The 252,275-nt window shown below is 42.0% G+C and overlaps 2 protein-coding genes across 10 annotated transcripts; one reads left to right on the top strand and one right to left on the bottom strand.

Annotated features, from left to right (window-relative positions):
• Positions 1-23,067: 23,067 nt before the first annotated feature.
• Positions 23,068-45,658, top strand: SSR1 (signal sequence receptor subunit 1). 3 transcript variants are annotated; one of them, XR_013345202.1, is made up of 9 exons: positions 23,068-23,236; positions 28,608-28,726; positions 31,297-31,384; positions 31,606-31,868; positions 32,739-32,815; positions 34,809-34,887; positions 36,024-36,117; positions 40,737-41,039; positions 42,536-45,658. XR_013345202.1 is itself a non-coding variant. In XM_077810669.1 (9 exons), exons 1-9 carry the CDS (start codon positions 23,152-23,154, stop codon positions 42,540-42,542), a joined length of 876 nt encoding a protein of 291 aa, XP_077666795.1. In that variant the 5' UTR covers positions 23,068-23,151; the 3' UTR covers positions 42,543-45,658. The 3 variants fall into 3 exon arrangements, 2 of the variants coding, with proteins under 2 accessions (XP_077666795.1, XP_077666796.1); XM_077810669.1 differs by having other exon boundaries at positions 40,737-40,800; XM_077810670.1 differs by having other exon boundaries at positions 40,737-45,658.
• Positions 45,659-74,562: 28,904 nt separating this feature from the next.
• Positions 74,563-217,187, bottom strand: RREB1 (ras responsive element binding protein 1). Of its 7 annotated transcripts, none has more exons than XM_077810672.1 (13): positions 217,050-217,187; positions 216,723-216,906; positions 152,501-152,614; positions 150,845-151,044; positions 146,295-146,384; positions 144,793-144,956; positions 121,654-121,798; positions 120,315-120,454; positions 101,883-102,072; positions 96,070-98,821; positions 89,289-89,453; positions 81,904-82,641; positions 74,563-78,122 (listed from the first exon to the last, which is right to left on the bottom strand). In XM_077810672.1, the coding sequence occupies exons 2-13, from the start codon at positions 216,760-216,762 to the stop codon at positions 77,602-77,604; spliced, it is 5,259 nt and encodes a 1,752-aa protein (XP_077666798.1). In that variant the 5' UTR covers positions 216,763-216,906; positions 217,050-217,187; the 3' UTR covers positions 74,563-77,601. The 7 variants fall into 7 exon arrangements, with proteins under 7 accessions (XP_077666798.1, XP_077666801.1, XP_077666802.1 ...); XM_077810675.1 differs by lacking the exon at positions 217,050-217,187 and adding an exon at positions 157,117-157,241 and having other exon boundaries at positions 216,723-216,940; XM_077810676.1 differs by lacking the exon at positions 217,050-217,187 and adding an exon at positions 157,117-157,241 and having other exon boundaries at positions 150,845-151,168; positions 216,723-216,940.
• Between the last annotated feature and the right edge of the window lie 35,088 nt (positions 217,188-252,275).

Here is a 252,275-nt window from a genome sequence, read left to right on the forward strand (position 1 = left end):
ATGCAACTTTTACAGTCTGAATGTTGTGGTTGTAAGCACTGATTATGTATTTAAAATCCCTCAATAAATATGGCGTTCAAAATGTGTGTGTTTGGGGAGGGGGGAGAGTTTTGGTCCCCTAAAAGTGGTATTTTTCTATCTTTTTTTCCCCCTTTTCTCAGTGAGAGGCGAGAGTATGGGTCTGAGTAAATGAGCCTTTGTATTGAGCAGAGATATAAGCAGCATATGTTGATTTCTTCTTTAATTTTGCTGTCTTCATGCTAGGAGCAGATGCAGTATCAAATGATTCAGAGGCTCGGACATAAAATTGGCATACAGAAGGAAGAACTAAGGAAGAAAGAAGAAGAAATAGAGTGGAAGATGCACATTCTGAGGAGGTTTCTTCTGGTATGTTAGGACATGTGCTGTCCTTTCTTAGAAGAATGCTTTATTATAGAAATAGCAGTTACACTTTCATGTCTACAGATGACATGATCCTTTTCTTCCTTACTTATGCAAAACTCTCATTGACTCCAGTGGAAATTCTGACTGAGTAAGAAGTGCAGGAACAGGATTAAGTACTAAGACTTCTATCCAAAAAAAGTACTTAAGCATGTGCTTATCTTTAAGTACATGGGACTACTCCTGCAATTAAAAGATACGCATATGTTTAAGTGCTTTGCTGGATTGGGCTCTAAGATGGGAAATATCTTATACATGGCTCACACAAACGTTGGATTACATAGAATGGAGATAAGTTTTACAGTTTGTAATTTGAAATGTACAGTAAATTTAAGTGGAAAAATAGTTGTGTCCACATCCATCCCCCCCGCAATGGAGCGGATTAAAGAATGGAATGTGCACACCAAATTTGTCCCAAATTATGTCAGAGGGAGGGGGATTCAGCTAATGTGGCATCATACCTTTTTCTTCCAGCACTGCAGAAACCTTTCTACATGATTTTGGCATGACTGGGTCATCCTCCTCCTCCCCGCTCCCACCACCTCTCGGGATTTCCATGTACTATCTTATGTAGACTCCAGCTCTGTGTTGTCAAACTCACAGAATGGGGATAGGTCCAGTGGGGAGCTAGTGGGAGCAGTTACTAAGAGAGTCAGGGAGAACCAGGAATAGTGAGGAACTACTGGACTTTTGCATGAATGTATCACACTTCTGTTGATGTGTGAGACCAGCAGGGTGGCCCCACAGATCTCAGGATGTATCTTGGGTAGGAGAGACACACTGCTTGTTCTGTGGGAACTGAAAGCTCCACTTCCTTAAGGTTCCCCAACACTCATGGTGTGCTAGGTCCCTTCCAAATATAAAAGAAGACATGGTCCCTTTCTTGGGGAGAAATTCTGGTAAATAGGAATTGGCCCTCAATGGCCATGTAGGAGATCCTTGTCAGAACATGAAGTATACAAGCATCATTGTAAAAACTAAGAGCACAGTGTCATGTACTCATGTTCAGTCCCCAGATTTCATGCTGAAGCTTTCCTTATGAATGGTAACTATAGCTGGTGAGAATCCTGTGTTGCATGTAGCTTTTCTTTGGTAAGACTAGTTATGCACACTACTTGCATTTTCATTTGGGAGGCATCCTTTTTGTCCTGTAATCTGACAGACCCCAATGTGTCCATACAGGATATGAAGTCGATGCATTCTGATTTAATCCAGAAAAACCTCCACAGCGAAGAAGACCATTTCAGTTCTCCATATGTGCAGCGAGCATCCCAGCTTCTATCTAAAATTCGCAGCCTTCTGTCCCTCACAGAGGGACTACTTACCTGCCAGGTAATGCAAAACAACCCTGTCAATGCCTATCTACACAGGTCCTAGGCACTGATTTCAGATCCATTTGGAGCTAGTCACCTGGTATTCGCTCTTGCTGTATTTAAAATAAAGAAATTTCAGACATGTCTTGAAAACAAACAAACAAAAACGTATTATTTTAACTCCTCCCTGCAACTTTAACCAGCCACAATCACGCAGCTGAGCTCCCATTCCCCTGCTAAGCTGGTAACTCTAGCTTGGAAGTGATTTTAGGTTGCTGGCTCCAAGGCAACATTTTCTGTCCATGTATGGAAAGGCAAGAAGAAGAAAAAAAAGATGGAGCTGTACTTGAAACTTCTTCTAGCATTGCCAAAACCCCACTCAGACTACTCCCTTCCACTGACAAACAGGTGGAAGAAATGTTTTAATGCTGCTTTCAAATCCAGCCAACATAGGTAGTGAGCAAAGTCTGCAGCCATCTGATGACTATTTGGTGGCCTATATGAAATGATTTGGTGGTCTCAGTCCAGTTCCAGTGGACAGGTATCTACATCACAAAAACTACCTCAGCTCATTGGAACCCTTAGTAGTAGTCTTGCTGGACTTTGGCTCAATGCCTGAATGAGCATGGAGTCAGAATTACTGTCTCATTCCTAGAGGTGGTTTCTCCAGAGCATGTTTGAGGGATGCTGCCGGGACGCATGCACTGCTGCTGCCTGTACTTTGCTTTATTTATACTGTAGATACAGAGAGGTCGATGTTGTTCAGGACTGTCACTCCCGCACCCTTCATGAGCATTAAATTCACACACACACGAGAGATGTATTAAAAGAAAAGTAATTGTGACTGAGGTTAATGAAAAATATCAAATTACTTCTCTCCTCTTATCGGTAAGCCTCTATGGTCTTTACTACAATAGGGACATTTTTGCTAACACCAGTTCAGCTCCACCAGCGTAATGATGCTGAGAGCCAGGGTGTAGACTAGGTTCCATGTCGCTGCCAGCCTTTTAAGCACTGTGCATTAGACCAAATGTGTGTCTATGATCTGCTGCTAAAGAAAGGCTTCTGGTGAGTGAGTGCTGGTGAGTTGCTAACACTAGTGGAGCTGAAGTAGGGTTAGCAACAAGGTTGCATTTTGAGCAATGCTTCTGGTGTAGGCCATACCTACCTGCATAGTATCCTTGGCTTAGCCATAGGTCTCAAACCAGGGAAGAAACATTTTCAGTGGTTGCTTCTGGCTCCTTTGACTTAATTCCCAGGGGAACTGATTTGGTAGCTATGAAGTGTCCTCTGTCTCTGGAACCGATGGCTGCCATTAATATTTCCATGCGACTCCTGAGCAATTGTGTAAAGAATGTGAAAATTCTTGTGCATTACCATCACATTATTTCTTGATAGACAATGTCTACTGGAAACAGAAGAATGTGTTGGAGATAAACAATGTTGGAGATGTAGGGCCAAATTATTTAGCCTCTTCAGCCCACTTGTGCCATGCTGGCAGCACTAAGGGGCCAAAATGGGATCTCAGTTGAAAATTCCTCCAGCCTGGGGTGTCCTCTCCTGGAGTAGAGCTGGCATGACTGGCTGCTACCCTGCTCCATGGCTTGGCAGAGGAGATGTGTTGGAGGTGTGGCCAGAGTGCTACTGTGCTCTGGTTTGTCTTAGCTGGTCACAAAGGGTACATTTACACAGCAATAAAAAACAACCTGCAGCACCAAGTCTCAGAGCCTCGGTCAACTGACTCAGGCTTGCAGGGCTTGGACCTTGGGGCTAAAAATTGCAGTGTGTGTAGACATTTGGGCTTGGGCTGGAGCCCAGGCTCTGAGACCCACACAGGGTTTCAGAGCTGCGCTTCAGCCTGAGCCTGAACATCTACACTGCAATTTTTAGTCAGCTGACCTGGGCCAACAGCAGCCATACCGTGTGTCTTTTATTGCAGTGTAGACATGCCCTTAGGCATAGTTTAGAGAAGTATTTTTCAACCTTCTTTTGCTGGTGACCACCTTTGTACTTAACATTTTTTTTTTACCCCCTACCTTAAGCTTGGGCTCAGGCTTCAGCCCCAAGCAGCGGGGCTCAGGCTCCGGCTTCAGCCAGGAGTTGGGGCTTGGGCTTGAGCCCTGGGCAGCAGGGCTCGGGCTGAAGCATGTAACTCGGCTTCACAGGGCTCCTTGTGGCATGGAGCACCGGGCAGTTGCCCTGCTTGCCACTCCCTAACACCAGCCCTGCACTGGCAACCCTCTTAAACCCTTCCCGCGACACGCAGATTTCGAGCACTTACCAAGATGCTGTAAATTACAGCAGGGCTAGGACTGGGACAGAACCAGTCTGAAAGTCAGGGAGCTGCAGAATGGCTCATTTGTGTCCTCCCTGCTGTACTTTACATTGACCAGATGCAGCAAAGAATCTGGTCTGTAGTACAGAAGATGCTGACTTCACACAGATACTATGGAATTGTATAAAACTACAAACATATTGGGAGAATTTACAGTAAATAACAAATGAACTGTTGGAACAGGATGAAAATTCTCCACTGGATCCAAGGATGGTTCTCTCTTGTATCCCTCATGAAGGTGACTATTTCATCTTGCAAATAGAAATTTCTGAATATTCTTGATTTCTTTTGCAATGTTAATGTTTCATAGCCATGGAAATGAGAAAAGGTCTTGCCAGTACGCAAGTGGATATGTGAAGTTTCACAGTGTTGCAAGAACTGGGGTGAAATCCTGGCCCCTTTGAAATCAATAACATAACTCTCATAGATTTCAATGGGGCCAGGATTTCACCCCTGCTACACAGACTGTGAAATAATAACACCTTTCAAAAATTTGGACTCCTTCCCTAGATGCAATGGTATAAAATAGCTTATTCCTTCCATTGTCCTCCCTAAGTCTCCAATCCTGCATTGAGCAACATGTGGGCAGAGCCCACAGGGATCCAGGTGGATGCAGTGATTCACCCATGCAGTTCACATTGCAGGAGCAGGGCCTTTGTTTGTAAAAGTGGGGCTTGCCTACATGTTGAGTTAGCTTGCAGCAAGCCAGGGTGTGAATTTACAGCCCACTGGCCTGCAGTCCATTAACTTGCTGAGTGGACCCTGCTACCACAAACTAAAAGTTCCATAGTGTGTGTCGACATACTCCGTTTGAATCTTGCTAGAGGTACCAGGAGTCTGTATGACATTCCTTGTGATAATCTTTTTAAAAATATATCAGTAATTTTCCTCTTTCAGTACTATAGGGAGAGCTTGGAAGCCTGAGTCTCCCCTCGCATCTAGGACCTGACTCAGTGCCCACTGAAGTCAATGGGAAACAGGCTAATAATGATTGGTAATACAGTATGTGGCATGTACAGGAAACGGAGCACTGGCCTATTCTATTCAAACCATACTGAAGACCTTTAAAGTTGTATGGACTCCTTGCATGGCAGAACATCTACAAGCCTCACGGAAGAAGAGAAGAGAGAAATGGACAGATGGACAATTTAGAACTGATATTAGACTAATTTTAGTTCATTGTTTGAAAAGAGTAAAGAATTTGCAAAACCCAAGCATCAATGAAGTGGTGAATTCTTCCTCAGTTGTATGGCTGTTTCATGATGTACAACAGCATTACTGGCTATTCCTATAATGGATATGTTTGTTATTTAATCATTTAATTTCTTAATATGTCTATATTTTATTCAATATTTTGAGTGTTTATTTAAGCCCTCTTTGACAAATTCAGAGCAGAACAAAGGACAAAACTGAAACCAGGGGTCAAATTCTGCACAACTGGACTGGGATTCAGGAAATCTGGGTTCAATTTCTGTCACAGACATCCTGTATAACATTGATCAAGTCACTGAGTCCTGGTCCTTCAGCTAACTGCATGTAGTGGCAGTGAGCCTCTGTGGAGCCCCAGTGAAGAGAACTGATCTATTCATGGGTGTACTGCTGCAACCGCACATCATCAGTTGCGGAGCCAGGGCTTTACTCTCTCTATGCCTCTGTTCCATCTATCAAATGGGAATAATATTCCATTTTTCCCATCCCTTAGTTTGTCTAGTCTAATTGGATGGTAAGCTTTTTGAGACAGAGGTTGTGTCTTGCTAAGTGTATGCACAATGGCTAGCATAGTGGGCCTGTAGTTGCTATTGTAATAAAAATAAATAATGCACACATAAAATTCCAAAGAACAGCTCCCATTTTGACTTCAAGCCTACCCTTCAATTTTAATCACAGGCAAATCCTTGGGGAGTCTTTGGGAGGGAGAGGGAATTATTTTTATTCCCCTCAATTCTTCCTTTCTGTCATTCATTTTTTACTTATTTCAAGTGTCCACCTATTGCTCTATGAATTTTTATAATAGATAAGGTAACACTGAAATCATTATGTGTAATAAACTAAATCTCCCACCACTGGCATAGTTATATTTTCCCACGACAGTAATCCTAGCTAACCTCCCCTTCCCTACATTATTCAATCCATGTCCTTCAAGCCATGCTTCCCAAACAGGAAGAGAAGAAAGATGGTCCTTTACAGCATGTCTGGAAGGTTCACAAATCTGTGCTCTGGTAAACCAAGGGGGAAGTAAGTTCCAGAGTCACAGAACTCTCATGGAAAATGTCCTATCAGCAGGCCCTTCCTGTTTAAGCCAGGGCTCTCCAGCTACAAAAACCTCCACTGATCACAGATGAGGTTGTGCCTCAAGGGGAGGGAGCCAGTCTCTCATGTAGGCAGGTGGTTCCAAACCATTTTGGACAATGTAAGTTAAAACAGACACCTTAAACTTCACCTGGAAACTAAAAAGCAGCCGATGCAGATCACAGGGTACAGCTGTTACATGGTTAAAAGCCTGGTGGTTGGACTTCCAGCAAAGGACCTCTAGTTGTGGTTGCTTCCAAAATCAATCTGAACTATCTCTGGGCAGGCCATCGGGATGTCACTGAACAATAATATTAGGTGTTCTTTCCCCCTAAAGTCACTACTGTTCCCAGCACTATCTGGTCTAGGGAACAAGTTCAGAACCTGATGGCTCTGAACAGACCTCAGTTAGGCCTGGTTAATCTCATTAGTTTGACTGTTTAAACGTTGTTAATGTTGTCTCACTGTTATGCTTACTAGGACATGGATTCTACCATCGAATATTCCAAGAAGAGTGAAATTACTGAATTGGGAGAAAAAATGAAGAACGTCACCCTTAAAAAGAAAACCTTGGAGAAAGAGGTAAATATTCCCTCATTCTTGGTGAAGGTAGAAGTGAGGCTCCTGCCAGCCCAGACTGTCCCGAGAAGAAAGACAGATTCAGCAAAACAACAACATAATGCTAGGTGATGTCTTCTATGGGAATGACTATGAAAATCATTTCTGAGACTCAAACTGTCCTCATCAGGGTCTGAATCTCTGTTTGGTTCCTGATGAAGAAGGTGCAATCCTCAAAAGCTTACCCATTTAATTCTGAATTTTCCAGTAAAAGGCATCACCTATAATTCCATGATGCTGTTTTTTATAATTCTAATTCCTGCTGAGATATGTTCCCAAATTTCTGGGGCAAACTCAGCAAAATAGTGCCCTCGATCTGTGGGTCTGGGTATTATATCCCTCTGTTAATCACCTTTTAAATTGGCCAAGAGGTTTCCACTGGAGTGTAAGTCAAAACTCCAGTCAAAATATTTTATACAGTAAAATCCATTTACTCAGCAACCTGACAAATAGCATGGCTGCTTAATTCGGAAGACTACCGAGAACAAATTCAGGCAATGACTTTTCCATGACTCTAAAGAATGGGGATAAATGGCAGGTACGTTGCCGTATGCTAGGATGTGTGCCAATACTGCGTGCAGTGTCCATACCTTCTGTACTGGTCCACTAGGAGGAGCTAGAACCAAGCCCATTGTGGTGAAGCATTCAAGCTCCATTGCTAGTACTATGGATGGGGAATACTCTGCATCTGCAAATCTTGCCACCCTACCTTGTGCTGTACAGTGGTGGAACATAAGCACGGCCATCCTGGGTCAGCCCAAAGGTCCATCAAGCCTAGTATCCTGTCCTCTGACAGTGGCCAATGGCAGGTGCCCCAAAGGGAACGAACAGACAGGTTATCATCAAGTGATCCATGCCCTGTCATCCAATCCCAGCTTCTGGCAAACAGAGGCTAGGGACACCATTCCTGCTCATCCTAGCTAACAGCCATTGATGGACCTATCTTCTATGAATCTATCTAGCTCCCTTTTGAGCCCCGATATAGTATTGGCCTTCACAACACCCTCTGGCAAGGAGTTCCAGAGGTTGACAGTGCGTTGCGTGAAAAAATACTTTCTTGTGTTTGTTTTAAACCTTCTACCTATTAATTTCATTTGGTGGCCCCTTGTTCCTGTATTATGAGAAGGAATAAATAACACTTGAACTTACTCAGTATATGTTTCTAAATGGAATCAAATTGTTCTCCCGCTTAACCTTGAATGGCTGGTTAAACTGACTTATCTTGGGAACCTGGCTTCTGATCCTCACATTTCGTTCTGGATACCGCCTTATAAATAGGCTTTTATAAACATACTATTTTACAGAGTGACTATGCCCCTGTATTGATACCAAAATATTGTTACAAGAGATGACAGTGCAGTTGGAACTCTGAATTCCTTTAAAGGGAATGTCAGTTGCTGCACTCTATTACTGCTACAAAATGTCCCTTAATGTACCCAGGTTTGCTGTTCTGTCTGAAGAAAAGAGAAAATTGATATGAAAATCAAAATAAATAAAAAATAAATTAAGGAACAGATCTGTAGCCAGCTCCAGGGGAGGGATGGGTTTCAGCAGGGGCTAGGGTCTAACAGGCACTCTTGATCCCTAAGGCCCAGATCTTGCAATTATCTCCATGCAGCTGTACCCCTGCATAGGTGCCTGGACTGGGATGAGAAGTGATAAAAATTGTTGGATGAACACAGCAATGGGCATGATACAAAAATCTGAACAGAATAAATTGGATACATTTGGTAGCTGTGCTTCCTTCTGTGGATACTGAAGTGATATAAATAACGTACTACACCCAGGCTCTGTGTATCATTTATAAGGCAGTATTTTTTGGTTGGGAGTCTCTCCACCCAAGATTTGCTTGTGTGATTGATAGTTTTTCTGCTATGTGTTAAAAATAAATTATACTTGAGCGGCATATATTCTCTCTTTCACGTACTTTAATCACTGTAAATATTTAGTTACAGAAACACAGGGAAAGCATAGCAGCCATGAGAGAGTTAATTATTCATGAGAAAGCTTCCCAAGATCAAGTGACTGAGGTGAGTTCAACATTATCAACAGTTATAGAAATTAGAGGTAATAGGTTGGTGTTTGGTCAGTATTAATATACGGTGATATTAGATTAAAATATGACTTAGTTCCCCAGGGGCAGGATTGTCTCATTCTGTGGGTGAGTCTAGATTGCAGTTTAAGCAGATGAACCCAGAGTGGCTTTAATGTAGCTGGCTTGGGTCCTGGAGTGAAGCTGCCGCAGCACAGGCCAACCCAGCGCCCTCGATAACTACCTTAAGGGCTAGCCTATGCTAAGCGTGTGCTGCTGCTGCTTCACTACTCCAGGATCTGAGCTAGCTAAATTAAAGTTAGCTCAGGAAAGTCTATTTGAGCTGCACACCCTGTGATTTTGCCTAGACATACCCTTTGTGTTTGTATAGAGCCTAACACAATAGGGTCTCAGTCCTGATTAGGGCCCTGGGTGCTAAGACGAATACACTACTACTAACAGTACAATAAGAACTAGATGTGTGTATCCGAGTTCTGCCAGCTTAGCACCTGCTGCTGTGCCCCTGTTGTGGACAGATATGCAGGGAACTTTGGGGAAGGCGTTTCAGTGCATAGGTACAATAACAGTTGGGTGTGTTTGGAATTACCCCACTAATACATATAAACCAAACAGTCTAATGAAGTCACACTGCTCTGTTGCAGGGCAAGACGGTGCCAGCGGTGCTACCCCATTCATTAACATAGTGACTTACCTAGTATAGACAGGCCTCGTTTTTCACTCTTCCTCTCCCTTTCCAAATTTCATGCCCTATCTGTAAAAGAGCTGTTATATTTTTATTGACTATCAAGAAGACAAGGTGTAGGTAGGTCAGGATTCAGAATTGGATGTGTTTGTTTCCCAGCACCCATACTCCATTGCCACATGCCTCACCTCTCCCAGCTGGCTATGGTCCAGTTGGGGAATGCCTGAGGGAGTCAAACTTTGGTCATTCGCTCTACACTCCCAGTCCTGATATACCCCTGGCACCAGGGCCTGCAAGGAAGGCAGCCTAGAGCCCTGTCTGACATCTGTGTGCCATCTGGGGACATCCAGTGCTGGGGGAATTCTTTGCATGGGAATTATAATTAAGGCTATGTTTATGTCACGGAAGTCATGGAAGTCACGGAATCCGACTTCTAGAGACCTCCGTGACATTCTCCGCTTCAGCCCCAGGGGCTGTGGGACTCTGGAGGTGGCAGCTAGCTGGGCCCTGGCAGGGTTTCAGCGACAGGGGCCCCCCTGCAAGGTTCTAGCAACAGGTGACAGACTCCTGAGGGGGCCCTCCTCAGGGTTCCAGTGACAGGCGACAGCCTTGTGCAGGGGAGGGGGACATCTCAGGCAAGCAGCTGGGGGTGTCCGAATTTTTTCTTTAGGAAATATGGTCACTCTGCTGCTCCCAGTCACCAGGGGCGGAGGGGTCCCCCCCGCAGCTTCTACCTGCCATGGGTGGAGGGGAAACCCCACAGCTCCCAGCCGCCACAGTGGTGGGGGAACCCATGGAGCCACAGCAGCAAAAGTCACAGAGGGGTCATGGCTTCCATGAATTTTTGTTTATTGCCCATGATCTGTCTGTGACTTTTACTAAAAATAACCATGACAAAATCTTAGCCTTAGTTATAGTGAGTCTCAGCTTCCTTTACATTGCTTGAGAGTCACAAAGGGAGTGGAGTTGGGGTGAGATTCTGTGCCATAATCTTTTTACATTTTACACTTTAAAAAGCTGTATCAGAATGAATAGAACTCTGTGGATCAGTCACGTTTACCAAACATTTTAAATTCTGGCATGTAGTCTTTAGGAAAATGTAAACATACTAAATAGAGGATTTGAGTCATTACTGCATTACTCCGGTTTTAGGTAAGTGTAACACTTCTAAAATCAGCAGAATTACACCAGTTTAAACCTGGATTAACAAGTGGAGAATCAGGCCCAGAGAGTATATTGTCCTGATTTTGACAAGCAATTTTTTTAAAAAATGAGTGTGTTGGAAACCTTGAAGACCAAACTAGTCTTTGGTAGATTGAGTGGTTTGGATAATAGTTGTAAAAATAGACTAATTACATTATGGAACATGAAATCCATTATTATAGAAAAGGAAGCAAGTATAATGACTAATATTGGATTTGACCCAATTTTCCTTAATGACACATTTATCCATAGGATGCAGGTGCTGGTCAAGAGGAAACTGGGAGTGGCACAGAACTGCTTGATTTGCTGAGAACAAAACTGGGTGAATACCATAAGCAAAGTGATGACCTCCATTGCCAGGTGAGGAAACCAGCATATGACAGAATAAGGCCTTGGAAGTTATTTTTGTTGGAAAACAGTGTACAATAATGCTTTGTCACACTGCATTCTAGTTCACTTCCTAAGTCTGGTGAACCTTACGTACTCCTATGGATATATTTACATACACATACAAACACAGACACATTCTGGTGGTGATAAGTAATGGCATTTTCTATTTATAGTGCTTGCCATCTGGGAGCCTCAAAATACTTTACAAATATTAATGATTTATGCCTCACAATACCCCTAGTAAGTACAAGCAGCATATCCTCACTTTACAGTTTGGGAACTGAGACAAGTGACAAATAAAGGCTTGCAAAGACCACTATCCCTTTTCAGGAAGTCATGGCTACCATCTATCTTCCACTCTTCCATTCTGAGTGATAGCTCTTTATTTCTGATGTTTTACAGGACACATTTAAGACAGTAATTGTCAATGAAATATTTTTGTTGTTTTTCTGAGATTACAAAACTGGAAAACCATCTGGCGCTAAAGGAAGAAGAATGTAAGAGACTCACAGGAGAAAATGAGAAGCTTCAAGGAGATTTGGGTAGCTTGACATGCAAGGTACAAGTGTGATTGTATAGCAGAAACTTTACATGTTAACCTGACACAATGGAAAGTTGACATTTTCAGGACATTTGTTTATATTGTATGTTTCTCCCCCTCTTCCGACCTATCTTAATTGTCTTCTTAGACTTGTGAACTCTTTGTCAGATCTCACAAAGTAAGCAGAGTCGGGCCAGATCAGTACTTGGATGGGAAACCTCTAAAGAACACAGAGCTGGGTTTGATATACTTTGATAGAAAAGGAAGCTAAACTCAGTATGTGTAGAAACTTAGCATATGAGCCAAGTCCTGCTTACTTTATTTACATGGTTAGTCCCTCTAAAATCAGTAGAATTATCTGCATGAGCAGGACAAGTAGGATATAGCTGTGGAATGCTCATTAGGGACAGTGGGAGCAACACATACAAATGCAAGACCTATGGAGATGAGAATGTATTGCTTTGTGGAAACTGTCTTTTGCTGTTTTAGATATTATACAGCAGCTAATCGCTTGATGATTTTATTTTGAAAGGTAACATCGTATGAGGAAATTATTGAATGTGCTGACCAAAGGCTTGAGATAGCAAGTTCCCAGATATCATAGTAGGTTGACTGAACTAATTACTTGATTTTCTTCATTTTGCAGAGAAGTGTGTGTGTGTGTGTGTGAGAGAGAGATTTTCCCTTGCTTCCCTTATTCAGGGAGACAAAGAATAAATTATGTTCCTTGATATGACAGTATTTTTATATTTTATAATTACTGAAATGTGCTAGATACTGTACAACATAAAACATGAGAACAAAGATCAGTTGTTTTGTACAATACATATCACCGAAACTAAAAGGATAGGCCTCCATCCTCAGCTGCAGCAATGGAGTAAACAGTGAATCTTTGGAAGGGGATTGCAAAGGTGGTCTTATCTTGGTAAAGATGTGTCATGGAGCATTCACACAATGTATGTTAGAGCAGCCTAAGGGTGAGTCCCGCTTACACTAGCTGCAATGGACCAATTTACACAGCTGCAATGGACCAATTTACAACTCATTGGCTTACATCTGTCCCGAAGAGTTGATATGACATCTGTGGATTGTCAGAGTGCAGGGGAGCCTCTGGAGCTTTGGCCATGCTCCCTACAGTGGCAATGGGAGAGGGACATAGAAGTTGTTATGGCTGCCTTACATTACCTGAGCATCCCATTAAAATGAGGGCCTTTCCCAGGCCTGGCTATGCCTAATTTAGGGCCAACTTGCACCATTCCAGTTGAGAACTGGGATAAGAGCTTTGCAATATATACAGCTTGAGGCTTGTATATTATTTATAACATTTTTTGGTATCAATCTTCTTCCCAAAACCAACAAACAGAAACAAACCCACCAACACCAAATGGAAGTTGGAAATGTTTTTAAGTGTGGCTATTTGGAGTGCTTCATCCATTGTGCTACACTTCCTAATGTACTTGAAAGAGTCATGATCAGTTCCACCTTTCTCCTTAATGATGACAAAAAAATTATCTAGATCACTTGATCTTTCAACAGCTATCTTCTGTTTCTATTTCTTCTGTGTCTGACAAGTACATCAAAAGTGGTCAAGCTGACAGGACATATTATTTCTCAACTTCTTTTTATTTGTTTGATCTTCAAACAGTTATCACTGTTCTTTAGACAGAACAAAAAATCTGCATGTTTTTGAGAAAATGTTGTTGCAGTATAACAGCAACAATTCCTTTCTGGAAATTAAAACTCTTAAGGCTGTGATTCTCAAAGGAACACAAAGCAGTTAGTTGTCTGAAATCCTAATGAATTTTATGAGAGCTTGAAGTTTAAACCTCTTAAGTGCTTTTGAAAATCCCAGCCTCAATGCCTAATCATAACCCCTTTGAAGTCAATGGGAGATTTGCCATTATTTCACTAGGAGCAGGCATGGACCCCTAGGACCCATTTCTCTGAGGTGCTGAGTGCTCTCAAGTCCCATTGATTTTCAGATCTCAAATGGGGTACCCAATAATAAAGTAAATGGGAGCAGAGAGCACTTGGCACCTTGCAGAATCAGACTCCACATGAATATGACATCATACCCACTAACAAATTTATTTTACTGTTACAGGACAGGAAATGACATGGTAAGAATGACAAGGCCCAATCCTGCACTATGCACACTGCTTATTACCATGAGTAGTACAAAGTACATCAGCAGGTCTGCTAAGGGTAGTAAACACCAAGCTCTGTAAATAAGGTTCTGCAGGACTGGTCACTGAAGCTCTGATTCAGGGCAGCACTTCAGCACATGCTTTTAAAGTTAAACATGTGCTGAACTGCTGCCCTGAATCAGGGTCTGAGTTTGTAAAAGCATGCAGTTGATTAAATATGTAAGAGATAATAAGGTTATGTAATCCAAACCTCTTTCCCAAGGCTGATATATATCCCATATAGATTGCATGGGACTAGTGGTGTCAGTTATACCACAGAAATATGTATTATGGACTATCTTTATCAATACAGTAAGTGTCAGAGGATTTCATGGGGGAGGGGTGGGGGATTAAAAACACAAGTTAAAACTTATTTTTCTACTGAGGTCTTCCATTGTCTGGCTAGTAGGGACATTCAGTATCTATTTTTAGGCCTACTACAATTTTAAAACATGCTTTATTTTCCTGTTATTCTTTTCTAATTTGAGAAATCCAGCACAAGATGGGGAAGACTAAAAAGCCTGTCAAACTCTGACTGAGAGGCTCAGTGACCAAAACCAACATTTTCAAAAGTGGCCTCAGATTTTGAATGCCCAACCTGAGATGCCTTGGGCCTGATTTTCAGAGATGCTAAAGATCTGCAAATCCCATTGACTTCAATTAGAATTGTGGGATCTCATGACTTTTGGAATCCAAAAATGACTTTAGGCCCAGGGTATCTCAATTTTGGAATCCCAAAATGTAGGCACAAAAAACAAAAGGCCAATTTTGAAAACTTTGACTTAATAGTCTAGTAATACATATAGTGAAGTAATAAATTGTAAAATGTGTGCTCTGTAAAGTATATGCTTTATTGGGAAAATCCCATTGTAAGATATTCCAATAAGACCTATTATTAGTTATAATTATTATATACAATAGTCATTTACCTTTTAGAAAAGTCCTACAGAAATATAATAGGGCTGAAACCGACAGGATTATATGGCTCTATAGAATGACTCTAGAAAACTACAGAATTTAATAGAGAATTATATCCTTACGATTGAATTGTATAGGTTGATCAGATATGTATTTATTATTATTATTTAGAGACCCCAACTGAGATTTGGGCCCCATTGTGATAGGCACTGTGCAGTCACATAATAAGACACAGTCTTAACCCCAAAGACCTTACTCCTAGATCTGCAGTGGTACTGAGTCACCTGTGTCTCACTGAAATCAGTGAGAGTTAGATGCCTAAATACCTTTGAGGACCTGGGCCTTACATTCTAAATAAATAAGACAGACAAAGGGTGGGAGGAGAAATTGAGGCACAGAGAGGTAAAGTGACTTGCCCAAGTTCATACAACAGGTCAGTAGAACCCAGGTGTCCTGACTCCTGGTCCAGTACCCTGTCTTCTAGATTTCCTAGCCTGATTAAAAATTCTATAGACATGTTCTAATTCTCTCTTAAATTGTGTAGGCCTTCTCTATAAAAGCTATATTTAATTAATAAAATGCATCTAATTACAAAATCAAGGTGCATGTATAAAAATGTGTAAGAAAATACAGTTTATACAATTTTTAAAGGAAGAGATTTTCCCCCAAAACAATTTAAATATCAACTCACCAACTCTTCAAACATGCAATTCCACCACCACTCAGGCAGGCAATGTGTCTTAAGGGTCAACATACTAGGGTTCTCTTGGTTCACCAGAGGCAAGCATCTTCCTGAGTTGAGTGATATTCAGTGAGAACAACCTGCTAACAGTTCCAGATATTTCATTCTAAGAATGATATCTGGAGTGCCTCATCTGATTTACTGAATTCTAGCGCAAGTCCGCCCTTATCAGAAGACTCTTCCCACAGCCTAAGAGGAGGAGCAATTAAACCCAGGGTTCAAGTGATCGCGCGGGACAACAAATGATTAAGCAGGGACAAGAGTGAGGGTCTTAGGTTCAAAATCAGGGATTCAGCGGGGGACATCGAGAAGAGAACCCCGGACAGTGCCCATTGCTTCTCAAAGATGGCTAGGGAGCCAGCGGATGCTGCCCAGAGGAACTCTGCCTGGATGTGTGAAACAAGGGAGGAATAGAAGTAGGCCCCACAGTCACAGAGTGAGTACTTTCCCGTCCAACATCCTCCTCCTGGTATCGTAGATGGCCATTTTGGCCAGCGCCAGGAGGAGGTTGATGAGGAGGTCTTGTGACTTCATGGGGCCATGAAAAGGGTGTGCAAAAATGAAAAGGTGTGGGGAAAAGTGCAGCCAGAACCTCAAAAGGAGGCTCTGAAGGAACTGGAAAAGGGCCTGCAACATGGCACACTGCAGATAAATGTGTGCCAGGGTCTCCCTCATGCTGCAAAATGGACAGGCATCAGGGATGGGAGTGATCTGCTCCAGGTACATGCCCATGCTGATGGTTCCACGAAGGAGCTGCCAGAGCTGATATCCTTGGCGGCCACGTGGGACTCATCTGATTTCAGCTGCTGCTACCAAACATGGGAGGAGAGGAAGGCTCTAGGTAACTCAGGCCCAAACCTCCCAAGACTTTAGGCCTTGATTCAGCAAAGCACTTGAGCATGTTCTCATCTTTAACCATATGAGAAGTCCCACTGAAATCAAGGCATCTATTCGAGTGTTTAAAATTAAGCACATGTTTAAGTGTTTTGCTGCATCAGAACCTTATACACCAAAGTTACCACTTTGAACTGAATCCAGAAGTGAATAGGAAACCAGTGTTGTTCCTGGAATATTGGTGACTAACCTGGCTCAATAGCCAAGTAATCCAGCCTTGAAGTCTCAATGGTATGAATAGCCATAGCAAGGTCCAGATCTAAGAATAATAACTGCAGGTACAAAGCACTTTTAGCCACTAAAGGCACCTGAGATTATAGGAGCAGTTGGGGACCCAAAAGCACCCCCAGTTGTGAACCTCTTGGACAAAAGGTGGGACACCTCTTCAACAGGGATCGTAAGAATAACCCCTGCTGTACCCCCAAGAATTCTCTCTGTCCCACAAGCATTACCTCCATCATGTTTGGATTTAGCTTCAGCCAGCTTGTTCTCATTCAAGTGCCGATCTCAGCCAGGCACTGGGAACACAAACACACTGCACCATTCTGAGTTGAAAGAAAAATTAGGCAGACATAGAATGTGGTGTTACACTGATGACACTGCTGCCCAAATTGCTTTCTATACACCCTTCAAGCCCCCCGCCCCTTGCATCCAACCCACCCAGTGTCTTCACATACAGTACATGCAGAAGAGACAGTTTGATAGTCTTAATTTCTGTACTGTACCTAATAAAAATATTTGTACTGAAAAATAAGGATAGATACATCTATATCTATACAGTGTACAAACAGTTACATTGTCTCTTGCTGACAGTTTAGAGAAAAGAAACAAGCATCTGGAAGACTTAATAAAGAAGTTCAAAATGAAAGCCAGAAAGCTGAGGTAAACATCATACAGTTCAAATGCCAGAATAAAAGGTTTTTTTTAAAAATCAACCCTTTTAATAACAGATACTATCAACTGAGGGCCCTTTTTGCAGGGAAAAAAAATCGATATAACTGAACACTGTCATGATCAGCCCCTTCTAGCTGAAAATAACTCTTTTTAATACAAAGTAGCATTGCCAATTTTGGTTGTATGTATTCCTGGAGGTTTTATCATGTGACATAATAACCTTTAATTAAAGATTAATCTTTAATTCCTGGAGACTCCAGGACAAACCTGTGGGGTTGGTAATCCTAATACAAAGATGTTTGTCCATATCAATCAGATCTTCTGTAGATGTCTTGACAGGGAATTCCTAATGCTCCTTCTTTGATTCACAGAAATAGTATCAGAGAGGAGGTGTATCATATAATCAAGTTGTGATAATAGCAACTATTGCTACTGATTGGCTTATTACACCTGTGAACTGAGCTCACAGCTAGTCTATGCTAAAACATTCTACTGTTAGTGTTTCCTGTCCATGTCCCCCTACCTGCTTGCTTGTTTCACACACTTGTTATGTTTTCTTTTAGACTGTAAGGTCTTTGTTACAGGGTCTGTCATTTACTATATTAGTATATTATATATACAAGCACAGTAAGGCCCCAGCCTAATTGAGGCCTTCAGGTGTTACAACACTATAAATAACAATAATTTCAACCTTTCCCTTGGGCTATAGGGGTTATCCAGCTCTTTTGAAATATGCCTTCCACCACCCGCGAGTTAGAATACACCTCTAGCAGTTTCAGTAACAGCACCATTTAGTGTCCATTTATAAATGGATGTGGGGCAGCGGTCAGTTAATTCAGTTAGAAAATAATTTTCATCTTTGTTGCCCAGAAGATGTTAGGATATCATTCCAGGTTCTAGCACACCAAACAGAAAACCTCCTATGTCACAGAAACAACCTATCTTTGTAATTTCCACAGGCAAAGATGTTGGTCTGCTTTTCCAAAAGCCACGACTGAGATAAGTCAAAGAACGTTGCCAATGATTGTTCATAATCAAAAGTGACTTATTTTCAGAAAAGTTGGCATAATATATCTGTTTGGATATTATCTGCTGAGAGATACTTGCCCCAATAACCAGGATTTAGAGAGTCTTATCCAGTTTCAGATTAAACATTATTGTAAATCGATGCATAAGAGCATTTCAATACATTAAGAATCAGAAGTTTAAAAAAAAAACAACCTAGAGAAATCTTCAGATTGTGATTTATGTTTTTTCCTATAATTTACAGGGTCAAGATGTTCAAAAATCAAATGGAAACAATGTAGATACTAAAGAACAGAAGATGAAATATTCTCTCTATCACTGTCAGAGCAGTAAATTGCATGTGTTCAAGTGATGTATTAAAGTTAATGCAAACCATGGACAAAACACTATTCATTTTTCACCTTTCCTTTGTATATAAATTACGGAAGTAACAATGGGGAGGGCTTTTCCCAGTTTCAAACTCAATATATATCTTGCATTTTGATTAATAGTAAAAAATTCCTACCAGTTTGACGTTGGAGAGCCTGGTAGTTGACAAGCCTGGGATTATTTATGTGGAGAAGCGAATGCAGGTATCTCATTCTATGCATAGCCTATCTGTGATGGAGAATTTAAAAATAAACTCCAACTTTAAACTGGGAGCATATGAAACACTGCAGGTTAGACAAAGGAGTCTGCATGGGATAATGTAATAAGCAGCTGCAGGTTTAAGGCTCAATTATGCAGTGCCTCCTGGAGGAAATTAATAATTCTATCTTCAGAGCAGGGTTTGGATACTGTGCAATAAGACCTGGGGCCACACACTGAACTATTATGAGAAAACAAAATATTGAATAGCTGCTTGTTAAGTGAACACCATCCATCCTGAGCACTGAATGACGCAAAAAATAGTATGTGGTCATGCAGGTAAATACTGTATCATAATGAATGTGTGACAGGAGAACAAATTAAGCTTGATTTTTTAATTTTTGAGTAGTTGACTTTGCAACCTTAATAGTGTTCTTTTAACATAGTTTAATTAAACAATTAACTCACTAGTATAATATTAAGATATTAATATTAATATCAACAATCTTCAAAGAAACTAGGAATTGTTTTAAAATACAGTACTAAATAGAAAAATTGGCATCTCTGGTTCTTACTGGTTTGCAGAAAATCAGGTCCCATAGTTTTGCTAGATGGTTGGCTATTTTAAATTATGGCACTTTTATATGCAAGAGTACTCTAACACATATGGGCCCTGACCCAATGCTCACAAAAGTCAACAACCATCTTTCCATTGACTTCAAAGGATATTGGATCAGGCTTATAGGCCCCAGTTCAAAAGTACATAGGCACCTGCTTAACTGATAAGATGTAAAAACATCTTTATGCATTTGTTCCTGGAAAGCACACAACACGTGCACACACCACTCATATTGATCCCATGGTTTAAGAAAAAAGACACCAAATACCACAAGTTTCACAACACAATCATGAGAGTTAGTAACACTGAACAAAACCCTAAGGCTAAACCCAGGGTTGTAAGTTCAATCCTTGAGGGGGCCAATTGGGGATCTGGGGCAAAAATTGGGATTGGTCCTGCTTTGAGCAGGGGGTTGGACTAGATGACCTCCTGAGATCCCTTCCAACCCTGATAGTCTATGATTGTATGAAAGACCCAGTGCCTGACATGTCCACTTCATCTGTCAGTATGCTACCCCAAAGAGATACCTGGTGCCGCCATGGGACATGGACCATCTTGGATGGAGAAGCCAGTGTCTGGGAGTGGATGGTGAGGGGTTTGCACTGTCCTGCCTTGATTTAACCCCAATGAGGGGTGAGTCACCAGCCAGCAGCATGAGGGCCTTAGTGAGATAGGACATGGATATTGGGGTGGGGTTAGTTCTCTCCCCTCCTACACGATTAAAAAAAAAAAGTAGGGCTGGCATTAATAAATGCAGGGAGGTGCTGGGTTTGGAACAGTAGCCTGGTTATCTCATGCTATTCAAATGGATAAAACGTAGTCATGGCACAAAGCTACTGTGCACAGGGACAGCCAACAGCTAGCATGGCCCCCGCTCCCCGCAGTAGCACAGCCTGTCTGCACCTCACAGCTGCCCGCTTTGGGCCAACCAACCAAGCCCCCCGCACGTGCTGGCGCAGAGCCTCCCCGCTCCTTCGCATAAACACGGGGGGAAGGGGCCGCTCGCCATAGACTTGAGCTAAGAACAACATCGCACATACGCAACGTGAACCTTACGGACTAACATGAAGGGGAAAGGAGTCCAGGAGAGCTAGCTGTATTTCAAGGAATCCCTGTTGAGGTTACAGGGACAAACCATCCCGATGAGTCGAAAGAATAGTAAATATGGCAGGCGACCAGCTTGGCTTAATGGTGAAATCGTAGCGGATCTTAAACATAAAAAAGAAGCTTACAAGAAGTGGAAGGTTGGACATATGACCAGGGAAGAGTATAAAAATATTGCTCGGGCATGTAGGAATGATATCAGGAGGGCCAAATCGCACCTGGAGCTGCAGCTAGCAAGAGATGTCAAGAGTAACAAGAAGGGTTTCTTCAGGTATGTTGGCAACAAGAAGAAAGCCAAGGAAAGCGTGGGCCCCTTACTGAATGAGGGAGGCAACCCAGTGACAGAGGATGTGGAAAAAGCTAATGTACTCAATGCTTTTTTTGCCTCTGTCTTCACTAACAAGGTCAGCTCCCAAACTGCTGCGCTGGGCATCACAACATGGGGAATAGATGGCCAGCCCTCTGTGGAGAAAGAGGTGGTTAGGGACTATTTAGAAAAGCTGGATGTGCACAAGTCCATGGGGCTGGACGAGTTGCATCCGAGAATGCTGAAGGAATTGGCGGCTGTGATTGCAGAGCCATTGGCCATTATCTTTGAAAACTCGTGGCGAACGGGGGAAGTCCCGGATGACTGGAAAAAGGCTAATGTAGTGCCAATCTTTAAAAAAGGGAAGAAGGAGGATCCTGGGAACTACAGGCCAGTCAGCCTCACCTCAGTCCCTGGAAAAATCATGGAGCAGGTCCTCAAAGAATCAATCCTGAAGCACTTGCATGAGAGGAAAGTGATCAGGAACAGCCAGCATGGATTCACCAAGGGAAGGTTATGCCTGACTAATCTAATCGCCTTCTATGATGAGATTACTGGTTCTGTGGATGAAGGGAAAGCAGTGGATGTATTGTTTCTTGACTTTAGCAAAGCTTTTGACACGGTCTCCCACAGTGTTCTTGTCAGCAAGTTAAGGAAGTATGGGCTGGATGAATGCACTATAAGGTGGGTAGAAAGCTGGCTAGATTGTCGGGCTCAACGGGTAGTGATCAATGGCTCCATGTCTAGTTGGCAGCCGGTGTCAAGTGGAGTGCCCCAGGGGTCGGTCCTGGGGCCGGTTTTGTTCAATATCTTCATAAATGATCTGGAGGATGGTGTAGATTGCACTCTCAGCAAATTTGTGGATGATACTAAACTGGGAGGAGTGGTAGATACGCTGGAGGGGAGGGATAGGATACAGAAGGACCTAGACAAATTGGAGGATTGGGCCAAAAGAAATCTGATGAGGTTCAATAAGGATAAGTGCAGGGTCTTGCACTTAGGACGGAAGAACCCAATGCACCGCTACAGACTAGGGGCCGAATGGCTAGGCAGCAGTTCTGCGGAAAAGGACCTAGGGGTGACAGTGGATGAGAAGCTGGATATGAGTCAGCAGTGTGCCCTTGTTGCTAAGAAGGCCAATGGCATTTTGGGATGTATAAGTAGGGGCATAGCGAGCAGATCGAGGGACGTGATCGTTCCCCTCTATTCGACATTGGTGAGGCCTCATCTGGAGTACTGTGTCCAGTTTTGGGCCCCACACTACAAGAAGGATGTGGAGAAATTGGAGAGAGTCCAGCGAAGGGCAACAAAAATGATTAGGGGTCTGGAACACATGACTTATGAGGAGAGGCTGAGGGAACTGGGATTGTTTAGCCTGCAGAAGAGAAGAATGAGGGGGGATTTGATAGCTGCTTTCAACTACCTGAAAGGGGGTTCCAAAGAGGGTGGCTCTAGACTGTTCTCAATGGTAGCAGATGACAGAATGAGGAGTAATGGTCTCAAGTTGCAGTGGGGGAGGTTTAGGTTGGATATTAGGAAAAACTTTTTCACTAAGAAGGTGGTGAAACACTGGACTGCGTTACCTAGGGAGGTGGTGGAATCTCCTTCCTTAGAGGTTTTTAAGGTCAGGCTTGACAAAGCCCTGGCTGGGATGATTTAACTGGGAATTGGTCCTGCTTTGAGCAGGGGGTTGGACTAGATGACCTTCTGGGGTCCCTTCCAACCCTGATATTCTATGATTCTATGACCTTGCCTGTGCGCACTAGAGGACTGGGAAAGGAGACCGTTCCCGCAGCACATATGCGTTTGAGTTTCTGGGCATGCGCCCTAAGGGCCAGAAGAAAGCGTACGTGTTGCTTAAGTCACGTGATCCCCTCCCGCTTCCTCAACGGAGCCACGTCCTCTGCGGTTCGGGGGCGGGGTTGGAGAACGTGCGTGGCGTGAGCGCGCCAGGTTCCCGGATGGAGGCGATGGTGATCGCCATTTGGGCAAGAGCAGCAGTGGCGGAGGGTGCTAGGTAGCTGCTACGATGAGATCCCCGACCCAGCTGCTGTTGCTCGTGCTGCTGGGCTTTCCCGCCGCCCTGCTGCTCGGCGGAGGTCGCGGCGGCCTGGGTGAGAACGCGCGCGCTCGTGTTCGGCGAGACGTTGATATTTGAAATTCGAACGGGAAACGTTAACCCCTTCCTGGAGCGGGCGAGCGCGTGAGGGGCTGGGCCTGGGCTTCCCCGGGTGGGTGGAGAGGCTAGGTATCCGGTCATAGAGCGTCGGGGCGAGGGGTGGGCCCGGGATCCCCCTGTCCAGTTTGGAGGCGGCCAGGTCCTGCCTTCCTGGTGCCGGGCTCTGTTGCTGGGCATGCTGGACATGCCGGCGGCAAGGGCGGCGCCTTCCCCCGCGCTCAGCGGGGGCCGGCCGGGGGGCGCGGGGAGCTCCCCTTCCAGAAGCGGGCGGGGAGGTTGAGCGGCTCGTTGTCCGCGAGGCTGACGTGTCACTGGTCTCCCCACTCCGGCGACCGGCCCCTGCATGCGAAACGGTCCCGGCTCGGGGGCGTCCTCCCGGACACGGGCCGCGCTCCCCGGTGCCTCCGGGGCACCCGCGGCGACGCGCGACGCGCTGCAGGGCTGGGCAGCCGGACGAGCCGGGGCTCGGGGGTCGGTGGTTTTCCGTTGGCAGGTGTCACAAACCAGAGCGAGCCCAGACCGCCAGCCTCGGGGCCAGGGACCTGACACGTCGGGGCCACCGTTTGTACTGCTGCAGTGAGCAGTAACTTGCTGGCAGGCACCTTCGCTTCTGGGGGGTGGGTGGCGGGGGGGGGGGGGGGAGAGCATCATGTCAAGGCAGCCAGTAGCGAAACTCGACCGTGTGACTAAGCAGAGAGGCTGCTAAATTACAGCAGGGAGTGCATGAAATGGCTGTAAGGATCTTTTTCTGGACTCGCTATACAAATTGATGAGTGCATACTTTAAAACGGCAGGTTAATGCGTTGGCCCCCAGGCTTCTTTTTTTCCCTTCCCCAAAGTGTCCTTCAAATAATAAAACACTCATGTCTGTTTACACTGTAATTTTATCTGATTTAGCCTTGAAAATTGCTGATAATATTAAGTTGTAAGAGGGTTGAAGGGCAACGCTGTACTTGCACTCTTTTCTTCCTGGGCACTGCATCATATATCATGTGTTCCTCTTCCCACAAAAAAGCAACTCTTTTTCTACTATTGCCACATCATCATTCCTTCTGAAATCCATTGAAGGGATCACAGATTAGTGTGTTGTTTAGAAAACACGTTTATGTAGTGAGTTATAAAATAACAGAGCAGGCACTGGTTATAATTAAGGTCATGTCAGGACTTTAATTATAAATCCAGTATTCACAAACTCTTAACTTTCTGAAATCTTCTAGGGGCTGAAATTATTTCAATTAGTCGTGGCTAAGCAGTAAACTTGAAAAGTTTCAGAAAGTCTTTCTACAAATTGCTTAACATAAAATTTGAATTTTACAGATCCACAAGAGGATTTAGTAATTGTGAGGCTGAACTTTGTGACACCTAATTTTTAGGCACTTAGAAAATCACAGGAATTACACTTCAATCTGAGAAGCCTGAATTTGATGCCTAGGCTCCTGTATAATGGATGAGGAGAAATAGACACCATAGACTGCAATCTGCTAAGCCAGTAGGCTCGGCTGCCTAAACTAGCCAATGAGAGATGCCGACCGCAGGGGTATAATAAGCAATCTGATTGACAGGTTTCAGAGTAGCAGCCGAGTTAGTCCGTATTCGCAAAAAGAAAAGGAGTACTTGTGGCACCTTAGAGACTAACCAATTTATTTGAGCATAAGCTTTTGTGAGCTGTAGCTCACGAAAACTTATGCTCAAATCAATCTGATTGAGACTGCTGTAGGGCCACACTAAATTCAGATTTTTCTCCGGTCCAGAAGAGGAGAATTGCTCCTGGTTTATTTGGGAGTAGGTGCCCTCCGTGCTGTGCAAAGCTGCTCTTTTGCTTACAAGTTCCTTAAACTTGATAACTTTGGATTTTTCCTCTATTTTTGGGGGTAGAATGAGGAAGAGAAAGCAGGGGAATTAATTTTGTTTCTGTAACAGTGAAAGGTCACTATGAATTTGAAATCTGTTAATCTAAAATGAGTTGAATAGCTCCAGGTACTGTATCTACCCTTGACCTCCCTGACAATTTTTTTGGATTTACATTCCCATTCTACTATATTTTAAAACAATATCTTTCCTATTTATTTGTAGGTAGGTTGATGCCTCCAGGCCTCACTCAGGTTTTGGGCCCACAGGGGACATAGTAAAGCTGCACATGAATTGCTGTCAAATGCATGAAGTAAATAGGGATATCCTTTCTCTTCAGTTAAAGTAATTTTAGGTGTAACAATAACAGGTAAATTAATTCAGACAAATGGGGTTAAGTTGGCTGTCTTTAAGATCACAGGGCTTAGAACAGTGGGTCTTCATGCACATAGGTTGAGTTATTCATATGCATGTTTGTAGAGTTGGACCTCTGAATGCTTGTCAGGAAATTAAAGTACACTTTATTGTAAAAGGTATGGCTATGTTGTGCATAGGTATTCATGTTCTTAAACATGAGAACTCTTAATGTTTGAAACCATGCCACTCAATAGGAAATGTAATATGGTCAAGTTGTAATATGTAATATTACATATGTAATATGGTCAAGTAATGTGGTCTTAATTTTCTTGTTCTTGAGCATTTAAATGGTTGGTTGTGCACACATGCAGTTCTGTTTCTGGTGGGGAGCTTTGCATGAGCCATATGATTGGGGATTAAATGTGTAGTCTTCAAACTTCGTCAATATGGGCCTACATATTTTAAATGTGTGTCAGGACTCACTTTTACAAATGAGGATTTGAGCTAATTTTATAGGTGCTCATATATCATGAATGTGATAAAACACTGATGAAGTGAGCTGTAGCTCACGAAAGCTTATGCTCAAATTTTTTAGTCTCTAAGGTGCCACAAGTACTCCTTTTCTTTTTGCGGATACAGACTAACACAGCTGCTACTCTGAAATGAAACGCCTAATGACTTTGAATTAAAGGAAAATTGATCCAGACCAATTATTGATGTGAGTGTTGATATTTGTGGTGGGGAAGAATTTCAGAGCAGGTGTGGAAAAATAGCACAAGATGCCTTTAGTTATAAATCCACTATAGCATTCTGATCATTTTGACCTGCTAAAGTGAACTTTCTTGGGTCCTTAAATTGTATCCGTTGCTATAATTTGATATATACTATATGATATATTACAAGGCCCTTGCCTTAGTATTTATTGCGTGTGTCCCCCCCCCCGTCCCCCCCCAAGATTTTGAAGAAGCTAGTATCTGGATTTTACTCCTCTTCTCTCCCCCCCCCCAATTTTTTTTGATTATTTGGGGGGGGGGAAGGGGGTCTCAGGACTCTCACTGAGGAAGCAGATGGGGTCAGGGGGGCAGCTCTAGGCTCCCTGCTCATCTCATTTCCCCCAACGTGCAGGCGCAGCAGCCTCCAACTGACAATTACCCTCCTCTGCCCAGGCATGCTGAAGAGGCTGGCAGGGATTCTGTGAGGAAATGGATAGGGCTGTGATGAAGGGCCAGGTCAGGAGGGTTCTCCGCCCAGTAGGCGAAGTGGACGGGACTCTGTATCCTGGAGAATGAGATGGGCAGGAGCCAGGTCCCAGTAGCCGAGAGCGCCTGCATAGAACTCCCCTTACCCCCCGCTGGAGAGTGTTAGTACTCATGGGGTGCAGCCTTCCACTCCCCTCCTGACCTCAGCCCTTCAGTGCATTCCCATTCTCTTCCTCTGTATGGGGGGGGGGGGGGGGAGCAGGAGTGGCAGGGAGCCAGGCTGCAGCACCAAAGACCACCCAACCAGTATGTCATGAGTACCCTGGGTCCCATGAGCACTGAACACCCCTTCTCCCATCTCTTGCCTGCTGCTTTTTGTTTTCATATTTTACCAATTTTCACCATTTTAATTTTTGAATAAACAATAAATAAAGTTCCAGGGAAATTTAAGAAAAAATTAAAACTGAAAATGAGAAGGGCTTAGATGCTTGATTCCATTTAGTTCTAATTTCAGACATTTTCCCATCTTGAGCCAAAATACTGCAATATAACACATAGCAAGGGATAGGAAATGAGCACTGGAGCATCCAGTTAGTTTAGCTCAGTGGTTCTCAAACTTTTTTTTTCGTGGACCACTTGAAAAGTACATAGGGTCTTGGCGGACCACTTAATGATGTTTCCAAATGTTGTTTGTATCATTAGCTAACTATTTGCTTTGGATAAAAGTACTGTATTTAAAAAAAACCCTTTATTTTTTTTGTTCTACAAATAAAAGCGCACAACTCATTTTAATATCAGTAGTCTTACCTTTCTAATGCGATGGATATGCCCTCTCTCCCCTGTCGCAGCAGCCCTTGAGCTGGGGCTGGGAAGGAGGGCCATCTCTCTGCAGCTCTGGAGCTGGGGAAAGTTGCCTCTTTTTCTGGCCGCCGCAGCCTTGCACATCCCAAATTCCCCCCCACTCCCCCCCAACTCCCTCTTCTCACCCCACTGTCCCCTCCCACCTGCACCCTATTCCCCCCCAAGGCCACCACCTCACTTTACATGTGTGTCTTCTCCAGGGTCCAGACACCTAATTAGTGGAGCCATGCCTGTGCAGCTCTACTAATTAGGTGGGTGGCCCTTTATTTTGTTGTGTGTGGCCACCCAGACATGCACCTTAGAGGGAACTATCCACGGACCATGTGAATGGAGCTTGCGGACCACAGTTTGAGAACCTCTGGTTCAGCTGAATGTACATGTAAAATGGTGCATTTATTTCTGCCTTTTAAAGATCTCTCAGGTCCAGATTCTGACCTGAATTGTTGAACTACATGAATGAAAGCAATCCAAACAGTCAGATTCCTCAATGTACATAAAATAGCATGGTTTTATTATTTCTAACTATTACTAAATAAATTAGCATCTGATTTTTCAACTTCCTGTTGTATAAATGTAGGTTTAAGATTTAGTGGATTACTTAGGAATAAAGAACGCTTTCATATCAGCTACACCAAATGTTATAAACTTACAATAATGAGACATTCATGGTAAAATCAGGAGTCTAAGAAGCAGCTTGGTTACTTCCTAGTACCATATGGCAAACACCTTGACAAACCTTATTTTCACTTTTTTTCTCTGCAGTTGTGTGCACCAAAGCTTTAATTTGTTTTGAAATTGCTGGTACATAAATGACTAAATTTTAAAACCGTATTCAATAGAAAGTGAAGTTTCCAAACTGATAGCAGTTTCTGCTTATACAGACCAAAACTTCTGCATAATATTTTGCAACTAAAGCCTCAAGCTATATCTCCTACCAGTAAATGTAAGTCTTGGAAAACTGAAGTATGATCCCAACGTCCCGTTAGTCAACCACACTTACAGAAAATGACTTATGGTATTTCCATCTTGTTTTGTTACTAGGTTCAAGTTCACTAGTTGCAGCCCAAGATGCTACGGAGGATGAAGAAGCAGTCGAAGATACGGTAGTTGAAGATGAAGACGATGAAGCTGAAGTTGAAGAAGATGAACCCACAGACTTGGTAGATGTGCATAGATTTTTGTTTCAAAGCATTAGATTAAACGGCTTCTTTAAGTTAGAGGTTAGATGGATTAGGTATATCACTTTTAGTAGTCCATATTTAATTTCTTTAAAGTGGCTAAAGAAAAGTATAATTAAGGACCTTAGAAATATTTTCAATTTGGGCAACTAGGAAGGATATAAGAGGAACAACTAAATAGTAATTGGAACACTGTGCCTAACAGCATCTTAAAAAGAGAACACCAAGTGAAATTGCACAATTCATGCTTTTTCCCACTTCAGCATTCACTTTAAAAAGATAATGGTATTTCTTCAGTGTAAATTTGGTTTGTCATATTGTCTCTTTGAAGTCTCACTTAAGCCCTGCAATAATGTTTGAAGTCTAGTTTTGAGGCATATTTTTGCTTCTATTAATTACATCTACAGTCTGAAATAAAATCACCAAGGTACATTTGTCGTGCCACCAGAAATATCACTTTCCTTTTTGAAGCAAGTATTTCAAAATCTTGATGTGATATGATTTATGTAGTGTTACTAGTCACCTCTGGCATATTTAACATTCAGCTGTTAAATACCTGGTGGAGGCTAATCTCTTGACATCAACTCATGCACATTAATGCTAAGAAACTAAAATGAAAACTTGGGGTGTGGGAATGGGAAAATAAAGGAAAAAGGAGAGAATATGAAAAAAGAGAAGGATGTGTGAGAATTTTTATATAAAATAAAGGAAAAGAATTACTAGATTACTGCTTAATAAATACATTTGATGCATTTTACTGGTTTTCATCAAATTTATTTGATGCCCTTCCATACTACATGACCAGCTTAAGAGCAGTTGGATACTATTCAGCAGGAATTAAATATTGGTGGAATTAATGGAATACATTCAGTGTACATTGTCTATTTAGCCATCTCTAGTAGTAAGTTGAAAATTGTTAAATACGGTTTTCAAACAGTATAGGACTGGTCTTGAAATAACACAAGATGTGGCTTTGCATTGAAGCATGAGATGTCTTTCTCTCTGGTTAGGAGGCTTAGTTTTTGGGTTAGTAAGGGAATAGAGGTAAATTTTTGAACTCCTAGGGATGAATAAAGTAGTGAAAACTCTAAAAATTTCCTATGTGCTTGATTTTCTTCAAAAAAATATTTGGTCCAAGAATAAACGTTAGAATGTAAGCTTAATTGAAGCCTAACCTTGACCAACGAATTGACAGAACTCGGTTAAAAGTAACCTTCACGTACTAACTTTTATGTGATTAACAGTATTTCACAAAATATCTACAGAGTTTTACAAGTAGAAAACAATATTATAATGTGAGATGCACCTCATTTCAAGGATTGTAGCATTGGTAATACCATTACCAGGCTAGAAACACCTTTATTATAAATAGCTGCTGCCCTTAAGAATTCCTAGATGAATAGCAAATCACGACCAAAATTTTTACAAGACATAGGATGCCTTGTTTCAAAAGTCTGTCCTCTTATTTAGAGATGGACGGACAGTCATACTATTATAATATAGGGATGAGAAAATGAAGCCTGACCAGAATGTGGACTCAAAGAACAATTAAAGGGACTCCAGAACCTGAGTTCAAACACAATACAACTTTTGTACCATTAACATCTTAAAATGAAGCTGAAATAGTCTTTAAACAAAGATTTTATCTTCAGCAAAAATTACTTTCTATTGTCTAAGCTATATTCTGTAAGATCTTTGTTTTAATAAGCAACTGACACCATCTTGGAGTGGGTATGGAAACTTGCTTGAATTTTTGAAGTTATTTTTAGACTGTTCATTTAAACAGTGACACTCTCCTGTAGCTTTGTGATCAGAAGCCTTATCCTCTAGGTAGAATTGAAAGGTGTTTGTCAAGACGTCAGTTGAGATTATCTTCCCTGTAACGGTTGACTACTAAAGTGTCAAATTACTGAACTGCTTTATGTTTAGTCATGTCATCAAATAATGCAGAGACTATACAAACTTATACACCTATCTTGGTTAGTAAACAGGGAACTATATTTTGGCTATTTAAGTAGTTACTTGAAAATCTTCTTAATACGTTTACATTTAACACAATTTTATATTGCATAAACATTTACAAGGAGGATGCCTTGTTCTTGGTTTTCACTTCATTATAAAGTAACTAGATGAGAAGGACAAAACAGCCCTTGGCTTAGACCATGCTCTTTTTTAAAAAATAGAGAACAACCACATAACTGGGGGAAACTAGACTCCACGATTTTAGATTACCAACTCTAAGCACCTCTTGTACTCTAGAGCCTATGAATATGGTAATCATGCTGCATTTAACTCTCAGCAGCCGTTTACAGGGCTGGAGAACTAGCAGCTCAGGGTCAAAGAGAAGCAAACAGCAGAGAGTTGGCAGTCTGTCACATCAGAATAGTTCTGCATCAGCAGCAGCTGTAAATGTTATGAGGCATCCTGTAACAAAATTAGTGGGACAAAACAAAATACTTCCATTACACTTAATGTATAGGGTTCTCATAAAATGTGCACATTCTTTGCTTCACTGTTTATTATAGGTTTTTCAAAAAATTCTCTTGTCTTAGATAGAAGAAAAAGAGGAAGAAGATTTATCGGGAGAACCTAAAGCCTCACCTAGCGCTGATACAACTATCTTGTTTGTGAAAGGCGAAGGTAAGGTGTGCACGAGTCCTGTAGCAATCTATCAAATGTTTGGCTGTTGCTGACTGGTCGCTAGTTTTAAATGTCATTACACATGCATAAAACAATGCTGAAGCCCTAATAAAGCACTATACAGTTTTTTGGGGGGGCTGAGTTTAAACTGGCATTTTTGTGCACTTTAACACTGGCATGGCGTATACAAACTTTTCTAACCTTAAGATATTATGTTCTAGACTTTCCAGCAAACAACATTGTAAAGTTCCTGGTAGGCTTCACCAACAAGGGTACAGAGGATTTTATTATTGAGTCTCTTGATGCCTCTTTCCGGTACCCTCAAGACTATCAGTTTTTCATCCAGAATTTCACAGCTCTTCCTCTGAACACAGTGGTTCCACCACAAAGACAGGCCACATTTGAGTACTCATTCATCCCTGCGGAGCCTATGGGTGGTCGTCCCTTTGGACTGGTTATAAATCTGAACTACAAAGACTTAAATGTAAGATGGTTTTGAAATTACTTTTACTCCTTCAAATTAAAGTGGAATTGGGGGCAGGAAGGGAAAGGCTAATCCAGTTGATAGTGTTTTAAAAAACACCTAGTATCTGTGTAGATACCATTAAATGCTTAGACCAACTTATTTTTTCTGTTATGGATATGTATTTGATTGTAGATCTGTACATGTTTTGTGTGCTATAAAATTACACTTGAACTTACAGTAGCTAGGGATATTATAGCACTTAAGGATAGTGAATGGTGCTCTGTCTTTACAGAAAAACTTGACTTTCTCCTGAGATATCTTGTAAACTCACTGGGTGAGATTTGTGTAGTCCCATGAATTTGAATTAATGTGACCAATGCTGGCAAGTGTTGTCATTAGCTTTTTAGAAGATTTATCAAAGGCACTAATGGGAGTTAGGTGCTTGGCTCCCGTTTACTTTCAGAGGAGTTAAACATATAACAGCTTCTTGCACCTTTGAAAGTTCCCTCCAGTGAACAATGTAATAAGATCCTCAGTGCTCAATAGAACATCTCTATCACACTACAGAAAGACATGAAATTGGTAATAGCATTTGTGCTAAAGCCATGGACACTGTATCACATGTTCTTATGTAAGATTTTTTTTGTGTTCTACATACTTACCAAAGGTATTGCTCTTCAAGTCTTCGGCTAGCTCATTTCAGAACCCCTTGCAGTGTTTTCTTCCATAGCTATATGACTTACCTTTTTGTTGTGAGCTAATTGGTTCCTCTGCTCTCCACATAGTAGTTTGTCCTCAGAGGTTTTTAGAATCTCATCACATTTCCTTGGAAGGCATTACAATTACGAGAAGTTAAACGGTTTTAAAAATTAATCATAATTATTGCAGGGCAATGTGTTCCAAGATGCTGTCTTCAATCAAACTGTTACAATTATTGAAAAAGAAGATGGATTGGATGGAGAAACGTAAGAGAAATTTGAACTTGCTTTTGTTGGTAGTACATCAGCAGTAATGTACTTCTATATGTGGCCAGTTAAAAATGCTTTTGTCCTCATTTCATGGGATGCTGGAAATCCTGTATGGCCTGGTGATGGTAGAGCATTCGGAAGAGGGGAGAGGAAATAGAGGCTGTGCATTCTTGTTTAATGTGAAATAAAACTGATTGGATGTGCAGTTTCTCAGAGTTCAGAAAAATTCTGTACCTAATTTGTATTTCAAAATATAGCCATAATATTACTATTTCAGATAGGATAGCTTTCATTACTTTTCCAAGTCCTGAGTGTAAGTGTGGCCTATTGGTATTTGCAGGAATAGCCTCAATCTGAGGCTGTATTCCTAAATAAAATTATTCGTAGGGAGTAAGGGTGACACAGATGGCTCAGGGTATTGAGATGCGGTCCACATTTTGAAGGCTGAAGTACCTGTGGTATACCATTTCACTGTACTGAGGCACTGTTTTAAATTAGTTCAAGTTGCAATCTGAGGGGTTCTTTTCAGGTGGCAACATGTGAATTGTGAGTCTAATTCCTAGTTAACATATGCCTTCATCACAATTTTGGGGAAATGCAAAGAGGCTAAAAGTCAATTGCTATGAAAACAGAATTACTTGTCCCTGGAAGTAGCTTGCAGTTTCTTCTGGGGAAACTTCTAGCTGCTTTACTTCATCTGTGGATTAGAGGCATTCATTATGAGCATTTAACTAAATTGTCGAAAGAAAGGAAAGGAGATGATGCTCTCACTACTTGTTAAACGTACCTTAAAATATTTTGTGTGGAATTTTCTAAAGCACCTACATCACCCTTTTGAAGAAGATAACAAGCATTTACAGATGACTGTACCAGAATTTGCCTGCTTCACAAATCAATTTCCAAAAGCTTATTGAAAATGTCTCTCTTGATGATTCTGATTGTTAAGCTCTTTCTGCAGTGACTTTTATGAAAACAACAAGGATTCTGGTGGCACCTTAAAGACTAACAGATTTATTTGGGTATAAGCTTTCATGGGTAAAAAACCCACTTCTTCAGGTGCAAATAAACTTGTTAGTGTTTAGGGTGCCACTGGACTCCTTGTTGTTTTTGTGGATACAGGCTAACACGGCCACCCCTCTGATACTTGGCACAATTATTTTTATGGTTCATAGATTTAGAACTTCTTGTCAGCTTCAGCTTGTAAAATTGGTTAGTTTAAGACCTTGGAGGATGATCTACTATTCATAATAAGGGAACCTAACCTCTTAAATACTGAATGAGATGTAAACTATAATTGGAATCTATGGAAAAAGAATTCAACTATCCACTTAGTCTAGGAAATGTACAGGCTGTAGAACACTCCCTCCATAAGTTCTAATTTAGGTATCCACTTTTTAGGATGCTCCATCACCAGTAAAGATTTCAGGGTATTCTTGCAACATGTGCGTTGAGGTGGTGTATACTACAGAGGTGATTATGTAATGTGGTCTCATAGCTTTTGTAACTGATTAGTAAATTAGCAGTCACATTTATTCATTCTCTTACACACACCCCATTTTAGAATTTGGTATGTCATGTTAACTTTAGCAAATGTGAACGTGGAGAAATGTCAGCTAAATATATATTTGTTGAAGACTGCCAAATGGCACTTTTGTATGAAAATTTGCCCTGTTTTTTTCAAGTAAAAGTTAAGATTACTGTAACTTATCAGAGCCAAACAACTCTATTTGGTTTACTCTGTATTTCACAGTACTTTGTATTAAGCTTCTTTCTTTCTCCTGAAAGAGATGGGGGAGAGACCTCATAAACTTATTTAAAAAAAAAAAAAAAGTGCTTGTCAAACCACACACTGTGCAGAGGTACTCCAGGGGCCCGATAAAATTTCTGCAATTCTCATTCTTTGTTTTAAACAACGGATTAGACTTCAAACTGAAGATGACCCTACTTTTTTTTCTCTTTTCCCCTTCCTCTCTCCCTTTTACCAAATAAGAATCTTCATGTACGTGTTCCTGGCAGGACTTGGCCTACTTGTCATTGTTGGTCTACATCAATTACTAGAATCTAGGAAAGTAAGTAAGCAATTATGTACATGCACTTATCATATATATATATATATATAGTATTCTGTTGATGCTGAAAGCGTTAGCTTCCAGTCAGAGTAATACACCTTTTGTGGCCTATTATGGCACAAAAGAACTCATGAAAATTTAACTTTGATCAGTGAAATTGAAGAGAAACAGGTTGATACTAGAATTCCTCCTAGCCTTTGAACAGAAATGTCTGAGCTGTTTTGTAACTTTAAAAAGTTATGCTGATGAGTTGCTTGTCTACCACTGTGCCTTTGCTTACCTTCTTCCACCATAGCAATGGTCAGCCTTGTGGAGTAAAAGGCTCTGGTGTTATCCAAATGGCAGGAGTGTGCAGCTACAAAACTACATTTTCACATACTGTTTACAACCTCATTGAAGTCCTTCCTCATTTCCTCCTGTTATGTCAACTTTTAATGCCCTGTCTTAACTTTATATTGTAACCTTTGGGGCTGGGATCATGTATTCCTACATGTTTGTATTTCCTTAGCATGATAGCCCTGAGTATTGAACACTATCATAATATTACAACTAATGGTTTGTCGTCATATTGATTTGGCCAAGTAGTACATCTAGTGAAAGTGTAATTCAACGATCCAGGTACCACAAGGGTGTTGATTTCAAAGAGTAATAATAGAATGCTATTAGGGAAAAATCCTAAATTTTTTTTCAAAATGATAGATCACAAGTACACTGGAGATAAGAGTAGTGTTTTGTAGATTTCTGCTTTTTTGTTGGTAATTATTTAATACTGTACTGCATCATTGATATGTATGGAGCTGTATGGGAATCTAGATATAATTCCTGCCACATGGAATGAGAATAATAAGAATTTAAAAAGCTTAAGATCTGACACCTTATTAGAGTTCTGACAAATTACTTAAGGTGTCCAGTTTGCTAAAGTTAGGCTACAAGGAGAGCTTGACACTGTAACTGTTCACAAGCTTAAAGTTTATTTTGTGTGTGCTTAATGACAGTTGGCTTTTACTAAATACAAGAATTTCTTATTTAGGTTTAATACCCTGACATTTGTACTACATAAAGCTTCCTTATGGAAGGCAAATCTGTTCACATCTCTTGGTGTGAGATAAACATATTCTTGCCTCAAACTCTTCCAGAGAAAGAGACCAGCACAGAAAGTAGAGATGGGCACATCAAATCAAAATGACGTTGACATGAGCTGGATTCCTCAAGAAACTTTAAATCAGATCAGTAAGTAGTAAGCCTTTCACAACTGGGGCATGATTCACTTGTTTTATCAAACTGTTAAATATTTTTTACCAGATTCTTAAGCCATCTGCTTCATGAAACAGGTTCAGTCTAGAAGTATCTTAAGCATATGCACCTTTTTGAAATAACTTTTGCGTATTACACCGTAATTAGTTATTTTAAATAGTAAGATGTTTTTAAAGGTAGACTCTAAACAGACTTTTGTAGAGCTAACAGTAGTAGCCACCACAAACTTTTCTTCCTGTCTGCTAGTCATTTTCATTAGATTCCATCTCACTGGTTCGCTAGAAGCGAAGTCCAAAATAGGTGTTACATGGCAGAAGTGATCTATAAAAAAAAATTTTTTTCTTACCCATTCTTTCATAGACTGGCCTTCAGCACTGCTGACCCTCCAACCAAAGTTTGATCACAGAAGTCTGAAGTGGTCCTACTGAGAAGTCCTAGTGGAATAAGACATTCACCCCTCCTCCTTCCCCCCCCCCCCCCCCATGAGTTTTCAGTCTATAGAATGAACCCATTTAAGACTATCAAATGATCATCAAAGTGTATGATCTTGTACTTATCAAACACAAAACATTAAGACTAAGGTTGTGTAGCTGTATTGGAGTCCTAAATATCACTAACTTCTGTTAAGAATGCTAAACCCAAATTCAGTATCTGATTTTTCTTAGGCTGTTAGAATGCTTGTGGATATTTCTAACTTCTCTTTTGCTGTTTTTTCTGTTTTGCTTTCCTGTGGCTTCAGTGCAGAGTAGAAGAGGTGAGGCATTTAAACTTTGACAGTGCTTTATAGTAACTGGGGGGCTTTTACTATGCATCTACACTAACTGGATTTTGATAAAATTCTAATTCATCACTGCATGTGGGAGTCATTGTAATAGCATGAGAGCACTGGTAAGATTTAGGGGCGTCAAGCGATTAAAAAAATTAATCGTGCGAACAATAATAGAATACCATTTAAATATTTTTGGATGTTTTCTACATTTTCAAATATATTGATTTCAATTACAACACAGAATACAATGTGTGCAGTGCTCACTTTATATTTTTTATTACAAATATTTGCACTGTAAAAAACAAAATGGTATTTTTCAATTCACCTCATAAAAGTACTGTAGTGCAATTTCTTTTTCATGAAAGTTGAACTGACAAATGTAGAATTGTTTTATTTTTGAATGCAGTTATTTTTTTGTACACAATGTAAAACTTTGGAGCCTGCAAGTCCACTCAGTCATACTTCTAGTTCAGCCAGTCACTCAGACAAGTTTGTTTATATTTTCAAAAGATAATGCTGCTCGCTTCTTGTTTAGAGTGTCACCTGAAAGTAAGAAAAGGCATTAACATGGCAGTGTTGTAGCCGGTGTTGCAAGATATTTAGGTGCCAGATGCGCTAAAGATTCATGCGTCCCTTGGTGCTGCAACCACCATTCTAGGGGATGTGCATCCATGCTGATGACAGGTTCTGTTGGATAACAATCCAAATCAGTGCAGACCAACACATGTTCATTTTCATTATCTGAGTCGGATACCACCAGCAGAAAGTTGATTTTCAGTTTCAGTGGTTCAGGTTCTGTAGTTTCCACATCGGAATATTGATCTTTTAAGACTTCTGAAAAAATGCTCTACATCTTGTCCCTCTCAGACTTTGGAAGGCACTTCACATTCTTAAAGCTTGAGTTGAGTGCTGTAACTATCTTTAGAAATCTCACATTGGTACCACCTTTGCGTTTTGTCAAATCTGCAGTGAAAGTGTTCTTAAAATGAACTACATGTGCTAGGTCATCATCTGAGACTGCTATAACATGAAATATAGGGCAGAATGCGGGTAATACAGAGCAGGGGACGTACAATTGTCCCCCCAAGTAGTTCAGTCAGAATTTAATTAACACATTTTTTTTAACAAGCATCATCAGCATGGAAACATGTCTTCTGGAATGGTGGCCAAAGCATGAAGGGGCATATTAATGTTTAGCATATCTGGCACATAAATACCGTGCAGTGCTGTCTACAAAAGTGCAATGTGAACACCTGTCCTCACTTCCAGGTGATATTGTAAATAGGAAGTTGGCTGTATTGTCTCCCGTAAATGTAAACAAACTTGATTGTGTTACCGATTGGCTGAACAAGTAGGATGGAGTGGACTTGTAGGCTCTGAAGTTTTACATTGTTTTGTTTTTGAGTGTAGTTATGTAACAAAAAAATTTCACAATAAAGAGATTGCATGACAGTATGTGTATGAGGTGAATTGAAAAATACTATTTTTACAGTGAAATATTTGTAATAAAAATAATGTAAAGTGAGCACTGTACATGTTGTATTCTATGTTGTAATTCAAAATATTTGAAAATGTAGAAAAAATCCAAAAATATTTAATAAATTTCAGTTGGTATTCTATTAACAGTGTGATTAAAACGACGATTAATCACGATTAATTTTTTGAGATAATCGTGTGAGTTAAGTGTGATTAATCAACAGCCCTAGTAAGATTACAGACCTTGGATGTTGCAGGTAAACAACGTATTGCAACATCTAATAGATACAAGAATACTAAAACTAAAGGAGGATCTATGACTCTGTTTTGGTAATCTAGTTTAAAAGTGCAAGGTGTTTTATTCCCCTCATATTACTGCATAGATGAAGGCTGCAATTGTGAGAAGTTTTGTGTGGGGTTTTTTGTGGGGTTTTTTTAGTGAAAAGAACAAAAATCATGTATATGTAACAAGGAGAAAAGGTCAGATCTCATTTTAAATACAGTTAGTTCACTTTTAGTACAAATAACTGCATATGCCATAATATCTCTTGCATGTAGAATTTTGCACACTGTTAGTCAAATCTGTGAAACTTTACAAATCTATCTTATGGTGTGGGACTACTCATGATGAGGACTGGGAGAAAACTTGGATAGGGAGAAAGGTAGGTGAGTACTGGAGCAGCATCCAAGAGTACCACAGTCTGCACCTACTGTATGAAATTAGTTGTGCAAGCTGATGGAAGTGATAGTGGCTATGGATCTGTGGCCTTAGATAATGTGGCGTGAAGTGTAAGAGTAACCATTAGAAAATTGACGGTTATATGACTCAGGAGGGATGCTGGTCTGCTGGATTAGGCATGGATGCTATTGAGACCTAGTTTATAATCCTTAGGCTGACACTGAGTTGCTGTGATTGTGGGCAGATTACTTATACTTCCTGTGCCTGTTTCCCTATCAATAAAAATGGGAATAGTATTTTCTTACCTGGTAAAGGTCTGAGGACTGGTTTTGCATCATAATTGTAAAATGCTACAAAACTATTGGGTCCCTTCCTGTATCCTACCTGTTTCTTTCCATAGGTCTTTTTGGTGGGGAGGTAGTGAGTGGTATAGAAGACACTAGAGGGAATAAGGTTTGTAGAGGGAATGTGTATCAGAAATATGAAAAGGTGCATAAATTAGCAACAGAAGATTTTAGAGTAAAATGGAGAGATTGATAGGGGTCTAAACAGCAAGGCATAAAATACTCTCTGGAGCCAGGGGTTCAAATTTAGGCATGATTTTATATTTTGGTTGTGTTAATTAGTGACTTGATACTGAAATAACCTTGAACTTCCTGGCTTTCAGATGTTTATATAAAAGATTTAAGACTTTTTTAAAAACTGTATATTTACAGCTTTCAAAAGGTAGAATAAAGTTTTTTTTTTTGTCTGGGAATCTCTGTACACTTTCAGTAGTAAGACTGTTGAAGACACTGACCCATATTTGAAGTGTCTTAACCTAACCAGCATTTGTAAAAACAGTTAGATCTATAAAGGCACCGGTGATCTAGATATTGCCCCCCTCCATGAATAGCTGCACTTGTCTTGTACAAGGACTGAAAATTCTTCTACTCTGTTCTTGTTGCACAAAAAGCATCCCTAGAGCAAAGGACAGTTGTAGGCCTGCCATAATCAGTTTTGTAAACTACCAGGATTAAACATCAAATGATTATTTTATAGTATTGTAAGGCTCAATGATTCCTAGAGTCATGGGATTTAAAATCATCATGGCTAATATCTCTTTTGCCCCGCTGAATTCTGATGTGGTTACCTCAAACCATTAAAGGAATATTTGATTCCAGCTGTTAGATGGTAAAGCATTACTCTCTAGCAGTTGATAGGATGATAGAAAATAATATGCAAATTGCTGGAGGCGTTTAATTAACGGAAGGTAAGTGTAGGGGTTTTGGCATGGCTTCTAAAGGAACCAATAGAGCATGTAATCCTTTTAGCTGGGTACAGATTAATGTTTTGAATGCAAAGCACCTTTCATTAAATGTATTTTAGCATTTTATTTTGTTTTTTACAAACAAATAATAATCAGTCCTGTGAGGTACATGTCAAAGAACATGAAGACTTGTATGCCCTGAAGTTAAATAATAGGTTTTAAATACTATGCTAATAGCATGTTCAAAAACAATCAAGTAAGTTTCTCTTTCGTCTCAAATCTGCCTCCTGCATAGCAGTGTACTGGAAAGCCAAATAGCAATTTCCATTCTATTCAGGAAAAACATAAGAATACATGTGCCCTTTTAATCGGATGTACTATTTGCCGCAGTTTAAGTAATTTTGTCTCCTTTTCTCCTTCAGATAAAGCTTCACCAAGGCGGTTGCCCCGCAAAAGGGTACAGAAGAGATCAGTGGGATCTGATGAGTAAATGTTAATTAATACAACAGTTCAGCCTTTACTAATCCTGCCCCTCCTCCCCTGTTTTTTTCCTGGATTGCAGTAGTGCACAGAATCCATATCAACATGAGGAAAATACTACTTACTATTTTTGGACTGACCAATTTATCTGACCAGTGATAACATTGCTGAAAACATACTTCTCATCCCTTTTTTAAGATAACAAAATTGCTTTTGGGGCAGGGGAATGAGAGTTAACCATTAAGGTGCGTGTGTGTGCGTGCGTGTATAAACAGTTGATCTTAACAGAATCATTGTGCTACCTGAAATGTGCCTTTAGAGTCCTATGTAATGCTGGCTTGTCTGCAAACCTTTCTGAAGTTTCTGGATTTTTTTCAGAAATCCAAATGTGTAGTTGCCTAATCTATTCTGATTGTATCCTGTTTATATATGAGTCTTCATGCATTTTTTATTATGTAGTATCCTAAAGCTCTGAACTTCATTCTTTGCTGCACACATAGCTACTTTTATTAGGATTTTTATATGTTCCTACTTCAGTGATGATGCACTGATTATCTGGACATTTTTTTAAATGTAGCTAGTATTCTAAAGGCACAAGCAGGTGTAACTGCTTTTAGCAGTACAGAATTTTTTTGCTGCTGTTTGATATAATGCGCACACTGTGAGACCTAAGAATCCAAATGTATTTGTATAAATGTTAGGGATTTTTACAGCAGCAAAACTTGCGAAGCATGAAATGGTATGTAATCTATATAAAAGATTCTTTTTACAAAATCACCCAGTTATATCTGTTTAAATTGTTAATTTATTTAACTTTGTGCCAACAGTTCTGGTATTTTGGACCATAGAGAGAGCTGTGGAATGCTTGCTCAAGTAATTAATAGGCCCCAATTAGTGTTCAGTGACTTCCCTACCCTTACAAAAACTAGAAGAATCGCAAGTAGCAAAATGCATTGAGTTTCATAAATTACATTGGATGCAAAAGATAATGGTCTTATGAAGTTATGTTACACAGACTAGTTAATGTACAGTAAAGACTTTTTGTAAACAAATTTTAATTTCAAATATACCCTGCAGGTGTACAAAGCTATGAGTTCTTAAATGACAGTAAAAAAGAAATTAACTTTGACCCTTTCTTTTGTGTAGTTATGTGAAGTTTTGATCTTAGAAAGCTATAAGTATATTACAACAAAATTTAAGTAACTGAGTCACAGTGAAATGACAGCTATTGGAAATACCTAAATCTTACTCAGACTTTAAATTGGATTGTACTTCATGCAAGTTTTGTTTAACTTCTTCAGGTTATTTTCCATTATTAAATACATGCCAGTTCAACCTACATTTAAAAGATACAAAGCTATGCACCCTCAAATAGGATTTGTTTTGTAGAAGATTCTAGTTTCATGATTACTATAAACTTAAGTACAGATCTGTCACTAAAAATGTATAGGAGAATAAGTTTTGGTATAGGCAACTGGATTTCAGTCTTGAATTCTTTGACAATAAAAGGAAGGAACATAAGGCCATATTTTTTTTTAATATAGATACCTAAATACCTAAAGTTAGGTGCTTCTGAAAATCCAACCTGTCTGAATCATTAGGTGCCTAAATACCTTTTTAAAAAGTCCCTTAGTCATCATTTTGAAGTTTGCTCAGTTTGGGAAAGGCAGTGATTTGGGACTTGTATTTTAGTTTTATAGTTTTCTTAGTGCTTATTTCTTGATCTGCCTTTGTTCTGCAGGGACTGAGCATCTGAGCCAATGACAGATGAACAATACCTGCAAATCATTTCCACACTGGGTGTGAAACAGGGTCTAAGGTCTGAAACTCCCTGTACTGGCGCTACTGTACTATAAACTTCCCTGTAAATGAAGTGTGAATTATTTTGACTCTTGTCTTGGTGTGGAAAGTAACTTCCTGTTTTTAACAGTGCTTGACTTACAAACTTGACAACATATAACTAGCCAGTAAAGAATGTTTAATTAACACATTGCAGGATCTAATAGATTATTAAAAATGTTGTACAGGCTGATCATAGTAAATCAAATACACTTAAACCATCCTCCATTTAGCTGAAGTGGCTGGTTGCTTGCATTAGCTGATGTACAAAGTTGTTGTTTTGAAGGTAGCAGTCAAATGATTATCAGATTATATTCATACTCTCCTGCTTCAGCAAAACAATTAAGTAAGCGGGGGAGAAACTGACTGAACCCCTTGCATTTTAATCTCAAGATTATGCCTGAGTACTTGAATTCACTGAGAATCTTTTCAGCATGTGGTGATGGGCAACCACAAATTTAACATCTCTCCTAGAGTCAATTTGAAATCCGGAAATGAAGTGCTATCTCCATCTACATTCCCAAGGAAAATAAAGGTAACAAGGACAATTCTGGATTGTGAGTCTTCACACAGGAGGCAAACCCTATGCACTGTACAAAAGCAAAGGACCAGAACACATTTATTGTGATGGGGGTTCCATACGGTAGCAATTTGGAGTATCCAACTTCATTCTTTCACCTTAGTATAAATGAGAAAGTGGCCCTCATTCTTAATACTTCTGAAACACTCAGATACATGGTACAACTTGAGATTTAATAAGTACAGCTCTTCAACTACACAGAACTCAGGTGAGTGTAGGTTTTTTATTAAATAAAAGCAAACTTTTTAAAGTAGTGTTTAGAAATAACTGTCAAATATGATACTTCCATTTAACTCTTGGTCTTCCCCAGCCATGAAGCAATTTAATGTAAAATAGAACTAAAAATAATTACTACTAGAACAACTTAAAAAAAAAAAAACTTGTTATAAATTAGTCAAAGTAATCTATACAAGTTTTTTTTTTAAGGAGAGCCAATTGTTTAATACTTCCATTACATTAGGTAATCAAGGTCACACTTAATGGGCACCCAGCCAATTGGAATGGGAGGAAGAAGGTAGTGCTATGTGGCACAGAAGGAAATAGAGCCAGTCTTCAAATTTCTACACTTGCATGGGTGTTGTGGTAGAGGTTAGGTATGATGTAAGAGGGAAAACTTCTTGGTGGGGGTTACATTATGCTAATTTTATTTAGTGACTTGAGCTGTAGTGATCACAATTAATTTTTAAGGCACTACTTCCACCACTAGCATGAAATACTTATAGTGCAACTTGCCATTGACTTAGATAGGAGTAAATTTTAGTAAGCAACCCCTAACAACTTCTTGGGGAGAATCTTCCTACTTTTAGCTCTCCATTAAGTACTTTACATGCATTAAATAGCATGGTTCCAATTTCTTGTTCCCCTTTAATATACTATAGTTAAAATTTAGCAATACTGCAGTTCTGTGTGAAATGGCCAAGCCTATAGCAATAATAGATTTTAGCATCTCCTCTCAGCACGTGGATCAATCCAGTACACTGAAGTCTCTAAGTAGTGACATACAACTTGGTTGTTCGCCATAATGGGCTACCTTACCATCTGCAATTGTATATTTGAATTAAGTAGTAAAACGTTTTAGGATTACCCCTATAAACTTAAAGGGGTGTAGGTAGCCTACTTTGTGCACATATTGGGCATCTCAGGTCACTAACTTTTAGCCTAAAAAGGGAAAGCTATTAATGCAAGTTCTCCTTTGGGAAAGTGATTAAAATCAGTTTTACAACATCAGTGCTCATAATAGCATGCTGACTATTAATTTGAATGTGTGTGTCAAACAGTTCAGACCAATGCTCCTTTTTCCTTCATCCTACTATCAAATGCTCTATCACTGAAATTTCAGTCTGGCAGAAACAAATAAGCACAAAAGTGAATCTGAGTGAACTGCTTTCCAGGCAAATCTGATACAGGAGGAAGTGACTGAAGCCAGACTTACAAATAGAATTTTGTATGCAATACCATGAGGAACCATGGCCAAGTAACTAAAGCACAGACCAAGACAGTAGATTGAAAAGGTTCTAGTGCTAGGCCTGTTGCAAATTTAGTATGACTGGGAGACATTTAAGATGGCTGTACTTGGTTTTACAGATCTGTGAAAAGGGAATAATACTTCAGTCTTTATGCACTGTTTATAAAGGACTCCTGAAATCCTTGCTGGTGCTCAACACCCATTACTTTCACTGAAGAGCACTGAATTTATGGCAGCTAGGGGAAAAGGTAACAGTAACTCCCCTGCAGAGATAAGGAATTGTATTTTAAGTTCTTTTGAAGATGAAAAATGCTAACTTCATAGAAGTAACTCATGAAATACTTGTCAAGATTTTCAGTATTGTGCGCAAGACTTGGCGCTACCCTCATTTTGAAGAGGTGCTGATTGCTGTATAGAAGACTTTTATGCCCTTCCAATTGATCAGTGCTCAGACTGAATAGAGTGCAGCAGCCTTACAGGGTCATAAGAATCTGGATTTGTTTTTCACATACCATACTCTTGTTTAGCTAAATATATGAACAGCAAACCACAAGGAACTTTCACTATAATAAAGCGTAGGTTCAGAAGCTGACTGCACTCTCTCCATTCTGGTTGCAGTATACTACCCATCTTAATCACCTTTCCCTGTAAGCAATTTAGTTACCACAGTAATGTTATGATTCTGTATGGGAGGGAATATGCTCTTAACAGATATGGTTTATAGACCCAATTTGAGAATCCCTTTGAAAGTGAAGGGACAGACTGTTCTGGACAATTTGAGGTTCAGCTCATTGAAGTTATACCACAACTGAAATACAAATTGCATTTTTACTTTACCTGCAAATTCTTAAACAGTTTAAGGGAAAGCAAAATCACTCTTGAAACTACATCTCCAGGGTTGTTTTTTGTAAAACAAACTTGAAATTTAGTTTTTTTGTAGTTTGTTTTGTTAAATAAAGTACTGGTATAGCACTAAAAAGCCTGATTGGTACTATGTGATTATTTTTGCTGATAAGTGACCAAGTAATCTAACTGTGCATACGTATTTAAGCAGATGTAAAACACCTTGTACTTTTAAAAGCTACTTCTGTATTGAATTGTAGTACACAAACTAGCAGCCTGAGCTCACCTGTAAAAAGAATAAAGTACTTGATTGGGAGGGAGGGGGAAAGCAGTAGCACCTGTTCTGAGCATAACTTATTTATCATCTTCTATTCTCCTCCTGAAACACTTCCAGGGGTCTGTTAAATTTACAATTAGGAAAGTTTTCAGTTACCTCCAACTTGAAAGGGTTTACAGGTTCCTGGATGATTGGATTTATGAATTTCTGCACCTAGGAGACTCAAACAAAATGCTTAAGTAGTTAATTCATAGTTGATGATTGCCTGCACTTTAATTCACAAAACCAAACTTTCATGTTAAGCTCAAGTGGCTACGGAACAGTGGAGATACAAGCAACAGGAGAAGTAGAAGCAGTTTCCAAAAACTCTTCCTCTCTCATCTTTGGTTTCTGGTGCTGCTACCTTCTAAAAGCAAACTGGAACTTTGGCATATACCTACAATTTAGTTATGACATTTCTTAGATGGCAAACTAGCCTTAGGTATGGATTCCTGGCACAAGTCTTCACAGAAGCTAGTGCTGGAATACAAGTTTGTACATTAAAAGCTATAGGGTAGGGCCAAACTGCTGCTTCCAAGTCACATGCGGCTCTTTTACAGTTAAAATGCAGCTCATGAAGCTCCCCATGTCCCCTACCCTATTCTCCGCCTACCAGACTCAGGGGAGCACCAGGCTTCTGCCTTGTGGTGGTGTAGGGCAGCAGCTCCAAGCCCTGGCAGGTGCACCCAGCTCTCAAACTTCTGAAGATCATAATCGGCCCATGGGATTAGCAGTAAATTATCTGCAATACACTAGTGGTATAGTTTGAAGGCTGAAACTGAAGGAATTAAAAAGGTACGGTTATTAAAGGTGTAAGCTGTAGTTGCCCTAAAAAATAGTTCAGGTGCTCATTTTGTTTTTCTTATCCCATGCTCTTTTTTTTTAATGTCCTGAAATGGGACCTCATGTCAAATTCTTTCATACACATTTCACCCGCAGCTGCAGCCTCTAGTTTAACTGAGGCCAGGCTCCCTTATGTTACCAATTTTGCTCATTCTAAGACTTAAGGGGGAAGGCACGGCCGGCTTCTTCACTTTGTAACAGTACCCTTATCGCTTAGCTGGTGCTTTGGTCGTGTGGATACCCTACCATGCTACTCTTTGCACAGTACTAATTTCCAAGCATGATATACCTCTTCCCTCTGCTAGTTCCTGATAGTTGGGGAGCCATTGTAGCCAAGACTTCCAACCTGCTTCAACAACCAGATCCTTTCTCTTGGCATAGCACTCACTAGTGGCAATCCAGAAAAACACTTTGTCCATTGCCCAAAATATTAGGCAGCTTGGGTTTGGCCAGTCCCCTAAGGTTTGACACTACAGAATGCACACATGTAATTTGGTTTCTAGAACTACTTGACTCTTTCAGTTAGTTAATTCTGATGGTCAGTAAATGTTTGTCAGCATAACACTAACACATTATTTAATCCTTTTTACACTTGAATATAAAATGCAAATATGGCATTAGTATTTGGTATTGGATCCCTGGGGCAATAGCCAAGTTTGTGTTTACAGATAGTAAAGACTGATTTAACAGCAGCCACTAAGTGAAGACTCCATTCAGCCTCATAGCTTACAAAAAGGTACTGTGTAAAGTACAGAGGAGTACAGCAGGACTGAGACACTGGCTTGATCAGACAGGGACTATATAGCTAGGCAAGAGCTAAGCAAATCTCCACCATAATTTATTTTCAACAGGTGCAGAAAACAGATCACATCTGTTGTTTTACCTTTTGTACTGTACATACTTTCATGAAGCATCAAGGTTTAAGTTTGACAACAGGATCCCCTACTGCAGCAGCAGTAGTAGTAAATAGAGAATGGAGTCAGGTAAGGTCAAGTATGTTAAAAATTAGCCTTGCTTAAAGTACATACTTGAAAATAAACAAAGTTAGTATAAAAAAGCCCCCAAGTGACAACCCTAATATCACATGATCTGCAAGTGAGAAGCTGTCTAGCCTTTAACCCAATTTAGCCAGCCAGACAACAGCTAAGCAGCAAACACTTGGAAAGGAATGAAGTACCCGGAAACGACCTCGAAATGTGCTGCAAGTCAATAACCCAAATCCTGTGCAGATCCAAGAGGTGAGACTTCAGACCACTTCTGCCATATCTGAAGCAACATATTGGAACACTACTTATTTACCAGGTCTTCTGCACCTCTCCCAACTTGTTCTGGGCAGCTCTGTCCACAATGCTAAACTCAGGGTATAGACAGCTAGTAGGAAGTGGCTTCCACAATCAAAGTGAGAGTGCTGATCACCTCATCATGAAAGCTAGGTGTGGTCAGGGTCCTCCTGGCATGTCCCTCAGATGAGCAGGAGATGGGTACCTTTGGAACAACCACCAGGAAAAACTTCCAGTTAAATATTTCTGCTTTCACAAGTTGCTTGTCTCCATAGGTAGTGTGAGCATTTTGTGTTGTCCTACTAAATTATATTGTGGACAGACCCTTGCTCCTCATTTCCCTGCTAGCTATCTTAGCAAATGAAATACTGTACCTGCCATATTCACACCTTATATGTTCACAGTACTTCACTGAGACTATAAAATGTCATGTCAGAGCTTTAAACTGAGTCTCTTAGAAAGTGACAGTCTGCAGGATAAGACCATCTCCCTTTGTATAGTCATTCAAAACTGGATACATTGGTCACCAAAAAAACAAAAACAAACAATCAGCTTTTTTACCTCATTGTATACCTGAAGAACTTGTTGGATCATATTAAAGAAGTTCTGTATTAAAATCACAAATTAGTTTGATTCCCCATAGTTTAAATTCCAAGGTATTACTAATTAAGAGGTCTCTTGGTTTTTGGTACTGTTTCTCTCCCTCTATGTGTGAAACTTGCAAGCTGCTAATTGCGTTAGTACATTCTAAGACAGAGTCTATTCTCAAAGCAATTCACAGAGAGAGAGACTCAAAGCAATACTCTAACAACAGAAACAGCACCCAGAGACTCCCCACCCTTTTGTTGTATTAACAATTGTGATTAAAATAGAGATAGAGGATGTATGTGGATGGATGCTTGGTGTGGATAATAACTGAATGATCAGGGAGGTGCCAGCCTAAGAATCCAGTGTCCATCGGCTGAAGAAGGCGTCAAGTGGAAATAACCAGAGGACCCCCCGGAGGGCAGACTGGAATCCACCCAACAGCCTCAAGAATGGGAGAACCAAAGAACAAGATAACATCTAGCAGCGTGGAGCTACCAGGAATGTGCCATCTGCTGATTGATTCAGCAACAGCATGATGAAGCAATTCCCATAGACTGGCTTAGGAAGAAATTCCTATAAAAATAGACTCTAAAAAGTGAGAACTTTGGGGGTCTGATTCTGCAAACCAACTTCCAGGAGCATCAGATGAGCATCTGACAAGGCCCTGCTCCCTCCTCATGTCCAGGCCACCTTGCCAGTGGCTTGGCATGAGCAACTCTAAGGCTGGTAACTATGATAACAACCTTGCAGAACCTGTGTGTGTGTGTGTGTGTGTGTGTTTGTATGAATGAATGTGTGAATAAATATGAGATTGAATGGAATGTTATAACTATAACTAACTGCTTACTAGGATTCTTTCTGTATTCACAATAAATGTGGTATTTTGCCTTTTTCCCTTTAATAAGATCCTGCTGGTTTTTATTTTATTGGTACAACAAGCTAACACAGCTAAGAGGCAGTGAGCTGGATCCTATTGTGTATCATCACAGAATGCTTGACAGTTACCTCTGTACAAACATATAGACAACACTGTTACTGAGGGCATTACTGGTTATAATTTGTGAGAAGAAATGCACCCAGTCTGACTCTTAGAGCTCAGATTGAGTTTGCAGGATTAGCCTTCAGAGATACAGCATTGTGCTTGTAAATAGAGCACATGTAATAGATTTTCATGGCCAGATGAGACCACTGATGCTCTAGTCTGACCACCTGCATAACAGGCCATAGAAATTCTCCCTGTAGTTCCTCCATCTTGCCCTCTGTAATTTGTGAGTGAACTACTTTCTAGAGAAGTGAGACACAAAAGTGGACCTCTAGATTGTCATTTTTTAAACATCTGAAATCACAGAGCCACATAAAGTTTCCTTTTTTACAGCATACATTGTGTGCTGTCACATAAACATGACCGAATTTTGTAAAGGGGTTCATATAGATCAGTTCGCTAACTGGAATAACCTGTGTTAGGGGGAAAGGGGTGGGGAACTTAGAAAGAAACAGAAACAAAGCCAGACTAGACATGTAGGAAAATGGCTCAACATAAAAATAAGGTGGTTGTGGCATGTCCCATTGTCATGTTTGGGGGGAAAATAATCTTAACTCATGGGGTCATGAGATTAAACTATCTGCAGCAATAGAAAAACACCCAAGTCAGGAAGAGCCCTATTTGCATATTAATATCTCACGCAACACGATGTCCTCAAAAAGTGAGCCTGGAGTAATTGACCTCACCTCACATCCAAGTCTATGTGCCACAAATGAGAGGGAGGCTGTCTAGCTTGCAATCCAGGTCCTTCCCTTGGCACCTACCTGCAATTTGAAAGCTTTGTACTATTTTTGGACAGTCAGATGCTAACAAATATTTGACCATACTACATAGACTATGGAGTCAACAGGTTATACTCCCTCTTTTGGTCACCTGCATGGAACAAATCTGTGGTTCAGTGCAAGTCACATGCACAACAGCCCACCGCAGCAGAACAACCACTTAACAGTTTTGTTTGCAATCTCAAAGGGCCCTGAATGGTCATAGAAACAAGTGCCCCTAGACATGGGTCTGAGTCCTGGACCATGCTTGTCGGGCTGTTGCCCATGAAACGTCTGTTGTGAGGATAGAACATTTCCCTGTTCAGCATTGTCAATCTGACACCAGTCCCTACTATTCATTCACTTAAACAAAGCTCTCTACTTAAAACCAAACTTAAAAAGTGACTTAGGGTCTGAGCCTCCATTTCCCTGCACCTTGTGCAATCATTTCCACCAGTGCAAAGTGAATACAAAATGCTACCGTGATGCTGTGGTAGTGTTTTACACTGGTGCAAGTAACTCCACAATTTCTGTGCTTCCTGTTGACTTGATTTTCTATTGCCCTGCACTTGTGTTATCATTTACATATCTGCAAAGTGAATGTAAAACGTTACCAGATCAGAATTGTAGCTTTGCACAAGTATAAGTGACTGGACAAGCTGTAGGGGCATTGGAGAATCAGACCCTGTGGCTCCAATTCTGGAAAGTTCATAAACACATGCTTATGTCCATCCCTATTAAAGACAGTCCTTAAGCATATCCTTAACTAGCTAACACCTATGGGATTTATGCACTCTTTCTCTATAGGGATGCTTCCAAGTCCTGCAGGAATCTGTATGTTTGCTGTGTACAGATTTTAATAACTTAAACTAAAGGTGTCCTGACTGCTGCCTCAACCTGCTCGGTACACATCCATTTGCCTTCAAAGGTTGTAAGAAAACTAGTGTCATCTGTCACAAGTCTGCCAGCATTTCAAGTCTTGCCTGTCCCAAAGATTTAAAAACAAGAAAATAATCCAGCAAAAGTGCCAGGACCACGAGATACACATATGTTCCTGCAAACTTCATTTACAGAAAAATGTGTATGGAAGTCAAAGAGCAGACATACTTCTCATTCAAGAGCCAAGAGTTCCAAGTGCACAAAAGAGCAAAATCAATTCTCATTTTCCTGAGCTGGAATTTGCACCAGTTCCTTCCCCAGAGACCAAGATTTTGAACTTTTTGAGAGCAGACAGTATAACCACCAGTTAATCTGCACCACTTGGGTGAAATAGTAGTTAAGCATTAATTAGACAGGATCATGGTGAAAATCTTATCACACACTAGCCTGGAGAAGATTATGCAGGCAGCAGTACCAAAAGCTGCCAGCTGGGGGGTCTCCAAAAGCAAGTTACAGTTAATGTTCATAAAAGGTAAATCTAAAGTTTCTTCTCTCAACCGCTCACTCTGTAAAAAGCAGAATTCATCTGAATGGAAAGATCACAGATTAAATTGACCAGTTTGTTTAGGTTTTTAGCCATCCCCAACGTCCATGGTCACATTTCTTTTCTCATCTCCAATTGCATATTTGTTAGATAGTATGAAGTGATCATGTTTTGATTACAGGCATCTACTGCATGTAACTTTACATTTGAACTTTGTTCTTATACTAATGTTGCAGTGGTACCATGGAATATTAAAGTACTGCTATAATATTAAAGAGTTTGGGCAAAATACATATATGCAGATACTTGGTAACACAACTAAAATTTAAAAAACCTCACCAACCTCAATCTGGATTACTGCATTTGTTCTTTTTCTTGTGAGAAGGATTTGATGATCAAGAAGTTCAAGTCCACATTTTGCTTGTGGACAGTTTGCACCTGAAATCATGGTTACACAAATTTGGCCCCAGAGGGCCACTGGAAGCAGGTGCAGGATGACAAACTGTGTGCATGTTTCACCCCCGCTGCTCCACCAGTGCACCTTCAGCTGCAGACCTTATTGCCTGTGCTCCGCGAGTCATGCCAAACTGCGTTTTGTTATTGGAGGAGGAGACCAACAACTTCGTTCACTTGTGACCTAAATCAGGCTTTCAAACCCAGCCTCCAACTTTCCATGCCACCCAGCCACGCGGTTAGCTTCTTAAGGATTCTTTAGAGGAGATGGGCCAAGTTCTGCCCTCACTTCTGTGGTCCAAGTCAGAGAAGAGTTTGGCCTAATTAATCTAAAAATTACTGTGTAATGTGGTCATTCAAAGTGCAGCTGACAAATAACCAACATGCTGAGCAAAACACTTCACACTGTCACCTCTATATAGTGAATAGTGGAGGGTTATCAGAATCCTCAGCAAGGACCTGTAAGACCTTTGAAGCCTGCTTGACAGTTTTTTTTACTGGCATACCTATTTTGGTTAATGGTAATTTTTACACCAAAATACTTATGACTGCATCCACACTAGGGGTTGTACAGGTATATTGCTATAAAAGGTGCCGTATAGTTTATTCCCCTTTCAGCGTGGGAATAGCTATACCAATATAAACACCTTTATACTGGTATAACTACATCACACTCAGGGGGTTGTACCACTCTAACTACACTGGTCTAGTTAAAGCACTACAACTTTCTAGTGTAGACAAGCCCATAGGTCTTTGTCTTGCAGGCAGCGAGAACAGCTCTTGCAGAAACCCAGAGGCAAAGCTTACAGGGATCAAAATCTCAGTGGGTACCTGAGTAAGCACTCGATTTCACAATCAGCTGATAATTTCTATTGCTGTTAGTTCTTAGAGGAATGGGGGATGGCAAGCAGCCTTCTAGGTTCACACCCATTCCCCCTCTCCCAAAGGTTGCTTGACATCCTTTTGGCTGTGTAGGGTGCGAATCCTTTCAGAAATGAATCAGTCAATAAGGCTGTGTATTCCTTTCCCCAACATGGGCTGCAGGGTGTGGGAGTGCCACTTTTCACAGAACAAAAATGTACTGTGACAGATTCCAACAATCAAAAGAATAAAGGCATGCAAACACGATACACTTCAGTAAAATCAACCCAGGTGTTCCAGAGCATCTACTGTATCCAAGTCTTTGTTCAGTTGAGTTCATTCCCCTGCAGCATCCTGTTCAGATGCAAGTTCTATGGCTTTAAAGGCTTGTGTTTACCATGTAGCAGTGGGGCATGACCTGAAAAGGATCTTTCGGCACTTTGTCTGTGGACTGGCACGCAGACAACTAACCGCAACATTTGCCAGTTCTAGAAAACCTTCTGTGCTGGCCTGCCAGTTCTGAAAGATGGTAATAAAACCAGTGCATGCCTAACCCTTAGATACTTCTCATCTGCAGATCTAAATGGCTTTACAAGGGTGGCCAGTATCACTATGCCCATTTTTACTGATGGAAAGACTGAGGCACAGGAAGGTGAAGCAACTTACCCAAGGTCACCCAGTGTCAGATCTAGGAGGAACAGAACTCAGCTCTCCAAGTCCCAGCCAGGACCTTGTCCAATGGATTATCATCCTATTCAGTTCAACTGACTGATTCCTTGAACTTTCTGCAGGTGAATTCCATATTGCACTTTTGCTGGGATGCTGGAATAGATCTGATCCCCTGTATACAGACAGGAAACCTTGGAAGAATCAAAACTGGCCCTTGCTTCAAATTGGGCAGAAGCAGAAGGAAGAAAGGGAAGGAAATAAAACTTAGGAGAGAGAAAGGGGACCCTGCCCAGATTCCTTTGGGAGCATTGTGTCCCCTTCTCCTGTAAGTCCTCAGTTTATTTCCCCCTGCTCCCTCCAGTGCTCTCAGAGATCTGGTCTACAGGCTCAGCCTGAGCATGCCCAAGAACAGATCAGCTGGCTCCAGGTGCCCCCTCTGCCTCCTACACTCCCATCTCTCCCTCAGTGAGGGTGATAGGTCTATCCCATCCCACCTCTCCAGCTTTTCTCTGCACATGTGCAATAGGTGAAACACTAACAGAGTTTGAATCTCATGCTTCACAGAGGTTGTGTGTCTTTCATGACAGGCAATCAGGCCTAAACTTTTGCTGACCTCCTGTAAAGGGAACACTGACCACCAGTGCCACCTAGTGGTCAGGCCAGGGTAAGGTTGCCAATTGTGGTTGGACGTATTCCTGGAGGGTTCATCACATTCCATAATCTTTAATTAAAGATTAATCTTTAATTCCTGGAGACTCCAGGGTGATCCTGGACGGTTGGCAACCCTAGGCAGGGGTGCAGCAGGTGGTTGCCCCTTTTCAGTTATAGTCCTGTCCTTCAGCTCCGCAAAGGGCTTCAGGTCTTTTCCCTTAGCTTTGTGGAATTAACACAGCCTTCTGCCTGTCAACACAGCTACTTAGCGTATGTCCACACTACAGCTTATGTTGGCGTAAGTGACTAAGGCTATGTCTACACCACACTTTTGTCAGTGAAACTTTTGTCCGTCAGGGGTGTGAAACCCCCACCCCAGCCCCGACCGACAAAAGTTTTACTGACAAAAAGCGCTGGCGTGGCCAGTACTTTGTCGGTGGGAGTCTAAGGCTGTGGAGCAGGGCATCAGTAAGCTCAGAGGAGAGCCCTGCTCCCTCAAATGCGGGATCCTGCAAAGTGGTCTGCATCTCCCGGGACAGTCTGAGGATCGTAGCCAGGAGCTGCGCTTCATGACCACCGCGAAGGCGACCACCCTGGCTGCCGAGTCTGTAGCATTCCAGGCCATCTGGAGGGCGCCTGTCACTACCACTCTGCTTTCCTCCACCAAGGCGGCGAACTCCTGGACTCAGTCCTGTGGAAGGCCTCCTTGAACTTGCTAATGGAGTCCCACAGGTTGAAGTTGTACCTGCCTAGCAGGGCCTGATGGTTAGACACCTGAAATTGCAGGTGGGTCATCGAATAAATGTTTCTGCCAAACAAGTCCAGCCTCTTGGAATCTTTATTTTTCGGTGTCCCACTCGCCTGGCCCTCTCATTGGCAGACACGTCCAGGGACCCTGCTGGAGGGTGAGCATACAGGTACTCAAACCCTTTTGCTGGGACATAGTACTTCTTTTCCACCTTCTTGGAGGTAGGCAGAATGGAAGAACGGGTCTGCCACACAGACCTGGCAATTTTAAGGACCCCTGGGTGGACGGGCCGTGCAACCCGGGCCAGGGCAGAGGAGACTCTGACATTAAAGAGGTTGTTGGACTCCTCTGCTAGCTCCTTGACCTCCAAGTTCAGATTGGCAGACACCCTTTTGAGGAGGGCCTAGTGCTCCTTGAAGTAGTCGTGGGGGCTGCTTGTCTGGGAGGGGCCCACCACCGCTTCATCCAGAGATGACAACAATCCCTGCAGTGCAGGGAGAGGGGCGGCTTCCCCTTGCTTATCGGGGGACAGCTCCTTGGGTGTCAGAGCCTGCCATCGGATTCGGCACTGGGCTCGAATTCCAGTGGCAACGGTGCTGGAGGCGGCTTGTCCCATGCAGCCAGGGAGGAATGGTGGGAGTATGGGACTGGCCTAACAGGTACACCCCAGGTGTTCCGGTACTGCCACTGAGCAGGATCCGCGCCGGTCTCACAGATCAGTGGTGATTCACCTTTCTTTGGTGAGGAGCTGAACTCTCCTTCTGACTCAGTGATCAGGGAGGAGCCGTAGAGGCCTGAGTCTGCCGACTGACCCTCGTCAGCAACCGGTAAGGAGAGGGCGAGGACTGGTGCCTCCCCGAATAGAGGTACCGGGGACTTGGAGATCAGTGCTGCAACTGGGAATGATCCTGCACGGGGGGGGGGGGATTGACACCTGGGAGATCGCCTAGGCAATGGGTGACCTGTGCTGTGGCGGTCTCTGGCGGGAGGTCCACCGGTACTGTGGGTATGGGGATCGGCGTCACAACTCAGGTGTCCCGTGCCTCGTAGGTGGAGATCGTGGTGTGAGGGGCCTGGGTCTTCTAGCCAGGGACTGAGGCTGTGGTGCTGGGGTCTGAGGTAGCGGCAATGGGGACCAACACCTGCAGTCTGGGAACCAGGGACATTCCACTGTTTTAGAGGGGCTGTCCCATAACTGGCTTGCCTTAGATGCCGGGGCCTTAGCCGGGTCCATTGCTTGGCTTGGCATCTGCAGTGCCATCCAGCCTACTTGTTCTTTGGCCATCAGGGCTGCTTCGGGCATTGAAGGTCCTACGAGGAGGTCCTGCCTCTCCCAGGGTCGGATCCCTAGATGGACTAGGAGGTCTAACCACAGCAGTACTCTCATGTAGCTCCGGGGCAGGCATGTGGCCTGACACAGGTCCTTTGCCTGAAATCCCCTTCCCCTCTGGTGCCAGAGAGCCTGTCGACTACTTCTTAGGCACCAGGCAGGGGGAAATGGTGCCAGGTGGTTTCTGGTGCTGTGATGTGCTGCGCGTGGACTCAGAGGTGCCAGGTGTGCAGTCTGATCGAGAGGGCTCCAAGGCAGGATGAAGTGCAGCCTTCATGAGGAGGGTCCTCAAGCGGATGTCCTGCTCCTTCGGAGTCCGAGGGTGAAAGTTTTTGCAGATCCTTTCTTTGGGACTCCCCCAAACACTGTAAACAGCTCTCGTGGGGGTCACTAATGGGCATCAGCCGCTTGCACGATGACCATGGCTTAAAGCCTGGGGACGGGTCATGCCCCACTCCGAGCGGAAGTCCCAGCTGGGACTCTAACTACCAAACTAGATTAACACTTAATGGTCTAACTAAGTACCTAAAAATACAAAGGAGACAGAAAAATGGGTTGTAAGACCCGCGAACGTTCTTGCGATGCAAGACAAGGCACTCTGACCAACCGTCGCCAGCGGTAAGAAGGAACTGAGAGGGTGTCGGACCAGCAGTGTCTAATATACCGACATATGAGCGCAGCACTCCAGGGGGTGCGACAGCTGCTGTACGGATACAGCAAAGGCAAAAATCTCTGATGACTGGGCACATGGGCGCCCACACACCTAGACTGGAATTGACATGAGCAAGTACTCGAAGAAGAAGAAGCAGCAGCAGCAGCTAAAGTATAAGAGTACTCATCATGCTGTCTAGATGTTATGGAGAGGAGTGTCACAGAAATAATATAGATGAGATATAAATGTGTTTGTAAATGTCCTAAGAACTCAAACAACAACAGAAGTGTCCTTTGTTCTCCCTAGACTCCTTTATATATATATATTTCAGAATTAATAAAAGTTTCCCTGGCTCTTAACAATACTCAATTGCTACAATATACATAGAAGAAGAAAGGGGCTAAGTGAATGCCCTGGGCTCAATAACCAGTGTTTATCTCCATCACCTTAGATAACTTGGAAATACCTGTCAATGTTTCACTTGTGCAGGGTGCAGGTATCTCTTTCTGTGGAGCTGACATTTTGCTGACACTTCATCAGACAGGATCCACCTGCTGAAAAGCAATGTGAGGAACAGGAAATGCATCTACCAGTTAGACAGGATAGAAAAGGCACAGTCTTTCTAGCAGGTGCTTTCGAGTAAATCCCTTTCCATTTCCATTTCTGGTTTTATGTTTACCCCAGCTGGGAAGTTTCTTTTCTAATGCATTTCTTGTTTCCTAACTTACCTCCTCAGGCTTGTCCCAGTGGCAGCTGGCCCATTTTATTACCATTGCATTGGGTTTAAGGCATGTGTGTTTGGCAATAAATACATACATACAATTAAGGGCCAAACATTCTGCCATCAGGTACACTGGTGTAAATGCAGACAGCCCCATTGACTTCAGTGGAGTTATTCTGGTTTTACACCAGCATTAGCAGGGTAGAATCTGACCCGAAAGGCTCAATCCTGCAAGAGACTAAGCTCCCTCCACCCTCCCTGAGGGAACTTCACAGGATTAGCCCTGTAGTAGACGACTCTTTTCTGTAATTCGATTTAGTGTTTAAAAATCTCTTTTCTACTGCCAGGCAGTTTTCCTTTAAAGTGACAATATGGAAGTGCCGCCCCTCCTCATTACTCTTCTGTCAGTTCTGCTGAATCCTATTTATACTCTGGTGTCTGGGAGATGCATTGTGCTAGCAATAAAACAGGCTGCTAACAAGGAAGTGTTAGCAAATCACATAACATCCCACTGCTGCAATAGTTCACTGAAGCACTGCCACAAGGAGCCTTTCTAAGCAAAACAGAAGTGGCAGCAAGGGAATAGCTGCCATCTCTTTTAATTAAAAGTATGTTAATTAAAGTGAGTACCTTCATCATCAGGCAATGGCTTTTGCCAGGCAGGGCTGACATGCCTGCTGGAAAAAAGAAAAAAAAAGCACTATAATGATACCAAGAGAGTCTGGAGGACATTGAAAGACAAGCACTATGCTGGGTACCATCACCAGATCCACAAGTGAGGACATAATCCAATAGCCAAAACAGGGTAGGCATTCAGTGCCAAAACCTACCACCCCTGTCCTCTAGTCACCACACTGATCAGTTTCAAAAGGCATTCCTTCCTCTCTCCTGTGACCCAGGAAGGGCACTCCGGGATTTGAACACTGGGGGACCGCCACACTAGCAGGCCTCATGGGATAGGTCTACACTGCGATAAAAGAACTACAGCAGCGAGCCTCTGAGCCTGGGCCAAGTGACTTGCACTCACGGGGCTAAAAATGGCAGTGTAGGTATTCAGGCTGGGGCTGGAGCCCAGCCTGAGACCCTCCCCCCTCACTGAGTTTCAGAGCCTGGCTCAAGCCCAAATCTCTACACTGCTATTTTTAGCCTCGTAGCACAAACCCCACTGGCCTGAGTCACTTGCTGTGGGTTCTGAGACTTGCTGCTGTGGGGTTTTATTGCAGGGTAGACATACCCAGTGGCAGTTTCAGTCATGACTTGTGCTCATTCTACAAGATTTGAGGGATAACAATCTAGAGCCAGGAGTCTGAATTCTTGGGATATAGAGCTGGCTCTGCCACAGACTTGCTGTATGACCTTGGGCAACTCACCATGCCTTCGTTTCCCCTTCTGTGAAATGAGGATAATACTATCTATGTACCTTGCAGGGGTGTTGGAAGGCTTTGTTCCATAAAGCCCTGTGAAATCATCAGAGGCAATGATGCTGCAGATGTGCAAAGTATTATTATTTCTATTGTTCCTGTTACCATAGAGCCTCAGAGGCCCAGTCATGGACCAGCACCCCACTGCATTCTCTAACAACTTCCTTCCACTGAATATTACGTGAGTAAGGGGAAAGAGAAGGAGAATGTAGCTCTGAAACCCAGGCAGGATGGAGCACACTTGGGGTTTGTCCACATTTTTGCAGTGGTGTTGCTATAACAATGTACTACTGCAATCTCCCCAGTGTAGAGGCGTGGTACTGCTCTAAGGTGGGGCACTCGCGTAACAACAAGTAAGTGTAGCTACGCCAGGGCAAAGTTCTCTCAAGTTCATGGCACATGGCAATATTTTAGAACAGCACATGAAGAATGCACTTTCCAATTCAAATGGCAAGTGGGGCAGACAGAGAGAAAGTTATTGCTTAGTATGATTTGTTATTTCTACAGCTGTAACCCCTAGGAGCTTCAGTGCGGTAGGTGCTGTACAAACAGAACAAACGGACAGTTCCTGCCCCAAAGAGCTGACATTCTAAGCAAATTAAAGAAATTGCAATTCTGAAGGACAAGGAAGGGATTCAAAATCCAGAAGACATTCAACCCAAACTCCACGACTTACATAGTGAGACCCTGTATAGTTCTTAGTGGAGCTGGAGACACTTAAAGGGACACTGTTAGTTAAAAAATCATTTACAGAAAAAAATTCTTTATACACTTGCATTGCCTTAGGTATGAAGAACTTTAGAAACACTGTGCTTTCCACCATCTATGCTTGTTGCTTTCCTCTCAGGGTGGATAAGGAAAATAGAGTAATTCATTTCACATGTCTTTGTTTACAGTCAGCACAATGTTTGGGTTGCAAATGCTGCATGAAAATGTTTGCTGGTGAATAAAAATAACCCAAACTCACTATTAGGACAAAAAAATAAATAAAAATAAAAATAAAAACCACCCCAAAACTTTTCTTTAGGTTGTGGGGTTTTAAAGAGCTTGGGTGTTTTTATTTGTTATAACACTGAAATTTGAGGCCACCTGTGAGCTGATGACAGCCCTTTCTGCATACACAGATCCTCTACACTTGAGCTAATGAGAGGAAAGGTGAGCAAACAGCTATGGATATATGTCCAGATTAGGATAGAAGATAGTTTTTTTTAGAGTGTGTTAACAAGCCCAGTCTAATTTACGGTAAGTTGACACTAACATGTGCTACAATACAACTTACCTTGTCTACACTATAGTTATATGACATTTATATTAGAACGTGGTAATTAACACATTCTAACCTCCTCCCCCCCTCTACTTTTTATCCTACTCTACACAGACCAGTCCTATAAAGGCAAGTTCACCAGAAGGAATAGCAGTGAGTATGTTTAAATTGGAAGCTATTTGGGACAGGGACTATCTTTTTGTTCTCAATTTGTACAGCGCTTAGCACAAGGGGTTCCTGGGTCTATGGCTGGCGCTCCTAGGTTCTACCGCAATACAACCAACATCCAATAATTATAAAGGTGTATTAATCAACAAAGAGCATTTTGCATAGTTCGGACCTGATTCTCTGAGGTGCTGAGCACCTCCTGCAATGTACTTAATGCTTTCACTTTAATTGACTTCAGAGAGGCTTGAGAGCACTCATGCTGCTCCCATGATTGGGCCCTTAGCAAGGGCTTCATGAGTATGCCTGGTGAATTCTGTTTACCTGAACGTTCTTGAGCCTGTTCTTCTGCCCACCCCTAGACTCAGAAGAGAGGCTATCAATGCTTAACATACTTGAACAGTTCTCTGTGTACATGCTGCTGACAGAAGTGTTTTGCCGCTTGCTTACCTCTACTGCTCAGATTGTGTATCATAATAAGACTGTCTCTCAAGGTTCAGGCTGGCATGTTATACTAACCAGGACACATCTTTATCAGTGACTTGGCCATGTTCCATATTCTGTCATGGGTTGTATGCATAAGAGAATTACTGCCTGAAAACTAGCCCCTGGCAAATTATTTTGCACTTACCACATTAATCTTCAGTCATAAAATTATGGAAATGATCAGGCCTTTCATATTGAAAGGGAAAATTCTCCTTTTCAATCTGTATTGCTTACCTCTTATCTACTGGGTTGCCCAATTAATATTTGTAAATTGGTTTATCATTCTCTGATGATAGGCACTAGAGAAGTTCAAATGTGGTTATTATTCACAGTGTAGATCTCTCCATGGCATATTCTCCACTCCTGCGTATAGAACATCCCTTTGGGTCAATGGCAGTGCTCTGAGCAGAACAAGTGAAAAACGTGGAGTGAGGCGAAGCAGACTGCCTTAGGGATTGGAGGGGGAGAGTTTTCTCTTCAGTTTTTACTGTTGGGAAGATCACTGCAAGAATTTCCACTGCTCCACTTTTTGAACGAGTTGTGGAGATGTAGCACATGTTGCCTTGGTCCACGCCACTAACTTACTTCGATATAAGTACGAATTATTCACACCCTTGAGCGACGTAGCTGTACTGGCCTAAGCACTGGTATAGACAGCGCTATGTCGGCGGGAGAAGCTCTCCCGCCGACATAGCTACTGCCTCTCAGGGAGGTGGATTAGTTAAGCCAATGGGAGACATTCTCTCCCGTTGGCACAGAGTGTCTTCATTAAAGTGCTACAGCTGCATCGATGCAGTGTTTTAAGTGTAGAGCTGCCCATTGTTACAGCTACATTATCAGTGGCTAGAAAGTGCCTGTTTTGTCAGCAGGATTCCCTTTCTCCAGGGGATACTGGACGTGTTAGGATTTATGTGGGTTTTAAGGGTGCTCTGCACTCCTGAAAATCCTCCTGCTGCAGGGATTTGTGATTTGACTGCCATAGAAAAATTCCTTCTTCTCTGGAGGGGCTCCCCCTCCCCCTGCTTGTAGGGTCTCTGGAAGGAGCTATGGTACATTGGCTGTATTTCTAATGTCCCCCACATACACCTTGGATCACCCAGGGTCTTTTACAAAATCATAAATACTTTCTAACACACAATACAAGTAGTAACATTTCACAAACTCTTGAAATTTGAAACAGAACGAATTGAGGGGATTGATACAGCAGAAAATGGAAAAGGGAACTAAATGTGAAGCCTCCACGATGCTACTCAACTAAACCTTAGGGGCAAAAAAAGTTTTTTTTTGTTTGCTTTTTCATAAGGCAAGGTGATCTGAATAGATTCCAAAGGGGGCAAGCTCTGCCACTAGGGCCTACCACAGGAGAAGCACAACTGATAATCAATTGACTGGTTTGTCTGCACTGAAAATTTAAGCTGGCTTCAACAGAGTTTTCCCCTTAACACACACTGTGTTCATACATCAACACGCCTCTAGTCATGCTGCACAGTGAGGCGGCCACCATGTCCAGATAGACCCTAGTTAGAAAGAAGCAGGATAAGCTACGCCAAGGTTAACTTCAGTGAAAACTGGGTGGCCACTACCAGTCACAACAATCAATAGCTGTTGGTCCTTCAGTCCCTTCCCACAAGCTCCTGAGCACCCAGTCCTGTGTACTAACTTGCCATCTAATTACACTCTGATCCCTCACTGCAAGTGGCTTATCATCATATGCCTCTGCTCAGTGTTCTCTGACCCATGTGGCTTCCAGTTTCTATACCTTCTGTCATTGTGGGTATTCGATACAGCAACAAGATGAATGCCCAGTAAGAAGCTCATGTATCAGCAAGCAGTCCCTTGGCCAGAGGCTAACACCGAAGTCTTGGTGCACCTTTGGGCTGAAGCAAGCAAAACCTATGACCGTGGCCTCTCAAAGAGGAGCCTCCATCAGTACAATATATCTCAGCAGCTGCTGGCTGATCACAGGATCAACCAGAGTGGACAGCACTGCAAGGAAAATATAAAAGGGCTCAAGGTGAGCTACCAGAAGACCATTTCCAGGTCTGATAGTGCTCTGATGGAGCTCCATTTCATCATCTGTAGAAGTGGGAAGGGTGTGTGTTGGAATTTTGATGTCTGCAAGGATATGGAACTCTCTCCGGAGCAGGAGGGAGAGGACCTCAGCCCCAAATCACAGTATCTTAGTTGATCTAGACCAGGAAGAGTACAGCAGGGTGGTGAGTCCCCATAAAGAAGAACCAAGGAAGAACATAGCCATAGTGATCCACAAGGCCCTGCATAAAGACGGAGCAGTATCCTTTCCGGTTAGTGTACTTGCTTGCTTTCTATGGTGGCCTTAGGGTGGGTACACGTTTCCTGTCAATTGCACTGGTACAGGATCAAATCCCACAAATATTGCTGGGATATTTTCAACTATTACAATCCAGAAGGCCAGCACAGCATTAACAGCCTTGCAAACCTTCATGCCTACTGTGCCAACTGTGGCTTTACCAACCATCAACTGATTGGCATCCACAGACTGTTACAAATCTGTTGGTGGCCTCCACAGGGTGAAAGCCACACACTTCTTCTCCTCTCATCCCATCATCTGCAAGCATGCATCATCTTCATCTGTCTGAAGTGGCACTAAAGTCCACCTGCTTACCATCTTCTTGGATGCAATCCATCCATCGCTTCCTCAGCTTTCCTGGGGGTCTCTTTCCTACCACTTTCTCCTGCCAGGCTATCTTCACCATGTCTTCTTCATTCATCCTCTCTTTGTGTCTGAACCAGCGAAGTCATGCTTCCTAGATTTTGTCAGCCACATTGTAGACTCCAACTTCCACCCGAATGCTTTCATTTTGAAATCTGTCTCTTCATGTAACTCCTCTTATGGCACAAAGAAACCTCATCTCAAACCCCTATAGAGCTTGAACCTGCCATCTCTTTACCACCCATGCTTCTGCACCATACCCCAACAGTGGGGTGCGCTATTGTTTTATACAATTGGGTTTTTAGTCTCAGTTGCATACAATTGTCATATACAACACTTGAGATATTATTCCACACTCTTCCAGCACTCCCCGTTTGGACTGTATCTCACGTTCAAGATTGCCATCTTCTGTGACCCACCCACCAATGTACTTAAATTGGTCAGTCTAGTTTAGTTGCACAGTTAATCTCTATGCCCAGTTTCCCTGTGGCACTTCTATTAGCCAATATGACCTCAGTCTTAATCATATTCCTTTTCATCCTGTGACAGTTTAGCTGGTCATACCACTGATTTACTATTTCCTCTAGGTCTTTTTTTTTTTTTTAAGGCTGTTTTTTAAAGCAATTTCAATGTCATCTGCATATAGCAGCTTCTCACCTTTTCCCATTGGCATCCTCCCGTTGACATAGTCCATCAATGTGATAAAAAGCAGCAGACTGAGTGCCAACCTCTAGTGCAGTCCAACTTTCACTTCAAAGGGACTTGTCATTCCAAAAATATGTTTGGATCACTGTTTTGGATCACTCACCATAGCTATTAAATCATTAGACAATCCATATTTCCTCAGTACTGGTGTGAGAATCCTTCTGGCCATTTTATCATATGCCTTTTCTAGGTCTATAAAAGCACAGAAGCCATCCTATGGGTACTCTAACTGTTTCTCGATCACTGACCAAATGACAAAACGTGGCATCTGTGGTTCCTCATATTTTCCCAAAGCCAACTGGCTCTTCTTTGAGGAGTAGCTCCATCATTCTCCTAATCCTAGCATTCAAGATACTTTCCAGTAACTTCATCCCTCAGTGGTCTCTGTAGTTGGGGATGCTTCCCTTCTTATGTACTGGGACCAAGACAGACCTGCACCAATCTTCAGGATTTCTCTCATCTCACCGTACAGCTTTAACCACTCTGCTCATCCATTTTATGCATCTCTTGACCAAGACTTTGTCATCACTTCATCAGGTCCTACTTCCTTAACATTCTTCATTCCCTGGACTGCATTTCTCAACTCCTCCTCTGTGTCACGTCAGACTCAGACACCGTATTAGGATCACAGATTTGCAACTCCACCAAAAAAAGGTGTTTGCCCCATGTAAGAGACTCTCCAACTATTGTTTTCTCCTCTCCTTCACTTGTTCAGATGTTACTAGATGTTTCTTTTGGTCACCATTTACAAAAATTGTGTTGGCAACACCATCCTCCTTCCCTTTGCGTCTTGTTTTTTCAATGCTATAGATCAGAGGTGGGCAAACTATGGCCTGCGGGCCACATCTGGCCCGTGGGACCGTCCTGCCTGGCCCTTGAGCTCCCGGCAGGGGAGGCTAGCCTCCAGCCCCTCCCCTGCCACCTCAGCTCGCTGCGCCGCCAGCATCCTGGCCCACTACTCCTGCTGGGGAGTGCGGCGGTGTGGCTGTGAGCTCCTGCCGCTCTGAATGGCATGGTAAGAGGGCAGAAGCGAGGGGTGGGTGGGGGTTGGATAAGGGGCAGAGGGTCCCGGAGGGGCAGTCAGGGGACAGGGGACGGTTGGATGAGGTAGAGGTTCTGGGGGAGGGAGGGCTGGATATGGGGTGGGGTTCTGGGGGCAGTTAGGGGCAGGGGTGTGGATAGGGGTCGGGGGGGGGCAGTCAGGGGACAGAAGGGATTGGATAGGGGGTGGGATCCTGGGGCAGCGGTTAGGGGCAGGGGGTCCCAGGAGGGGGTGGTCAGGGGACAAGGAGAAGGTGGGGTTGGATGGGTCGGGAGTTCTGAGGGGGGCAGTCAGGGGGTGGGAAGGGGCGGATAGGGGGCGGAAGCCAAGCTGTTTGGGGAGGCACAGCCTTCCCTACCCGGCCCTCCATACAGTTTTGCAACCCCGATGTGGCCCTTGGGCCAAAAAGTTTGCCCACCCCTGCCATAAATGGCTAGTGATGCACTTCTGAAAAGTTATTCACCTCATCTGGGCATTCTGCTACTCAAAGGCCAGAGCAAGCTCCTCACAAACCTCCACGAATGGGGCTTTCCTCAGGCAAAAGTTCTGGACCCACTGTTTCCATCATGAAGTAGTCCCACTGCTCTGTGCTTATGGTCCTGGTCAAAAGCAAAGCGCAGCAAGCTGTGGTGCTATGAACCACAGAATATGCACTGAAACAGCTGTACCGGCTCTCATGGCCAGATACAGCACCAGTGAGGACACAGGGCATGACAGCAGCCTGCGGATGCAGACACTTTTGTGAGTGAGTTAGGCTACCACGTTAAATTACCCATGATTATTTATCCCATGGTTAACATGCATTGGGGACATAGCTTAATACACATTGGTGGGAGCCCCTTCAAGGGAGGTTGAGAGAGAACAGCTGCCAACACAAAAGACATGACCGTAGGGAGAAAGAAAAAGGGAGTGGTCTCTTGGACCATAACCTAAGTCAATTTTGAAATTAACATCAGTGTGCATCCTTTAAAAAAACCCCAAAACAATCAAAAAATGGCATGAATTACTGTAAGAAATGGGAGGGAAAAACCAAAGTATTGGAACTGAAATAGGAGAGAAAACAGGAACATTCAAAAGAGTAAATAATTACCAAAAAACCTTGCACACAAGGAATACGAGTGATATTTGCATTGTCAGATGAATGAACATGACAAAGCATATTTACTTTCCACCGCTAAATTCTAGGAAACATTTTGGATGACCAGGAAAATCCTGTGAGCAAAGCAGTGAAGGTCATACAAGGCATGTCAATAGTTTCAGAATGTAGAAGATTAAAGAAAACAAAGAAGATAAGAGCAAGAAAAATTGCAAGTGCAAAGAGGATTTACATGATATAAAGACAAATATGAGATTTCACATGTGTGTGAAACCAGAAACATTAATGAGACATTTCCTTGCCTCAGTGTACTGGAGACAGCATGGGAAACATGCCAGAAGCAAAGATGAGTTTTCTGAGGGGAAGAGGGGAAATGGGCGTTATTTACCTGTAACTGGAGGGTAAAGATATATGGTCCCTATTTGTATTCCACACATGGGTACTCATGCACTCACTCCATGTACCTGAGACAGGAGATTTCTATTAAGTAGTGTCCGTTTGTCTTTGCCTGTGGAGATGCTCTTCTTGTGCTCGAAAGTGAGGATGTAATGGGCAGTGTGGGCTGACCCCCTCCAGTTCCTCTTCTTACTGCAAAATCAGGAAAGATCCAAAGCAGATGGGAAAGAGGGTGGGTAGTGAAATATAGAAAGGGATCACATATCTCAAAGAACCTCCAGTTACAGATAAATAATCTCCATTTCTTGAAGTGTGGGCCTTTATGGGTATTCTCACATGGATGATGGAAAGCAGTATTTAAACAGGACAAGGGTGCCATGATGCAGTTGGAATAGATGCCTGCAGTCCCCACAGCTGTGTCTGCTGAAGAGGTCTGGACTAAAGGATAACGTTCTGTGAAGATACAGATGGAGCTCCAGGTAGCTGCTCTACAAAATGTCCAGTACAGGCACTTTTACTTGAGGTTGCTTGTGCTCTAGTGGAATGGGCTCTCACCCTGCTCAGGGGAGGAATATGTGCCAGCCAATAAAGAACAATGCAGCCAGAGATCACCTTAGAGAGTCTGAGTAGATAGTGCTTGTCCTCACAATTGCTCTGCTATAGTGGCAAATAACTTTGGTGACTCCTAATCAGTTTGTCCTTTGTAGACAAAAAAGGCCAAAGCTCATCTGGCGTCAGGAAGTCTCCTCCCCTCATTGAAAGTATGAGGTTTTTTGGACAGAAATTACCTTGTGGATGAATTTTGGGTGGAGCTGAAGGGAAGCCTTCTTATGAAATATGACGTATGGGCTCAGTTCGCTCATCCTTCTGGTTCAAGGAATGGTGACTAGGAATGCGACCTTCATTGAGATGTAGGACATGGAACATGCAGACAGCAATTTGAAGGGTGATCTGATAAATGCTGAAAGTAGAAGGTTGAGGTCCCATTGTGGTGCTGGTTTCACCACTGGTGGGAAGGTCCTAACCAGACCCTTCTGAAATCTAATTATTGTTGAGTGAGTAAAGATAGAGTGGCTTTTTACTGGAGGATGGAGGTATTGATTGCTGCTAGGTGCTCCTGCAGCAAACTAATGGAAAGACCTAAAGTCTTCAGGTATAAGAGATAGTTTAAAATATCAGGGATATCTGCTGCTTCTGGGGATAACTGTTTCTGTCGCATCCAAACTAGAGAAATGCGTCCATTTAACCAGATAACATTTTCTGGTGGAATCTTTTCTACTTTGAATGAGAATAGATTTAAAAGCCTTCTAACATGAGCGTTCTGGGTCTGATGCTCATCCAAATACCAGGCTGTGAGATACAGGGAGTTCGGGTTGGGATATTTGATCTTTCCATTCTCCTGGGTTAACAGATCTAGGAAGGGATGGATGTTGATAGGAGGAAGGGCTGGCATTTGTAAGCAGTCCAGAAACCAGAATTATCTGAATCAGTTTTGTGTGAGAATGACTCAAGCTTTATTGTGATAAATCTTTCATAAAACCAGGGGTAACATAGGGATGGGAGGAAAGGTGTACCTCAGTGGTTCTTTCAGGATAACAGAAGGACCTCACCCCTGAGGCCTGGCTCAGTGCTGTGCTGGAGCAGCATATGTTGGACTTCTTTTCTAAGAGGCAAACAGGTCCCAGGTGTTGCTCACTGCACTGGTGGTCTCGGGAGAAGTGACCTCTAGAGTTCTGTGCACCTGGTAGATATGTAACCTGAGTATAATGTTCCTGATGCACCAGTTCCATAAATTGACTGTCTCTATGTTGAAAGAGAAAGACATTTGGATTGTTTTCTGTTTTTGTAGTTCAAACACTTAATGCTGCTGAACCACACCAGAATTTTAAGAGTAACAAAGAGGAAAGATTTGACTCTGGCAACTGAAAAGATACTTAGGGAATTGAGCAAATGTGGCCCACACCCTCTGTAGGGGGGTGGCGGTCACCCCCCCCACCGGGTCTGAGAGGGGCCACACTGCCTCACTACATCACCAGGGTTGCTGTCTAGTATCTGGGGAATTAACAAATCAGGTGCTAGCACCCTGACCATCCTGGTGGGCTGGAGCACCAGACAGTCTGTAGGCTCAGGTCCTCAGGCAGGGCAGAGAAAATAGGCAGTTTGTATGTTCTGGCCCTCAGGTAGGGCCGAGCTATCAAGCAGTCTATAGGTCCACACCGTCAGGTGGGGCAGAGCACCAAACAGCCTGTCTTCCTAGCTCTGGCAGATGGCAGACAAATGCAAGCCTTCTGGCCTGTGGTGGGAAGGCAGCCGCCCTGGAGTTGGGGTTGGCAACAGGGAGTAAGGGGACTCTAGCCCACCCTACTCCACAAGGTCCCAGCCCAGAGCCCTAACAGTGGTGGACTGCTCTGCCACTGGCTCAGCAGGGACTCGCGTGCAACATGCAGACGTGGATTCTGGCCACAGCCAACTAGACTATAGTCTAGTGTCCCTGAGACACTTCCTACTACCCTTTTGTTAGGTACCTTGGCTCCATGGGTGTCCTCCATCTCCCTGGGGCAGACAGCCAGTGGCAGTCCCAGCAGTTCCTCTGCGGATTTGGTCTCCTTCAGGGGCAGGTCACTGTTTGGTTCAGAAACAGAGTCAAAGGCCTGCAGCAAGTCAGGCACATCAGTCTTCTTCCCTGGCTTGGCTCCAACTGAGCTGGAGGAGCCGCCTTTTATATTTTCTGTTCCACCTCTCAACTTCCCGTGGGAGGGGCTAGCCCAGCCTGACTCTGTTCACCTGAGTGCAGAGAGTGGTCCCTCCCCTCTGGCTCACAGGGAGGCCACACTGCCTCACTACATCCACCCATCCCTCATATTAAAAAAAGGATGTAAGTCCTGGTCCTGGAAATGTTTGTTACTGATGTAGAGCACACTACTAGGCCTAGTTCCATTGGAGTTAATGGAACAACAGTGCTTGCAGAATCAAGACCCAAGATTGCAGGTAGAGGTACATAAAAACACCTCTCCCTTGATGGAAGTGATGAGCAGAGTTCTGCAGGAATTAGCATCTGGTTTTGCTCACATGGCATATCAGTGGCTTGGACATAGGAATGCACAGCAGCCTTTACAAGTCTACAGCTGACCCAAAACTAGAGGGTTTCTAAATACCAAGGAGGGAGAGACATCAGATCTAAAAGAAACTTAACTAAAAAGAGGGCAAGGCTATAGTGGGGTGGCTGCCCCACACCTGGATAACAGGGGTTAAAAGCAGACGAGCTAGGCTGAGAGGGGAAGCAATCACAGCTGTGGCCAGCTCAATTAGGGCCCAGCTAGCCCTGATAAGAGGGCTGTGGGCCAGAAGCTGGAGGGGTCTCACTCTAGTCCTGGAGTGGGAAGGGCTAGCTGCCTGGGAGCAAGGTACCGAAGCAGAGCAGTGCTGGGGAATAGGGCAAGGGAGCTGGGGAGCTCCAGCCTGGTAAACCCCCTGGCTGCAGGCCTTGTTTAAGGCCAAAAGGTACTGGGGTTGCAGAGGGGCAGCCCAGGGATAGGCAAAGGCAGCAGGTCCTAACCCCTTGCCAATGATGAGTGGCCATTACAGAGTGCAGTCTGCCCCAGTGAGCGGGGGCTAGATGACGACTGGCGGTAGCCACTGAGGCAAGGTGGGTTTAGAGGTCTGGGGGTTCCCCCGGAAGGGGCGACCCAGAGTGTGGGGGTACTGCTGGGGCAGCACCCCAAGGTAAAGGGCACCGCGGTCCAGGAGGGATACGGGGCCAGCGGCAGGCGAGACTCCAGCCTGCAGGGGGCGCCCCGTATGCTGGAAAAGAGTGAATTCCCAGACCATGAGCAGGAGGCGCCGCACCAGTGAGTCATCGCTTCACTACAAAGGCCTTCAAAGCCGCTCATCCAATTTAATGGGGAGAGTGGTGAGGTGGGGTAGGCAGAGGTGGACAGGAAATGTAAAAATAGATTGGGCAAAACGTAGGAAGGCTTATCCCTAATAAACACACACACTACTGGACACTGACATGGAAGAGGATGTGGGGATGAGATGGGGACAGACCCTTCACAAGCAACTCAGTGTTTGGCATCAGTTACAATGAGGAGAGGAATAGCACCCACGACAGAAGGCAATGTGTTGTGATGCTGATCACAAACACTTCTGCATATTGTTCACAGTTGTGGCCACCACATCACAGGACAGCAAAAGCAGTCAAGAATTAGCAAGAGGGGAAGAGGAGGGCAAAGGTGGTGGTATGTGTCTCCAGGGTTAGCATTACATGGAGAAGGAAGGAACACTAATTCATATTGATTTAAAAGGGGAATGAGGAGACCTTCTGATGATCTCCTAGGCCCTGATGGGGGTTCACTATTGTAGCCCTGTGGGGAGTGTTTACCTTTTTTTAGGATCACTGAGATCCTGAGATTTATAGGGCAGCAACAGTAACGTCCCACACAGAATGGAGGTGGTGTCACCAAGGCTTCTGCTCCTAGGTACCTGCTTTTCCCAGCACAGTGCTCTTTGAACCATTCTTACTATGTAGCTTCCTCACCACTAGGGGAGCCTCTCAACTTTAGGTGGCCATGCATAGGGGACCACTTTCCTAGAGGAGACTGGCCAATTTCTCACCTTCTCCCCACATGCCCTCTCTCTTGGCTATAGAATGCCTTTGTACTCCATGCAGAATTCTGTCACCGCTCTAGGAGCGGTTTCTCCAGCCTTTTATGGTGATTTCTTACTCTCTGCCCAAGTCACTTCATGTACAAACTTCCCTCTCCTGACTCCAAAAGCCCAGCTTTGGACCCTCCCTTTTCCTTTCTAATTGAAAGGAGACAACATTGTCTCATGGTTGATGAAGGGACGCCTGGGTGCAATTCCTGGCTCTGCCCACAGACTTGCCGTGTGGCTTTGGGCAAGTCACTACACCTCTCCATGACTCCGTTTATCCCCATTTTATCAATGGGGATAATGATACTAACTTTGCAAATCAGTCAGAGTTACAGATGTTAAGTGCAAATTAGTCTATTACTATTATGATTATTGCCAGGGTGGAGCATGTTATCCAGCCTCAGTCCCAGCAGGCAAGTGGGCCAAGATTTCTTGGGTCACACTAGGATACTCAAGGCTATAATACTAATAAGGATTAACACCTTTGACACTGGGCTTCTAGAGGCAATCGAGCTACGGTGAATTCTAATTGAGCTCCTTTCACCTTACACCAGACAGTGAGACATGCTCCCTTTGTTGTCGCTTGCTCCTCTTTGTGCCTTGTCTCTCTCCGTGGATATTAGCACGGATAGTCAGTCTAAGGTGCTGCCTTCAGGTGGTATAACAGTTATATCCGCTGGGTGGCTGCAGGGCCAGTTCCAAGAAAGCATCCAGCAGGGCCCCGGGTTTTCACCTGAATCCAGATAGTTGTAGCTGCAACAATCAGGATCCCTTGAAGCTTCCACAAGTGGCTTGTTTTTCTTAGCAAGTTGGCTGCAATTTTGAGTCCCAAGCATAGATCTCCACAAAAGCAAGCAAATTAATCTGAGCTGGAGGTTTTAGGGAAGTCAGAAGGATGTTTCTTCTGGTCTTTTGCCTCCTTACTTTCAGTCTTGCCAGCCTGAGTCTGAACAGGGTGTATGTAAGGATTTCAATTCAGTGTGAGGATGAGAAGTACAACCTTAAGAAACAGAATGGACCACATGCATCTGTCCCAGTCACTATTCATTTCCTATTCTTTCCCCATTCCCTGCAAGTACTGTGTGTGCACATCCCAACTACCTCTATTATGTGACTAAGGAGATAATGGCAAATAGGAATAAAAATATTTTGTTTCTCTTTACCAGAGATTTCCAGGCTAAGTTTCCATCATCTTTTACCAATAGCAACCCAAGTCAACATTTCATATTGCACTCTGGAGGCAAATACTGGGTTTTCACCCAACTCCTACATTTTGAGAATCTCCTCCCATTCCCACACCCCCGGCTATAGATGCCAACTTTGTGCTTTACACCACCACACAGGAAGGTAGTCCTGTCTGGTTCCTTTCCCAGCAGAGGCACCCTTAACTCTCAGCAATGATTCCATGCAGTGCTCTGTGAATGGGAAACTATCAGTCTTTTCCCCAAGCCCAATGCTTGGAAAAACAATAAATGTAGTTGGCACTCAAAAATGAAGCCGAAACCCCATGGTTTTTCCCAAAACAGGATGGCTCTGTTGCCCACGCTGTGGGAGTTTTGCTTAAAACATATGTCAACAGAATCAAAATAATCTGTGTAAAACTTAATGTTTAATGCACATCTGAGGGAACACAGAGGTAGCATTTTTGGCACATAAAGGTAACACCAATTGCTCCAAATTTCTTGGCACTTCCCCCACACATCTGCCAACCAGCTGACAGCCCTATAAATGGTCTTCAGAAACCAAGTCTCACTGTGGCAATGGGGGGACTAGCAAGAGCAAAGTAATGTGGTTTTGGTAGGTAGCTGTATTGCCCAGTAGTATTATTGGGTTTCTCTCCTAAACTGTTGCAGAACCAGGACAGAAAAAAAATCATGGCAGTCGCAGGAGCAAATTAAAATGGAATGGAAGGGAGTGTAAGTTACACGTCAGCAAAGGGGTTTCTGGGGAGCTTAATTTGGTATGTTTTAAATATGAGGCTACAAAAAGGTGTAAATCACAGCAGCACAGACTCCCTTACACATGACTTTAAAGGTTTAGAAGGCAGGAACCATCATCCACAGGGAGGGGATTTAAAAAGAAGCAGATTTGAAAACTCCTTACATTTCCTTGAACTCTAGAATCTTGAGCTCAACCCGGATGGTCGTCACAACCCTGTGAAAGGCATTCTATACGGAGGCAGACAAAGTGCAAGTTGGAAGGCCATATTTAACTGACAAGCTAAAATAAAGCATCATTCTCAGGTACTTGCACATAGCTGTCTGTTACATCCTGAAGATTTCACAGCTCAACAAAATTCCCTGTGGAAAATTCAACTGTGATGGTAGTTGCCACTGAACACCTATTTAATTTATAAAGAATACTATTATTATTTTTTAAGAACAGCACCAACCCCTGACAAAGCCATTTACTTATGTGATCATGAAGCTGCAGTCTAAAGGTGGAAAGAGAAGTTCAAACTAAAGCCGGCTCAAGCAAACTAGCATAAAATCCCCCCCCCCAACTTTTAATTAATATTTTAGCCAAAATCTCCCCCCCCCCTCAAAAAAACCCCCCACCATTTTCAAAAGCTGTGATTTCCCCAAACTGGTTGGAATACAGAACAAAATGTTCAAAATCTTTTGACCATCTCTAGTTCAAACACAGCCCAACAATAAAGGAGAACCATAAAACCATCCCTACACGTAAACTCAGACTCTGGTTTGTGTATAATCCTTCACAGATAGGCTTAAAAGCAAGTTACAACAAACCCACAAGAAGAGCCGTGTCCATTTTGCAACCTATAATTTTTAAATATAACATTTTATTGCTTAGATGGTTTGATACAGAACAGGTTTACTTTCAATTTGAATTTGGAAGTACTGTACAACTGAATAAAGAGAGGAATAGAAGTACCAAAACAATGTGTGATTCTCTGTTCATGTGGCATAAACCAGTCTTGTACACAACTTGTAGCAGCAGTTTAAGTTCCCTTTAGAAAAAATATGAATTCTACACATTTATTATTGTTTCCTGCATGGGCTGAAATCACTAAGATTAAATTTCCTTCTTGAATAGAGAGAGGGAGAGAGAGAGACACACACACACAGAGAAGGGGAGAGAAGATTATGAATCATTCTGAAAATGGAATCAGACTGTCACATAGCTCCGAAAAGCCACTTGAGAATAGTCACAAACATAAGTTCTCTTTTTCTTTTTGCGCTTTCACAGTCAAGTGCTTAATGTAGTGATTGAATTATTTCATTGTTAAGTCCATTGCAACTCTGACAAAAGAATTTCAGAAGATCCATTTTTTTTTTGTAAAAGCCCTGAGAAAGGAAAAATAAAAGGATTCAAACAAACAAAAAAAAAAAAGAGACAAATTAGCTGAACATGCAAACTAAGCCTAAGATTCACCCATAGTTTAAACATGTTATAAATTTCACAGTTTAATATTGGGGGAAAAAACAACAACAAAAGTTTTCTCAGTCAAACTCAACTAATAAAAATGTCAATAAAATGTGGCAAGACCTTATAATCTACTAGGATATAGATAAAGGCTAAATAAAGCTTTAAATCAATAGTGATTATTGCTAGCAGATGTCCCGGCAGGCTGCTGGGAATTGATTACTTGCTACATTGTTCTGCAGCATATAGTTTAGTAATGGCTTCTCCCCCACAATATTGCGCAGTTTAGTGTGGAGAGCTGCAAAAAAACCCCCAAAATTAAAAATAAACAACAAACAAAAAAAACCAAAAATACCCAAAATAATATAATAATAATTATAATTATAATAGTAATAAAAAAATTAAGGGATGTGTGAACTGGTTTAAACTAAGTAGAACACACCTGGTAAAGTTTTAAAGGAATCATTGGTTCTGATTTTTTATTAGTTTGGAGTAACTTATTTCAAAACTGGTTCATACATCCCTAATTAGAAAAAAAAAAAATCACATATACCTCAACCATTTTTTTTTCTTATTTTATATGCGAGATCATCACTTGAGAACATTTTTCTTCCTTTGAATTCTGGGGAGTTGGATTTCAGTCTCCAGAAATTTGTTGAAATATATATATATAGAGAGAGAGAGAGAGAGAGAGAGGGAGAGGGATTTAAGGCCCCCTTCTTCCAAGTCTAATGAACGTAGGACATGTGATTTTGCATGGGAAGGGAAGGGAGGATCACAGTATGGGTGAGGGAGCTGAAGTGGTGGAAGTGCACAGTGAGACTCCGGCAATACTATGGCTCTGTCTGTCCCAGAGATCATGACTGAAGGACAACAAGAACAACAGAATGCTGAGCATACCTAAAAATGCACAGCTACAGTAGGATACATTTTGCTTAACCCAATAAATGCTGGTGGTTGGGAACATCTCCTGTTGTAGGCAACAGGAGGCCTGTGGAGAAATCCCAACCCCCAGCATTAAAGCGGTTAAACTATCATTATGAAATTTAGAAACACACACTAGTCTTCAAGCATCAACCCCAAAATCTCAGGAAGAAAGATTTTTTTTTAAATTTATTTTATTTATTTTTAACATGTTTTATATTTGTAGTTTTATTACCAGTAGTATTTTCTTGCTTTAGAAAAAGACGGTAGCAAGATCACGGTAAGGCTCGCATTTCTTTCATGCTTTCTTTCAACTGGAAGACTAAATAACTTTGCTCATTAGTAACAAATGTCATGTGATCGGAACGAAGCAATTTGCAGTGCCTTCCTCATGCACTCAAGGTGGGAAGGGGAGTCTTTTCATGGCCCTCCCCACACACACCCATGCAGGCACGCTATCACTAGTGAGATGTTCCCCTGTACATTTGTGGTGATTACTTGCTGGCCTCCATTTGATTCTCCAGTCAGAGGAAGGGTTCCATTTAAGTACAGTAGAAGAGCTGCAACATGAGAGGGGAGTTGGTGAAAGCTTAAACAGGGGATCCAAGCTGCACTGTAGATCTCCTTGGGCAAATATTGCCCATTCGTTTCTGCTGACTGCAGAGACTAGCAAACTGATGAATTTATAAAATAATAATAAAATAATAATAATAATAATAATAATATATTGAAGCAAATCAAACATATATAACAGCGGGTGCATAATTTCCATAGGTTAAGTTGCTATGTAACTCTTCTCTGTGTACTCAGTCCACAGTGGCCAGAAAGAATGTCTTTAAATGGTAACTAGATTACCATTTCTAATGCTGAAAAGTGGAAACAAGTTATGAGGTTGAAAGCTCTTTGTCTTTCCTGGTTTTGGCTTTAACCAACTTTGAACACCTTCAACCACCACGTCATTAATACCTGGAACTGGATTAATGCTCCATCGTATGGCAAATGCAAGAACGTCTATACTGAGAAAAATCAGCATCTCGTACATGTGTCCTCTGGCGATCTCATCTGAAATTCATGTAATTTTCTTCCAGTTATTGGCCGTAGTATCCAAGGGCTTCCCCACCCCACTGCCCCCATTTCCAGCTCAGAGAACAAACACAGCGACTATAACAGATATACAAGAACAAGCTCACACACACACCAATACAGAGGGTAACATTAATGCTTAAATGAAAAAGGTCCTCTCCAAATAATTCATTAAAATATTACAAAAAAATCAATTTTTTTTTTTGAAAAAACCTATGATACCAAAAGATCTAATAAAGTAGTAAGGCACTCAAATCAGTATGTACTGTAGTCTCTTGCATTATTATACTGAAAGGCATATGGCACTGAATCCAGTCTGCCATACTATCCCTCAGCTGAAGGTCACTCTTACAAAATATATTCCAAAAACCTTGCTCTGCTGGTTTCAGTTTGTGTGCTGGGATGGGTCCAATTTCATAGTAAGAAATTCACTCAACTCCCAAAAGCTGAGGTGCACTATCTGCAGAGGCAAGAATGTGATTCATGGGAGATTTTTTGTTGTGCATCTCCAGCAAGTCCTGAATGAAACCTGATGGACTCTCGTGATCACAGTTACCCCGAGATTCCTGATCTTTTGTGATCTGTTTCTGTGCATTCTTGTTGGACTCTGCAAGGCAAGTACTGGCTGTTCGTCCAGGGGTTTTCTCCTCTCTGCAAAGGGAATCCTTCGCTCCATTGGCCAGACTTTCTTTTCGGTTTCTAGAGACAGATGAATGGTTACCAAGGCCTGCAACTGAGTCACACTCGTTTTCTGAGATGGGGTTAGTACCACTGTGGATAGACTCATTTTCACTGTCTTCTTCACACCTAGACTGGGTCTCCTCTTTGTCACTCTCCTTCTCATGGTTCCTAGCATTCTTGACCTTCTGGTGTATGCGCTGATGACGAACCAGGCTGTGTTTCAGAGTGAAGGTCCGTTCACAGGTCTGACATTTGTACGGTCTCTCTCCTAGGACAGAATTAAGGCCAAAATGTAACTAAGATTATAAATACAGTTCCCTCTCTCTTTTCAGGACAGTACAACACATAAAACTGCTCTAGACCAACGCTGTGCAGGAGGTTAGACTAGAGAATCATAATGGTCCCTTCTGACCTTAAAGTCTATGATTCTATGAACTGTGGGTTGGGACCCCAAAGTGGGTCACAACTCCCTTTTAATGGGGTCACCAGGGCTAGTCCCAACAATGTTTAGTCCCAACATTTACTGTAGGATTCCCTTTCACGTGACTTGGATGACTACCTGCTACTTGAGTATGAAGGCCAACAGTTAAGTTCCTAAAGAAAAGAGTCCTGATTCAGAAAGGTACTGAGCTTCTGCGTAAACAGCACCTCTGATAATCAGGCTGCTTTTCTTTAGGTGTGTAATGTTAGGCACCAACATTTGCAGGTGTTGGCTTTATTAAAGTCATATACCAAATAAATGCTTGACTTGCTACTTCGGTAACAACTGATATTTAATAACTCTGTACCTAAAATCATGGTTTCAAAATCTGGCTGTAAAACTACAACTATACTGAACCGTATGTCCACCTGTATACCCAATTGCCTATTTAATAGTGAATTTACCTGCAACTACCCTACTGAAACACAAGATAATGGTCTTAGAGAATTCTTCAATCTTGCCCAAGGTCAGCAGGATCTGGTAGCAAGAGAGTACATCCAGCTTATACCGTTATTCATTGTTAAACATTTAGCTATCACATAAACCTCTGGGGACTGTAAAGGCATCTGCTGAAACATGTATTTTTTAAAGGGACTATGTCGTAATTTGGGTAGATGGGTTAGTAATGTGACATGCTGTATTCAGAATCTATAATTCATGTCTGTTAAAATTCCATGCCCTTAAGTGAGCAACTTTTTCTGCCAGAAGTTCAGAAAAGTCTTTTGAAACTCAAAGATGTTTGTGAAACTGAGCCAATGGCATCGAGGCAGCAGTCTCCTTTGCAGGATAAACAGACTGCTCAACTTTCTTTCCCCCTGAAAAGGATGGAACTAGTAAGGACTAGCCTGGGCACACAGGGATGGGGATCATAGAAGGAATGAGGACGATGGGCCCAATTTTTCTGGGCAACCAGTATTTAAAAAACAAGCCAAGCAGCATGTGAGAAAACGTTTCTTCCTCAGTCGCTGATAGAAGGGTGAACATTTTACATACAAATTGTTAAACCAACTAGAATGGAACCTGCTTACAAATGAGTTCGGATATAGCAAAACTCCATCTCTTGTTAAGTAAAATAAGAGTCCCATAGTGATTCACTATGCAAATACAGACCAAGTTGCAACGTGCCTAAGCTTATAAGTGGTTTCTGAGGCAGAGAGTAACTTTACTCTCAAAAAGTTCTGGTTAGGAACCAGGAAAAAAAATTAAGGTTGTTTTTTTCCCCCCCTTTCTTTTTTTCCAAAAATTTTTTCACAAAAACCTGTCAGAGTGCTGTACAGATACTGTAACTCAGAATCAGGTCCTGTTTAATGCTGCACAAGCCCTTTGGTGCACTTCATATCCTGCATCCATGATCAACAGAAAGGAAAATAAACTATGCAAGTTTGGTATGATTCCACTAATATGATAGCTTCTTGATCTTTTAAAAAATATGAGTGCGTAGAGTTAGCTCATAAATTTGAAGAGCCCACAGCAATGGATTGAGCCAGATTTAGTGTAAGTTGTACAATAATATACTAGAAAATAAACTGTAGGGACCACCCTGCATTGGAAGAGAAATGGACTAGAGATGAGGGAATGGCTCTTCCATGTATCTTATTTTTATTCTTCAGGCAGGCATTGTACAAAATTTCCCCACATAGCCCTACCAATGCACCTCAGTCTTAACCCAAAATATTCTTGCTATGCTGATCCTAGCCCTCTTTTTTGTTTATTGAGAGGTCTTCTTTAAAAAGAAAACCTTTCAAGAAAGAGAAAGTATCTCATAGATTTTTGCCACATATAAATTTGAATGAGCAAGAGGAAAAAAAGTCAATGTAAGTGATTGAGAGTCCCCAGTTGGGGGAAAATGTGGATTGGGTCACAAAAACAATTTTTTAGAAACAACTAGCAATGAAGCTAGTTAAATGTATTACGTTTGAAGGAAAAAATCACGTACTGCTCAAGGTAGTTATTCAAGACTACTACAGGGAAAAAGTTAAAAACCTAAAGAAAGCCGGGGGGGGGGGGGGAGGAGGAGGAGAAAGACTCCAGTGACAAGACTTCAGGAACAATTAAAATATTAAAAGCATCTGACACATGGATTGTTGAGGAGCGCACCCTCAGAAAGCACAAAAGCACCATTTGGCTCATCAGAAAATTCTAAGTTAGACTTCAGAATCCCTCCCCAAAGGCTTTCTTGAACATAGATGTATCATATGTTGTAGTGATTTTGCAATGGAGACAAATAAATACAAGAATGAGACCAAACTATGAGACAAAATGTGTTGCCTTTGACACAACCCACATGTCTAGCAGTGAAAACTAAACTCACTGCAACACTTATCCTTCAGACTCGTAGCCCGATTTTCAAAGGTGATGATCTTTCACTGACTTCTAGGATTTGTGGGTGCTCAGCACTTTGGAAAAAGTCACACTAATGGAGATTTGGTGTTATTTTTTTTAAAGACTTCAATCAGAAATCAGTTTTGCATCTGAGAAGTTAATACATTCTTTATTTACTCAGGTAGGTAAAAAATTGGACCCACACGCTTTTTAAAGGTGTCTTCGTGTAGTTACTTAAGTGAAGCTTCACCTTTTATTAAAATTTAAATATGACGTACCCAAGCTTAATCAGAAAATATGTGACAATGAAAAGCTACGCCAAAAAACAGCACACAAAGAAAGTCCCTTTGCCTGATGTCACTTCAGCTTACTGATAAGTGAAATTAAGCACACCTGAATTCTACACATTTGGAGCGGTGTGAATGATTCACAATTCTTTGGGGTCATAGTTATTGCTCAGCCATTCTACATGTGGATGACTATGATTTTACTAATCAAAATGACAGAGTCATCTAATCCTCCCTCGTAATGCAATGTTGAACAATATCCTATTGCATAAGCAGAACCCCATTTATTCCATGACAGCTAACTGCACAATGAAATCACTGGAGGGCATTGTACTAAATGTATTTCATCCGCTCTGTTCAGGTTCAGAGAAAGAGTGGAAGCTGATCATGGTGTTGCCTCTCACTCAGTTAAACACATCGAGGAGTGTGAGCAAACAGATTCACAGAGGCATGGAGATGCTGGGTCTCTAGAATCGTATGATAAACCGACTCCCATCCTCTGATATATTCCCTTTATAGTGTCATTATACTTCAATGTGCAATAAAATATAAGAGAGGTGCAGAGCCACAGAGGAGGGGGCAGGGAGCTATTGCAATAGTTTCCCCGCTCTCTCCTCACCTCCAAATTCTGCACCACGTAAGTCGAAAAATAATTTTGAAAAAACATAAGCCAAATACGCACCTCCCCCAGGTAGATAAATATATAATTAACATGTATTTCCACTGAGCTTTCTGCAGATGTAAAGGGTTTTGCATGTTTACCATTCCCTCCCCATTCCTCTCCAATTCATTTTATGTTGCCACAGAAACTTAAACTCGCTTCATAACACAGTTTCATTGTGCAGCAGAAATTAGAAGTCCCTGCTCTTGCTGAGGTCCAACTGGCTGAAGAGCTCACAGGATGCTGACCATAAGCAGCAATCTCCTCCCTGCAATACTGTCTCATGTTCTCCACTTACCTGTATGGGATCTCATGTGTCGTGTCAAGTCCTGTAGAGACCAAAACCGCTTGTTGCACACAGTACAGACTTTCTTCCTCTTGTCTGCCTTTGTGGTACTCTTTGCCCCATTAGTCTTTGGTTTTTTGTCATCATCACTCTTCTCACAGGACTTTCTCTCTGTGCTCTCTCCCTCAGAGATGCTTTCACACTCTTCATTCTCCTTTCCTGTTGCCTCACAGTCCACAGAAGATTCTAGCACCTGTAAGTCCATTGGGGGCTCTTCCTGATCAAGAGTGGAGTCTTGCTTTGGGGGAGCTCCAGCTTCATCCTGAACACACTTGCTTTCATCCTCACTGCTCTTTTCGTCCTTTCTGTCCTCGCGAGCATGGGCCTTTTTGTGCCGTCCAAGAGTGCCAGCAAATTTGAAGGTTTTCCCACAAACATCACAGGCATGTTTCTTTTCAGTCTGAGAGCAGTTACCTGCACTCTGGTCACTCTCTGCCAGCTTAAAGTCCATCAGCTTGCTGGCAAAATTGAGGTCAAGGCTTTTGTTACTTACAGAGTCTTCCTCTGGTCCGTCTTCATACTCATCTGCTTTATCTTGTACATCCTCTTCTCCTTGGGGCGAGTCAGCCTTTTGCTCCTGTTTGGGACTGCATTTGTTTTCCGGTAGCTCCGTTTCTTCCTCTGGCTGCTCTCTCTCGCAGGAGGTCAGATCCAGCACCCCACCTAGAGTCTCCAGATCTGACTGACTGTCTGTAGGAAAAGAGGGAAATTTCCGTCAGTCAGACATCCTCCATCAACGCAGAATTAACTATGTATCCTGTCAAGGCATCACAGACTTACTAGCATCACTTCTAATTCATTCAATTTATTTACCGCCAAGGCCAGTAAATGTACAGCTGAGAAGAGAACATAACAGACACCCAAAATGAGGCCATTAGGAGTCTGTAACAACATACTTTCTTCTCCAACATACAGGTACTGGGTTCTTGGGTCTCAGTTTCATTAAGCCACAGTATAATCACTCTTACTACAGAGAGCAAATAGCAATGCTCAGATACCAAAGAAGGGGAGGTAAGTGCAATACTATGATAAATGCATACCAAAGATCTGCAATTATTTTTTATTTATAAAACAGGAGAGTTTTTATGCATTCTCAGAGACTACTTAATCTGTCTGTTTAAGGTGTGGTTTCTATAGAGCCCCTTTGCAAAATAAAAACAAATATAATTAATTAGCATAATTAAGTGTTAAAGATTGTTACTTTCCGAATTTGGGTAGACACAGATATAGGTCATATTGATATACATCCGACATACAGAAATCACGGAAGTTTGTGCCAGTATAGGATTCAGTTCTCTATAGTGAACACATTTATTAAAATGGTACTACACCAAATGAAGACAAAAATGCAGCTATGGGTGACATCACCCACTGTTTTGTGACCCCTGCAACAACCAGACATAGGATGAGTTATCAGCCTCAACTACTGTAGGGCTCCCTGCTTTTATCAACTTGTGTCACATTCTTAACATTGCTTAAAACACAGTTTGCGTTATAGTCCCTCATTTCTTTAAAGAAAAATGGAGATAGAGAGCTTCTGAATTCTTTATAAAGGGTGAATATGTAAATAGAAAATAATCCAGACCAGATTTGGATGCCAAAGTTGAGACTGATGCATGGGACGTAATTGCAGCTATTGTGCCTCTTTTTAGTTAAGATTTCAGGACACAAGCTAGGCAAATCACATTACCAAAAGCTGTGACTCTCCTTGCTTTAGTCAATTGTTTGCAACATGAATATAGGCCTAGATGTTAGCATTCATCAAGTGAACAGCATCATCTTTTATATTTATCACAGATCTAATATTTTGAAAAGACCTCTAACATGCTATATGTACTAGCAGCCAAAACACAGCATAACTAACAGTGGATTTAGTGTTTACCTGCAAGTCTAATAGCTTCTTAGTAACTACAGAGATTTAAAAATGCTGATAAAATTTAAAAATTATTTTCTGGCTGACACATACACAGCACATGGAGTTTGTCTCAGAACTGCCTAGATTTTTTTATTATAAGCTTCTTTCATATAAAGAGAGCAACCAGAGATGATAGTAAGATAGTTATAATGCTCCTGATAGTTTGGAATAGGTTTTTGTAATACAACACCTTCACAGTGATAAGAAACAGAAAGTAAAGATACATTGTGGCTAAGCAGAACTTCCAGTAATTGTGTATACCCAATTAATACAGCGTAATCCTGATACATTTTGGTGGGGGGGTAGGAAGGACCACAGAATCACAGAAATGTAGGACTGGAAGGGACCTCAAAAGGTTAGTCCAGTCCCCTTCACTGAGGCAGGACTAAGCATTATCTATACCATCCCTGATCTGTCAGCAAGAGGCAATCTCACTTGTTAAATCAGAATAGATTGGTTTACAAAGGTAGTTAAATATACAAAGGACCAATAAAGTTTTCACTAGAATTCATATTCCAACCTGTGAAAACACAAAACTTAACCATAAATTGGCAGATAAGGGATTTTGGGGAGGGAGATGACTCTAAAAAACAAAGAACACCTGGAAGTTCCTTACAAATTTGCATTCATATTTTGCCCTTTTTGGGTAATATTAGCACACAGTTTATATCTAGTGGATTTTCAAGGGAAGTGACAAGAAAGAGTTGTGAACAAAAGAGTGGGACATCTATAGTCATTTGAGAAATCAAATAGAAATGCTATGGCATAACTCTAAAATTAGTACTGCTCTCCTACTCATACTAACAAAATCTCTCCTATATATTAGAATTGGTATTCACAGAAAATGCTTCTGGATATTGTAATATTTAAAGCTAGCAGCCTCCTGGTTTTGTGGTGGAGTTTTTGGCAGGGGAGCAGAACTGGAATCTCATTATCAGGCTACATCCACATTGGGAAAGTTTACCAAAAAAAAACGTTTCCCACTGGTTCTAACAGCTGTTCAGTTGAACTGGGGTGAGATTAGTGGAAGCCATAATGTAGACAAGGCCCTGGTGGCTGCATCTATTGTTAGCCACACATTTTGTTAAACTAATTGAAATGCCTAGTTTTGAAAATATGGTACTGAAAGGGCAATTGGATTCTCAGTTTCCAAAGTAGCAAGGGTCATGGCACATAACAGACAAATCTTTGGCCTTTTTCTTTTCTTTTCTTTAACACAGCCTGTTTCGCAGTGCCTGGAGGGCCTCCATTGCCTTCTCAATAGAAAAGACCTAACTACACTAATTATGTGACAGGCAAAGGTCGAGGCAAAAGCGAGGAGCAGGACAGGGTCTTGACTACAGGCTCTAGTTAATCACTAAGCAAAACTATGTAGGGAATGAGGGGGTGGGGCGAGGAAACTCTGTATCCACCCCAAAGACCAGTACTAGCCCAGGGAGGTAAAGGCAAGTCACAATGATCTTGAAATATGATGAACCATCGCAAAATGGCTGCCATATTCTATTACTGTCAATGGGACTGAAGCCACAGGTTGACCCTCAGCAACAGGGATGCTATCTCCCACTGTTACCAATGGGTTGAAGCCAGGCTGGTCTCTGTGAAGATGGTGACCCCTTAGTCACTCATGAGGGCCTGGCAGGGAAAAGAAGAATGTGGAAGTGCCAAGAATGGGGCAGTGAGGGCAGCAGGCATGTGTTAGGGAACAGGAATGGAAATTATGAGAACTCAAGAGGAATGTGGGAAGCAGGAGATGGAGTGAGGGGAGGCAGAACAATGGAGAGCATGAGGAGACTGGGGTTAGGAGTGCAGAGGAATGGAGGGGGATGGGGCGGGGAGGATCTATAGCAACCTAGAAATGCTGTGCAAAAAGTAGGAATATCTGTTTTGTTTTTTAAAAAAAAACCAAACTTTACCCTATTTCTCATGGGACAGGGGACCATGCACCCACCTTTGTCATTCTCTTCAATGCAGGAGATCTATTCCAAAGGGTGGGTGGATTACAGATTGAATTTGAGCATGTGACCCTACGTGTGTGGAGTCAAGAAATGGTGTGTAGAGAGGGGCTTAGAGCCAATCAGGAGTTGTGAGGGGCAGGGAAGACCTTGTGAGCTGGAAATAGCTAGTCTAGCTGTGAGAGCTTTCCATTTCAAACGCTAGGCACCATATTAAGGTGTCCTGTTTCAGATTCAGATACAAAATTCAGATACAAGCTAGGAATACATTAAAATCTGTGTGTGTGTGTGTATTGGGAGTGATACTTTTGGCTGCATCTGGATCAGCACATATTTTTAGGAACAGTTTCACAGGTCTGTTATGAAGGGGCTCAGGAAGAAGCGTTATTATTGTATGAAAACTAGGGGTTATAGTGGAAAAAACGTTTTGTAACCTTAATATTAGTAGTTATTATCAGAAAGTGGTCTAATAGTCTCCAAGGAAGCTGTAGGAACCCCATCACATAAAGACATTTAAAAACTGGGGTAGGCAAAGCACTAGAAATAATGCTGTAGGAACAACTGACACTGCCAGAAGGAGAAGATAGAATAAAACAGAATATTAGAGCATCCATCTACATTCACCACCAGCACGGTGCTTAACTTCTAGGATATCCCAAGGAACACCACCTTTCATGTGTGTAAGATGGCACATTTTCTTTCACTATCTGAACAGCTTCCACTAGGTGGAACCATTTAGTAAGTTTTTTTTATGTTTTAAATACACACAAGGTACAGCTTTTCCTAGTTCCACCACCAAAGTAGGGAACACCTGCCCAATCACAAGAGGCTTATGATATCAAAGCTCTAAAGTGTTTTTTTTTCTTCTTCATATTCACTCAAAATATATATTACTGATACCCCTATTAAATCCAGTCACCTTTAATGGGACTAATACACATTAAAAACAGCTAGTTGATGTTTGAGGATTTCAGTCATACTCCTAAAACCCTTCCAACTAAAGGGAAAAGCATAAAAGGACAAGTGCAATTTATTTAAAATAAATAAATTCCATCAACTTGTAATAAATGTGGGAAAAATCACCAATTCCCCCCCCCCCCCCAAAAAAAACAGTTATTAAATACAGTAACTGGTGAAAAACCAGATGCCATGATATTGCTTATCTTCTGATACAGGTTCTGATCCTGTAATAACTTCTTCAAGTGAATAGTCGTTACTCATGTGAACAGTCCTATTGACTGACATGAGTGAAACTGTTTAAGACTGAGTCTGCTAATTTGTCCAAGAAGTAGAAATCAGTATTTGAATACACCAGAAATCCTAAAGAATTTCCCAGCTGTTTTAAGATGAATTCCGCTGTTTAATCAGGAAAGTGTTTTTATACTCCACTGGCTTAATACAAACTATCATTATATAGCTTCTATACAAGATTCTCTACTAAGCAACAGCACTTGCTTTAAAACAACTTCATGGCTCTTGTCTTTGTCATGCACTCTAGTGCTAAGCAGCTCTTCCTTTGTCATGAACTATGATCTGGAACCTGAAGTTGCTATGCATGCGAGTCCTGCTGGCCACAGAGACTGCAATTTCAAGCCCTCTGTCCTGCTAGAAAGTAACAATGATCTATTTGACATGTACTGGGGGCTGCAACAGTTGTTGCAACATCATAATTCTCTAGTGTAGTCAGGGCCTGAGAGACGTAAGGATGGATCACAGAGATGGAGATTTCTAAGCAATGATGGATTCTGCTAAACATACTAAATATACTTATTTGTAAATATTTGCCTAGTTACCTCTAGAAGTAGTTCTCAACTTTCTCATACTGTGGACCACTTTCTGAACATATTTGTCTGTCTTTCTGTATTACAGAATAGAGAGGCCCTCTCTTACCTAACTCCCAGTCCCAATTCCACGCCTTCCCTGCATCAATTAGAGCATAGTGTTTAGTCACAAGAAACAGTAAAATAAAGCTGCTTTCATATGTTAGATATGGATATTTTATTGTGTCCCCCCACATTTTGTTTCTGGTTATTTCCTCTCCCTGGGTCTAGGGCTTCACATTTATTTATACCAAGTCTCCCCTCATCTCCTGAAGTCTGACTTTGTCTCTTCTATTCTGTACTATTACAATCCTCTTCGTTTATACTCTATGGCTTCCCTTCATTTCAGAATGCTGCGTACAAGCTACTCTCTCACCTAAGAAGTGGGAACATACACATCCTCTCTCACTTTCACAGATTCTCTATCCATCTCTGAATCCTATTCATAAATGACACCCTGGTTTTTGAGAACTCCTGTACACTTGTTTCATATTACATGACCTCTCAAATTGCATTTCCTGTCTTTACATCTCACCTTAAAGCTTTCCTCTTTGATTTAGCTTGTGGTTGTGTCTAACTCTCATCCAAACATCCCCTCCTTCCCTTTTCCAGTGACACTAGTGCTGATAATCACTGACTAATGACAGCCATCTTCTTTACAACCTTTAAAATCACAGCCCTTGCAAACTTCTTCCATGTTAGCCGGACTACACTATTTACCCACCTTTTTTAAGAGCCAGAAGAAGAATTAAAACATCCCTGTCTCCCAGGTAATATCACTGAAATGGAAAGTATTTTAAAAATATAATTTGCGTTAATCATTTATGCTCTTTACATACCTTGGACAACGAAAGGAGATTGCAAGTCCAAGGCTGTACAATGATTTGGGAATATGATTAAAAGACAATTTGGTCCTGTCTTCGCTGCAAGACTACGCTGTGTGGGAGGAACTGTATTGTAACTGCATTCCCCAACACCACTCTTGGGGGAATTCTGTGCCACTGTGCATGCACAGAATTAGTGTCCTGCAGATTCCTCCCTCTTCTCTTCATTACAGTACAACGCCATCTATCAAAGAATTCATGGATATTGGAAATCCTCATATAAATGGGAACTCAGAATAATGGAAGGAAGGTATGGTGCACCCTGATGTAACTGACTGTTGGTTAAATCAGGGTTCAGTATAATGGGGTTGATTTGTAACTTTCATTAACAGGCTAATCAAAACCACATCCCTCCTGCTGCTTTTAAATTCATTGCTAGAACACAACTTTTATGAAACCTACTCAAAAGATTCCTGACATAGAAGGTTTCTTCGAAGTGTGTATGTACTTCTCAATGAAGGTTCGCCCGTGCAAACTACAACCAGAGGCATATTAAATAATTTTCAGGCAACAGACTCACACAGCCATCTGCTTGGCTTCCCTCTAAGTTTGGTCTCTCCTATGTAGTCAACACAGAAAAACTACTGAATAATTGCCACTACCCTTGTTCCTATCAGCTTGCTCTTTCTGAACAAACACTGCTCCGCCCTTTGAAAACTAACTAAAGCCTTGTGTCATGCAGCAATGAATTTGCTTCATTTCTCTACAGTCTCCAAACAAATTAACACAACTTGTCTTGTTATTCTGAACAACCTGAAAGAACTACCTGTGCTATCATGAGATCCAGCATCACTTTCTTTAGACTGGGGGATAAGCCCGTTTCTTCTCAGAGAGCAGTTGGCAACTCCATGTTTGCGCAAGAGGTGGCGTTCACAGTTAGATTTGGTAGAAAAGAAGACATCACATTTTTGACAGGGGAAGGGCTTCTGACCTGAATCGGGAAAAAAAAAATATTTATCTATCTTTCTAATGTGTAATAAGAGCCTCTCTGGTTTCTTGTTGGTTTGAGACCACATGTGATTAATGTGACGATTATATTTCCCCTACAACTAAAATTCCATCCTATCCTGCCTGGGTGGATGAAGTTCACTCTCACCTCCTTGGTGTCCCAGGAAAACTACTACAACATACTAGTTGTAAGCTTCTTAATAGAAGGATCTTTTCCCTGTGTGTGTTGCATCAGGCCTGTTGTGTTATGGGCCTGATGCAACTTTCCTCTGAAATCACTGGGGACGTTTTTCCATTGACTTCAACAGAAGCTAGATCAGGTCCTGTGTAAACAGCAATGATCATCTCTCTGCATGTTTGGAATGAGAATAACAAAAGGAGTAAATATAAAAAGCTAGAACAGCAAAATTGAACTGGGTATAGAAAGCTTTAAAAAAGCCAAAGCAAAAACAAATGCCATGCAATGGAATCACAAAAATGGCCCTAAAAGATACCTTGCTGAAGAAGGAAGAGGTGGAGACAAGGGGTGTGTATAAAAGGAAATCAGTTACTGTACGAAACCAAAGGGTAGCTTCATCTCCTTCATACAGTGCAGATAATATGGTCACTTCCCTCATTTTAATCTTGCATGAGTTGGGTTCTGTGCTAATTAGCATCTGAATCTGAATTAGGGAATCATGTGTCACTTAAACAACCCTGTATCTCACAACTGAACGGTGGTAGTCACATGGCTCTCTCTGATGAGTTCTGCTTCTTCCCCTTTCTTGATTTTCTCAGTGTAAATTCAGCATTCTGCAAGTGGCATGGTACCACTGTCTATAGGCTGATAAGTTGCTCGCTTCTTAGCTGGCCCGCTAATTATGTTGGCTGTAAAATTAAGACTTGAAATATTTATACCATCTTTGTCTCCACATGTACTTGGCTTCTTTCCATAATCCAAATATAAAACAGAACTTCAAAGTGGAGGCCCTTTTGCAGTTTGCTGCACGTTAGCTCTGTGCTTTTCAATGTTTCTCTGCATGTATGCAGTAGGAGGGTTAGTTTGAAAATAATTATTTATAACTCAGAACTAGCTTCTCAGATCAGAATCTCCTGGCCATTTCTAACATGAAAAGCTTTCACACAGCCATCTTTGTATAAAACAGTCTAATACATTTAAAGCAGATACAACCTAAACTTTTTGTTCTTCTGACCTTCACACAAACACACACATTAGACTGAGGTCTCAAGTCCTACCTACAAATCCTGCTTGTTGTGCAAAATGTACTTCCCCTACATACACCCATGTATTTTGCCAACATCAAACTTAAACTAATAGATTAAAGAAACACGGTTAGGCCTCAGAAGGGCCACACACTTTGGACTCCTCAAAATAAGAACTTAAAAACTGGACAATTCTCTCTCTCTCTCTCTCTCCCTCTCTTTTTTCTAATTGAAAAAAGTTTTGCATAAGAAAATGCAGGAAATCCTGGGTAATCCCACTAATAATGATGAGGATTTTTTCCCCAATGAACTCAAAAGTACTATTTCAAATAGACTCAGGATGTGGCAAACTTCTCAGAAGTTTCTCCAAACCCCCTCCCCTCCCATTTTATTTTAAGTCAGGTAGCAAATTACATGAAGAGACAATGTTTTGGCCTCAAGGCTTTTTCCCAGGCTTTAAATAACAAATTGTTCTTGTGATAGGATACCTCATGCAAGTAGGTACATTAACTTTTTTTAGTTAAACTGATTAGGACTGAGCTTTGAGTTTTAATTATTTACTTTTTCCATAAAGACATCATTGCTTGGCCTGAAGTTTACACACTGATGTAAGACGACTCATTGTAGAATTCAGAAAGCAATGCAAAAGAACTACTGTCTGGGTCAGGCAATTTTTAGGGAATCTTCAGTAGCATCTATTTAATACACAAAAAAAGGATTTCAAAACAATTACAGCATAACTTAAGAGAATTTCTTAACTTTTCTTAAACAGAATCAACTCATGGTATTTTCAAAATTGATTTATTTTTTCCACTGTCACCATAAGGGGGAAAGACATAATTACTATGAAAAAGTGTTACAGTGAAGATATCAATTCAAAATTAGTTTTTTTTTTCAGATTAGGTTATTAAAACAGAATTTTTAAAACCTAGTTACTTTTCCTTATTTGTGCCTTTACGTATTTCTCAGCATGGACAATAAAAACAGACTTGTCAGTCTCATTTTATTTATAGTTGATTTCATTTCAGAGTCTAGTGGTTATTTTGCAAGGTTTGCAAGTCAAAGTTTATTTGTTTAAAAAAATGCTTCCACCAGTAAGTCTTAGCAACATCTCAGTGTTAAAATGTTAATATCAAAAGCTCATTTTTAAAAACCTACGCCTTAGGCCAAATTTGACCTGACAGCATCCGTTAAAGAATCACTCAGGAAGGTTTTTAATGAGCACACCACTGATTTAAAATATATAAGATTAACCTGCTGTAGACTCAGGGGTCCAAATACACCAGATTTTTTTTTAAACCATCCACTGCCCCACATGCAAGGAACAAAGTGAAATTAATCATCTGTGAAGTACCCTCTTGTTTGTTTCACTTTAGTATTGGAACACAGAGGAGGAAGACAGGGAGAAAAGCAGAGGGATGAGGGTTGGAAAAATAAAGTGAAGGGAGAGGACAACTTGAGAAAAATCAAATACAGTCAAGCAAAGAAGAATGAAGATAGATAGATAGATATTAAAAGGACAAGGGTTCAGGTGTACTCAGACACAGTGATACAAGTGTGCAGGTACCACTTCTGTGCTCTTCCAAATCAGAGTATATCTGATGCACTGATGCCCAACTACATGCTGGGCATCACAATACAAACCAATGGTATTTCATTTACAGGTCAAATACTTCCAGAGAAAAGTTCCTGGAGTCACAGGGAGGTGGAGATGAGGAAGTGGCAGGAAGCTATATGGGACTTGGCAGTGCGAGGGATGGAGCAAAAAATATGGGAGAGGATGACAGATGGGGAACTTAAAGATGGGGCAAGGCACCAGAAATGAAGATGTGATGGTGCTCCGGCAGTATCAAAGAGGAAGGGGCCAGCATGCATGGGATGGGATGGCAAGAAGCACAGACTGTGTTTAGTTATTTTTTTTAAAATAGAGGGGGCAGAAGGGAACCACCTTTTAAAAATGAAAAACATATTCTGATCCTCCTTGGAAGAAATACCCCCACTATTAACAAGCATAAGAGACATATATTTTAACTTTTTCACATTTGTATAACACACTTGCTTAATGTTGGCACGTGAAGCCCAATTTAATGCTTGAAATGGTGGAGCTTTTCCTCATTAGGATACTCATTTGCTAAGCTAACTGGATAATTTAAACAATGGAACAACACAGATTAACAACAGATGGGGAGAGGTTATTCACCACTTCCCCTACTAAATCAATCTCTATTATTTGTTTCACAACAGCTTATTACAGAAATATAGGAAGATTTGAGGACATGGATGTGGTGAGTGGCAAAAGCCAGGACTGTAGGCCTTGCAAGTGAGAATACAGCTCCAAGATTTCCCCCTAACTCCTTCAGATCTGTTGAGGCCAAAACCTTTAAGTGTCTCCTCCACCACTGTCCCAAGTCAGGGAACGCATAGCTAACTGAATAAAATATTCATAGTTTTCATTACAAGAAGGCTAAATAGACTGAATGTTTTTTGACTTGCTCTGAAGTTTAACCTGAGCTACCCAACACATTAAGGAGTTCTGATCTGCGAAAGGGGTTTGGGGAAACTATCTTTTCCCAAACCTTCTACTAACCTGAATCTGTCCCCCTCAAAAATTCCCACTGCACAGCTTTTACCATCATACCTACCTCTCTGGCACCCAGCAGTATTGTATCTACTATACCTGGCTCCCAACAATTTTTTCTATGTGGTCACACCTACGACAGAGGGTCCCATTAATATTTCAAAATATTTATAGCTTGTTTTTGTTATTCACGACTGCTTTCCTGACCAGTACTTCCCGGGCCTTCATATCACACTCCTCTTCAGTCATTTGGTTTAGTCTCCGAGGCCTTGTCTACACTAGAGTTTTCAGCCGTCAATTTTGTTGCACTGGTGCAAAACCCTGAGTATAGGGTTAGCGTGCTACCGTGACCCAGGCTAAACTGCACTAGTCATAGTTTACATAGGCAAACCACATTGACACGAAGGGTGTGTGCCAGCACTACACCAGCGTCACTGTTAAAAAACTCCGTGTAGACAAGGACAGAGCGTACCAGGATGAATCTGAATTGATAGTAACAATCACTGTAAGTGATGCCATCAGCAGAGCGGCCGCTCAGCAAGAAGGAGGATACTGGGCTAGATGGACCATTGGTCTGACCCAGTCTGGCCGTTCTTATGTTCTTTGCCTATGCTGGGGAGCTGCACCACTTTACGCTCTCAGTGGCCAGCCACAAATTAGCTGTACTGGTGCAAGTCCCTAGGGTAGACAAGCAAAGCTGCTATATGAACTGATGGAGCTCATCCCCAGCTTGGAGTTAAGGTAAGTTCCACCAGTGCACATCATGGTTTATTGTGGTTTCCTCTGTCTACACTAGGTGTCTGACCAGGGCAGGTACTTTGGTGGCTAGTCATTGACAGCTGTAAGCAGAGCAAACTCCAAGTGAAGACACACAGTCTTCTGCCTCACACACCGGATGCATTTCCTGCTTTAGAGGGTGGTGATTTAGGACAGTGCTTCTCAAGCTATCTGATGTGGGGAACCGGCATTTTTTTTTTTCCAATGTGCGCGCAGACCAGCAGCCGATGGCTTGCGGACCGGCACCGGTCCGTGGACCACCACTTTGAGTAGCACTGATTTAGAAGATGATTAAGAGAGACCTCAAACGCCCCTTACCACTGAAAACAAGCTGCGTATTTAGCGAGAGAAAGCAATCTGTTCTGTACAAGGCAGAAAATAATAGCTTTACTGTTGAATGGGTGTTCTGCAAGTTACATGCTCATGTCACCCAAAGTGGTCTGTAACAGGGGCTGCTCTATGGGTCAGAGTCCCTTTAAATTGCTTAACTAACTTTTTCCAGCTCTTCCGTTTTCTCTCTTCATTAGAGACACAGTAAGCTATTATATTTTGTATTCTTTTCAAAATGGAGGTTAACTTCCCTACAGTCTTTACAAGCAGTAAACTCCTTTATGAATCAACCCGACCTGGTTAATATAGAGAATTCCCACAGGAGAGAACATTGCTTACAAATGCCTGTTACTCTTATTCTTCTTGATGTCAGGATTTCCTCAACATAAAAGCAAATGCTGAGAGCTTAAACTGCTATTTCTCCTCTTTAAATAAAATGAAAGAGAGACTAGAGGTCCAAGACTACAGCTTTGCTTCTCTCTGTACACAGGATGAGAGTCTACCCATTGCTCTGCTGCAATGCTAGTTGAAAAGGGAAAGTAAAAAGCAATGCAGCATTCACTACAGCATTATTTATTTGTTTTAAAGTGAAAAACAAACAGATCAGTCTCCTCATAATGCCCTTCGAATATAAAAGTTTAATGTTATTTACGCAGCAACACAATATTGAGAAAAAGTTCCAAGGAATATACAGTAAGTCTTGCTTCAGGGCATAAGCCAGCCTCCTACATGTCTGGGGTTAGGAAGAAACATCCCCTGTGGTGCAGGTTATTACACAGCTGATCATTGTGATGTTTCTTGTATCTTCCTCGGAAGCGCGGGGTACTAACCACCATGAGCAACCAATACTAAACTAGAGGGACCATTTCTTTGATCCAGCATGGAGGTTCCTACGATCTTGTTCTGTTATAGAATTTTACATTTATTTGCTCTCGGTTTTAAAATGTCCTTATATATTTACTAAAGCTGACAAGCCGCTAATGAAGAAAGGCAGCCGAACAAATAATCAACAAACACAACTGTTCGATACATAAACTCATCTTCAGAATAAAGTTAGAATAATTGAAAACTAGAGGGCAAATTCTCTTCCTAAGCACAACAGAGGAACTCCACTGATGTCAACTGAGGCTTACAACTACACTGTGAACTAGGGGCGTGATTCCCTGGCTTGTGTACACAGACTCGCACTAACTCTCATCGGGCTAGCAGAGGCACAACTGAGCTGTGCCGAGGACAAAGTGCCTGGGTATGTACGTGGCTCAACTCTTCCTCTGCTGCTACTCCCACGAATATACGGCTATTTATGCTCGAGCTAATGCGAGTGTGTGCACACAGAATCACACCCCGAGCTCACAGCGTAGACATAACCTGATTTGTGCCAGAGTTGCACTTCACAGAGGAGAGCAAAATTTACCCCTCGATGTCCATGCTTACAGAAGTTAGGTGAGCTACAATATTATTGAGAAACACCATAGTAGAATGTTGTGTTTTCATACCCCAAAATAATGGGAATGGTTGAGAAGTCACAAAACAAAGAGCAAAACTATTCAGATTATAAACAGGGGGAGAAGAATGAATGAATGATACCCTTCCCTCCCCTCCCTCCAGCTAACATGGCGTGCTGAGTCTCCCAAGAAGTTAGAGTGTCTCTTTTAGGGTAAAATAAGCTCAGTGACTACAACCTAGCCATTACAGCATGAGGCTCTCTTACCTGTGTGAGTGAGCATGTGGCGCTGCAGGGAACTCGCCCAAGGAAAGACTCGGGGACAATAAGGACAGGTGATTTTTTGCAGGCAGTTTGAGTAAGCATTCCTCTTTCCTCTCAGCAGCTTATCATCGGCAGTTTCTCTCTCATCTTCACTTGTTCCATTTCTGTCAGCTTCCTCTTTGAAATCATCAGTGGACTGCAGAAATGGACTAAATTTATTAGTGTCTGTGGTAGCTAGCATCTTCTCTATGCTAGCAAATTCCCCGCTTGACTCCAGGTCCACACCGCTGCTCGCTTTAGGCTTGTTTTTTGTTCCTTTCTTCCTACCTCTTTTCTTAGCCAATCCAGCATCAGCAACAGGAGACTTCTCTGTAACATTTGGATTGTATGACTTCTGAGTAAGGTCACTGGGAAGGCTGGAATCTTTCTGGATAGCCATCGTGATTGTCGCTTTTGGTTTGGAGTTCCCTGATTTATCAGAACCAGCGGAGCTGCTGGCTGCCTTGGGACTGGAGTCTGTTACCTCTGTTTTCAGCAAAGCAGGAGCAGAAGACACAGATGAAATGATCTGGGCAATGGAAGCCAGAGGTGGCAGCTCTTTAGTTACCGGAGGCTTTGGCAAAAGAGGTGGTGGTTTAGGCCTCAAGGGTCGCAGCAAGCCAGGGTTGCCGAGAAGAGCTGGGGAAATGATTGGGACAGTCAAATGCAAGGGACCCTTCGGTGGTTGGGAATGTTTGAGGGCTCCATTTTTCTCCACGTTCCCATTGGCACTGAAGGCCAGAGGGCACTGCTGACAGTTATAGAGCTTGTCGCTATTCCCAGAAACTTGGTCTTGTTTCTTGGCTTCACTCTGGACTTCATCTTTATCCTTCTTGAGGGCTTTGGGAATCGACAGGTCTATGGGCTCCATGGAACAGTCATAGTGAGACAAGGAAGAGGTGCCAAACAGGTTCTCCTGCTTTACTTGCACTGTGCTTAAGTTTTTGTTCTTTTGCGAGAAGTCTAAAGGCTCGTCAAAGTCCATCGGGAAATTATTTGCAGGTTCAAGTTTGATTGGAACATGAGAAGGTGCCCCCCGCAAAAAGCCATTCTGCGATTCCAGGAAAGACGTGATGGACTTGTGGTCCATGTAAGTGCTGTCCTCCAGTAGTGGAGGGTCTTGCTGGTTCTCCTGAGGACTGCAGTCCACTACCAGGATGTAGTTCTCTATCTCCCTCTCTTGCACGTGTAAGTGTTGCTTGAGGATATGGTGAATGCAGTTTCGCTTGGCTGAGAAGGCAGTTCCGCACTCTTTGCACTCAAACGGCTTCTTCTTCTGGCAGCCGCTGTGAGTCCTCATGTGTATGCGCAGGGCGCGATAATGCTTGAGGTCCTCACCGCAGAATTTGCACACTGTGTCAGGGGAGCAGAAAGCATCCACCATCTCCGCCGCATTGCTGGTGACATACTCAATGTTCTTTTCTATGTCCTTCCTGGTCACTTTGAGGTGCTTTTTGCGCAGGTGCCTCTCACAGTTGGCTTTCACTGTGAAAGGGTAGTGGCAAATTTTACAGATGTACGGCCTCTCTCCACTGTGCGTCCGCAGGTGCCGAATCAGTGCTGCCTTGTCAGCTGCAATGTATTCGCAGATGTTGCACTGGTAAGGGGAGATGCCCAAGTGAGAGCGAATGTGAGCCCTCAAGACACCAGAGAAGGCAAACACCTGGTCGCAGAAGCGACACGGGTACAAGACTTTCCTCATTGCTGGTGCTTTCTTGTTTGCGGCCCCCGCAATGATGGCCTTGAGGTCCCCTTCTGTGACCTCTTGCTTGATCTTGGCTTCCATACTCAAAGGCAACAGGGCTTCTATGATACTATCTTGTTCCAGCTGGGTTTTCATTTCGTGCTGACTCAGTGGCTCTGTCTTGGGCTGAGGGAATAACTGTGAAGAAGGACTGGATTTGTTTCCTGATTTGGACTGCGTAAGGTGAGCCCTGGAAGCGGACTCCACGGAGTTTTTGATCAGCCTCAGTGATGGCGGGGGAAGGCTTGGACTGATGCACCCAGGCGAGGCTTGCTGTGCACTGATCAGTGGAGGTGGCGTAGAGGTCGCTACAACTGTTCGAGGAGCCACCAAGGGCTTTGGCTTCAGTGGAGGCATATGCTTGAAAATAGACTGTACGGGGACAGCAGGTGCCTTAGAAAGTGGCGGAAGACTTATCTGAGGAGGAGCTGAAGAAGCCATCTTCAAGATCTGCTGAATGTCAGCCAGTTCGATAGCAGACTCGTTGGAGATGGGTTTGACCACAATACTGCTGTCGGGCTGAATGATAAAGCCCTTCTGGAAAGGCTGCAGCGATAGGAGCTTCATGTTCTCTTTTGTAGGTGGAAGGACCGAAAAAGAACCTCCCATGGAAGCAGCTTCCAGAGCAGACATGTTCAGCAGGCTAGTGCTGCCAGGTTCCTGAGGTAGGTTACTCTTCAGTGTTCTAAGCTGCATTTCTTGGACCTCATCTTGCATAACCTCCTCCTGTTTGACAGGCTTGATGTCTTTGGTGTGCTGTAGGCCCAAGGACGCCATGTAGACTTTCTGGTCTGGATTCTCACCAGCTGGGGTCTTCATCTGCGGTTTGTGCTTTTCTTTTCCCTGATCAACCATATGGGTTTCTGTGTGCAGTTTGAGTGCCGAATGCATGGGGAATGCCTTGTTACATGTCTCGCAAATAAACCGATGAAATTCACTGATGCATCTTCGTAGATTCGTTTCACACCAGACCTACAAGATAGCCACAAAATAATGTAACTGACCTAGTATTTGAATTAGAAAACCCAAATATCAAACAAGCCTTATGTTTCTGCAGAAAAAGAAAACAAATTTCACTTCTCCCCCTCAAGAGATAGCAAATTTTATGGCAAAACTTTCTTCTTTTCCAGTGTAAACTAACCTTTTTCAGAACATGAAGATTATTATTATTATTTTTTTTTTACACAAAATATCCCTTTATATAAACAATCAAATAATATCCATCAGAAGTTAACAAGTAATTTTATTAACAAAACAGAGAAATTTAAAAAGGGGAAGGGGGACAAACAAGAGGAGAGAGGTTTACAGCAAGTGAAGTTTATGTAAATTTATTGTAAAACACCTCAAAGGGGAACATATTTAAATTCATGTATACTTCTATTAAGGTATGTGTGAATTAATCGTAGCCCTCGAGGTCCTCTCATGTTGCTAGTATTGGCCGTGTGAGGCAAAGTTTGTCCACCATTGTTTTATACATGCCAGGTTTATTCCAGGACATCATTTTTAAACAGAGGGCAAGCACTATGTTTACAAGTATCAAGGGTAGCTGTGTTAGTTTGTATCCACAAACACAACAAGGAGTCCGGTGGCACCTTAAAGACTAACAGATTTATTTGAGCATAAGCTTTCGTGGGTAAAAACCTCACTTCTTCAGATACATGGAGTGAAAGTTACAGATGCAGACATAAATATACTGACACATGAAGAGAAGGGAGTTACCTCACAAGTGGAGAACCAGTGTTGACAAGGCCAATTTGATCAGGGTGGATGTAGTCCACTCCCAACAAGAGATGAGGAGGTGTCAATTCCAGGAGAGGCAAAGCTGGTTCTCCACTTGTGAGGTAACTAACTCCCTTCTCTTCATGTGTCAGTATGTCTGCATCTGTAACTTTCACTCCATGCATCTGAAGAAGTGAGGTTTTTACCCACGAAAACTTATGCTCAAATAAATTGGTTAGTCTTTAAGCTGCCACCGGACACTATGTTTACAGAATCTACATTTTTGTTTATTCTGGTATCCTCCAGGGTTTACAACTCAAGACAGGCAGGGATAGCAAAATGATGTTTCTAAAAAGACAACATGTTAACGCCCTACAATTCATCTCCCTTTAAAGAAAGGTAAATCTTGTGCAGAATCCTGGAGAATAATTATATTACATTTTTACATACACTATCCATACCTAAAACCATGTGCGTATATATATATATATATATATAAAATATCTTATACATGTAGTGGTGATAATTACGTGATAAATTGCATTCATAGGAACCTATGACTACATCATCTGCTTTCTGCCTACTAATCCAGACCTTCCAGGACAAATTCTAACTTTTCAAACTTCTGAGCAATTTAGTAATAAAAATAATAAAAAAATCAACCTGCCAAAAATGTTCCCTTCTTTTCTGAATGTGGAATTCCTTCATAAAAACCATATCACTCTGAGATGCAGACTGGGATAGCTATACACAGTCCTGCGCCAGTGACAGAATTTAGGTCTAGTACAGGGGTGGGCAAACTTTTTGTTCTGAGGGCCACATCAGGGAACAGAAATTGTATGGCGAGCCATGAATGCTCACAAAATTGGGGTTGAGGTGCGGGCCCAGGGGTGGGGATGAGAGGTTTGGGGTGCAAGAGGGTACTCCGAGTTGGGATTGAGGGGTTTGGAGAGCAGGAGGGGAATCAGGGCTGGGGCAGGGAGCTGGAGCATGGGGAAAGGCTCAAGGGGTGCAGACTCTGAGTGGCACTTACCTCAAGAGGCTCCCGGAAGCAGTGGCATATCCCTTCTCCAGCTCCTATGCAGAGGCGTGGCCAGGTGGGTCTGCACGCTGCCCCATCCGCAGGCACTATCCCTGCAGCTCCCATTGGAGCGTGTAGGAGCTGGAGCAGGGCCATGCCGCGGCTTCCAGGAGCTGCATGGTACGGCCCCCGACCCTGCACCCTCGTCGGATCGGGGCTGAGCTGCGTGCTGCGGCCCTGACCCAGCACCCTGGCCGCAGCACAGGAGCGGGGCTGAACCGCATGGTGCAGCCCCAACCCAGCACCCCGGTCAGAGCGCTGGAGCAGGGCCTAGCCGCATGGTGTGGCTCACGGGCCGGCTTAAAATAGCTCGCAGGCCGGATGCGGCCCGTAGTTTGCCCACCCTGGTCTAATATCTTGCAACCTGCCAGAGCTAGAAAACAGAGATTAATCCCACTGAGAAGGAGAGATTACCAGCTTCTTAATGGGGCACTCACTGGACCTGGATGGTCCTGAAGTATTAGACTTTTAAGTCAGGACCCTTCAGTATACAAAAATGTATTTCAGGTCTTTTTTTGAGAGGCACTGTAAATTTGTTAATTTTAATTTTCTTCTCCTTGTGAGCCCTCTACATTTGGACTCATGGTAATTAAGGCAGGTGGGCTCTGCAAGTAGAGGGATATAAACAAGATTTCTAGTGCAAAATTTTACAACTCAAAAATACTTACAAAATGCTTTTTTCTGTAAATTCTGTAGTATGTTCAGAATTTATGCAGGTATGGGGGTAGCGTAAAGATTTTATAGGCAAACATTTGGGGGCCCTATCTAACCTCACCCAAGGCGTCACCATGCACAAGTAATATAAATTTCACAAACTGATAAAACCTCTATACCACACCAAAATGTACATATAAAGAGCTGAGCAAAACCCATCACGTATTCCTGACTCCACCATGTATCTTTTATAGGTATTTTAAATGTGGAACAAAACTAATTTTTTGTTTGGGGGACTGTGAGGAGGAGCGGAGATTAGTTTTTAACAGCCCAAAAAGTTTTCCTTTAAAAAAATATTATAAAAAGCCTTTAACAAACTAACCTAAAAGGCACCACACAAGACGCCACTTGAGAGCTAACACCGAAAAGAAAATTGTGGAATCTAACAAGGTTGAATATGTTCTATAGCTTTCCACAAAATATTCTACAGCTAGTCCCTGCATTACCCAATACAAAATCCTTCAATTAATTCAACAGATAAGCATAGCTGCGATTTTCAGAGCTAGGGATATAGAATACCTGAGAAATGTGGGGGAATTTCCTACAGGAGAAGTCTGTGAATCCCAAATCGTGGAAGCCCGCTGGAATTGAAGGATTGTTCTGAATGAAAGGCTTTCCCAATGGGTCTCTTGGAAGCTGCTTGTGAATAACTGCATTATGACGCAGCAAACCCCGATGAGTGCGAAAGGTAATACAACAAGTGTCACACCTGGAAAGAAAAGGAACAGAGTAAAAAGTCACGGAGTGATTTTAAGTGTAAGGAGAATGGTCATCTTTTCTGTCATACTAACAACTTGGTAACAATAAATAAAGTTGTGTCCCATAAAATGCCTAGTAACACAAATAGGACAGTTTTTAATCCTGATCACTTTCTACCAGCTTCTGGCTAGTACAGTAAGTTCACAGGAAGTTCAAAGAATGCAGCACATGTAACCCGAATGTCACATGTTAACAGACAATGAAGAGAGACTGGGACCGCAGCGTGCTGACACTGTTCCCATTGTCTCAAACAATCTACTTTGATAGCTTTATGTTGTTTAGTTTAAGTACAAATTCTGGGACTCAAGTGCTACAAACATCATAAAATCATAGCGGTGGGGAAGGAAGGGATGAGAAGTCAAACTGAAGTCAGCAAGCACCAGACATCATATACTGATAGGCTTTTTAATTAGCTTATGCTCAAATAAATGTGTTAGTCTCTAAGGTGCCACACTCCTTTTCTTTTTGCAAATACAGACTAACACGGCTGCTACTCTGAAACCTTTTTAATTATTGTTCACTGTATTACAGAATTTCTACTGACCCTATCAACAAACTTCTATGTATGAAATAGCAGAAACTATTTTACACTCCACTTCATTGTCACACTTCCATTGTTTCAGAGTAGCTGTAGTTCACGAAAGCTTATGCTCAAATAAATTGGTTAGTCTCTAAGGTGCCACAAGTCCTCCTTTTCTTTTTGCGAATACTTTCATTGGTTTTCCTAAAGTAACACCACTACCTCACACTTTCTTTTACATTAGAGTATAACCTCTTTGGAAAAAAGCATCTGAAGCAGATTCAAAAGTCTTATATTATATACACACACCTCTCATAGTCAATGTATCCCAAAGACTGATGCAGTAGCGAACACATTTTGATACCATACCCACACCAAACAATATTTGCACAAAGCTGACTTGCACTATAAATGTCACATTTAAAATTCAAGGTTTTCAGAATGCAGCAACATTTAGACAACATGCCAAGATCAAGTGTAAAGAACTTGATTAAATATCTGGTATCCTAGATTTATACCATAAAGAAGAATTCAAATCTCAACACTGTAAATAGTAAGCAAAACATTCACACTGAATTCAGACAAAGACAGATCACTTCCATCAGCAGTACCTTGCCACTATACTGTCAACTTTGCATTAAGATGTCCTTTTCACAGAAGCAAATGCCAATGAACAACAGTAATTTAAACTCTGCCAGTGGAAATTTTATTAGCAATATTTGCACATTAAACCCTATTTCTTGCATTCCTGCCATGCTGTGCTCCAGAGTGAGGTTTTCTGCAATAAGAGACTTACCCACAAAACAGTGTTCAAGTCATTTTTCCCTTAAACTGCTCATAAGAAGAATTTTTTTGACATCCACTATTACTAGTACTGCAGAGTCCCATTAATAAAAAGTGTAAAAAAATAAAAATCATCACTAGCTAATCTTCTAACCTGACTTCTGCTACGCCTTACCTAAATGCATGGCAGTTTTACTGAAAGCACAATAACGGTCTTCAAGGTAAGAAAACATCCTGCAATTGGAAAGAGCTTCTCTGACAAAGTCCTGAAACAGTCCCCTTCTGTCCTGACCCCTAACTCACTGCCATTGCTGCTCTTTTTATCACTTTACAAACTTTCATGGAACCTTGTTTTTTAAATTCTTCTCTGAAAACAAAGAGATAACCAAGTCACCCACAAAGTAGCTGACCTCATATTCCCCAAGTGCTGAAAGAAACGAGTGTGAAGTATATGTAACACTGCTTTTGTTATCATGCTGTGTAGAAGGATAGGACATGAATATTATGCTCTTGAGCTTTAATCTGCTTTATCTCCACTGTCAGTTCACTTGCATATTACTTTAATAATTACTGCCAGCATACTGTCTGCATTCAATTAAATATGGAATCATACACATTTACAAAGCAATTGTTTACTTCAAGGGCTCTGCTAAATGTGATGACAACCTTTGGTCATGCTAGAGAAATACCAATGTGTTAGAGTTCTTAATATCATAATTTGCAGCTGTTCTGTTACTAGGCCTGTGATACCTGTTATTCTATGATGTAAAGCTTTGTCCTTTCTTTTTAAAAACAAAACACCCAACAAACCCCATGCGTGAGACCACATGGGAAGGAGTGCATCAAGGGTTAAATAATTACCAAAAGAACTCATATAAACATAGAGGCATAAACTCTTAGAAAAGATGACATGTCAAACATGAAAGCAAATAGTGTCATCAGTAACTTTCCATGGTGCCGGAACAGAGGAATAAACTTTAAAGTATTGTATGTATTATTACATAAGGTTCCATGGCTTGCAATATAACCTAGCTACTTTGATCAGAAAGTTCATTCTGCTATGTCTTATTATTTATTTGTACTGTGGTAATGCAAATAGACTCCACTCATAGATCAAAGCCACAAACACATAAGTTTGATAGAAGTAAATTTTGTTTTCTATACACTCTAACCTTTCAGATGCAATATATCCTAAAGCACATTTTATAAAGGGATGAGTTAAATACAGGTAAAAGATGTGCCTGGAGACAAACATGGCAGCTATTGTGCACTCTGCAATAGCTCTGACACAGCTCTGGGCATTAAAATCTGTTTTATTGAGAGGCAGGAAACAGAGAGTATAGAGCTCCCTTTTAGTATTTTCAAATGGTGCCATACATTCTTTAACTTCCACCTGAACAAACTAAATAGGAATAAAAGGGTGTTGTCTCCACTTAACATATCTGAAAGACAGCACAGCTAATGGAGCAGCTGTGTCTCCTACAGTACCACAGCATCTGGACAGAACATAAGAGTTCTGTAGGGAGTGCTAACAGCCAGTTCAGGCTGACATCTCAATGATGCACCGCAGTCCTAGCATCTTATGCCCACTCTGTGTGTGATCTATACTGGCTGCCTTTATGCTGTCCTTGTTAGGTTTCAGAGGTCTCGTCAGAAACAATACTCAAGATTCTTTCTTTGAGCAGAGTCCCGATAGCTGTCTGTGCTCTTACGCCACCTACAGTCTTAAGGATTTGCTAGTCTTGCTTCAGGTTGGCAAGAGACCTGGTTGAAAAATGGCAAATGTTCTCCGTTAAACTTTAAAAGGAGAAAAATGTAGGAAAAAAATTTGGATTTTTCATAACTGAATTTTTTTTGTTCCCTTCCTTCTTCCCCGCGCTGGATGGGGAGAGAAAGAGGAAAGAAAAAAGTCAAGTGATTTTTGATTTGGTTGGAAAACCCTTTTTGTTCATTAAATGTTTTGACAAAAATTTCATGACCAGCTCTAGTTGGCAGGTAATACTGCCATTGCTATGCTGGGCCCTAGGATGTATAAATCACTGCCCCTTGACTGAACATCTTAAAGAAGTATTGGAGCTGTGTGAGACAGTCAACACAGTGGAGACAAAGGCATGTCCTGCTCTCCTCTCTCAGAGGCAACACACAAATTAGATTCTCTTGGGGTTCAGACTCCTCCATCTCACAGACAGGTACCAAGGTTCAGGCAGTGAATCAGAGAGGATCGATCTCAGGATTTAAATTGCATAGCGTAGTGAATAAAAATTCTGTCTCACACTCAACACCTGTTGACATGGCTTCAACTTAGAAAGCTGAAATAAAACCGGCATGAAAAGTCATCACCCAGAAACTTTTGGAACAGCCTCTATCAGCCAGAGACACTTAACTCCAACAGGCCACTCCTAATGCCTCCCAGCTAACTCTTGGCACCTTGTTTCTAAAATGCTCTCCAAGGACAATGGAGGTCATTGTAAATCCATTCTTGATGCAGAGCAATGCAGACAGAGCTGTAGGCTCTTAAGGTCTCCCAGGATTTGCAAACCTCACTTGGGCTTGTCAGTCTTCATTACAGAGTCAATGTATAGTCATTTTGCCCAACACTTTTTCATTAAGTGCCAAGGACCTCTGAGCTCTTTGTGTACAATTAATTTACCTTTCAATGCAATGGCACCACAGCTGTACAAACGAATGCCAACTCTATGACAAAGACATACAGATATTGCTACACTTTATATTGTAACTGATAAGGGGAGTTTCATATTATACCAGTGAATGGTCAACAACATACTAAATATCTTCATATTATTCCATTTTAAAATAAGTTGTCATGCTTGACAATACACCACATTGTAAATGTGTTTTTTTTTTTAACTTATTTTATTTTATTTGTTTAATTTAGGAAGCCAGGCCTTTATCTTCTTGCTTTATGGACAGCATTATCTTTCATCTTTTAAATGAAAAACCACATACAAATACAATCTTTCTAGTTGAAAACCATATTCCTAAGAAGCAAAGAAAATAGCTTAGGAGAACACTTAACGTTTTTTTCATCTGTGCTTAACGGCTTTGGAAAGAGTATGAAAAAAGACACGTCAAATAAAGCATTTGAAACATACGGCAATACTTCAGTCACAGTGAATTACAGTGAACCCATTACAATTCATTACACAGTGAACCCATTACAATCTAACAAGTATGCCCCATGTCCATTGCCAAGTCAAATAAGGATGGGATGATTACGTAAAACACAGATAGAAGTCCACAAAGGATTTTAGTAGAGTGACACCTGAACATCTGAAGAAGGTAAAGATATTGTACTTGCAAAACAGGTTTCCAGCTGTACTTGATGTAGGCTGGAATTGTTTTAGAATTTCCTAACATTTGCTGTCATTTTCTATAAATAGGAATGCAAAGTGAACTTTATCTCTGCAATTGAATATTTCTCCAACTAGAGCAGTGGTTCTCAAACTTTTTGTATTCGTGACCCCTTTCACACAGCAAGCCTCTGAGTGCGACCCCCCCCTTATAAATTAAAAATGAGGGGGAGTACATGTAATTTAATGGGGATTAGGGCTGCCAGCCCATGGAGCGGGCAGCTTGCGACCCCCCATGGAACTACCTTGCGACCCCCTGAAGGGTCATGAGAACCCCTGAACTACAGGCAACTAAGCGAACAAAAAAAAAGAATATTTGCAGTGCACCTGTGACTGTTTCATAATGGGCCTCACTTTCAATCTCCTTGCACCCTGTGCTGTCCTTCAGGTCCATGCCAAGCGGGCGAAAACATTCACATTCTGATCTGGTAGCATTTTATACTCACTTTACATTGGTGTAAAAAGTGAGAGGGGAAAAACAGACTCCAGAAGTTACGGGTGCCAACCCCTACTGTAGATGTGAAACACCACTGTAAAGTGGGGTTGACTTGGAGCTTAATCCCCATTTTTGGGCCAATGCATCACCTCTACATTATTATAGTACAGGTTTGCAAGAGTAGTCACACTGGTGCAAATTATCTTAATGTAAACAAGCCCTAAATTTACAAAGGTGAGGAATAAAATGTACCATTTAAAGGAGAGTGCTGATGTGGAAACATTAAAAACACTTTAAGGTCCTTTTGAGAAGTAATCAACTCTGGGTACCTTGTTCATGAGGCAAGCCAAAATGTGCAGCACCTATGACTAAAGTACATATGCAAGAGAGGTTTACATAAACAGGTAACTAGTCATTATCTTATTCTCTGGGCCAATTCTAGTTTGTCAGCAATGTAAATAACTTTTTTTAAAAAATGGAATGACTCCTTTAAAACAAGATGCAGAATCACCTGTATGTGTAGTTCACTGTAATTTTTAAGTAAAAGACTGTACAGGCAAATAGCAGACACCTAATTTGAACTCTCTTACAATTTTAGATTTCAGTAGTCAATGTCTTTCAAATTCTAAATTATTATACCTCTACCATTCTGTGACTGAGAAATTAAAATAAATACTAGCCTCTGCTTTACATAAAAGACCTAGATAAAAAGAATGTTTAAATGTTCCAGAAGCGTAAGCTTTTAGATAACTAAAATGTAAAATTCTCAGAGCTGTGTGGATCAAAACAAGGCTGTTGTGCAAGTATGGAAGCAAACAAAAGCTATATTAGTTTCCAGTCTCCATTTAAAGAAAGACTAGAAATTAGATGAAGCTTTTTAAGCATCAGAGGAGTGAAGTTTTGGAATAGCCTTCCAAGGGAAGCAGTGGGGGCAACCGATCTATCTGGCTTTAAGATTAAACTCGATAAGTTTATGGAGAAGATGGTATGATGGGATAACATGGTTTTGGTAATTAAATATTCATGGTAAATAGGCCCAATGGCCTGTGATGGGCGCTATTAGATGGGGTGAGATCAGAGTTACCCAGGAAAGAATTTTCTGTAGTATCTGGCTGACGAATCTTGCCCATATGCTCAGGGTTTAGCTGATTGCCATATTTGGGGTCGGGAAGGAATTTTCCTCCAGGGCAGATTGGAAGAGGCTCTGGAGGTTTTTCACCTTCCTCTGTAGCATGGGGCACGGGTCACTTGCTGGAGGATTCTCTGCTCCTTGAAGTCTTTAAACTACGATGTGAGGACTTCAATAGCACAGATATAGGTGTGAGGTTTTTTTTGTAGGAGCGGTGGGTGAAATTCTGTGGCCTGCGTTATGCAGGAGGGGACCTAAATATCTATGAATCTATAAAGCAGATTTTGAAAATGCATGAACATTTTTTCCATACCAATTTTGTCCTTTTCTAGCCAATATTTTAAGTGACTGTCACAAACAGAATGAATTAAAACTAGCTATAAAAAACAGTCTATGATAGAATCCTTTAACACAAAGCTACACTAATAAATCATCCAGCTCCTCACACTTGAATTCCCAATGTGTCAGCATTAAGTTTGAATCCATATGGCATTCCTCTGTTTTCTAGTTCACATCGTCCTTAGGATTAATACCATCTTTAAGGACCAATGCAAAATACTGTGCTGGCATTTTACAAGGATAGTGGAACAAGGTAGGGAGGTTATGGGAGGCAAGGGGGGGGGGAGATAGATGAGAAGGCGTAATCTAACTTCTTACTCCAAACGCATAGGTGGGGAAAGGACAGCAAGGGAATCACAGTTCTATCACTGATCGTTTCAACTGTGGAGAATGCTGTAATAATTTCCCCCTTACCCCCCGAAAGAAGTTTTTTAAATTTAAAATTTTCAATTTCGTTTGTAAAGTTCTTATCAAGTGACAGACATTCCTTCTTGAAAGGATTTCATTGTTCACATTTTACTTCTCTTGCCTTCTCTTCCAGGGAGAGATGGGATGGAAGGAGAATGAATTGGTTTATGCTCTTTTTTAGCCCCACCCGGTTCCAGACATTCAACTCCTTTCTGGACAACCCCCTTCCCTCCCCTCCCTCCCTACCCACAGCCCTGAGAAATGATGTCAAACAGCTGCTCTAATCTCTTCCAGTTGCTGGTAGACAGAGTGATGGAATAGTGGCAGCTCTCTGACCACGGCTGCTGTCTCCCAAAGATCCCAGAGAATCTACTCAGCTACAGTCACAGATGTATAATACATGCCTTCTCCCATTCTCTACTCTTCCAACAAGACAACTCCATTTTTTTCAACCCAGATTCAATGTGGTGTGAACACAGAGCAAGAGCCTGACAAGTTTGCTTATGTAAGGGTTAGTACAAAAGCTGCACATTACAATACTACACTGTGCAAAATCTGCACAAAGCACAAGGCTGAAGAGAGACTTCCCTTGTATAGCATGGGAAGTTTCTGACATAGCAGACTAGGCCTCTGATGCAAGCAGCTCTAGTTAAGTCAACAAAGGTGGGGCTTTTATTTTAACTTTTCCCTCATTCTCCATGGCCTGTTCTCTTTGCTTTTATTTCGTCTCCTTACTTTCAATCTCTTTCTCCCTCTCCCCACCCCCACCCCGAGAAAAAAACAAAACAAAACAAAAAAAAACAACCAACCCCCTGACCTTGGATGCAGTAAGGCTGGAACCATTTCATCAGACTTTCTATTTATAGGATGATGCTTAGCAAGGGCACAATGCTATGTACATTCCAAATGCTGCACATTACTCTTGCAGTCTGGACCAATGTGTAGAAGCTTGTGCAGCTCTGATATAAACCAGGGTGAAGTTCCAAAGACAGTATTTTAGAACTTGCTGGTATGCTGCAGAGTCAGTTTCAGCATTAATATATCATAACTCCCATACTCAAAGTAACTCAGGTGAAGCTCACCATTACCAGATAAAATCATAAGATACTTTCTGAACAGATTACTCGGTTAGTTCTTGACATTCTTCCTCACCTTTTTAAAAAATAAGGGGGAAGCACTTCACATTTCTGGCAGCAACTTAGTGAATTCTGTTTACTAGAAAATGACTGATTTTTGTAACGTCAAGACAGATTCGGACATCTCTACTCGGGTAGAGTTGTACCTCAGTCTGCAAGTGGCCTCACTGATTTCAATGGAATTATTTATGGAGTAAGTTACAACTTAGCACAAATAAGAGGACACAGAATATGGCCCACAGTTATTTGTACAACAAAAAATGTAGCTAATTTTCTTATAATTAAGTTTATGTCTTTGGTCCTAAAAGATACGCATCAAGAAGGCTGCTTGACAGAATCACAGAGCTAGAGCTACATCTGACCAGAAACAATGTTGATCTATTTTTTAAAAAATGACTACAAATGTACCTGGAAAAAAAAAATCGTATGGTTCAGTACCAAATGGCCACAAAAATCTTCATTTGCACAACACACAGATGGGTAAATGTACAGACGTGCCTATGGGCACACAAATGCAATTTTACCTCTTGCAGTCTCCTTTGAAAATTCAGTCCTTCATGTTCCTTTCAAATACCCAGTAGTTGCATATTTTAGAAAGCTTTTGCAGAAATTAATAAAAGGATATTTGCTACAGAAAAGGGCCCCAATAAATGTTCTCTCTCACTACATTACTTAGGAAGAAAGCACATCTCTCTCCAAGAGCTTGTCTACACTAGAACAGCTCTCTGTTGATGACAACAGGTGTCAGCAATGGGTATAGCTGAACCTGTACTGAACATGGCTTACCCTTGTCTGTACTTGCAGCTAAACCATGCTCAGTACCTGTTCAGCTGCTCCCCTGCTGATGCGGTCACTAGCACCAAGTAGTCTTTTTAGTGCAACAAATCCTGGGAGATGGGATGGACTAGCACACTAACGACCTGCTATACCAGCCTCAAACCGCCGCCCACGCACAAAGCTCCTTTCTGTAGTACACTCAGCACGTCATCCTGTTTCTATTCTTGTAACCAAGCTAGATATTCAACACCCTGTGACATCCTACACAGCTTCACACAGGGGATGTCCTCTCTGCATCCACTCACTATCTGATATCTTATCCAGCAGCTTCAGATTCCCAGGCTCACAGCACAATGAGATCCCTGATGTGACCATGCAGTCTCTATGTCTGAGCAGGACTCAAGTGCTCTGTAGAATTTCTTCGTTCTCTTTTAAATAAAAATGCTAGAGTTCACTGTAGCTAAAATTCTAGTCTGTTCTGACAAATCACCACAAGGACAGATGCTCTAATAAACCTCACCCTGTTTTATTACTCAGTTTTACTTTATTTAGTCAGTGACAGACTCCAGTTTGGCTACATGGTTTTTGTGTTTCCTTGAGATGATTAGGAATTACCTTCTGCCCCAGAAAGAAAAGGAGTACTTGTGGCACCTTAGAGACTAACCAATTTATTTGAGCATGAGCTTTCGTGAGCTACAGCTCACTTCATCGGATGCATACCGTGGAAACTGCAGCAGATATTATATACACACAGAGATCATGAAACAATACCTCCTCCCACCCCACTGTCCTGCTGGTAATAGCTTATCTAAAGTGATCATCAAGTTGGGCCATTTCCAGCACAAATCCAGGTTTTCTCACCCTCCACCCCCCTACACACAAACTCACTCTCCTAGTGGTAATAGCCCATCCAAAGTGACAACTCTCTTCAAAATGTGCATGATAATCAAGGTGGGCCATTTCCTGCACAAATCCAGGTTCTCTTACCCCCTCACCCCCCTCCAAAAACCACACACACAAACTCACTCTCCTGCTGGTAATAGCTCATCCAAAGTGACCACTCTCCCTACAATGTGCATGATAATCAAGGTGGGCCATTTCCAGCACAAATCCAGGTTTTCTCACCCCCCCCACCCCCATACACACACAAACTCACTCTCCTGCTGGTAATAGCTCATCCAAAGTGACCACTCTCCCTACAATGTGCATGGTAATCAAGGTGGGCCATGTCCAGCACAAATCCAGGCTCTCTCACCCCCCCCCTTTCCTCCCCCCCCCGGGGGACACACACACACACACACACAAACTCACTCTCCTGCTGGCAATAGCTCATCCAAACTGACCACTCTCCAAGTTTAAATCCAAGTTTAACCAGAACTTCTGGGGGGGGGGGTAGGAAAAAACAAGGGGAAATAGGCTACCTTGCATAATGACTTAGCCACTCCCAGTCTCTATTTAAGCCTAAATTAATAGTATCCAATTTGCAAATGAATTCCAATTCAGCAGTTTCTCGCTGGAGTCTGGATTTGAAGTTTTTTTGTTTTAAGATAGCGACCTTCATGTCTGTGATTGCGTGACCAGAGAGATTGAAGTGTTCTCCGACTGGTTTATGAATGTTATAATTCTTGACATCTGATTTGTGTCCATTTATTCTTTTACGTAGAGACTGTCCAGTTTGACCAATGTAAATGGCAGAGGGGCATTGCTGGCACATGATGGCATATATCACATTGCTGGATGTGCAGGTGAACGAGCCTCTGATAGTGTGGCTGATGTTATTAGGCCCTGTGATGGTGTCCCCTGAATAGATATGTGGGCACAGTTGGCAACGGGCTTTGTTGCAAGGATAAGTTCCTGGGTTAGTGGTTCTGTTGTGTGGTATGTGGTTGTTGGTGAGTATTTGCTTCAGGTTGCGGGGCTGTCTGTAGGCAAGGACTGGCCTGTCTCCCAAGATTTGTGAGAGTGTTGGGTCATCCTTCAGGATAGGCTGTAGATCCTTAATAATGCGTTGGAGGGGTTTTAGCTGGGGGCTGAAGGTGACGGCTAGTGGCCTTCTGTTATTTTCTTTGTTAGACCTGTCCTGTAGTAGGGAACTTCTGGGAACTCTTCTGGCTCTATCAATCTGTTTCTTCACTTCCGCAGGTGGGTATTGTAGTTGTAAGAAAGCTTGACAGAGATCTTGTAGGTGTTTGTCTCTGTCTGAGGGGTTGGAGCAAATGCGGTTGTATCGCAGAGCTTGGCTGTAGACGATGGATCGTGTGGTGTGGTCAGGGTGAAAGCTGGAAGCATCTAGGTAGGAATAGCAGTCAGTAGGTTTCCGGTATAGGGTGGTGTTTATGTGACCATTGTTTATTAGCACTGTAGTGTCCAGGAAGTGGATCTCTTGTGTGGACTGGACCAGGCTGAGGTTGATGGTGGGATGGAAGTTGTTGAAATCATGGTGGAATTCCTCAAGGGCTTCTTTTCCATGGGTCCAGATGATGAAGATGTCATCAATATAGCGCAAGTAGAGTAGGGGCTTTAGGGGACGAGAGCTGAGGAAGCGTTGTTCTAAATCAGCCATAAAAATGTTGGCATACTGTGGGGCCATGCGGGTACCCATAGCAGTGCCGCTGATCTGAAGGTATACATTGTCCCCAAATGTAAAATAGTTATGGGTAAGGACAAAGTCACAAAGTTCAGCCACCAGGTTAGCCGTGACATTATCGGGGATAGTGTTCTTGACAGCTTGTAGTCCATCTTTGTGTGGAATGTTGGTGTAGAGGGCTTCTACATCCATAGTGGCCAGGATGGTGTTATCAGGAAGATTACCGATGGATTGAAGTTTCCTCAGGAAGTCAGTGGTGTCTCGAAGGTAGCTGGGAGTGCTGGTAGCGTAGGGCCTGAGGAGGGAGTCTACATAGCCAGACAATCCTGCTGTCAGGGTGCCAATGCCTGAGATGATGGGGCGCCCAGGATTTCCAGGTTTATGGATCTTGGGTAATAGATAGAATATCCCAGGTCGGGGTTCCAGGGGTGTGTCTGTGCGGATTTGATCTTGTGCTTTTTCAGGAAGTTTCTTGAGCAAATGCTGTAATTGCTTTTGGTAACTCTCAGTGGGATCATAGGGTAATGGCTTGTAGAAAGTGGTGTTGGAGAGCTGCCGAGCAGCCTCTTGTTCATATTCCGACCTATTCATGATGACAACAGCACCTCCTTTGTCAGCCTTTTTGATTATGATGTCAGAGTTGTTTCTGAGGCTGTGGATGGCATTGCGTTCCGCATGGCTGAGGTTATGGGGCAAGTGATGCTGCTTTTCCACAATTTCAGCCCGTGCACGTCGGCGGAAGCACTCTATGTAGAAGTCCAGTCTGCTGTTTCGACCTTCAGGAGGAGTCCACCTAGAATCCTTCTTTTTGTAGTGTTGGTAGGGAGGCCTCTGTGGATTAGTATGTTGTTCAGAGGTATTTTGGAAATATTCCTTGAGTCGGAGACGTCGAAAATAGGATTCTAGGTCACCACAGAACTGTATCATGTTCGTGGGGGTGGAGGGGCAGAAGGAGAGGCCCCGAGATAGGACAGCTGCTTCTGCTGGGCTGAGAGTATAGTTGGATAGGTTAACAATATTGCTAGGTGGGTTGAGGGAACCATTGATGTGGCCCCTTGTAGCATGTAGTAGTTTAGAAAGTTTAGTGTCCTTTTTCTTTTGTAGAGAAGCAAAGTGTGCGTTGTAAATGGCTTGTCTAGTTTTAGTAAAATCCAGCCACGAGGAAGTTTGTGTGGAAGGTTGGTTTTTTATGAGAGTATCCATTTTTGAGAGCTCATTCTTAATCTTTCCCTGTTTGCTGTAAAGGATGTTGATCAGGTGATTCCGCAGTTTCTTTGAGAGCTTATAGGACTTACCAGTATGAAGCCACACTCTGATCTCAATCATGTGGGTGACTCAAATCAGCTCATTGGAGTTACTCTGGATTTAAAATGGTGTAAATGACATCCAAATCTGGTTTGTTGTTTCTAACAGCGGGACATTGTTTAAACTCTCAAAGCAAGGAGCTCTTGTGACAGAACAGGATGCCAGTGAATTAAATTGACAAATGTCATGCAACTGACCCCTTTTGTCTAGTAGCAGTTACTAGACTAGGCTGGGTAAACTATCCTCACTAATACAATTTAAAATGATGACTATAATTACACAGGTGAAATGGCAGGGTTCTTAATTTGCCAAAACCAGAAGTAAGGAGTCTGTGGGGGCATCTATGCTGGAATATTTCATACCTGTCCTCCAGCACTTGGCAATAGTGTATGTATGTCCTTGTGTATGTTGGGCTCAAGATTATTCAGCACAGTGTCATGAAAGCGATTTTCAGATTTACAATGTGCTGAAAAGGCTTGGACCTGATTTATGCTTGCACTGGTACTAGAAAACAGGTATGAAATTTTATAGTATTACACAGAGCACGCGTCTCTGGTATTACATGCTACTTCAAGTGGCAGTGTCGTCATGTAAGCAGACGAACACAGAACTTTGGGTCTTGGCAAATAAGTAAATTATTTTCATCAGCATTTTGTTTTCAAATGTATTGATTTTGTCATTTTTAAGTCTACAGATATATCCTAGATAAATATAAATGATTTGTTATCTTAAATGAGTCTTTTTTGTTGTTGTCTAAAATAATTTCAGTGCACTTTAAGAAAATCCTACAATTCAGTCTCCTGGCTAGTTTCTCTCTTGGTTGCTGATTAAAGGAACTATCATAACAAAGGACAGAAATATACTGCTGTAAATGTGAAATATTCTAGATACTTTTAAAAAAGTGTCATTACTTTATTTATCAAGTATAATTTTGAATACAAGCACAAAGGCCCTTTCACCGTGGCATGACTTCAATCGGACTCCTCACATGCTTAAAGTTAAGCACTTCTATAAGCTTTTGCAGGATTGAGGCCTAATGCAGCCTCTATGTGCAGCATCCTGCCACCTACAACAGGTGTTGCCAGGAAGTGTAACAAACTCAGCCTGACCTGAACTGCAAGCAGGAGCCCATCTCTGGGATACAGGAACTGATTTGTTCCTCCTATGTGATGTCATATAACACCAGGATTCCATCATTTGAACACTAAAGTTCAAGTAATTATTCTGCTTAGACAGTATATTTCTGCTTAGACAGTGCTGGGAACACCACCTAAAGTTAGATTTGCCTAAAATGGAAAGTATTAAGACCCAATTTTCAGTTGCTTATAACTTTACGAAACTTTCATTGTTTGGTCTGAAATTTTCCATGCCTGGGGTCTGCCTCCAGCTGAAATTTTTTGTGAAAAGCTTTAGAAAAATGGATCAGCTGATTCTGAAAATGAAGTTTGGGAAGATGTCAGTTTTCCCCCTATGTTAATAAGAGCTCACAACTGTTTTGTTGAGAAGCTCTAGCATTTCCATGGCATTTAAAATTTGGCATGGGATGTATTGCCCAAGGGTGTCTTCACTACCTTTCTGAAAATCTACCCAAATTTGGTTCAGTTATAAGCTTAATAAAAATAATTAAAAAAAAAATCACTGCTCGGACATGCTTAACAGAAGTTTGTAAGATTTCATCTAAGAGCCTTCTACAGTTACCAGTTACTCCATTAGCTCAAGTGGTAAATGTCTTTACAATGGATCTAAAGTTCACAACCCCGCTGATAACCCATGGGCGGGCAATATGTTCCACATAATGGCATTTCTATTTTATCAGTTTGCTGGGCTCCTGTACAGAAGTTAAGAGTTTAGGATCGTGCATTTAAAGGCACCGTCTTGAATGGCCCAAAAGAGTACATTTTTCAATCAAGTCAGCTCAGTTAAACTAGTTTTTAACCCAACAGAAAAGCTCTCTGAAGGCTCGTTAAGATGCAGACCAACACATCTGAAGCCACATGAGCTCTTCTTGCAGTTGCTGTAATTAAATAAAAATATGTATTTATTTTAAAATGTGTCTAGAAGGCTTTTGAAAGGTGTTAAAAGCTGGCCTGCAGAATGATTAGCCCCTCCCTCATCTCTGTTCTGAAGAGCAAAGAGTGTTTAGGGTAGGGAAAAATGTCATTGTGTCCCCCTGAAGCTGTGAGGGAGGAAAAATTAAAAGCCCTTTCAATCACGGGTACAGAGAGAAGTGAAGATAGCTGGGGCGGGGGGAAAAAGGGTAACCTTTGGTTAGAGTAAAACCAAGTGAAGAGATTTTTGGTGTACGTGCTTTAAAAAAAAAAAAAAAACCCTCACAGATTTTACTTTAAGCCTCTTCCATTGTACTTGCCAAAGGAAAGAAGAGAAACCTCACACACTGTCTCTAGAGGTTTCTTCTCAGGAAATCCTCATGTCTCATACTTCTTGAGTTTTGCTGGTGCTGCTGATGCAGTTGTGAGTGGTCCATCAGGTGACATTTACAGGCATTTTTCCATTTTTGACAACAACAGGGAGCCACAAAAGATTCCACAGAAGTAAGCCTCTGTGAGAGATTTCTCCTTTTCCCTGTTGGCTGCATAGCATTTCTCAGCTCAGCTAATTATATCAACGCTAGGATACAAACTCACCAAAATAGCTGGAGCCCTGCAGAGAAATCACTGGCTTCTTTAAATAACCCAAGCAGGGGAGAAAGAGGATAAAAACAGCACTGTTGTGCCACCTCCCACTGATAATGGTCACTGCAAGACAGTGAGACAATGTTGCTCTATCCAACTAATGTTGCTAATTAGGGTGTGGCTTCCAGAGAGTTCAATGGGATGAGAGGCTACCCAGAGAGGTTAATTCCATGAAGGAGCTGCAGTACCTCAAGCCAATTGTTAGCATAACAAAGGGCTCTATTTATTGCCCAAAGGGTAGAGCAGTTCTTACCATAATTATCAGACAAAGATGCAGGACTTAAGATTTTACATAACCAAAAGGTACTCTCCCAAAAGGAGCCTTGCTCACATAATCAATGGATTAAGTATTGTTTATTCTGCTGTAAGTAAACAATGAGGTACTCACAGCTCTGAGGCTTTGCATAAACAAGCAGCACTCAGGAAGACAATGTCCTGTGTCTTTTTCTTTCATTTCAAACAGCTAGCCCTCTGATGTAAAGTTGTTCATTTGACAAGAAGGGAAGGGTAAAGGCCCACCCTGTAAATTACAGAGTCTCATATACTGACCCAGAGGCTACAAACCACTGGGCAGTGCTCCCTTTCCTGATTCTGACAAGCAGAAGTGTGTGAGAGAGGCTGTTTACACAAGAACCTTTCTGAAAAATGACCTGCTGCAGCTACCACCAGTGCAGTGCTAAATCTACACGATATGGTGATTAAAAACCACTAGGAACATTTTTCCTGTACCGTGTTTATGCCTCTGAATCCACTGGGAGAGCTACATTGGTGACCTAGATGGTGGGAAAAGGTTAGTGCACTCGGCCTCACAGCATTTGTATGTGTGTGGAAGACAGAACAGTCTTACAATAATAAACACACACACTGAAAAAAAATCAGACCATGTGGGAAATTTTAAAAACAAACAAAACACTTAGTCAACTATTGGGAAATTTCTCCAATTCCAATAATCGATGGCCAGTCACTGACACAGCTGCTTTGGTACAAACCCCATGAATAGACAAGGAAACCATGGGGCATGGCTACACTGGAAACTTCAAAGTGCTTCCACGGCAGCGCTTTGAAGTGTGAGTGTGGTCACACGCGAGAGCTGGGAGAGAGGTTTCCCTGCGCTCCTGGTAATCCACCTCCAGGAGGGGATTAGCTCCCAGCACTCGAAGTCTGTTTACACTAGCACTTTAACGCGCCCTGACTTGCTGCACTGAGGGGGGTGATTTTGCACACCCCTGAGCCAGCAAGTTAGAGCGCTATAAAATATAAGTGTAGCCAAGCCCATGGTTTATACTGGTAAAGTATCACTGGGTTTCAGGCAGGGTACACCATGCTTGTCCTTGTCTAGACTAGGACAAGTATGCACCGCTGCAGCTACACTGGTGGCAGGACACGGATAGCTGCAACCAGCACAAACTCCCAGTGTAGAGGAGGCCTAATTTAAGGATTTTTGCTTTTAACGCAAGAAGACAAATAAAAGTGAGGATCTTTTGCTTCCCTGCACTGCAGTGACAGCACAACCAGTTGCAGTGGCTATCATATCCATGCCCTTTCCCCCCCCCTTTTTTTTTTTTTATTAAAAATCTCTAATTTGATTAAAACCTAATACTTCATGGGGGACCAGTCTGCTATATTGGGCCAGCCCAGGGCAAATAATGCCCTGGGGCTTGTCTAGACTAGGATGAAAGGTGGGTTTTTAAAACATGTTAGCTTGCTGCATTTCAAGGTTAGCTGGCCAAGGTGAGCTATAAGTGCATTAGAAAGTGTTAAAACATTTTACAAACACACCTTTTATCCTTATGTGGATAAGTCACAAAGAGCAGCCTCATTCCAACAGACTCCCACACTCCAACCCTGCCCTGCACCATCCAGTAGGAAAACAAATCCTCAGAAATAGAAATCTTTTCAGAAGGGTGAAGAGTCAAGTCAACAAAGGTGTCCAACTCTGTACATGAGTGATTTATTGCTGCTCTTCAATGGGAGATATTTAATTTCCAAGTATTTAAACCAGACTTGAAATCTGTGTTATTTAGGTCTTCATGCATTTGGATTTACCTTTTTCTATTATAAAAACAGGAAATGTCACAGCAATCACTCAGACAAAAAATTATACCTTCTGAACCAAATGAAATGACATCTAAAAAACATTGTTTAACTGTAAATTTTTCTTCCTTAAACCACTATCTGATACTTCACATTTCAAAAGGTAAAGCATAAAAGTGTACATTTTTGGTAAGATCGCTTCTTATACATGGGAACTCCCCTGCCCTTATTTAAAGCAAAAATCATTTCTGCATGACTGGTTACTATAACCATCCTCTCCATCCATTCCTTCTTCTTTCCCCCACCCCTAAAAGAGGGGAGTCAGTTAGTAATTAACACTTATAACTGGTTTTCATCTTCAAAACACTCTGTACATAAAGCTGGTCAAAATTTTCCGAACTTCCAGTTAGATTAAGCTTTTCATCAAAAATTTGATTTTTGACAGCTTTCCCGCCCCTCCCCCCAAAATTCATGGGTTTTTCCAATTAAGCATCACAGCACCCCTGTGAGACAAACTGTATTACTCCTCATTTACAGATGGGGAACCGTGGGGCAGAAAGGTTAAGCAACATGTTCAAAGCCACAAATGGAGTCCGTTAACAGTGTAAAAGGTGGAATGGAACCTCCCACACAGTCCTCTGGTGACAGGGAGCATGTCCAGGCCTATTTCTTACCTCAGTGAGGTATCTGGATGGGTCTCCATATGGGTCTCCAGCCCATACTTGCATACAAATTCTTTGAAACACACTGGACAACGATAAACTTCCTCCTCAGCCTTCTTCTCCACTTCACTGGACTGAGCCTCCTCGACAACCTTCGGAGAGATGAAAACGCCCGTCACAAGGACTACACTCAGTGAGCCAAACATGCAATCCGGGCAGAGCCTTTCTGTCACAATGTACCAGACCATGACTTTGCTACAGGCTACTGAAAATGACTCACTCCAGAGAGAGACAGAGCGCTGCCGGATCAACAAGATACATCAGCTAAATGTTAACTAGTCCTTTAGAAGGTACAGCTGCATCACCTCAGATCGTCATTGCTTATGAGAACTAAACAATTCATAAACAACTTTAACAGGGAAGAAAATGTGCACGTGAGATGTTCAACTCTGCTGACCATTTAACTAGCATCATTACCCCTCCCCCATCACAAACCAGGCTGTCAGCCTAAGTTATTTATGCCAATGAATCACTGCCAGCCTCTAACTCAAGTGATCCAGAGAAGAGCAGTAAAATTGTTCATGTTTTCTATAGACATCTTCTAATTACAGGAAAAAAAGAACGCACAGAAACAAGAGATGTCTACATTGAGTTACTGCTAGCCTAAAGAGTATAAAGGGCCACTGTCAAGTTAAATTTGGTATTGAATTTATGTTTTGTATAAACAAGCTGTTATGAAACTCAAGCCCAATAGAAATATTTTATTAAAAAAATGCCAATGGCAACTTATTTTTTTTCAAATTAATAAATATTTCCTTGGAGTGTTTGAAGGATAAATACTGCAGCAGTATGCTAGTATGGGAGAACCTCAATGTGAAATGGACTACAAACCAACTATAAATTTTCCAGAGAAAAAATTTAAACGGTTGTCAAGATTGCAAGTAAATATTAGTGACTTGAGCTTTAAAGGCCTTCCAAGACTGTTAGGTTTATCAAAAAAAATAACACAATCCTCCACACATCAGACTGAGTTCCAACCTAAATGGGTAATTTATTCCCCCCCCCAGTCTAATTTTCATTGTCCAAATTGAAATACAAAAAGGAAAAACAGCTTAAATAGTGAAATGTAAAAAGAGATGGTGAAACTCTTTCAATTTGAATAATCTAAGATGTTAACAACACAGGTAAGAACATCTGTGTTTTAAAAATATATATGATTTTAACTTGACAGTGTTTTCTGGATAGGTTCTTTCATGCACAATTAGGTAAATATCAGATATGAGAGGTTAGGAAATTGAAATGGGGAAAACGGTTGTCAGGAACAGATTCTGCAACATGCATTGTAAAGAACCTTTTTTGCGGGGGTTCGTTCCTCTCTGTCTGTCTCAGGCTCATGACTAAGTTTCCTCTTACAGGATAATCGTCTGCGCTTCAGAGGAGATGGGGGAGTTGTACTTGCAGTGCTGTTTGGATCCTTCTCGTGAATCTTCATGTGTCTAAGTAGGAGAGGGAGGAAGACAGCCTTTCAGCACCCAGATCAGGATTCTGAAATTCAGCATAGTTTTAATCCAAATACCATTCCAAATATTTGACTTCAAGTAATAAACAACTCCCATAAACTGGATCGTGTTTTTCAAGCAACACATAATGTAGGGCCTGATCCTACAAATGCTTACTACCGAGTGCACGAGCAGTCTCATTACAGTAAGTGTTTGCAAGATGGCGCGCTTAAAATTAATTCATGCTAGATGACAAGAACCCTTCTTTCCTATGCCAGGACGTACATCAGCTGAAAATGGAAATCACGTGGCTTAAGGAAGCATCACAAAACTTGAGAACATGTCCTATACATTTATGAAAATATGAAGTCCCCAGGGTTTGATTTTTATAGCTTAAAATTTATAAAACAAGGTCAGTCTTGTTCTGTTATATGTATCTTGCAACCCTGCTAACTGTACCAGGCATGCTTATAAACCACCATATCACCCCCCCAAAAAATTGTATGAAACATGAATATATTACAAAGCAGCAGGAGTGGTCTGTATTTTACTGAAAAGGATTGGTTTATAAAAAGTATGGATGCATTTCAAAGTTGAAAATAATCATGTATTTATAGATACTAATTTATAAAATGTAGAGTTGGGTTCCCCCAATGAAAGTTAAATAGATTTTTCAGGTTAACCAAGGCCTTGTTATATAACATGTGGAAGGAAACGCAGGCCATTAACTCAGGTCACCTTGGCCAAATCACTTGAGCAATCTGTGCCTCAGTTTCCCCATCTGTAATATGGAAATCATGCTCATCCACCTTTATGAGGTGCTGAGACACCCTTGGATGAAAAAGACTAAGCATCGTTAGATCATAAAAGATACTATAAATAAGTAAAAAACCCACTGAACAAACCCAGGTATGTTCAGTTACAGGAAATATTATACCACTTATAAAAGCGTTTCTTTTAAAAACAAATAGTCTTGGCTTACATTGTACTAAACCTTTTATTTATGCATGGGCTTTTGGGAAAAAAATTCAAAAACCACCTAACTGACTTATGTGCCTAGGTCTCATTTAACGTTTATAGCAACTTCAGCTCGTAAGTCACTAGGGCATATTTGGAAATTTTACCCCTACTGGTTTAAGTCACTATTTCCAGATATGATACTAAAAGGCAATTTTTTCTGGTCTACACTGGTAATTAAGACTGGAATTTTCCAATGGGATTTGGGCACCTCGCTCCCTTACTGCGCCATTTAACTTTATTATGCACAATTGTGTTCAATTGTGACAAAGTTTACAATCTTCTAGGCAAACCTTATATGTTCCTGCAACTGGCTGGCTTGAAACACAATCAATGATTTTGAAGACTGGCTACATGTGAATCACCCAACATTTTAAATTAATGTTACTTTTAGATGCCAGGTGCATGACATGTGAAGATAACATAACAAATCAAACTGACCGCTTCTGCAACTCAATTAAAGCCAAATGGGATGAATCTGACCCAACATGTTTTACATGCTTATTTCCTTTTCACAACATCTGAACCTTGAAAACACACACACACACACACGGTCTTGATCTTGCTTAAAGTGGGGTAAAATCAGAAGTAACTCCATGTTTAGTCAATAGAATTACATTGATGTAAAACAGGTGCAAGATCAAAAATGATCTTGCAAGGTGCTGACCGCTTTGAATTCCCAAATGAAATCAGGAAGACTACACTCTTCATAGGATCTGGCCCCCCAGGGCAAGATTATGGCTTCTTCTTTGCACCTACACAGAGGGTGTAAGGTGCTCCTTTGCTTTGCCCCCTTCCACCAGCTACAATACAGGAAAGAGGAAGCTGCTACACTGGAGAGCAGAGAGTGGGCAACGCCGTGACTCTGCACAGCCTCCTTCCCCACAAACTATACTGGCCAGCGCTCGGAACTGTACGAGGGAAGATAAATAAAAGACTCCACTGGAGCATGGGGAAGTAAACCCAAGGACCCAAATTGTACCTCAGACAGATAAGCAACTATGTGCTGTCCCTTCTTTAGGGCATGCAATTGCCCCCAACTGAGTACATAAATGTCCTATTCTTAGCTCATATTTATGGCAAATATTTGAAACAGATTCTCCAGATTTGCAGAGTCTAGTAAATTCAGTCATTCTTTTCATTATTCTGGAACAGCTTGTTTTAAAAAAAAAAACTGAGACAACAATAAAGTCTATAGGCAAGATGCCTAGGTGCACTGAGGCCAGTCAGATCTCCCCCAGCCAGGTTTCTCTTTTTTTTTTTTTTTGGGAAGGCATTGCTCTAGTTCCCTGCTCCAACCAAGCCAACCCCAGATCTTTCTACAGATGATAAATCTATAGGATAAAGAACAGTAAGTTATGTTCATACAGAAGCACAGAAGTAGAACTGAACCATTTGTTCATTATTTTATGCAATAGTTGAAGATAAGCTTGGAAAAAGGAACAGGGGAAAAAAGAAGCGAATATTTTAGTATTCATTTGCAAGGTAAAGGCTGGAAGAGGTATGGGACTTTTTTTTTTTTTTAAGATAGTTTTCCAGTTAATAGGCAAGTCTGAAAGTGAGATACAGATATTTGTGTTACACACACATATATAAGGAGAGCATATTTAACCTTTTGGCAGCATGACTGACGCATAGCTAATATTATTTGGCCAGTGCCACACACACACACACTCACACTCTCTCTCACTCTCTCCCAGGAAAAATTCTACACTATAAAAGAAAATATGAAAAACCCCAGCTTAAAGATTCTGTTCTATCCCTGAGAAGCATGCATAATTCCCATTAGTAGCTACACATGCAGAATATTCCTTAGGGCCAGATTCTCTTCTCATGCTATTTTTACACCTGTTTAGTGTCAATGGAACAATTTTTGGTTTACGTGAGTGCAAGTGAGAGGAAAATCAGTTCCAATAGCATAGAATGTTATAGTCTGTTCATGTTTTAATTTTGCATGTTTGAAGTGAAGCAGTCCTAAACTACCGAGCCATCAACAGGAAGACACCCGGACTGCACCTTTGACTTTTACTGAATAGGTCAAACGTGTCAGACCCTGATAGCTCTCTGTGTGGAATCATTTAAAAAAAAAAAAAAACAAAGAAGCAGGTTCCAAGTTCTCAAATAAATTCACAATCTGCCCCTACAGTACAAGGAGCAGATTTATTCTTTGACAGGTTAAACAGGTTTCACTGCATTGAATTGCGGGTGGAGAGAAAGAGGATTACTAGAACAACCACCCAAGATAAGCAGGAAGAGAAAGCAGACCAGTACAAAGGACAGACACAATCTTCATCATCTCCTTTACCTTGCAGCAGGGACATGACTGAGTTCAGTCTGCCTTCAGAAAACAGTATCATCTGACATATGCTGAACTGTAACAGATGTCAGATTGCATCCACCACCTTTTATTTATTTATTTTTGAAATATAGCCCCTTCACTATGGCACATCTGCACTCTGAGGCTATGCTATGGCAGCATAGCTACCTGCAGGGTACATGCAGACTACAGTGATGGAAGGAGTTTTTCCACTGCTGTAGAAATACCACGTCCCCAAGCAAGGATAGCTAAATCAATGGAAGGTTTCTTCTGTTGCTCTGGCTGCACCTACACCAGGAGTTAGATCAGCATAGCTACCACACTGGAGTGTGGATTTTTCACAGCCCTGAGTGCCTAAGCTATGTTGACTTAAATTTTAGTGTAGACCAGATCTAAGCTTCATTCATTTAAAGTTTCTTAACTCTGAAAACAGACTAATATTTGTGTTGCTGTATCCTCCTTTAGAAATGTACCAAGCAGCTCTAAATTGGCCTCTTTTAGGGGTAGATAGTGCTGCAAAAATTGAGGGCCAGACATAGATGCTGGAACTAGGGCTGCTGGGAGTACTGCTGCACGCACTGGGTTAAAGTGGGTTCTGTCATATCCAGGGTTTACAGTTTGGTTCAATGGTTCTCAGCCTCCCCACTATACAGATTGTTCCAGCACTCCTGGGGCCAGATTCTCAGCTGCGGGTATTGCTTTAATGATGTCAATGTAGCTAAGTGAATTTACACCAACCGTGGATCTGGCCCAGACATCCCCAAGAGAAATATGGTACTTCACACAGGCACTCTCAAAACTATGCTTTAGGTACGTAGCCTGAGTACTTGGGAATTGCACAGGGTGGAACACGAGGGTGTAACTAGGGCTAATGGGATGACATTAAGGAAGTGAAAATTTAAATGGACTAGCAGGAAAAACTTCCAAGTACTGAGAATTATCAGTCTATGAAATAATCTACTATGGGAAGTGATGGAAACCTCATTACTTGGAATTTTTAAAACGAGACCAGACAAAACACCAGAAGAGGTGTAGGAAATAATCTGGCACGGAAAGGGGAATGGACTTGATCTTAAAAGGTCTGTTCCATCTCTAACTTGAAAGCTTTAAGAAATGCTATGTAAAAAATGCAGATATCTTGCTCAACCAAGTTTTTGCATCGTTTGTGTGCAAGAACTCCCCTCCCTTTTTCCTCCCAAAATTCCACAGGTGAGTCAAGAATATCTGATAATGCCACAATCTTATTAGTCAACCCTCTAGCCACATAGGTGTTTTTCAACAGTTTTAGTGCATTTTAACTCCCTACCCTCTATCGGTGTCATCTTCTTCTCCCCCAGGCTCAGTCTCTTACCTGCCATCCCCCATCTTCAGGCAACTGAACTCTGATGATCACATGGATAAACATTCAGCTCAAGACGATGTGGCACATAAAGGCTGCTTTTCTTTCTCCATCTTCAGCTCTACTCTGGTCCACAATATATGGTTTCAGGAGAGTAACGTGTGAGTAATCCAGCACTGCTAGTACTGAAGAAAGAGTGAAAAAAGCGAATCTCTCTGGTTTTGCTATTTTTGAAGTGTTTTGGGTTTTTTTGTTCTACCTCTGAGTATGTCACAGAGGTAACTCCTGAGAAAAACTTGCATCAGTGGTTCTTACTGGTCATGATCTGACCTTTAGAAAGGGTGCTGTCTGAAGTGCCAGGGAGAAGTGAAGACAATGCAGAGGTTGTGTGTGTTCAAAAGACAAGCTCTCTGAAGATTTTAATACCCCCCACAAGAGCCAGGAACATCCTTTAAAGAGGATTGGGGGAACAATGGAATAAAAAGGTGATGACTGTGGCCTCTGACCAGTGCCTGGGGTTAAAGTCCCTCTTCTTTTACTTCTGTGGCATGAGCAGGACCGCTTGTCAGTTGGGATAGGCTGGTCCAAGGCTGACCACAGGAAAGGGAGTTTACTTACCTTGTACAGTAACTGAAGTTCTTCAAGATGGGTGCCCCTCTGAGTGCTCTACGTCAAGACGTGTGTGTGCGTGTGCACCAGTCCACTCTTGATCGGAGATTTTTGTCTGCAGGTTCATGCGTGGGCCCTACACACCGTCACACTCTGACAGGAGGGTACGCAGGCAGGGGGCAGACCCACCACCACTCCAGTTCCTTCTCAACCCCCAAAGTCTAACAAGAGACTCCAAGGCAAAGGGGAAGGAGGGCAGGTAGTTAAGCACACACAGGGCGATATGTCTTGAACTCCAGTTACTTGTACAAGGTAAATAACCTCTTCTTCTTTGAGCAGTGTTCCTATGGGTGCTCCACATCAGGTGACTCGTGAGCAGTACCTCCATCATGGAGAAGGGTGCTGAATAGGCAGATTCAGTACAGATCATGGAACAGCTTCATTGAAAGCAGTCCCAAGGGTTGGGGCTGGTAGAGAGCTGAACTGAATGGAATAATCTAAGAAATCGCCTCCAGGATCCATGTCCCTGAGGTGATGAGCTCCCAGGAAGGTAGACAATGGGAGAGATTATCCCTATAAAGGAGGCAGAGGGGAGAGGTGCAGTGTAAGAGCTGGAGAGGAAGGTAGCTCATGACCCTTGACTAATGGGTCAAAAAAGGAAGAAGAAGAAAAAAAGTGAAGATTCAGGCTCTCCCAGGGTGCAAAGGTCTCTGTGGAACAGACCTCTGGAAGCTACTGGGGACCCCGGATAGGGATCCTCAGGAGTCAATATGTCAGGTAGCAATGGAGACGGTACTGAAGAACAAACGGTGCATGACAAAGATTTTTTGTTGACTCTAGAGCTCCCTGTTTCAAAGGCACCGAGTCTGGTGTCGATGTTGGTGCTACTCTGGGAGGTATCTCAGTGTGCAGCTTCTTTGCCCATGGTTTCTGAGACCCAGACGGAGGGGATGACTTTCCCCTTTTCTTATCCCATTCCAGACTATCGGGTCTTTTCTTCTTAGAAGGCCTGGGTGGTGCTACAGGGCCCTCAGGATCTTCGTCTACCACTGGAGCAGTGGTGGCTCGCAGATCTGATGTATAGGGGGTGACTCAGAGGGCACTCCATTACCTTGTCTTCCCTCAATTTCTTAGATCTGCTCTTGAAACCGGAGCAGATCTTACAGTTAGGGCTTGTCTACGCTGGCAATTTACAGCGCTGCAACTTTCTCGCTCAGGGGTATGAAAAAACACTCCCCTGAATGCAGCAAGTTTCAGCGCTGCAAAGCGCCAGCATAAACAGTGCTCCCAGCGCTGGTAGCTACGCCTCTCATGGGGGTGACGTTTTTAGAGCACTGGGAGAGCTCTCTCCCAGCACTCTGCCGTGACCACACAAGCCACGTTAAGGTACTGATGCAGCAGCGCCTTAGCGTTGCCAGTGTAGACTAGCCCTTCGTGGGGATGTGAGACTCCCCAAGGCAGTGGAGAAGGCAGCTTCAATTTCTGTTGCCGTGGGGAAAAGACCTAGTGCAGGTCTGGCAAGGTTTGGAGCCTGGGGTCTTGGGTGTAACCTGAACTCAAGGCTGTTGGTCAAAGCCCAAGAAAAACCAATAAAGGCCCACATCCAGCAAAGAATTAAAGGGGAAGGAGAATCCCATACCCTCAAAAGCACAAACTGTGCAAAATAACAGGATGTAATAAAATCTATTAAATAAAGAATAAATGAGCGACAGGTGTAGCAAGCCGGATGGCTAGCTAAATGGACAGCACAATGCTCCATCTCAAGCTGCAAGTGGCTGAGATGGAACTGCAGTGGTGATGGGTGCACAGGGGTGTCTAGCGCACAGCTGTGGACCTGCAGACACAGCTGACAAAAATCACTAGTCAAGAATGCACAGGTGCACACACATCCTCACGAGGCGCACCCAAAGGGACACTGCTTTAAGAACAGCAAATCCACAGGAAAGCCAGGAGGCACTTTCAGTGAGAGATGGTTGAGAAAGTTCCAGGCTCAAAAATCCCCTGATTAATTGCTGAGCACAGCGTTAGCAAGTATATAGGCAGGACACCATTTCCCTCACTGCTCTGGAAACAATGAAGGAAAGTAAAACTGGCCATTACCAATCCAGAGAGTGATTGTTTGCCAGTATCATGTTCAGGTTTCACAGTCCACACATTATTCTGTACCACTTCTCTATAGCTTTCTTCACTTTACCACTCTATTTACCGTACATCCCACTGCACTGCGAGAGGCCTTTTCTCCCCTCATTTGATTTCTGAATGCTGGACCACAACCTGACCTCAAAAAGAAATGGATGGTACCCATATATCTGACATCTATCTGAAAACAACAAGTGTAAAACCACCGTATATTATTGCAGTATTTATAGCCATCTAGATATTCTGGTAATCAATTAGAGTGAGAATAAAATCAGCAATGGTGAAAATGGCTTCTTTCATAAGCTACCACCTATATCATAGAAATTATTCTTCAAAGCAAAACACTCTTCAACATCTACCAATCTAGTAAGCTCAGCATTCTGTGGAGATGTAAGCTGGTCAGATGGGCAGTAGGTCCAGCTGCTCTGACCTCAATGTAGCTGAAAAAATTACTGTTAAGTATGGTCTGCTACTTATTCTGATAATTCTCTTCCCTAACTACCTTCAGTGCATTATTATTTTAGTTTATGTTAATAAATTTACCAAAACAAAGTCAAAACCACATACTTTCAATATTCCACAACAGAGTAAATATTTACAATTCAAAATACAATTATATTTTAAAAAAGGCCAGTTTCACCCTGATTTCAATCCTGCACAAGCACATTAAATTCAAATGAAGTGCTAAGGATTTAAGACAGGCCAGGTTTTGGCCCATTGTGCTCTTGTCCTTCCCTGGGATGGAAAGTGGCTCAAGAGCAATAGAGTGCCAACTTTAATGCCCTTCATATCAAAACCAGGACCTATTCTGACACATTTCCAGCTCAAAATGCCTGTGCTATTATTTCATTCTGCCTGACAGTTCTAACTTTATCCAAGTGTCCTAAAAACTATAAAAGACAAAAACATTTCATTGTACAGGCTCATTTCTGTCATTTGAAGCAAGAAGGGGAAAATCCCAAACAAATACAAAATGGGTTTGAGCAGCAGTGTTTTCAGGAGTCATCAGTCAATACAAAGACTGCTAGCCCTCCCCCAAAGCCTTGTTGTGAACATGACTAGAGCTTAACTCCAAAGTACAGTAACACTATGTACCGGAGTTAAACCTCCAGTTATTTGTTTGTCAAAACAAAGTCATCAATCTGTATTGACAATATATGTTCAGTCCTAATAATTATAAGCAGCCACTACTTAGCAGAGTCTGATTCATTCAACACTGTCAGCTGTAATCACTGGATCAGAAAGATGCAGCTAATTCTGAAATGAAACATGACTGGTATTTGGAAGGGTTTTTGTTTTGTTTTTCTTAACAGCTTATCGACGACAACAGTTGCTATTCAGATCCTCCCAAAACACTAAAACCTCAACCACCTTGTGAAAACTCTACCAACCAAACACCGAAGAAAAATGTCAGTGCCGAGATTTTTGCTTTTATTTGAAGCATTCACATGGTGCTGAATGATTAATGGCTAGAATCAGCAAGGAGCAACTAACAGTGAGAGAACTGAGTGTGGCTACGGCGAAGCTAATAAGAAACCTAACACAATACACTGGAGCAAAGTGACCTCAGCAGAAGAGTTGGGTGTGGCGAACAGGTCAGGGAAGAGTTATGTTAGAAGCACTTGCTCTCTCTAAGTTCAGAGCAGTTAACCACGGCTATAAATACGTAGGGTATTTCATTTATGTTTTTTTAAACACTGGGCTATTGGTTTACTTTGAAGTACAACCCGCTGATTGATCCTGCTCTGAACTCTGTCCAGGGGGAGCCCTTCACCCACATGAAGTATTGCTGAACTTAACAGGACTCCAAGCAAGTGGCAGAGTCCTCCAGCATGGAGCTCATTGCAGGATCGGGGCCTAATGGGCAAGGGAAAACCTTAGTTTAAACACTGCTTATAAACACTGGCAAGACTGCCAGGCCAAAAAAAGGCTCATTAGGATGTGTCCAGTTCCAGATTCTCAAAGTGGTTTAAAGGCCACTGCTGAAAGAGTCCTATGTAGGGTGGTGGTATATCTAAGGCTAAAGTCTATTCTTTGGTGTCGTTTTGCTCTATGTTTGTACATACTAGCACAATGCAGTCCTCGTTCACGACTAGGGCTCCTGGATAGTACAATAATACAAACAATAAAAGACAATTATCTATTCTATTCTATCTAGATTCTTATAGTGCACTCATCACTGCAGTATCAGAGTGACTTCCAAAGTGCATTAAGCAGTATGGCTAACATCTGTCATGGGTTTGTTCTCTCATCCTCTCCCGAGGGGGAGAAATGCGTGCAGCTGAATGTTTTATTTTGCATTGCGTGTGCACGCAAAACACACACACTGAGGTATCCGTGTGTTAGAAAAGGCAAGGAGAAAGAAATGTGCCTTGCACCTAAAGCAGGAGGTGGGGAGGTTTGTGATGGTCCTTATTTCCTGGTGGAGTTCATTCCACAGTCTTGGGCCACCCCCCCCCCCCCCCCCGCCCCCAGGACAGCTCTATCTCCAGCACAGAACTTTAACAGAGCAAAGCAAAAGCAAAAACAAAGAAACCCCACACCACCATTGCAAATATAATCATTATGATAATATTTCTCATGGTTTAGAAGAACTATCAAGTCTATCTGAAAGCTCGACGTTTGCAAAAGCTGCTCATGATTAAATTCCAATTCTGGTAAATAAATTCCTTGATGGAGACACCAGTGAAGCCTGTGAATTGTAGTCAATGCCATACAACATAAAGCTTTCTGAAGTCTGCCAATACACATTATAGCTAGAGTGTAAGATACACAGCCACACACACGCTTATATTTTAGTAGTTTTACCCAAGAGAAGAATATTTTGTTTTGCCAATAAAAAAAATAGCAGAAATGTGTGCGTGAGAGAGAGATCTACAAAACAATAAGTGGAAAAGTACTATTTCTGTAAAGCAAACCGTATATGTTGTATTAACAAATATCTAAACAACTAACTTGCTATACTGAAGTCAGCAAGTTCAAACAGGTTTAGACGGATACAAATGCACTCCCATCTTTGCTTGACATTATCCCTGCTCTCCACCAAAGTGTTGTCATAACACCTCAGGAAAAAAAAAAAAAAAAAAAAAGAAGGAAAGAAAAAAGGAGGCAACTATTCCAAAACTACATGCCTGATGCTGCTGCAACAGTGAAGTGATTCAATAGTGGCAGCCTGCCCTGTACATGCTTTTAAAGTCAGTTTTCCCAAAGGGGAAGAGGTTCATTTGCAATTGTAATCACGCTATGCATAAGCAGAGAGAGAGAGAGAGATGGTGGAAATTCAGTGTGAGCTTCCCAACGCAGCCCCACCTAATTGGCTTCGAGGCACCGTGCAGTGATTCAGGCTGCACCACATTAACAATGACAAATGACATATGGTGACTTTGTAGATAAAAGAAACTCTGCTTACTGAGAGGCAGAGTTAAACTCATGACACTTTAACAGGGCCCTCTAATTCTGCAAGCTTTGTAAGAAATCCCTATTTGTGCTGTGTTTATTAACCACATATGCACATAAGCCTAGCCACTAACCCACAAATTTGGATGTTTCTATTCAATGTCTTAAGACATTCCCATTAAAAATAGCTTTAAGGAGAGAACAATTAAAGCAGCTTTAATTTCAGCACAAATACAGAGCACTGCAAGTTAAAAAAAAAAGTTTTATCCCCCTTAAAAATAAAACATGGTGAAGAAATCGGAGATATATTTTTATTCATTAAAAAAACCACAACATGATGAGCAACTATGTCCAGAATCAGACATAGCCTACTCCATTCACGGCCCTCTAGCATTTTGCCATTGAGTATCGCTAATGGCAAACATCACAGAACAACTTGTTATGTCCTATGGCACAGGAAAGAAACACAGTTCTCACAAACGCTGAAGGTGCTTTACAAAGGGAATAACATTTTTAAAAAAATCCCAAGGAAAATGCACTATATTACAAAACCACATTCTAGACAAAACAAGATCTCTGCCCTATCATGTCAGTGGTATAAATCAATGACTGTTGAGGAGGATGGGAAACAAATCAACTCTACGCGGAGATTCTCAAACCTTTTCCCTCCACACTGCAGACCACATCCTAATAGAGGAATTTCTTGTAGACCACCTCCCCTCCCACGCCTGACGCTGTGGCCCACCTATTTCTCTCATGTGTGATCCCATAGCATCCTTGTGGTAACCACAATTGCCTGTGTGGGAGAGTAATGTTAAGAAAATATTTAATGAATTTCTTAGATGTCTTTTAATAAAATTTAGCAGCTGGAAACAGGAGTGCCAGCACCACAAAACTAGCCTGCTCTCTATGGGCCACCAGACACTGCACTGCGGAACACCAACCACAATTTGGGAACTTCTGTTCTAGGGCTATGAACTTCGAGGCAGCCAGTGCAGATGTGGACTACTGATACGTCTCATCATTAAAGGCTGCGTGTCTGTCCAGGGGGGTAGCTGAGGATAGCCCCCGGCCCCGCTCCTGCAGCCTCAGCTCGCCGTGCCGCCAGACTCTGGGCTGCGAGAGCCGCCGGTGTGTAGTGTATTAAATTGCTCCTCATAGGAATGTGCTACTTATGGAGCACCAGGACTGGCAGCCGTAACTACTACACCGTAACTAGCACATTCCTACTGGGAGCAATTTAATACACTACACTGAGCCTCCAGACAGTTTTGGAATCCTGATGTGGCCCTCAGGTCAAAAAGTTTGCCCACCCCTGTCCTAGGTGGAGGGGCCTGGGGGCTCTGTGCACTGTCCCTGCCTGCAGGCACCACCCCCGCAGCTCCCACTGGCTGCGGTTCCCAGCCAATGGGAGCTGTGGAGCCAGCGCTAGTGGCAGGTGGCCAGGGCAGCACACGGAGCCTCCCAGCCTTCCAACCCTCCGAAAGGAGCTGCAGGGACATGCTGGCTGGTTCTGGGGAGCTGCGCAGAGCTGGGTAGGGAGCCTGCCAGCCCCGCAAACCCTCCCCCCCTCCACCCATGCTTCCCCCTGGCCTTTTACCTCCTCAGAGCACCCCTGGCACAAGTTTTAGTTAGGGGTATATAGTACAAGTCATGGACAGGTCACGGGCGGTGAATTTTTGTTTATTGCCAGTGACCTGTCCACGACTTTTACTAAAAATGTCCGTCACTAAAACATAGCCTTACTCATGTTTCAAGTTTGTCACTGAAGAGGTGTCACCTGCCACAATAATACAGGTGCCTCTATTTTAAAACAGCAGGGAGGGTTGCCTGTCTTCCTCTTCCCAGGTCAGCTTTCTCAAGTCTAGACGTACTGGAGAGTTTGGTCAGAGGAGTCACTGGACATAGACCTGATCCAGAGCTCATTGCAATCAATGAGAGTCTTCAACAGGCTATGGATAAGGCCCCACGAGAGCTTATTCTCTCAGCTTGGATTGGGAAGAATACCAGTTGATCCCCTAACGGAAGACAAAGCGATATTTGTATTCCAAGTACAACCCAGCTACTTAATATATAACGATACTGTCAGTTTATATAAATAGGCATCTTCCCCATACTGAAAGCCAGCCACCTATGTATTAGGTGTAACATGCAGACAAGTAGCATAGTGGGAAAACGAGCATGCCAGGATCAGACTGCTGCTGTTTCAAGAATCCAAATGCTGTTTTTTGTCTCCAGTCTTATTCTGTTTTTAGGAAACAATTTATTGCTAATGAATGGCCTTTTTTTAAAGAAAGGAGAAGCTGACAATGAGTGCCTATATTCTGATGTTTGCTAGTTCCAGCATGCTAAACAAGAACAGGTTGGGCAGCTTATATATTGCAGGGTGGGGGAGTTAAAGCTAGACATGTGTTAAGGTGGAACTACAGCCAGTACAAAAAACACAGGTTTAAGACAAGGACAAAGGTTTTCCTCCTTATTCTCTTAGGGCCTGTGCTTACACTTACAGCACTGCAGCTGCACTGCTGTAGCGTTTAGTGAAGACACTACCTACGCTGACGGGAGAGCTTCTCCCACTGGCATAGGTACTCCACCTCCCTGAGAGGCAGTAGCTATGTCGACGGAGAAGCCCTATACATTAGGTATTGCAACAATATAGATTTTTGTACACATTCCTCCCCCCCCCCCAACACAGAGGATGTATTCCAACACGCAGAGAACATTCCTCATAAACCTCCCCAATGGCCCGCATTTTTACCACTTGGTATATTAATCTATTTCCTCACCTGTTCCATCTCGTTAAAAATCTGCAACATGGCATATTGCCATTTGTCCTTAAAATGTTAGGTCTACAGAAAAATCCTCTAATGCTGGGATTAAAGCAAACAACAAACAGCTTCCAAGTCCCAAAGATATTTTTAAATCCCTAGAGCTGGAATTCTATCTTTTCTTGCAGTCTTGTATTAAAGATGGAGAGTGTAGGCAACTTTCCTGAGCAGGCAGAATACTATACCCCTAAAGCAGGTGTTGCTCCTGGGCAGGTACTCATGAAGATAAATAGAGGTCAAAAGGAGCCATGTGATCGGTGACTAGAATCTACTATGTCAAGTGGCATGTTCTTGTTTGAACTGTGACACGGGAAACAAAGCAGCACTAAGCTATGCTGAATACATGCTATTATATGGAGATTTATGTTATTGCCTGTGATGAAATTGGTATTACCCCGTATTCCAGATCATCTTCCCCATTACACCCACATGCTAACCAGAAACCCAAACCCATTGTCAGCAGTGCACAAAAGTGTAAGACTAAAAGTCTTAAAGTGAACAAGACCAGATTTACGTAAATTAGAGGGTCTGAGACCACACACCCACGCTGTAGACTTAGAGCGCCCTTGATTCACGTGCATGTTCAAGAACTGAAGAGGCCTGGATATGCAAATATAATTAGGGTGACCAGATAGAAACTGAAAAAACGGGACGGGGGTGGGAGGTAATAGGCGCCTATATAAAAAAAAGTCCCCAAAAATGGGACTGTCCCTTTAAAAATGGGACAGTTGGTCACCCTAAATATAATGCTGCTTATTGTATATGCTTCAGTTCTCAAGAACAATTGAGCCAACTAAGGACAGAGTATAAACTTTAACTCAAACTTACTTGCTTTTTTCTGGATTCTAATCAGACTCCAACATGAGTGTTTGGGTTAACTTTCTTCACAGCTCTTCAATAATAATTGAGGAGGAGGGTGATATTTCAATGGCAGTAAGTGGAGTATCACATACCTGTAATCAGGACATCTCCCTCAAGCTCTTAAGGTCCACTGAACTGTTGCGTACTTGGACATGACTGACCATAGCAACTCCTTTAGAGGCTTTATTTAAATCACATAACACTAAGCAAGCACAGGTTTCAGAGTACCAGCCGTGTTAGTCTGTATCCGCAAAAAGAACAGGAGGACTTGTGGCACCTTAGAGACTAACAAAATTATTTGAGCATAAGCTTTCGTGAGCTACAGCTCACTTCAAGCACAGAAATTCAGGTCTTGCATATCTGTATGAGAAGTGGTTAGTTCTTTCTTGGACTGTGAGATAGTAAGTAAAAGGTGTGTGTTTGTTTTAAGTATGGTACTAGCACTTTCTGCTATACTGGTGTTCACAAAACTGTCAATTTTTCCTGTCCCTCACTTGGAGTCTTCATAGGTGGTACCCAGTTACTCAGAGCATACCTGTTGATAGTTTTAGCCTCCACCCAGTCCATGCTTTCACTATACTTACACTGTATATTACTGAAAAGAAAACACATTTTTAAATTAAAGAGAAAATCAAATGTGCTGTGTCTCAGTTTTCTGCTACAACTATAATTAAAATAATCTGTTACTACAGAAGCAATTAGTTCTAACTGTGCAGTGCTCAAGAATTCGGGCATCTGCAAATGCTGAACAAGTCTATCCTCTCTCATATGCTGATGTCACAGCACCTTGATATTGGCCAATGATCCTACATTCATCATAAGACGGAGTTTGAGATCATGTCAGACATGACTTGTCCAACTGACCCCACTCCTCCATATTTAGTTCAGTTTAAGGAATACTGTCCAGTTTTAATTTCATGTAAACCAAAAATTCTCAGGAGTTAAGCAAGAACTCATCCTAGTGCACGAGTGGATCTAAAACTAAAAAAAAAAAAGGAGAATCTAATGCAATGCTGTATCTATTATAAACACAGAGAAGTCAGGTAATTCATGATGTTCATACAGAAAATATAATTGACTATATTGCACATAGTCTTTTGTATGCTGCTAATTTTAATGCCTTAATTTGCTTGTGCAAAATATCTGTACATGGATGATGTGAGATAATCACCTATTATATTTATTACATATATATTTTTAAGGCATATAGGTTGAACTTTTCAAAACTCCCTTAGAATTTTAAATGTCCAATTCCTCTGAATTTTCCCTTAGGCCTTTTTCTTTCTGAGGCCCACCCCACCATGCTATAAAAACTCCAGGGCCTACCTGTGCCACAACAACTGGTTTTCAGCATATAAAAGCCAGGGCAATTGCCTGGGGCCACAGGGGCCTCCACAAAGCTACATTGCTCAGGCTTCGGCTTCAGCCCCAGGTGGTAGGGCTCAGAGGCCCGGGCTTCAGCCCTATGCAGTGAGGATTCAGCTCTCTGCCCTTGGCCCCATCGAGTCTAACACTGGCCCTGCTTGACGGCCCCCCTGAAATCTGCTCGCGGCTCCCTAGGGGGTCCCAGACCACTGGTTGAGAACAACTGCCTAGGCAGCTCTGAAAAAGTGTCAAACTGAATGTTGCATTTAGGTCGTTTTTGCACTGTACTTCCCCTTTTTAAAAGGCAGAAAGTTTGTCACTGTGTTTAACTATGTAGAGCCTAAAAAAGTTTTCTTCTCAACACGCTATCTAAAAAACAAATAAATGCGGGACTGCATGGGGAATCAGAATGTACAAATTCTATCCAGACTCCGCATACTCTGAGGCCGTATGCTATTTAATGCACTGCACCTACAATGCACATAATACACATCAGAAGGAATCCAGCACCAGAATTAACATTGGAGGAATTCATGGGTGGGTTGCAGGGAAAGGATGCTTTGGCAAGGTCAGAAGGAGGGTCTGTAGAATCAAAAGTTGTGTGCAAATACCTTAAGTGTATGCACACACGCACATCTGTACCTGATGCATGTACCTATGTTTTAAAAAAGTAAAAGGAAATCTTGTTTATGCTCAGGGACAGTAAGTGGGTCTCACTTATTTCTTAACCAATGTTTTGTAAACCTCACAAAGTGTACTCATTGACTGACTAATGAACTTATACACCCAAATTTTAAATGAAAGCTGCTTTCAAGCTCTCAAAACACTCAAACATACAAAAAGTGGGGAGGATGGATTCCAAAAAATGTCTTACTGAGAAGGCAGAATTGTATCACTCCCAACAACAAAAACAGCAGCAGTTATGACATTGCACACTGACTATATCCTTTTCAAGCAGTTTGGGGAAAACGCCACTGAAGAAAAAACAATATGGATGAAGTGCCTTCTTAACTAAACGGTTAAAAGAAAAAATGCTGTCTTTGACTAGGAGTCTTTGTAACAGTTTGCCACAGCAAAGCTCCTGCAATTCTGCTCTTCTACTTAAGTTTCAAGATTTTTACATGTATGCACTGCACGGGATAATTTTTTTGGTTGAAATACCTAGGTCATCCCATCATTCTTTTCAAAACACACTACAGAATCTTTAACAGCCACCAGAGACTGTCAAGAAAGGAGTCAGTATGTATCAGACCTATCTTCTGATATTTACATTTTATTAAAACTTCAAATTTTATGGAAAGTTTGTCTTTAACAGACAGAAAATGCCATTTAAAATAGATGGGTACAGACCATCTGTCATAACCATACAGCTAAGGGTAGCCTAGAATTCCTCCTTACCTGTAAGGGGTTAAGAAGCTCAAATAACCTGGTTGGCACCTAACCAAAAGGACCAATGGGGAAAGAAGATACTTTCAAATCTGGCGGATTTGTGCTTTGGGGAAGTTTTCAACCTAAGCTGGTAGAAATAAGCTTAGGGGGTCTTTCATGTGGTCCCCACATCTATACCCTAGAGTTCAGAGTGGGGAGGGAGCCCTGACACCATCCTAGTCCTAAAACTGGAAGAGGATCCAGGGCAGGATGACCTTTTATCCAGAAGGAACTATTTTGGGTAAGCCCTGGGGATATTTTCAGCTTCTACACTGAGTCCTTAACAAGTTTTGTTTCAGCAAAACTTGACCACAGAATTAAGTCAGGCAAGCAGTTTTAGATACCCCAAGTTCCCTTAATAAAAGATCGCTCCAAAAATACAGTAGCAGAGCAACTTATTTGGTTTTTTTTGTTTTTGAGGGTTGGAGAGCTGCAACTTTCCATTTCTTGTCAGAGCCAAGGCCCAGAGAGCTTCCCAAGGTTTTAATCTGTTAGTTATTGGATACACCAACAACATATAGATTTGGCAAAAGTGACAGCATAGATTAAAATGCTCTCATAACATTTATCTGCTCCAGCACTTACTTCAGACTCTTCTTCAGAAAGGATTCAAGGTCCCTATGCTTTCAGCTCTACAGAAAGCCCTCTTTTACACGTGCACACATACGCTTTACAACATTTACACTGAAAATGTGAAAGCATATAACCCATTCACTGGGAATGAGAGAAAAACCCTGCTCACCGTCTTTCTAGCACAAGCATGTGTGGATCTGCATGCTCTAAATAGCAGTGGTCCTGTGTGCCCCCTTTTAAATCCACCCTGTTAAGACAGCTTGCATTTCCAGGTTTATGTCTCAACCTTAATATAGGATTTTGAAAAATAGTTCTTTAGTTCTTTTCAAGAACAAGATCAATAACTAACTCCTCCATAGGGTTATGTTTTATAAGACATAAGAAATAAATGGATCTACTCTTTCCAGTGTTCCCCAGAAATAAATCCATAATGGAATATGCAGCCTCCAACCTCTCCTCTCTCTCAAGGAATTCCACTCCCTGACAGACCCGGAGGGATCCCCCACCACGTCAATAACCCTTCTCCATTAAGTGCAGCAGTTCAGCAGAGTCAGTGCCCCATTCAGAGAAATAAAAGTACAATAAATTAACTTCCCTTCAGTGTCTATGTGCCATTCACTGTTGTTCCTTGAACTGAACAGCTCTTCCAGATGAAGGCTCCATGTTGGGCACCTGGCCCAGTGCTTCAGGCTGTACAGTGCGCCTTCCAGTAGGGAGCTCCAAAGTAGCAGGACATTTTGAGCAGCCTGGTAGCCATGACAGAGACCTTTCCAAGATGCCCTCACTCACTCAGTCCAGAGGACAGTTATAGCTCCCCACTTAGAATGCTGACCAAAAGTCATCCAGTTCAGAAAATGAGGCCGGCGTTCACCTCGTTTCAGAAGAAGTGCTGAAACAGTGTTTTTTCCCCTAAGCTTGTAGCACCAGTTTGGCTGTACTCGTGGAGAGAGGGTGTAGGGTCAAGGAGGATGGCAGAGACAGAACTTTAAGAAGTCAGAGACTATGACTCATTCACAAAAGAAATAGAAGATTTATTCTGAAGGTTGAGAAGGATATCTTCTATACATCTGGCAAGAAATGTAAAAGAAGCCAGACTGCAGATGAGGGAGGCTAGGACAACTTCAGAGTAAAGATTAGGACAAAAAGCCAGACAACTATGAAAGTCAGATTAAAGGGCTAGGTAAGAATTAATTTTAGAAAAACAAAAAACATTGTGTATACACATGCAGCATTCACATTTCTTTCCTTTCAATGGCTTTTAGGTAAATACAGTATTAGGTGGCAAGACCCCCCCCCCCCCCCAGTGTAGGGCAAGAAGCATTCAAAGTTACCTTTTTTCTTCTGCGGCAGGTCCACAAATTACTGATCTATTAAATATCACTAGCTCCTGGCTCAGTGCGATACCCCAGCATGATTTCTGCTCCTGGCATCACACCGATCACTGGAGACTGCCAATAAGGGTATAAAAGTCTCGTCCCTCTCCGCTTGGCACATTTTGGTCAGCTTTTAAATATTTTAATTTTAGCATAAAATATTAAAAAGAAAACGAGAAAAACTGTGCAATCCTGGGGTTTGGGGACTTGCCTTACGCCCCACAGAACACAGGTACAGGCGATGTTGAACTGCAGGTGCAGAGTGCCTGTAAGAACTTCGCGCCAAGAGGGAGCTAGCAAGCCATAGTGCATCTTCACTTGGCAAAGCTGACATAGAAGTAAGTTTTGAATGTAATGTGATGCAAAGCCTTTACCCTTGCTCATTTATGGCTTGTTGGACTCAATGCTACAGTTGTGTTTGAAATACATATAAAATAATTTAGTTTGGACCACCTTTTAACTAGAAATACCTGGTTTTGACAGACGTACCCAATGTGCAAAATAAACCTTTTGATACTGAGAGCGTTATAGAGCCATATTGTAATTTCTCTTCGTATTTATCATCTGTCTGCTTGCTCTCTAACACAGTGGTTTGATTTTCTGAGGATTTTTAAAATCTATTATCTAAAACAGAACATCTTTAAAACACACAGGGGTGCAAGCCTGCCCTCACTGAAATCAGTGGCAAAACTCCCATTTTCTTCAATAGGGGCAGGATTTCACCCTGCAGGTAGTTTGAGATCATCTTCTGCAATGACAGACTATGTCAGGACAGTGTGAGACTTCTGCAACATTCATTGAGCTGTTGCAGACTGAAATTGTACAGTGAAATAAGAGCCTTCAAAAGGTTTGTTAGTTTGTGTGTCTCAAACCTACACCCAGATATCTGACAATGAAAATGCCATTTATAGGGAGTCTATTCATCGTAGGCCCATCTTAACGATCTTAATAGGTGCTGCACTGCATGCCATTTGGCTTAAAAGAAAAACATCACAAAAATTCAAAGCACTGATATTGTTTTGATACATTTATTTCCTTTACAGAAGTCATTTCTTTAGTCAACCACAGCCTGCATTCTGGCTGATCTGCCCTTCCTTGGGGATCAGGTTTGCACCTGACTTGTTCTGTTTAACATATGATCTCACAAAAGAATGACAAGAGATGCACCCACTGTCAATCACAGCAGTGAGATAAGCTTGTGGGCTGGGAATCTGAAGTACCATCTCACCCCTAGGGCAATCCCTCCTGCCCAGCAAAGAGGCACATTAAGAGAGCAGTGCTGGTAAGCAAGCACTTCTGCTGGCACTGTATTCAGTCTATGGTTAGATCAAGGATCATCAGGTCTGTCAATCCATCACTTTTCATGGGCACGAAAACAAGTAACTACAGCATAAAATGAAAGAGATCATGTAATCCAATACTGTACATTTATCAGTATCATGTTTCTGTCCCAGAACCTAATTTTCCCTGATTTTTTACCTTTTTGGAAATTACTTGAGAGAAATTGTAGGTAACTTTTAAATTAGCATTTTCCCATTCTGGCTGGCCAGGCAAGCTGTATCTTAAGAGACAGCATCTATTTGGAAATCAGAGACTTGAGGTCATTGGTGTGACTAGAACCAACTTCCTGCTCACTGGAGAAAAATGATGAGACATGCTGAACATTAAAGCTAAAAAGACAGCAAACCCTCCACATTTGACCCCAGGTTTGGGAAATAGATATAAACAGAGCAGAGAATGCTGGAACACTGGAGTTCTCACACTCCAGTGCTGCCCGTCACAACATCTTGGACTCAAAACAAACAAGCCTGCCTTTGCCACTGCAGGGAGTACCGTGTCAGATACACAATATGTGAGAGACACGGCAGAAATCAACATACAGGAAAGTGTTAGTCTAGCAGAAAATGAAATCATCAACCTGTGAGCTCCTACTCTGTCCAATGTAAGAGAGAAGATGGTTCCTCTATTGGCACCACCTTAGACAGAAGGAGAAAATGTAACCCTGCAAATATGCACACAGTTTTAAGTTTATGTGCCATGTGAGTGTGTCTAGTATTACATCAGGGGCCCAATTTTTATCCTGCATTTCAGCAGTCAAATAAACATTTTAGGTGCCTTAATGCCAACTGCACTGAAGTTTGAAAACTTAGTTCTTCCATGTTTAAATAGGAGACTTTCAGCAATGTGTTTACAACTCCACTATTCCAACACCCAATAAACCCCTTGGAGCACAGAAACTAGCATCTGGGCAACTCTAACTACCAGTCAGCTACAACGGCTAAGCGGAGGCCAGGATCTCTCTCTTCAGACCCATCCCCTTCCAATCAGAAAATTATACAAATCACACAGATGCAGATGCAAAAATAGTCATTTTACAGTATGTTTTTAAACTGGATACTCATCATGCAGAGAGGATAAAACAGCAAGAAAAATGTCAAAGAAACATTGGCCAAGTATTCATCTATGCTCTACTTCTGCCTAACTGAAATCACTCCTTTAAAACCAAACTTTGCAGCACTGCCTACAAAAAAAAGGTTACTGAGGCTATGTCTACACTACGCTCCTTTTAGCGACATAGCTGTGCTGCTACAGTCGTGCCATTAAAAAGCGAGCAGCGTAACTGCTGTTTGTTGGCTCTCCCACTGACAAAAAACTTCCACCCGCAACAAGCGGCGATAACTTTGTCAGTGGCTGTTCACACCGGCGCTTTTTGTCGGTAAAACTTTTGTCATTCGGGGGTGTGTGTGTGTGTTTTTCACACCTCTGAACGACAAACGTTTTGTTGTTCGGGTTCCAGTATAGACAAAACCTCACATTCAAACCAAAGAAAAACAGACAAGACCATACTCCCGAACCCCATGGAGAAATGCAAGATGTGCACCTGCTATCTCTCTGGTCACTTCGCTTATGTCATATCCCTGTCCCCTTGCCTGTCTTTTGTTGGGTTGCTTGTAAATTGTAAGCTCTTCGATGCAGGGAATTAATCTTCTTATGAATTTGGAAAATGCTTAGCATACTTTAGGTGTTACAGTAATACAAATGAATGAAGTAATTGTATGAGACAAAAATGTGGGTGTGATTAAGTGTTTTGCTTCCTCAGTCAACAACAATATGTATCATTATATATAAACTAAACTATATTAACTTTTAATTTTGACAACCTGTTATAGATCTAGGAAATTCTTTGTAAAGAAGTAAGATGACTAGAGCATGCAAATATGTAAAAAAGGACAGGACAAAGAAGAAGCCCCTTACTGATGGTATTTAGATATTTAACTACCCAGCGCACCCATAAATCATGCAGATGTCTACATGAAACCTCTTGCATCTGCCAAACTGAAGCTGCAAAGTAAGAGGCTGGTTGTTGCCCCTTTAAAATTTGACCCCGTATGTTATTCCTCGAGAGCCATTTATGTGTCATTCTAACCTCTGTGGCACCTGAACAAAAAGAAAATAGTGCTTCTAGATATTATTTGTACCCATAGTTGATTGAGCTAAAAACTCATCCCCAATTCTTACATCATCCTAAAATCCGGCATTCTGGCAGTTCTGGAGGATTACTGTGACACAGAGCATATCATCACACACCTTCTTTGCTTCTCTCTCAGCAATAATGCACTATACATAATTCATACTTCCCTATCCATGTAAAAGCCTTTTCCTTATTTGACAGTCCTGCCAAGGAAACATAATGCCCACACATTCCACAATCTTTTCCACACTCCTGTGTCATGATCAGCACTCACCTGTGCATGTTCCCATTGGTGGTGAAGGATTGTCCACATACTGAACATTTATAAGGCCTTTCACCTGAGTGCACCAGCATGTGGCGATCAAGGGAGCTTGCTGAGCTCAGAGACTTTCCACAGATGCTGCAGGAATGGTCTGTCCCTCCAGTGTCAGTGTTATGCTAAAGAAAGCAATGATTTTCATTGAATTCCTCCTATGTACTGCCCAGGAAATATCAGAGAACTGTAACAGCTAAAAAAGTAGTTGTGTTTTGGATTTGTTTTTTGGTTTTTTTAAAAGAGCTATTTAGCAGGTACGCTACGTAAAGGTAAACTTTACATGCTTTTCTTTTCATTAACCCCTTTGCTGCCACAAAACCACACCAGGAATGTCTGGCTAATGTAGGCCTACTGTGTTATGCAATACATCGCACAGGCACATCCACTGTAGAGTGCAATGCAGGAGGGCGAAAAGGGATCCAGACACAAATGGTTAGGGGTGGAGGGTGTTGTTTAAACTTGAAACATTTTAAAATGTTTATGCTTTTTTGTCATTTTACATTTATTTAAAATGAGTAGGTGACAGAATTTAGAGCATTATTCTACCATTGGATGGACACCAGATTTTTGTGGCTATGTACATGCCTTTTAGGGTAGAATCTGGCCCTTAGTTATCAACACTACGTGAGGATCTTTACACAGACTAAAATCAGTGTGATATGTTGATGATGATGCTAATTAAAACTATATGTTTTAGCTAGGGTGACCAGATGTCCCGATTTTATAGGGACAGTCCTGATTTTTGGGTCTTTTTCTTATATAGGCTCCTATTACCCTGCATCCCCTGTCCCGATTTTTCACATTTGCTATCTGGTCACCCTAGTTTTAGCATAAAAGGGAAAACTGAAGTACACATTTATCCAATGGACACCAGAAAGTGAACCACAACCTCAATGTTCAGAGCAGATCTCTTTTTGTTCCTTATTATGAAAAAAAAAAAAAAAAAGAGAGAAGCAGGAGGACATATTTAGCTCCACAAAAATGGTGCTGTTTGCAAAGTCACTTCTTTGTCTAGCTTCTCAGAGTTGCTAGACTCTGCATAGGACAGAAGTGCTTCAATGCCAGCCTGAGCTAATAGCTCCTGTGTTCCCTGTCCTTAATTTGCATGGATGTTGAAGGTGACTATGGCGAAACAGACAATAAAAGCAGGACACGTCTTGCTAATGGAAATGTTGTTCTGAATCCTCAGATAACTTTAAACTGCCTTGAAGAGGAAACATTTCATTGCTTGGGAATAGGCTGGGGTAGAGGGGAAAAAACCCTGCAACATTTGTGCCTTCCAAAAAATTTTTTTAAATATGAAGGCACAAATGTGTACGTGAAAAGTGAACCATATTCATAATGAAGGACTTCTGGGTTTGGACAAGGAAATGTTTTTTGTTACTGAAAAATGGATCTCTCTCCAAGTCACCGCGTTCTCTTTAATATAAAAGAACGATTAAGACAAGTAGTCTGCATACCTGACGAATGTGCATAGTTAGCTGGTGCTGTGTAGTGCAAATCTTCTCACACAGAGGACAGGTATAGGAAGACTTCTCTTCTTTTGTTTCCTGTAAGAAAAACAAACACACAAACATAAAAGTAGAGAAACCCAAAAGCTAATCTCACAACTACTGATGGGGATTGAAATCATAAGCAAGAAACATAAGAACATCTCTCAAAGAACAGAACAATAACTTGTATTTACACAATCATCATCCTGAAAGACCCTAAGGGAAGCTTCAGAAACTTTATAATTTACAAGTATCGGTCACTTCACCCACCACGGAAATGCAGCAGCTGTTTCACAGCTCACAGCAACTTTGCAACAGCAGTTTGGGACAGGAAGTGAAGGCAACCGTTGTGACCAGCTGAAAGTGCCAGAAGGAATTTAGGCGAGCAGAGCACAAGTACCCAAATTGGAAGTTGGCCAGGACATGAGGGTTAACACCACTAATCTTCCAACAAGGACCAATGAGATCTTTAAACAAATCACAGGGGCCTATATTTTACATCTTGTCCGAATGACAGTGCAGGAGTGCAGTGCCCTTAACTTAACACTGAATCACAGTTTTGCTGCTTCGCACAGGGAAGGGCTGCACCTATTGAATCAGCAACAGCACCTTTTAGAGCATCTTGGGTTTTCCCTGGAAGTATCCCACCCACATATGGGCCAGATCCAACCCTTCTTAAGTTTGCAAGATCTGAGGAAATTGTAGCCTTCAAGAGGTAATGATGCAAGAGTATAATCAACACAAACACAATATACGTTATTCTCCTTTCACATGGTGCGAACCAGAGTAACTATGGTCAAGCCAGAATAAGACCAGTGAGAGTGGAGAACCAGCCTTATATTATTAATTACGCCCTTGAGATATTGACTGCACCACCAAGCCAAGGATGCAATGGGACTCCAAGTGGAAACAAATTAATTTCACCTAATTGCCCAGGGCTGCTGTTAAGTGACGAAAGGCACATCCACCCACAACCTCCACAGAAGCACAGTGCACCCTTATTACCTGAGCCGCCAAATAAAAAGCAAGAGAGTCTGAGACTGAAAACTGAACATGGTTCTTCTGCAGAACAGTGTAGCTCTCTACCAACCAGGAAGACCCAATGTTGTTATTTAACCCCCTGGTATCTCAAGAATGCACAAAAATCATCATTGTGGCTAGCGAGTATGATGTTATACTGAAAAGCTATGTTCTACTTGAACTTTCTTGCCTGCCATTTTAAGTATTCTTGGTGCAATAATGAAAAAAAGATGACTAGATCCTCCATCAGAGATAGTGTGTATGTGTCAGTGTCCATCCATTTCCTCTTTCTAAAAAAACTCGCTGGAGATGTCAAATAAAAAGAACTTTTTCCAGAATGTATGATATACACATGAACGGAGGTTGCCCATCCCACTGAAAAGTGGATGGCTAAAATCCCTTATGGTTACATACTAAAGAATTTAAAAGGGGATGCTGCCAGTCAGGTGCTGGGGAAATTATTCTGAAGTCCCAAAGAAATGAATAAAGCAGTAACCGCTCTACAGTTTTTTTTGGTTTGTGTTTGTTTGGGGTGATTTTTTTTTTTTTTTTTTGAGCGGGGAGAAGATGAGGGGGTTAAACCTACCCTATAGAGGGGAATATAATTTATCTACTAAATTTTATAGAATTGTTCTAAAAGAATGGTTATTTCCTATTAACCTCTAATAGGACTTTTCTGTATGGATAAATGGCCATTTTTCTGCATCTTTTCAACCGAAACAGAGTAAACAATAACACTGATCTCAAATCCCAAAAGCATGAGACTTGTGATCTAATTTGCAATGATTAGCCTTTTTTGCCTTCTCTCCTACACAGAAAAATCCTCCCACTGTTTATAAATGATTATACACAACTCTCTATAGCAGACCTCACTATAGCCCCTGAACATGGGCCAAAGCCTCATGTACTTGACATTCGCAAAACACTAGAAGGCAAAAACATTAGAAGGCAAGTGGGGGGGGGGGGTGTTTCTCTGAAATCTGTACAGTCCCAAGAAAGCTGATCAAATCTGTGCAGTAGCACATATCACATATGGAATATATATATATGTAATCAAAATACACATATTCCCCTCCACAGATGTAACTTTATTGCGCACAATCAGCTTGTGGAGTAATGTTCAGCTCCAGTTACACTGCAGCTCTGTTAAAGTTGGCTCTGGGTTGGAAGAACAAACACGCTGTGCTGTGAGGAAAATCCCTGCAGCTGTGCTGACAGTTTAGATGGTGTTTAATCCCCAGAGATATCTGTGAAATGATCAGTCTACCTCTTTTTCCCTTTTTAGCTAAGGATACAATTCTACATGACACAATTCATTGTTTCGAAGGCTGCTTTCGAGACTGCCTGCTCTTTGAATCAGCAAAATAACAAAAGATAGAGTCATTACTGGTTCACCTTGAAGCAAAGATCAGACACACACTATAGCTCAGCCAGAGCTGATTAGTATTGACTCTGGGGTTTATTATTAACTAAAACCCAAACTTTCTCCAGTGCTCACATAGTACACACGGCATACCATAATACAGGTCAACCAAATCAAGGGTGGCTAACCACGGAATTCTGGTGACTAACTCAATCCAGACAAAGACGTTTAGCATCGCTTCTGTAAAAGCAGCATCACTGAAGAATTAAAAATGCGACACTAAGCGAATGTCTTCACTAGCAACACTAAAGTGCTGCCGCGGCAAATGCTTTAATATGGCTGTGTCGTCGCAGCACCAGCGCCGCGAGAGAGCTCTCCCAGTGCGTAAAAAAACCATCCCCACGAGGGGAGGAGCTGCCAGCGCTGTCTACACTGGCTCTTTACAGCGCTGACACTTGCAGGGGTGTGTTTTTTCACACTGCCGAGCCAGAAAGTTGCAGCACTGTGGCAGTGTAGACAAGGCCTAACTATCTGAGCTGCTGCAGTTGTGCTGGTGAAAGAGCACTTCCCGAACTGAAAGATAAAATTCGCAGCTCATCTGTTAACTACACTTGCTTAAATAAAGCAACTTGGCACTGCCCTTCTGCACCCAACTGCTGGCAAATCCCTTTTGGAGTTTGGCATTAGGTTGATTTGTTTTCTTGTTTTTTTCCCTTCTCTCTAAAAGTGCCCTGACGCCTCTCTGTAACATCTTTTCTTTAGGAGAAAATAAATGAAAAGTTATAATAGACGAGGATTAATGTGCATGTGTGTTTATGAGACTCTAGGCAGACAAGAGCCAAGATAAAGGCAGCATCAAAAGAACCACAGACTTGGGATAAGGATTCAGGAGAGACTGTTTCACTATAACCCCATGGAATATAGCAATGAGACACAGAAAAGCAAATACATTCTGTTACCCTTTTACTATTCCCAGGGTGTGGGAGGGGGGGCAATTCTCACCAGACTTCAGATTCATATTTGCAGTGCACTGAAACAATTCACCACTTTTAATGTGCTTTGCGCTGTACGTAGAAATTTGCTGCATCCAGGTTTGCTAGAGTCAGGCTACAAAAACAGACTGATTCAAACTTAATATTGCCCTGAAATCCTGTCAATTCCGTTTTTTCCAGTGAGAAGTATTTACCTCATTGGTGGTAATCTATCTCCACCTAAAAACAAATCAGCTCTTTTATTAACTTATTTATTTATTTTTACACTATTAGAATCCCTCTTAATCCTGTCACATTTACTCCTTGAGCATCCCTTGATCTGGTGCCCACTGAAATATCAGGTGGAATAAAGGTCAGCAACACTAACAAACTCTCCTGAAGCCAAATCATGTGGTGTCCTAACAGCAGACAGCTGTTTAGTAGCCCTGCCACTGACATGAGTCTGAACAGCACACTCCCACTTAATGCAACTTTGGACTGTGAACGAACGTTAGCAGGCAAATCTTTCATGCCAGCTGCCAGACAATATACTCCTATGATCGCATTTATCTTTATGTCACCCTGCCATATTTTTCTTTTCAATTAACGTATTTTAGTTTTGAGGAAATAAAATCTAAGCCAAATCAGAAGCCATTTATCTGAAAGACAGTTTGCAGGCTATTAATAAATTGCTACAGGAACATCACATAAGTAACACTGTTTTGACTGATATAATTCTCTTCTTTGTGGTGGTATTGATACAGTGCCGTCAACTGGTAAATGTGATAAACTTGATCAGCCCTTATGCATTTGCATTGCGTTATGCAGTAAGTCTATGTACTTGTTTAACAAAGACTATACGTTAAGGAACAATGTGTACTGGTAGAGGGACAGACTAAGGGTAATTCAGTGGGAATACTCACATGCTTAGAGTTAAGCACGTGTTTAAGTGTTTTCCTAGATCAGTGTGCAAATGACAAGGTCTTTTCCAGATCAGATTTCTCTGATTATTCTGTGAAAAGTCACAAACCACACATGGACTTGCAATGCATAGCAGCTGATGCCACCATGTACTATTTGAAATGCAAAAAATGACAATGCAAATTAACTCTTTTCCTCCACTGTGAAACTCTCTCACCCATTGCAAGCTTGGAATTATATACCTGGTTCCTCCTGCCAATCCGATTTGGTGCAGGAGACTTCGATGGGGACTTGATGTTCTGAGAATTCCCGCCATTTTCAGCGATCTTCCCCACACTCATTACTGCTGACATCATGGCGTCAATGGAGGACAAGTCTGTACCTTCCAAACTGTTTGGTAAAGTTGGGGTCTTGTAATTGGTTAAGCTTTTGAGCTGCTTCTCTGAAATTGTAAACAAAAAAAGGTGCTGAGATGATCAGTTGGCGAGCTAATGGGATGTTCAGCAGTATGCAGCTGATGGAAGAGACGTGGTCCATGCCTCAAAAGAATTCACAACCTGTGTGATCTGAAAAAGTAAAAAACAGTAGTTCATAACAGTTTGGGGTCCTTTATTAATGGGAAAGCTACTAAAGTTCTAGAAAACATAAGCCAAGTTACAACTTTTTATTTGAATGCTCTGTTCACATGAACTTGATTTTCAAACCCCCAATACAGTACAGTAGAATCTCAGAGTTACCAAATACCTCAGGAATGGAGGTTGTTCAGAACTCTGAACAAAAAGTTATTGCTATTCTTTCAAAAGTTTAGAACTGATCATTGAATTAATAGATCTTTGAAACTTTACGATGCAGAAGAAAATGCTACTTTTAACCATCTTAATTTAAACAAAACAAGCACAGAAACAGTTTCCTTACCTTGTCAAATCTTTTTTTTTTAACTCCCCCCTCCCCTTTTTTTTTTTTTAATAGTTTATGTTTAACACAGTACTGTACTGCATTTGCTTTCTGCTGCTGCCTGTGTGTACACTTCCGGTTCCCAATGAGGTGTGTGGTTGACTGGTCAGTTCATAACTCTCGTGTTTTTAACTCTGAGGTTCTACTGTAGAGCCAGTAATCCTGGGTTTAAAATCAGATTTAGCTTAATTCTCTTGTCATAATGCATCTTGTTGGTAATGCATAATGCATCTTGTTGGTGTCCTGTGTCCACAGTGAAAGACTGGAGCACTGTTCATGAGCGGCTGCAGTTGCAAACACATTGCTATGGGGGTGAGTAGGTATTTTGGGTAATGTTACATTAAAGTATAAGAAGTGCAATGTAGAATATACACAGAATATTTATCCTACATCATATGTACATGTAAGAAGGATGTTCTTGTTTCAGATACCATGCTTAAATAGTTGGGGCACTAGGTGTGTGGTGTTCCAATTTATGGACATATTACGTAAACATTACCATACTAGTAAGTCTTTCATATCCTGCTTTAGAAACATAAGAAGTGCATGCTTTAAAACCCCAGCAGATTCATCATTCAAGATGAGCAGCACAGAACCCAAGACTTAAAATCTGAATATATACTGGGAAAGCCACTGAATATATATAAGAGACGACATGCGGGGGATGTATATCAAGGGACATGTACACATGATCCGTTATATAACATGTTTTGGCAAAAGAGAAGTCTGAACATTATAAACAGGTGTTTTATGGGGATAAGTAATGCTGTGCCAAAAGAGCCAAAAGAGTCTTCATTTGTAAGCCTTGCAGTGGTGAGTGTAAGTGTTTGTGCTTCTGCTTAATATATATATATAAATAAAATTATTAGGGATGGGGAAAACTCTTAAAAATCTTGCTGATCCTTTACATTAATGAAGCACACAATTCTAGTTAAATAAGTTACCTTCATTTTCCTCCCTTGACTGTTGAACAATGAGGTTTTCTTCTTGCTTGCTGCTCTCCCCACTTAGTGTATTAGGCTTAGCAGAGTCTAGATTCTCTATAGCACCCTCTAGTACTGTATTAAGGAAAGGGGAGGGGGGAGGGAAGAAGGAATATATTAACTACGAGGTAGTTTTAACAGAGAAAGACTTCATCCCCCTAATTTATGTCCCAGATTCAACTTGCAAAAAAGGGAGCTAGACCGAGTACATCACTGACACTACTGACATCTGGCTTAGAAATTCAAGTGTATTCTGTAGCTGGAGAATTTCAGTAATTCAAGTTCATACATTCCGCACTTTCCTTTTAGAAAAATTACAGTTTATTCTAACAGATGAATTCATGATGACCCTTTGATTAATGCTAACAGTGGAAAGGACGACTGAAATTTCTGGAACCATTCAGCACATTTCTCATATCCAGTGTCCCAGTTTATCAGTAATTATTGAAAATATACATAAATTGGTGCAATTGCTGGTGGAATATTTTCCCACCCCCCCCTCTCTTTTTTTTTGGAAGCCACACATGCACTTATCAAGCTATTGTCAGCAACTCTAACTCTGTGAGAAGGACACCTCTCTGGTTCCAATATGCTAGAGTAGTTTTTTGAAGGCCTTTTTTAGAGTGGCAGACATTCCAGGAAAACAACAAAATGTAACAAACAAACAAAAAGTGATTCCTGGGGGAATTTTTTTTTTAGTAGGTAATATTGCAAAATGCAATTACAGTTTTAACAGAGAGTTGCACTATGGTAACATTAAAGAAAAATACAGTTATGTTACTTCACTATTGAAACAAAGAACATCAGCCTTTGGAAGCTTTACCATCTCAGATATCAAAATGGTTCCTGTCAGCAGGCCTTTAACGGCATTACGTGCTTTTATTTCCCTATATGCAGAGGCTACAAGCCTCAAATAGCAGCGAAAACAATAAGGAATATTTTCTTGTAAAAAGAATGAGCACATCTTACTGTAATTATCCCATTTAAGGCATCATTGAGCTTACATAATATGTTTGCACTTATGTAGCACTTCTCAGTGGATCCCAAACAGCTTTGCAAACATTAATGAATTAGTAAAACATCCCAGTGATGCCCACTTTACAGGTAGAGAAACAAAGGCATAGAGAGAGATGGAGGGCCCAATTCTTCCATGTTTGCTCATGCTGAACAGCTCCTTACGCGACACCTATCTTCACCTCAGTGGGAGGAAGGATGGCAGAATCAAGCTCTGAGGGACTACTCACTTGCTTAACTGTTACCCATGTGCTTAAGTATCTGTCCTAAATCAGAACCTGAATAACTTGACACTTTGGGTCAGTAACAGAGTTTGGATTAAAGCCTAGGAGTCCTGATTCTAGTCCTGTGGTCTACACACTAGACAATGCGGCCTGCTCCCTAAACTGGGCTTTTATAAACTGCATGTTATACTCTCCTGAATGACTCACTCTCTACTAATTTTAATACCTTTCCACTCTGCAAGCACTGATTTTCCTTTCTGATGTGGGCCTGATCCTGGGAGGGGCTGAGTATCTAAAATGGCCACTGAGTTCAATAAGGGTTGCAAGTGACCTGCACTTCAGGATCAGGCACTGTGTTTCTAGCAGAATTCAAATTAGTTTCTTTGTTATCTTCCTCATTTTTGCACAGCTCTCAGATCAGGGTTTTTGTTAGCTGCAGTGTCAGCTTACTTTATTTTGGCCCATAAAAGTGATGGCTTTTTACTTTTTAAATTTCAGCGATGAAGGGTTCATGCAGGGGTAGATTTATTTTAAAAACAACAACTACAAAAGTAAAAATCACAACAACAACATTTCCCTAATAGTTTACAATTTTTGACATTGGCCCAAACTTAATCTTACTTAACAGCATCCCTTTAGTTAATACAACAGAAAAACTGGAAAAAATATTAAACCCTTTTTCTGTTTTTGTTAAAGCAAAAAACAAACTTAGTTTAACCATCTTTCTTTCTGAGCAGATCAATAACTATTCTTGAATTTTTCACCCAATAACCAACATGTCAATCCTTAATTATCAGATACTTTCTAAAACAGTAAAAACAAACAAAAAAATGAATCCATTTAACCACTGTAAAAACAGGGTGTGGTCCACGTTAATTTAAATACCGCAGGGGGTCCTTTCAGAGAAATAAATTCTGAATTCCTAGCATTGTTTTTAGCTGTTGATTCAAAGTGGTCATCAGAAAGAAAGAAAAGGGCAGACATGCAAACATCACCCTGAAATCTCACCTTCAGTTTTGCAATGTCTGTGCAAGTATGCCTGGTGTACACCTTTCAGAAAGGGCACAATCCAGTACAATTGCAGCCCATAACAGCTTCTGTTTACAAATAGCTATTTTATGACAAACTAAAATACAGCTTTCTGCCAACTCAAACAAGATGTTTGGATACTGATCTTGTTTTTAAACAGGAGACCAATTTTTTCTGTACATTAAAAACTTCCTAGTTTGCAAACAGTTTAAAGAATTAAACTTAATTTCTGAAAGAGTAAGTATTATTGGAGTGCACTAAAATATATTCTAGTACTGTTGTGGGAAGGAAAACTATACCATTGAAACAAAGACAATAGCATGCATTGATTCTGGAAGCACAACTTTCTATTTGCAATAGGATATAGCAACAATAAGAATACTGGGCCAAATCACTTCTTCCTGTGGGAAACCCATGGCAGGGAGGGGCCCTGGGGCAGGAAAATTCGGTGAGGCTTCTCTTGCAAAATTTATTACACATCTGTGGAGGGGAGGGTGCATTCCCCCCCCCTTTCCAAGTAGAAAAGGGAAGGTTTGGCCCACTGAACCTATTTCAGGGAATCAACTGGGGAGACAGAGCCAACAATATGGAAGTTCTTTAATTGCCTGGCTACAGGAGTGCCTGTCTTCTCAAGCTCTTGGGGATCCCTCTGCTTATTGCTCCACTGGGCAATTACCCCCCTTCCCAATTAAAGGAGACAGGGAGGTCCACAGTGAAGAGGGAGCTCAGCTTGGAGGCAATACCACCTCGGGCTGTATTAAACACTGAATTAATTCCCTATGGAGTAAGCATTCCATCCTCATTCCACACACACACACACACACACACAACTGCAGGTTCCCTTGAATCTGTCCCTTCGCTCTGGTCCTGGCTGCTGTGGCTAGAGGTGTAGCATCTGTAGGCGACTGAGACAATGCAGGACCACAGAAAGCTAAAGACTGCAAATAGCGGTTTGTGATAAAGGCGAGATCTGAAACAAATGACAACCAGCTTTGAAGGGACACAGTAAAGCACAGGCTTGAACAAAAATAATGTAAAACTTGTTGCTTCCCATTCAGTCTGAACAGGAAGGCATTTGCTAGATCTATTTCCTCCTTTGGGATAAAATGTGACTCCACAGTAAGCTGAAGCTCAGCTCATCAACATTTACTCCTCCCCGCCCCCCCCATTTTATCTTAAAAAAAGATCATTCTTGATGGTTACAGCATCTTCTCCTTTCATTTTAAACGCACTAGTGAGAAAGCAACAGGAGAACCTTGGTTACAATCTTTAAAGAGGGTAGGAAGAGAGAAGATGCTTCTTCAGTCACTCGACTCACCAAAGAGAAGGTGCTACAGAAGCAAAAAGTGTGCCCCAACCCTTTGGAGCGATTACAAGTTTTTACTACAGTTTGTTCTACTGTCTTGCACATGAGCACTCCCTTTGGAATAGATAGGAAGAAGCACACAATACACACAGTCCAGGCAAGGAGAGAGCAAATCTGATGTATAGCACAAAGCAGCTCATTGTTCCACTTAAAAAAAAAAACAAAAACCCACATTAATGTTAAAATACAAGCCGTGAATTAATTGGGCCAGAGAAAATTTAATACTTTCAGCCAAACACTTTTCTTGGTTTCATTAAACACACTATGTTCTATACTATGGATACTCTTTTCTTTTGGGGGGAGGAAGGAGGATTCCCATCTTAACACACACACACACAATGCATTTCAAAACACTTTTCCCTTCTGGGCCTAAAAAGCATTACTACTCCTACTTACCATCCCCCTAAAATGACCTACTTTTTCAATGAGAAGTGAAACCAAAGATTGTTTAAATGTAAGTCCAGGCAGCATTACTAATGCAGAGATTTAGAGAGGAATAACTTTGTTCAAATCAGCAAGGGGACATTTCATCTGGGACAAAGAGCCCACGATAGTTTCTTTCTCGGTGTTCTGAAAGATACATCTCATAGGTTGAAATTCACCTCCATTTAGAAGTCCAGCACCAAACCTATTCACCACTAAAGTTGCACTTGAGCCTTCAAATGAGGACTTAAGTGAGACGTACGTGGCACATAGGTCTTGTGCCGAGTTTCTGCACTGGAATGAATTTCACTCAGAGCATGCAATGGGAAACTTTTCTCCCCACTCATCTCCCATGCTGTTGGTCACATCAAAAGCAGGATTATAGTTTTACTCAAATTTTGCATCAAAGCCTTCAGGGAGGAGATGGGGAGGAAACAAGCTGGGTGGGAAGAAGAAAGAGTGATACTATTCAGTGCCACTGCCTGAAGCAAAGGAAAACCAAAGGAAGTTTTCCAACTGACCTTTTTTAATAGCAAGTCTGCCCTGGCTACTGAAGTATTGGTGCTGGCGAGGCCCCAACGGCAGAGAAGTTTACTGGTAGCGTCACCTCACTGTCACCACTGCAGGAGCACCAGTACAGAGCAGCCTATATGAAAAGAAAAGCAAAAAGGATAAGACAGAGGAACAGGACTTTATGGCGGCAGTTCTTTCTACTACTTAGCATTAAGCCAAAAAGGCACGGAGAATATTTCCGAAAATGTCTGAATACACACACGTAAAAGGTAGAATTTTACCCAGCGAAAACGTCACTCTAAACTCACAAAACCCAGAGCAGCACATCCTTAAGGGAATCCTCCAACCACTAAACTGAGACTGCCTCTTTGGTTATGAGCCTTTTATGTTGTTACTTATATTAGAGTTTGTTAGCAACATTTGGTGTATTTATATTAGTGTCTATGTAGGCATAATGGTTTATACTTTTGCTTGGTTAAAAAAACAAAAAGACCAAACCTGCCATCCCTTTACCCTCAAAGACCAGTCAATAACCCACATGCTTATTTTTCCTCTGTAAGAGCTTAGATAACAAAATACATATGTACCATAAAAGCATGTAGGATTGGCAACATGGGCAAGTTACTGATGCTGAAAAAACTACTGCCCTTTGAGTCACCACTGAGTTACTCCAGATGCATGACGTAACTGTACTGAAACCAGTACAGCTATACTGGCGTGCAACTAAAATAATGAAGTGGTGAACCAGTCCCCTGCCATTTCGTGGATGATATTCATGAGTATGCTCCAGCTGCCCTGTGCCACGTTAGTGACACAAAAGCAGCCCTAATGTAACTGTGAATTTGGTCTCTATCTTATCTTTTGTGCTCCATTTCTGAACTTTAATGTTGCATCAAAGTTTCTTCATTGTCTGACATGGTATGTTTATGTATATGTGGTGGGAACTGCCTCCCTAACTGAGATTAAGCTGTGAGGCAATAAAGCTGGATCTACTGTGCAAGTACTGAAAGTGAGAGCAAAAACTGGATGGCCCCAGATAGGGATTGAGTGCCTGGCTCTTCAATGGACCGGCACCTTAGTCAGTCACTTACATCTGCACAGTGGGTGTGAAACATTCCCATTCTGATTGGGTAACATTTTGCACAAGTGTAAGTGACTACACAAAGTGCCAGGCACCAGAGAGTCAGACACTGAGACGGTGATCACTACTGACCCATATTTAGGTTGGATAGTTGCTGAAGAGTATAAACCCCTTCTTTCCCAATCACGCCTACCTACAGATTTCTCAACAGCTAGCACATGACATGGAAAGCTAGTCAGAAGAAACTCCCCACATCCTTATTGCTCATTCCATTTCTGGGTTTAGCTTATTTAACAACAAAATCCCAGGAAATAAGGTTCTACGTATTTCAGTATCTTCAGGACCTTGCTCAAGTGAAGAGGAGATCAGAATTTGAAAGTGATCTGGATAATGTTGTTAGTAGCCCTAAAATTATCAGCTACACGAGATAAGACAAAACACTCAAGCAACAAATTGAAGGCCCACAAAAAAATCAGGAAGGAGTTTTCACTCCTCTCCTCTCTAACCCCTCATGCTACAGCATGGCACAACTGGAAATGAGGAGCCGGCTGCCTTCCTCTGAAGCTGGAGGAACTGACAACCATCAGAGGAAACATTAGATTAGATGGACCTTTGGTGTTATCCGGTATGTCTATTCCTCTATTCCTTTTCTGCTTGTTAAAGACAGACACAAAAGCATTACTGTGTCTCCCATAAGAACTGCTTTGCATATGTTCTGAAAGCTAAGACAGCTGTGTGAATGACTTAGAGTTCCAGGAAGTAGATGTGTTTCTTGGCTTTAAGTCTGGTTTATTTGCTTTAGATGGAGTGGCAAGCCAGGCAAGTTCCCTCCCTGAAGAGTGGCACTGGCTGCAAGAATACTGAGCAGCTTGAGACTTCACGTAGCGTCTTTCAGTAGACAGATGAGCATTTCCCAGTTCTGGGCATTATTTTGCTGCTTAGACAGTATTGACTCTCATCTCACTGGGCAAGAAGAGGGACTGACAGAACAACTTTCCAAGCTCCATTCCTCAAGCAGCCAACCTTTGGGAAAGAGCCATGGGGAGGAGAATTCTATTTTGTTCTATATAGGTTCTTATATGGCACTCATTACTGTAGTATCTGAACTCCTGCTAGTGCTTTGTATTTCTTGGGGACGCCATGATCAGGAGCCTCATTGGGGCGAAGATACAAAACAAGCCAGCAAGGAGAGTGGCCCTTTATACAGCCAGGCGCTGTTTCTGCAGAGAAGCCATGAAAGAACTGAGGAAATGCCTTCCCTGTAATGGCTCCTGGGTCTCTTTTCCCTCACTAAACAGTGGTGAGAAATGAGAGGTGCCCTTTCTCCTGGGGGGGGGAGGGGGGTAAAGGGATACTTGTTAGACTCCTTTAGTGGTGCGTTATGATAAGTAGTGCATCAGACATCAAAGCACCACATGGCACTCCCCCTGGCTCAACTAGGAAATATCTTTTATTGGACCAACTTCTGTTGGTGAGAGAGACAAGCTTTTGAGCTTACACAGAACTCTTCTTCAGATCTGGGAAACTTATTCAGTGTCACAGCTAAAACACAGGATGGAACAGATTGTCTACTTATACTAAACAATCTGTTCCACCCTGTAGTTAGCTGTGACATTCTGAATATGTTTCCCAGACCTGAAGAAGAGTTCTGTGTAAGCTTGAAAGCTTGTCTCTCTCACCAACAGAAGTTGGTCCAATAAAAGTTATTACCTCACCCACCTCGCCTAATATCCTGGGACTGACAGGGCTGCAACACTGCATTCGACCAAGACAGACAGGCTGGGGCTGTAAAATAAGGAAACATGGTCTAAATTGCAACAGGTAAAGAGATCTGTGGTTGGGTCCTCGTTTGTTAAAAAATAAAACAAAACAAAGGTGAACCATAATACAGCCAGATCATTAATATGAATAAACTTTAACCTTTGTCAGATACCCCTTTGAAAGGAAAGGATGGCCAGGCACTGTACTCCAGTTTATGGAAGGGATTTCACATCCAGGAGCCTCAATAATAGAACAGATGGATTAAATCTGGAAGAACCAGGTGGAAAGCTTATGGTGAAAAGAAAAAAAGGGGAGGAGGCGTGGGGGGAAGAAAAAGAAAAACAGAAAAAACAAAACAAAAAAAAACTTACAACCCAAGACAAAGTGCTCCTGGATTCTAAAAACGTCTGCTGAAAAAAACCTATGAGGGCTACATGCAGGCAGAGCTGGACAACGGTGACAGAGAGGCTGAAATCCCAGACAGTATAGCCAGTTCAAGCCATGGGATTCCTGCTGTAAAATGAACAGGAGGAGAGAGAACCTGATGAAAGGCATGATGCTGCAGCTTTGCCCTTTAAAGGCGGGCCAAGAGCAGGCATCTGTGTTCCATGCAGTGCAGCCAGAGCCTGCAATCAATTGTTTCTGAGACAAGTTACAAACGGGGACTTCTGTGTCTTATCAATTGGTCATGCAGATGCCTAGGCATCCACTGTAATGAATCGGTTGGGGACAATTGGTCTGGTTGTTCTTATTACAGCATCGTGAAAACAGCAGTCATAGTAATGTTGAGACGAAGGAAAGCCACAAACTGGTGATGTCGAATTGCTCACTGGCAATCGGTCTCTGCACCTGTTGGTCAGGAGGGGAGGCCCGTCAGTCCCAACTGGTGGATCAGATGAGCAGAAACGTATCAGACATCACTCTCCAGTTTAATACCCTCCCCTGAAGCTGTTCAGTGCATCTTTCCTCATGGAACTCAGATGTGTGTGTCAGGCACTAATTTGTGCAGCAACTAGTGTCCTAACCCTGCACTCTTCACTATGTAGCTGGAGTAGCATTAGCTGCAACAGGAACAGGCTGAGGAAGGATTAGAGGAAGGCTGGATCATCAGTGTGAAGTGTGCACAGGAAGCAACAGCCGATCTCCTGATAATGCTATGCATCTCTGGGGGGAGCCCTGGTCATGATCCGCTACCACCTTAGAGGGATTTTGTTTTGTTTTTTTTAAAAAGAGACTCACAGAAGGCTTGGCTAGATGGGGAATTTTAGCGATACTGTCACTTTGGAAGCAGCTTAGGAAAAATAGAACTCTTAGCCCAGGATAAGAGCGTTCACATGGGGAGTTATACCAGTACAACTATACTGATAAAATTATGCTGGTCAGTTTCCCAGTGTAGACAAAAGCCCTAAGGGGACAGTATTAGCACAGCCCCCTCCCTCACCCAGCTTTCAGTTGGGAACACCTTACACAGCCGCACCCCACAGCGCTTTGCACCGAATGAGTTAATTTAGTAAAACGATGCATGACATTAGAAAACTTTGATTAGAAATCAGGGGAATAACAATGTCATGGTTGCCACCTATCACGATTTTATCACATCTTGTAAAATCTGATGGAGCCATGGTATTAAATGAGCATCACAGCTTTTGCTCAAAAGCGTTTTATATGTATGTTTCCAGCCCTCACAGTTGTGGAGAAAAGCTGGAAAGCATGAACCCAGAGGTAAAAACAAACAAGAAAGCAAATAAAATTAAATTTTTTTAAGCGTCTTAGGCAGTGTAAGCCAGTCATGATTTTTTGAGGGGTGGCTTGACTCAATTTTTGAATACTTTAGGATGGCAGTACTGTGGAGAGAGTTCCTCCTTGGTGCAGCGATTCTCTTACACACCCTGCAGTGAAGTTTTGTTTATTTTCATTTTGTTTTTAATTCATAGCACATTCTACTAATACTACTTTTAGATGAGAAACTCACTGAAATACCACATTTGATTTCATGGGAAAAAGACTCAATTAAACAACAAAACAAAAAAAGGTTTTGGATAGAATTGTTTAAGAACGTGCAGCTCTTCTTGCTGCTCTTTTCCAGGGAGTGTGCCTTGCTGACAGGATTAACTACTGCCAGACTCACAAAGCTGGGAGACAGCTGCCACATGGCAGCCATTTATTACAAGGCACCACTCCTTTAAAGTCAGGAAAGAGACAGAGCCTCTTATTTTCCGAGGTGTTATCGGCAGGGTTTCCCTGCTCCACAGGCTTTAGTGACTAGGCTTTTTCCAAACAAACACCTCCTTTTCTCCCCACCTTGTTAACATCATCATATTCCTGTCTTCTGCTCCTGGGTGAGCACAGGATATATCCTCTCTACTGTGTATTCCAGGTAAAAACTCTATTAAAACAGTTAAAAGATCAGAATTTCTGTATAACACACATACACACTAACTCACTCCTCTGCTTTACAGTAAAGTTTAATTAGAAAGTTTTAGTTTAACACAAACCAACAAAACGAAAACCAACAGGGAGGGAGACATACTGGAGTGAAGGAATGCAGAGTTAAGGTACTATAATAATAAAAATTCTGACCTTACATATGTGACCTCTCATCCACCCATAAGACACATTTCTTTACACCTGCATTTCTTTAATCTATAATATCGACCATGGAATACAGAACCCTATCTCAGGCTGATCTCGAAACCACTGCCTAGTCATTGACCCTTTTCCAGTCCACATGACCATGATGGGCCAGACACACATTTCTTTCCTTCTTGGCACAGACTAAAGACCTGACCCACTTACAGGCCACCATCCTGCAGTCTTGCATCTTACTCTCTAAATAGGTTTTCAGACAACATCATCCCACATTCCGCTCTGAGCCAGACACCAACATATCACGTCCATTATTTCCATTAAGATTAGATACCTCATTGTATGTTAGTCATTCCCTCTCCTTCTATGATTTGCACCTCACTTTAGAGATGCAGGCCCGCTATGTAACTTTATCTTGTGCCTTCTACATACACTTGCTGCTGATGTCAGAGTACCACAGGTCACACAAATTGAGCTCGTGATTTCCCCCCAAGAAGGAGAGAAAAGAACTGCCCAGGTGTAAAATGTATAATTTTTGTTGGCAACGTGAAATTTTTCTAAAGTAGTTGTATTACATGTGAGGACAGCCATGAGCTCTTTTTAAGTGGGCAGGGCCAAGGTGATTCGTGGAGCCTTAATTCTGAAATCAACCATTTAATTTGGTTTTCTGTTCGAATGAGATCAATTTAATTTAATTATGATAAATGAAGTAGACTGCCCATTAAACCTTCTAAAGTGTGTTGAGCTCCTCGGATGGACAGCACTGTGAGAATGCAAAATAATATTACTGTTTCTTAACACAAATTTTCTTGGGGGGGGGGGGAGGAGGAGTAAAAATTCTTATGTTTTCATGCGTATAAGAAAATGAAGCAAGAGGAGTGTTTAAATGAATTAGGAGCGGCTGGGCAATGCACCATCCTCCAGGATCAGCAGGGCTCCCACAGAGCATCTCACCCTATGACACAAATGGAGCATAGACTGGAAGTTCTCTGGGCACCAAGGCAATCTTTTTGTTGTGTGTTTGTAGAGTGCCTAACACAAAAGGGGCCTGGTCCATGACGCAGGCTCCTTGGTGTTACCTCTTATTATTATACGTATTACTGTATCAAGTTCAGCAATTGCTCATGGAATTCAAAAGCTCCCCAGCTTTGTTAGACACTTCTGTATTTGGCTGTGGGCATGGGAGGACACAGAACCTATTCTTCTCCCTTCCACCCAGGTATGCCTACTGACCTTCTACATTCCTTGTAGTATTGCTTTTGGTCCAATGGACTTTACAAGACCCACAGGCATTGCAAAAGGATATTACAAAGTACACATGCCTTGCCTCGTAAGACCCACAAAGACTCCATGGAGGTCAGCACAGAGCTCAAAGTCTGCAAGCATTGTAAGCTCTGTGGTGGTAAGCAAGCGAATGACCAAAATCAGCTGAGTAGGCCTGGTGACTGCTTAAAGTGCAGATTGCTCCTGCAATGCTGAAAGCGCTGCAGGCCATACCTGCTGACCTGGGAAACTCTGTTGTAGGAATAGTTTAAAGTTTACTGAACTCAAAGGACTAACATCTCTGCTATATGGAGGTGCAAACAACAGCAAAGTCACCAGAATTGTGACCACCTGTGTCAGTAGTGAGTTTGGCTCTATGAGCTTCCACTGGATGTATCAGTAAAGCTTTCAAAATCCTTGAACTACAGCTCTGGTGGTATGCAAGGATCCTGGGAAAACATGTAAGATTCCAGTGAACACCACAGCCATACAGGAAATGAAACTTTATTGCTGCTTAGGAAGCATCATTACAGAGGATGGAAGTCCGAACCAGAATAGCAAGAGTGAAAGAAATGTTCTGGAAGAATAATCATCTAATCAGAACAGACATAAATCTGGAAGATTAAATTCTAACTTAAAAATTTATATTTGGTCTGTGTTAAATTACAGCTGTAAAACACGGACATTCAAACGATAATAAAGAAACGACAGTCCTTCAAATGTTGGTGTTATAGAAGAATTCTGAAAATATAGATAGATTGTGTAACCAACTGGAAAGGACTGGAATTCAGCAAACACTGGTGTAAGATCTTACGAAAAGAAAGATTCAATTTGCAGGATACCTTTTATGAGGTTCAGTGGGCGATATGCATGTCTACGGAAATTAGAAGGAAAAGTTGATGACAGAAGAACATGAGGCAGAAAAAGAAGATCATGGATGGACGATGTGGGATCCTGGGAGATTATTCCTCAGAGAGATTAGCAGAGGACCATACAGAATGGGCTACTATTGCTGCAAACTTGCGGGCTACATCTAGACTACAGCACTTACAGCAGTGCAGCTGTGCCGCTGTAGTGCTTCTGGTGAAGACACTCTAAGCCGATGGGAGAGAGCTCTGCCATCAGTTTTATAACTCCTGCCTCCGTGAGCGGCGGTAGTAGAAGCTCCCCGCTGTTTACACCGCCACTTAGGTTGGTATAACTTATATCGCTCGGGGTGTGTATTAGTCAAACCCCTGAGCGATGTAAGTTATCCTGAAGTAACCAGTAGTGTAGACAAGGGCTCAATTATGGAGATACAACATAAGAGGAAGAACAACCACAGCTATCTGGATTTATACGATCTTACAAACACCGCAGGCTTTCATCCTTCTACTCATCTTCACTGTAAAGGCTCAGTATGAAGAGGCTACAATTCCTAGCATGTGATGTTCCACTTGTTTGGACCAAGTTAGCAACCTGTGACCAGTTCTTTCCACAAGCCACACATCTATTACAAAACATCAGGACAGTTGCAGTGTGCCTCATTCTAGGCAGACATTTAGGTACACTCCTTGATTTCCTGGCAAACTGCTTGGGTGTCTGTTGCTGGTCCTAAACCACCCTCCCTTACAAAAAGAAGGAGGAATTCCATTGCTCATACAGTAAAACAGATGACACAGACAACTCTGTGAAAATCTATCTGTGAAAAGGGCAACTTCCTTCCTTCTCCCCTTGAGATACATATTGAACACCAAAACATAGCCTGTTTCAAGCCTAACAACAATTATACTTGTGACGGATTCTGGGGACATAAACACAAGAACAGTTATTTTATAAACATTTACATATCCAGCAGGAAGCAAAGTCCATTGGCAGGATGGTATTAGTTTGCTAGTGAAACTAAGCTAATCAGTTTTCAAATTACGTATATACACTCACTGGATATCAACACTGTATTTGTTAATTCACAGATACTGACAATGATCCTGCCATTCAAACTCACTAGGATGAGCAATGTTCCTGTGTGTTTTCTCTCAGACAGACAGACAGACCGACCCTCCTCCAATTCTAAGATCAAGTTGTTTATAATTCCAGAATAGGTGACTTGATTCTCCTGTCGATCATTCCACTTTTGAGCTAGTTTGTATTGTAAAGTGTAATTCCGCTGGCTTCAGTGGTGCCACTCATAACCTGCACCAGCGTAAGAGGAAAATCAGGCCTAGAATATTTAAGAGAGCTGGGAAAGTTCAGCAAAGGTTCACAGAACAGGTCACAGCTATAACAGCTTTGACTGCATTTATGCTTGATTTGAAAGGCCAATGGAACAGGAAGATCACATACTCATTCAGAAAAAGATATACACTCAATGTGAGAACACTGCAGCTGAAGTTTTACTTTCCTTTAGAGACACTAAACAGTAGAAAATAATGAAATGGTGGGACCAAAAGATCCAAAATTAGAGTCTCCTGCCTGTTCAGATATCATCCCCTTGCAGTATAATGTTTCAGTGAGAGTCTAATAGAACTGAGCTAGTTAGATCAAGAGAGATTACCTAGTATAATTGAAGAGGTTGAATCTCTCGATAATATTGTTGTTAAAACAAGTATATAGTTGAATTAGTTAAAACAAGAAAGCTACAGGAGAAAGTAATACCACTTGCTCTAAACCAGTGACTTATCAGTATGATGTGGCAGCAATCTGGTTAACAAATATGGTAATTTCATATATGGTGATGTGGTACAATTTATCTGTTAAGAATTGGGCTGAGGCCACCACACTCATTTCATTTGTTCCCTAATTCAGACTTTAAGCAAAGTTTCTGAAAGCAAGAGAAGGTATCAGTACTTGTCACTTAATCCCCAGCTAAAGAAGTATCTAAGGGTACGTCTATATTGCAATTAGGTACCCTTGGCTGGCCTGTGCCAGCTGGCTCAGGCAAAGGGGCTGTTTAATTGCAGTGTAAGCATTGAGGCTTGGGCTGGAGTCTGGCCTCCAGGACCCTGCAAGGTGGGAGGGTCCAAGAGCTCTGGCATCCAAACCCCGAACATCTACCCTGCAATTAAACTGCCCCTTTGCCCGAGCCCCACAAACCCAAGTCAGCTGGCCTGGGTCAGCCACGGATGCCTAACTGCAATGTAGACATACTCTAATAGGCCTTTTACATATCTAACTACTATGATCCTACACTATATAAATATAATTTATAAAGGTAAGTAACACACACACACACACCCCAGCCCTGGGCGGGGAGGGGAATATCATGTACAGGGTGACCTTTGTCACAAATATAAAACACTGAAATAAAATGATAATCCCTAACACACCCCATAGCAAATTCCATATGGGTCATCAGAGCCAAAACAAGTTGATGGATTCCCCAACAAATCCTCTCGTATAGCCCAAAAATATCACAAACAAGGTTACTTCTGAAATTACAATGGACTTTAAAATAGCAGTAACGCAGCTCCTAGAAAGGTAGGGGTAATTAGGAGGATTAGCACATTTCTGAGGGAAGTCAGAGGTTCTGCCTTGGCCGTGTTTCATACCTCAGTAAACCCAGGGGAGTGATCAGTTCATAACTGTGCTCTCAAGGGTGCCTAATTGCTGAACTGTCTTACCAAAACAAAAAGACTGTGCCAGCGTAAATTGCACTAAATTAAAAGAAACACTATCCGACGAATAGCAAAATCATGTTTGTTCTTTTTCACTAGAACCAGCAAAGATTACATTTTGGCCACATATGGCACACACAGAACTCCCAAGACCTAAATTTGAGCACGTACTTGCTACTAAATTGGTAACAAATGCTCTAAGCACTCTCTTTCCTAAGACACCAACACTGTCATGGCAGGGAAAGGGGGGGGTGGGGTTGGGGGGAATACAGTAAATAGAGATCAGATGACTTGAAATAATAGTTCTATTCATTTAAACTCTTCTCTTAATTATTAAAGAGCCTACGATCAGGAATAGAGCTTCAGCTATAAAGTTAGAGAAGAAAACAGTTGATTGGATTCTAGAAGCATTTGAAAATAAAAGCCCCGGTCAGTAGCAGACACAGTTGCCTAAATGCTTGCTGGCTGTGAAGTGGCTATGCCTATAGCTAATGAAGCCTTGTTTAAACAGTTGTTTGTGATGAAACGAAGGGCCTGATTCTCCTCTCACATACTGACCTCAGTGGAGATGCTCTACATTACACCAATGTAAATGAGAGAAGATTCAGGCCCAACATCTTTCAAAGCGCTTCAATAGCTTAAATAAGAAAGAACCCTTTTCAGTAAGACGACCCCTGTTCTTCCCTGTCCTTTTATCTTTTCTTAACAGTTTGCCATCCAAGGATAGGAGGGAACCCCAGCTGCAACAGCTTACACTTTTATCTTCTGCTGACCATGCAACAGCACAAAGCTGAGTGCTGGATTTCCTGCTGCTTGCCTAAAGGGACCGTTCAGCTTGTTTAAATACTGCTTGCCTTGAGAGTTTTGGAGTCATGCCCAAGCAATGTACTGTATCTTCCCAGCATCCATTTCAGCGTGTACTTTAAAGGTCTCTAAGTTCGATGTACTATGCCCTGCTGCACTACGGGAGAGGCTTGATGCCTTTAGAAAAGTCATCTTGTTTTTTTTCAAACCTATTCACGTGCAGTGTTTGTTACAGAGCTAACAAAGGGTCCCCACCCGCACACTGAAAACATACCTCACATTTAATTCAACACAGGAAATTTTGAAACCAATTAAATGTGAGTAAAGTACGTTCTGGTATGAAGGGTTATCACGAGGAAGAAAACAAATGCCATGTATTAACTATAAACGGTTATCAATGCTCAGTGCACAAACAGCCTGAGATACTTTCAATCACACAGGTGAGCTACAGTAGAGTGACCCCTAGTTACACTACATTTTAAAAGTCTCCAGATGTTTTATTTATTTACTTTTACACCACACAAATATTTACTGGTTCCTCAGGACAGTGAAATTCTGAACCTGTATGATTCGACTGTACCAACCAAACTACAAATGCGACACGGCGAGTGAGTGCCCACATGCAGCATACACAGATAGAATCAGTGATCTCAGCTACAGCATATGCCTGTAAATTTGCAAGGACACACCTCAGGAACAGTGAGGCCAGATAGACTTAGGAAAGCTGATGCATACTTCCTGAGAAGGTCTGATTCTGTCAGCATGATCCAGGGTCCTGGGGAGAAGGCTGCTTGGAATGGCACTGTAGTGGCACAATGTGTCCACAAATGCTGTTTCACTAAGGACAGGAGTCAGCCATCCAGCGCAATCCTAAGAAATGGGCAGCGCTGGCTGGAGAGCGAGAAGGGCTGTGCTGGTGATGACTCATTGCATCACTTGGGCAGGAGCCCTTGCTGGCTGAAATTTGGGAACCCTGCCTGCAAATTAACATCGGGTTCCCTGGCAGAACACCGAGGGAAAGTGGTGGGGTACAAGCAAACTTCTGCATGAGCACCACATAAATAAATCACTATTCTGCAAGTCCCTTTAAGTCACCTAATTAAACCAATACCTAACATATGAAGCACAAACAGGGCAAGAATTAATGCAGCTGACAGCCCTTTTCAAAACCTTGGTAAGAGGAGGTTAATACGAAATCTAGCCTAGGAACAACAAAAACTTAAGTAGAATGTCTCCTTTATTTCTTCTACTAACTAAGGTCTATTTCCAATTATGTTTCTTTCTTTGAATTTGTAACCTTGTATGTAGTGCGTTCCCCTCACCTCCTCCCTCTCTCTCTCTCAAAATTCAAATTTAATAAAACCAAGAGTTTCTATAAAAAATACCTCCTTCGTTCTCAGGAAGAAAATCATCCTTTACAAACCCTTTCAAAATGTTCCATTTACCCAATTTGCAGGTAGCCAGGACTCAACCTTCGTGGCAAGGTCAATGAGGAGATAACCTTGGCTAATAGCATGAATCCACATTGGCCCAACTGCAGCAAAACATGGCCAACCCATTCAGCATCCTAAAAGACAAAGCCCTAATCAGCCCCAGACCAGGTTAACAGCTGATATGGACGGAGAAGAGATAAAAATCCAGATTCAAAACTTTCTTGTGAAACTTTTGAATAAAAGGTTCTTGGAAGGAAACTTCAGTGTATACTGCTCATAAGGAACTTTCAAAAAGGTGCTATTTAAGATGCTTTGCTGAGGACGAAAGTATGAAAATATACATACACCCACAATAGAAATATGTTTAAGACTACAGTTGCAAGGAAATGCAAATCTAGAGGTGAAAACTTATCTTTAACCCATTCTGCACTGGCTCAGTATTGGAGCAGGGATGAGAGATCTGTGCTTGAATATTTCAAGCTATTCTGCTTCTATGCTCTAATGCTGTGGTTCAATGAAGCAAATTAAAGATGAAGTATTAGCAAGTAGAGTTGCCAGGTGTCCGGTTTTCGACGGGAATGCTCGGTCAAAAAGGGACCGTGGCAGCTCCGGTCAGCACTGCTGACCGGGCCGTTAAAAGTCCGGTCGGCAGCGCAGATGCGCAGTGGTGCTAAATCAGGCTCCGTGCAGCTCCCAGAAGCAGCGGCATGTCCCCCCTCCAGCTCCTAGGTACAGGGGCAGCCAGGGGGCTCCGCGTGCTGCCCCGCCCCAGGCGCAAGCTCCACAGCTCCCATTGGCTGGGAACCGCAGCCAGTGGGATCTGTGGGGGCGGTGCCTGCAGACGGGGCAGCATGCAGAGACGCCTGGCTGCACATCTGTGTAGGAGCCAGAGGTGGGACATGCCACTGCTTCCAGGAGCTGCCTGAGGTAAGCACCGCTGGGAGCCTGCACCCCCTCCCATGCCTCAACTCCCTGCCCCAGCCCTGATCCCCCTCCTGTCCTCTGAACCCATCGATCCCAACCCAGAGCACCCTCCTGCACCACAAACCCCTCTTCCCCAGCCCCACCCTAGAGCCCACACCCCCACCTGGAGTCCTCACTCAACCCCCACCCCAACCCCCTTTCCCAGCCCAGAGCCCCCTCCCGCACTCCGTACCTCTCAGCCCCAGCCTGGAGCCCCCTTCTACATCCCAAACCCCTCATCCCTGGCCCCACCCCAGAGCCCACACCCCCAGCTGGAGCCCTCACCCCCTCCCATACCCCAAACCCCTGAAAATGAGCGAGCGAGCGAGGGTGGGGAGAGCGAGTGACAGAGGGAAGGGGGGATGGAGTGAGCAGAGACAGGGCCTCAAAGAAGGGGCATGGCAGAGGGCGGAGCAATGATGTTCGGTTTTGTGCGAGTATAAAGTTGGCAACTCTATCAGCAAGTTGAGAACAAATGTGTGGCCTGTCCTACTTACATGCCACCTCTTGTTTATCACTTTTTTTCCATTCTTTGTCCTGCAAGGACCCCTGTTTTCATTCAAAAATCTATTGGAAACCCATTTCTCCAACAAAGTTTATTGACAATAGTCTTCCTAAACAAGAAATACTTGGGGTCCATTCCTGCATTCTTTGCTCAAGCATAAGATCCAGTTAAATGGAGTTTAAAGTGTGGAAAAATAGTCCGGATTGTAAACTTTAGAGTGCAAACTCCTTGGGTCAGGGGGCTTCCTCCATGTTTTGTACAGCATCAAGCACACAAATGGTGCTCAATAATTCCTTTACATGAACTGAATTACATCCTTCACTTCATTTAAACTTAAGTTTTCTGCATTTAGCTGCTTGCTCTTTTTCCAGCATAAACTGCCCTGGACTCAACTACCTCCCTCCTGCACTCCTCACCCCAAAAATCTGTCAAAGTACATAAGTAGCCATGCTGTACTAATGCATGATAGCACCGTCACACATCTAGACCATAAAACGTGTACTCAACAACCCATCTGGAGCCAAGGCACTAAGTGGTTTTTTAAACAATATTTTCAAAGCTTGAATCTAGTATGGGGAGTAGTGGGAATGGTGCACACATACTCTGGCATATGTAGTTGACCACTTCCAGAGTTTGATGCATCATCACCAGAAAAAAATTGAAGTAAAGAAACCAAGCTTCACAAAGAAGCAACAGTCTACTGTCTGATTCCATATCTGCAGACCCGGATAGCCTGACTCATAGTGCTCACAGTCTAGCAGCAGATGGGAAACTAAAACATAGAATTTAGGTAGCAAGACATAAATGCTGTTCAAGCAGGAGACGCAACCCATCAGCTGTTTTTGCCTTAGAATTACTACGCTGTGTCACAGTGGGACCGTTTTGCTTCATAAACTGCTGCCATGTTTTACTCCGTCGGTGCACAGATTTTGATGTAGGAGAAGGAAGTTAAGCACAACGTATAGTAGCAAGACTGTAGCCATTTTCCCCCCATGGGCCTAAAACAGTGGTTTTCAACCTGTGGTCCGTGGACCCCAGGGGTCCACAGACTACATCTAATGTGTCGGGGTCTGCCGACTATGTATAAGATTTCCAAAAGGATCAGCACAGCCATTTAAAATGTTTAAGGGGTCTGCAAATGACAAAAGGCTGAAAACCACTGGCCTAAAGTATAACCCCTCCCTCTCCCCGCCATCCCTCAGGAAAAGTTGACTGAGAGCAATATTTTGTTTTAATCAAAAGAGCAAACAAGGCAGAGTTAAGAAAGCAGATTAACAGGGTAGAGTCACTCACTCTTCCCCTCCCTTCAGACAACAGAAGCAAACTTCATACCAAGAAGCACCACTAGCCTCCACAGCAGCAGCAACAGAAGTCCTTTGGAACCACTGCCCTTTGCAATTCAAAGCTACTTTTTGACCTTTTTCCTTCAGCCCGCTGCTGTGCACATGCTTTTTATTTTTCATGTTTAAAACTTCTGCTACTAATAAAAATGTTATTGCAAATATTATCATTTCCTTGTATAACCATATTCTTGAGTGACTTGATTAGTTAGAAGAACAGGAGTACTTGTGGCACCTTAGAGACTAACAAATTTATTTGAGCGTAAGCTTTCGTGAGCTACAGCATCCGATGAAGTGAGCTATAGCTCACGAAAGCTTATGCTCAAATAAATTTGTTAGTCTCTTAGGTGCCTCAAGTACTCCTTTTCTTTTTGTGGATACAGACTAACACGGCTGCTACTCTGAAACCTTGATTAGTTAGCAGACTGACCCAGCGAGATGCTGAGCCTCAAGAGACTAAACAAATGGTTTCTTTCAGCTCTTCCTCCATTTTATTTTTGTGATAAAATGCACTAAGTAAAAGTATAGGGCTCTGAAAGGAAGTTTTGCATATTGAGTTGAAAATGCAAACATCCTCACTTGAAGGAAACACTTAATTTTTTGCAATTTGAGCATCTCTGGGATTAAATATTAAGTTCACTGATAAGCAAAACTTCAGAGCTGTTCAAAGCCAGCAAGAAAATAGAAAAAAATCTGATGCTATCTTTATCTCCGAGCCTCTAACCTACAAGTGAAGCTGGTACTGCCAAGGGCACACAACTTGCTAGGTAGTAGTCCCAGTTCTAGTCCAGCAAACTGAAGAAAAAGGTGATGAAGAACTGCAAGGACCTAGACAGGTTGAACTAAATTTTATTTATATTAAAAAATACAAGAGAAAAATTTGATGAACTAAAATGCATCTAGCAAGCAAAATTATTTTCAAATGACTACTGTTATGACAACATGAGCATCTTAGTCCAAAGGAAAAGTTCAGAAGGTTATTTCTATGTCAAATTATCTATAAATCTGCTTCATTATCTCAAACTTCCTGTTTCACATCATGTGCAAAAAATTAATTCCTTTCAGCAGAGGTTACTTGCAGAAAGAAGATGCATTCAAACTAAAATCCTCGTGGCCAAGGGTTTAAAAGAAATAAATTCCCCATCAATTCAGTGTTGCCGTTTTCATAGGAGCAGGAATGCATGCAAACATTGGGCGTTATCAGGAAGAAAGCAGAAAAGGAAAATACACTAGTGTGAACAAACACTTGTACACCAGACAAGCACAGTGATGGCTAACAGTGCAGAACTTCTGTTAGCACAAGTAGAACATCCACCTTCTAAGAAACCACTTCCCATCATACGTGTCCCACCCCCGCTCTTCAATGGTGTGCTATTTACTGAAGTTAAAAATAACTGGGCAACTGATCTCTAACCAGGCATCAGAAGAGTTGGCTAACACCATACCACGGCCCTACTACATGTACAAACCACCAACGAATAAAGCTGGTGGTGAATTGCAAATTTTTGCCTCACTGAAGTGTTAATGGGGGCTCTCTCGGTGACATGCACACATTGCACACCTACAAATCCACTTTACACACAGTCCCATTATACAAATATATACAGATACTCTACACATTTGCTTCCACCTTGTGGATTACTGGAGGTGGAAACAACAGTATTTTTAAAACAACTATGTATGAATACCTCTAAAATTAGTCTCCAGGGTAATCTGTGGGCAATATACCATAATGTGCTATAAAAAGCAGGAGAAAAAAGCCCCACTAACCATGAAACCACTTCTTCATTTCAGTATTGCATTTTCTGGGGACAGTCTGTGTGGCAAGGAAAAAAAATACAGTTTTGCTTTTATTTTACTGAGTCTCGCTAAGCAGAGAACTACCCACTGCAATATTACTCTACACAGAAATTATCAGTGTGTTTAATAAACTAAAAGATTTTTGAAGGTGTCTGGAATTTATAGAGATTTTTACATAACCAGTAAGAAGGTTTAAACTAAAAAAAAGGTGATCAATCAATCAATTGCTGGATACAAAAGTATAAACTAGGGGTCTCAGAGTTCTGGGCAAACAAAGTCAGCTAAAGATTAACAAAAAAAAATACCCCAAACCCTGCAAGATCTTACTTGTTAAAACCACTTTGAATCAGCCAGTTCCTATACTTGATTGTCCTTGCTAAATTAACAGCAATTTTAGCATCATCAGTATACCACAGCTCCTTTTGGATTATTTGTTAAGGTATCAGCCTTCTTCTGTCGCTACATAAAGCATCAGTGGATCCTGTTTTGTATATTTTAAATTCAGAGAAAAATGTCTCAGGGCTGCTAGGTGTGTCACACATTCCACTGCTCTATGTACTCCTGCTGTGTGCAAAGAAAGGTAAATATTGCTGTAGTGTATCTCTCTCCCACAGACACAGAGAACAGCTCAATAGAATACTGCAATCAGCATGGCTCCATTACAAGCTAAGGCCCTAATCCTGCAAGTGGATCCACACTGGCAGCCCCCTGCTCTAGGGAAAGCCCCATTAGCTCCACTGAGGTTTCATTCATACATATAGGTGTGACTGTGCAAAATCCGTTTCTCCCCGCCCAAAAAAAAGACAACTGCTGAAGGATTTCCTGGGGCTGTTTAGCAAATTGGGGGGGGGGGGGGATTCTTCCCCCACTTTGTCCTCCCCTGTATCTTGAAAAACAGAACTTTGAAACTATACTGATTAAATCTGGAGTGGAGGGGTCTTTAAAGATGGATGCATAAATTATCCTTAGAGGTGAAAGACAGATAATTTAGTGCACAGCTGTGTATTCTGCATAAATAACATGTATAATGCACAACGTATGTCAGAGATGGGTCCTACATTGCAAAGTCAAGATCCAGAACTGGAATAGATTCCAAATTTCTTCAGTATTCAGATTCAGAGTTTAGGAGAACAAATTCCAATCTGGTCCTGTTTTTAGTTTATATACATGCACAAACAGATATCTCTGTTTACAAGAAACATTAAGAACCTATGACTATTTCCAAGAACTACTCCTTCACTTTGTTGCAGCCAGTAATGCTTACCCTTATTCAACCAATATGATTTAAAAATTGTATTCCATATACTGGCCATGTTAATAAAATATTCCTTCCTGTCTTCCACTTGTAAAAAACTAAACCCACACCTTACCAGGGGATTTTACATCATATTCAAGGGAAGAAAAGGTTATACTATGTACGTTTACATAATCCAAAGAAAGCTTTATTGATGGACAGACATATTATGTACTAAAATATACACACACACAAAACTACATTAAAAGAACGTTATTAAGTTTGTAAAGTCAAACAGACAGAAGTTTAGAAATGCCAGAATTAAGGTTGCCTATGCAACCTCAATTTAACCCCTGTGTCTGTAGGCATTATGCTAGTCTATAATTACACCATCACAACTATTTTTTCCATAGGACCACCTAAAACTTGTCCAAATTAGGATGGATTTTCATGGAGATGGCACATCTTTGACATGAGGGCCACACCCCTGCTAAATTTTTAAGTCCCTGATCCTAAGCATTGGGGTAATGGAGCTTGTCAAAGAAAAGGTCACCAGAACTTTTTAAAATGGGCAAAACAACATACTTTTCCAAAGACCCAGACTTGGACATGGCTGAAACATTTTGGCTCAAACCCCCCCCCCAAACAAACAAACAAAAACCCACAGCCTGAGGCATACACCCAGCATGTAAAATTTCAGCCCAAATGTTTAAAGTTTGGTAAAATTATAAGTAGGGCCAATTCATTGTCCATTTCATGGTCATAGGATTTAAAAAATATAAAACGTCCTGGTTTCAGATATTTAAATCTGAAATTTCAAGGTGTTGTAACTCTGGCCGGGGGGGGGGGGGGGTGTGTAGTCCGCAAGGCTATTTTTTGTGTGTGTCTGTACGCGCGCGCGCGGGGGGGAGGGGTGTCACGGTATTGCCAGCCTTACTTCTGCACTGCTTGTGGTGGTGGCGTTGCCTTCAGAGCTGGGTGGCTGAAGAGCAGCAGCTGCTACCTGAGAGCCCACCTCAGAAGGCAGAGCCACCGCCAGCAGCAGCACAGAAGTGAGGGTGGCATAGTATGGTATTGCCACCCTGACTTCTGGGCCACTGACAGAGGTGGATCTGACCTGGCCCACTGAAGCGACCCAGGCAGGAGAAGAAGTCCTATCCCCTCTGCAGCCCAACTGGGTCTAACAGCTGGAGCCCGGCACACGGTAGGAGCCCCTGACTGGTGCACCCCCAATCCTGCCCCTCCCCAGTGCTCAGGGAGGTTAAAGGGGTCTTGGGCTGCCTGTGTGGTTGTGGGTGACCACAACGCCCCCCCAACCATGGCATCCTAGGTGGTTGCCCACCCACTTGTAAGGCAAGCCATGTCCCCCCAAGAAGAAACAAACCTCCCCCATATCATGCTACCCTCACTTCTATGCTGCTGCTGGCGGAGGTACTGCCCTCAGAACTGGGTGCCTGGCCAGCAGCCACCACCCTCTGACCATCCAGCTCTGAAGGCAGTGCAGAAAGTAAGGGTGGCAATACCGCGATCCCTCTCCCCCTCCCCCTCCATAATAGCCAGATTTCACAGGAGAGACCAGATTTCAAGATCCACGACGTTTTTTTCAGGGCCGTGAATTTGGTAGGGCCCTAGTTATAAGCAACTGAAAACAGTCTTATAAATGGGAAATGTCAAGCAGCCTCAATAGATGGCACTATGATCACCGCCTAGAATTCCATGCTGAGGGACCTGTCAGGGTTCTCTTTCTCCCTTACTTGCTCTCTTCTGAAGACACCTGAGAATTAGGATTCCCTGAACAGCTAAGAGATTACTGGATCAATCCATCCCATAATCTAGGACCCTAATTCAAAATTACTGGAAGTGGCTAGTTTGGCTTCACTGAAGAAGTCATCTGACCACCCTCAAATGATATTACTGCTATTGCCAACACACTCATTCAAAAATCCATGAGTCAGGTCCAAAAAAACAATGTTATTAAAAAAAAAAAAAAAAACAGTTTTGTTTTTTAATTTCCATTCCAGTTTTTGAGCCATGATGGTACACTCAGTTCACAGTTTCAAGCTTTTTTTCCTGCAGCTCTGAAGCTAGACACTATCATTTTTTAAAAATAAAGCAAGCTGAAATTCTCAGGATCACTTGACTCCAGGAGCTTTTGCTTTGAGAAAACAAACAAAATATCGTGAGACTTGTAATAAATTTGAGAGTTGGCAGCACTGTAATTATTTTCCTTATTTTCTATATAAAAATAATTGGTTGTGTTTGTATCTTTAAAGTATGTTACCATGGCATCTAGAAGTGCTATGTTTTACTAACACTGATTCGCCACTCTCCACACTCATGTTTGATACGTTTTGTAGTTAAGGTCCTGCAATCTAGCAGTTGTTCACCTGGCAGTAAATTATTTTTAAGAAAAAGTTGCTTTATTCTCCAGGCCCAAAGATGCTCGAGTTCGTCCATCCCCAACATTCTCCCGGGACACGAATGTTTTCAGAGAAACTTGACTGTTTCTGGGACTTCATTAATTTAGAGCTGCAATCCCTCAGTCAATAGATAGGGTTGTTGCTTTTAGGCAGCACTGACTTACTCTCATATAAACCCTAGAGGCGATTTTTGTTTAACGTACATGCTACGTGCAACTTGTGTACGCTACTGCACACACAGCTTCTATTTCCTTCTAAGAACGCCGCAGGGGAATGCTCTGATTCAAGTTTTTCCTTTTCCGATGTTTCTCAAAGCACAGCCACTCCTTACTCTTCCTAATTACTAAGAAAGGTTAAAGCTCACTGATCTGATGATAGCTGCAAGTCTTTTGAGAAGCAACAGTGACTAGCTACTCGTTGAAACAGCCTGATTAAGGATCAAAAAAACAACCCAAAACTTAGAGCACTACACGCACTACAAGCGATCATAAAATCCAAATGCAAATTCTCTGCTCATCATCCCAAATGTTAGACAACAGTAACGCTAATACAAAGGGTAACTTTAAAAAACAAGCGTAAAAAACCCCAAACTACATCAGCAATGGTCAGCCGATGAACAAAACCTCCGAGGTGTTATCAAGCCAACAGCGGAATGTATGTGGAAAATACTGGGCATTTAAAGAAATCTGCCCAACTCCCCCTACCCTCAAGATGCTCACCCTGGGAACCTAGTATTTTACAGTCACAACCCTTCCCATTTCTGAATTTGCTGGTGAGGAATTCGAACTTAAGCTGGTTTTTTTTTTACCCCATCATACACTGTTGTCACATTAAATGCCAGTAACAGCTGCTTAAATTCATAGACCAGAGCATAAATTCTCTCTCTCATCATTATGCCTCTATCTACACAGCAGATGTTAGTGGATTTAGGAATACAAACTCAAACAGAGCTACAATAAGAGCAAACTGGTGGTCAATTCCAGAGTCCATAAAATATAACTGCAACACAGGTCTGTGATGAGATGGATCCTTTTATATGCCTACCATATTTCCTTTATGTCTAGCAGAAAACAAATCCCATTTTGGAGCATTCATCTATTTTTGTTTCCATCTTTTCCCCTTAATTCTTGTTGCTCAAGGACCAAATTATCAATTCTCTTTTATGAGCTTTCCTCAAGTTCTAAAATGCTGCAAGAATATAAGCCTTTTTTCTGCATGAAAAGTTACCGTTATGAACCCTACATTTCAAAATATTTTAAACAAAAAATATACACTTAAATTACAAACACAGTGGGATGTTCAAATTAATTTAGCTGCTATTAATGTAAATTTTCTTTTAAAAGCTATCACTCCTTTGGGCTTTTTTAGTTTTATTTGCTGTTTTGATAACAGGGAACAAGTGGTTTCCTGTTGCAAAGTGTGATCTTTCAACTTTGAGATGTGATTTAATACAGGAACTGGAATCTGTGTACAGTTCACATGCATTCACACCACAGTCATAAGGCACATAAGGATGATGTACCTGCAAGGTTTAACACATCCATACAAAGATGCACACTACATACTACTACACCTTTTCGTCAAAAACTTTGTTAAGACTCTTAAAGCAAGAGCATGTTTATATTATGTGCATCTGGATCTACTCAATTGGCTTGTAAGCACTGTTATTATTTTATATTGCTAGAGCTCCTTTCTTCTCCAAAGATTTCAAAAAGTATTTCCAAACCAAATACAGGAATCAGGCTGCCATCCTACCCCAGAAGCAGCTGACACCAGGACCACTGTTCAACTATGCAATAGTACAGAGATGACAAAATGTTGGTCAAGAACACTGGAACAAAACTCTATTCATATAAAGTGCTGTGGTATTTTCAATGTCTACTCAGAGCAGATTGGAACGAGAGGCCTGATTCTCCCCTGCTTTGCATCTTGAATTGCAACTCAGAAAGCGTACAAAGTGAAATGTTCTAATTTGGTAAAGCGTTCGATCCATTTGGGACAAGTGCAGCTGACTAGACAAAGCATCAAATAGAAGAGAATCAGGCCCTTCGTTTCTGAAGTCTCATCTGAAAAGTTCCCACATGGTAAGGTTATTGCTGCACTACAAGCACAATCGTGGCACAGCTGCACTGCTGCAGCTATGCTGTTATCGTGTAGACACTACAGCAATGGCAGGGTTTTTTCCATTGCTGTAGTAAATCCACTCCCTCCAGAGGCAGTGGATAGGTCAAGAAAAGAATTCTTCATTGACCTAGCTGTGTCTGCACCGAGGCTTAGGCTGGCTTAACTATGTCTCTTCGGGGTGTGAATTTTTCATGACATTGAGTGATGGAGTGAGGTCGACCTACGTTTTAGGTGTAAACCAGGCCTAAACTGCATGGAACTTAATTTAATTTACCCGTCTCAAAAAGAAGGGCGGAGTTGATCCTGATGTGGAATTAAACGTAGTTCCAGGGGATGTCAAAGCCGGATTCTGATCTCACAAAAACACCAGTGTAATTCAGAAGTAACGCCATTGAAGTCAAACGCATAACCAGTGTCAGAGCAACCAGAATCAAGCCCTTAGGCCTGTAAGCCACCTGTGACAGCGTTATTATTTCAGTGTACTCACTGAAGTGTATTCCTTAAGAAATCACCTGTTTATAACAACTCATCTTAGAATAACATGGCTGGAGTATGATTAATCATCATCATCATCATCTATTACTTGAATTCTGATGACACGCTCATTATGCTAGACACCGTCCAGATGCACAGGAAAGCCCTCCCTAACCGAAGAACTCGCAATCTCAGGCCTCCATCCTGCACATTGCTCCTTATGGGCAGACCCCTGCTGTCCCAAAAAGTCCCATTTGATTCAGCGGGGCTCCACATGGGGTCTGTAGCGGAGCAGTGTGCAGACTTGGGCCCAGGACAACAGACATGTGAACAAAAATATGCATAACCTTTAATAAATAATATCCTGGGACTGACACAGCTATAACAACACTGCACACACACACCTTTTCATTTAGAGACACCCGCTATATCTAACTGAGCCTCTGCCCATCCTTTACTGTGGGAGTCACAGTAGAAGTGTGTCCTGCAGAGGGATTTGAAGGAGAATGTTTAAACAAGTTTAAGAAATGAGAGGGTGTAATGAGTGTACAAAGATACAACTGCTAGAGACCAGAGTGCCTCACTTGGTACAGTAAACAGGAAAGTGGCTATTCTGTTCTTCTGCAGCGTTAGTAACTTCTCAAACAAAGAAGCCTGATCGAGCCAGACAGAGAGGGGCTTATCAGCTTAAGAAATGGGAAGGATGGTCCAATTAACTGCCAAGCAGTCAGACATAATTCACCCTGATGAGGCCAATAAGAGCAGACAAGACAGAGAAAGTACATGGCCTGCCCTTTTATGTAACATCCATGCTGCAAACCATCCTGGTCTCAAAATTTTGTCTAAATAAGGACCAGTCATCAGACCAGTCATCAAAATACACCTAAATCCAGCTATGTGAATTTAATGGTACCTTTCTGATGTACTAGTCTCCCTAGCTGTGTGGGCTAGCAGTTCACTGCACTACTAGAGCTAGGATCCAGAAGTCATGGACAGTGGAAGCAGAGGAGATACCGCACCTGTTATCTTGGAGACATGAACGTTCCATCTTGCCTTCCTTAGCCCCATATCCCTGCACTGTCTCTTGTCCCCAGCCATTCTTGCCAATAGGTGGAGAATCAGTAACTCCACAGGAAGTCACTTCCTGGCACTCAAAACGGAAAGTAAGTCATTGTAACAACTGAGTAAATAAGCTGTGAAGCGGGGAGAAAGAGGAATTAAAGGGGGCTGCAGAAACGAATAGTTACAAAAAGTTCTCAGCAGACCATAGGTATAGATGGGGGTTCGTCATCTGGCATGTAACAGATGCTTAAAAAAAAAAAAGTCTGCAAACAGAAGGATCATAAATATATCTGACATTAAACTTATTGAGAGACAACAAGATCTTTATTCTTAAAAGAATGCAAATGCATAAATAGGAGCCGGTCCTTCTCATATGATAAGACAATTTGTTTTATATAATCCTCTTCATTTTTCACGGTGCCAGACTTAGAATGTCATGATCAGAAACATGTGTTTCGTACACCACGAACTGGAGAGTAAAAACGGTTGTGTGGAATATTAACGTTACATACGACAACATCTTATTTGTCAGTCTGTTACCAGGAGCCAAGGCATCTGAGTGTTACTAGAGAAGCTTCCTTGCAATGGGGTGTTATAGTGAGCATGATCCAGACTATATATGGTATGTTTACTGAATGTTTAGGCATAAACATGTTACAAAAGAAATGATGTGCAGCATTGTATATTAGACCCGGGACTAGCTGCTGTAAGGCTAAACTCTGTCTCACTTAGACACTAATTCTTCATATTATACTCAGCTGCATCTGACTGTGAATGCCTCTGAAACCTCTAGAAAGCAGGTACAGTTTATACTGCACAGTAATTATTAACTGTGCAGAATATCAGCCTTCCAGCTCCACCCTCCTACATTCCCTCTCTCCCGCCTTCTCTTCCTCCCCCCACTACTTTCCTGCTCTGGCTGTTCACAACGCAACCCCATAGAGGGCATGAAAGTACACGGAAGAATGTTGCTGCAGAATGTTGCCTATTCTACAGGATGACAGGCACAGACAAGTGCACCATCTATGTCTTAAGAAACAGCTGGCAGTGAGAGTGCTACACTATCTGCCCACCCCATGTTCAAACCGAGTGTCTTCATGAGACTATTTCATAACAGAAAAAAATCTTGAATGGGTGGAGGGAGGAGGAGGGTTTACTGAAGATGCCTTAAAGCATAGAGAGAAACTTCATAACTGGCTTCAGAGTCTTGCCTAACCTGTTTTGTGGTATGTTCCGTTTAACTCGAGATCTAGATTGCAGCCCCTTTCTTCTCTCTGGCTCTATTTTACAGTCTGTCACACACTAAAACCACCCTGGCTCAAGGAAACACACTAAAAGAAAACCAACAACTAAATCCATCACAGATTGAAATCAGACCAACAACAACTTTATTATATGGAACTGGATCTTCCTTATCAACCATTCAGGATTGCCAAATCTCAAGTGTCAGGCTTCCCACTTCCACAGCTGTCCCTTGCCATGACACTTCCATACCCAAAAGATAAAATTCTACCAAACCAAAGCAAAAAACAAAAACAAGAAGAAATTAGAGCGAGGAGTACTTGTGGCACCTTAGAGACTAACACATTTTTTTGAGCATAAGCTTTCGTCGGCTAAAACCCACTTCATCGGATGCATACAGTGGAAAATACAGTAGGAAGATATATATACATACACACACAGAGAACATGAAAAAATGGGTGTTGCCGTACCCACTATAACAAGAGTGATCAGTTAAGGTGAGCTCCTTAAATGATCACTCTGTTATAGTGGGTACGGCAACACCCATTTTTTCATGTTCCTCTCTCTCTCTCTCTGTCTGTGTATATATCTTCCTACTGTATTTTCCACTGTATGCATCTGATGAAGTGGGTTTTGGCCCACGACAGCTTGTGCTCAAATAAATGTGTTAGTCTCTAAGGTGCCACAAGTACTCCTCGTTCTTTTTGCTGATACAGACTAAGACGGCCACCACTCTAAAAATAATTTAGTAACCTACGATTGTGGGGGTTTGTGAGTTTGGGGGTTTTGTTTTTGTTTTTTTTTGTTTTTTTTAAACAGAGTACTTGCCCTGAAAAGCTAGCACAGCGCAAAGAAGGAGCAGCAGCAGCAGCCGCCATCACGGCATCGTAAAGACAAACATTTCTTCACTTTTGCATTATGGGGGGCATTTACAGGGTTAATGGATAGCCTGCAGATCAGAAATTTACCTGCTTAGCAACAAAAGCATCAACTCTAAGATATTTTGGTTCTCTTTAAACTCAGGATAAGCAGTTTCTAACTGGTGGGAAGAACTGGGTGATGGTTCAGTAGCCATTTTAAGCAACAGACATATTAATCATGGGAGTTCAGTAACACAGGAATGGTGGCTAAAGAAAGGAAAGTAGAAAACAAGGACCTTTACAAGCTCAGCAACACATACTACAGCTCAGTTGCAGCATCAACATACATAAAACACATTTCAAGAAACCAACCATGTCAACTAAAAAGAAAGATCATGAGATGACCTTCAGAGTATAGGATATCCCCCAGACCAATCAGTATGAGGCAAATTATATTGCCTGGGTTTTCAGTCAGGTTTTTATGGACTTTAGGAAAGACTTCTAAGTCCATTAGAAACAGGCTGCAACATCCTCTCCCTCTCCCAAACTGCAGAGACAAAACATCTGCAACACAGGTAAGACTGAAGTGTTGAAGACAAATGCTTAAACTAATCCTTTAAAAAAAAAAAAAAATCTACGGCAGCATTGAACCTGCTGCAATGTAGGACCTGATGCATTCTTATCAAGATCTTTTTTAAGACACGGAAAAAAGAGAGAGCCTCTTGGAAACCTGAATACATTTTTATAGCTGTATTTACAAGACCTTTCTTATCAGCCCCTCTGGGAAAGCCTGCTTTTGTTTGTGTGTCCTGTACAATAAAAATGCATATGAAATGAATAAATAATTAGAGAAAGTGGATCTGCTTCTCTCTTTGGATTTGCCAGGATGCTGAGACATGCAGAGTTTCTTGTAAGTTTTCTGTTGAGTTACCAGAAATGATCTTAAAATCAGTTTCTTGGTCACACCGGGGCCTGAAATCTGTTACAATTATTAATTGTGCTGCAGTCACATGAAAAGAACAGGCTTCCCCCTCCCATCCTTATCCCGTGGGTAATTTTATGTGGGTAGTGAGTGCAAAAAAGACCAGTAGAAAGGGAAAATCCTCACAGAAAGAATGCATGCTGTATTTCTATTTCTGCTTGGAGGATAAATTAATATGAGTAGGATCAGCACTCTTCAATGTTTTGAATCATTCAAGTACCAAAGAAAGATTGAAAAAAATTCCTCGTTGCATTTTTTTTTTTTAAAAGGGGGGAAGGGAAGCTAAAAATGTTTGCCACTTATTCTCAATTATATCTTTAAAGAGATGATAAAGGCATGTGAAAATATTTTACTGTGATAGCACTTTCAGAAAGGAATGATAGTTTTTTTAAGTTTCAGTTTTGGTGCGTGTGTAGGGAGAAGAGATGGGAGAACCACATCACTTTTCTGAGGGACAACTCCTTGCTGACTTTGGCAGAGATTAATAAAATTACAAACTCTGATTAGCTGCTAGGACTTCAAAGATTCAACTGAGAGCCCAAATCCACCTTCTATTGGAACTGCCTATACTTATATAGCCAAGTTAGAAATGATCCTCTAGTCCAGGGGTTCTCAAACTGGGGGTAGGACCCCTCGGGTGGGGGGGGGGGGGGAAGGGATCACAAGATTCTTATGGGAGCGTGGGGGTTCACGAGCTGTCAGCCTCCACCCCAAACCAGGCTTTGCCTCCAGCATTTATAATGGTGTTAAAACTGTTTTTTTTAATTTATAAGGACAGGTTGCACTCAGAGGCTTTCTATGTGAAAGGGGTCACCAGTATCAAAGTTTGAGAACCACTGCTCTAGTTTATACCACTGCTGTGAGTTAAATACAAAAACACAAATGTAAACTGTGGAAACCTCTACTGTGAAACATTATGTTTACACTAGGATGAGGGCTATGCTGAACACCCAATGTTAAATACAGTCCCCTTTGGATTCCCCAAAACCTAACTGAATACTGTTTAAACTGCTGATATCAACAGGCTCAATCCATCTTCACAGTTTCTATCTTAGGTACTGAACACTATGAACCTACAAGAATGGCCAAACCACAGAGGTCAAGCGTTAGTGGGGAAATGAGTCATGCCTGACGTCAGATGTCAAATGCAGCTGATATTTTAGAGCCAGAGGGCTTTTTGTTTTAAATGTTTAATTAATCTGTTACACAAAGGAGAGTCTCAAACATATAGATAATTTAAAAGTTACATCTGGGATGTGGGTTTAAGAAAAAGGATAGAAGAAAAATATCAATGAATATTACTGTTACCTCCAAAATACTAAATGCATTTTCCTCCAAACTAGTTGAATGAATATCTGGATCACTTGATCTGTGTTTATGCTGTATCGTGTGTCTGTTTATAAAATATTTAAATATTCAGTTGGTAACAAGTCTTCCCCACCCAAATAAATTAAGGAATAAGTTTTCCATTTATTAATAGAAATCCAGCAGACGGTATCAGAAACTGGTAAACTCATGAAATAAGCCTGCATTTCCTTAAAATTAGAATCTATGCTCGTTCAGTAGCCTTTATAGTAGTGTTTTTCAGTACATCAATATTCTTTCTATAATTTGCATCTGAAAAATGTAAATCATTTCACAGAAAGGAAAAAAGACGACTGCTGTGGACAAAATGGTGCCATTTAATACAAAAATCTGGTTTATGCAAAGACCTGTTACAGTGCATGCTGGTCCCAAGCAGAGTGGGATGCAGCCAGTTATATCTAACAGTTGTGCCCTCAGCAACAAATGGTGCATTCATAGAACTGGAAGAGCCTCTGTCTAGGGGCTCTAAGTCCTGCAAATGAAACAATCAGTTGCTGACGTTTTCTGAGAGAGGGTATGGCTAAAGGGGCTGAGCGGGAGCCGTCTGAGCTACAGAAAAAATTATATGCAAATGAAATATTAATAAAGAAAGGAGAAAAACAAAAACCACCATTATCATCACACTCTTACTGCATCAGCTAGGGTCCACCGAGCCAAGTATACAGCAAATGCTACTCAAAAAGGAGGAACACACACAACAGAACAGCAAGCACATCAAGGGAAGGAGGCAGAAAGAGAATAACTTTGTTTAATGAACTGGTATTTTTAAATAAAAACTCAGGAGTATACAAAACCCACACTTGACAGACCAAATGAGCGTTGCACAATTTCATATTATTGCCTTATTAATTATGCCACCTCCAGATTGGTAACAAAAAGGGAACATCTGGTACTAGCTAAATGTCAGCTTACACAATCCCTTTAATAAATTTTTTAAAAGTTGGAGCTCTGCTGTGGCATCCATCAGAGCTGTTACAGTTGAGGGTCTGTCGGGGCTTACACTAGAAGCACCCTGAAAGTGTGACTGATAGGACTTAAGGTTTTGTTTACACTGGGCTTAAAACCTTTCAGACAGGTTCTAAAACCCAATTGTCCTTTGTCATAATAAGTAAACAGAACATCTCAATGGCTACAAAGTTTGACACTCGCTATCCTCTAAAACAAAGAAGTGTATCAGCTTTGCAAGCCCTGAATCAATAAAATCAAAACATATTGGTCTCTCAAGCATAATGAAACACCCAAGTACCACAATGCAAACCGTGACTAATAAGCATTCTGGTTAACTAATTTTTAGTACAAAATTTCACTGCATGATGCTTATTCCAATTTACCTCTTTCTATACAAAACCCAACCGGAATTCAGTGGGAGAGCCAATGCTCAAATTAGTCATGACGACATACATCATAAAAATAAAGTTTATCCTCACTTGCCTGGAAATTTTTTTTCCCCCCCTCAACTAAGACAGATCCACAGATACTACAGGTTGCTTGAAGTCTGGGGGCAGATCCACAACAGTTCAAGAACAGAGCCCTTTCTCCATAAATATCTGCTAGATGAGACAACTCTGTAGTTGGAGAAATTATATATCCTGTGTTACCCAGGAAGTCGGATTAGATTACAGTGGCACCTTTTGGCTTTTAAAAAAATCTATGAATCTATAGCAGAAAAATGGATCTTGATATTGTAGGCACCGAGAAGGGTGTTTAGCCTTACGTGTAATAGTAGAAAGTTAAATGTTCATTTGAACATTCTACTACAGAGCGTGCAATGCCACTTCCTGCGGTAAATTTCAGCACTGTTACACATCTGCAATAAGGAAGGGTCACAAGACCAGATGTCCTGATTTTATAGGGACAGTCCCAATTTTTGGGTCTTTTTCTTATATAGGCTCCTATTACCCTCCACCTCGTCCCGATTTTTCACACTTGCTATCTGGTCACCCTAGTCACAACAGTGGATCGCTCATTTGAAGAAAGGAGATTTTCAAATACATATGGGATATATTTCCCAGTTCTTCTGCATTGACAAGTCCACAAATCCTCCAGTGGGTTTGGAGGAATGCAGCCTACCAATAAGCAAACGTTGACAATACTGTAAAGACTTAATGCTGCATTGTGGAGAATGGAAGATAGAGAGAAAAGGCATAAAGTAAACCGGTCAGCTAAGTTTAGGATAGTGCGTTCGCCGACGGCTCCCTACTGCCTTTTTCTTAAGAACTCTGTCTTTATTGAAGCTGCATCTGTAGGCAAATATATCTAGTTCAATATAGCCAAAACTCTGCATCACTAGATGAAAGCTATCAGTGCATAGGCACCACCATCCTGCCTGGTCTATTGTTTGGTGGCTCAGCCAATCCAGCACGGTGATGTTCCTTCTGTGGATGTTAGAAGCCTTGCCAGACAGGAGGTTCTTCCTAGAAGAGTAACAGGCGAGCTTCCCATCGCAGAGAAGCAGATCTGATATCCCAGCACAATATTATGGTCTCTCGTTACTACATGGGTTTGGTATGGACAAAAATAGTAGCCTGGGGCTTCCATTTACGTCTCTCTGTTCCTGAAGATAGATGGTGTACTTATTTCCCCTTGACAGCCATGTCTCTAGGTTGTTCCTATGGAGGGATCTGTTTCCCTAGATCCACCCCAATCAGTGCAGTTCTGAGATCTGGTGTCTCTCAGGGAATCTGAATTTTTCCATCTACATGTGGGAGAAGTGGGAGAGAGTGTGTCAGAGTACATCAGATTGGGAGAGAGTTGAACTTTGGAGGCCTGGTCATGCTGGTGGTAGTCTTGGTGGGAGCGCCAAAACAAAACCTTCTATTAGCCTCATATGGAAGATCTCCCATTGGACAACCATGCCTAGCGGGCTCGTGATCCACTGCACTTCTTCTACTAGGTTTTTTCAAATCTTCCATATGCTGCACAGAGTTTTCTGATGTCTTTCCATACGAATTAATGTTTGGTGGAGGTCAAGTCTGTTATTGGCTAGGCTCTTTTCCCTATTCACCCAGGAAACCACGCTGCGTTAGCAACTGAATTTTTCAGGAGCGCTCTAAACTTCCCACATTTTTAATTTAAAAAGTCCCAACAAATTTTTGTTGACATTTTTCAAGTTTTTCAACTGGCTCTAGTTGGAAGTCCATACCCGAGCACTTTTTCCTTGGATAGAGCCTTTGTGAGGATATAATCTAGAAGTGGATTCATGTACATATATCCCCTTCTGACTTCGTGAAGTGCTTCAATCTGTGATTAGTGTAAAGAGCAAGGCAAAATTTTAGCGTTAAAACCCTTGAGAGAGGAGAGTTTTGGTCTCACAGGTCAGCAGTGGGCATGTCTGTCCACATAGAAGCAGCTATAAAGGCAGACCAAAGTGGTAAGCTATTCAGGAGATGGGGTTTCTTTCCCCAAAACTGCAAGCAAGCTGAAGACTCACAGTATGATCTGTGGGGTTACTGATGTGAAAGAACAAAAGTTGGTCAGGAATTACTGGATTACAGAACTTGGTAATGATTGGCAAGACATTTCAAGATTAATGGTAATATTTTTCTTTTCTGATTACTTCTTTGATCAGTACAATTTTATTGAAATAAAGTTAGTATATTTGCAGAAATGATTACAATAATACTAATTGAAAAGTCATTTTACAAGCAGGTAAAAAAAAAAAAAATCCTGTCTGAAACATGCAGCTTTTTGCAGTTTCTTACTTCACTTGTTTATGGTGATTTGTTAAATGTTGCTGTTATTTAAGATCAAAACCACAGTAAGTTCTTTGTATGTTTAGGTGAAATACTGCAACACTAAAAAGGTTGTAATTACAAGACTGTCTTTAAAACTAATCTCTCTCTTTCCCCTTCTCCCCCCACTTCAGTACAGAGCTACAGGCATGAAGATGCAGGCCAAAGTACAAGGAAAGAGCATTGGCCAACTGTAGCAGCAGTAGCTTCCCTCCTCCCTTCCTCATGTGGTGCTTCTGGACCAATCATTACGCTCCACCCAGCTGTTCTGCCCTGCTCTCGCTCCACTGACTGACAGCAGTGCACTGTTACAGCAGAAGGTGTCATCCATCACCGAGAGAGCAAGAGAGAACTTTACAGTGTTCTCACAGTGTATCAGAAACTTTAGACATCACAAATCCAGCCTGACACATCTGCACTTTCTCTCTCCCCCCACCCCACCCCACTCCCAAGGCAAAATATGAAAAACAAATAAAAAATTAAAACTTGAACCATCTTGTTTTAGCTTATGACAGATGGGTTTGAGTTAAAACAAGCTGTATGCATGTGTAACTTATTTCAGCTAGAATGCCCCTCTCTGCCTCTTCTTCACATCCCCCAACTTAAGGTAGAACAAAGGTGTCTGATCCTCCTCTTTCATACTGGTGTGACTCCACTGACTTTAATGGAGTCAATCCTGATTTACACTCCAATATGTGAGAGGAGAATCGGACTCAAAGCATTCAAAACATGCCCTGCCAACAGAAAACTGTACCCCGCTGCCCCAAAATGCTCAGCTCAAGGAAGCTGTTTGCTGAGTGAGGCAGCTAATATTTCTATATGAGATTCCTCTAGTTTCCTGCACTGAATCTATTTTCATCACCAAATACACAAAAAGATAAGATTTTAACTATGCACACATTATACTTATTTGAAGGCCATGTCTGTACGGCAAAGTGTTCCTCAAATTTCACTCATTTCATTTATAGTGGGTTTGGGTTGCGTTGGTTTGGGGGTTTTTTTGTTTTTTTTTGTTTTTAATTTTTGAAGATTTAAGGTAGGGCTACAACCTTCTGCTTAATCATAATCTTTGCATAATGTTTCCTAGAAAACAAAAATCAAAACGAGCATTAAAATAATTTAACTAAACTGTTCTTTGGCTGGAGGTGGGGGATCAGGTGTATTGATTAGCATAATAAATTATTTTAATGAAATACTAAGTACTTGACCACTTGCACCTTATATTTCAAAAGTTATTATTATGGCAGGCCTTGCTTTGTGTTCTGATTACTGTTTCTTTGATACCTCATATAATTAAGGTTTCAGAGTAGCAGTCATGTTAGTCTGTATTCGCAAAAAGAAAAGGAGTACTAGTGGCACCTTAGAGACTGACCAATTTATAATTAAATCACTGCAATCACAATTTACCTAATTTTCATTTCTCAGCTGTTCAGTGTATATGTTACTTTACAGAGAATTCAGTAGTACTGTATTACCGATACAATTAAAAAAGAAAAAAAGAAAGGGCAATCCAAGAAAATCTTCACCTCATCTAAGAGAAGAAAAGATTCTTCTAAATCCAGTTTCTACTCAGGATGATTTCCCATCATTTCTTCATGGGAGCCAAGATCTCTTTTGCTCTTTGGGCTCCATCTTGCACCACTGAAATTAATGGGCAGTTTGTCATTGCTATATAGGAGCAGGCCCAATTTTGAACAAAGTTGTTGAAAAGTTAATTTGTTATTCTCTGAAGTAGCGTGTTAGGACAGAAAAATCAGAACAAATCCACTATAACCAACACACACACATTAAATTACACTTGAATACTTTTGTTTCAATGAAAGATAAAAGGAGAAAAACCAGCTTTTTTTTTTTTTTTTTTTACACAAATCTACCCTTTTCACAAACTGTAGTCATCTCTGCCTCTTGTTAAAATAAAGAAAAATCTACCATCCTTTTGACCTTGGACTTGTACATTTCATCTGTCTCTCTCGGCACATGCTCTTTGCTAACCATTTAGCATGCTACGAGGCCTGATAAAAGTAGTTAATGTTTACTGAAACCTGCGTATGAACTGTACTAAACCTGATAGGGGGAAAAGAAAGGCAAAGTTCTGCTAACCGCATCCATAACCAATTAAAAAAAAAAAAAAAGTGCACACATTTTACTTCTTAACTAGGCTTTTTCACTGCCCAAATACAAGTGTCAGTAGTCGGGGGGAAAAAAATAAATGAAAAAAAACCAAGAACTTTAAATCCATCTCTTCAATTGTTTGAGAGAGTTAGTCACTGATACTGTGAGACTCATACTCAAAAAGTTTGTTTTCTAGAACACATAAAAGAAAAAGGGAAATCAAGTATTGGTGACTGTGGCCTACTTTCTGTGGGATGCATAATTTAACCCAAAGTATATGTTTTTAAAACATCTACGTGTCCAGAAAGGCTTAGCAGAATTACTGAATTCCTTTTTCCAGTTTTTCAGTTGGAAATTTTATACATCCCTTCTTTAACAAAACCTTCCAAACCTCTTTTTAAAATAAATAAATAAATAAATGCATGCATACTTTGTGTCTGTTTCAGAGGAGAAAACGATATTATTTTGGCTGTTCAAACAAACTACAAGGTTTAACCTTTCAGCAGCTGCCTGAGCACATGTTAGTTAAGAAGGGAAGTAGGGCCTTCTCATAAAGTGCTTATCTTCACTCAAGCACTTTTAAAATGTGCATTTTAAAATACAATAAATAATAATTTAAGTATTTTTGACAGGCTTACCACTACAGTTTTGGTTTTAACAAGACACTGGGTTCATGCTAAGAAATATACATCACCACTCTTAATTTTAGCTTCCTGGCATTTTGCATGTTACTTCTTCAAATGCCCACATTTCTATCTTTTTACAGCCATTTACAGCGCTACCAGAAAACTCACCACCTTGTCTCTTTTCTGCCCCCATTGTCCTTTTGTCGGAGCAGGATGCTCTCAGGTGCGTAAAACCAACTTTTTTTTTGTACTAAACGGCTGCAATAGAATCACAGTCACCTTGGAAACAAACATCACCCACTGTTTGCAGAGCAAACAATGGTACCTTTTCAGCCAGTATGAGGCAGGCAGGGCAAGGGGCAGCCAAGCAATTCTGGGACTTACAGGAGTGTTAACATATTGCATTCATTCAGTGCGTCAAAAAATAGTTCAGCACTAAAAGTGAGGCTCTCTCAAAGTGAGAGCCTTTGGCTGGAAACCACAGACAAGCTCATAAGGCTAAGAAGGTCAAACCAGTCTCCCAGTTCAGTGACAAACTCTCTTTTCATAGATCATCTAAATTATTTTCTAATTGCCTTTCACATCTTATGCACCAGGTAAACTATTTAACTGATTTTATTCAACAAAATGGAAGCGTTCAGCTTTGAAGAAACACTCACTGAAGTTTTACAAACATATCAAAATATTTTAAAAAATTGTTTACCTAGGCCTACACAACTTTCCATCCCACATACTAAAAGCCTGATTTTCAAAAGGGCTCGCAGCAATGTCTGGCTGCTCAGTATTTCTGAAAATCAGGCCCTAGAGCCAAGTGTACAGTAGTAGGAGAAATGGGGTACAACTGAATTCAGTTTTTGAAGCATCATGACCCATTTGGCTATCATGGCTATTTTGTAGACATGTAAATAATGTACACTAGCAAGTATTTGATCTTACAGAGCAATAATGGCTAAAACTATGAGCAGTTTTACAACAGATTAATTTTCTTCCCCAGTGGATTTCTCTCTCTTTTTGTGATAGGTAAAAGCAAATATGGTGAATCCTAAAATCCTCTTTAAAAAAAATGTAGCACAAGTGCTGATTTTATTTTATTTTTTTAAATGCAAGGTAAATTATTTTAGTGTTTAAAGAGAACAGGGGACTGTGGAATAATTAAGTCAGTAATTATGCACTTAAGTGCAACAATCACTAATGTATTTTATAGCATCTCCACATCAAGCAGCAAACACCTAATTAGTCTAGATCAACAGGGAACTAAAATCCAACTGCCAGCATGTCTTTCAACACAGGAATGCAAAGTACTATGAAAATACCACTGTTTAACTTGTGTGTACAAACTAACACACCTCTAAGTTATGAAGTAAGAGGAACAAAATTCACCAATTTTGAGAACTGTGCTGAAGTGATGGATGGGCATGGTGTGAAGGTGAAATGAATTAAAACTATGTGGCGTTATACAGGTTTCCACGTCACAACAGAAAAGTTTCTACAAACTTGACAGCGCTTTGGGAACACATTCGTATTTCTTGATGCATGAGGAATTTCCTTTGGCAGATAAGAATTAAAAAGATTTAAAATCCACAACAGCAAATTATACCAACCATAACATCAGGAACATCAGTGCTTTATTACTAGCCAGCATTGGAACATTAGCTCCTGTGTCTCTCTACCTCTGTCTTGACTGGCAAAATGAGTGTGTGCTTTTCAATCATCCAGTTGGCTTAGCAGGACCAAAAAAGCTCTCTTAACACTTCTTAGGATATAGAGACTAACACAGTTGAAGCTGTGCATGGCCAGTTAAAATGGCTTCCAATGGATCAGCCTGAATCTTAACAAGCATTGAGTGCTTTTTCAATTGAGCTTAACTGAAACACTCCCTTTTTCACCTGTCAAGACAGAGACTCGCTATCTTGCTCATTGCAGAGTCATAAGGAAGAGGAGTTAATGGTATAAAGTGATTCACGTTCACCCATCCTTTACTTACAGCTACAAAACAAAGAAAGCAAGCACATGACTGAAAGAGGAAACAACTCAAGGATCTTATTCCATCCTTATGACATGCTTCCGACAGTCATCTGTATGAAAAATAGCGTTAGTTCTAGCAGAATGAAGGGATCATTAAAATGTCTCTAGGGCTGCCACATCATAGCCTTAGAAAGACAAGGTGGGGTGAGGGAATATCTTTTATTGAAGCAACTTCTGCTGGAGACAGAAACTTTCTAGCTTACAGAGAGCTCTTCACACAGCCCAGAGCTGAAGAAGAGCTCTGTACAAGCTTGTCTCTCTCACTAACAGAAGCTGGTCCAATAAAAGATATTCCCTCGCCCACCTTGTCTCACTAATGTCCTGGGACCGACACAGCTACAACAACACTGCATACATCATAGCCTTGATAGAGAACTATTTCTTCCTACAAATCCAAGAAGGCTACTTTAGCATCAAGGAGTAGCTAAAAGTGTTTCGCTGATTTAGCAGGAGGGCCTTATTCTGAAATAAGAGTACGTCTGCACGAGCACTTTTGTTGGTAAAACTTGCCAGTCAGGGTGTGGGTGTTTTTTCACACCCCTGATCGACAGAAGTTTCACCAACAAAAGCACCAGTGTGGACAGCACTATCTCAGCAGGAGACGCTCCCCTGCCGATATGGCTACTGCCGGCTCGTTGGGGGTGGTTTAGCTTGTGTCACTCTGGAAGTGGCTTAAACTAACCCCCCAAAAAGCTCCTCTTATTCTGGAATCAGAGTGGCCAGATGGGAAGTTCTCGCTGTTTAATTAAACCAGCATAACTAGAAAAATCTCCAGTGTAGACAAACCCTTGAGTTTCTTCTTTTAAAAGATATTGCTTAAATACTTAGCAAGTGAAAACGACACATACACACACACACGTACACACAATATAAACTCCAAGGAAAGTCAGTGCCGTGAGTATTCTTCATGGTTTAAAAAACTTCTCTGAACTGCAACTGAGCTGCAGAAGCAGCAGTTGCTGCTGAAGCACTACCAGCCCTTCCCCCCTGTAACCATCCCCACCCTCCAGGAGCTATCTCGAATCCTCAGGCTGTGTCGACTGCCAGCTGACAGAACTGTTTAGTCAGCAACTAGAGAGAGAGAAGCAGCCATTCTATTCTCTCCTCCATCACTCCCCTGCTGCCTCCCTCATTACCTTTCTCTTCATAAACAGCCAGCAGAGGAAACATTCTCTGTTCTACAGCCCCTCCCTCCCAAACAACGTCCATTAGCAGTTTTGTCAGCAACTTATCTAACTTTGCCTGTGGCTTCTTTTTTTTTTTTGCGCTTTGTGTAACCCTCCTTCCCTACCCCACCCCCTTAAACTAAGCAAGAAGAGATCCAGAATTACAGTTTCAACTGTAGCAACTTCCTCCATCTTCTGTGAGAATATCACGTCAGGGAGCTCAACATGTTTCACTTCCTTTCTGAAGCACAATAGCCAGGGCCCCAGGTGCCAAGGTTAGCTTGTCCTTTTCCTTTCTGAGAGCTGATTTCCAAGTTCTTTTCATACTAGTCTCACATCGAATACAAAAGGCTTGAAACCATACAAAATTACTATTGCTACAAATAATTACTTTGCACTTTTAAAGTGCATTTCCTCTGATGCAAAGTGCTTTATAAAGGATTATTCACATTTTACAGAGAGGGAAACTCAAGCCTTGTCTATACAGAAAAGTTGCACCACTTTTACTATACTGGTATCATTAAAGCTGTATAATCATTCTTGCATGGAGGCAGTATTACGGGGATGAAAAAGTGCTTATACCTGTATAGCTTATTCCCATAGACGAAGTGATATAAGTTATAGTAGTATAACTGCACCCACACTAGGGGCTGTATCAGTATAACTATATTGGTTATAAATTAAATAAATAAATATCACATCCCTGACATAGTTACACAAAACTGTGTGGAGATCAGGCCTCCGGCACAGAAGTTAGGCAATTTGCCCAAGGCTACGCAGCAAGCCAACAACAGTCATCAAAACAACTCAGGTTTCCAGACTCCCAGACCTTTTCTCTAACCCCTAGTGGATACTGTCTCCAAATTTGAAAAAGCACATCTAAAACTAAGCATTCCATAGAAATGAAATTTAATTCTTGGGGAATATATGCTCTGCAGCGGAGGAAAAAAGGCAAAAGGTAAACACTAAATAATCAATTTAGCTTATTAAGGAAAGAGTGGAACCAAAACAGCTGTTCTTAGTAACAGTTTTTAACAGAAATGTCTATTTTTAAATATTTAAAAAATCGAATAGGTAAGTGAAAGGTATAATTGCTCACACAGATGGTGCTAAACAAATTTTACTTACTTGGCAAAACAGTCTAATTCTCAACATTAGTGGAGGTGGGAAAAGGGAGAAACTACTGCCTATATACTTCATGAAACTATGCATAGTTTATATAAAAATAACATGACCCAAAACAAAATATTGTCCATGTTAAGATGTCTGAAATGAACTACCATTTAATTTTGCATCTATGAAGCAGCCTCTCCTTCATAATATAAAGTCTGTTTTCCTAGGGAAAGAAAAAAAAAACAAAACTCCACATACATCAGTTATTGGTCTCACACTGTATGCAGCTGTAGCTTCGACTTCTATTCATCTCAAAAGGTTAGTTCTAGAAAAATCACAGTATGTTTAAAAATATCTTCTGTAGATATTTCATTGCATCATTGCTTCTTGTATCATAGATGTAAAAATTATTGACGCAAACAAAAAAATCCCGCCCCCACCCACAGCAACCAACATACTAGAACAGTGGTGAAGATTCAGCTTAAAAGAAGGCCATGGAAAGAAGTTAGGACAGAACTTTTCTAATTTACTCCTTTGTACTAAAAGCACTGCAGTACACATGCTACACAAGACTGCCCAGAACTGCAGAGCCTATAGACAGGCAGCTGCAATATCTACATATGAAGAAGGTGTGTTTAGGATGAAGGTTTAGACTTCATTGTGAGTTTTCTGGTTTTACACCGTCTTGCCCTGAGTAAATAAAATAAACTTTTAGAAATTTGAAAACAAATGAACCTTTGTGATAGATTATTATATCATGGATCGTCTAGATCAATAATATGCAGGCTTCAACACTTCTCCATACTCTATGTTTTATTACTACACTTAATCTGCACTAACACAATCCATGAAGCACATTTCCAAGAGAATTATTGCACTCTTATATGCACGTGTTCAGTGTTACTTGGCTTTTAGCACACCTTAAGTCAGTGGTTCCCAACCTTTCTGTGGGAATAGCACATTCCTATTCCCAGAAGACTTTGGCGGGCGTCAGACACCCCGCTGCTGAGAAGCGGCAGCAGAAAGAAGCATCACCGCTGAAATGCTGCCGAGAAACCGCAATGGTTCCCGGCGGCATTTCGGCGGGCGGTTCTCCAGCAACCTTGCTTGGCGGCGCCATTTCGGCAGCGCGGTGTCCTGCAGGCGCACACAACTGCCCTGGTGGGCTCCACTGCACCCACAGGCACTGCGTTGGGGACCCCTGCCTTAAGTCATGCACCTTATAACATGACCTTACATGTGCAATAGTTGCTCAAATATATGCTACTCTCTTAGGAGTTACGGAGAGGCCTGGTCTACACTGGGGGGAGGGAGGAGGGGAGAAGAGGCGTGAGCTAAGTTGGTCTAAGTTACGCAACTTCAGTTACGAAAATAGTGTAGCGGAAGCTGACGTACTTAGAGCTACTTACCGCGGCGTCTTCACTGCGGTAGGTCGATTGCTGCTGCTCCCCCGTTGACTCCGCCTATGCTTCTCCCTCCAGTGGAGTTCCGGAGTCGACGGGAGAGTGCTTGGTGGTCGATTTATCACGTCTTCACTAGACGCGATAAAGCGGCCCCCGCTGGATCAATCGCTCCGGAGGCAAGTGTAGACATGCCCTTAGAGATGGCTTAAATGAACTGTTGATACAGAAGACAAAATTCTGCTCTTGGTTACACGGGTTTACTTGGAGTAACTGACTTGAACGAAGTTACTCCAGATATACCCTGGTATAGTCAAAACAAAACTTGGACCACAATCTTGGGTAGTAAAACAAACAAACAAAAAAGATGTTGGGGGGAGGGGGCGGGGAGTCTTTTTATGACTTACATGTGATTTAAGCAGATTGTCACATGGACACAAACTTAAAATAAAAAAAGAAACTACTGAAAAAGCAATTTTCAACAGCAATAAAACTTCTGTATTCCACCTGCTAGCAAAGAGATTAGTATCTGAGGAGTGGTGGTGGTGATTGGGTGAGGAAGGGCTCTCAGATGTATTCATACAACAGTCACAATGATGTCACAGGAACACTCGGTGGCCAAGAAAATAATAGTGAGGTCACTAATTCATCATTACGGACTTCCCGGATATCAAAATAGAGAAAGAAAGCTATTTTGTCCCTCCCTACAAAACTAAGTATAAAAGATAAGAAAAAGGCATCTCCAAGAACAACAAAACATCCCTCTAGCACCCAGAGAAATCCATTTAGGATTTTTCCCTACTGCAGAAGTGCCTCTATGATTCATCAGCATATCCTTTCATACCCTGCTGTGTGTATTCACTTCTGAGTGGTGAAGAAGTTGTGTGAAATAGCAGCTTGGAAGGCAAACATCACAGTTTGTCTCAAATGGAAGGGCAGGTGAAGAAGTAGTGAACCCCTATAAAAGCCTTCAACTAATATGTCTGCCTTTCTTTCGGTGTGCTACCAGCATTAAATGGTAAGAAAGCACCTACCAACTGGTGGAAGTCAGAGAGGAAAACTGCAATTAACTTTAATGGAGTTGCAAGTCAGAATACAGATGGTTTATATCAAAAGTTTAACAAAGCACCTTATAAAAAGGGATGCACTGTACCTGCATGACATAGCAAAACCACCCTCCAACTCCATGGCTGCAAAGGTCCATGCCCCAGGAGCAGAACAGATGTGGTTCCTTTGCACTGATGATGGCTTTGGGTGCCCAACCCCGCACAGGGTTTAGAAGCGTACACCACAAAGCACAGTTTAGCAGAAGCTACCTGCAGTGCAACAAGGAGCTATTGGGATGCACAGCTGTGTGGATTCCATGGCCCATCCCAAGCGACAGAGGCATGCAGGAAGGCTAGGTCAGCTGATGAGTTGAAGTAACCTTAGTAGAGTGACTCTGGTACTTGGGCAGTGAGGGACAGTAAGGGGCAGGAAGACATCTCTTTCTCCTACAGCCCCTCAACAAAGATACCCGATGTTCAGCCTGCGACTTGGAGAGAATGCGAGGTGATTTGGCCATGCAGGTATGTTCTTGTCTCCTGGGCTGCAGCTGTCAGATAAACATAAAAACATCTCGTTGTCTAAGTTACATACCTTGAGAATAATGCAGTTAGCACACAGCCAGGGTCTGCTTTCACATTGTTTTTTACATCCTGGAACTCAACTGTCACATACAGTCACTCCTGATTACGCATGTGAAAGCAGAAGTCAAGCCCACAGTCCAAGTCCATGCCAGTTTAGGGCTCAATTCCTTAGCCCTCACGTGAACTACACAACCCTCAGGACAGCAATTACACAGAGCGCTGCCAGAGTGCCTTAAGACCAATCTTGAATCCAAAAGTAAAGAAATTCATGGGTCATACCAACAACCATGGTTGGCAACTTAAGTCAGGATCCCCTAAAATGAAAACTTCACTTTGTTTAGCTGATCCTTCACTTCATTTAACAGACATACTGTACTGTAGATGCTGGGCTAAAAAACTGGTTTTACATAGAGATGCAGTGAAAATTCAGCCTCCACTATAAAGCAGTGCAATGCCATAATTATAGCTGGACCCAATTTTGCTACTTTTAAAGAGATCTATAAAACACTTTTAACACTAAGAAACTGAATGCAGCCTTTATATTCAACAAGCTGAATACAAGAGTAGTATCCAGGATTCAACAAACAAACAAACAAACAAACAACAGAATTCTGTTTTTAAAAGTAGCTATTTTCTTACACCCAGTAAAGGTACCTTTACTACTCAGGAGACTCAGACACCCAGACATTAAAATTTGCACTATTTACAGCTAAATGCCAAGCTTTAGCAAGACTGACTAAGCCTTTTCATCAATCCCAGGCACCCTGAGTATCATGCAGTATAATGTGTACAGGTTAAAAAGAGACTTTAGAAGCCAAGGTTCCTTTTCTGGTTTATGTCAGCATTATAGAGTGCAGAGCACTTTTCATAAGGAAAGGGTTTTCCTCCTAGTGACCTGGCCAATACGTCTCTTCGGCTCCCCCCCCCCCCACACCTTTCACTCTAGAGGTGGCTGCATTTCAGTAGCATAATGTATCTATACAGTTGTAAAGCACTTTGGTGTCCTTCAATGGATAAGGGTCTATAAAAATAAGTGGGGTTATTTTAGATAGTGTGAAAAGCAAAATAATTTCCTTTGGAAAACTTCTTTTAAGCTTTCTTATTTGTTCCAGTCCCAAAGTGTGCTAATTCCCTTACAGAACAGAGAGACAGGTCCCTGCCCCAGAGATCTCAAAGGTGTAATATACAAATACGCTGAGAGATTATAAACATAATGAGATGGGAGTAGAAAAGAGTTATAGCAATAAACCTTTTTTTAAGCAAGTCAGTGCAATTCCTATGCCGAATTTTTAGACCACAGTAGATTGGTGAATCCCGGCTTCCATCACCTGCAAACACTCAAGTATTTCTCGGTTTTGATGAGTTTTCTAACTTTTTATAGCTAGTATCACATGGATGTGGATGGTGTCCGCAGGGGCACCCCGTCTGGACAGGATAAATGCCTATGGTGTCTGGCCAAGTTTCATTCCATAGGGTTCTAGTTGTGCTTAGAAAGCTTCAGGCTACCATCGGGGCGGGGGGGAAGAAATCCAGTGGGGGGGATACTGGGTACACTGTTCTCATCAATTAACGGAACCTCTCAGAGGGAGGGCAGGGTTCAGTAATCACTCAAATAATTAGGCCCTTGATCAAATTATCCATATCCTGGTGTTAAAAGGCTGTCCATAAATTATATAATGCATTGGGGGGGTCCTTAAGTCTGTGCATTTGTCTCAGTGTTATGGGGGGGAGGGGGGAGGGAGAGAGAGTCTTGAAAAAACCCCACCAAAAAACAAGTAAGTAATTTATGGACAGCCTCTAATGATTGTGCTACCTTCCTGTGTCCAGTCTGCCTCTATTGGACAAGTTTATTGAGATGATGGTGGAGAGAGAACCCTGGCTGTAGCCCTCAGCATTCCTTGATGTCTGACTATGGACTTATCTTCATTAGGAGAAAAAAGGTATATTTTTAACATGTTAAAATCCCAGCATAGACAAGGCAAGTTGTAGTTTTAACAGGTGTCAGCTGTTCAAGGTAAACCCTTGACTCCACCAAAGCTTTAACTCAACCACTTCAGCAGCTGTTAAAAGCTGCGTGCTCTGTCCACTCTGGACTTTTAAAAGAGTTAGCTAGAAAGTTGGCTAACATGTTCTAGCAACATACCTTTAAATCCTAGTCAGGACAAGACCAAAGATTACCTATCACTATCATCTTGGTTGTTTTGCAGCTATTCTGATGGCTCCATCTTGCAGTGTTCTATTTCGTCACTCCTACTTTTCAATCTGTATCTGTAGCTCTTCTGGACAAGGGCAGTGCTTTAGTATTTGTCTCTGTACCACCTAGCATCAATCCTGATTGCAGTCTCTGGTTGGTAATGTAATAGGCATTAAATAAAAATATTGAGCAGTCACTATCTCCTGCAGTGGTTTCAGTGATGCAATTTGAGAGAACATACGGTCAGTTTGGGCACAAACCTCTACATCTCTTTGTTCAGACCTGGACAGCGTACTGACTCCATTCTTGCGCTCTGTGCATCAGTACATCAAGTCAGCTGATGCATTCTCACTCAAAGTCCCTACATCCGAACATCAAGGGGAGTTGTTGGGCTGGCTTTTCCAGCAGCGGTCCATTAACTCTGCAACTTCTTTCCCTCATTAATCCCAGAGCGGCCAAAGTTTGTAATATTTCAAATCATGGACTGGTTTAAAGGTCCATTCATTTACTCAGGCTCTGGTGTGAGTGGTGAGAAGGGTTGACAACAGTGGACCTGTCTCCTTTCACAAGCACAAAATCTCACTTTTTAAATGCAAAAAATTCACAACGTTCCACCACGCATCAGTTGGAAGCTAGATCCAATATATCAGCAGTGACTAGATTTCTCAGTTCTATTAGTACTTGTATGCCACCTATTAAATGATGGTTGTCTATGAACCTACAGTTTTGTGTATTCAGCTTCCTAGACAGGAAGTATGACCTACTGGTTCAGGCACAAGACTGGGAGCATCCATGTGCCAGTTTCCCAGTTGCAAAAATGGGGATAGTACTTATTCTACCTGAGCAGGCTGTTGACACAGCTAAAGTATTAAAATTTATGAAGTACTTGTGAGATTTCTGGAGGAATATACAACGTGCTGTTCCTATTAGTAAAACTAGCCTGAGTCTTAACAAAAACTTCAGCCTGACAGAGGACCATGACAAAAATCCCAAAGAATGTCAATTATATTGGTTATTCATTGTATGGCATACGGCATCCCAGCACAATATTATTGTACTGAGCATTGGGGACGCAGCACTTCACCTTGATAATTTAGTCTTCTTGTGAAAAGTGAGGGACTGAGAGCCAGGAGACTGAACAGATCCTGCAAAGTAGCCTCCCCTGCCAACGGTCTCAGCCCTGAACTGGAAGAATTACTCCCAGGACAGATAAGAAGGTAATTCACTTCTCATATATATTCAATCCAGGACCCCTCTACGGAGTGCCAATTATAGGGGGGAATTTTGCAATGTGCACCTGTCTCACAAAGTTCAGACAGCTAACTGGTGGCAATGACTTTAATTCATTGCTCCCCTGAACTGAATTTGAAATGTCAACCTGCAAGGTAAAAAGCTTCACCACATCTTATTACTAACACCCTGAGCCATCCTGTCTCCCTGGTATCAAGGAGAATAAAACAAACAAAAAAAGGTTGCTTTATACAAAGCAACCCCTGGTCTTGCCCTCTGTTTTCTTCACACAATTCCCATCCAATCATTCCCCCTCTCCCCCTCAGAGTTTAAGGAGTGTTGGCTATGCTGACATAAGTGACTAGCTCCTGGGGCCCTGAAGACAGCTGTTGCTGCTCCTGCTCATGGCCAAGAGCCAAGTCTCTCTGCCTTTCTGGTGATGCTCCCTCCTGCTCCCCCCTCCCCACCTCCAGGCCCACATGTCTGCAGGGTGGGTGAAGTGGTCACTGGCAGCCTTTCCAAGCGAACTGAAGCAGAAAGCTAATTTTCATTCCCAGCCTCAGATCAGATGCAATCAAAATGTTAACCCCAAGTTTTGGCTGTCATAAGTGAAACAACCGTATTTTCTTGCCAGACATCTGAGGCCCAGGTTGTCCTTATGACAGGCCACCTTTAAATGACAATCCACCACACCTACCCTATGGGGTGGGTATCTTTTGTGATGCAGATACCAGGGAGACAGGATGGCTGTAGGTTGCCATTTCAAATCCATGGCAACAGAGTGCATTCTCTGGGATAGCTGCTTTGTACAGCACCACTGCTTATTCTGCCCACAGAGCTGACTTAACCAGACCAGGGAAGGTCACATGAACATAAGGGGATTCCTCAGTGATGCAGAGACATTGTAGGGACTCTAATGGTATCCCTCCTTCACCCTACTAGCGGCACTGCAGGGACAAGAGGGTGTGGCCAGAGGAGATGGAGCCAAGTCAATCCTTAGCTGCATTTTTTACTCCAGGTGACCATTTGCAGCCAGCACACCTAGAAAAGGGAGATGATCCTGATGCAGTTCAGTGCAGGTTAAGGGAGTGAAAAAATTATCTTTAAGGCACCTTTGTTTTTACATCTTCCCGCCCGCACATTGTGGCTCTGCAGCCCAAGCCCAGTATGCTATGTTGAACAAATTATGCACAAAATAAAATAAAAAAAATGTGTGAGCGATTGAAATAGATATTAGATATTGCAGGCACTGCATAGATATTAAATAGATACTAAATAGATATTAGATATTGCAGGCACTGCATTTGAGTTTTAGTATACTTCAGAGGTCTAATTTAATATAATTTTAAAGAACATAGCAACGTTTATTCCAGCGTTTCTTCAAAGCCACCTCCCAGTGGGCCAAATTCTGCAGCCCTTTCTCAAGCTGAGTAGTGTTTACTTCAATGTGTGAATAAGTACAAAGCACACAGTGAGTATGGGTTGCAGATTCTGTCTCTTACCGCAAATAACGTTTTTGAAAAGTAAAAGTAGGCCCCAGTCCTGCCAAATTTAATTTAACTTAACCCACAAGTAGTTTGACTGACTTTAAATGGGACAACTCATATGAGTAAAGTTATGCATATATTTAAATGTCTGTATGATTAGTGGCTGGCACAAGCAACAGGTATCATGACCCGCTCCCCATCCCTTTGACACACTAAATCCCTAACAGGTTAATGAACAATATTTGGGTTCTGAAAGGGCTTTTTCTGCATTGCTACAAGTTAGAGAGTTAAAAAGATGACCAACACATGCAGAGCAGATTTTACATTCACATATTTCATAGGGAGACCTCTTTTTTAAAAAAAATAAAAAATAAGAAAATTGCCAGGAAGATGGAAAGAGGGTAGGAACAGATTAGGCTCCTGACGCTCAGTTTATCTGGACTAAGAGGAGTACCAGTAATGCAAATACACAAGTGCTACACACCACACACAATACGCCTAACATCTTGAGATGCCAGGAAGAGAGACACCTATAAAATAATTTACAGTAAAGATTAAAAACACAAAACATTAAAATGGTTACTTGTTACACTCTGAGGTTAATAAAACTATTGTACATTACTTAAAGAAAAAATGTGTTATAGACATACACAACTCTTAGCCTCCTTCCCCAACCCCAGGACCAGAATGGAAAGGGGCTGATGCAAACATAAGAAAGAGTTTCTAGAACAAGCCAGTCAAATTCATTAAAGTCTTCATGAACTCAGCAGGACAAAACCCATTCCTGTTTTCAGAGCTTATTACAGCAACATGACTAAACATGCTCAACAGTACAATTTGATAGGATGCATCCATTTGCTAAAGCTAGAGGAAGATGCATTTCTGTTATATATGGCACCAATGCAGTATACCTTTTTTCAAAAGATGTTTAGAAAAGAAACGTGCTGCATGCATTCAAGTCATAGTATCATTGGCCTTATAAGTGTTTGACCTCTATTTGCCATGCACCGTGGGCAAATATCAGCTTATTTCAGCTCTAGTAACACTGAACTGCATTTGATTGGGAGAAACCCATACACAATAGAACCCTGGAGTTCTGAAACTCAACTAGTTAGTACTTACGCTCACATATATTACCTTTGGTTTGGTTTAATCCAGGTAACCTGATTAAAATGGAGCCTTCTCTAGGGGGGTCTGTTTCTAGTGATTATCAATACTCAATATTCTTTCATAATATACTTTCATACTTTATAAGCCAGGACATAGGATATACATCCTAGCTGGCATGCAGTTTTTTAAAAAGTCTTAAACATGAATTATTTATGCTGCACCCTAAGGAATGAAAGTTAGATTAGGTTTTGAATGGAAAGAGTGAGTATTTTAGTAGAATTCTGTACTGTATCAACAATGTGATTATTGAGAGAATGGCACACTGCTCTATTCCCAGGTTCTTCTTCAAACCTCTACATTTCAGGATTTTAACGCTTGGCATGTTTACAACAGGGCCTAAAACAACCCAAAAACCCTCAAACACTAGATGGATGTGCACTGAAGTTAAACAAAAAACAAAAAACAAACAAAAAAAAAACAGAATTTTTAGGAGTATACTCGCTGCAAAACTTAAAAAAACCCAAAAACTAAACAACCGATCTACAGATTATTAATCATGTATATTTACTGATGCCACTGCATAGAAAATCGGCATGCCTTTCCTTTGTGTGTGAACAAAGCATTCATGAGAAGTGCCCAACTAATGCAACCAAAGTCCTCTGTTTACATACAGAAGCCCAGGTGGTAGTAGCACAAGATTAGGACAACCTCAAGGGGTAAGAGGGAAGTTACTATTAAATATTTATATTGCAGTAGTGACTACCAGGTCAGGTCCACATTGTGCTAGACACTGGACAAACGTGGTATATGTCAAGAGGCCATGCCCCAAAAATTTATAATCTAGGAATTAGGATATAGGACGTGGAGGAGATAAACAAGTTGGCAGAAATGGAAGAGGAAGAAAGGATGGGTTAAGCAAAAACAATAAGATGGGATATTTTAGCAAGCAGTTGTTCAGTATCTATGCCCTCCTTCAATTAATCCATTAAATTGCTGACTTCTCGGTTGAGTCGGCCAATAAGGGGACACAACCAAATTTGGTGGGTTTTTTGCTATGTCTGCACCTACACACTGGGAAATACTAGAGTACTAAACCAACTCATTTCTGCATTATTTTGGTGTTATTGAGATAATATTTATAGTAACTTATGTTACATTGATTTGCATTGGTCATCTGGATTATTCAAAGAACATTTGACTCTCTTCTAAATAATCAAATATTAGTTAGCGTTTGTGGAAGGAGCTGTTATATTCAAACCGCTTGCTAGGAACTGTTACTGAGCATGTGACAGGTACGCGTGGTTGTCTTCGTCCCATCCAACATGAACAAACTATTTTTGGTCCCAAGACTTTTTACTGTACATTTTTAAAAGGAAGCACAATGAGCACAGACATGGAAACATTTACTGTAAGTTAAATGAGTGAGGCGGAACATGCAAGGGAGCAGCTTCCAGAAAACCAGGTCAGATCAGGCGCCAGAAAATACTTCTGCAAGAGGTCACTCAACATTCTATATGGCCATGCAACATCTACAGCGTAGCTGACTGAGAGTATTGTATGTGCTGAATATTACCAGCTGACTACTAGTTTTCAATTGCATTTAAATAGTGGATGCAGAACCCACACACTGAAGGATTTGGAGTAAGAGCAACTTAATACTGGAAATAAAAACTCTGGCCCAAAACAAGCCCCTTAAATCCAGACACAGAAAAAAGAATCTTCCATGTGTGTCTCTCACTCTTTCTCCAAGGAAGGCTGGACCCTTGGGACACACTGTCTGCCTATCATTCCCCACAGGGAATCCACTGGAAGGTTAACACAGCCTCTGGGTTGTAGAAGATTGTTCTAGGGACAGCTGTGAATGGAGCTCCACTGCCAGGGAACCAGAATGGGGAAACACATTTTGGAGGCAGCATAGAGGCAAATGGTACCCCTGGCTGACAGGTGGAGAGGGCTAAGCAGGAATAATTAAAAACCAACCAACCAACCACACACACAACAGATGTTTAATATGGCCCACTTAATGTTCCTGTGAGAACCTTAACTTTCATTTTCTGACTTTTGAGCATTTAAGATGAGTCACCTTAGCTTTCTTCCCTCAAGGCGGAAAAAGAACCATGAAAAATCCAGAGCAACTAGACTTAAAGAGCTTACAAATTTCACCAGCTTTGCAGGCAGAGCTTGAAAACTGCCTGAATTGCAGTTAATAGGGCTGCAGAGTTTACAGATTCTGTTGGTTCCCTCCTGCAGTGTTTAAAATGTGCATGGCTTCCTTATAAGCGACTAGGCATCCACTATGACTATGACACTTCACCCTCTACTCAAATTTAGCCTCTAATTAGGGACAGCATGGCATTCATTCTGTGCACAGCAAAGCTACAGAGTGGTCTGGTCTTTTTATAAATAAAAAAATAGTAATAATAAAGGTGAAGGAGGAAAAAAAAGGCTTCTTCCATAAAAGTGAAGGGAGTTAGGAGTTTAGGTAGACAGAATGGAGCAAATGCTGCAGATCTTAAACAGGAGTTCTGCTCAATCACAAACCACAGAAATTACCTAAAATTGCACAGAATTAGCTAAAATTGCAGAAGGACAAGGACAGTGGATTTAACATGTTTACTGATTCAAACATTGCTATGGGACCTTACAGGGAGGAAAGTAACTCATCTGCCATGAAAGTTGTTGTGGGATTAGTTACCAGAAGCTGTCAGGGCCTCAGCTTTAAGTCTCATTTGGAAGTCATATAAGTGTACAAACTGACACATTTGGGCCATCTCATTAGGATGAAAACAAATGCTATCTTGAGATGTTAAAAATTCTCTCTTGAGAAAGAGAAACAGATCATTTGTTTCAAATAGCATAAAGTGTAAATTACATCTACAGAGAAAAGCACTTGTTACCCCTCATTTCACTTATACCCCACATCTGGGAAGTGTACCTTGCATTTGCAAATGGAATATCTTAATAATCCATGAGGCCTTTTCAACCTCTAACTTCTATAGCATTCAATTATTCTTACTGTAATTTAGTATCTTCATTTAAACAAACCAAAAAAAAAAAAAAAAGTTTTATGAACTATGGTGGAACATTCAAGCTGTGACACAAATTACTAGAGTAAAAAGAATATGGGGGGAAAAAGCTGTAACAGCACGTGACTTACACATGGCAACCACATTAAAAGTTCATTGCCATATATTGCCCTTTGCATGCATGCAGTTCCACTGACACCAGAGTAGAGTTCCACACATGGATGCAGAACAGTACAGGGTCATTAATATCTTGGCTGCTTCTCAGGTTTTCAAAACCTGAAAGAACTTAGGCATCCTAATGACTTCTTTATGTCAAGATAAGCACTTTTTTATAAAATTAGAAAAACCCACCTAATTTTAGTAAATTCCTTCCTGCTTCCCCCAACCAAATCTGACAACTGTGAAAATTATTTCTGAACTGATCCCTCCCACCCCCAAAAGAAAATAGAAGAAAGATCTTGTTTGCTAGGACTACCCAATGCAAATCTATATGGCTGAGCCATAAAACAGGGGTTAAAAAAGGAAACATGGAAACAACAACAACCTACCCATGGAGAAATTTTACTGCTTTAATGTGCATAATGTATTTATATGAATTGCTGTATGGTATAAAACCTCAAGCTTCTGAACACTTACATCACATACAAGATGAAAAGATCCTCAGTGTCCTCAGTAAAACAAGCTAAACAAATACAGATGACAAAAGCAAAGGCTACCTGCATTTTTAGGATTTAATGTTTTGTTTCCCTCATCTTTAAAACAAAAAAGGAATCAAATTCCTACAGAAACTCATTAAAATCTGGCTATCAAAGTTCATTCACCTTCCAGCTTCAAAAGATAAATGATGGCACCTATCCACTCTGTCCACATCGGCACTTCTGTCGGTGTAACTTATGTCACTCAGACATGTGTTTTTTTTCCCCCACACACCTGAGTGACATAAGTTATACCGACAAAAGTGCTAGTGTAGACACAGCCTCAGAAGTGACTTAGAAGTGTCTGAAAAATGTACTTCAAAGTTTAAAAAAAGAATATTAGTTTTCAGTTTATAATCTGAGAGAGATCAAGTTGATCTGATTGACAGGCATTGTGCCTCCAGGAAGATATAGAAATCTCACATCTTCCTCCAAACTGATGTGATGAAAAGACAAACAAAATCCAAGTAATCCACCAATGTTAGCTAAAAGCTCTTTTGCACTATGCTAAGACCCTATGCTAACATTTAAAGTAGTGAAATTCAAATTTAAAAATTTTATTAAGATGATGTATTAAAAAAAGTGAACGGTACAGAGTTTAAGAGTAGAAGTTTCTGGTTATCAGGGAATAACATACAGATTATCAAGGGGTTACTACATTCAATATTCTTCCCCGACAAAAACTGATGGTAATGCAAACATCGGGGTGGGGAGGAGGTTGTAATCAAAACTGTTAAGGCCTTAATCTAACAACCCTCAGAATGCCTATTTAGTACACAAGTCTAACTATGTCTTGGGGAGAGGGTTTCCAATAGCTTTTCTCCGCCCAGTTAATACCATCCTCATGGAACTCAGGGAGTCTACAGGTGAATCCTAGTTAAGCTATTCAGCTGCCCTGTCTCTAGGACTTTACAAAGGCTTTCAAATACTTGTTTGAATCACACTGAATAAACAGTCTCCACCCAGTCACCTACTTCTTTTGTCTAAAGTACCTATTCACAGGCAACTAGTGTACTGATTGGTAGGCAGGACAAACTGAAAGCTGAAGTACCATTAAAAAACAAGTTTCAGAGTAACAGCCGTGTTAGTCTGTATTTGCAAAAAGGAGTACTTGTGGCACCTTAGAGACTAATAAAGACTAATAAAGCTCAAATAAATTGGTTAGTCTCTAAGGTGCCACAAGTACTCCTTTTCTTTTATTAAAAAACAAGATTCACCGGAATGCCTCCAGATTGCTAGAGGAAACAGAGATCCAGATTCCGCTCTGTTACACCAGAGTAATTCCAGACAAACTCCATTGACACAATAGAGCTCTGCCAGTTTTACTCTAGTTTAACTGAGAGCAGAATCTGGCCCACACGTCTTATTGCCCTTTCCAGGCTAGTTTACTCTGAACCATTTCCACTGCTACGGGACTGTGAAAATGAGAAAATCTTTTCAAATTGCCTGCTAACTAGACTTTTTATTTCACAGGAAAGCAATATTAATATTAGCTTCAAAGCAGTTAATCATTCATGTAAGCACAAAAACAAAGAACAGGATGCTTCAGTTCTGCCTTAAGAGTTGTAGCCTCTCAAATCATGTACGTCCTACCTTAAAGTGCTGCTATATGAAACAAATTGATGGCCAGGGTGGGGTTGAAAGAATTTTTAAGGTGGGAAATGCTAATGACTGGTTTGCATCCAAGATGTACTATCATCAAATTTCTGCACTGGAAGAACAAAGGAAGTCAAATCTCCTCCAACTCCTGTTTGGATGTATCCCATAGCACTGTACTTCCCAGCCCAGCCCATCTATATTAATTAGTAATTAAACACTACTAACTGAACCTGACCAGGAAGAGCTAAGCAAATTTCTGTTTTTCCCATGGAAAGTGATATCAAACTTTTCAGCACATCATCAAAAGCAAAAGGTGGGAGAGTGGGATCCCATCCCACCTAAAGGAATATTTTTCATCCATAACATCTTTATATATGTTGATTGAAACATAATCATTGTAACTGCTGTTTTAACAAAAATACGAGAAATGGAAAGTAGACCTTTTACTGTCCTCAGAAGAGCCCATTTTAATTTTCAACACCAGCCTCTAACAAATCAGATCTCCCAGCCAACAGTAAGAAATTGGCTAGTCCCATTGTTTCCTTGGCGAGAACACTCTTCCTCCTCCCAATTCTATATGTGATCTCCCAACACATTTCTCGGCAAGGTTGCAGGGTATATGAACACCATGGTCATAATTAAATTTATATGAAGAGAACACAGTGCAAACAAACTCGGCCCCTTTTCAAAGCTTCAGTTTGCTCTCCTGAAATGCATTCTAAAGCTGTGATGGGGGGCTGGAGGGAGGAAGGAAGAACATTGGTGATAATGCAAACTATGAACCATTTTGTTTGAATTTAGAAAGGAGGTGAAAGAGTAACAGAGGTAGGCATCCTCGTTACTTTCAGCAGAACTTAAAATAGTACTGCCAATCTCCTCTAAGAGAATGGAACGATTATCAGTTAGGAAAAAACCTTATTGTCACATTATCATGGAGACTGTGGATCCTGACATGTATTCATAGTAATGGTCCAATCATATATTTCTCTTTTCAATAAAAATCTTGTTAATATTTAAAGAAAATTATGTCATATGATTTCACACGCTTTAAATCTGTAAACCAATACATATGAAAATTTTAGTTATCAGGCATCAAAAAATTAGAGGATTTTCTGCACAGAAAAAGATCTAAAACTTTTCTAAACAAACCGGAATGTACTTGTTTTCTGCTTGTTGCTGTAGAATCTTTGGTGCTGATTTTTCCAAGTCTGTCTGCACAGGCTGCTATCCAACATACATCAGAGTTGCTCACAGAGTAATGAACAACAGATAACTCTTCGAGGACATTTGTAAAGGGCACAAATTAAGGGCCCAATGCTGCACACACTTAAGCACATGAGTAAGTTTACTCACATGAGTAGTCCCAACAGGCTATTTATGTGAGTAAATTTACTCATATGCCTAAATATTTTTCCAAGATTTCACTCCAAGATCTTTGTCTGACACTTAAAAACCACTGTAAGTAAACTAAAAATTTATTTACAAACTTAAAAAGAACAGAATCCCTTACAAGTACACTTGGGTTAATTTTAGCATCCTTCTGTTTAGCTGCTTAGCAACACTTATCCTATGACCTTCTAAGCACCACCTACTTTTACAAGGGATAATGAATATAACCAAAGGGATTTCTCTCTCTATTTTTGTAATCTATACAATGTAAGTACAAGATTAATTTTTATTTCAAGAAGAATTCCAACAGGTCAAACTATGTTTCTAATTAATAGAGTTTTCACGAAATAAAGGAGAGTAAATTCATGGTGCAGTTATGAACATACTATGCCATCAATCCAAACAAATGACAAAATCCATAAGATAAAAAACAAAAGCACTGCAGAAAATAAAACTGAGAAGTTTTTTTCATATGTTGTGTTCACCTTGGGTACTAAAAGGAGTTTATTAAAATTACTATTGATATACAACATAAACATTCAGCTTTTCAATCCTAAAACTTCAGGAATCTCCTGACTCTCAAATCCAAAATAAAGATCATATGACCAAAAGGTCACTGAATGATGTAAACAGTTAAGAATGGATGTACCTCCTGTACCAGCTGAGTCAGACTGAGGTGCTCAACTATACTGAAATCTGCTAATAAATTAAACTTCAAACTTTGGAGAAAAGGACAGCTAAGCTTAAGAAACTACATTTTAAAGAATGTGTTATCTTCTGTTTTAATTCTAAAAAACACAAGTTCCTTATTGCAAGAATAAAGATGTTTTGGTAAGAAATAATATTGTGGGAGGATTGTTAAAGGATAGATAAATTAATGGCTAAAGAAAATTATTGACTGGTAAACTGAAGAGATGACAATTTAAAAAAATCGGTTTCCTATTAAAATAAGCTTGTAGAAAGTGTAAAAAACTGTGTCTAAATGATGGGGGGTTTTAAAGCTACAAGATACCAGTCAAGTTCTAAATGTGAATACCTAATCGAAGAGAAAGAAAAGCATCAAGATCAGACCAACTGCATTGTAGCAAGTAAGGACATTAGGTGTGTTCCGCACTGAATGTTGAAAAGAAGTGTTGTGGTAACCTGACTGATTGGATGATGGATCCATGCTGTTTCTGAGTTTCAACACACAAAGGGATCTATTCTCCCATGGATGTACCTAACTCCCGTTAATGCTAATAGGCATTATGCATGCACACCAATAGAATATACCCCTAACACTTCAAAGGGAAAATTAAAACCTAAAACAAATATGGCTGGCCTGGCCATGAGTCACTGCATCCCTCTCACACACACCCAAAAACTCTGTGGAAAAAGGGAACTGTGGTAACATATTTTATGTGCTTCAAAATAGTAGGTCTCAACACAGAACTTCAACCTTATAATAGGTTTCCACTATAAACTTCAGAGATGGGAGGCCAATTTATGTCTTTGACAACTTCTACCGTAGTTGTTAAAAAGCAATTACTTATTTTAAAAAGCACAGTAATTGAATGTATGGTCTGAATGAGAAGGGCCGGAGAAAAGGGAAAAAAAGGACTAAGATTATTTTCTCTCCCCCACACTATTCCAAGTCACATTTAGATACTAGTTGAATATGTAGTTTAACAGAAGCACATAACCACATTTGATCTTATCTAAATCATAAGACATGCAAAGTAGGATGGTGAAAGTTAAGATCTACTTTGGGTTTTTTCAGAAATCACTTCAATAGGCTCCTTCACAGGATTAAAGCATCTCTTTGCTCCTTTCAGCTATCACCCATCCTAGGAGCAACAAACAAAACAGAACAAAAACAAATTCTCCCCATCTTTTCCACTGACTTTCCTAAATAATTCAATCCAGCCTACGGAGGAAGAGATAATCTGGCTATTAAACCAACCAAACAGATCTGCACCTTGTTTAAAAGGAGAGAGGGGGGAAAAAAAAACGAAGACGACTATCTTTCCACCCCACCCATCTCCCAAAAAGAAACTATGTGTGAGTGAGGAGTGAGGACTGGTGGTGGTGCTGCTGGTGGCTCTGAAGCCGTGTAGAATTTCGTAATGGAATGTGAACTGCTCATCCGGATCTGGGCTCCCATTCTGTCTTCTACCCAGTAAGGAGCAGGGGAGGACAAATCTGCTGAGCAAGGAGAAATACTCTCCTCCTCTTTTATAACCCATCAAGGATGCATTGCAGAGCGCAGAAAGATAATGTAACTCAGAGGTAAAAAAAAAAAAAAAGGGGGGGGGAGGGGGAGAGAGAAGGAGCCAGAGGAAACTTATCAACGACATGACAAAGTTCAGTCCACCACCCTCCCCTCCCTTCTCTAAAAAGTTTAAGCATCTCCAACTAGTCTCCGTCTCCGGCTACCCTACTCTGCCCGACAACAAGATGCGTCTGTCTTGGGAGCACGATGTTGCACAACTAGAAAACTGAAGTTGAGTACACAACACAAGCCACGCTTCCCAGTGCTGCTTCTCCCTCCCAGCCACCCATATTACAGAGTGTAACAAGTCCAACTCTGGACATGGTGCCAAGCCCAGCCTGTGCAAGCTCATTATTTGTTACACTTAAGGGAGAAAGAAGTGCGGGGGGGAAAAGGAGAACCAGGTTCTTGTAGTAGTGACTACCAAGCCCAAAGGAGGAGGATCTGCATCCTCACTGCAACTCCCACTTAGCCACAGAGAGAGAAAATATGCTGATCAACAGAAGAGAGAAGAGGAAAAAACCTCTCCCCTGCTTCTTAGCAACGATTAAGGTCGCAGTTTCCTAAGAAACGAGTCTTGACTAGTCCACATCAACATGGGGGGGTGGGGGGGGAGAAGAGGAGAAAAACTTTGCTTTACAAAAAGAAGAAGTCCTTATTCCAAGAGCTCTTAAAACTTAAGTTATTAACACACTCACAAAATTGCAACACGAGTAAAGGATAAAAGTTGGGAGCGCGAAGAAGGAAGCAGAGAACTATGCAAGATCTGGTCCAGCAAGCGAAGGATTAGCTAATATACCCCGTTTTAAAAGAACGAACAAAAAGTAAATATGATCTGAACTATTTCCCCTATTTCGGATGCTGCCCGGGCTCCTTCCTGTACTCGTGACGATGTGTGTGTTTCTTTCCTCCTACAATCCACATCACACACACACACAGATGTGCCTCTGCCACAGCACAATGGCAGAGAAAGAAAAGAGAAATACAAACATATTTAAATAAGTGTGAAAACGCCAAATACTACTTTTACAAGAAGCGACTCAGAGCGCTTGTAACTTTACAACAACAAATAAAGGCCAGGAAGGGGAAAGGACACACATGATCATGCAAGGTCCTCACCTCCCTCCCAAGGGCGGAGGGGGGTTGAGGAGAGAGAAAGAAGAGGTATCAAAGTGCAAATTAAAGACACACATGGATGCTTCGATTCATCAACGAAACAAGGCGAAAAGTTAGCAAAGAGATGTACAGAATAAAACGTTTTCTACCTTCAAAGAGGAGCCTTCATCTCAAGTTTTTTTAATCCACCCCCCCCCCAAAAGGGGGGGATAAACATGAAAAAAAAAGGCTAAGGGAAAGGGAGTCTATAGCTTAGGAGGAAGGGATGAGTTGGGTTAAAAGAAGTTTCTTCCTCGCAGCCATATCCAAATTGTGGTGGTTGCTGGTTAAAAATAAACTTTGCAGCAGGAGGGGGAGATGATCTGGCCAGATTCCTGAGCTCAGACGGTTTAATATGGATGAGCATCAGGTCCTGCTGCAGGCAAAACGCTGCTGCTGGTGCTGCTGGTTGGTAGAGTCTGCAACAGGGGAAGGGGGGGGGGGGAAGGAGCAAAGGAGACAGAGGACAGGAGGGAGGAGCGGGGGGTGGGGGTGGAAGGGAAGAGGGAGGCTACACAAACTCATCATCTCCACCACTGCCAGCCAAAACTTTTTTTTCTTTAAAAAAAGGAAACGCACACACACGGAAAAAAACCCCCAACTTCTCAGTCTTTAAAAAGTTGATCAAAAAAGAACTTTCCTCTTGAACTCCTCTCTCCACCGCCCCCCCCAAAAAGTTTTTCCTCCCCTTAAAAAAAAAAAAAAAGACCCTCATACTTAGACACTGCTGCTGCTTCTCTGTAACAGAGTTCAGAGCATAGGTAGAAAGGTCCGGTCGCACTTACCCTTGCTTTTGCTGGGGCTGGGCTGTTTGCGTCGAGACATGATGCACGGATGATGGGTTGGCGAAGAGAAAGGGGGGGGGGGGAAGAGACGCAAAGTTGTTCCGGAAAAAGGAATCAAAATGGCGTTTCTGTGGATGTGCAAAGTTCATCAACTCCACAGGAACTTCCCTTCCTCCTCTTCTCCCTGAAGGGGGGAAGATGGGCACAGTTAGGGACCCCTCCACCTCTGCAGCCGCGCTGTGCGGGCGCCCCCCTCCCTCGCGCGCACTCCCCCTCTCCCCCGCGCGCGCACGCACACACTCGCAGCGGTGCCTCGCTCCCTCTCACCCTGATAAGTAGACACATCACGTGTTGCTCCTGCTAGTCTCCTGGGGACGTGTTACTCAGGCTGCCGCTGCTACTATAGCAGCCTGTTGCAAGTAGCAGCATCTCTAGCTCTCCCCTCGGAGCGGGGAGGGGCTCCGCCAAGGAGAGAAGTGAGCGAAACTTTTTTTTCTCTCCTCCTCCTCCTCCTCCTCCACCCCAGTTGCGTGGAGCCCAGCTTCCTGCCTAGAAACTTTTGCGAGCTGGCAATTCCTAAATAAATAGCCGCGGTCCCCTCTAATCGGCGGTGATTCACATCCACAGAGAACAGGCAACTTCTCCAGCCAGTGAGAGGTGCGCGGTGGGGGTGGGGTGAGGAGCTACCAGACCAGAAAGGATCTAGCTAGTAATGTACCATCTGGCTGCTGCTCCCCTCCATTACAGAGATCCAGTGGTAAGGAGGAAACGCTGCTGTTGCGCAGAGCAGTTGAGTGCTGGTGGCTGATAAAGCGTCAGGGATGCAGACGGTGCAGTATCTTCGCTGAAGGGCTCGCTCGCTCGCTCTGTGTGTGTGTCTCTAGCTGCTTAATCCATTGTCAGCCAGGTGCCACGCATTCAGCCCGGCCGCCTAATCACTGGGAAAGGAAGAAGCCCATGCTGCCTGTTGCACTTAAGCCTGCTGCTGATGGTGCAGCATTCCAAGCATTAGTACACTACACTTCCAACCATAGGCACGATGTGCCCAAGGCTGCAGCTGACTTGCATCCTTACAGACAGACGTACTGTTTGAGGCTTTTTAAAGTTTTCACATGTGGATTCTGTAGGCATCAATATTTAAAAAAAGGAACTAGGTGAGAGGTGAATCAACTTCTTTTCTTGTAAACAACAAACTAGTGTTGGGTTTTTTCTTTTGTAGCAGTTCGAAAACACGGGTTTTTTTAGTTAGTTTTGCATGCAGTACTTTATCCTGTTGATTTTAGGAACTAAGCTGGCCTATCATTTCACCATCAAAAATTACTGTACATCCTATTACCAATGGGTTGGGCTTTTTTTTCAAATTCAAAATTTGTTATACTGTATTTCCTTTACCTGACCAAGGTGAAATAAAAGTTCCAGAACTCATCATCACATACACATATAGAGACCAAAATTTTATTTAGGGCGAAGTTTGATTATAAACTTTGAATACCTGGCTTCTTGCTAGAATCAGTCATAGTCTCTAACAAAATTAACTTAAATTCATGAGCCGCAATGGGAAAAGCAGCATCAGAACAGAGGACCCATACACCATATTTGACCCAAAGGTAAGGTTCAGAAAATTGCAAACATAAATTGTCATGCAAAAACAGCCCATCAAATATTCAGAAGTGCTCCAACTTGAATGGTGTGGCCATTTTCATGGTTTTCAAAATGAAAGTGTAACTGAGAGATTTTAGCAGATTAAAGGGTGATGTAGAAGGGTATTTCTAAACAAGTTTTAGGAATTTCCCTGAAAAGCCAGGAAGAGCTGGCAGTTATGGGACTGATCATAGGAATAAATAAATAAAAACATGTGGTGACCCTCTGCACTGGAATCTCAACTGAACAAAAAAGATAGGCTATGAAAAAAAATTAAGAATATTTCTGGAGTGTGCCACAAGGAGTAGATGAGGAACCAGTTCATTCTTTCAGGAAGTGGTTTTTTATTACATTTCTTAAACTAAAACTAGTAAAGCAATGTCTTTGAAGTATCTTCTTTAATTAAGAAAGCAAATATCACTTTTGCTAGAAATTATTTATAGGATACGAGCAGTATTTGAAAAGGAGTATCAAAGGTTTTAAAAAATAAAGTTAGACTGAAGACAAACTGCTCGCATCAGTTTATTAAAACTTGGTGTCATATCCTCACAAAGAAAACATTTCAGTAGGAAAGGTAAGCTAAATTTCGTGTGTGTGTATTATGAAGTCAGTGATTAAATCTTGTGACAAGCAGCCCTTCACTTGTAAGATATCAGTAATATATAAAGCTCTCTATTGTGTCATTCTTCCTTGAAAAGCTTTTTAAAATTGTGTGTCACAAAATGTGTGTAAAGGAGTCTATTATATGTACTTCAACAAAATTAAGTATATTTTACATAGGGAATAATGAATCCTTCCCCCAAACTCTAAATAAAACCAATGAAATTCCATGAAAGAGTTCTGGTAGCCTCAGAAATGTGCAAATGTGAAACCCAGTCATGTCATCAGAACCCCAAGATGACAATGAAGTCTTAATATATTAAAGTTGGGACAGTGTTTTCTGTACACAACTGATATTTTAATCAGTTAAATGTTGTACAATGTCATGAAAATATAACAGTTAATATGTATATATATGGTAAGCATTATTGTTATTTCAAACTTTGTTAAAATTCAGACTCTTGTAATAATATATTAATTTGCGCTAAAAAAACAAACATTGGAATGTATGAGAATTTTAAAGGAAGGTTCATATTTTATCAAAATCAACATGGGAAATCATGGAAAAACAGTGTAAAAGTGCCCTGAACTTCTTTACTCTGCACCATTATCCCCACCATCAAATGCACTATCTAGCTATGGTAGAAGAAATGTGTCTGTGATAAGTACATAGTATTCTTCCAAACTCAGCCCATAAAACAAGATCTACCTAGTTGTGATGCCAAAATGAGATGACATGCACAGTGGATTGTTCAAAATACACTCTTGCATGATCTGCTTGTTTGGGTTCCACTTTAGGGGAGATCAGATGTCCTACTCATCTCTGCTTGGTTCTTTCTTGATTATTGGAAACAATAACAGGTACCATCTACCTCCTTTTATATGTGCTTTGATTAGCAGTGAAATAGTTAACTGTAGACATTTAAATTATCATAATTGGGTATCTGAGTGATCACTCCATTGAGATGAATGGGAGTTACCAGGATTGAGATTCCATTGGGGATGTCTTCACTGCACAGTTAACTTGAGTGTTAGTCACTGTACATTTATAGATGGTCTTTGGCTTCGTCTACACACAGTTTCTGTACAACCGGGTTGCACTAATTTAATTGCCTCTGTTTATAAGCCCAGTATAATTCAATTGGTTCAATTCCCTAGTTTGGATGGAGTTATACTGGTATAAAGGTGTCTTAGCATCTATAATTTGTTTCTGTGTACTTACCAAAATATGCTATACCAATATAAGCAACTTTATACAAATATAATTGCAGCCGCACTAGGGGGTGCACTGATTTAAACCAATTTAGTTAAATCAATTAAAAAACTGCATGTAGACAAGGCCAAAGTATTTGTAATATAAGAGTTTGTAATCTAAGGCCTTGTTTACACACAAATGTACACAGGTTTAGTTAAACTGGTTTAGTTAAATTGATGCAAACCCTGGTGTGGAAACTCTTAGGGCATGGCTACACTTGCAGATGTAGAGCGCTTTGAGTTAAACCCACCTTCGGAGAGCGCAGTAGGGAAAGCGCTGCAGTCTGTCCACACTGACGGGAACAAGCACACTGGTGTGGCCACATTTGCGGCTCTTGCAGCGGCATTGGGAGTGGTGCATTATGGGCAGCTATCCCACAGAGAGCCTCTTCCCATTCTGGCGCTGTGGCTTGTGGGAAGGGGGTGGGGAGCGGGGGGCATTCTGGGTCCTCTCCCAATGCCCCGTGATGCATCGGTTCGCATTCCAGCAATCCCTGTGTTTCCGTCCACATTTGGCGCCATCTTTCAACGTTTTTTGTACTGCGCACTGTCTTCCCTTTCGGTCTGCGGGAATGGAGCCCGAACTGCTGAGGAGTATGCTGACGAGTCTTGCCAGCACATCACGTTTGGAAGTCGAGTTATTCCTTATGATCCAAAGTGACAGTGACGGCTCTGACGATGATATCGACTCAAGTAACGCATATGACATGAGTTTGCTTGTGGCATTCACGGATATGCTCACCACTGTGGAACGCCGCTTTTGGGCTTGGGAAACAAGCACTGAGTGGTGGGATCACATCGTCATGCAAGTCTGGGATGAGGAGCAGTGGCTGCAGAATTTTCGGATGAGAAAAGCCAGTTTCATGGGACTGTGTGAGGAGCTCGTCCCCACCCTGCAGTGCAAGGACACGAGATTGAGAGCTGCCCTGATGGTGGAGAAGCGGGTGGCTATTGCAATCTGGAAGCTGGCAAATCCAGACAGCTACCAATCAGTTTCTAACCAGTTTGGAGTGGGGAAGTCGACCGTTGGAATTGTGTTGATGCAAATTTGCAGGGACATTAATCGCATCCTGCTCAGAAGAACTGTGCCTCCGGGTAACATGCATGACATTGTGGATGGCTTTGCACAAATGGGTTTCCCTAATTGCGGCAGGGCGATAGATGGCACACATATTCCAATTCTAGCACCAGCCCACCTAACCTCTGAGTACGTTAATCGGAAGGGGTATTTCTCTATGGTTCTCCAGGCGCTTGTGGATCACCGTGGGCATTTCATTGACATTAATGCAGGCTGGCCTGGAAAGGTGCTTGACGGACGCATCTTTTGGAATACTGGCCTGTTCAGGAAGCTGCAAGCTGGGACTTTTTTCCCAGACCAGAAGATCACCGTAGCGGAAGTCAAATTGCCCATTGTAATCCTTGGAGACCCCACTTACCCTTTAATGCCATGGCTCATGAAACCCTACACAGGGAGCCTTGACAGCAGCAAGGAGCAGTTCAACAACAGGCTGAGCCGGTGCAGAATGAGCGTGGAGTGTGCTTTCGGCCGTTTAAAGGGCCGCTGGCGCTCTCTGTATGGGAAGCTGGACCTGGACGATGACAGTATCCCCGCGATTATATCCGCGTGCTGTATCCTCCATAACATTTGTGAAGGGAAGGGTGAACGAATCACTCAGGCATGGAACTCGGAGGTTCAACACCTGGAGGCTGAATTTGAACAGCCAGAGAGCAGGGCTATTAGAGGGGCCCAGCGCGGGGCTGCAAGGATTAGGGATGACTTGAGGGAGCAATTTAAGGCTGAAAGCCACCAGTAATGTCTGGTGCTCTGCTCGGGATTGAAGTGCAGTGGTTCCAATGTTAGTAGGAATCTGTGTTTGCTACGCTGACTTGCAGTGCCTGTTTCTTTCCTGGGCTAAGGTATCTTTTACTTTATGCAATAATAAAGAATGTTTTCAAAGCCAAAAAATCCATTTATTGAAAAGAAAATTCATTTATTGAAAAGAAACACAACTGCTTGGGAAACAGAAATGGCAAGGGGGTGGGGTGGGGAACAGTATAATCACAGATTTGTGTATGTCCTGGTATCATACTCAGCCTCCCTGTCTGGAGTGCTTTGCAATGAGTGCTGCACTTCAGGATGGCTGTACTGCATGGTGATGGGGGTTGAGTGCCGTGGGTAAGGGTCGTAGTTTTCAGGACTGGGTGGTGAAGCTACAGGTATTGGAGGCAGCTGGTGGCAGTAAGAACCCGGATGTTGGGGAAAGTGGGTTGGAGTGACATGGGGGCACAAGGGAAAGAGTTTTGGGACAAGAGCTGCAGGGGGGGTCGGGCACAGTAGTGTTCCGCCTGCATGGCTACGAGCGCCTGGATTGAGTCTGCTTGGCGCTCCATTATGCTTATCAGCTGATCGGTGCCTCGTTGCCGGAGCACCGCGCTTTTGTGCCAGCGTTCCTCATTGTGCTGGCAGATTCTCCTTTCACTGTCCTGCCACTCCTGCACTTTTTGATTTTCATTACTTGAATGCTGCATAACTTCATGCAACATGTCTTCCTTGCTTCTACATGGCCTCTTTCTGATTCTTTGGAGTCTTTCGTCCAGGAATAACACACACGGCTGAGATCTCAAGGTTGCATCTCTAAAGGCAAAATGCAACACTTAACAGAGGCATCATTGTTCACACCAGACAAGGGCAAGCACAGTCTACACAATAGCATAATTTGCCCATCCCAAAGCAAGCGCACATAACCCACAGCAGCCCCAAAATGGTGAGTAAGGACAGGGTCAAGCGTGACTGATTGTTTCACAGCTGTACTGTCCTCTGGGTTTTTGTGCCTTGGGGAGAACCAACAGTGGCTGGGGGCCCCTGTACTGAACACTGTCCCCACATTTTCCACAGGAGTTCGTCCTGGAAGATATCTCGCTGCTGAGAGTCACCTGGGAAGCAAGGGAGGGTCTTCTGCTGCAATGCGGATTCCGCCCTGGCTCATATGCAGCTTGCCTGTGTGAAGCAATGGTCCCCCCACCCCACACGGCACAGGGGCATGGATAAATTAGCCTGACTGGGACAAGGAATACAGTGGCTCTCCCGAGAAACCTGCGCAAGCGCATTGCCCAAGTTCTAGATGAGACCTTTGAAGAGATCACTGAGGCTGATTACCATGATGTGAGAGAGCACATCAACGCCCTATTCCACATCTAGGCATGCATGCAGCCCTAACCCTCCTCACTCCAAGAGCCCGCACTGAATAACTTTCTTCCCAAAATAAAAGCTGCTTACCGGGAACCTCCTCTGGTGTTTGTGCTTCCCTAAGCACCGGCCGCCATGACTGGCTACCTTCCTCCTGGCTTGAGAACAGCTCCTGGCTGCATGCATCTAGGGATTCTGGGGTGTCTTCCTCTGCCTGAGCACCCTCGCTCCTGCTTTCCTCCTCCTCCTCCTCCTGCCTTTTTGAACTGGGCTCTGAAGTGTCTATGGTAGTACACGGAGTGGAGGTGGGGTCGCCCCCAAGTATCTCGTCCAGCTCTTTGTAGAAACGGCAGGTCACAGGGGCAGCACCGGAGCAGTGGTATGCCTCGCAGGCTTTGTGGTAGGCATTCCGCAGCTCCTTCACTTTAACCCTGCACTGCAGTGCGTCCCAGTCATGGCCCCTTTTCATCATGTCCCTTGATATCTGCCTGAAGGTATCGTAATTCCTATGGCTGGAGCGCAGCTGGGACTGGACAGCTTCCTCCCCCCAAACACTGATGAGGTCCAGGACCTCGCCATTGCTCCATATTGGGGATCGCCTGGCGCGTGGGGGCATGGTCGTCTGTAAAGATTCGCTGAGAGCACTCCACGCCTGGCTGAGCAAACAGGAAGGGGATTTTCAAAATTCCCAGAGAATTTAAAGGGCGGGTCTGATGGTTGGTCACCTGAGGACAGGGCAGTAGAGTTCAAAGTGATGACCAGAGTGGCTAGAACAGGTATTGTAGGACACTTCTGGAGGCTGATGAGAGCACATTAATTGACTAGGGCGTCCACACTGGTACCACGGCACTCCAGTGGGGGCGCAGCAAATGTTATTCCATTCACCGAGGTGGAGTACCAGCAGCGCTCTAGCTGCGGAGACAGAGTGCTCTACGTGCCTTGCCAGTGCCTTGCCAGTGTGGATGGGTAGTGAGCTAGGGCTCTTTTATTGTGCTGTAACTCACAAGTGTAGCCAAGCCCTTACTTGGTGCTGAGAGTATAACCTCTATATGGCTCACCTGAGACCAATATCTCTATGATAGTCTCATGTGGAGACTTGTACCATTTCTCTATAAAAACTCTGTATTATCCTTATTCAATTTTATAGACATCGTGGACTCTATAATCAACCCTGAAAGATGGAATGTTTCTTGAGGGGATAGACAAAACAGAATAATATATTTACAGCCGAACAACTGTATCCAATCCAGAAGACCCTGAAATCTAGAATACAATGTTGGATTAGATATGGGTTTGGACCATGCAGCTATTATTATGCTCTCATAGGAAATGAGAGGATTTTAATGCCTATATAGCCTATGCAAATTCAGTGGGTCAAAAAATTCCTAGAATTTTTTTGACAAAAAAAAAGGGGGAGGCATTTTGTTAAAAATTTCATAAACAAACAAAACCCAACATCTGTTTTCTGATCAGTTCTGTATGCAGTTATTATAACACCTGCATAGGCCAAAGCATACTAACCAGTTTGCATAAACCTTATCTAATAACTCGAAAAATCTAATCACCAAATCAGAAATAGTCAAAAGTGCCTGTATTTATCGAGGCAAGAGATTAAACCTGATTTTGAGTGATCAAAAAGTGAGAGAAATTAGAATAATTTACTTTTCAAGCTCTCTCATTTTACCTCATGCTTTCAAAACAAAAAAAACACAAAATGCAGACTCCTCTGATATTGGACCATGCATGTGGACTTCCAGGTAAATGGCTGAGTTTTGATGAAGCACGACATCAACACTGAGCACAGACTGGAAGGTCTTCAGAGGCAGGCACAGTGTCTTTACCCACTATATAAAATGCACCATGCACATCTGTGGTTCTACAAACAAACATTAGATACAATGAACTATTCCACAAATATATAAACAACTGTTTTATAAATCTATTACAGGCTTTCATACATTATTAATTTGATTACCAGCATCAGGGACACATCTACTCTTGGTGATATGAGAGCCAGTTGTTCCCATCCCAGTGGAAGGACAACTTGCCCCACCCTCAGTTTAAATATCAGAGACGCTGATTCAAGTTATTCAGAGAGAGCAGAAAAACAGGATATGTAACTGTATAAAGGCCACAGTTAAATGATGCTATGATGTCGTGAAGCAAAGAGATTGCAATGAGCATTTGCACTGAGAGAAGAAGATAAGGGTTATCTAGTAACTCAGAAATTTTATTGTGATTAGATATTATCAGTATTCTCTACTTGCCCACAGAACTTGGAAATTACTTCGCCACATAAATGTTAGTATTTTCAACCTTAACATACCACTTTGAGTCATATCACTTCTTAATAAATCATTCCTCACACCAGCTTGAACTATTTTACTACATTAAATGAAAAGTGTTGAGCCAAGTTTGGTCCAAAATGTTGGCCCTGACTTTACAATACTTTCAAGCTGCATTCTAATGTAGCGGATGGGGCAGCTACAGAGAGGCAGTGATCCTTGGCCATCTGGCCTCAGGTTCAGTGGAAGTTAGAGCAGCTGGGGGCCTACTTTAGCTTCTGCTACTGCAGTTGATGCCAGAGAGGACTTGGAGCACTTTGGGTTCCACCATGCTCCCTCCTGCCACCCTGCCAACATGCACGGGTCAGATGGCATAGTTACACAGCACAAAGTGAACTTGAAGGATCAGAGAATCCAGCCACTGAGATTTTCAGAAATAAGCTTTTATAAAATATAAGACCAAGAGAAATGCTTCCTTGAATTTCCTTTACATTTCAACCAAGTCTTTTTTAAAAAACCAAAACAAATAAACATGCACTCTGTTTTTTGCATAGCTGCAGTATTCTAGTCTAAGTTACATTGACTAGAAATAAAAGTAGAACTGACTAACGTGTGTTCATTGTCCAAGATGGGAACAATGCAAAAAGTAATCAGACAGCATACATGGTGAAAAGTTCAATAAATATTTTGTTAAAAATATTTTTTTTAAATTAAGCCTTTTTAATTTCAGCAACAGAGAACCAGAGTCATACAAACAATACCATTTAAATAACAGCACTTAGGTCTGATCTAGCACTTTTCAAGTCTCAAAGCACTTTACAAAGGAAGTATCATTATCTGCATTTTACAGATGGGGAAACTGAGGCACTTAGATACAAAGTGACTTGCCCAAGGTCACTCAGCAAACCAGTGGCAGAGCTGGGTATAGTTACTTCCAAGCCAGTCCTAGCTTTATCCACTAGGCCACACTGCCTCCATTTAGTTGACAAAGTATTAGCAGCAAATCATATGAAAGTTATCATCAACATATGGTATTTTAGTTATAACACAAACAAAACATTAAAAAAAATCTAATATTAAAAACCATATCCTTGGCCTCACTACATCTCCTTTGACCAATTCCAGCACTACAAAGCAGACTTAAAACACCTACCTGGACAGCTGAGGATTCCTCCATAGGGAATCCTCTAGCAGTACTCAAGACATGTTGCTGGCTCTATGCCACTTCCCCCCTCACAGCCCAGAACCTGGAGGGTATACTGGGAGTGAGGACCAAGTCCTGTTGTTCTCCAACAATCCTTAGCTGCCAGAACAGCCCCGTGGGGCCTGTTGGAGGTAGGTGCAAATTAAAGCACCTCTGAGGCTGCTCTAATTTGTGAGGGGCTGAAATAGCCCAACTTTGGGAGAGTGTAAAAGCAGCATAAAGTCCTCTTTCCCCCCATCTATATTTTAGGTTCTGCCTTGAGCAGAACTTGGCCAGGTGTCTAGCCCTGACCGTACAATAGCTAATCATGTGAAGAACTAGAAAAAAAAAGAGAAAAGAAAAGAGCTGTCTATACAGTGCATATCTGGACAGAGGTAACAATGACTAACGAGGTAATGGTCCTGAGTCTTCTCTGGAGTATCTCAATCTCTGAGACCCACATGTCCAATAAACTATTGGACACTGTGTCCCAGATACACTAATAAAGAATGGCCAAAGCGATAGCCGGGCAAGTTATATATCCATAAATCTAACTATTACTGTTCTCTTTAGAAGAATAACTTTATACAACCAACAACAGTGGCTTAGAATAGGTTTATTACAATTTTAATAACTTTTTACAAAAGTGAACCTGGCAATGTCCCTTTAGACATAATGAATTTCCTAACAGTTTTCAAACGTATAACCTACCCAATGTCCAGTATCGATTTTTAAAATGTAATATGAAAAATTATATGACAGATATTTGGCATTTACATTCTCTAGCAATCTCCCTGATCACCAACATAAGATTCAGAAAAAGGCGGTACAGCATGGGGTGAATCCATAACTTCTGCTTCTTTTCATACTTCTGAATTGTCACCATGTACCTTGTCATCACCAGGCAGTGTCATCATGTTTAAATAAACCAAGTTAGGGCTTACCTGCAACTAGTTGATTTGATAGTGAACATGACTTGTTCTTGTCTGTATTGACCAGGCAATACTGGTCAACATCATGATATCTAACTGATTAGTAAAAATAATATTTATATTTCCTAGGGAAGACAAACTATAAGAGAGCTGTGTGTTTAGCCAGACCCTATTTTCTTAAGTGGGATGTTGATTATGAAGCCTGGCAATGACAATTTACATGTTGACATTAACTGTTTCACTGCTAGCCATTTAAGGCATGATCCCAGCACCGCTGAAGTGAATGGGAACAGGAACCGGACTTTAACCAGAAACATCCAGCTAATGAGTTGCCCAGTGCACTTGGATATAATAGATGGTTAGAGAGATGAAAAATACTTGTATCATTTTATTCATCCTCTGAGGCTGCTGCAAGATTGTTCCTTGCAGTATCGGGATGTAGACAACTTTGTTTTATTTGGGGTTGGGGGAGTGGGGCTAGAGCTAGTAATAAAATAATAACTGTTGAATAGGGTTTCAATGAGCAGTTTGGTTCCATAACTAAATTTATCCATTTTTAATAAAGGGAGCTAGAAGAACTTCTGTTCCAAAGTCAGTGTTTCCTTTATTTATTAATGCAATCTCTAGCTTCTCCAGTGCTTTGTTCGGTTTAGTTTTAAATGGTGTCAGTTATGGAGCTTCAACCACTTCCCTTGGAGACCGGTTCACAGTCTGACAGATCTCACTGTTAGGAAGTTTATCCTGATTTTTGCGGCCTATATTTTTCTTTTCTTAACGTCATGACACAGCTATCTATAGCTCAAAGCTCTAAGGGTATGTCTGCACTGCAGTTAAAAACCCACAGCTGGCCCGTGCCCGCTGACTTGGGTTCATGGGGCTTGACCCAAGGGGCTGTTTAATTGCAGTGTAGATGTTTGGGCTCGGGCTGGAGCCCAGGCTCTAGGACCCTATGAGGTGGGAGGGTTCCAGAGATCAGGCTGCAGCCCAAACCCAAACATCTACACCTCAATTAAACAGCCTCTTAGCCCCAGTCAGCTGGCACAGGCCAGCCCTGGGTGTTTAACTGCAGCATAGATATACCCTAAGTGAGCAGCTAGAGATGTGGGGAAGGACAGCCACAGCAGCCAGCAGAAGAGATGGAGGAAGCAGGCTGAGAGGGAGCCACGAAGGAAGAAAGAACAGAAAATAGGGGCCACCAACCATAAGAGAAGTGGAGAAATGGGAAGTGAGGCAGCAGTCATGACAGCAGATAGGAAGCCTCAAGGCAAGAGAACAAGAAAGCAAAGCAGCAGCCTTCAAAGCAGGAGCTAATGTAGGGACTATGAAAGTGGGGGGAGGGGATAGCAGCTAACAGGATTTGGGGCAAGGGAAGCCTTAGAGAGGTGAGGAAAGGAACTTCCAAGAATGATGGCAAAGGAAAAGCAGTGGGCCTCACCCTCAGTAGTAATAGGGGAACCACCCAATGAAGAGAGTTCCACCACTCTTTCCCTCATGTTTTGTGTCTGTTTACACCATAGGCAAATTTGTCTCCAGAGTTTACAGACTGTTTCTAGAACTCTTATTTTAAAAATAAAATGCCTTCAGGGAAAGAAAACTTGAAATTTAAAGACAATTATAATACTAACAATCTGTGGATGTTAGGAATTAGGTAAATTTGAAATTGACAATTCACAGCTGGAAATAATGCTGAATACAAAATTTTGTCCATTCCCTCATCCCCCTCAGTTTCTTTCTCAATGGATAAGACAGTCTATATCTTGGATCCTCCCTATGAAGCTATACAGGAACTGGTGGCCTTCCTAATCAGAATCTGGAGCTATACTGATCATTCATTTTTTCATTTACTTCTTTGGTCAAAAGGGACTGTACTCTGTCTGAAATGAGACTGGAAAAAAATATAGCTGCCAAATGCGCCTGTGTGTGTGTGATGCTCCCTGACATGCTACATAGCGTGCAATTAAAGAGATGGAAATTTGAACTCTAAACATATATTTTCAAATAATGGAGCACAAACTGCTCAAGACTTCAAATCACCACCTCGGAATCGGTCTGTTTAAATACTGCATGCACCTGTTGCTTAAAGATTCAAGGATGAAATAATTCAAGACTAATATCTCAAAAAATAAAAATCTGAAATCCTATCATTTTAAAAAAAATATTCTTTGGGACCTTTTATGATCTGATAAATAAACCTTTGTGGCTCCTTGTTTGTGAAATCATCTCAACAGCTGATTTTGAATTAGATGACAACTTAGTAGAGAAATGTTTTTTTCACAAAAAAATTGTTGACATACATATTCAGTTTATGTTGGTCGTTTTATTTGTGTTTCCCCCCCAACGAAGAGTGGACCCATGAGATCTTGATTAATGATACTGATTGTGTTACTTTTCAGAGTAGCAGCCGTGTTAGCCTGTATCCGCAATAAGAAAAGGAGTACTTGTGGCACCTTAGAGACTAACAAATTTATTTGAGCATAAGCGTTCATGAGCTACAGCTCACTTCATCGGATGCTGTAGCTCACGAAAGCTTATGCTCAAATAAATTTGTTAGTCTCTAAGGTGCCACAAGTACTCCTTTTCTTTTTGATTGTGTTTCTCTGTCTCATTTCTCTTTTGTGTGGTTGAAGATTAATTTTAGAATTCCTTTTAGTGACAAATTATCTCCATAGTTATCATTATAGTTCTATGGAGTTATTATAAATAAAATATAAAATCAAAAAGCACTGAGAATGACCCTATTGTAATTATATGTGCTGAAAGAAATGGTATAAAGGTGGCAACCTGGGACAATGGGGGAGGAGGAGGGGATTGTTAATGAGCCTGATGGCACCATGGATTAGAACTTTTACCTCTGGAGACCTGGATGCAAAGCCTGATTTAGAACACAAATGAATTTGATGAATTCATCCTAGTCCCTGTTGGGGAGTTATGCACATGTTAAAAAAACACCATCCATTAAAGGATGCTGACATCCTCCAAACCTAGAAAATAGAAACACTAAATACAGCATGAAAACGTAGAGCAAGCAGCAGCTAAGGCCTTGGATACACTTGTGAGTTGGACTGCATTAAATCAGCCCCGGGTGCTCTAAGGTGTCCACACTGGCAAGGCACATAGTGCGCCCGGACTCCGCAGCTGGATACTCCTGGTAATCCACCTCCATAAGAAGCATAAAGCTTGCTGTGCCCCGGCTGGAGCACCGCGGCGGTAGTGTAGACGCCCTGGTCTATTAATGCACTCTGATCGGCCTCCGTGAAGTGGCCCTCAGTGCCTGTTCTAGCCACTCTGGTCATCACTTTGAACTCTATTGCCCTGCCCTCAGGTGACCAACCATCAGACTTGCCCTTTAAATTCTCTGGGAATTTTGAAATTTCCCTTCTTGTTTGCTCAGCCAGGCGTGGAGTGCTCTCAGCGAATCTTTCCAGGTGACCATGCCTCCACACGCCAGGCAATCCCCAGTATGGAGCAATGGCGAGGTACTGGACCTCATCAGTGTTTGGGGGGAGGAAGCTGTCCAGTCCCAGCTGCGTTTCAGCAGTAGGAATTACGATACCTTCGGGCAGATATCAAGGGACATGATGGAAAGGGGCTATGACTGGGACGCACTGCATTGCAGGGTTAAAGTGAAGGAGCTGTGGAATGCCTACCGCAAAGCCTGCGAGGCATACCACTGCTCCGGTGCTGCCGCTGCGACCTGCCATTTCTATGAAGAGCTGGACACGATACTTGGGGGTGACCCCACCTCCACTCCGAGTACCACCATGGACACTTCAGAGGCCGTAGCAGCCCAGAGTTCAACAAGGCAGGAGGAGGAAAGTGGGAGCGAGGGTGCTGAGGAGGACAGGGGCGCAGAGCCAGAGGACGGCCTGGGGGGGGACCATTGCTGCACACAGGCAAGCAGCATAAGGGCCAGGACAGAAGCCGCACTGTAGTAGAAGACCCTCCCTTGCTTCCCAGGTGACCCTCAGCAGCAAGATATCTTCCAGGATGAACTCCTGTGGAAAACGTGGGGACAGTTTTCGGTACAGGGGCCCCCTGCAGCTGTTGGCTCTCCCCAAGGCACAGAACCCCAGGGGACAGTACGGACCTGAAACAATCAGTCCCCCTTGCCCCTGTGCTTACTCACCATTTCAGGGCTCTTGTGGGTTGTGTGTGCTCGCTTTGGGACAGGCACTTTCTGGTATTGTGTGCACTGTGCTTGTCTTTAAGTTTGGCCGAATCATTGCTCTGTCTAGTGTGAACAATGCTGCCTCTGTTAAGTGTTGCATTTTGGCTTTACAGATGCAACCTTGAGATCCCAGCAGTCCTTGTTATCAATGGCTGAAAGGCTGCAAAGAATCAGGAAGTGTCCACGAAGAAGCAAGGACCTTTTGCATGAAGTCATGCAGCAGTCCCTTACTGAAAATCAAAAAGTACAGGAGTGGCGGGAGACTGAAAGGAGGCTCCGCCAGCAGAATACGGATCGCCAGCACCAAAGCACGGAGCAGCTCCTAAGCATTATGGAGCACCAAGCGGACTCGATGCAGGTGCTCATAGCACTTCAGAGGAAGCAGATCCGCCTCCCCCTCTCCTCCCCCCCACGCAGCCCTTGTCTCAAAACTCTTTCCCTTGTGCCCCCATGTCACTGCCAACCCACCTCCCCCAACATCAGATTTCTTATCGCCACCAGCTGCCTCCAACACCTTTAGCTTCATCACCCAGCCCTGAAAAGTAGGACCCTTACCCACTGCACTCAACCCCCATCATCTTGCATTTTAGCCAGCCTGAAGTACAGAATTGGAAAATGCGTCCCATCTATCACCCCTCCACAGTTAGGGAAACCCATTTGTGCAAAGCCATCCACAATGTCACGCACATTGCCCAGAGTCATGGTTCTTCTGAGCAGGATGCGATTAATGGCCCTGCAAACTTACATCAACACAATTCCAGTGGTCGACTTCCCCACTCCAAACTGGTTAGCGACCGATCGGTAACTGTCTGGAGTTGCCAGCTTCCAGATTGCAATAGCCACCTGCTTCTCCACTGTCAGGGCAGCTCTCAATCTCGTGTCCTTGCGCCACAGGGCTGGGGGTGAGCTCAGCACACAGTCCCCTGAAAGTGGCTGTTCTCATCCGAAAGTTCTCCAGCCACTGCTCCTCATCCCAGACTTGCATGACGATGTGATCCCACCACTCAGTGCTTGTTTCCCGAGCCCAAAAGCAGCGTTTCACTGTGGTGAGCACGTCTGTGAATGCCAGAAGCAATCTTGTGTCATATGCGTTATGCAAGTCGATATCATCGTCGATACCTTACAAGTTCGGGCTCCATTCCTGCAGACCAAAAGGGAAGACCAGAGCGCGCAGTACAGAAACTGTTGAAAGATGGGGCCAAGTGTGGACAGAAGCACAGGGATTGCTGGGATGTGAAACAATGCATCACGGGGCATTGGGACAGGACCCAGGATGCCCTGCAGCCTCCCTCCCCCTTCCCACAAGCCACAGTGCCAGAATGGGAAGAGGTGCTGTGTGGGATAGCTGCCCACAATGCACCGCTCCCAATGCCGCTGCAAGTGCCGCAAATGTGGCCACGCCACTGCGCTTGCACCTGACAGTGTGAACACATGGCAGCACTTTCCCTGCTGCGGTCTCTGAGGGCTGGTTTAATTAACAGCGCTCTACATCTGCATGTGTAGCCATGCCCTAAGCTAACAAGGAGATGCAATGTAGATTGCTATCCTACCGCCGGTTCTTTTACTTTTCTTTTCACGTTTAGTCTTGTTCTGGTATTTATTCTGGTGATGCCATAAGTCACAGAGATATGTAATACAGTGTTAGGTAGTGTATAGTTTGCTAAGTGATATGAAAATGGAGTTGTGGCTCTTCCTGTAATTGCAATTTATTTACCTCAAAAGACCTGTGTAAACTCCAGCCTACTGTTTTCAAAGCATAACTTGCTTCAATAAAACAACTGTTTACAAAACAAACCAACCCACAGATCCACCACCCAGTTTGACCCAATGGATAGCTCAGTGGTTTGAGCATTGGCCTGCTAAACCCAGGGTTGTTAGTTCAATCCTTGAGGGGGCCATTTAGGGATCTGGGGCAAAAATTGGGGATTGGTCCTGCTTTGAGCAGGGGGTTAGACTAGATGACCTCCTGAGGTCCCTTCCAATCCTGATATTCTATGACTCTAATTCACCCTGATTTGCAGTCTTTGCTAAGGAAAGTCAGTTTTTAGGCTAGCGATGACAGCAACAGGTAAGAGGGTAAAACAAAAAGGAGAAAAGCAAAATTACTTGTACACAAATGATAGAAGCATATGCAATAAAGGGCCTGGCCTACACTTATAAATTAGATCAACCTAGCTGTGTCGCTCAGAACTGTGAAAAATGTCGTAGTGGGGTCAACCTAACCCCTGGTGCAGGTTGTGGTTTAGGTTGTGGAAGAATTCTTCTGTCAGCCAGCCTATTGCTTCTCAAAGAGGTGGATTAACTACAGCAAAGGAAAAACCCCTTCCATCGATGTGTGACGTGCCTACACTCTGGTGGCACAGCTTCAGCAACATAGCTGAGCCACTACAGTGGCTGTAGTGTAGACATGCCCAAAGTCTGCTGAACTGGAGCCACATGCTTTCTAGAAGTAAGATATTATTAAAATATGGCCATAGCTGGGAAATGATGGGGAGTTTAATATACAAGGATTTGCTAAAGGTAACGGCTCTAACTTGTACTACAATTGCCTGGGTCTGAATTAGGGAGCCACAACTGGCTCCCTGTGGCCACTCCTCTACACTATATTTAAGCATAGTTCAGACTTGGTGGTAAATTGGGGCCAAGGTCTTTAATTACACCGCCACATACTATTTCTCAAAACTACGTTATAAAATCAAGCCTTTTTTCCCTATAAACTTGGAAATGTGTAGCATATTGTCACTTTTTTCATCATCATTATTATTTTAGGCTAGAACTTTGATCCTTGGAGACTGTAATTATTCAGCTAGTAACAGTGATAACACAGTAAAAACTATCTTTACAAAACAATCTTTGTGTGTATATCTATGGTGTCAAAAGGCTTATGGTTGTCACCCATCCTGGTTATCTCGGGACAGTTCTGAATGAAGGGAACTTCACAAAATTAAGGGGTCCTAACATATCTTTTGGGATCAGTACAGCATGATATAAGGATACAACTCATGTTCATGAATAGTGAAGTGACAATTTTCTCCCAAAATGTAAAAGGTTAGAACACTGTGGCTTTTCTGGAATGCTAGGAAATGAGACAAGTACAATAAATAAGTTGAAAGACAGACCGTATACCAGGGGTGGCCAAACTGGCTCGTGAGCCATATATGGCTCTTTCACAGTTAAAGTGCGGCTCGCGGAGCCCCTCCCTTCCCCCCCTTTTCCACCTGCCAGACTTGGGGAGAGGGAGCTCGGGACCTCTGCCTTACAGCAGGGTGGTGGAGTAGGGGCTTCTGCCCAGTGCGGAGGGGGGGGTCTCAGGGCTTTAGCCCCACAGGGCACACTGCCAGGGCTCGGGGCTTCAGCAGGAGCAGGGCTGAAGCCCTGAGCCCCAGCAGGTGTTTCCCACGAGGCTGAAGCCACGAGCTCTGGCAGGTGTGCCCCAGCTCTCGAACTTCTGAAGATTGTCATATGCAGCTCATAGGCTCAGTAAATTTGGCCATCCCTGCATAGAGTTTAGAAACCATAGTTCTTAATCAAACTACTCAAATGGCAAAATTTACTGGAGAAAGCACACATACAGGATTTGCCATACGAGTCTGAACAATTGGTCTGTTGTCAAGTCAGACAGCCTGCTTCTGGTAGTGGCCTATACCTCTAATAGAAAAGAAGAAAAGCAGGCCAAGATTTTCCAGTTTAGGTGTTGGTAGTGAGGCGCACAACTCCCTATTTGTTAGACACCTAAAAAGTGGCTTGATTTGCAGAGGTGTTGAGCAGTTGCATTATTCCAGTGGGTGCCAAGTACCTCTGAAAATCAAGTCACTTATTTACACACCTAAATGAGAGCTAGATGCCTAACTATAGTCACCCAAACTTGAAAATTCATGTCTTAATACATATAACCAACTGTGCAATCACAGGTAAATAAGGGAGGGAAAAATCCTTCCAGACCCTTGCAGTGATTAGTTGATGCCCTGAATTGAGAGATTTGATTATTGCTATCTTAGACTGTATAATGACAAATGTTAATAATAAAATTACCTACTCTCCTTATAACTCCAGGAAGGCTGACTTTGATTAAATGTGATAATACCATAAGGAATTTTGTTTAGAATACTATATAGTTTGTGAAATCTGCCGCAGAGAAGAGGGAAATATTTGAGAAACAATTACAAAGAAAACATGTTAAATTCCTCCCAGTTAAGCCTAAATGGTGGGGAAGGCTTATAGAGGCCAATGTGCTTAAGCCAGGATGTAAAGAGCAGTATAAACAATAAAGAGAAGGCTTTTAAAGATACAAGTAATCTGATGCGATGGTTTGAGAAACCCATCAAAGAAGAATGACGCAAGTTTAAAGAATACATAGATAAATCTTTTAAAAACATCATTTTTAAATATATATTTGATTAATTTTTTCTTCAATTCTATTTCACAGGAGACAGAACACGTTAGGGATTTGGAGACAGGATAATTAAATTATCTGTAAAACAGGCTATTTGCTATTGCCTTTATGCAAAAAGAAGAGGATGGAATCAGCTATCTATGACAGGAATCCTCTTTCCTGGTATGGTGAGCAGAAGTCAGTGTGCACACAACAATGTTAAAAAGACTGGGTAGTAAACATACCAGATAACACATTCATGAGTTGTAAAGGTGACCTGCAAATGGTTTAAAAAGAAATCCTACAACGTTAGCAAAATGTCAGCTGAATGCTTCTGAATGCTTCTGAATAACAGAAAAGTCTATAGATTATTAACTTAAAACTTACGGGGTTTGGTTTTTGTTCCAGGATCCCACTATGGAAATCTCCACTCTGAATGATGACCCAAGATGCACTATGTTAGTAACATCTCATCCATAGAGCAAACTGGCCAATACACAGAAAGGCCAGTGTTGTCTTCTTACAACAGTGTGTTGTTAAGAACATAAGAATGGTCATACTGGGTCAGACCAATGGTCCATCTAGGCCAGTATCCTGTCTTCCAATAATGGCTGGTGTCAGATGCTTTGTGAGGGAATGTACAGAACAGGACAATTATCAAGTGATCCATCCCCTCTCGTCCAGTCCCAGCTTCTGAAGCTTAGGGACACCCAGAGATTCCATCCCTGATCATCTTGACTAATAGCCACTGATGGACCTATTCTCCATGAACTTATCTAGTTCTTTTTTGAACTCCATTATACTTTTGGTCTTCATAACTGACCATTTATTTCAACCCTTTGTTTATATTTTAACCAGTTGTTGATTCATGAGAGGACCTTCCCTCTTATCCCATCGCTGCCTGTGCCTACTTTGCTTAAGAGCCTTTGTCAAAGGCTTTCTGAAAGTCCAAGTACACTGTATCCACTGGATCACCTGTGTCCACGTTTCTTGACCCCTCAAAGAATTCTAACAGCATGATTTCCCTTGACAAAAGCAGTGTACTCTTCGCCAACATCTCATGTTAATATATGTGTCTGATAATTCGGTTCTTTATTATAGTTTTAACCAGTTTGGCTGGTACTGAAGTTAGGCTTACTGACCTGTAATTGCCAGGATCGCCGCTGGAAACTTTTAAAAAATTTGGTGTTACATTAGCTGTCATCTGGTACAGAGGCTGGTTTAGTGATAGGTTCCATGTCACAGTTAGTAGTTATGCAATTTCATATATGAGTTCCTTCAGAACTCTTGAGTGAATACCATTTGGTCCTGGTGACTTATCACTGTTTAATTTATCAGTTTGTTCCAAAACTTCCTCTACTGACACTTCAATCTGGGACAGTTCTTGAGATTTGTCACCTAAAACGAATGACTCAGGTAGGAGAATCTCCCTCACATTCTCTGCAGTGAAGATTTACGCAAAGAATTAATTTAGCTTCTCCACAATGGCCGTTTCTTCTTTGAGTGTTCCTTTAGCACCTCAATTTTCCAGTGGCCGCACTTATATTTGGGGTATACATACAGTTTGAGCCTCTCTTATGATGTTTTTTAAAAGTTTCCACACAGCTTGCAGGCATTTCACTCTTGTGACTGTTTTTTTTAATTTCTGTTTACCTAACTTCCTCATTTTTGGGTAATTCCCCGTTTTGAAGTTAAATGCTAATGTGGTGGGTTAGTTTGGTGTTTTCCCCTCTGCAAGGATGTAAAATTTAATTAAATTATGGTCACTATCACTGAGCGGTTCAGCTATATGTACCTCTTAGACCAGATGCTGTGTGCCAGGACTAAACTGGGAATAGCCTCTCTCCTTGAAGGTTCCAGGACTAGCTGATCCACAAAGCAGTCATTAATGGTGTCTAGAAATTTTATCTCTGCATCCCATCCTGAGGTGACATGTTCCCAGTCAATACGGGGATAGTTGAAATCCCCCATTATTATCGTGTTTTCTGTTCTTGTATCTTCTCTGATCTCCCTGAGCATTTCACAGTCACCATTGCTATCCTGGTCAGGTGGTTGGTAGTATATTCCTACTGCTATACTCTTATTATTAAGCAAAGTATTTCTATCCACAGAAATTTGATTCATTTAAGATTTTTACTATATTTGACTCTATGCTTTCTTTCACATATAGTACTACTCCCCCACCACAGATTCATAGATACTAAGGTCAGAAGGGACCATTATGATCATCTAGTCTGACCTCCTGCACAACTACTCTGTCATTCTTATATATTTTGTATCCGGGTATTACTGTGTCCAAGTTTCTGTGATGCCTAATATAGCAATATTCTCATTTAATAGCAGGCACTCAAGTACACCCAAACAAGTGTTTACATTTTTTGCACTCTTAAAATTTGTCAATACTTAGTTGTCTGCTGTCATCTGATGTAATTGAATGGGACTCTTTTTCATTTGACTTTTTCTCTTCAGCTCCTACCTGTACTTTATCAACATCTATCATCTCCTCTTTACTAGAGTATCCCCTTTAACAAATCCTCCCCAAAGGGATGTGCCTGTCTGAAATGTGTGGTCCTCCGCACCTGTCGGCTTCCCCCCAACCCTGAGTTTAAAAACTCCTTTGCGACCTTTTTAATTGTACATGCCAGCAACCTGGTTCCATTTTTGGTTTAGGTAGAGCCCATCCTTCCTGTACAGGCTTCTCCTTTCCCAGAAGGTTCCCCACAGTTCCTAATAAACTTAAATCCTTCCTCCCAGCACCACACATTGAGACCATGCAGTTCTGCCTGTCTAACTGGCCCTGCATGTGGAACTGAAAGCATTTCAAAGAATGCTACTATGGAAGTCCTGGACTTTACTCTCTTACTTAGCAGCCTAAATTCGGCCTCCTGGACATCTCTCCTACCTTTCCCTATGTCATTGGTATCTACATGTATCCCGACCACCGGCTCCTCCTCAGCATTGCACATTGGTTCTGCAGAGCTTAATTTTAATATTAGTATTTTATACCATTTGAGATTTAAAGTGACCTTGCAAACCAAAATCCAACCAAGTATTTACCTGACCCCTTTAGGCACAAGCACTATGCTGTCATGAGGTTCTGTGGTGTCACAAGCATAGGGCATGCCAGGGCATCTGTGGGAGCAGGAAATGTGATCCGGAACGAGGCTGGCCACCACAGGATCTTAAAAATCAGTGTCAGTCTAAGGAGGGTAAGTTTTAAATGAATAATGTGCAGCAGGTACCTCTTAGCCTGCTGGGAGGGCATTCAGTATATACTTCTAAAATTATGGAATGTGCATATCCATTTTATGTTACCTTTAGCCAAAAGGAGGCTACAAATTAGGAAATTTCAGATACCTGATTAATGAAAACTGGCTCTAGTGTCAGCCAATTTTTTTTTGTAAAAGAGCCATGAACAGTGAAATGGATTTCACAGAGGGATTTACACTGAAAAATCACAATGAGTTTCTCAAGAAGCAACCTGGATGTCAAGTTAGGCATGTATATGTGGACTGGGTTTACCAATATGAGAACGGGGCAGACAGGCTGATGTATCTAAATGCTGAAAGTGTGCTAAAAACAGAGCTGTGGCAGGGTGAGTGGCAGGAGGGGCTAGCCGCCTGAGAATGTACGCCTCCAAGACATAACACATTTCTGAGGCAGCTAGCCCCTCATGCCACTGCAGCTAGGCTGTATTTTAGTGCGCTTGCTTGATGAGAGCTAGTGCAAATATGTCTCCTCGAGCTGCAAATCCCACCCCTAGCTCGAAGTGTAGACATGCCTATAGTTACACCATGAATGCAGTTATACTGGTCTAAGATACTTTTATACCAGTGTAACTGCATAGCCTTGCAAGCTTGGGCTTTTACTGGTCTAACTTTAAGTATAAACCAGCCAGAGACTAATCTGAGTCTTGCAGTTTTCATAGCATGTTACTGTTTCTGCAGGTGAAAGAAAGTAGAGACAGAATATGGGTTTGACAATGTGGTAAAATTAAGGGGATTTAATGAGAGAGCTCCATTTCTAGAAGGAATTCCTCCTTTCCTAATGTTATGTAATGGCACCTGCCAAATGCCAATAATAAATAATAATATACTGTTCTTGGGTCCATCACACAATAATTGTCAACTGTGGTCATCCAAACAATTTATAAATAGGTGTGAAGAAGGGGTTGACAGTTTCTTAGAGAGGAGATGTGGGCTGAAGGATACAGTGGAAGCAGTGGTGGATTAATGCACGGGACCAAGGGCTCACGCCCAGGGGCCCTGGCCAATTTGGGGGCCCCCACAGGAGCACTGGAACCTGTGTAGAAGTAGGAGAGCCACTGGTGCTGGAACTGTGGCCCCACCCCTTGCTCCTCTTCTTCCCCACAAGGTCCCACCCCGGCCAGGCCGGAAGCCATTGCCAGGCTACGGTAAGAGTTGCCTAGGGAGTCTTTGTCACTGTGGGGAGCCCTGGACCCTCCAACTGCTCAAGAGAAGCCCCTGGCCCACGTTCCTGCAACCTGGGGTGTGCTGCGGGCGGAGGGTTCAAGGCTCCCCACAGCAGCCTGGGCTCCCTGGGTGGCTCTTACCAATGCCCAGCTCTGGCTTCCAGCCTGGCCGGGAGCAGAGCCTTGGAGGGAAGAGGAGGAGCAGGAGGCGGGGTCCCATGGTGAAGGTGTGGTGGTGGGCCCACATGTTCTTTGTGCCCAGTGGGGCCCCAATAAATCTGCCTCTGTAGAAGCAAGCAAAGTAGGAGGGTTGAAACAGACAGATTTTTTTTAACTTGCTTTTTCTTGGCCAGAGTAGAATCATAGAAGATTAGGGTTGGAAGAGACCTCAGGAGGTCATCTAGTCCAACCCCCTGCTCAAAGCAGGACAAACCCCAACTAAATCATCCCAGCCAGCGCTTTGTCAAGCCAGGCCTTAAAAACCTCTAAGGAAGGAAATTTCACCACCTCCCTAGGTAACCCATTCCAGTGCTTCACCACCCTCCTAGTGAAAAGGTTTTTCTTAATATCAACTTAGACCTCCCCCACAGCAACTTGAGACCGTTAACTCCTTGTTCTGTCATCTGCCACCACTGAGAACAGTCTAGCTCCATTCTCTTTGGAACCCCCTTCAGGTAGTTGAAGGCATCCCCCCTCATTCTTCTCTTCTGCAGACTAAATAACCCCAGTTCCCTCAGCCTCTCCTCACAGGTCATGTGCCCCAGCCCCCTAATCATTTTCATTGCCCTCCGCTGGACTCTCTCCAATTTGTCCATACCCTTTGTGTAGTAGGGGTCCAAAACTGGACACAATACTCCAGTGCCGAATAGAGTGGAATAATCACTTCCCTTGATCTGCTGGCAATACTCCTACTAATGCAGCCCAATATACCATGAGCCTTCTTGGCAATAAGGGCACACCGTTGACTTATATCCAGCTTCTCGTCCACTGTAATCCCCAGGTCCTTTTCTGCAGAACTGCTGCTTAGCCAGTTGGTCCCCAGCCTGTAGCAGTGCATGAGATTCTTCCATACTAAGTGCCAGACTCTGCACTTGTCCTCGTTGAACCTCATCAGATTTCTTTTGGCCCAATCCTCCAATTTGTCTAGGTCACTCTGGACCCTATCCCTACCCTCCAGCACATCTACCTCTCCACCAGCTTAGTGTCATCCGCAAACTTGCTGAGGATGCAATCCATACCATCATGTTGAACAAAACTGGGCCCAGGACCGACCTCTGGGGCACTCCACTTGATACCGGCTGCCAAATAGACATTGAGACATTGATCACTACCCATTGAGCCTGACGATCTAGCCACCTTTCTATCCACCTTATAGTCCATTCATCCAATCCATACTTCTTTAACTTGCTGGCAAGAATACTGTGGGAGACCATATCAAAAGCTTCGCTAAAGTCAAGGTATATCATGTCCACCACTTTCCCCATATCTACAGAGTCAGTTATCTTATATAGAAGGCAATCAGGTTGGTCAGGCATGACTTGCCCTTGGTGTATCCATGTTGACTGTTCCTGATCACCCTCCTCTCCTCCAAGTGCTTCAAAATGGATTCCTTGAGGACCTGCTCCATGATTTTTCCAGGGCCAGAGGTGAGGCTGACCATTTTGTAGTTCCCCGGATTCTCCTTCCCTTTTTTAAAGATGGGCACTATATTTGCCTTTTTCCAATTGTCCGGGACCTCCCCTGATTGCCACGGGTTTTCAAAAATAATGGCCAGTGGCTCTGCAATCACATCACCCAACTCCCTCAGCACCCTCAGATGCATTGCATCCGGCCCCATGGACTTGTGCATATCCAGCTTTTCTAAGTAGTCCTCAACCTGTTCTTTCACCACTGATGGCTGCTCACCTCCTCCCTATACTGTGCTGTCCAGTGCAGTAGTCTGGGAGCTGACTTTGTCTGTGAAGACTGAGGCAAAAAAAGCATTGAGTACTTCAGCTTTTTCCACATCATCTGTCACTAGGTTGCCTCCCCCAGTCAGTAAGGGGCCAACACTTTCCCTCACCACCTTCTTGTTGCTAACATACTTGTAGAAACCCTTCTTGTTACCCTTCACATCCCTTGCTAGCTGCAACTCCCATTGTGTTTTGACCTTCCTGATTACACCCCTGCATGCTTGAGCAATATTTTTAGACTCCTCCCTAGTCATCTGTCCAAGTTTCCAATTCTTGTAAGCTTCCTTTTTGTGTTTAAATTCACAGAAGATTTCTCTGTTAAGCCAAGCTGGTCGTGGTTATTCCTGCCCCTTCCTCTTTTTTGAGGAGGCCCCAGACCCACTGGAACCAGTGTGGGTTGCTGTGCAGAAGAATAATTTGGGGAACCTACTGGTGATGTGTGCTTTCTGTACTGCAAAGTTCATCTCTGTGGAGGGGGCAGGAACCAGGGAGATGTTTCAGCAGCTCTGCCACTCCATGGATCCATCAATCAAAGCCACCCCAGGAGCGAGGCATGGATGCTACAGTAGGGCTGTAGCAGCATTCAGAGAGTGGCTCCTCATCCACTACTGGCCTGGGAATAGGTGAAGATTCCTTCCCTACCACCTCCTGCTGGGAACCTCTGCAAATGTTTCAGCTGGCTCATATGATGCACAGAGTTTGGCCCTATCTTTTTATAGTAAAGAAACCAATTATTGTTTTTTCTTAAATTCTTATTCTGCTGGAGAAGCAGGGAAATAAGGAAGATGAGAAAAAAAGCAGGAAAGTGAGATTAGGATACACCATAAAAAGGGCAGGTCTGTTGAGCCAGATTGCCTTAGTAAAATTTTTGTTGTCCTCTTATTCTTGGTCAGGTCTGCAATGCTTCCAGCTAAATCAACATCCTCTTCCTTATGTCTAATGTGAAACAGTGATCTTTGTTTTGTTTGTTAGTGAGGATCTGATTTTCAGAGGTGCTAGGCACTCTCATCTTCCAGTGACTTGAGCTGAAGTTGCCAAGCATTTTGAAAATCAGGGCCTTAACATGGAAAGAAATCTGGGAGTTGTGGGGAAAGGGGTCTGGAATAATAGGGGGTTAGCATGCTTTGAAAAGGTCTGATCCAGGTCCCTCCACCCCTAACCCAGCCTGCAAAGCAAACATTGCCAGGTGGCTTTAGAGGGGTACTCTCACAGTCCCTTTAAAGCATGTAGATTTGTAGATCTGGCTGGAATTCTCTTCATGGCTCTCTGGGCTTGGGTGGGAGTGCCTGGAGAACAGTATAGCCTTGGGGGATGAAACCAAATTTCTCTTAACTGAGTTAGTTAACAGGAATTCAGAGAAAATAGGATTGTACTATAATGACTGTTTCTGGTTAAATGCCAAAAAACTACATCTCCCAGGATCCAGTCACTGCTCAGCCTCTCATTTGGGTGTTGTCTGAAGTGTACAGTGTATAAGTGTATAATACAGTGTGTTAAGGTAAGAGGAGCTAGGAGGGCAATGAAAACTTTTATAAGTCTTTTTTAAATGGGATCTAGTAAATTCAAGGCTAAAGTTTTGAAAAAATGTATAACGTGTAGAGGTTTTAAACCCACCATGTTCTTACTTGCAAATCCTTTGAGCTCCTTATGAAGCATCTCATTGGAAGGGGGGTTATTAAACACCTGACTTTTGTTTGAACACTACCAAAATCAGGGAAATGTGTTTAATGAACATTCTTCATGTTCAACGTGTTCAGTTTCAATGTTCAGGTTCTGCACTGATATTGTTTCAAAACTGTTTTCTCAAGGCCCTCTAGCACATGGTGTTATGAAAAAGTTGTCAGACTGGTTCTAACACATCTTTTCAGCACTGATAAGCAAAAGTTCACTGAAGTAATTATGAATAAGATAAAAGGAGAATAATCCTGCAACTTTCTTAAAACTTTCAGGTTGAATTCAAACTCAATAATACTTTTTTTTTTAAAAGAAAGCCGTTGAATTATTAAGCTCAAGCACCCTTTTTTTTTTTTAAGTTGTTAGAAAACTACAGGGATGTTTCATGCACTGTTCTGCAGAAAGAGGGTATGTCACATCCTGTTAGAGTGTCTGCTTTTAAACCTGTTTTGTGAGTACTCCACTGAATCTACAACTGCAAGCAACTTTGAAACTGCACTAAGTGCATTTCAAAAAGAAAATGGAACATTATTGTATTTTGGTTGCTAAAGGTGAGACACTCAACAAATAACATGGTTTTCTTAATCTAGTTAACGATTTAATCTTGAAACTACTCAGTTTAACAATGCCATCATTTAAATGGTAATAGGCTTTGAGGTCCCTATTCACTGTGGTGGGGGATCATACCTTGGCTGCTATTGTTTCATCCTGTTTACAGAGAAGTTTCTGCAATTCAGTCTGTTAAGAACAAGGCACTGGGGATATAAAGCTTCAAATGGGGTGTGGCTAAACATTTAAACTTTTCTTAATAAGGCCCAATTCAACAGCCCACAGAAACTAAGCAATGTACCTGGGTAGGGTTCATTATAATTTCCCTGGGCAGCACAGACAAACTGAGTTATAAACCACTTTGGGGGTGAACTATGTTGTAAATGTAAATAAGACCCTGTCTACATTTGTGTTGAAACTGTCAACAAGAACTGTACAGACCAGTCTATAAGCACAGTTTGGCAAAGCAGTTTTTATAACACTTTTCATTATTGTCCACAATGGCCAGGGAGACCAGGTTGGCACTCTGCTAGCAGAAACATGTTTAAACTGTTCTCTCTGACACTGCCTTAGTACAAAGGGAGACAGGGCCTAACACGACCTGACAGGACCTCCAAACCAATGAAAGCAAAACTACTCTGATTACTCACAGTTCTGATTTTCCACAGGTGGATTCAGGTCTCAGAACTGAAGCTATGACTCATGTGCAGTCCATTTTATGTTCCCTGTTGCTCCACTATCCAGCCTCTCACTGCCAGGTTAACTCCACTTGGGAAAGTTGATCATACAGTCTCCTCTGAGGACACAGTCAAATGCCAACCATGCCATAGACTGTGGGCCTAATTCTCCATTACAACTAAACTGTGCTTGGTGCAGGTATGCTTTAAGACATCTTTGTTCCTCCTCATGTTATTGGTCCTGGTGCGGGCCTGCCTAGCCCTCGGCATAAATTAGAGCAACCTCAAGGTCACTGTAAATTGTGAGCGGCTGTAATGGCCTTCTAGAGGCCATTGCAGCAGCCAAGAAGAGCTAGAGAGCAGCAGCTCCCTGGCCATTCCTCCCTCTCTGACCCCACACTCAGCATATGCTTGACATAGTGTTATCCCCAGCATAAAGGGATTCCCTGATGTCTGGCTGAACAAATTTGACATCTCTGTTACTCTGCCGAAGAGACATACAGTGGTCCCAATGTAGCAGAGACTCAGGCTCCGTTTGTCAATAGCTGTACTATACCTAAGTGAAGGAATTACCACCACACCAAGTGCCTCTCAGTTGCAATATGCTTAGTCTTCACGGGTCTGAGTCACTAGATTGCTTCCAAACGCATGTAATAAACAATACATAAATAACATATGGTAGCACATTGAAGGTCTGCCACAGCACTAGGAAAATGATAGATTGAAATCCTGGCATCTGGATTCATGAGTCTGAATCCCTGCAGGCTCCTGCCAAAGTTAGTGAGACTACATGGGTGCAGAGAGCCACACTCGTGGATCCCATTGAAAGATCAGGCCCACTGACAGTCCTGTGTTTCTGAAGGACTATCAGGAGATTCCACAAAACCAAGTAACATTCACCAGTATTTGTCCACAAAAATAAACATACAAAACCGAAGCAATTATTTATCTTAACGCTGTAGGGAAAGGTTGTCTACATCTTTTCTATTTACAGAAACAATGGACTAAATTCCTCCCTGATGTAACTTTGAGCATTTAAACATGCAGTTAGTTTGGATTTAAAAAAAGAAAGAAAGAAAACTGATCAGTGTTAGAGTTTTTTGTTTTACCACAACCTTTTTTATGTGATTCTTTTTATTCTTAAATTTCAATTTTAATAACAACTGACTACCTAAAATGTAGAAGCATAATTATCCCACACAAAAAGTGAAACACTATGATTCGTCATCTGTGTCCTTGAATCAAAGGGCATGACTGGGTTTAAAAACTGAGAAACTAGACTATCTTGCAGAGAAGAGAGAAGCTAGGTTACAGCATTACCCATTGGATGCAATATCCAAAGGGGCACCAATTTGAAGGAACAGGATTAGCTGCAAACTCTAGTCCATTCACTTTTGTTTCTTAACAAATATACACATCTTTCTTTCTATGCCCAGCTGTGGGACATATCAGTGCTTGCTACATAGCTCTAACCTGAAATACTTGCATACTTCCAAGTGAATCAATGGGCCTGATGGTGTACAAAGAGAGTAGAATCAGGCCCGTGGAGCTTGTAAAGTACACTGGACTTTTTTCAAACATAAGTATTTTAAAAAGAAATCAGCAAATAAATCAAAGAAGAAAACTGATCTATTGTAAAAAGAAAAGGAGTACTTGTGGCACCTTAGAGACTAACCAATTTATTTGAGCATAAGCTTTCGTGAGCTACAGCTCACTTCATTGGATGCATACTGAGCTGTAGCTCAGGAAAGCTTATGCTCAAATAAATTGGTTAGTCTCTAAGGTGCCACAAGTACTCCTTTTTTTTTTTTGCGAATACAGACTAACACGGCTGTTACTCTGAAACCTGATCTATTGTAGTATGCGTCTTCTCTGTTTTTGCCTCAGCTCTCAATCCTTACTCTGAAAAGCAATGCCCTGCCCCAGTGAATAAAGGTCCGTTGCACTATAGGGGAAAGATGGGAACCAGACTCTTTGAGCTGGAGGGAATAGGGAGAATGCTCCATGATTGGGCCGAATGTTGAATATTAGTTGGTTGTTCTTTTGGCTTTGTTTTCAACTTCTAAAGTGTTTAGTTTGACATTGTCACAATAAACAGCAGAGCTGGATGCAATCTGTCTGGTAAACTGAGAGCTATTTATTATCAGAGAACACTAGAAATGGATTATATGAAAACAAAACAAACAGCATGAATTTCATTCTTCAAAAATCTGCAAAGTTCAAAAAAAACCCCCTAACTTTTTAAATTAAAAGAAAACTGCAAACAGCCTCCTCCTATAATGTTCTGAGTGACAGCAGAGAGAACAGGGTCAGGGGTTAAATCCCTAGCCAATCAAAAAGGCAGATTATTTCCACAGATATTTTATAATTAGCTTATGACATCCAGGGGATAGATATTAGATACCAGGGGTTTCAATAGAGCAGCAAATACAAATCATGCATTAAACCCTAACACATTCTGAGGTTTGGCGGAACATTTTACAAATGTTTCTCTATGTGCCTGCACTAGAACTGCCCATACAGTTTCGGTTTCCTCATTCACCATTAGCAAGGTTCACCTATGGTATTTACTGCATCATTGCATCCAAGCCAAACTTGGTTACTGAGGCAACTAAATTTTTCTTCTCAAAGGGTCACAAGGAAACACATCCTTCAGGATCCCCTGGTAACCGTCAGCCAGTATGGCTGGGGAACATCAACAGTGAAATGCCTGCTTTCCATCGCTAAGGCAGCACCGCCTATGTCTGCAACAGGGGGGCAGAGTCTAGTTACATTCCTGACCCACTTTCACATCCCCTCCCTCCTCCTCCTCCATCTCCTCCTCTCTCTGTAAGAGCATAGCAGCAACCAGTAAGGGCAGCAGGAACCTCCATTTAGCAAGACTCAGACACCCGCAACTACCAGGCAGTCTGCTGTCTCCTAGCAAGCAACAGAAGAGCTGCAAGTTTCTTTATTTGTAGCACTGGAGCAAATGCACACCATTGCCACAAGTGAGCCTAGATAGGGCATATTCTTCCCCTTATATCATTCCTTACACACATAGACCACCCTCTCTCTTCTCTTCACCCCCTCCCCCCCATATGTGGCTGGCCCCTTTCTCCCTAGGCCCCACACTATGGGTGGCTGTACCCCTTCCTTCCTCTATTTTTAATGGGAGTCCTCTTCCTCTCCCCGCCACACACATACACTCTTATGTGGCTGGTGCTGCATTTCTCTTGCCCTCCCATCACACATTATAAGGCCCCTCATGTCTAAAATACACATTGTTTATGGGTCTGCCACCCATTTCTCTTTCCCCACCACCACCCACCCACACTCTTTATGTGGTTGCTCCATCTATCACACACCCTTGTCTTTCTGGGGCTTGCAGCCTTCCCCCATCCCTTGGGAAGCCAGGCATTTCAACACCTCCTCCCACCTGTGGTACAGGGGAATTGAGGTGATTAAGAAGAGGGACCTGCTGAGAGGTTTTGCATCCCCAGGAATCTGCATCCTTAGTGCTGCCCACTGTACCCTGCTTGGTTACTTTTTGCAAAGTCTATCCCCGTTTCCCGCAGCCCAGTGACAGGGTTTAAACACTCACACCTGGCAAGGGCTGAAGATTAGCCCCCCACAACACTCACATATGCCCCTGGCAGGACACACTGCTGTCCCATATTTATCCCGCCCCTGACCATACTGTGTACCAGGCTGGGGCCTTGCTCAGTGCCTGGCAGAGACGTTGCTGTTGCAAGAGCCTAGGAGTGGTAATCAGCCCCGATCCTGGCTCCTGCCTGCACTTGCTGTGGGCAAGGGAACGGGGCAGGCTAGTAGGGAGAGGAGAAAAGCGAAGCTGCTGCTGCTGCAAAATAAACGGGCAATAATATCCTGCCCCGTAAAGTCTGGTACAGCCCCTCTACCCCCATATGGCTTGCGGGCAGCATTTTCTCTATGAAGAATGTATGGCAGGCGCCCCCTCTTCCCCATAGGTCGGATGTGCAAACCTCTCCCTCACTTTCATGGGCCACGTGTACAAACTCCCCTCCCCCATGAGCCATATGTGCCATTCCCCCCACCCCCTGTGGGTCATGTGCACCCCCCCCCCGCGGGCCACATATGCATCCTCCATCCCCTATGGGCTACGTGTACACTCCCACCCTCCTGTGTCCTGTGGGCACCACCCCCACCTCTCACGAGCCATATCATTGCATCAACCCCCCTATGAGTCCCCACGGGCCCTGCCCGCACACCCACTGGGCTGCATGGGGCCCTGCTCCCCTTCCTTGCCCCTCACTAGCTCCCCTGCGCTAGTGCTGCTGCTGGTGGGTTACCCGCCGCCCCCCCCCCGCCGCACGGCCGCCTGGCTCCCCAGCGTCCCGCAGAGTTTGCGCGGAGCAGCCAGACCTGCCTGGTGCCTGAGCCGCGTGGCCCGGCAGCTGCTGCGGCTCGACCTGCTCGGCAGCTCGGCTCGTGCTTCCCCCCCCCTCCCGCCCAGCCTCCCGGGGGAGCCCCGGCGGCGGGCGCAGCAGCAGCGGCGGGAGGGTTTCCCAGCGAGCCGCTGCAGCGAGCGCTCCGGGTGAGCGGGCTGCTGCTCAGTGAGCTCGCCCAGCGAGAGGAGTGCGGGGCAATGGCTAGCGCCGGTCCCAGCTCTGCCACTGACTCACCGGCTGGCCTTGGCCGTGGCGCTCAGTAACGCACCTGCCTTTCCACGTTCAGCTGTACGTTTCGTTGTTTGTTTTTACAATAATTTGACATTTTTCCTACTGAAAATTTCGACAGAAACCATTTCCCCTCCCCCACATTAACCCCATTTTCCAAGCTGCTCTGCTTCTTATTTTTGCTTTATTCTCCTCAAGGGACAGACATCTCACTCTCAGGGGTCAGTCTGGTTTAAGCCAGTGCCTTTCACATTAACTTTTCTCCAAGTTAAATGGCTGCACTTTCAGTTTCACCAGGGATCAGGCTTCTTTCCTGGGCTTTACTGTCACATTGGAGTATTCGCTGGGAAAGCAGTAGTTTCTTACCTCGCTGGTTGTGTAAGCGCTCGTCCTGTAACACAGGCTTCGTAGCGCCTGGCACTGAAGTTCCACTGATAAAAACTTTACTCACCAAAGTATACTGGGTGCTCCTGGTCCAATTCCCAGTGAACTGCTGTCTACCTCTCAGTATGTGATACTGGCTGCACTAAGAAAATTCTACAAATATTTCCCTCACTAAGGAGGTTGCAAAAAAAGTCTGTTCTAATGCATGTGTGTTAGCACCTTTAGGAGTTTAGAGGGAGGCTGCACCATGTCATCTAAGGCAGGTTAGATTTCACCCCACAAGATTCACTTGAGAAAGGAAAACAAAACAAACAATAATAAAAAAAAACAAACTGGTCCATCAGCTATGGAATATTGGTACTTCAAGGAATATCGCTACCTTCACCCTGATACAGAAGTTGTAGTCGTAACTGGGCAAAAGCGCTTAAATGCAAGCCTTATGCATTTTCCTAATCCTATAGTTAATGCTGAGAAGAAACTTCCATACTAAAATATTGGCTGAAATTTGACATGCTTATTCTCATACCCAAAGTGACATTTTTGTGGAAAGTGATATCAAAATTGGCTCATTCATTTCTGAGTAAGGAAAAGTCATGCTTTAATAAAAATTGTTCAGATTAATTTTGCACTTGGATAATTTAAAACCAACTTTGTTTTCAAATTTGAACTTGCTATATTCTTAGGCTCTGTTTCTGTAAACACTTATGGACATGTGTAAAGTTATGTACATACTTAAGTCTTCGCAGGATTGGGGCCTTAGTCTTTAATGAGAGAAACAAGCTTTGCCAAACTTAAAAAACAGTAGAGTAATAGATAAATTAATAATGCCTGAAAATAACATGACCCATATAGAACATTTTATTTTTATTACTTGTGTAAGAGCAAATCAAATCCAGTTGTCCATATATATATGAATGTGTGTATAACAGGATTTCTACATATTGAAATGAACACAGCTGTATTTTTAACAAATGAGACATTGAAATAAATGGGCCTGATTCTCAATGACACTAAGAACATTTTACACTGCTGTAGTGTAAAAGGGCCTTGAAACATATGTAAATATAATTTATTCCAGTTTTACACAGCCAGAGGGGCAAAACCTCAGCTGTTGTAAATTGTGCATTGAGTTCTCCAGTTGAGTGCATTGAGTCCTCCCCAAAGTGTGGTGTAAAGTGGCCTTAGTATAAATGAGAATTAGGCCCAAATGTCTTTCTTTCTGATTCTGATCTCACTTATGTAAGTTTTACACAAATATAATCCAGAATAAAATTGGTATAAGTGAGATCAGAATCAGACCCTTACTTTATTTATTTCAATGTGAGATCATGTCAGAAAAAATGTCTGTGCAATCACTTTTTATTTAAAAAAGATAATTAAACACATACCAATAGATAATGCAGCATTACAATTGATAATTTACACACACAACTGTCTGGAAATTCAAACTTATATTTCCCATAGCAGCCACGGCTCAGACCCCTTGTCCATTTTGCTGTAACATACATGTTGTTAAATTTAATACCTAAATTTTATGTACAATAGGATCAAGTTATGGTTGCTATGGGATCCATGACTTTGAATTTCCTTAGTTTTGTGCATTTACATTTTCAGCCACAAAGCTTC

This window comes from Eretmochelys imbricata, chromosome 2 (genome assembly GCF_965152235.1).
Source record: "Eretmochelys imbricata isolate rEreImb1 chromosome 2, rEreImb1.hap1, whole genome shotgun sequence".
Lineage (NCBI taxonomy): Eukaryota > Metazoa > Chordata > Testudines > Cheloniidae > Eretmochelys > Eretmochelys imbricata.

Excerpts from the sequence above, each read along its gene's own strand:
- RREB1 (XM_077810672.1), bottom strand. The coding sequence starts at position 216,762 with ATGTCTCGACGCAAACAGCCCAGCCCCAGCAAAAGCAAGG. Across the intron at positions 98,822-101,882 it reads AATTCCCCCACATTTCTCAG|GTCTGGTGTGAAACGAATCT; the intron begins GTATTCTATATC and ends GCTATCTTGTAG. Across the intron at positions 89,454-96,069 it reads CCACATGCTCACTCACACAG|GTCAGAAGCCCTTCCCCTGT; the intron begins GTAAGAGAGCCT and ends TTCCCGATTCAG.
- SSR1 (XM_077810669.1), top strand. The coding sequence starts at position 23,152 with ATGAGATCCCCGACCCAGCTGCTGTTGCTCGTGCTGCTGGGCTTTCCC. Across the intron at positions 23,237-28,607 it reads CGGAGGTCGCGGCGGCCTGG|GTTCAAGTTCACTAGTTGCA; the intron begins GTGAGAACGCGC and ends TTTTGTTACTAG. Across the intron at positions 31,385-31,605 it reads CTTGTTTGTGAAAGGCGAAG|ACTTTCCAGCAAACAACATT; the intron begins GTAAGGTGTGCA and ends ATTATGTTCTAG.